Genomic DNA, 288,358 nt, shown 5'->3' with positions numbered 1-288,358 from the left:
GATAAAAGGATGAGCAATCTATGCTCATAGTAACACATGAAGGTAAACCTAAGAACAATACTGAGAACAGTTGAGTTTTATTGTATATGCAATACCAGTGATATCATAAGAAAAATTCACTGATATTGTTCAAGCAAAACATGGAATCATACAATGGAATTGTAGTGGGACAGAGAAAAAAGACCCTGCTTCCTATATTCTTCAAGTTGGCCAGTGAAGAATAACATTCAATAATAATTCAAATAAAAACAATACAGCAAATTGTGCTATTATATATCTTACACCCAAGAGAATAAAACTTCTAGCCCCAAAGCCATTCAACAATAACTTTTAATATTTTCTATACCGTACGAAACATCAGTGAAATTCAGTTACTATGATAACCACTCTAAAAAAAACATTTTAACTTTATACAAACATACATAGTATATATGCCTATATATTCACTTGCATATTGAATAATACGTATAAATGATAACAAACAATAAAATCAACTGATTATTTAAAAGATCTCTGTATATGTATGGGTTAGAAATTTTATTTTTTCAGCCTAAAGTATTACAGAATCACAGAAACACAGAATCACAGAATTGTCTAGGTTGGAAGAGACCTCAAGATCATCCAGTTCAACCTCTGACCTAACACTAACAAGTCCTCCACTAAACCATATCACTAAGTTCAACATCCAAACGTCTTTTAAAGACCTCCAGGGATGGTGACTCCACCACTTCCCTGGGCAGCCCATTCCAGTGCCTCACAACCCTCTCAGTAAAGAAGTTCTTCCTAATATCCAACCTAAAACACCCCTGGCGCAACTTTAGCCAGTTCCCCCTCGTCCTGTCACCAGGCACATGGGAGAATAGACCAACTCCCACCTCGCTACAGCCTCCTTTAATGTACTTATAAAGAGTGATAAGGTCACCCCTGAGCCTTCTTTTCTCCAGGCTGAACAAGCCCAGCTCCCTCAGCCGCTCCTCATAAGACTTGTTCTCCAGACCCCTCACCATCTTTGTCGCCCTTCTCTGGACTTACTCGAGCACCTCCATGTCCTTCTTGTAGTGAGGGGCCCAAAACTGAACAAAGTACTCAAGGTGCAGCCTCACCAGAGCCGAGTACAGGTGGACAATCACTTCCCAAGCCCTGCTGGCCACACTGCTTCTTATACAAGCCAGGATGCTGTTGGCCTTCTTGGCCACCTGAGCACACTGCTGGCTTATATTCAGCCGACTATCAACCAATACTCCCAGGTCCTTCTCCACCAGGCAGCTCTCCAACCACTCATCTCCCAGCCTGTAGCTCTGCTTGGGGTTATTGTGCCCCAGGTGCAGGACCTAGTGCTTGGTCTTGTTGAACTTCATACATTTGGCCTCAGCCCATCAGTCCAGCCTATCCAGATGCTCCTGCAGAGCCTTCCTACCCTCGAGCAGATTGACACACACACCTAACTTGGTGTCATCTGCGAACTTACTGAGCGTGCACTCGATCCCCTCATCCAGATCATTGATAAAGATATTAAAGAGGACTGGCCCCAGTACCGAGCCCACAAAAGACTGGCTTCCAACTGGATTTGACTCCATTTACCATGACTCTTTGGGCCCGGCTATCCAGCCAGTTTCTAACCCAACAAAGCGTGTGCCAGTCCAAGCCAAGAGCAGCCAGTTTCTTGAGGAGAATGCTGTGGGAAACGGTGTCAAAAGCCTTGCTGAAGTCAAGGTAGACCACATCCACAGTCTTTCTCTCATCCACCAAGCGCATCACTTTGTCATAGAAGGAGATCAGGTTCGTCAAGCAGGACCTGCCTTTCATAAACCCATGCTGACTGGGCCTGATCACCTGATAAGTGCCTCGTGATGACACTCAAGATAATATGCACCATGAGCTTTCCTGGCACTGAGGTCAAACTGACAGGCCTATAGATCCCCTGGTCTGCCCTCTGGCCCTTCTTGTAGATAGGTGTCATGTTTGCTAGCTGCCAGTCAACTGGGACCTCCACTGAGAGCCAGGACTGCTGATAAATGATGGTAAGTGGCTTGGCCAGCTCCTCTGCCAGTTCTCTCAGTATTCTCGGGTGGATCTCATCTGGCCCCATCGACTTGTGTACATTCAAGTGTTGTAGCAGGTCGCCAACCATTTCCTCATGGATAGCGAGGACCACATTCTGCTCCCCATCCCCTTCCACCAGCTCAGGGTACTGGGTATCCAGAGAAAAACTGGTTTTGCCACTAAAGACTGAGGCAAAGAAGGAATTGTTAGAATTAAGACAAGATAAAAAAGCGACATGTTGATAATGTTTCTGGCACCACTTTGGCCTGATTGTCTCATTCTCAAAAGGCTGCACAGACAGCCTAATAAATTACAACCATAAGGAATGTTAAGATGGGAAGAGGCATACACATATTAATTATATATGTGCACTTGTACCAACTTTTACCGATTCCTTTCACAAGAACAGAATCTAAGAGTATTACAATGATTATATATTATGAACATATGGTTCATTCAGTATAGCTCTGTAGTCATAGGAGTTTAGTGGCTTCTTATACAAAGTAGATGTTTAATCTAGAAACTAATTACTTTGATGTTTGGCTTAAGGAAAGCTTGAGATAAGAGTCACTTTACAGAGTCACAGAGTCACACAATTTTAGGGGTTGTAAGGGACCTCAATAGGTCATTGGGTCCAACACCCCTGCCAAAGCTGGTTCCCTAGAGCAAATTGCACAGGTAGGCAAGCATCATTTGGATAATCAACATTTTCATAGCTTCTATGTCATAAAGAGAAATATGGCTGTATATATTTAGATAATAAAATCTATTGTTTGATCGGAACTAGGTAAAATCAAATAACTTAAATGGAAAAATCCTCCTTGCTAAAATCTAAACTAATTAATTATCCAGAATTATACTTACTGACTGGTTTTAAACACGTCACTGAAGTGTCTCAATTGGAAAGCAAATCTCCACAAACCCTAAAGAAGGCAAGAGAAAGGCCAATCTAAATAAAAAAGCCTAATAGTTAAAATACCCTTCCCTTCCCCTCTCTTCTTGTCTCTTCCCATTATTTCTCCCATTCTCCTCCTTCTTTCTGGGTCCCAGTCACTCATCAGGAGGACAGAGGAGAACACTACCTGCACCCCTGATCCCTTCAACATCCTTCCCAGGGATGCAAAGTTCTTTTTAATATTGCTCATTTTCTTTGTAGCTGTCTGGGACCCAGCCTGAATGACAATAAGAGGATAGTAGTCTTCTGGCTTAATGAGCTGTGGCAGAACCTTCCTAACATCTCTGATATGCACTCCAGGAAGACAATACACCTCTCTGGAGAGGTTATCTGGGTGGCAAATAGGAGCCTCAATGCCCCTCAGCAAGGAGTCTCCAATCACTAAGACTCTCCGCTCTTTTTTTGTGGCACTAGTTTTGATGCAGCGCCCCATCCAGCTCCGCTCCCTATGCTTGGTACATCTCTCAAACTTGATATGCTTCTTGGGGTCTGGGGTTCCAACTACTGTCTAGACCATCATTCTTTTCCTTTTCCTGCCCAAGAACCTCGAATCTATTACCCAGGGACACTGTGAGTATTGGTGTCACCATGGGTGTTGGGGGCAGACGCCTCCTTCTGCTTCAAGCAGAGATGAGGGTCAAGCCCCTTTCCTCTCGTGGGCAGTCAAGCCCTCTGTCCTTCAGGTGAGCAGCTGGATTGGCACTACCCCTTGCAGGGACTTAGGAGGGGGCTGCTGGGCCTCAGTAGGGGCAGGTTGACACCTCCTATCCATCTCTGAGACTCCCAGGAGCCTCTCCGTCTGATGATTTCTCACTGAAACCCAGCCATCTGCTCAAGCAGTTCCTTGAGCAGAGCAAAACTGCACCCACAACAGCTCTCTCTTCCCTCAGGACCAGTGGGACCTCCAGATTCCAGAGCTCCCCCAGTCTTCAGTCTGGACTTCCCTCCTCAGGGGATCCACCTGGGTGCCCACATGAGCCCAGAGAGGCCATGTCCCCTCAGTTTGTGTTGCCACCTCGGCCCAGCCATTGCAACAGGTAGCCACAGTGGTTAATTATAATTTGTAAGAGGCAGAGTTCTCAGAGGAGAAGAGAGAAAGAAAAAGGGAGGTGGGAAAGGGAGAAGAGGATCCTCCCTGCATTCCTCTTTGCTCTGCCTGAACTGCCCTACCTAAACTGCCTGCACTAACTGCAAAAGTCATTCCTGTTTGCTCGTCCTGTTCAGATGCTCCCTAGGGACGGCTTTTATACCATCAGGGGGTTGGTTGGCTGCTGTCATCCCTGGCTCCACCCTCAGCACATCAGCACCTGCGGCAGCACATGCACAGCTCCTGCCTGTGTAAATGTAATTGTGGTCTTAATGCCTTCAGACCTAAGTGTTCTCCAAATTAAAACTTTACTGGATAGACTTAGAGTTCCAGCCTTTACAGACTCAAGTTTATCCTTCTTCAAAATTCCGATCACCTTTGATATATATATCTATATTACAGGTGGGAAAGTAACAGTAAACTTAATGTCCTATGTGAGGTGCAAGTCTGCTGATCACTGATTTGCCTTAATACAAAGGCAGCCAGCCTCCCCTACCACTTGAGTATGAATATTATCCTAATAAAGTAATGCAAAATGTTGTCATTTGGGTACTTTACTTCCTTGCGTACCACAGTTTGGGATTTACCTCCATCCTAAATGAAGCATTAAGCAAAAGAGAGGAAAAGATGTTATACATTTTGAAGTTCATGTGCCTGTTGCTGCTAACAGCTGAAGAACAGGATAGGCATGACTGGGGCCTCATGTAACCACTTTAGCTGCCTCTGTGCTTAACCATTAAACAGGAAACTAAATATGAGTAAGGATTATTAAGCATATCATATACTAGTCTTCATAGTCTTCAGTTTTTATTATCTCAGAGTTCAAAAAGAACTTTAGATATACTGTATTATATTGTATAATTATTCGAAAAGAGAGTTTGAACATTAGACATTACCCCTATTTCATTGATTGTTTCAATGTCATTTACTTTTAAGTACATAAAGAGAATTAGGTGGTACAATATCTCATAATAGGTCACTAAAAATCTCTGTGTAATTCATGGGAAGAACTGAATGCTTCAGTCCTGGATTCACAGTGTTGGACTAATTGGAGAGCTACCTGACCCAGCTGATAAGAAGTTCTGAAGATTTGAGAAGATACCCTCTTTTTTAAGTCTGAGTGTTTCAGTCAATTCTGTAGACTTCAAGGACTAAATAAGAACTTAGACAGTATACATACTGATCTCTGTACCAGCATAAATGCAAGTATTCTAATATTGAACAGAAACCTACCTAGTGAGTCTTCAGTAGCTCAACTTTATATAAAATTTAGTCGTATTTAAGTATTTAGCTGCACTTGGAAATCACATGTCAGGATGTCATCTGTTTTTATTTCAAAAGTCCTTTTTTTTTTTTTTTTGGTTCTTGTCAGAAAAGGACAACTGCTTTTATTTTTTGAATCAAAACACAAAAAGTAGTACCATAGAATCATAGAACATCTCGAGTTGGAAGGGACCCATAAGGATCATCAAGTCCAACTCCTGGCACCACACAGGTCTACCCAAAATTTTAGACCATGTGACTAAGTGCACAGTCCAAACACTTCCTAAATTCAGACAGGCTTAGTGCAGTGACTACGTCCCTTGGGAGCCTGTTCCATTGTGCGACCACTCTCTCGGTGAAGAACCTCTTCCTGATGTCTAGCCTAAACCTTCCCTGCCTCAGCTTGACATCATTCCTGCAGGTCTTATCATTGGTGACTAAGGAGAATAGGTCAGCGCCTACCCCTCCACTCACCCTCACGAGGAAGCTGTAGACTGTGATGAAGTCTCCCCTCAGCCTTCTCTTTCCGAGGCTGAACAGACCAAATAACCTCAGCCACTCCTGATACCTCTTCCCCTCTAGTCCCTTCACCATCTTCATTGCCCTTCTCTGGACACTCTCCAACAATTTTACAAGTAGTTATGATGTGGTCAGTGTGTTATAGCGTTTACCATGATGTAACAATATAGGGGAAAGGAAGAAAAATGGCTTCAACAAGATCCAATTTTGTCAACTTTTTTGTGACATTGAAAATTTTGAAATGACTGGGTATTGAATCAAAAATGCTCTTAACTGGCTTTTTTATTACTATTTAAAGATAATCAAAGTTACTGTAGCAACAGAGAATGTTATCTCTTTGTGAGAGGACATAGAGTATTCAATTCAACTGGGCAGAAAACCAAAGTATACTTAAATTATGTTATATTATTAAGCCATAATTTCCAGAATTTTGTGTGTTTTAAGAATTGTTAATATTACCATTTTACCAAATTTACACTGAATTTCTGCATTGACTTTAAACTCCCTTATAAGCTCTGTCCATTGCCCATAAAAGTATAATCTCCTGAAGCTCTATTAGGATCTATAAAACAATAAGGTTTTATGATATGTTGCTGCAGAGTCCCTCTGGATTCTTTTGCAAACACAGTTTTGTTAACAAAGAGCAGATGTGCCATGACAAATCCACCTGCCAACTACTGGAACCATTCAGCATTGCTTAAAATAACTGTTTAGTCTGTAAGCAATTTGGCACATGTATCCTGCTGTGTTCTCTTGAATATTCACTTTAAATTGTCTTGTTTCTGACCGTATATAATACATTCACTCCTTTCTGCTCAGTGTGCTGGCTTGCTGCTGTGACTTCTCACAAGAAAAACTCTGGGAACTGCAGGACACATTTAAGCTCTTGAATGAATTTTTCAGTAGCGACACATGGGTGTCAGCATTTTTTCCTGCCCTTTTTAATAAGCAGTCTCTTGTTTGGCTTCACTGCTGATTTCACTTTTAGCTGTGGACCCCTGATGAGCACAGGGTCAGCATCCTCTTCTTAGTATTGTCTCTCTCCACAAATGTGCTTTCTGTGGATTCACAGCAGTAATGATTTTGCCTTCTTCCTCATTTTTAGCATAAAGTTAAGTGTAAATGAATTATGACATTCAAATACAAGTCTTTCTCAGGATTGACAAGGGAACTTCCTAGAGCATTCATTATTGATTACTTTCTGGCAACACTTGTGTAAACTCACCCCCCAAAAGAGACTGACCTCCTATTAGGAGTTTTCAATGTATTAGGTTTACAATTGAAATTTTAAGTCTCTGGTGAAGAAAGACAAAAGAAAACACACAAGTGTCTTACACAGCCTTGAAAATTTGAACAGAATAAATGTGTGGTTGTTTTAACTTGGTGACAGCCATTTCATCTGGATTGCCTGGAAGGACAGATTTGAAATTTGCTTCACCTGTTATTCTACTCTTGCCAAATAAATTCTGGTTAACATTTTCTGTGAGAAAAATGTTTCCATAGTCCTGGTATACAAGACTATAACCAAATGATGGCAGCTTAGTGGAAGAATTCTCCTCTGATTCATGAGTACTCCTAAACCTTCACAAATAGTGCTTTGTTGGTGTACTTTCAAAGGCTCCCAGAACAGTAAGTGTACAGCATCATTTAGATCATGAATACTTCTTGATTATTAAGAGCAGTCTGCAAATAAGAGATTTACATGTGGTGAGTGGTATTAAATGCAGTTGGAGGCCAGTCACAAGTGGTGTCCTCCAGGGCCCAGTATTGGGGCTAGTTCTATTTAATATCTTTATCAATTTTATGGACAAGAGGATTGAGTGCCCCCTCAGTAATTTGGCAGACAGCACCAAGTATGGCTGGAATGTTGATCTGCTTGAGGGTAAGAATTCTTTACAGATGGATCTGGATAGACTAGATCAATGGGCTGAGGCCAACTGTATGAAGTTCAACAAGTCTAAGTGCTGGGTCCTGCTCTTGAGTAACAACAACCCCATGCAATGTTACAGGCTGTGGGGAGATGACTGGAAAAATGCCTGTTGGAAAGAGACCTGGATGTATTTGTCAACAGCCATTTCAATATGAACCAGCAGTGTGTTCAGGTGGCCAAGAAGGCTAACAGCATTTCAGCTTGTACCAAGAATAGTGTGGCCAACGGCACCAGGGAAGTGATTGTCCCCTGTACTTGGCTCTGGTGAGGCTGCACCTTTAATATTCAGATTTGTGCCCCTCATTACAAGAAGGACATTGAGGTGCTGGATCGTGTGCAAAGAAGGGCAATGAAGCTGGTGAAAGGTCTAGAGCAACAAGACTTAGAAGGAGCAGCTGAGGGAACTGGGGTTATTTAACCTAAAGAAAAGGAGGCTCAGGGGAGATCTTAATCACTTTCTATAACTACTTCAAAGGAGGTTATAGTGGGGAGGACGTCGGTTCCCCCAAGCAACAACTGATAGGACTAGAGGAAATGACCTTGAGTTACATCAGGGGAGGTTTAGATTGGAAATTAGGAAACAAAAATCTTCACTGAAAGGGTTGTGAAGCATTGGAACAGGCTTCCCAGAGGAGTAGTTGAGTCATCATCCTCGGAGGAATTTAAAAGACATGTAGATGTGGTGCTTAGGGATATAGTTTAGTGGTAGACTTGGCAATGCTAGGCTCATGGTTGGACTTAATGATCTTAGAGGTCTTTTCCAAACTTTTCATAGATTAGATGATTCTATGATTCTTCAGCTAAAGCTAAAGTTAAAATCATAAGCTAAAGTTAAAATCATAAAACAGAATCAAAGAATGACTTGGGTTGGAAGGGACCTTAAAGATCATCTAGTTACAACTCCTGCCATAGGCAAGGCTGCCACCAACTAGATTAGGCTGGCCAAGGCCCCACTTGGCCTTGAACATCTCCAGGGATGGGGCATCCACAACTTCTCTGGACAACCTGTTCCAGTGCTTCACTACCACAGTGAAGAATTTCCTCATAAGTTCTAGTCTGAATCTAACCTCTTTTAATTTAAGACCATTCCTCCTTTTCCAATCATTATCTACCCAAGTAAAGAGTCCTTCTCCATCCTTTTTATAAGACCCCTTTAAGTATTGAAAGGTCACAAGGATATCTCCCTGGAGTTTTCTTTTCTCCAGGCTGAATGTCCCCAGTCTTTCTTCATAGGAGAAGTATGTTAAAGTAATTTTGATATAACAGAAAAGACCCCAAAAGCCTGAAACAGTTCAGTGCAGAATTATGATTCTAGGTCTTCTTTTCTATTTCAGTCTGTCAGCTAAGTTAGAAAGCTGACATTTTAGAATGCCTTTATATAACTAAATAAAAAAGGGCCTTAAACTGTTCTCTGGCACAAAGACAAAATGGCACTGTCTAGTTCACATTAATGATTCATAGAGGTAGCTTTAGAGTTTTGGTTTTGAGAAAGCTAGCTGGAGAAATCCCAAAAAGATCTGGAATCACAGAAACACATGAGGTTGGCTACCAGTTCACTGCTCTTGATGACCCTCCCTTGTTTAACAGCTCAGTCTTTTCCTGGGCTCACAGGCTTTAGGTATTACTGAGCTCTTCATCAAAATAATTTTTCATGGATAAATTTATTATCTTTTCTTCTACCCAGAAGGCTGGAAAGATCATAGGATAAAAAGGAATGTCTATCAGCTATCTCAATTTACTATAAAATCACTTAATTTTTCTTGAACTCTTTCCAATTAAGAATTTCTTCTCTGTTCACAGTAACTTGGAACTAGGACATAAGACAATAAGCAAAGAGTGTAGTCACTTCCTTCTCCTTCCTTCATCAAATTTCTTCCACTTTACATTGCACTTTGCCTATTTTAAAGGTTAATCTTTATATAAGCAATTTCTTCAAATTACAGGATTTAACAAACTGCAAAATTTCTTATTAAGCTCAGACATGATATACCAGATGGTGAAATAAAGACATGGAATGTCTAGAATAAGTAACACAGCTCCTGTATGTACAGGGAGTTTTAGGAAGCCCTTTTTCAATATCTTGTAAAGGTAGTTCTCATGATATACACAGTATCATTTTTGAAAACAGGATGGAATATCTAATGGCAATATTTGGCTCTTCTGCTGTGCAATGACATTTAATCAGCAGTGCTTCCCATAATAGTGTCATAGGACTACTGATCTTAAATGAAATTGCTAGTCTAAAATGAAATACTGTGACCATACATATCTGCAGCTTTCCAAGGGCAATATTATCTGTGCTTTCTAGCTCATCTTGGCAGTTATCAGATTTATGCTTGGATTCTGAAATTATTATGAATGGTTGTGAAGGAAGTTAAATGGGTATAACATAAAATAGATATTTTCTTTTGTCTTATTTAAAATGTAATCCAAATGATTTTCATTTTGAACTGTGTAAGTACAAGCAGACAAGATGATGGGTGAGAATGGAATTATGGATCACAATGATTTTGTTACAGCTTAAAAAAATGCTTGCATTATCTTAATATTCTAGATTAAATATGATCAGTTTATAGTGGCTGAGAAAATTCATGGTCATGGAGCACCTCTCAATAACCATATGCATGCTTTTAGTGTCCTTCACCTGTGAGGTAAAATGTATTTGTTTAAAACTTTCATGGCAATTTCATTGCAATCTGAAACTATGCACAAGTAATGTTTTGAACAACACGTTTAATTCCTGGAGGCAAGGCACGGACCTCCATCCAAATGCACACAAGTGCCACAAAATGGAATGGATGTAGAAATGCAGTTGCTACTTTTTTTTTTTTTTAAATTATTATTCATTTATTTATTATTATTATTAATTTTTGCTAGGCTACCATCTACCAGTGACACAACAATTATTTATTTTAAGAAAAGGCAGAAACCACCACAGAGAGGCAGAGAGAACAAAAAGGAGTGAGAAGACAACAAAGGGAAGACCAGGGTCAGAAGAGGAGGAGGGGAAGGTACTCCTGGTGCTGAAGGATATTCACTGCAGCCTGTTGAGGACCCTGGGGAAAAGTGTGAGAAGGAAGGAAAGTGTGAGAAGGCAGAGAGAAACTGCTGTTTACTTATACTAACTAAACTAACTAACTACTAACTAAAATCCCCTTCCTGCTGCTTGGTGTGGTGGGGAGGATGAGCAGTTTGGAACAAAGGAAAAGACCCTCCCCATACTGCCCACCCCAGGAAATGGGCCTCATTGCAGACCTCATCTTTTCCCCAGCAGATGCCCTGGAGCTGCTAGTCCTTTCAGTGGTCCCAGTAGGACTGCTTCTCCTCATGCAGCCTATAAGTCTGATAGGTGTCCTGTGTGTAAGTCCAAGGGTGTCCTGTGAGGTTGGTTGGTGTTCATTCCCCTGATAGGTTACTGGGGTTTCCCCACTGGCCATCATGTCTCTGTGACTTTGTGTTTGTGGAGGATGAACCTTTAATCATATAGCTGATTAACAACATGCAAATTAGATATAACAAATTAAAAATGTAGTAATTGCTGTAGATCATAGAATCATAGAATCATTAAGTTTGGAAAGACTGAGATCACCTAGTCCAACCTTCCTCCTACCACCAATATTACCCACTGAACCATGTCTCTAAGTACCACATCCAACCTTTCCTTAAACACCCCCAGGAATGGTGACTTCACCACCCACCCATTCCAATGCCTAACCACTGTTTCTGGGAAGAAGTTTATCCTAATTCCCAACATGAAAAATTGATAGATAACAAATGCTTCTCATGTTAATAGGACAGAAAGAGAAAAATAATTGTGAGGATGCTATGTAATTTTGTCTAAAGACTTGTTCAGGAAGAAGATTGGAGAAAACAGTATTTTTTTCCAAACACTTTCAGACATTTTTGACAAATTCCCGTAATTTCAAGAAATATTAGAGTATTTTTATGGCAATTTGGTATTTATGTAGGCAAGCTAATGCTAACTTTAGATTCAGATAACCAAGAGGGTCTTTAAAAAATGATCAACAGAATGGAAATTGCAATTTCTTACTTAACGTCAAATTGCTTCCATTTGCGTTTATTCAGAAAACAGGTTTCAATTAAAAAAAATAAATAAAAAAAAAAATGTGGCTATAAGCCAGGTAAATTATCAGCTATTATGTTACAGATAAAATTTTATCTGTATTTACTTATTTACTTTTATTTGTTTATTTGTTTGCTTGTTTTTTTTTTGTTTGTTTGTTTGTTTTTTTAATTTTAACCATTATTCTAAATCAGTAAGAAGAGGACAATCACTTTCTAATGTCAAGTATCATCTTACACAGGCAGTAAAAGAAATCAGATGTGCTATGTGTAAAATCCATGACTGAACACTCTAGGAGGGGGAGGAATATATTACTGTTTTTATTGCTGAATGAGAAAAACAATACTTGGATGGATGCCTAATAGGAACAACGGTGGTTTTGGGAGGATTTCCTTTCAGATACATTAAACTGTGTGATTGAAAAATATTTCAGGATGCTGTTACTTAAGAGAACAGTGCTAGATCTGTGATAAGGGCTGCTCTGAGAAAAAAAATAAAAAATAAAAATTAAATTGAGCAAGTTTGCTGATGACACCAAACTTGAAGGAGTTGTGGACTCGAATGAGGGTGGAAAGGCCTTGCAGAGGGATCTGGATAGGTTGGAGAGCTGGGCGATCACCAACCACATGAAGTTCAATAAGAGCAAGTGCCGGGTCCTGCACCTGGGACAGGAAACCCTGGCTGCACGTACAGACTAGGTGATGAGACGCTGGAGAGCAGCCTAGAAGAGAGGGATCTGGGGGTCGTGGTAGACAGCAAGTTGAATACGAGCCGGCAGTGTGCCCTGGCAGCCAGGAGGGCCAACCGTGTCCTGGGGTGCATCAAGCACGGCATCGCTAGTAGGTCGAGGGAGGTGATTGTCCCACTCTACTCTGCGCTGGTGCGGCCTCACCTCTAGTACTGTGTGCAGTTCTGGGCACCACAGTATAAAAAGGACATGAAACTGTTGGAGAGTGTCCAGAGGAGGGCTACGAAGATGGTGAAAGGCCTGGAGGGGAAGACGTATGAGGAACGGCTGAGGGCACTGGGCCTGTTCAGCCTGGAGAAGAGGAGGCTGAGGGGAGACCTCATCGCAGTCTACAACTTCCTCGTAAGGGGGTGTCGAGAGACAGGAGACCTTTTCCCCATTAACACCAGCGACAGGACCCGCGGGAACGGGGTTAAGCTGAAGCAGGGGAAGTTTAGGCTTGACATCAGGAGGAAGTTCTTCACAGAGAGAGTGGTTGCACACTGGAACAGGCTCCCCAGGGAAGTGGTCACTGCACCGAGCCTGTCTGAATTTAAAAAGAGATTGGACTGTGCGCTTAGTCACATGGTCTGAACTTTTGGGTAGACCTGTGCGCTGTCAAGAGTTGGACTTGATGATCCTTAAGGGTCCTTTCCAACTCAGGATATTCTATGATTCTATGATTCTATGATTCTAAATGTTTGCTTTAACCCATACCCATGTCCATATTTAAGTTTGTCCATTTAATCTGTGTTCTAGCTTTCAGACATCCTTCAGTATGTACTATGCTAAACCTACTGTTAGGTTTAGCTTGTGTTTCATTGCTGGATGTATGTTCATATTGAGTTTACAATAATGTATATTATCTGTAACTTGCTTTTCCATTTTACTTAGCTGGACACATAAAAATTATGATTTATTTTTTTTCTCCATCCAGTAGTGTAGTGTACATTCTAGAACTCAGGAACACTGTAAAAATGCTTCAGTTTCTCATCATATCTTCTTTTCATCTAAGCGTTAGTAGACCAAGTCCATGGCTTAGTTGTATGGCACATACAGAAGGCTACCACATAAAGGGTCAGGGGAAAAAAAAATCCAGTGACTGCTAGGGATATCAAAGATTCTCTGGAATAAAATAAGTAATTGAGAATATGTATTTAAGCCTTGAGGGATACAGTAGAGGATCTCAGGTATTAGACATCTAAAATGTATTCCTTGAAGATATTCATAATATATCAGCGAATCCATATTGAAATTATGTGCATTCTATATGCTGTGACTGTATTATTTCAGTTCTACTTCTCTGTAAAGCACAAGATAAAGGTAAATAAAATGCCATTTAAGAATAAATGCAAATCAAGTAATTTAAAGATTTCTGAATGTAGGATTTATTTATATGCATTAATTTTTTTCTTAAAAATACAGGAATATTATCTTAATACCCAATTATTCTAATTTTAGTTTCGTTTGCAAAAATGTATAAGGAAAATGCTCTAAATGTCAGTACAGTTATAGAAGTATATGTCATGTTTGGACTGCATTGCTATATTCTGTATTATTATTATTCTTATTTATTATTATTATTATTTGTTTTTAATTATATATTACCAGAATTTTGTTACAATTATAAGTAATGGGATGGAAGTAAGTCCCTTCTTTCTTTCTTTCTTTTTTTTTTTTTTCTTCTTGTATTAAGAATATGAATGTTATAATTCTAATAACTAATCTCTATCCAAAGTCCAATAATCGTGTGCTTTTAAAAAATGAAGTGTGCTGTTCATTCCACTTTTGTTACTTTTGTGATTATGTTTTTAAATTATTGTATTCTGTTGTATTTTCTCTGTTACACTCTCAGCGTCATAAGATGACAAGATTCCTTTCCTAAATAAAAGACATAATTGATGCATACTATAGCAAACAACAATTATAGAAGTTACCTAATTTAATTCTGAACTTGCATTTCTCTTTAGTTGGAAACTGAATTTATTTGTTATTTTACTAGCACAGAATTTTTAGACCATAAAACATTCTGAAACATTAGTTTCTTATTAATTCTTTGTCTGCACACTGATAAAGAATGAATAAATAGTTTCTTATTAATTCTTTGTGTGCACACTGATAAAGAATGAATAAAACAGACATTTTAAGATTTAAAACCAAAAATGTAAAGAAAAGAGGAGAAGAAGATGAAGAGAGAGAAGGAGAAGAGGGAACATAAGGAGGTCTGCCATGAGTTAACATCAGAGCTCCTGTTTTCTGAAAAATTAAGTTGATTGGTTTAAGATAAAAACAGAATGGACTGGTGTTCAGTCTCTGCCCCAGAGGATGTTTTTCTGCATATATGAACCACAACTAAGTAAACTGAGGTCACAGAAAACCTTGGCCTGAAACATAAGAAGTCTTATGAATCTGAAGTGGTATGAATTCATGGGTATAGGGTATTTTTGAAAACAGGTATGTCTGTGTAATATTTTAAATAGAGATCCTTTTTTCTTCTGTTTTCCAGCATCATACTAATTTGGTTTGATTCTGTTTTCAGTTTTTAATTATTTGCCATAGTAGATTTTGCACTGCTATGGGTGTTATAGCATAAAATAGAAATATAAGAATTGTCAGATTTTTCCAACCAGTTGTCCAATGAGTACAAAATTCAGTTTTATAAACAGGTCTATGATGGGTAACACTGATAAAAGTTTTGATTTATTTTATTTATTTTATTTTATCTTATTTTATTTTATTTTATTTTAATTATTTTATTTTATTTTATTTCTTTCTTCTTCACTGACATTATATATAAACTTCTATACCATCACAAAGAACAAATACAAATATAAATATATACAAAGCATAAACGAAGTGTCTTCAAATTATGGAGGGCAGTGAAGCAGTCTCATTTTGGATTTGTTTGTGTTCTTTACTCTACCCACTGCAAAGTCAGCTATCTGTAACTTTTTTGGGAGATGCATTTCATGGATTGTTAATTATGCAATGCAGTTTGAATAACTGATGCAGAGAGAATGGGTGGAACTACTTTTCTGCAAAAATATAAATACCCTTGGGCTGTTCCATGGAATTAATTTCAAATTGAATCTTTTAAGTAAATGAGATAAGTTTCCTACTTCTCAAGGAAGTAATAGCGTCTGAGAAAACTATTAACAAACTTTAGTCTTGTTAAAAGAAATAATAATGGAGTTGCATTTACACAACATTAATTTTTCAAGACTGGTTTTATCTTCAAATTATAAGACCATGCAGGCTTTCTTCACTTACACCCATTCAGAACCCCTCACATTGGTATTCCTTAAATAAAATGATTTTGTGAATAAGTTTTTATTTATATGTTATTGGATGAAGAATTTGAAATCTACCATGCAAACCTTATTTTTAAAGTCAGTGATGTTGACCTATAGTAAGACTTGACATGGATCCACTGAACACTTTGTCAGCTTCAGCTGACAAAGACAATTACCTTTTTCCCAACCAGTCTTCTGAACAAATAATTTTCACTAAATTTACAATTTCCTTATTTTCAGGATTCAATGTCTTTATCAGTTTCCATAATTTTAATAATAAGCCTTAGAATCATAGAGTGGTTTGAGTTGGAAGGAACATTAAAGTTCTTCTAGTACCAACCCTCTGTGCATGGACATGGACATATGACACCAGGCCTATTGACTCCTGATGGGGAGCACCTTTCTCTGAGGGGGAAAAGGATTTTTGCCCAGGAGCAAGGCTTATTGACAGGGCTTTAAAGCAAATTTGAAGGGGGAAAGGGACAAAACCATGGCCACCAGTGATAAGCTATGGGACTGCATGCCAATTTTGGAGGAACTGCATGCTAGTGAGGCCCTTGAGTCTGCCCCTCAAGGGGCTGAGTTTAAAGAAAGACACCTGAGGTCTTTCTATACATGCACACACAGCATGAGAAATAAGCATTTCAGATCTCTGAAATGCTTGTATACTAATGCACATAGTATAGGAAAAAAATGTGAAGAACTGGAGATCTGCATGTAGTCACAAGGCTATGATCTCATTGCAATCATAGAGACAGCTTGCATAGGGATAGCTTGCATAACTGGAATGCTGTCATGGAAGGCTACATGCTTTTTAGAAAAGACTGGCTGGGAAGGCAAGGTGGTGTAGTTGTTCTTTTTGTGAGAGAGTAATGCATGGAGCTCTGCCTAGGGGTGAACAAAGAGTGAGTTGAGAGCTTATGGATAAGGGCAAGCTACCATGGCTGGCACTGTTGTGGGTGTTTGCTACAGGCTACATGATCAAGAAGAGGAGGTAGATGAAGCCTTCTTCAGACAGCTCCAAGTAGCCTCTCAGACACAAGCCCTGCTTCTCATGGGCAACCAACCACACTGATACCTGACAGAAAGACCATACAGTTAGGCACAAACAGTCCAGGAGGTTCCTGCAGTGATGACAACTTTTAAACACTGGTGGTGGAGAAGCCAACAAGGAGAGGTGTGCTGCTGGACCATGTATTAACGAATGAGGAAGAAGTAGTTGGAGACGTGAGGGCTGGGGGCAGCCTTGGATGCATTGACCATGATATAGAGGACGTTGGGATCTTGCAAGGAAAAAGCAGGGCAAAAAGCAGGATCACAACCCTAAATTTCAGGAGAAAAAACTTTGGCTTCTTCAGGGATGTAACCCATTGAAGAATCCCATTGGTTAAGGCCCTGGAAGGAAGGAGGGTCCAAGAGAGATGGACAAAATTCAATCCTCACTTCCTCCTAGCTCAAGATCGGTGCATCCTTATGAGTAAGAAGCCAAGCAAAGGGAGCAGAAGACCTGCATTGGATTTTATTTATTTACTTTTTAACTTGTACCAGGACATTCCATGGTTATGCTATAAAGTATCATTGTTGGTGAACCCAGTAGAACAGCAACATCTGAAGAAACATGTCAGGGTTAATATCTGTTAGCCTAATTCCCTGAAATTTATGGTTATACTAATTTTGCATCTTTTCAAAGATGCTTTTCATATTTAAGTATTAAAGTATCATCCCAACTGTTAGTTATTAATAAACAACAAGATAATTTTTAAGGACTTCAAAATTTGTCGACTTTTAAAATAAACTCCTGAAATATTCATGCAAGGAAACCAGAAGTGAGACAGATGAAGCAAATGCCACCATTTTAGTGGTTTTGTTTGTTTGTTTGTTTGTTTTGTTGTTTTGTTTTGTTTTGCTTTGTTTTGTTTTGTTCCAGTAAGTTTTGAATTCATAAGGATTGAACTGTTGTTTCTTCTGTAACATAAAATATGAACTAGAAAAGAAAAAAAAAAGTTAGAAATATGGCAACTTTAAATATTATTATTTTATATAAGGTGATATACATAAATAGCAGCAAGAATTAGTAGCATGTCCCTGCTGTATACTCAGGTATATGCTGGACAATTCAGAGGTGTTTATTATTTTACACATCAGCAAACATTATTGAAAATAATGTGACACTGTGATTAATGTTGCATGCATAAAGAAGCATTTTTCTGAATAGAAGCTTTAAATAGTGGATCAGTAAGAAATGGTCTAATAAAAATAATAATAAAATAAGATGTTTAACATTTAGTAACAATCCAGTCCCTCCCAGTGAGAAGAGAGAAATGGAATAACATTAGTGTAAACTTTGTAAGCCTGGTGTTCAATTCCTTGTTCAACTCGAAACATACCATGTGACTCTGAGCAAGCCTCAGAAATCCAAATCCATACAAATAACTGAAAACTACTTACTGTGGGATATCCCAAGTATAATTTAGGTGTATATGAACAGGACAATTTCATAATTATGAGAATTCCTGGCTAAGTTCTGCCTACATCTTAGATGCCTGAATGAGAAGAAGAGTCAAGGTTTTACCCTGACAGATTCTGCTGGAAGCAAAGTTCTTCTGTGCCTAAACAACATGTTGAACTGAACATCCTTCTAAAGATGATTAATGACACATTAACCAAGTGATGCTTAATACCAGCACACAGCCTAGTTTTATCTGAGTTAGTCTTGTTGAATTTTCACACATTTCCCAAGGGAAAGTGGAGCAAATACACATAAACGAAGGATTTGAAATAGCTGAATGTTCCATTGTCTCACTAATATCCTTTAGCTGCAAGACCTCCCACTTAATGTTTACAAGAAAATAAAAATAAAAATAAAAAAATAATCTTTCAGCATCCTGCACTGGAATGGATTTCTATAGACCAAGACATTATGGATTTAATATTATGTGTCAGCATAATACACTGTATGATAATTTAATTATATGGAGATTTTTCCAGGTTATACTGTAGTAAGAAACTCTAGATACTGAAAATTGTAAATAAAATTAGTTTGCTTGACAAGAACTAATGATATTTCTGTTACTATTATAAATATTTTTATTGCTGAAGAAACTAAAAAGTCAGATACCAAGGCACCTTTATGCTGTATATTACGCAAGTTGACAAAAATTTCCATAACATGGATATAGAAAGCTTTTCACAGTTTTACCTTGATCATTTTCATAGAATCAAATAATGGCTTGGGTTGGAAGGGACCTTAAAGATCATCTAGTTCCAACCCCCCTGCCATAGGCAGGTACACCACCCACTAGGTCACGTTGCCCAGGGCCTCATCCAACCTGGCCTTGAACACCTCCAGGGAAGGGGCATTCACAATTCCTCTCTGCAACCTGTGCCAGTGCCTTACCACCCTCTGAGTGAACCTCTAATCTAAATCTACTTTCTTTTAGTTTAAAACTATTCCCCCTTGGCCTGTCTGCCTGAGCAGAGTTGCTCTCCATCTTTTTTATAGGCTCCCTTTAAGTAGTGAAAAGCTGCAATGAGGTTTCCCTGGAACCTTCTCTTCTTCAGCCTGAACATCCCCAGGTGCTCCAGCCCTCTTATCAATCTCATAGCCCACCTCTGGAACTTCTCTAACAGATTAACATTCTATTTGTTGTGGGGCCTCCAAACCTGGATGCAGTACTCCAAGTGGGGCCTCACAAGGGCAGAGTAGAGGGGGAAAATCATCACTCTCAACCTTTTAGCCACTCCTCCGTTGATGCAGACCAGGATGGCTTTCTGGGCTGCAAGCACTCATTACTGGCTCAAGTCAAGTTTTTTTGCCCACCATGTAATTCTCTGCAGGATTGTTCTCAATGAATTCTCCCAGTCTATAATCCTGTCTAGGATTGCCCTGACCCATGTGCAGCACCCTGCATTTAGACTTGTTGAACCTCATGTGGTTCACATGGGCCTACTTCTCAAGCTTGTCCAGGTCCCTTTGGATAGGGACCCCCATCCCTTCCTTCTGTTGCATCAACTGCACCACTCAGCTTGGTGTCATCTAAACTTGCTGAAGGTGCATTCAATTCCACTATGTCTTTGGTAAATATATTAAACAGTAGCTGTCCCAAGACAGATCCCTGAGGGAAAACACTCATCTCTGGCCTCCACCTGGACATAGAGCAATTAACCATCACTCTATGGATGTGGCCTTCTAGCCAAGTCCTTATACACTGAATGGTCCACCCATCAAATCCATATCTCTGCAATTTGGAGACCAGGATGTCATGTGGCACCATGCAAAGACCTTACAGAAATCCACACAGATGACACCGTTTGGTCTTTTCTTGTCTACAAATGCAGTTACTCCATCATAGAAGGCCACCGGATTGGCCAGGGATGATATATCCTTGGTGAAGCCATGCTTACTGTCTTAGATAACCTCCTTGTCTTGCATGCACCTTGACATTGCTTCCAGTAGGATCTGTTCCATGATCTTTCCAGGCACAGAGGTGAGGAACAGTCACAATGTCAGCATGATTTCAGAAAAGATTCTGAATTTAAATTTAAAGCAACTTGAAATGCTTAAATAATTATTTTTAACCAGAGTCAAATGATTATTTCTGGTGAAATTAAAAGACACAGTTGAAAATTTACTTAGTTTATGGTATCTGATATTCTGTAAGAAAAGAAAAATTCTAGCAAAATATAAAATCACTGGTCTTTCAATAAATGACAAGTAATACTTTTAGAACTAAAACTTATATGAATAAACATTTTACTGATAGCACTTCATCAGGAAAACAATTTGTTAAATTGTGTTCTTGACTATTCATTATAGTATCTGTATTTAGTTTTCTTGCTCCCTTGTCAAAACTGTAGATTACCTGGTAGTGTTGACTTATTCTAAGACAAAGCATTTATGATGTATTCTTGAATTCTTTGAATTTGCTTTAAGAAAATTGTACATTCTTGGCTTGTACATTCTAGTTTACATGTGTGGAGTTACACCATGCCTTTTAAGGCAAGTCATAAGTGTATGTAATACACATACTGTAGGTGTGAGCAGATCCTCAATAACTATGCCAGAAGAGAGAAAGTCAATGGGGCATTAATTAAGGACCAACCTGTCCATAAGACAACTTACACCAACACTACCACTACCATCAAAGGACCTATAGAATCATTGTTCTCCTTTAGAGAATCCACATTCTTTTGTTTTCATAGCATTAAGATAAAGGCAGAAATAAACTGGAAAATAAATACACATAAGTTTTTTTGTTTGTTTGTTTGTTTGTTTGTTTTTTTGTTTTAGCATGGAATCTAATCCCCCCTCAGGATGTTCTAAGCTTCTTGGCTTCTGCTGATTCAGTTAGAGCTTAAGATGCTTGGCATCTTCCTGAAGGCAGTCAATATAGAATTTGAATAAGATAACTTTAGATGTCTACCATGCAGACATCTACATCTGTGCTTTTTACCATAGGCCCTTTCTGTACTGTTGATGGAGAAAGACAAGAGACTTTTAAAGAGCAATTAACCTGATCTATCACAGATATTCATTTTGGGGTGAGGTGAATTATGTCCCAGGATGTTTATTTCTCTCTGTTGACTACAAAACAACTATAGAATGATTAGTTCAGGGAAATTTCATCATATAAATCCTGTATCTGTTATCTAAATGAAAAATAGTAAAATGAGAAAGGCACAAAAGGGCAAAGGCAACTAATTACAGTAAAATTCTGATGCTTTAAAACTATTGGATATTTAACATATTTTTTGCAGTAATGTACCTTAAATAGGTTCTGCATGTTTTTATGCACCTACATCTACATTTATAATCCTATGCGTACCCAAATAAATAAATAAATAAACATTTTTGACATATAATTGCAAAAATCTCAGTCTATGTTATTCATTAGACCATAATGTAAAATTGGTGGAACGCTGTTCAGTGTGATGTAGTTATGCCTGGGTCAGGTCTGTCTCTAACAGCTGGACTTTGGTGAGTTCATCAGTGTGAGAAACTTGAGACACTTAATCTGAACAACATTTGTTGGAGTCAATTACCGTTTTTCAACCAATCGGTGACTTGTATTTCTATTACAACACATTAGGGAGATACAAAATAAACAAGCTTGATGGACAAGTACCGCTTTAAAGTATTGATAATTTCCATGTAAATTAAAATTATGTAGCTGAAAGGGAAATAACTACTCTGGAGAAATATTTGGCAGTCTGTCTTCTTATTTTAGCTACTCATACACCAAACAAGGGTGTCAAGGCTATTCAGAATTATATCTGTAAATTTTCTTTGATGTTGAGTGCTTGGGAAATAATAAATATCATTTAAGGTTTGGTCTTGGGACTTTGGGATGATGCTGAGAGTGATGAAGCTTGGTAGCACTAGGAAGCTGAACAAGCTTGAACTTTCCAATTTAATACTACAAAGAAAGCATTTATTGCACAGAAGTTCTTGTAGCTAGTTCATCGCTTTTGTGTGGCCCCCAGGAGCAGTTCTCCTGCTCATCCCACTAGTCAGGGTAAGAAGGATATAACCTTAACTATTTTGATGATATTAGAAGAAAAGGACTAAATGGGAAAATTCCAATTATCATGACTTTTTAAATCAGCATATAAAAAGTAACTCCGTTCTAAGTGTACGAGAAGAAGAACAGGTTAAAATGAAATTAATTAACTGCAAAAAGGGTACCACCTTGTGAACAAGGAGACTAGTTAAGGTAAATAAATTATTTTATTTTATTAAGTAAAATTATGGAAGGAAAGTCATAAGGAATGATCAATTTTTAATGCTATGTTTACAATACTTTTTTGTTTGTTTGTTTGTTTAATACAGAAAGTGTCAAACTTAGTACTACAACAACAAAGGTAGAATCAAAGATGTGATGGGACCCTAAACAAAGCAGAGACTGAATTTGAGCTGATCTGTGTAAATTTTATAAGTGAGAAGGTTAGAGAGAACAAACAAAAGTATTGTATGTTAAACTGTATGAAGTTCAACAAGGCCAAGCACTGGGTCCTGCACCTGAGGCACAATAACCCCAAGCAGAGCTACAGGCTGGGAGATGAGTAAATAGAAAGCTGCCTGGCAGAGAAGGACCAGGGAGTATTGGTTGATAGTTGGCTGAATATGAGCTAGCAGTGTGCTCAGGTGGCCAAGAAGGCCAACAGCATCCCGGCTTGAATAAGAACGCAATGTGGCCAGCAGGGCTAGGGAAGTGATTGTCCCCCTGTATTCGTCTCTGGTGAGGCCGCACCTCGAGTACTGTGTTCAGTTTTGGGCCCCTCGCTACAAGAAGGACATCGAAGTTCTTGAGCAAGTCCAGAGAAGGGCAACGAAGCTGGTGAGGGGTCTGGAGAATAACTCTTATGAGGAGCGTCTGAGAGAGCTGGGATTGTTCAGGCTGGAGAAGAGGAGGTTCAGAGGTGACCTTATCACACTCTACAGATACCTTAAAGGGGAGGCTTTAGCAAGGTGGGGGTTGGTCTATTCTCCCATGTGCCCTGACGGGACGAGGGGGAATGGGCTTAAGTTGTGCCAGGGGTGTTTTAGGTTGGATATTAGGAAGAACTTCTTTACTGAGAGGGTTGTGAGGCATTGGAATGGGCTGCCCAGGGAAGTGGTTGAGTTCCTGGAGGTCTTTAAAAGACGTTTGGATGTTGAACTTAGTGACATGGTTTAGTGAAGAACTTGTTAGTGTTAGATCAGAGGTTGGACTAGGTGATCTTGGAGGTCTCTTCCAACCTAGACAATTCTGAGATTCTGTGAAAAAATCTTTATAGATTTTTTGTTTGTTTGTTTGTGCTTTTTTTTTTTTTTTCTTCTTTCCTCCAGAACTGATAATTCAACAACTGTCAATGACTTCCTGGGTCGTAACAAACACTGTTCAGTCCTGTTCAGGTTTCTAGGAAAGTTTTTTTTCCATAATTTCTGGAGTTACACTTTCTCACAAGTCTCTCAAACTTTCCTGTGCTTAAGAATCATTAGTATATAACTGTCTTCCACTTTTATTTCTACACCCCATAATCACTGTAAACTTTTTCACGAGATGAACAGTCGTTTCCCTTTAGGCCAGGAATGCTCTCCCCTCCCTCTGCACTATGAAGAATTGCCCTATGCCTCTTGCTATATGAGAGGCCAAGACAAGGCAAACAGAACAGCATACCTTTAGTGCTGATGGTGTTGTGCTCTTTCAGCAAAACAGAACACATTGCTCCTGAAAGACTGCAGCTGAACTAGTCAATACTACATTACATTAATTCTCCAAAGTAGGTAAAAGCTGGATAATTTTAGACCTGTGACTGACAAGAGCTAGCACTGACATTTTCAGATCAAGGTGAAAAAATGGCACTGGATGGATATGCAGTCCTCTGTCATGAGGACATCCCTTGAACATTATATTTGGAGATTAGATTAAGTCTGGAAGAATGAAGACTAAATTGTTTTCTAAAAATTGATTTTAGTATTAACTGGTGTTATCCATACGGATACCACAAGCATCCATATATAAGGCAGTCTCTTTTTTTCCAACTTACTGCATTCATTGTATCAGAAGCATCTTGTAAGAAATCAGTTCTGAAATACAATTGTGTCTGATGCAGTAAAAGTGATGCCATACTTTGGAACTCATCATTTAATTTCATTAATTGCTCCCTTATTTATGTGGTATGAGAGGAGATTAAAATGTTCTCCATCAGTTTTTAATTTATATCAATGGACCGTATACCTTTCTTGCATTCCTTACTAAGAAAAATGCCTGTCTTCTGCAAGTTCCCTTGTGAGAAAATGGAAAACAAACAAACAAAAAACACATTATTTTTTTCCATCTCTGATTTGATTCTTCAATATATATTTTTTGTTTCTTTTTTTTTTCCAATTATCTCTCTCTCTCTCTCTTTTTCTAATTAACAATTTATAAGTTAGTAGGTTAGTAATATGGCATAAAGGGAATGAACTGACAATAAGAAAGGATTTTTGGCACAAAAAAAAAAAAAAATCAAGAAAACAAACAAACAAAACCCTCTAGTTCTGTTAATCACAAGAGTATCTGTGATATTGACATGATTATGTAATTTTATCCTGCATGCTTTTTAATATTCATTTTAACTCTTCCACTGATAAATCCTTAATTAAACATTTATAGCAGCAGAAAGCTAAACCTACTGAATGCTAACAAGCTTTTATGATCTAGTGTGGAAACTATTAGAAATTAGCACTGAGTATTAATAAATGTCCTTAAAATATCCAAATGATGTATAAAGAAACAAAATGAGATGCAGTGGCTAGTGCCGTAAAGAGCTATCGTGAAATGACAGATGGCAAGGCACAATCTTATTGGCATGTGTTTAATAGGTGCTTCTTTAGGCAATTACATGTATTGTAATGAGTGACATGCCACTTATACTTGACCAAGCAATGAAAAGGTATAGTCAGAAAGCATAATAGCAGGGGAAACAAAAAATGCTTTTGAGTAAAAATGTTGCACAGGACACATCTGCTTTAGGTATGAGAAAAAGACTAATAATATTATAAAGGGTTGTATGAATATTCTGGCTGATCCCATGAATCTATTCCCACTGATGTAAAAGGTAAAATTTGAATTCAATGAGTTGCAATTATCCCTGAATTCCAAACATTTCTCTTTGCATTGGGCCACTTCAGTGACAAAACACAGAGAATAATAGTTGAGATGGAAAATGAACAGAAATATCTTAAGTTGAGGAGCCTGCTTAGAGATTACTTCCATCTTAAAATTTTGGACAGAAAAATGAATAAAAAGAATACAAAATTCATGGAGTTTTGACTTGTCATTCACTTACCCTCAATTCACAGTCCTTGTGCATTTACTTTTACAGCTGTTCCGCTTTCTGGTTTACCTTTGAAGTTGACTTTTTTTGTTTTCCCTGTTGTGTTTTGGAAAAAAAAAATAAATAAAAAATGAATTAAACATGATTGGAAGCAGAGTGTCCCAGTTTCCTTGTTATTGCTTAGTCTTCTGGAATCTCCTTCCATGTAACTTTTGCTAACATTGTTCTTTGTATATTTAAAGCTTTCTGGTGCAGTACATTCTGGCCATAAAATTTCCATTGAATATGCATTTACTCTTGCATACATAACCTCATTTTCCAGAGAGTTACTGATCATTCAAGAGTAATTATTGTTACACTTAGACTGCTTGTTTTTGCAATTTTCTGGGGAAAAAATATCACTCAAACAACTGCTCTTTTAATTTATTTATTCATTTTTTAATTTTTCATGTACATGATCATAGTATAGCAAACATAACTTCACAAATCTTCATCTTGCGTTTGAGAAAGTCTCATTATCAGGATTAACAAAAGATTCTTTCAGGCATATTATAACTTTTAACAATAGTGCTTCTGCTCTCTGTTATTTTTTGGGACATTTGAAATGTTGCAGTTATGAGCCCTTCTGGACAATCTAGAGGAGAAAGAGGACAATCTAGAGGAGAAAGGACACACCTAAATTTTCCATTCAAATATTTATTCCTTTTGTTTTTGTCATGTTGCTCAAATCCAGGAGCAAAAAAAAAAAAAAAAAAAAAAAAATCTTGATTATAAATAACAACTGAAGGAAAGCACTTACAAGGAGATTAGAAATAAGCATTAAATCTCTGTGATCTAAGGAATATACTCTTCTAGGTCCCATTCTAAGGGACCTAATTCTATTCATGCATTGCATATGTATTTTCTGTACTCCAAAAGGCTGGGTTTCTACCATGAGCTTTATGGTGATTATTGTAACATCTAAGTCTCACATTATATTCTCCTTTAGTGTCATATGTTCAAAGGCAGTGTAACTGTAGTCTTTTTCCTACCATGCTACATTCCACTTTGTTTTCCTGCCTTTTTTGTTCTTTTAGCTATTAATACATCACAGACATTTTCAATATCAACTTTTTACTGTTCTTTTTACTTTCATTGTGTTAGGGACTGAATTTGGGTCTAAGAATTAAAAAAAGAAGAAATTAGTGTCTTGTAATAATAAAATGGAAACAAAAATCATATCTTATAGAACATAGTTTAGAGTTTGTTGTTTTTTTTTTCTTTTTTTGTTAGGTTAAAATATTTATAGGTTAAATGACTTAAATTCAAAACAGTTTCATACATTCAGTAAGCCTATGTTTTGTCTTTTTTAAAAAAGTTTTTGTTCTTTTGTTTTGTTTTACAGGCTGTTTATTTAATATCTTCTCTGCTGTACTCAAGTTATCTATATTCATCTATGTATAGAGAGGGTGCCATTTTCTTTTACGGCATGCTATAAATATGGTATTCTTTTCCCCAGTGTAAATATTGGTCTGACTGTTTCCTAAATTTCTACTGACTAGAAACTTTGTTTAAGCATAGGTGAAAGAAAAGCATTTTGTGAAGTGCCTAAAGAAGTCTAATGTGACATAGAATTAAAATCACAAAGACCATTATCTAGCTGCATCTGTTTCTTTTTCCAATATGATTCTGCCACTGGGGAAGTATCTCACATAGTGTAATTTTCTAAACATCGACATGGCTACGAAACTAAGATAGATCAGATGTGTTCATACTTCGTTGTAAACTCTGTTCTGCACAATGTAAATTGCTTGTAATGTTGTACATTGTACATTGTTACAATTTGTTTTTTACACTGTTGAAGCAGCAGTCTGCTGTGCTGTCCCAACAATGCAACTTAAATTACAAAATTTTTCAGAAAAACAGCACCCAGCAGTTTGTATCACTCTCATGGGTTGATTTGTAAAGTAAACATAAGCCTAAGTAATTGGTGGAGTCAGAGCTTCACTGTCTGTGTCACTAAGAGTAAGTTAGATGGTCAGGGACCAGCCCTGAGGCCAACCCACAGCTCACAACTGTGCAGCTAAATCGTCTTCCAAGGAAAGGCAGGGAAGCTGCAGACAAACTCCTGTAGGAAGTGGTGATTGCCACTGCCACTGTTGACTGTGGCTCTGGCTTGGCTCTTTTTAGTAAGAATGCTGTTTTTTTCTTGACCAAAACAGTACCAAGGACCATGCTAACAACTTGATGGTATGACTCTGGGTCAGTGTTATCCATCAATAAGAAACATTCTGATGATGTCAGTGAGGACAGCATTAAATCCATTAAGGCTACAAATATTTGGGAAATACAGTAACTAACAATAATTTCTCTCATATAAAGAAGGGGTACATATGCAGTGTGAATGAGAGGAAATAGATACAGTAGAGAACAAAGATTTTGAATTCTCCCTTCATATCCTTTGCACCTTTCCTAATTTAGTAAGATTCATCTGCAAACAACTCAGGTAGAGGAATTTTTTAAAATAACCAAAGAACAGCACATAAGATAACTGTGTCCTTTTGTACTTTCCTTTCAAAGCATATGATGTTATTGACTAATAAGATATTTGAATAAGGGCCATCTTATAAAAATAAAATAAAACATGTAACAGGTGTACCAGATAAGTTGACTCATCTGAATTATTGACTCATGAATTATTTCAGTTCCTCCTGTAAGATATTTCATAATGTACCATAATGTTTCCTTTATGGGAAAACAAACAAACAAACAAAAAACTCTTCCTTTTTTACTTCATTCTTTTCCTTTTGAATTCTCTACATATACATTCTTGTAAGAAAAAATGAAGATGTGAATAGAATAAAAGACAGGTGGCAAGGCAAAAACAAAAAAACAAAACCCCTACCTATAAACAAGCATATCATCCTATGTCTTATGTCATATCATCCTGTGTATTTTATGTGTTACTTTGGATAGATCATTGAAACCATCAAGTCATGTTGGGGCTGTTGTTATAAAAAGAAAAAAGAAAAAAAAAAAAGATAAACAAAACAATCTTACTTTTCATGTACCTTTTCTTATATTGGAACAATAAGAAAACAAAAGTTATTAACCAGAATGTAATATCATCTTTACATACAAATGGTGAAATCTGGACGTGCTTCCCAGTTTCTCAGTCCAGAGCTTCATTTGATTTTTCTCATCTCTGTACCACAAGCATCACCAAACCTTACGCTTCTGTGTCTTGTATCCAGCATGAAGACGAGCTGATTTGTTGTCCAGGAAGTAATGCCACAAATCATGTCCCATTTGGTAAAATGGATTGTTAGGACCCCAGAAAATGCCAGGGAGAGTAATTGTTTTTTTCAATTCAAATAAGCACCTGACAATGCACCTAAAATATACTTAGCAGTGATAGATTGATAGGTATTGCAAATGAAGATGAAACTTAAAAATTAGATGGTAAAAATGTGGACAAATGTGTCTTGAAATGTGGTCATAATCTAGGCAGAGATCTCTACATACTAGAATAATATATGTATGGAATAATAGTAAGTGATATATATATATAAGCTATTAAAAATCCACTTACATTTCTTTTGATAAAGACAGACAAAGAGGCTTTTGGATTTCTTTTATTTTATTGCAATAAATACCTTTAAGTATATGCCAGACTTTAACAAAAAAGGTATTAAATTTCTCCTGTGTGCAATGTTGTTCAGTAATTTTCTGCTAAGGAGTATCTTTTACTGTCTTCGTCTTTGTCAAAGGTGAGATATTCGGCTAGATAAAGTAATGGTCTGATCCATTATGGCAATTCCTATGTTCATATGGCTTTTTATTTCCTCAGTAACAATTACTTTGAACTGGATAATGCAGTTTAATGCCTACTTCCCTTGTTATTTGGAGTGAATAATATGCAGTATAATAGGTACGGCTTACAAAGAGCTTTTACTTCTGAGTAGTGAAATGATGCACTGACATTTTCAGTAGTGAATAGATTTCACAACTGACACATTAATAGTCTTTAAATTGAGAAAGGTCTGGTTGTACATCTTCAAATAGCTTCTGTACATGGGATAAGTCTTACCCGTATAAAGACTTATTTCTTTTTAAGATTATATATTTTTAACATGTATGAATCAGGCCCAGACAACATCTATCTATCTATCTATCTATCTATCTATCTATCTATCTATCTATCTATCTATCTATCTATCTAATTTAAAGATTCTGTGTCAAATTTGTTAGTTGGTAGACATAAATAAGTTGATATTTTAAAAATATCTGTCTATCAGAGACTACCATTAAAAAATCCAACTCTGAACTCTGAACTGTCCCATAACTCCCATAACTTTTTTTTTTTTTTTTTTTTTTTTTTTGAGGGTGGGGTGGGAAGGCAAGATTGTAAGCATATTAGAGCATAACATACACGATGTTATGTATAATATTTTGGTCATGGTCCTATCTATTTTAAAAAGTACTAATTTTGGTACTCATGCTGCTTCACTAAATGACAACATAACAATATTTCTGAACTACAAAACTGTATCCTATGTTGTGAGGATATTAAGCCTAGAAATTAAAAGACCACTTTTAAACCCTGTTTTTCTCCTGCACTCCTCCTGTGGGATCTTGGACTAATCATTTAGGGAATAACATAGAATTCACAGAGCAGACAAAAAAGATTAGTTTCTCCCATTTTCCCTTGTATCAGCAATGAATAGAATAGATAGTGTTGCTTTAATCATAAATCTTCAACCTATGTAAATATAAACCAATAATACAAGAAGATAGAGTGTTTATGGAGTCAACAGAAAAAGGTAGAAAGACAGAGATAAGGCACTGTATCTGGTTTCTTCTAAAGACTCTTGCTGTTAACAGTCTAAACACATTTACCTGTTAATGTATGCATCCAGCTGTCAGGCCTAGATTTTAAAAGCTCCTTTTAAGTATTGTGTGCCTCAATTCTCCACAAGTAATGTATATGAGGATTCTTAGGTAATATGCATTGTAAGAATAAATTAATTTTATAAATCTGAAGCATTTAATTACCACAGAGAGTTCTATCAATAACATTAATAGAGATTACAATTAATATTTTAGATAGGTCATCAAATTAATTTCAACCATTAGCTTTCTTCTGTCTGCAAGATGAGGCAAATTTAAATTCAGGAATTTAAAGGTATAGATAATATTAATCCCCTAAATTACTCAGTATCACCAAATTAAATTAAGTCTTTTCAGAAGCAATGTAATTAAATCAAAAACCATATGTCATGTCATTATAGCATGACTTGCTTCATAACAGAATCCTTGATAAGACATTTGGGAGTTTATTAAAAACAAAACAAAACAAATGTAAATATATATCGTGGGTATTACTATTCATGCACATAAAGGTATAGCTAGTTACCTTAGTTAAAAGCAACTGTAGTGCAAAGAATAAATATGCAGTCCAGCTGTAATAAAATGAGTAACTAATACCTGGAAGAATATGTAGATCCCTACTAGTATTCAGAAATACATGAAGTGTATCTCAGGAAACAAGCATGTATCTGATTTTTAGACTTATAGACTCCTACATAAAAAGGACAAATATCAATATATTTCCAAATATACATCAATTAGCCAGTAAAAATAGATATGTTAAACATGCTTGCATTGGTTTCAAATTATTGAAGGAAAAATTTTGAAAAAAAAAAAAAATCATGTGGTTGTCACCTCAAGTGTTCATTCACTTATTAGTCAAAAAAATTATTTAGTTCAAGTCATCAGGGACAGTCTTTGATGGCAGACAAATCTGGCTGAAATCTTAACATAACTTACATTATTTGTATCAGAGAGGACTACTGTTTAAGGTAATGAAAATGAGAATAAAACATTTTTTTTTCTTTTTTAGATTGTTTTAAAGAAGAAATAAATGTTATTTTATTAAAATATATAAATGTATGAAAATGAAAAGATTGCAACATTAGATGACATTGATAGATGAACCTTTAATAATAATAAAATTGTCAGTGTTAAAAATATTATGTTTTATAATATTTCCTAGTTTGAAACTCTCCTTGCATGCTTGAGATCAGTCCAACAAAGTTACTATTTACAAAGTTACTGCTTTGTTTACAAACTTATTACTATTTATAAAGTTACTATTTTAGTTTACAATTTATAGGATTTTAGTTCATTCATTTTTAAAACAAAGAATAGTTGAGCTTTAAACCAAAATTCATACTTTAAAGTGTTTGCAATAAGATATAGTTTCACTGAAATAACTGTATTTTCTTGATTAAAATACACACACACAGAGAGCCTCCCCCCCCCCCCCCCCCCCCAAGCCTTACCACTTTTTAATAAAGTGGTAAGACTGTAGAAAGAAAAAATAATTTGACTAACTAACATTTTCCTATAGAAGCCTGTCACATTTAATAACTTTCACTTAACTATACTCAAGATGTGCTTGTTCTTGTGCTTATTACATAATCATTATAACCTCTCTGTCCCTTTTCTTTATCTTCAACCTAACTGTTGTGGAGACATAACATAATGTGATGGTATTAAAAAGACAAAAAGGATTCACTCAAAGGGTCCTGAGAGCAGTTGTAGTGCAGGTGACACAGGTAGAAAGTATGATGAAAACAAACCTGGGTTGAGATAAAGACAGGAATATCAGTCACCAATTACAGTCTAAACAGAGCCAACTTGGAGAAGATTGATTTAATTTATTGCCAATTAAAAATAGAATAGGATTGTGAGAAACCCAAAAAAAAAAAAAAAGAAAAAAAGGAAAATGCCTTCCCTCTCCCTCATTCCCCTTCCTCCCAGGCATTTGGTTAGTGCACGGTTATGGGGAAATGGAAGGGAAGGGAAGGGAAGGGAAGGGAAGGGAAGGGAAGGGAAGGAAGGGAAGGGAAGGGAAGGGAAGGGAAGGAAGGGAAGGAAGGGAAGGGAAGGGAAGGGAAGGGAAGGGAAGGGAAGGGAAGGGAAGGGAAGGGAAGGGAAGGGAAGGGAAGGGAAGGGAAGGGAAGGGAAGGGAAGGGAAGGGAAGGGAAGGGAAGGGAAGGGAAGGGAAGGGAAGGGAAGGGAAGGGAAGGGAAGGGAAGGGAAGGGAAGGGAAGGGAAGGGAAGGGAAGGGAAGGGAAGGGAAGGGAAGGGAAGGGGGAAGGAAGGAAAGGAAGGAAAGGAAAGGAAAGGAAAGGAAAGGAAAGGAAAGGAAAGGAAAGGAAAGGAAGGAAAGGAAAGGAAAGGAAAGGAAAGGAAAGGAAAGGAAAGGAAAGGAAAGGAAAGGAAGGAAAGGAAAGGAAAGGAAAGGAAAGGGGAGAGGAGAGGAGAGGAGAGGAGAGGAGAGGAGAGGAGAGGAGAGGAGAGGAGAGGAGAGGAGAGGAGAGGAGAGGAGAGGAGAGGAGAGGAGAGGAGAGGAGAGGAGAGGAGAGGAGAGGAGAGGAGAGGAGAGAGAGGAGAGGAGAGGAGAGGAGAGGAGAGGAGAGGAGAGGAGAGGAGAGGAGAGGAGAGGAGAGGAGAGGAGAGGAGAGGAGAGGAGAGGAGAGGAGAGGAGAGGAGAGGAGAGGAGAGGAGAGGAGAGGAGAGGAGAGGAGAGGAGAGGAGAGGAGAGGAGAGGAGAGGAGAGGAGAGGAGAGGAGAGGAGAGGAGAGGAGAGGAGAGGAGAGGAGAGGAGAGGAGAGGAGAGGAGAGGAGAGGAGAGGAGAGGAGAGGAGAGGAGAGGAGAGGAGAGGAGAGGAGAGGAGAGGAGAGGAGAGGAGAGGAGAGGAGGGAGAGGAGGGGAGAGGAGAGGGAGAGAGGAGAGGAGAGGAGGGAGAGGAGAGGAGAGGAGAGGAGAGGAGAGGAGAGGAGAGGAGAGGAGAGGAGAGGAGAGGAGAGGAGAGGAGAGGAGAGGAGAGGAGAGGAGAGGAGAGGAGAGGAGAGGAGAGGAGAGGAGAGGAGAGGAGAGGAGAGGAGAGGAGAGGAGAGGAGAGGAGAGGAGAGGAGAGGAGAGGAGAGGAGAGGAGAGGAGAGGAGAGGAGAGGAGAGGAGAGGAGAGGAGAGGAGAGGAGAGGAGAGGAGAGGAGAGGAGAGGAGAGGAGAGGAGAGGAGAGGAGAGGAGAGGAGAGGAGAGGAGAGGAGAGGAGAGGAGAGGAGAGCTATTTCTGTGTACACATGAAGAAATCAGTTATTTATATGTTAGATGATAGCTATGAATATAAAAGATCTGATTTTAAATTTTATGAGGTAGCATCTTCCATGAATGTGAATTTCCATGGATGTGAAAAGAATTATCACAATTTTCTATAAGAAAAGAGCATATACATGTAAGACTTTCTGGCCTTATAGTTTAGTTTCTATAATCTAAAGCCTAGTCCTGAAGAGACATTTTATCTCTCATTTCCTGTATCTGAAAAACCTATTAGATACATCAATACCAACAATCCGTGAACTAATGACTTATGTTTGTAACCTCCTCTCCCAGTATCATCAGTTCAGTAGGTGAGGTTATATATACAAAACTTTGTACTGTTGCCCTCATAGCAGACACATTTTAGGTTATATGTATCCAAATTTTTCTAACTTTTTCTTCTTTGATGAATATGTATGTATAACATCGTATGCATAGAATTAAGTTTAAAAAAATAATATTTAATATTTATGACTTATCACTATAAAAATCTCCTTTTTGTGTGAAGCTTGTGTATCTGATTAATGTTGCTTGCATGAGGTTAAAGGCAGCCTGAACTGAAGTCACAAACTGTTTTAACCTCTGACTAACCCCAATTGATATGCTAGAGTGAACAAAGTACAGATGGAACAACACAGCATTAAAATGTTCCATGGACCTGCAAATAAGGCTTGCAAACGAGGGCTTTTCCCCTAATGCTTGGTTTTCTTGGTTTTGTTTCAAACAAAAAAGGTACTTACTAGGAAATGGTCCTGTCCTGTCTGTCCCGTCCCGTCCCTGTTTCCCTCCTCCCCCACCCCAAGGAGAACATTAATCGTGTCAACTAATTTTTCATGTACAACAAAACAGTACTCTGTCATAATTCCATGTTTAACTAAATGCTTGAACATATTTGAAAACGATATGGTTTTAAAAGACAAAGTTATCCTTATAGGAAAGTAGACTGTTTATTTTGAAAAGATTTACAGTTGGTCTTGCAGATACAAAGAACTATTTTGCCTTCTTTAGAGTTCCATACAAAAGCTGAGAGTAAATAGAAGTTTGTATCTTTTTCCCAGTCAGGAAAAATGAACCAAAGAATATAGGATTTCACATTAAAAAAGGAAAAAATGAATAAGATAATATAGAAGATAGCATTAGATTAGGAAGAGCCCCAGGGCTAAAATGGAAATTCAAACAGATTAAATACCTGGAATTTAAGTACTAAGGGTTCCCTGGTGTAATTCGGAGATACATATTTACAAAACCACATGTACCAGAGTTCCTTAGATATGCAAGCAAATAAGATGGGTTTAGGGGATTTACAGCTTCCTAAAGTCCTTATCAAAACTTTTAATCAAAAGCCCTTAAGTAATTTATCTCCTCTTCTGTGCTTGGCACCCTAGACACAGACTTGAAAAGTGGATTAATGTAAAGCGTTGATTTCTGATTTCTGTCCTTTATATCTTCTATCTTATTTTACCATTTCATTTCTTACATATATTTCTTTAAACTCATCTTCTAAAAAGAAAAAACAAACAAAAAACTCTCTTCAGTGTCTATTAGTAATTTATCACTCACTGTATGTTCTGTCAAAGAAAACAAACAGAATCCTTATCTTTAGATGCACCCAAAGCCTCAGTGCTATAAATAAATGCTTTTACCATTGATTCATAAGATTAAACACAAGCTTAAGCTAAGTAAGAGAAGAATCCCTCATACGCCCCAAATCGGCTGTATCATCTGTATGTAATATTGGGGTCTACTAAAAAAAGTCTACGTTAGAAATTTGAGGTAAAGGTAACTAAAATACTTCAAATTTTTAGTTCAAAAATATTTATTTATATGGTGATATTTAAAGGAGATTTTTCAGCTGCAATTTAAGTGGGTTTATCAATGTTTGAGTAACACATTTTCCTCTGATTTCCTGTCTTGATAATTTTTGAAATAGTTCTCAATATGCTGCCAATTCTATATTGTGAAATATATATTTGAAATAGTTGCCAATAGCTGTCAATTCTATATAGTATTTTTTCCAGCATTATTCTTAACTGACATTTTGCAACACTTTATGACTCTAAGTATTTCCTTACATTTGCATTTTGTATGAAGTCTAATGCCCTGCAGCAAGAAGCCCCTGACAGACTTCATTGATAGCTGAAGGTTTTTTTGGCTAGTGGGTGAGTACAGAAGATCATTAGGCTGGTTTCTTTGTTGTTGTTCAGATGCAAAGTAAGTGTAAGTGACCAAGGCATCTTAAAAGCTTTGATAGTGAGGCCATACCACTTTTTTCTCCCTTTATTCTTCCTTCCTTCCTTCCTGACCTCCTGACTTTTTGCTTTCCCACCTTCCCTTCTCTCTTTGTTATGGTTAAGCCAGATAACAATTCACAGTGCAGAACTGAGTGCTTAGGGTTGATGTATATGAAGCAAATTCTTACAAGCGGTGGGTTCCTGAAAGGAGCCAGCACCAAACATCAAGGAATAGTGCTTCAAACTTGGATGAGCTGTTACAAAGTTTACCAGATGTCAAAATGTTTTGCAGCTGAATATTTTTCAGAGTAAACTTTAATCTGATAGGGAACCACTTTCTGGCAGAATTTAATCGTATGAGATACAGAAAAGTAAAATTTCATTTTTCTTTCTTTCTTTTTAAGGAAATTCTAAGCACTGAGATTTAATAAAATGTATTGAACCAGAGATGGAGGTTGCAGTGAATTTAACTAAGTTCTGCATCGTACTCCAGTACGATGGAACAGAGCAAGAACTCTAATTATCATCAGTTTGAGTCATCTAAAAGGAGAAAAAATCTAAAAGTCTAAAAGTCTAAATTCACACTCTGTGAGTGTTTAGATAAGTTGAAAAAAAAAAAAAAAGTCTGACTATATTTTGCATCAAATAAAATCTCATTAGACTGGTTAGCAGCCAGAGATGGCTTTTCAATCAAGTTGCTCTAGAAATACATATTTAAAAAAAAAAAAAAAAAAAAAAAAAAAAAGGAACATTTACAGGTTGTGCATAAATGCCTTAAAAATTAAGAAATTCATTTCCAGCATTCACATATTCACTAGATGCATACTTTATTTATGCAACTACTTATTAATTCTTTCCAGAACCCAGCTCAGTTATTCTTCGGGGATGACACTGCATACAATGGCTTGAAATAGAAGACTTGAAAAATTCACTGGGGTAAGACTCAGAGATAATGATTTCTGACATCTAGAAAGTCTCTCCTGAATGGATATATTCATTGCAATTTTCCAAAGGATTACTTCTTTGCCTAATCTGTGTACACACTCAAAAGGAGAGCAAAGATGACATTAAAAGGAAACTGAACAGAAGTTAAGTCACAAACTAACCAAAACTAAAGCTTTACACAGAAACAACATCTGCATTGTTTTTCTTCACATAGACAATATTACAGAATTTCTTTTTCCTCCATTCTAGAAAATAGCAACCCATTTTTATTGAAATTTGACAAAAGTACTAAAAAATGAGATATAAAGTATAGATTATTTTTCCCAGATCCTTAAATATTTTCAAAATTATAATCAGCAGAAATCCAAGTCTTAATAAATGTTAATTATCAGATTAAGCTTGAAACTATATTGAGCCAAATGACATGACTTTTGCTGGAAATGGTTCAGAATAATCACAGAAAAACCATTAAGACAGCAATACGATTACTCCAGGAGAAATCAAGAGGTAATGCTAATATTCCTTCAGGGAAAGCATCATAAAAAAATGTCCTTCAGAAACTATTAATTTTGTCCGTATTGTTTTCCCACCTGTTTTCTGACTTATATTTGCTTAATATCTTCGGAAAGAATTCTTATTGTCAATAGTAATTTTAATTTTTTAATTAATATAATCATTTCATTAGCACATGATTTTTTCCATTGGATTGATAATTTGTAATATAGGTAAATAGTTTTTAGGATAGATAATTATATTATTCTTTTGTTATTATACTTTACTCCTACATGTGATTACAAACCAAACCAACTTGCTATAGAAATGACCTAACCTTGGAAAAACATCATTTTTCACTCGGTCTAACTGAACAGGTATAACTGATTTAGATGGGGGGGGGGATAGATAAATAAATAAATCATGTGTATCATACACACAATTCAATTCACTTAAAATTATTAATTGTGGCAACTGAGAGAAGTTTACGAAGATTGGAGGAAAGCAAATGTCACTCCTATCTTCAAGAAGGACAAGAAGGATGACCTGGAAACTACAGGCTGGTCAGCCTCACTTTGATCACTGGGAACATGCTGGACCAGCTCATCCTGGAAAACATTTCCAGGCACCTGAAAGTGAAGAAAATCATAAAGATTAGTCATGAAGGGAAAGTCATGCCTGACTAACCTGTTAACTTTCTATAATAAAATCAACAGCCTGATGGGGAGAGTAGTGGATATCGTCTTGCATAAGATTCTCACAGAGAAGATGCTGAAGGATTGTCTGGAAAAGAAGACAGTGAGGTGGACTGAAAACTGGCTGAACAGTCAGGTCCAAAGGGTAGTGGTCAGTGGCACAAAGTCTGGTTGGCGGCCAGTAATGAGTGGAGTACCTCAGGAGTCAATACTGTATCCAGTCCTATTCAACGTCTTCATTAATGATCCAGACACCAGAGTTGCGTACACCCCCAGTAAATTCACAGATTACATGAAACTGGGGAGAGTAGCTTACTCACCAGAAGGCTGTGCAGCCATCCAGGAGAACTTTGGCAGGCTGAAGAAGTGGGCTGAGAAGAATCTCATGAAGTTCAACATGGAGAATTGCAAAGTCCTGCACCTGAGGAGGAACCAGTGCATGCTAGGGGGCCACACAGCTGGAAAGCAGTCCAACAGAAAAGGATATAAGAGTCCTGGTGATCATCACATTGAACATGAGCCACCAATGTGCCCTTGCTGTTAGAAGGCTAATGGTATCCTGGGCTGCCAGCATTTCAAGAGAGGTGATCCTGCCCCTTTATTCAGAATTGATGAGGCTGTACCTGAAGTACTGTGTCCAGTTCTGAGCTCCCCCATACAAGAGAGACATGGACATACAGGAAAGAGACCAATGGAGGGCCACTAAGATGATCAAGGGACTGGAGCACCTCTCCAGTTATCAAATGGAAGGACAGGACAGTAATTCAAAATCATGTCTCAAGGACTAAAAAAGAGTAATGTTTAGTTTGAAATCCTATTTAGTAGTAGGATTTGGATACTTATTTTGTTCACCACTGTTAACTTCCCTGACAAAATAAATAAATGTTTTCCTCTTTGCCTTTCTTACTTTTAACACTGGCTTCTTTATGTTTTGTAGTGCTTTTCATTATTCTGAGTGAAGAGTGTGAACATAAATACATTTTTCTCTTTTTGGTGACTGTGTCTTTAGACTCCATAACATACACTGCTTTTCAACCATTAGAGATTGTTTCCAACTTGGTGAATTAAGAAATACTGTGGAAAAGGTTAAAAATTAGCAAGTCTTGCTGAGTATATTCTTGTCCATACACTGATGTAGCACTGTGTGTGGTTAAAGACGTAACAACTGTCAACAACTATTCATGGATTCTGAATATTTTTATTAGTTTGTTGTATTAGAGTCACTTTGAGCAGTAACAGTTCCCCTTAACACCGATAAATGTGGTCACCAAAACAAGAAAAAGAGTAATTGAGAATTATTTTTGTAGTATTTCTACTGATATGCACATCCCATTATTATCAGTATTAATTTAAAATATATAAAGTATTGATCTAAAAAGGTAAATTAAAAAGTATAACTTCTCTGTAAATGTCTTAGTTCTAAGAGCTCAAGTTGAATATGCTGTTTCAATATTATCATGCAGCAGCTAAACTTAGCTTACCATGAAGTTCTCTCCCATGTGCTGCAGTTAAATACCAGAAATTATTCAGAACAAACAAAGAAACAAACAACTTTCATTAAAAAAGTAATTAAAATGTAAACATAAGGATAAGAAACTGAAAATGATTTCCAACTGGACAATTAATCCATATACAGATTGGCAAGACAACCTACTTTTTCAAATGTTTGGAAAAATCACCTTTATTTTGTACATACTTATGGTTAATTTCCTAGCTGAGGTTAACCTATTATGTGCTATTTTCATGTTATAGAATTCTGGAATAGTGAAGAAAATGGTTTTGAAAATTCTGACATCACAAAAGCTCAAAAAGAGCTAATGCAACATGCAACACATTAAAACAGAGAATCATTCAACAGCTTCCTCACTTATTGTAGTATGACAAAATAAATATGGTGAATGACAGAATTTGTAAGAATTCTGGTGTACGTGCTTGTCCTTGCATTTATAAAAAAAAAAAAATGATTGGCAAAAAAATAAATAAATATGTGCTTATCATTTAGAAGTTATTGATGTTATGAAAAACTGTTATATGTTATAATCTCAGGTATTTCTGTTTAGTGGTTGTAAACTGCAATAAAACAAACAAACAAACAAACAAACAAAAACCATTTGCTGGATCATCATAGTGAAAAACCTACAAAATCCTAAAAAACAAAACAAAACAAAACAAAACAAAGAAAACAAACAAACAAACAAAAAACCCCTACAATCCTACAAAAATATTGTCAAGATATAAAAAATATCTTCTTTTTCTCTACCTTTTCTCTGCTTCCTATGAAACTAATTCATAATGGAATTTTCACCCAACTGTTTTAAAGCTATGAAACCTTTCAAAAGGTGTATTTTTTAAAGAGCTGCCAAATTGAATTAGGATATTAGGACAGGTTTATCTGAATACTCTGTCAACTCACAAAAACATATATTACATATATGAATATGCTCTCTCAGAATAGCCTTCTCAGTGGGTTGATAAATGTACTTACTGCAATACATCATTCAAAGATGTTTTATTTACCTCTTCCTAAAATTGAGTTCTTTCATGACAACTTTCATTGGACATGCTTTATATACCATAAACAAATAGCTGCTGCAGTGTTCACTATGCTATTAGTCTCATAAAAATCACTCCCATACAAAGGATACAGAAGAAGCAAGCAAGTAATTGCCTTTCTGATATTAACTTTGTGCAAAACCATTAAAATATTCTTTCAATATTCCCCCCAAAGCATTCTATCAGATTATCTGCAACAATAGTACCAGTATGTCTAGGTATACTCTATCCCATAAAGTTTCTTCTTTCTGTGTCTCTTGTACAGTGTGACAGTTCCAACCTTGCCTTTCAGTGATTATGAGCTTTGCATTGTTTCTTTGCCTTCTGTATTCTACAGAATAAAACCAGTTAGCATCTTCTCCAGTCTGTGTTAGTGCTTATTCTGCATTCTTGTGATTACTTTTATCTGAAGTATGTTGGTTGCAAAAGCATTTGTGTAAGGACAGAAAGGTGATTCTTCATATCCTTCCTATAGACAATGCAAGGCAGTTCTCTGTGCCAGTGCTGCGTTAGTTTGATCCCAGAGAACTAGCCTGACATCTCCACTCTATATAGTCATTTGGTAGAAAATTGATTTTATTTTCAGAATGGCTCTTTCAGTTACCAAGTTATTGCATCAAATTGTTCAGAGAAAGAGTTTCATTTTCCAAGATGTCATGAAACTACATTTTTATTCTTGCAAAAGGATATAGTTATTCTATGATAAAGAATGCCATTTCTCTTTGTTTAGGAATAGAAGAATCTGCTGGGTTGCATGCCAGAATGAATAATTTGATGAATAATTTTTGAAAACATGGAAAAGTAATTCTGAAATAGCAAATAATAACATTTCTCGGAGTAAAAACAAAGCAGCCACCCCACCCCCACCCCTTACACCGCTACCTCAATAGCTATAGCTCTCTTATGATAAAGTTTTTAAGGAATCTCATGAAACTGTAAGAGACCTTATAATTATAGTTCTTATAAGTTCCTTATAGTTCTTATAAGTTCCTTCGCTGAATAACATCTGGCAATTACTTCAACAACCTAGTTTTAGTCATTAAGCTTTTTTTTAAAATTTCCAAGTCTTGTGACTAACAAGGTAAAACAATCTCCCTCATCTCAGGAACTTACTGATCAGTTCTAACCTAATGCCTTATTTTTTATTTTATTTTTCCATTGGGTATATCAAGAAACAACAGTGAGACCAAGAATACATAGAGACATATCAGAAATCAAACAAGAAGTGCTTTCACAAATTGAAGACTGACACAATGTATAAGCCTGATGACAGATTCTCCCTACCTGCAAGAAAGAAAATGAACAATTAAAAAGAAATAAAAAGATGTCTGAAAAGAAAGCAAGTGTGGGTTTTTGGAATAACAACTTATTATACATAATGTATCCCAGCAAGAGAAAAGCACAACAGGAGCATTCTTGATATAGGTGCAAATGAATTGACTAAGTAAGCTCTGATGGAAAGATTTTCTCTGGCTACTTTCCAGGACAAGCCTGGAGGCATACGTTTTATTTTACCTAATATAATGCCACTTCAAGAGTCACACAAAATCTACTTCTTAAGGTCTGATTCATTTGCATAGTTTACATAGTCAATGGCAACTTGGAAAAGAGTATGCAACATTAATATTCTGATTGTCTTCCTATTCATGACTTTGCAAGGTAAAAGTCAAGGCTGAATTAAAACCATGTTGCTGGAAGTCTTAAACCCACACTGAAATCTGAAAGATAATAAATTTTTTGAAGAAGACTGTGAAGCATGTTAAAATAGTCTGACAATGTAAATCATAAAAATGATTAGAGACATGCAGTCTACAAATATATATATATTTTTAATCCAAAACAAAACAAAACAAAAAACACAGAATTTATATTTAGATTTTAGACTTTCAACATTTGGCAGATTAAAGCAAAAAATATAATTTTGGGGTTTATTTCTTTTATTTTCACTTTTTTATGTCCCCTTTGGCTCTTCAGTATAAGCCACAATTTTAGAATTTATCTTTTGTTATGCCTTTATGCAGAATTTATTGCCCATTTTAAAGTACACACTGTTAATGTGGATACCTAAATGGTTTAGTATTCATCATATAGTTAAACATAGAGTGTTTTAATTGTATTTGTTGGTATATCTTGAATCACTGCATTTGACAAATAAATTTTGACAAGATAGAAAAAAATAAAATAAATGAAGTTCTGATATTTACATTGTAAATATACGTATGTAAATGTATCAGTATTGTATGCATTACAGATTTTTTGAAAATGTATTTTCAGTTTATTATATTGCTTGTCCACTTCCCCACCCCTTCTGATTTTTTATTTATTTTTTAGTGAAACAAAACAAAAGAAGAAAATTATTTTGCTGAATTTGACACCCCTGGAAAATCTATTTTAGCATAAGGAACCTGGGAAATAAGTGAAGGACATTGATGATTTCTGTGACTTTTACCTGACTGTAGCTGCTCTAAAATTACACAAGACATTCAGAACTTTTAGTGAGATTCTATTTTAAGGTTAACACTTTGACTTCGTATTGGAACGAAATGGCAAACGACTGCAGATAATAGTGAATGTGTCATTGTCCTTCTCAACAAGCAAGCAACCATTTGCTCACTCCATGATTTTTTCAAGTGGTCTTCAGATGTAATGTCTGTTGTAGCAATTCAGACACATGGACAATAACAAGACAAGAACTGCATCTATAACTAGTTATTTCAGCAGGAACTAACATGAGCCAATACATTAATCCATGGCTTTCAAACATACTTTGCAGACACTGCATGTTTAATTCAAAATAGAACTTCTCTCATCTGAAACAAAGTGCCTGTATTTTTCCTTCACAAACTGCTATTTAGCCACTGTGTAGAAGATTATTTTTAGAGAGGACTATATTCATATGGTGTGGACAGAAAGCATCCAGAACTCTATTACCAAAAATTGGTAATACTAGACATTTAGACATTGTTAGACTTGTTAGACATTGGAACAGGCTGCCCAGGGAAGTGGTGGAGTCACCATCCCTGGAAGTCTTTAAAAGACGTTTAGATGTAGAGCTTAGGGATGTGGTTTAGTGGGGACTGTTGGTGTTAGGTTAGAGGTTGGACTCGATGATCTTGAGGTCTCTTCCAACCTAGAAATTCTGTGATTCTGTAATAGAGTCCAGCTGAAATAGGGTCTGTGTATCCTGAGATATGTGGACCCATGGGCTTCTGACTTTAGATGGATAGCCTAAGAAACATCTCCTTTAAGGCCATTGTGAGTGTGGTGGTTTTACCCTGCTGGGCAGCTAAACACCACCACAACACCTCTCACTGTACCTCCTCAAAAGGAAAAGGGGAGAAAATATGATGAAAAGGGTTGAGATAAGGACAGGGAGATCACTCAACAACTATTGTCATGGGCAAAACAGACTCAGTATAGAGAAATTAATATAATTCATTGCCTATCACTAGCAGACTAGAACAGTCAGAAGCTAAAAACAAATGAATGGAGATACCTTGATTTACCCTAGGTGAGGGTATGATCTGCTTCAGAAAATGCTTTATAAAGTTACATTTTAAATAGATGAATTTTCTAACAGGCAATTTTAATATGAACTGAAGGAAGCAGCAACAAAATGTTAGTGAGTAGCAGTGTGTATATTTCACTACAGCATATTTCATTTCTATGATCCTTTATTCTTCATATTGTGTTAGTTTTGCTACAATTTCACTCTTTTTTTTTTCATATTCTGGAAGAAAGAAAGGAAATATTAAATTGTTGGATAACAGGGAACCGGTGGGATAAACAAGAATGTGTTCTGGGTATATTGCTGTTTCTCAGGGACCACATTTTTCTCAGAATCAGAACTGGACGACATTAAACCTGAACTGTTTGCAAAAGAGTATGTGTGCAATGAATATAAAGTGTGGCCTCAGAAAAAGTAGTTGGTGGAAAAATACATACATTCAGAGTAGCATGTAAGGGTGTTCTGCTTAACTCCAGTGAGGACTTCATTAATTCTTCACTTAATTCTTATAATGGAAGTAAGGAAGAAAAAATGGAGCAAGAAAGTTGATAGATTCTTACTTGTTCCTTAGGACAAGACAACTGGTGTTGTGGAGTTCAGGGCTAAGATATTCAGGAAGATAGGCTAATGTCTGTCCTCAGGTACCTCGGACCTGATTTGGCAAGTATTAGAGCTGATAAACTAAACTCTTTAAATTAAATTGTGAGAAACTAGAAACCCTGCAATTTCAGTGTTGACTTGGTTTGATGTTGCTGAAATTTTGTTTGTTTTCATTATTTATGTATGTATTTATTTATTTATTTATTGATGAGTTGGTAAATAGAGGGTAAAAAGTAAAATTTTTTTTCCTGTTGTTGGGCTCTGATTCATACATATTGAGATTGATGTGGTTTAACAACAATCAGGAACTGCAGCCCACAGGCATATTTAACAGTTAATGGCTTAATACCCTTTTAGAATAGTTCTGAAACCTGGTGTTTGCAATAATTGTATAGTGGACTCTTCTTTTCCCCAATTCTTGAATTTTTGTTTGTCCTTTTCAGCTTCTTGAGATGCTGTTAAAATTAGAAAAAAAAAAAAAAAAAATGAGCCAGGTGGTACATTTCAAGATTTACTGTGAATTTCATTTTCAAATTATTAGAAGATACTACAAATACCTAGGTAACTGGGAACATGTAGAGAATTAGCCAGCAATCCAATTTCTGAACAGTCCCTCAAAGAATGAAAGCAAACTCACACATCCATGCATGTCAGCAAAGTGGCACAAATGACTATATATACATCCAACCTGTGTCTTCTGTAGTGTCTTTCACTTATTCGTAACCCATATACCTTTAAATAAAAATTCTTGAAGTTTTAGCATTGTTAGATGAGCTTAACTGCTGTAATACTAATTGAAATCTCTGGAGTAGCTGTATAGCTGAGGTGCTGTATATGTGTAGGGAAGATTCAAAGTACTTTTAACATTACGTGTTAATTTACATTAACACATAACCATTCTTCTGCATTAGATGCCTGAACTACTTTTAAGTGGAAACTTGCTTTTGCTTTCTTTCTTTTGATGGTCAGCATTTGATCACACAAACATACACAAAAACAACAAAGAAACAACCCCCCCCCGCCCCCCAAACAACAACAACAACAACAACAACAACAACAACAACCAGTTTAGTTCTACAATTAACTTTTGATCCTGTAAATTACTTGTGTTCCTGGTGTAGAAAGGTTAAGTAATTAATAACAACAGACATTAGTGCATGTGCATCTGCACTAATGTAACACAAAATACTATGGCTACAGAACTTAACCAGGCTGTCAAGGAATAAATGTTTTCCTTGCAATAGATTTGTCTAACATGGTAGGGTTTATGAACAGAGGAATGTGACTCATTAAGACAATATATTTAACCATACAGATTAGAGATCTTAATTTATTCTTCTTACAGTACTGTTTTCTAAGGTTATGAAAACTATTAAAAATGAATTGTTTCTTGTTTTAAGAGACTAAGCTCTCTGCATCTCTTTAATTCCCATTAATAAGCGGGATGAGGAACCATTGACAGAATCAGCACTGCTGATGTCAATGATGAAAAAAAAAGAAGATACACCCTAAACAACCCAGGTTAGCCTTGCCAAATCGATAATAAAGCAATCAATCAATCAAACAAACAATAAACCAATAAAATAGGTTGAAAGAAATCCTGCCTCAAGTGCATGCACATAACCACTGTTTTGCTTAGCCAAATCTGTTTCCTGATACGTTTCTCATTTTCCTGAATACAGGGATGAATTTTTCATGAACTTGGATGACACTGTCCTGAAAGATCTGCTGGCTCTCTTGAGTTCCTTTACAGGCATTTTGTCTGATCTTGACCCAGAAGTTCTTGCCCAGACTTCTCACACTTGCCCAATGTCTCACACTGAGCATAGAGGGAACATTCCCAGCTTCTCTTTCCTACCCATCTAACTGGATGGAGCAGCACACAAGCCGTGCATGTTGTCCTACCATGTTAGGTATGACAGTTATTCCAACAGTATCACAGATCAGCAACTGCATGAGGAGCTCTAGTTCCTCCTGTCTGTTTCCCTGATTATATGCTTTTATGTCCATACACTTGAGGTGGGCCTCTTGTCAACCTCTTTCATAGTTTTATTTTTTCTATAGTGCATTCACAATTTGCATGGATAAAGAAATTAAGTAAAACACAGCATGCCACATCCTCTAATAACATAATGATAAATTATTCTTCCAGCCCACAAGCTACAAAAATATTAATTACTTCAGGTGGAATAAAAGAATCATCCTTCATGATATTGCACCAAAACAAAATTTGTTTTAACATTTAGCACTGATATAACACTATGCATATACAAATACCTAAATGTGCATAGAGGCCAGAAAGTGCTATTAATGTATTGCACTAGAAACTGGAGCCCAGAAGGCAAAGTTTTGCTGGAAAGACTCATGTAGATAAATATATGAAATAAAAATAATAATAAAATAATTCAGATCCTATTGCTCTCTGGGGTATGTCTGTTCCACACACTGTATTGCCTTCTTTCTAACACATGAATATAAAATAACAGGGTTTGTTTATTATTATATTATATTAATAATAATAATAATGTTAATGTTAATATTAATATTTTTACCTAATCTCATGTAGATGTAAATAGAAAATAGTCTAACTCACATAATTCCTTAAAAGTTTAATTCCAAAAAGCATGCTTCTTTTTCTTTTACCTTTGTAGGCAATACAAATAAAAAGTGGAAAGGTGGGTAAAGACTAAGTTGAATTATATGAATAAAATTTTCCCCAGCTATGCTCCCTCAAGGACATTTGTAATTTATCTACTCTCTTACCTTCAGTTAGAAAATATTATGCAGTTTGATTTGAAAACACATGAAAAGATAAATTACAGGACTATGAATCCTACGTGGTCAAATGATTTATTACCTGATCATCCAGCAGGACTTAATCATAGCTGTAATAAGAAAGACTTTGTAATAAGTAAGATATTGAATTGTTTTACCATATGCTCATAACCATCTTCTTGCTGAGGGTCATTGTATGGTTACCCTTAAAACAATGAGACAAGCATCTTAGCTAACTGATATTCTATAAGTAGAGAGCAATTGGCATGAAATATGCTGAAACTTGTATTATAGCTGACCAAGGTATTATAATACTTGAGTTTCCAGGGTGATAAAATACTTTTTAAAGAAACAACACAAACAAACAGATGGCAAAAGAAGAAAATATACTAAGGATAAGAAGTAATCTATACGCAAGTGAGGACAAAGATATGAGGAACATAAGCATCCTAAAGAAGATTAAGCCTAAAACTACATATTTTCCAGAATTATTTTAAAATATTTCAACCTCACATTCTCTTGCTACTTTAAAAATCTGAAGTAGCAATTCATGTAACGTCCAACTCATAAATTCACTGGTTTCATGTTTTCTTAGGGAACTTGTTAGATAAGGATATGAAGATCCAAAGTAAAGTAATTCTGAGTAAAAAGAATAGGTTCATGAAATCAAAGTAAAATAAGCAAAATTTAAAGAAAGCAATCAATAAATAGAGTATACTAATTCCTAAGACTGGACAGAGGTGTTTTACCTGAAATGGTTGTACTTTTAACCAAATTTGAGTTCTTAAATTGCATTTAGTGTGAATATAGTACTGAAAATACAAGCCCCAGCCTGTAGCATCGCATGGGGTTGTAACCCAAGTGCAGGACTCAGCACTTAACCTTACTGAACTCCATACAGTTGGCCTTGGCCCATTAGTCTAGCCTATCCAGATCTCTCTGTAGAGCCTTCCTACCATCCTGTAGAGCAGATCAACAGTCCCACTGTACCTGGGGAGTCTGTAAACATATTGAAGGTGCACTCAGTCCCCTCATCCAGATCATTGATGAAGATATTGAAGCAAAAGCCCTGGGGGACACCACTAGTAACTGGCCCCCAACTATTTTTAGCTCTGTTTACCATGACACATTGGGCCTGGCCACCCAGGCAGTTTTTAACCAAACGAAGCATACACCCATCCAAGCCTTAAGCAGCCAACTTCTCTTCAGAAGCTTTTCCCTCACTGAGGTCAGACTGACAAGCCTGTATTTTTCTGGATCCTTCTTCTGTCCTTTCTTGTAGATGGGCGTCACATTTGCTAGCCTCCCATTGACTGGGACCTCCCTTGATAGCCAGGACTAGTGATATATGATGGAAAGCAGCTTGGTGAGTGCTTCCACCAGCTCCCTCAGTACCCTCGGGTGGATCCCATCTCCACCCTTAGACTTGCACATGTCTAAGCGGTTTACTAACCATTTCCCCATGGTTTATGAGGGCTTCATTCTGCTCCCTGTCCCTATCTACCAGCTCAGGGAGTTGAGTACCCAGAGAACAACCGGTCTCACTGCTGAAGACTGAAACAAAGAAGGTGCTAAGAACCTCAGCCTTTTCCTCATCTCTTGTCCCTATGTTTCCCCCCACATCCAATAAAGGATGAAGATTCTCCTAAGTCCTCTTTTTTTTGTTTATGCATTCATAAAAACATTTTTTTTTTATATATATAATCTTTAGCAGTAATTGCCAGATTGAGCTCCACTTGGGCTTTGGACTTTCTAATTTTGTCCCTGCACTGCCTCATGACAACTTTGCAGTCCTCCTGAGTGGCCCTGAAAATAACCACTTATTTTTTTCCCATATTAGCCTTATTTTTATTTAAATATTTTGAAAAAATGTTAACAATTATAGGTGAAATGCATAGTGAAGTCATTCTATGTGAAGTTTCATAAAGATGTGAAGCATATTGAAGAGAAGAAAAAAATAAATGTTCACACCTTCCTGTACTACATGACAGCTTCAGTGCTCAGATTATGAGGTTTTATTCTGTGAGAATAGAGGATCCTAGGACATCAGTACATGAAAGCCTCAGTCTTGAATTGGCAGTATTCTCTGTTAGGTAAAGAAGCTGCTTTATGTACTAAATCTCAGAGAAAGACTCACCATACTGCATGTAATACAGGGGAAGTTACTACACTGTGAGTGATTTGCTAAATCCCTTTGAGCAATAGGGAAAAGAAGGGAACAAGCAACTGTACTGAGTCTGGCTGGGATGGAATCAACTTCTTTCACAGCTGCCTGTACAGTGCTGTACTTTGTATTGGTGGCTAAAACAGTGATGAAAACACACGTATGTTTTGGCTGCTGCTAAACTGTGATGACACAGTTTTAACCTGGCAGGCAGATAAGCACACAACAGCCCTTTGCTCACTTCCCCCACAGTGGAAAGGTGGAGAGGATCAGACAAAAAGGTCAATTTCATGGGCTGAGATAAAGACAGAAGAGGAAAGGAAATTAGTAATAGCAGCAGTAGTACAGAAAGGAAGTAATACACAATGCAATTGATCAACACCTCCTGACTGATGCCCAGCCAGTCTCCAAGTAGTGGCTGCCCTCCCCTCCAGGCAACTCACCCCTTTATATTGTTCACCATGGTATTGTATGCTATGTATACAGTCCCTTTGGCCAGTTTTTTGTCAGCCGTCCTGGTTCTGTCCCCCCCCCAGCTTCTTGTGCATCCCCAGCCTCCTCACCAACAGGTTGGTATGAGAAGCTGAAAAGTCTTCGACTCAGTATAAGCACTGTTCTGCAACAACTAAAACATTGGTGTGTTATTGTTATCAATATTATTTTTCTCCTAAATCCAAAACATGGTAACATACCAGCCAAAATCAAATAACAACAGCAAAACACACCACCACCTCTATTTCAGCCCAATCTGGTCAACAGCTTCAAGGTTTTGTCTCTGCCTTGCCCTTCCCTCACTGACAGGAGGCTGGGGGTAAGCAAGAGTCTGTGAGGGGACACATCTGGGACTCAAACTTCCATGTCATGTAATGTTGTGCTCAGCCATAAGACAGATTTGTTCACTACTTCTCATTGTTGGGGAGGTGTCCAGCTGCTTCCTGGGAAGACATGACTCTACAGACATAATTGTTGCTTGGGAAGACAAATGCCATAACCACAAGTTATTCGTTATTCCTTATTCCTCCTTATTCCTACCTTATTCTTACCTTATTCCTCCTTCCCCAGAGCTTTCATTACTGACACAGATCCATTGATCTCTGCTTCCAGTATTTCCTTTTGACTACTGGGACAATTACTGTAGTTGTGGGTTGGGTACCTGTCCCAGCCATGCTGTCTTTAGATGCAGGGGCCCTCTTTCCCGTGCCCTCGAAAGAGTGTTTTCCACTCTTTCTTAAAGGTGTTTCCCCAGAATTGCCACCATCTTGGCTGATGGGCCCAGAGGTGTCCTGTGGTGGGCCTTGCCCCTGCAGCCCCACACAGCTACCATGTGGGCACAGATAACCCGTACAGCACTATGTAAATATATTGTTTTATGCAGAAAGATAATCTCAAAGCCTTCTTGTCAACACCATAATGCTTCAAAGCACCAAAGTGGCCACTATTTTCAGGGGGGGTGTATGACATTGGGAGAGACAGAACCAGACTGACTCCAAATACAAGGCTCTGCTGCACACTAGTAGCTCAGGATCTATGCAGTGGCCTCTCTGATCTGACTGCTAACTAAGAAAAGTTTCTCCTAACTAGGAAAGAAATACTCTTCTGTTCAGTGATTTCTATCTTTGGAAAAGAAGAGTTTGAACAGTCTTTGTAAATAACTGTGCTTCTTAAATAACTATGCTTCCTAAGAAAGGCTTCCAAATTTAGGTTAAAAATTTATGCAAAAAATGCCAATAATAGTTTACCCAGCATCTTGTTTATTTATTTGCTTGTTTACTTATTTTTGTTTAATCAGTGAAAGGACATTATTCTTTAAAAAGAAGCTGAGATAAGTAATGGGAAATGTACCTTTGTTATAGAAATTTCCATTATCAATACATTCAGCTGTACACGCTTTGAATCAGCTAGAGCTGATATCAAAAGATGCTATAGAAAGAAATAATAACACACAAAAAAAGGAATATACAGTTAAATACAAATAAATTCAAGTTGTCTTCTAGATGATATTTCAAAATGTCCAGAGACATTGAGTGGCCATTGAGTGGCTCTTGTTTTTATGACGGTCAAAGTCATCAGGCAAGCTGGTATCATCAGTAACAGCAAGTAAGAATAGATTCATCTAAATAAACACTAATAATACCTACTGAACTGAGAATATAGCAGGGATCAACCATGACATGGTTGGTCATCAACAGGACATGAAAAGAACCTTAAGACTTGTAACCTTATCTCCTTCTCTCTCTCTCTCTCACTGAAGAAAAATCTATATTGAATCTTACATGATCAACTGCAAATTTTCTGTAGTAATTCTTTTTTTTTTTCCCCTCACATGATGAAACATGCAATAATAAACATTTTATTTTTATTTTAAATATAGCATCTTTCATCTCAAAGATATTGAATTAGATACATACTGTCTGTGAGAGGCTTGGAGTTGGAGTCAACCAAGCTGAACATTCATTCTCTGTGAGGCAAGGGAGCAACATACACTTATCCACTGTAAGAAGAAAAGTTAATTTAAGACACCATCAGTCATTTTTCCCCTCCAGATGCCACAAGTTTTTCTGAAATCTGAAAATTAAAGAACATATATGAATATATTCTTTAATATATCTGCTTTTACATATATATAAATATATAAATTTATATTTTCTATATAAATATATATTATTAGATATATATGTCATGTATGTGTGTGTGTGTGTGTATATATATATCCTGCTTGTTTTTCCAGCCTTATTTCAAAATCCCAACAGTTCTTGTATCAGGTTCATATTCACTGTTTTTCATAACCGTTGAAGGATGAAGGGCTGTCAGCCATATTCTTGTTACTGTTTTTTTTTTTTTTTTATCATTTACTGTTTTAAAATCATTTCTGTCTGCTGTTTCTGTGATAGTATATTTCAGTTCAGTCTTAATTCTACAATAGAAAGGCCATAAATCTCAGCCTAAATCTCAGCTAGACAGATACCAAGATACCAAAACAAACCTATAACAGAACTTGAGATAAATGCTGGATACTTCAAATAGGACTATAGGATTGAAGTCTTTTTCATATGTTGTCTGCCATAAACAGTGACTCTTTTTCTCTTCCTTCCAAGGTAAAATAAAATAAAATAATAAAGAACTACAAGGAAAAAAAAAAAAAAAAAGATGAGATAAAAGTAAGAAATATATGAACAACTCAATTACAGCATAATCTCTGTAGTTTTAGCCATTGTGCTGAAAAAACAGCAATAATAATTATACAGGATAGTTGATCTGTTAGAGCTTTGTAAAAAGTGAGCTCTTATATATCTCTGGCCCTAATTAAAATGGTAATTGGCTGTGTATAACATACAAGACCAATTTTAGTTCTCCTACTGTCTGATGTAAATTTAGAGTGAGCTTAGTGACTTCAGAAACATTATTCTGTCTTTACATTGATTTGAATGAAACTACAGTTCGTTCTTGCCTGCTTAAAGAAGAGTTTAATTTCCTCTAAATGTGTCCTGCAGTTTGCATTTTTAACTTTTTCTTGCTTTATTTTTGTTTCACTATTATTAAAACTTTTAAAGCTCCTCTTCATTTTCTGTAATTTCTTTATCTGCTTTGCAGTTCTAAGTCACACGGGGACATAAACCTCCTTCTTTGACCACATTGTTTTTGCTGCTCTTATAACTTTATGTATTTATTTATGCTTACATGGCTTTTTCCTTTCCCCCTTCCCCTCAACCACTCATACCAAGAATAGATTCTACCCTTTCCACTCTTGATTTTTCATGAATTATTGAATTTCAGCCATTTTTATTCAACCTTTTTCAGATTTCCTCCAAGTCAGCTTTTCTTAAAGTGCAATATCTTTGTGTTTGCTGACCTCTCTACAGAACCCCATCAGCATTTCAAACTTAATGATATTATAATAACGGCATCCCTATTGCTTTCCAATTTTAACCTTGTTTATCCTACAGCATTAGCCTCTTTTTCAATTATTTGGCCTTTTTGGCCTCATTTGCTGCCTGTCCATCTTACTGTGTAAGAACAAAATGTTTTCAAAACTCTTTTTGTAGCCTTCTTATTTCTATTTCACTAGCTGGCATTTCAGTAAAGAAAATCACATATAAGTACTGTCTTGCTAGTCTAGGCAGTTATCTTTTGTGTATAAAACTGTATCCTCTCCTGTTTAGACCCATCTATAGTAATATAAAATGGGTCTTCTGTAAAAAATATATTATTTTTTTAGATTATTTAACTTGATCTTTTTTGTTTTGTGATATCAGTCAAAATATGCTGTAAACAATTAGAAGAGTTTCTCCTATTACTATGTCTTCCTCCACATATGTCACATGCTAGTCTGGTAATAAAAACTGCCATAACAGGCTACTTGACTGTTGTCCCTTCAAGAACAGAGGTAGAAGTCAGGTCTCAGAGGCAGAAGTCGGATATCAACCCTTCACTACCCACACCAGCATTTGATAATGTTTGCAGTTTGGGAAAATTTTTAAAAAAGGACTGCACAAGATCTAAAAAAGATACTTGCCTATCTGTCTCCAATATAGTCCATGTTATTTTTGGCACACCTTGTATCATCTCTCTCTCTTTTTTTTTTTAAATCCTCCTTTCTGAAGATTCCACTGTTTACCCAACCTCTCAGTTCCAGTATTGTATTATTCTCTTGACCACTAGTTTTCATTCTTGTCTATTTTAATTCAAAACCAATAACTTGTCCTGTACACCTCTCTATGTTAAAAATATGTTATTCTTCTTCTGTTAAAGAAGCCTATTATGTCTGTAAAGGTTATCATTTTCTCCTCTTCTGTAGAGCAAACGGTGGCAATTGTTCCAACATTTACTTGTAGATCACAGAATCACACAGAATCACAGAATTTCTTGGTTGGAAGAGACCTCAAGATCATCGAGTCCAACCTCTGACCTAACGCTAACAGTCCCCACTAAACCATATCCCTAAGCCCTACATCTGAACGTCTTTTGAAGACCTCCAGGGATGGTGACTCCACCACCTCCCTGGGCAGCCTGTTCCAGTGCCTAACAACCCTTTCAGTAAAGAAGTTCTTCCTAACATCTAACCTAAAACTCCCCTGGCGCAACTTAAGCCCATTCCCCCTTGCCCTGTCACCAGGCACGTGGGAGAACAGGCCAACCGCCACCTCTCTACAGCCTCCTTTAAGGTATCTGTAGAGAGCGATAAGGTCGCCCCTGAGCCTCCTCTTCTCCAGGCTGAACAAGCCCAGCTCCTTCAGCCGCTCCTCGTAGGACTTGTTCTCCAGGCCCCTCACCAGCTTCGTCGCCCTTCTCTGGACCCGCTCAAGCACCTCGATGTCCTTCTTGTAGCGAGGGGCCCAAAACTGAACACAGTACTCGAGGTGCGGCCTCACCAGAGACGAGTACAGGGGGACAATCACCTCCCTTGCTGGTCACACTGTTTCTGATACAAGCCAGGATGCTGTTGGCCTTCTTGGCCACCTGAGCACACTGCATTCAGCCGACTGTCCACCGTCACTCCCAGGTCCTTCCCTGCCTGGCAGCTCTCCAACCACTCATCTCCCAGCCTGTAGCTCTGCTTGGGGTTATTGCGCCCCGGGTGCAGGACCCGGCACTTATTTTCTGGGCATCTCACAATACTTGCTTCTGTCTTTTGGAGTTTCTCCTAATATCAAGCAATTCTCATATAAACGACCTCTGGATTGTTTCACACCTGAAACATGAAGAAAGAAATATATGACATCTGAAATAAAATCATCAGAATCCAAGCTGGTTGCCTTACTCACCCTTTGTAGTTAATGAAAAGAAGTAATTATTTTCATAGACTGATTCAGCTCACCTGTCTTGGACATCCTCTGAGGAAGCCTATGATGGCTAAAGGACCCTGAGATTAGTTTTGTAGATACACGTCTACAATCATTGAAGACATTTAATAATAGGTGAACTGAATTCGACTGTTGGAATTTAGAGAATGTTTCAAGATGATAACATACTTTTGTAACATGGCACTATTTATCTATATTCAGAAATATAGCATTGAAATCTTGTTCTGAAATACTGGTATCTAGCAATACTGCATCTCTAAACTGCAGAGGTACCATTTATTATTTCTTTCCAAGTATTTTTGACACTTGACTTTTTAATATTAACCCACTTTTCTTAAGTAATTTCTCCAAAATAGGTTTCCTCAAAATATTAAATATCTTTTACCACCTTACTAGTATGCACAAAAACAACTTCTGCACTTAAAAGTCATTACTGTAAACACTGAATTGTGTTTGAAATCAGATCAGTCACTTAGGGTTCTGACAGAAATGCAAGCCCAAAACCAGAGCTATTTTCTGGATAGTGTTTTACGTCCAGTTTTGTACCACCAGTATGTAATTCTATGCAGTAGCTATTTCTTCTCCCTGATTTAAAAATAATAATAATTAATACAATTATATATATATGTATATATTATATTATATATATTATATATATATGCATATATATATATGAAGTCAACAGAATCCATTATTATATACATATTATATATATATATTATATATATTTTATATATATATATATATAATCATTGGTATTTTATATATATATATATTATATTTTATATAATATATATTATATATTTATACATATATATTATAATTATAACATATATAATATATTATATAATTATATATAATTATGTAATTATATAATATATTATAACGTACATATTATATATTATATAATTAATATTAAATATATATTATATAATGTATATAGTATATATTATTATATATATATATATATATTTGATGTTTTTTTTTGTTTGTTTTAATTGAAAAATCTAGCTTGTTAACTCTGAAAAAGAAAGCTATTTCCTATTTCTATATTTTTCCTGACTGTTTTGAGAGCCAAATGATACCTTGATTTTTTATTTTTATTTTTTTAAATGTCCTCTATTTTCCTTGGTCAAGTTCTTTCCATGCATATTCTTTTCCTGTCCATTAAGTCGCAAGATCCTTGATTTAAATGATTCCAGCTGATTTCAAATTTTAACAAGGCAGATTTGCAAGATACTGAGCAAATCCTGTAACATTGTTAATATTCTGTGAAGTAACTCAGACTCTTGTTTAAGCTAAGGAGAACCAAGTATGATATTAACACTGCAGTGTGCTTTGTTATTAAGAAATGCTTTTGCAAAAAAAAAAAAGAAAAAAAATGTATTTTTATTGTAACACTGTTTTTTTTACAGAACACTTCATACAGTAAGAAATGTTTTTGTTGTAACAGGCTAATTCGCTTAAAAAAAACCCAGCTTTTATTGAATTGTAAATCAGACTTTAAGGAGACAAATGTTGGAAGAAGTAACAAATGCTTTTTTTTCAAATAGATACAAACTGATAAATTTTGTGTTGAATCATTCCATCAGTCAGAAATATAGGGAAATGCTAAATCCAAAATTGTAGATAAAATATCTGTCTCATTTTTCTTCTAAATTGAAAAACACTTTTTGATAGATAATTTCTGGTAGATACCTTTATGGATAGACATTGACCCAAATATCACACAATCCATGTACAATATTTCTCAATTATTCAAAAGGAAAAAATCAACAAAACAAAACAAAAATGTCAATAAAACAGCTATAGAAAGGTTGACCATTAAGCACTTAAATGAAGGTGTTTCTTGCAGTGAGCACACTGCCAAAAGTTTTACGCAGTTTAGGAATAAAAGTAGTTTTAACAAGCACAATGAAGAATGCAGTTGCTGATCACAGGAGTGTGTAATACAGTGTAAAATCTAAGTTTAAAAGCATTGGTCAATTGTCTTCAACAAGCAGACTTAAAGAAAATGACAGCCAAAACAAGTGTACAATACAGGATTTCAAACAACAGCTTTCAATATGCATCTTATGCTCTTCAGGTTGATGTATTCCTTTATGAGGTACTGCATCCACCTGTGTCAATTGAACAGTTTAATAGAAGAGGCTTCTTAAAATCACAGCCAAGGAAATTGTTATTAAACAAGAAACAAGAACTTGTAAGGTATTCACCTGCACACAAATTTTAGACAAAATTTCTGAGGATAATTGGTGCCATACACCGTCCCTTTCCACCTACAAATGTGGACACTTAATATTCCACAGAAGTAAAACTATTTGGCTTATGAGTAGTTATTGAAGATTTTGTTTTAAGCAAATGGTAATTTACATAATTCAGTGTAAAAGTTTCAGCTAAGAAGTGTAAGAAGTGGCTTACCAGAACTAAACTGATGTTTTCCATTTTTAAGCCTTGATTTAGCTACATTCACATTGTGTCATATTGATTATAGACCTTTTGATAAATATTACAGAGAGTGAAGCATACAGTGAAATAATAAAGATAACATCAGACTGTTACCGATGAGGCCATCAGGAATGCAAAGAGTTTAAAGGGAACAAAGAAGGGCGATTCAGGAGATGCCTCACCATCTCGCCGTTGGGGCATAGGGGTTGCTGGGTTTTTGCGGCTGCCAGGCAAAGTTATTGACAAATGAATGGTTAGGGAAAAGTACTGGTGTGGGGCGAATGATATAAGAAGGGAGCCTGTCCTCAGTATAAGAATGCAACATGGGGAAGGAAGTTATATGTCATCAATAAAATAGCAGCAGTTACTGATCCTGAAACAACCCTGGTGTCCATGTGGTTATTACACTTCATTCTTCTCCCAGTCTGTACTCACATGTGAGATTGCCCAAGCCCAGGTGCAGCACCCTGCATTTATACTTGTTGAACCTCATTAGGTTCACATAGGCCCACTTGTCAACCCTGTCCCGGCCCCTCTGGATATTATCCCTTCCTTCTATCATATCAACGCATTGTATGGTATCGTTAAATTTTATTCATTAACAGAAATAATAGAAAAAATATAGGAAGATAACTTCTTGATGTTAATTTCACCAGCACCAGTGGGGGGGGGGGGAAAAATGAAAAAGAAAAAAGAGAGAGGGAGAAAGAGAGGAGACACTGCAGAATGCAATACCTAATATCAATAAAATTTTTGTAAGAATTTCAACTGCTTTTTAACTGCTTTTTTTTTTTTTTCTTTTTTTTTTTTTTCATAAATGCCTTCAACTTCTAATATAATTCCGACTGTAGGTGTGAATGAAGAAAAATGTATTTTAACAGGTTACTGCCTAAGTAAGTTGGAACTAATTGTTTTGAAAGACTTGTTTTATTTTATCTTGATACGTATGAATTGAACAGTGAATGAAACAGACTCAGGCTTGTTTGTATTAAGGGATGGCTGAACAAAATGAAGGTTACCAATTGTTCTATCTTTATGCAACTAAAGTATTCCCCCATTCAGAGCAATTCCTTAATGATCAGTACTCGTGACCAAATACAAATACCTCTGTACTTTCTATGTCCTTCAAACAGTTTAGATTCCCACTGGAATGAGTATTTATGAACAGCACTAATTTTTCAGGCAGGGACAAACCTAAAAACAAATTCAGGATTAAGGCATCTTCACAAGATTATAACAACTTTCATCACTAAACAACTTACTTTTCAGAAGTTATACTACATGTACTTATTCCAAGCAAAGTACTCCTTTGAAAGAAAGACCAATATTTGTAGGAAAAATATAACTTCTGTAATTTTCAAATATTTGCATAGTGATAGATTTATCTTTGAGAGATTCCCTGTAGGAATTGTAACCCTATTCCTACATAGAAACCTGTAAATGTTTAAAAAGATTTTATGTCAGACTCCATTCACACTGTTGTATGAATGAACACATTGTTGTAGCCCTACATGTACCTGATTTTTACATAATCCTTTTTCTACTTGTATGCATAAATATATTTGTATATGTATACATACCTACAGAAATACTTACCTGTCTAGAGGAAGTATATGCAAAATTTGTATACATCTAGAAATAGGCAGACTTTTAATTTCTGTCAGCTGTACTTAACAGGAAGAATTAATAATTAGAATGCTCTTTGTTATAAGTTGCCCCCTTAATTAATTTTCAGAGGGCATTGCATTAATAATAGGAAGTAATTTATTGAGTAAGCAACAGCAAGCAAAACAGCGCTGGGCGGCCGGGGAGTCTCGGCTCCACCAACGGTGCGCACCTCACCCCCGCCAGGGTCCCTTTTTATATCTTGGTAATTCCGGGATTACGCAGCACATCCTGGTATATTCTGCGACTGCGCGCACTGTTGCTAGGGGGTCGTCTCTGTCCCTCTGGTGGTCGTGAAGATGAAGGCCATAGTCTTCCTCGGCGTTGTGGTTCAACTTTTTTTTTTATTTGATCATGTTGGCCCAGCATGAGACAGGAAGGCAGGATGTTGATACACTAGTTTAGCAACTTATCAGGAGATGGTTACATGACGTTTGCAGCAGGGTCTTTAAACAAAAGAGGCAACTGAGATGCAGAAGGAGAGAAGGGGGGGGGTTCTCTTTTTTGTTACATTAAGCAAAAGAATTTTCATAGTGTCTAGCCAAGCATTATACAGCTCCTTACTTCAGCAGGGAGTTTTCACAACTCCCGTTCCTCAAACACAACTCCTTGTTTTTACAAAAGACAATGAGCAAACATTTATTGTGTATTACACTCTTCCTTCTTTTTTTTTTTTTTTTTTTTTTTTGCCAGAGTTTTGTGAAATATTATAGTAATATGTATTATAAAATATTGCTTTTAACATATATGCTGCAAAGAAAAATAAGGCAGAGGATAGCATCTATTGAAAGCTAGTGTTATAAATGAGGTCTCAACTCAATCTGAATTTTGTAATATTTATAAAACAAATATTTCTAAAAGGTATAAAAGGCAAGTAAACAGCGCTGGGTGTGCGGGGAGTCTATGCTCCACCAACACGCACACACGAACATCAAACATTCTAAATATACAGAACATTGCTTTACATACTAATCCCGAGTATGCCTATACAATCGGGAAAGGTAACAAACAATCCTATAAGTTCCTATACATTTGTACAATCAGGAAAGGTAACAATCCTTTAAGTTCCATGACTTAACAGTCTCCATTTTCCATTCCTTTTGAACAATATGTCTCGCTTTAAGTTGTCAAGCAACTCGGTCTTCAGGCCTTATGTATCCCGTTCTTCCCAGATTGAAGAAAAATCTATATCCTTTTATAGATGATATAGATATATTATCTATATCCTTTTCAAGGCCAATGAGGCCTGGGTCAGAAGGCACGTTCAGTTCAACAGGGGGCGTAACAGCAAAAGCCTGTGATGGCTGTAGCAGCAGAGGGGCCCATGGTGTAGCAGTCGGATCAGTAAAGGAGCCTGCAGCTCCCTCACTGTCTGGCAAGCCACACGTTTCTGACTGTGGTCCCACACGGCTCTTTAAGGCCTCAGAGATTGCTCGCCAGGTGCCAAGCAATCCCACCGCAACCTTGTCATTTTTAGTTGCAGAGTCCCACACCTTGACCTCAGTTTGGTCCCATATTTCAGGATCATAACTGTCTGATTGTTAATAAGGAGAATAAACTGTAAGGTTACCAGGACAGTCTTTGTTTCTAAGGACATATGATTCCCCATAATGCGCAACTGCTTACCAGCGAGGGGCAGTTGTGTGCACAGGTCTGCTTCTCTCAGCTCGAGCTTCTCCAGTGTGCCTATTTCCAGCGACTTTCTGTACGAGCTTCTCTCAGCAGTTTGCTGAGTTTGGCTGAACCTATCTTCATGAGGCGATCAATGTGCCTGTTCCCATCCTGGTCTCAGTTCTGCTAGCGTGTTCCTCTTCACTCCTTCTTTCTGCTTCTTTATTGATCATAACTTCATCACATCGTGTTGCCTTCTTTTTTCTTTTTTTTTTTTTCTTCTTTCTTGAGGGCAGGCTCCCCTCTTATACCCTTCTCTCCACAGCAGTTCTTTTCAAAACAACTTTTCATTGGTCAAACAACTTTGAATGTAACAACAACAGCAAACACCCAGCAACTTCCATGCCTTAATGTCTGGAGAACAAGAGACCAGCTGGAGAACAAGAAACCCTGAGACTGCATGGAGTCTCCTGAATCACCTTTCTTTGTTCCCTCTAAACTTTTATACTCCTGATGGCCAACTCTTTTATATTGCTGATGGCCTCGTCGTTAAGAGTCTAATGTTATCTCAACCATGGGGCTTTCCAACCCCCATGGCCACATTCCCAAATCTCCCCCTTCTTTATTAATATCAAACATTTTCTCAACACGAATTACCACTCCATATATAACACTAGTAACCTGACAAATTCAATTTTTTATATGGATGAAGTCACTGGAATTCTACAAAAAAAAAATATATATATAGTCAAATGCTGGCAAAATTTGCATTTCTGTAACTCAAACTTAGTCAAGATTTATGAAACAAATGTTTGGGAAATATTTATTGTAAACTCAGACAGAATGTATCCTGTTTGTTTCCATATGCAGTAGTACATATAATAAAGTTCTCAGAACAGATTAGGGATCATGAAAATGCCACCTAATCTACCATGTAGATGGTACTCATGATACTGTTATTTCAACACCTCCTATAAACTTAATTAAAACCATAGCAAAAACAAATCAAGGATTGGTTTAACAAATCAAAAAAGGAAAAAAAAAAGACAAACAAAAACTTGGTGGTATGAATTTTTCTTGGATATGCTTTCTACCGTAAGCAAATGAAAGAACCTTAACATCACAGAATGTGCAAAAATATTACTTTATACCATAATTGACCTCAGAGCTCATGTTTTTAATTGCAAGATCATAATAAGACTTGGTGTGCAGTACTTGCACACCAAATCCTATTAGAGATGATATAAGCTATCAATTATTAATTGTATAGGAAAACCGTTACTAAATGTAATTAGACATCAGAAACAGTACTAAATCAATTAATAAATTAATCACATAACATCTCAATTTAATTTCATGGTTCTATGGTAGTTAGGAAAATAGTTCTAACCCACTTATTTAAAATTGGTATAATTTTAGTTTCAGAAATATAGAGAGAAACAGTGGTGTTTCAGCTTGTGTGCAAAGTGTACAGTAGAGGAACTTTATATAATGATTATGATTAATGATACATGATTAGAATATAACAGAACAGAAAGAACAGAACAGCTAAGTTAGAAGGGACTTTCAAAGATCTTCTAGTCCAACTGCCTGACCACTTCAGGGCTAACCAAATGTTAAATTTTATTACTGAGAGCATTGTCCAAACATCTCTTGAACACTGACAGGCATGGGGCATCAATCATCTCTCTATATTATAAATGAAGTCTCAACTCAATCTGAATTTAGTAATATTTATAAAAGGCAAGTAAACAGTGAACAGGGTAAGCAGGGAGTAAATAAACAGGAGTAAGTAAACAGGGTGAGCAGGGAGTCTATGCTCTACCAACACGCACACACGAACATCGAACTTTCTAAATGTACAGAACATTGCTTTTACATACTAAACTCGAGTACACCTGTACATATGTACAATCAGAAAAGGTAACAAACAATCCTTTAAGTCTATTACTATTAATGTCCATGACAGGGGGAGCATAGTTGGAGTTGGTAATCCTGGTTGAAGTGCACCCATATCTTCCATGACTTAATAGTCTCCATTTTACATCCCTTTTCTTGATTAGAAACACCAGAGAATTCCAGGGCTAGTGGTGGGAACAATATGTCTTGCTTTAAGTTGTCAAGCAACTTGGTCTTTGGGCCTTATGTATCCTAATCTTCCCAGATCGAAGGGAAACATACCTACCTCCTTTTCAAAGCCAATAGAGCCTGGGTCAAAAGGCACGTCCAGGTCAGCAGGGGGCGTAACAGCAAAGGCCTGTGATGGCTGTAGCTGCAAAGGGGCCAATTGTGTAGCAATTGGATCAGTAAACGAGACTACAGTTCCCTCACTGTCTGGCAAACCACACGTTTCTGACTGTGGTCCCACATGGCTCTTTAAGGCCTCAGAGATTGTTCGCCAGGTGCTGAGCAATCCCGCTGCAACCTTGTCGTTTTTAGTTGCAGAGTCCCACACCTTGACCTCAGTTTGGTCCCATATTTCAGGATCATAAATTGCCTGATTGTTAATAAAGAGAATAAGCTGTAAGGTTACCAGGACAGTCTTTGTTTCTAAGGACATATGATTCCCCATAATGCGCAACTGCTTACCAGTGAGGGGCTGTTGTGTACACAGGTCCACTTCTCTCGGCTTGAGCTTCTTTCCAGCTCCAGTGCACCTATTTCCAGCAACTTTCTATACGAGTTTCTTTGAGCAGTTTGCTGAGTTTGGCTGAACCTATCCTCATGAGGCGATCAATGTGCCTGTTCCTGTCCTGGTCCCTGTTCTGCTAGTCTGTCCCTATTCACTCCTTTTTTCTACTTCTTACTTGATGACATAACTTCATTATATCTTGTTGCCTTTTTTTCATCTTGAGAATAGGCTCCCCTCTTATACCCTTCACCCCACAGCAGTCCTTTTCATATAACAACTTTTCATTGGTCAAACAACTTTGCCCAGCAACAGCAAACACCCAGCAACTTCCATGCCTAAATGGCTTGAGAAAAACCAACCCGGGACTGCATGGCGTCTTCTGAATCACCCTTGTTTGTTACCTCTAAACTTTTACATTCCTGATGGCCTCATCCTTAAGAGTCTGATGTTATCATCAACCATGGGGCTTGCCAACCCCCATGGCCACACTCCCACATCTCCCCCTTCTTTATTAATATCAACCATTTTTTTGACATGAATTATTACTCCATATATCACATCTAGGAAGCCTGTTATAGTGTTAGATCACCCTCACAGTAAATGATTTTTTTTTTTCTAATGGCCAGGCTGAACCTCCCCTGTCACAGCTTTGTGCTATTTCCTCACTTTTCTCTCCCAGCTGCTATTGTATAGTATTTTTTTTTCCCTTTCTTAAGTATGTCTTTGCAGACACACAACCAGCATCACTCACTGGCTCAGCTGTGGCCAGCAGCAGGTCCCTTTTAGAGTCATCTGATACTGGTTCTACTCTAACATGTGGCAGCTTTTGGACTTATCTCTCAGAATCCAGACTCCAGAGTCCTGCCACCTCTGCAGAACCCTGCTGCCAAAATCCTGCCATGTAAGCCCAATACAACCTCACAGTTTAAGATTATCATCAAAACTGATGAATATTTTTTGCACTCCTGCATCTATATCGTTGATAAAAATTGTGAACAGAACTGGTCCTAAAAGTGAGCCCTGGAGAACACTGCTAGTTACCAGCTGCCAGCTAGATGCAGCCCCATTCACAACAACCTTTTGAACTCTATAATTGTGCAAGTTCATCACCAAGCATAGAATGAACATATTTATTATTTGAGAATTTGTCCAGATAGATGCTGTGAGGGACAGCATCAAAGGCCTTACTAAAATCCAGACAGTTTATATCTACTGCCTTCCCTTCATCATAGAGTTAGACTGAGTATCCCTTCCAACTAAAGACATTCTATGATTCACCCACCAAGCAGATTGGGAAGGTTCAATTGTGGTTTCTGAATATGAAGAAGTTGTGTGAATTAAATGCTAGCAATTCTGAAGGGTTCAGGCACTTCCTTTGTGATACTGGAACCATTTGGAGCATGGGGGGTTAACTATATAAACAATGTAACCTGGACTGATACCTGATGTAGCTCTGTCCCCAGAACTGACTAGTATGCAGGCTATATGGTAAAAACGATGACTGCATCATTAACACTTATAGATAGTGTTTATGAACAAGGGTGTTGAATTAATGCCCTATAGACCTCCAAGTGCTTGACTTGAAAATCAAAATGCTCTTCTTGCAAAGGTTTCACTTTTTAGAAAGCAAACAAGCAACTATGGGATTTCTATCTTCTTGACACTGATGAATCATAAAGATGGTCAGATGCATAACATACATCTGTATTACGTGAGCTAGTAGAGGAATCCATGGGAATAGAAATAGCTATCAACTCAAGGGAGGGAAGATTAGACAAGGCAAATTAGCTGTGAAAAATCTCACCAACCTTTCACAAGTTTCTCCTGAGAGCTCAAGGATGGAATTCAGTAAGTTCCTCTCCCTTCTCCCAGCTTGGATGCTTTTCTCTTCTGAACTAATTGTCCCAAATGATTGCAGGTTAAATCACAGATTCCTTCAACCTTTCTTTCCTTTGCCAATGTCCCCTCTCCAGGCTTCTAATTCTTGCCCGTCTATATTTTTTATGCTTCTATAATTTTCCTCTTTGGGATTCTAACAAGTATAACTCTTTTATACTTCTGAGCTTTTCCATACTCACCCTTTCTACGTCTTTCTTCCAGCCAGCTGAGCCTACTATTGTTTCTCCCTTGAGGTCTAGTATTTTGTGAAGGGTTAACCCTGTCTGACATGTAAGCCCCCTCTCAGTCACACACTCACTTCTGCCTCCAGTGAGATAGGGAAAAGAATTGGAAGAGGAAAAGTGAGAAACAAAACAAAACAAAACAAAACAAAACAAAACAAAACACAATGACAAGAAGAAAAACAAAAACTAATGGGTTAAGATAAAGACAAATTGATAAGTGAAGGGAAAAAAAAAAAAGGAAAAAAAAAAAGCAACTGATGCAGAAACAATCACCCACCGTTAAAAAAATGATGCCCAGCTAGTTACTAAGTAATAGCTGCTTTGGAAAAACTCCCCAAGTTTATTGCTGAGCATGACATTACATGATATAGGATATCCCTTTGGTATTGTGATGTCAGCTGGTCGAGTCAATTACTTGGATGGAGGTAGAAGAGTTAGAAGCAGAGAAAGCCTTGATGCTGTGCAAGCGCTGTTCAGCAATACTCAAAGCATTAGTGAGTTATCAGCACTGTTTTGGATATAAATTTAAAATACAGCAACATGAAGGCTGATATAAATAAATAAATTTAACTCCAACTTAGCCAAACCCTATACACATTTACTGTTCTTGACTTAAGGAGCACAGCTTTCTCAGTACTGTGGACATGAGCTCAGGCTATATTCTACAAGTATATTGAGAGGAGAAGGGTCCCCCTGCCCCCTTTGTAGAAACAGAATGAATCACAGAACAGCTTGGGTTGGAAGGTGTCTTAAAGATCATGTAGTTCTAACCCCCTGCCATAGGCAGGGATGCCACCCACTAGATCAGGCTACTCAAAGCCCCATTCAGCCTGGTCTTGAACACCTCCAGGGATGAGGCATCCACTATTTTTCCAGGCAACCTGTTCCAGTGCCTCACCATGCTCTAAGTGAATAATTTTCTCCTAATATCTAATCTGAATCTCCCATTTTTTAGGTTAAAAAAATTACCCTTCAAGGGCACAGCAGAGGGGTACAATCATTTCCCTTGACCTTCTGGACACTCCTCTGTTGATGCAGCCCAGGACGCAATTGGCCCTCTGGGCTGCAAGCACACACTGGAAGGAAGGAAGAAAAAGGAAAAAACAAACAAACAAACAAAAATTATTAATATCAATACATTGAATAATAATGATAATGATAGTGATTATTATTATGATAATGATAATAAACAAAACACCAAGGACAGAAACCAAGCCAAATAGATGGGGACATAGATTGCCCCCTTCAAATTGGTCACTACAAAAAAGCACAAGTCAAAAGACTTCTAATAGGCTGTTCTTTACAATATGTTACAAAGTTTCCTTTAGTGTCATCCGCAATTAATATTTTCAGGAAGCAGAGATAGAGCTGTGCTGCTGTGCTGTCATTTATAAAAACAAAAGGCATTTTGTTACTCTAAGGACTCAAAAATATGTTCTGGATTTAAATTAAAACTTAAAAAAAAAATGCATTTACAATAGTTCTGCTGCTCTGCTATTTTATGTTTTCTTTGCCCTCATGGGATATCTACTATTGTAATTTATCTGTCATTTACTTTTAGTTATTCTTAATTTCAGGTTCTACATATGCCTTATTTTGGTTTTAACACTTCAGTTCAAACACTTTTTAAATCAAGACAGATCTCTTTGTTACCCTGTCCTACATTTGACTTTAAATCTACTTTTTAATTAAAATGAAGTGTTTCAGTTTAATATACCACAAGAGACAGAAAATTTTATACCTTCAGCCAATTTAGTGCTTACATATGGGTATTTCTGAGATCTAGTGAGAGTAGAGTCTTACAGTGAGTAATCTTTCATGCAGAAAAATTGATCCAGCTGTGGTACCTCTAAGGTCCAGAAATTTATAGTCTTAAATAACATGAAAATTAAAGCTATTAGAATAATATTACTTTACTATTACAATATTATTAGTAATAATTATTTTTATAATAACTGTAGTAAGCATTGCTAGATATATTTATTTGTAAATGCAATTTATATTCTTAGAAAATGTTTTCACACACGAGCAGTATGAAAAATTAGGTGCAGTGACATTTCCAAGGTCTTTGCTAAGGAATGACTGCTTTTTGGGGGGATTTGGGTGAGATTTAGATGATTTTCAATGTGCTATTCTCATCTTGTTTTTCTGATGTTTCGAACAAGTAATTATGAAAAATTGCTAGATACCTATTTTTAATCGCAATGTTGAACCGGGATGCCTGTTGAAGCGAACTATTGGTGTTTCCCACATCTGATGCCTCCACAGACTCAGAATGAGTAATAGAGCCATAACAAAACTGTAGTATTTCTAGTTACATACAGAAAAACTTCATGTGCACCTGGAAAATATGAATATTAAACTGAAGTTTCTACAAAGCTGTGGGGGCCCTGTGGATAAGATACAACAGAACAGTGATTTTGAAGGTTGCAAGTTCAGTAACAGACACATAAAATTCATCTTAAAATTATGTTTAACAATATTAGCCTTACCGAACCTTGTTCTTCCTGCTCAAAGCTAATTTGATTAATATGGGAAGTAATAGCTTTAAGATTTTTCAGGAAAGACTAATGGCAAATTAACAAGTTCACAAGTAGCAAACTTCTAGCTGTTGGAAATAAAACCCAGTGTATCTGAGCTGTTATACTAGAAATCGCTTAAAGCTTGTAGGTAAACTAAAAACAAAAGTATGAAACCTTAAAAGTGAACTGAATTTTAACTGCCTTCTACAGTATTTTGTCAAATTTAATTTTGGTCTTTAACTTAATTTAGTTTAAAATTTAATTAAATTTAATTTTAGAGCCTTAGTCTTAAATGCCATACCGAAATATATAACTGGATTCTAACATCTGAGATGTATAACAGCCCTAATCTTAACAATTCCAAATGCTAGAAAGTACACTCCCGCCCAAAAAAAATAATAATAAAAAAAAAGCAAGAAAAGCTAGTTTTGAAGTGAAACTGTTTCTTCTGTCTTGTGCAATGAGAAAAGAAAAGCATATTGTTATACAAACTGTTCATTAAAAATCACCTTTTTGATAGGATCACATTTTTATTTAAGTCTGATTTACCGGATATTCAGGTGGGAAAATCATAGAATTGTAATTCCATTTCCAAGAACAGGATCTTTCTGACTTGCACAAGAAACAAGGAAGAGATGGACATACATTTTACCTCAAAAAGCCAAAGTAAGACTCAAATCATAGACTCAAGTTAAGACTCAAAAAATCATAGAATATCCTGAGATGGAAGTGACACACAAGGATCGTTGAGCCCAACTTCTGGCTCCACACACAACCTCCCCCAAATCAATACTTTAAATCTGGCAGGCTTGGTGCCATGTAACCTGTTCAGTGCATGACCACCCTCAACAGAAGAACCTTTTCCTAATACCCAGCTTGAACCTTCCCTAGTGAAAAATGAAGTAGAATCTGATTTACATTGTAATTTGTTCTGGTCTTTTTAACAAAACACCTTAATTATGAGATGTTAGTCCTAGTTTATACAGGGAATTATACTATTATTTTTTTTAAAAGTCTTTTTCTTTGTTCTCTCTCCTTCCTTATTTCTTTTTTTTCCTTCCCTATTTTGGGTAAGGAAAACTTAAATCAACTAGCCCTCAGTATAATATCGATGATAAGGAGAACCTTTTTTCTTGGGGTTTTCACATTATGAACTTATTTTGGTCTATGGAAAAAATAGCCTTTTGTTTCACTTGAGGCATGCAACTTCTTTTTAATCTCATTTGATAATCTCAAAACTCCTTAAGACCTACCTTGTTTCATTCTTGCACAGGAATCAATTCACTGAAGCAAATAATTTCAGGAGATTAATGTTACTGCAAGTTCAAAACCAAGTTCTATGAGGTGTATTACCTCTATATTAACTTACTTCAACACCAGATTTGACATAATGGGTTCCTGGGGTTCTTTTTTATTTTATTTTTTGCCCGAAAAGAAGGGTGATGTGTGAAATTCTTCCTTATGTATTTAGCTAAGTCGAAGTCTTAAATCAATACTTAAAATATATCAATAAAATAAGAGATATTGTTCCATTCTATGATAGCAATTGGGTCATTTTTATAAATGCTTTGGTTATCGCTTAATATTTTGTTCCACTTTGATTAATTCTTGCATCACATACCCAATCATTTCACAACCATTTTCTCTCTGTCTTCTGATTTCTCATCTACCATGTTCCTGAGACACAAACCCCACACTAACTGCAGTTCACCCTATGTGTTCCCAAACATTTTTCATGTATGTTTATATAGAGAAACAGACAAAAGGCACTCATGTAGAATCCTAGAATCCATTTCAATGCATCTGCATTCAAACTCTTCTAGAAGGCTCATCTAGCCTTCCTGTAACTTTTTTTTTTTTTGATTTGTTTGTCCTTATCACCAATAAAAGGTAGTTAACTACACCTACTATACTGGTTTGTGATATATATATATATATATATAGTATGTAGTATATAAATAATAAAGCATATAAGGATATATAAAGTATAAATATATTTAAAGAAGCATTTGTACCTGCATTTTTAGGCAAAAAATAAAAAAATGAAAATTTGCTATTATCGTTAACTATCAATTCAGAATAAGGGAGTGCCACTGAACTGGCCCATTTGCTCAGGAGGTAAAGAATCTTGGCTTCCTGTGTTCTGTAAGAAATATGTATATTAAACCTTAGTTTTGTTTGTTTGTTTGTTTGTATGTTTGTTTTTTCTTGTTCTTCATTTGCCTGCACCTCTTTGGAAATCACACTCTCCATGTATTTCCTGCTCCATCCAGTAATGTTTCCCAACAACCTCTGAAAACACCATACAACACAATACTTACTTTTTTCTTGTCTTCCCCTAAGTTTTCCTACACACTTGAAGATTTAAATTGATAATTGGTCATCCAATGAGTTTCAGAATAGGCTGATAGTGCTTTGTGAAACAATTAATTATGGAAGCCAGCTTTTATGAGTAAAACACTCGATATTGTTTTTAAAGTAAATTAGATTGTTAGCTGAACCCTGCATTCCTGACCCTGAAAAAGAATATCAACAGACTCTGAAATCAGTGAAGCTGCTGAGGTGAGATGGTTAACTGCTGTGGAAAATGTTCAAGTAGACACAGATTCTCCTCTATCATTTAATAATCTTTTGTCTTTCATTAATGAACACCTAACATGTGTCCACTGTTCTGTATTTTGAGGAATGAAGCAAGAATAAAGAAACAAAGCATACAGAATACAGGGACAAGCAGTAATAACTTAATTATAATTTTATGACCATTTATATAACTAATCTTTTTATCAGCATAAAATAAAGATAAAAGTCTATGCCTACAATCTGAGATTCTGAAAGCCACACTTTCCACTTCCAAGTGTATAATTTCTTGTCATGCTTTAACAGCATGAGTAAAGATTCCCTCCCCCCCCACACTCCATCTGGCTGCTTTCTAAAACATGCGTAGAGCTATTTAGCAACCTTTTTCTAATAAGGAGGAGATTGCACAAAATAGTAAATACTGCATATATAAGTATGTAAATCACAAGCAACAGTACCAGTACTGTCATCTGAAACATGACTAAGAACCATCCAGGAGTTCTAAATCTTGCAGATGTCCTAAATTAGCCAGCAGATTAAAAGTACTCTGTGAGAGTAGCAGCTAATTATTGATCAGCAGATGCTACTATTCTTACTTTATAGAGTTCCTTTGAAAGACAAGACATTCTAAAGTAGCTGCTTTTAGATTTTACAAACTCAGCTGCTATTCCTAAAAGGTGTGAGTGTGTAGAAAACTTATAAATACAATTTTGTTGTTGTAATTTTCTGTGGTGTCTGCAGGATACAGAGTTTATTTGAGTAGCATAAATCTGATGTTACTGCTGATTTTGCTAAAATCAAGGCATTACTTTTTTGTTGTTGGTGGTGTTATGTGTATAATATTGGAGCTTGTTTAAAACAACAACAACAACAACAACAAAACACATTTGGAAACCTATCTGAAATTGAATTTTTGTGTTGGTAGTGGTTACATGTTGTTTTAAAAGACGACTGTTTCACCTTTATTTTAGATTCATACTTATTTTAAATATACAAATATTCCATATTTTTAACATTTGTAATGCAATTTGTCATTATGAAATAAAAATGTGTTGTTCTTTTCTTTTATTCGAAATAAGTTATTTGTCCCACACTTGTCTTGCTAATAGAGCTCTCTACTGTGATGTTTCATAATGGAAACTTTTAATAGTATACCAAATATTACAAATTTTGTATTACTCACAGAGAAAATATTTCAAATTTTTCTTTTAACAAATTACTTGATATACTTAAGGAGAGACATGATATTAGAGAAAACACTATTAGTATAAAGTGCATTACAGTCCAAAATGTCCTTGGAATCCTTTTAAAGAATTCTTTTAAGACCTGAATGTTTACCCTTCCCATTTCATTATCCATTTGACCTTCAGATGACTGTCATTGATTATTATATTATTTTTTAATGTTATTATCTTGTTGTTATATTATTATATACACATAATAGAAATATATTAAATCTACATGCCGGATTGTTTTTTTATAAACATGAGTGCTTTGTATGTTATTTATAGGAATCAAATATTGAAAAACTTCTACAAAATTTTTGAAATGAGACTATATATTTTATTGTTTCATGCAGTATCCAATAATAAAACACCATCCAATACCTGTAAATAATTAAATTCTACTTGCAGAATAGACAATTTGCCTCTTCTAGTATCTTCTACCTTAAACAGTTCTTAAAAATGAATACACATTTTGCTTTCTGAGCATTCTAATTATAACTTCAATTCTCATTACTTTCCCCTAAGGAAGAAGTTCTCAAACCGGTTTGATTTCTAGACTAATTCAGATAAATGAGAGTTTATTTTATTTTTATTTATTTATTTATTTTACAAACAAACAAACAAAAAAGTAAGATAATTTATCAATTATTGGCACCAAGTAATTGGTAATTGATGTCTTTTCTACATCAGTTTGAAGATAACATAGCATAGATGTTGTATCTGCATATTTGCATGTGCAGGCAAAGACATTTGACTCAATTCTGCTGTCCAGAATTAACTTGCTAGGTTGAACTCAAAGGATCTCTATCCTGTGAAATCTCCTGAAATATCTATTTTACAATCACTCACTAAGGTGACTGACTCCAAGGCAGATGCATCCTGCAGCAGAGTGAGGGATCTCAGCAGGCAGAGTGGTTTCTGCTTCAAGGCCACACAGGGCAGACCGGGGAGCCTTCAGGGCCCAGAAATCCTTGGAGCGGAACCCTACCCCCCTCTCCCCAGCCTGTTGCTACCAATGGAAGGTGACAAAGATATTGTTTGTGTGAGCAGGTGGAGGATGTGATCAGCCTGGTGGCAGAGCTCAAGGAGGAGGTGGAGAGATTAAGGACTCTCAGGAAGTGTGAGCAGGAGTTAGACTAGTGGAGTAACTCCCTACCATACCTGAGAGAAAAGAACTGGGGTGAGACGCTCCAAATAGTGGTGGACCCCTGACCTGTTGCTTTCGTGCAGAGGGAGGGGACCTGAAAGATGGAGATGAATGAAAACAGGTCCCTACTTGGCATCATAGGCAAGCCCCCTCCCTACCTTTCTTGCCTTCCCAGGTACTCTTACACAATAGGTTTGAGGCCCTGGAGTCTGAGGGACAGAGTGGTGAGGTTGTGGGGGAAGGCCCAACCAGGAAGTTGTCTAGGAGAAGGAAGTCCACATCTCAAGACTGCCTCCACCAAGAAGGAAAGAAGGGTAATTTTCTTAGGTGACTCCCTTCTGAGGGCAACAGAGGGCCCCATATGTCAGCTGGACCCCACTGTAAAGAAGTCTGCTGGCTACCTTGGGCCTGGGTCAGGGACGTTACCAGGAAACTTCAGGCTGGCAGCAATGAAACCACTGAGATAAGCCTAAAAGCTATCAGAGGGGACTTCAGGAGACTGGGGCAGTTAGTCAATGTGGGAGCGCAAGTGGTATTTTACTATATCCCTTCAGAAGTGCGGAAGGATACTGAGCAGACCTGGAAAGCCCAATATATGGCTGAGAGGCTGGTCACAATCCAGATTTTTTATTATTTTTATTTATTTATTTATTTATTTTTATCATGAGGAGATTTACTCATTACCTGGCCAAATGGCTGCAGATGAGCTCCACCTGTCTCAAATGGTGAAATGGATTCTAGTCCAGGAGTTGGCAAGGTTCACTGAGAGGGCTTTAAACTTGGCACGAAAGGGGACGGGGATAAAATGAGACTTGATAGGAACGAGCATTGTGGAGCAGTTCCATGGTTGGAATTGAGGACAATGGCGCAACTGAGTGAGAGCAATGGCTGTATCTGCAGGCAACTCAGGGAGAGTACAAGGAAGTTACTAGCATATGCAGAGAAAAAATCTCTAAGGTTAAAGCCCATTACGAGCTCAACCTGGCCACTATGGTTAAGGATAACACAAAATGTTTTTATAAATATATTCACAGCAAGAGGAGGGCCAAAGAGAATCTCTATCTTTTACTGTACACAGGGGGGAACGTGACTATTCAAGTGCACTCAGGGAGTTGGCAGATGTGATTGCTGAGATGCTTTCCATCATCTATTAGTGGTCTTGGTCATCCAGAGAGGTCATGAATGACTGGAGACTTGCTAATGTGAAGCCCATCTATAAGAACGGTCATAAGGAAGACCTGGGGAACTACAGGCCTGTCAGCCTGACCTCGGTGCCAGGAAAGGCGATGGAACAGGCCATCTTGAATGCAATCACACAGAATATACAGGACAGATGGGGGATCAGGCCCAGTCAGTATGGGTTTGTGAAAGCCAAATCCTGCCTGACCAAACTTATATCCTTCTATGACCGGGTGACCCACCTGGTGGATGAGGCAGGATGAGCGCCCGTTGATGTAGCCTACCTAGACATCAGCAAGGCCTTTGACACAGTGTTCTGGAGAAGCTGGAAGCCCATTGCTTGGATAGGTACACTCTTTGCTGGGTTAAAAACTGACTGGATGGTCGGGTCAAGAGAGTAGTAGTGAATGGAGTGAAATCCAGCTGGTGACCAGTCACCAGTGGTGTTCCCCAGGGATCAGTGCTGGGGCACTCTTAAATATCATTATGTCTCGGATGGGTGAACTGAGTGAACCCTCAGTAAGTTTGCAGATGACACCAAGTTGGGAGGGAAATGTTGATCTGCCAGAGGGTAGGAAGGCCCTGCAGAGGAACCCGGACAGGTAGTACTGATGGGCAGAGGCCAATGGAATGAGGTTCAACATGGCTAAGTGCTGGGTCCTGCACTCAACAACCCCATGCAATGCTACAGGCTTGGGCGCACAGTGGCTGGAAAACTGTACAGAGGAAAAGGATCTGGGGGTGCTGGTTGATGCTCACCTGAACATGAGCTGGCAGTACGCCCAGGTGGCCAAGAAGGCCAACAGCATCCTGGCTTGTATCAGGAATAATGCAGCCAGTAGGACCAGAGAGGTGACTATTCCCTTGTATTCTGCTCTGGTGAGGCCTCACCTTGAGTACTGTGTTCAGTTTTGTGCCCTTCATTACAAGAAGGACATCGAGGCCCTGGAATGTGTCTGGAGAAGGCCTATGAAGCTGGTGAAGGGTCTGAAACACAAGTCCTATAAGGAGCAGCTGAGGGAACTGGGGTTGTTGAGTCTGGAGAAGAGGAGGCTCAGGGGAGACTCTCTACAACTACCTGAAAGAAAGTAACCTCTTCTCACAGGTAACTAGTGATAGGACAAGAGGGAATGGCCTCATGTTGTTCCAGGGGAGATTTAGGTTGGAAATTAGTATAATTTCTTCTCAGAACGAGAAGTCAGGCATTGGAATGGGTTGCCCAGAGAGATGGTGGTGTCACCATCCCTGGGGGTGTTTAAGGAAAGGTTGAAATTAGTGCTTAAAGACATGATTTAGTGGATGATTTTGTTGGCAGGGGGAAGTTTTGGACCAGATGATCTTGGAGGTCTTTTCCAACCTTAATGATTCTATGATTCTGTGATCTACCTAAGCTTCAAGCTAGTGCATCAGCATTGTACAGGTGTACCACCAGCTCTATATCATATCTGACAGTCCCACATGGAAGGTTTAGGTATCCTAGGAGAGCTTAGATGGCACAATGCATGTGCATTGACAACTGAATTAAGGCCTACATAATTTCAGTCACTGAACCACAGAGAACTATTTCAATGTCTAAGTTCTACTGTGCCATTTAGTTGACAAAAAATAGGTTCCTAATGGCACTGTGGCCTTGCACCTGGCCTTCAACCATTATACCAAGATGTTGCAAATATCCTGTAAATCCTGTGCCATATCTGCTGGTAATGTGCAGATATACTTACAAGTAAACCATTGTGTTTCAAGTAGCATTATGTAGTGGGTAAGCAAGTGAATCTTTCCTTTTTGTATGTCATATAGAATACCAGTTTTTCCCTAGTCTCCACTGATTCCCTTGATAACTGTCATTTTTAGGTGTGTTCTGCCCTCCACAAATGGAGATCTTAAAATTGTGATTGACTTGACTATCAGCAACCTGGTCTGTTGATTACCGTTGAGTATTATTAGAGTGAAAGTGCTTTCTTCTTTTCAGTTTGATCTTCAGTACTATTTTTCAAGATGGCAGTATATTTAGTTTTTGGTTTGGTTTGGTTTCTTTTGTTTTTGATTGCAGCAGTGTCTTCGGAATTCCAGGTCTAATCAAGATGGCTCATCAGCTTCTGTAAATAAGTACTCCTGCACTCATTTTTTTTAATAAATACAGGTGGAACTCTGTGCTTATGAGAATAAGTATTCTAGAATAGTGGTTTTTGTTTGTTTGTTTGGTTGGTTGGTTTTTGTTAGTGGTGGTGTTTTGTTTGTTTGTTTGTTTGTTTTATCTCCACTAAGATAAAAGCAACTTAAAGTTACTGCAGAATTGCACAGTCTACATAATATTATTTAATAATTATTTATTTTATGGATAAGTTTGTAACACTTTCTGTGTAGACTTTTAACCTTTATCTGCGAACTCTATATTGAGTTCTGTTCTTATGATTTATCTTTTTTTCCAGGAAACCTCTTCCCAAGGAAATATGTTTCATTTCATTTCCATGGAAAGGATAGAGGGGAAACATAGACTGAGGAAAATAAAATTTTAAGCAAACTAAGCAGCAGTTCATTTCCTGCTAATTTTATTGATTATATTTTGATTAATTGGCTTATGTATAACAAAGTTCTCTACTGGGAAGAATAATGTAATACTGCTTCCTCTCCCTTCTCCCCCCCCCAGATATATGAGTGTGTGTGTGTATGTTTGTGGCTGTATATATATAGTTGTAAATTTATTGCCATCAGTAACCTAACATGCTTCATGTGTTTTTATTTTCAATTACTGAAATAGAAATAAAAAATAATACAAGCATTATGAAACATTATGCATTCAACTAAAATTTGCTTACTCACCCCAATTACATGAAAGTCAATATACTTCAAAGTTCAAAAAGCAACAATAAAAAAAGGAAAATAAAGTACTCGATTAATTGCTTTTAAAGCCAAAGTGTCAATTGTTATATTCTGACTGCATATGCATAAGAAACAGCAGGGCTTCCTTAAACTCATTCTTTTATAAAGTAGAAAGACTAAAATTGAAATAATGGTAGGAGAGAGGGAAATCAAAGAGGAAGGTGAAAAGGAAAGAGCAAAAAAATCCTAACCTGATTATTTATTTCATTAGAAGCAGGAAAATTCTACTATGCCTCAAAATTTACTTATTATGTTTTATATATACAGCCTATATACATCTTGCTTGTACTTACAAATTTTTCATTGTTCACCTGAAAATCTGATTGATCTACTCACCATATAGGCTGTTATATATACATGTATGTCTGTGTGTTTAAATAACTTCCAAATCTCCTCTTGATTAAACAAATTGAATGCCTATCACAAAATTGTGATTCTTTTCCTTTAGTTAATCTTTTGAATCTATGTTGAATCCCTTCTAATAATTTTATTATTTCAACTACTCCTTTTTTAAGAGAACACTGAAAATTATAGTAGTGTGGAATGCAACTGGAATGCAGCTGAGGATAAATTGCTAGAAATCAAGCATTGTTTTCTAGTGCCAACTAGACAATTCAAGCAGTTTCACTTTTTCCTTTTCTTTTTGTGTGCATTAAAGCATTGTTTAACCTTTCTGATCTCAACATTAAAGCAGAGACTTAGTAAACGTTAGCATATTAGGCACTATGATCATCAAGTTTTTTCAGGGTAGAATGGGTATGGTCATTTGTTTTGTGGCACGGTACATTTTCGAGGAATTTCACTTAGAAATCACTTTCTAACAGGGGAGCCTAGGACGTTGATGTTTATGTTCTCTCTTGGTTTGACATTATGTTCAGTATGGTGTTGTTTTGCTTTGTTTTGTTTTATTTATTTTATTTTTAATACAGACTCTGTTACTGAGGATGTACCTTTCTGACAGTGTAGATACTGTGTGGACTTTATTGAACTAAGTGTCTTTGAAATATTTATAGAGATAGTATTACTGGAAGTAATGCCAGTATAGAAACTGTTATATCTGGTAAACAATGGCAAAGCCCTGATATTTGTGACTCTCTTTCACCGACCGCCTCCCCCCCCCCAAAAAAAAATATAAATATATATATATATCTAGAATAAAACAAAGTAATATTTTTATTTATTTTATTAAACAGGAATGCTTTGAAAAACTAACACAACTATTTAAGCAATTTGGTCTGAAGAGCCTGAATGCAGACAGAGTCCAAAATTTATATCACTCATCGTTGTCAAAATTCTGCTTTTTTTTTTTTTTTTCCAAAAGGAGTACTTAAGTACTTTCAAACTAACTTGTAGAAAAGGTCTGTAAATCCCATGGGAAGAATAACCAGTAAATAAAGGGTACTCAGAAGCCCACTGGCAGTTCAAAAATTGCTTAACATTGTTTATGCAAACATAAATCGAGTTAAACTCAATAAATAAATTTAAATAAAATATCAAAAGTTACTTGATTAAAAAAAAAGCAACAAAAAAACAACAACAAAAAGATAGACATATGGGTACAAATTGCAGTAAGAATAGATCTGACCCAGAATAAAATTAATATTTTGCTGTATTGTTTATTGAGAATGGATCAAAAGCAAAAAGCATATATATATATATATATATATATATATATATATATATATATATATACATATATTTTTTATAAAAAAGAGACCAAATTTGCAGGACAAAAAAATCATCTCAGGGGTATTAGAGTTGAAACCTACCTGTATAATGAACAGTTTTTAAGATTCCTATATTATCTTAATCTCCGAACATTAAAACAACTTGCGTATGACAACCAATCCAGTGACAAAAGTTTTTAAATGATAAAAATGTGTAAGTTTATGGCGATACTATTTAATTGGAATAAGTATCAAATATTGTACCTATGTGAAGATGAGGAGTAAAGATTATGGTGACTTTACTTAACCTAGATATCATAAAATGCTAGTTAAAATAAATAGCAATTAAAGATGTATATATATATATACACATATACATAAGAAATAGTTTTATACATGTTTTCAAAAGACATGTTCTTAGTGAAGAACATGTTCTTCTTTTAAAAGGCATGTTATTAGTGAAGCTGAAGAATATGAGATTTAGAATCATTGCGTAACTAGCTAAAGGAGAGCTAGCAACAAAACTGTTCTGAAGGGGTACTACAAGACTTGATTTTTATTTTATTTTATTTTTATGGAGTTCCTCAAGAATTTGTCTTTGCTCACTTTCAGGTGACTGGTTTTGGTGACTGACTTTTAGTAACTAGCTCTGAAAAGGTGTCTACTAGTGAAATATTCTAATTATATGGTTATGTGAGATACTGTTAATGCAGAAGATTAAAATAGCTTATGGAAAGATTTGGATGACCTTGAAAGGTTGAGTAACAGAATGATATTAAAGGGTGTAACTTCATGTAAAGTGTAATTTGTATCTCTTAAAAGCCTACATGTAAGGTATGCCATCACTTTTATGCAGTTATGGTCTCTCATGCATGGTATGAAGATGAATTTTGAGTAGAAGGTGATCAGAAAGATGTTGCTAAACCTGCCTGTGAATTGAGGAGCCTGTTGTATGAAAATTGATTGAAAGACTTAGTGAATGAGGTGATATCTTTGGAAAGGTATCAGTTTTGTGTGTTCTACCAGAGACTAATGCAGAATCAAAAGAAGAAAAAGCTCGAGTAAAAACCTAGTAAATCCAGAGGAATAAAAAAATAAATAAATAAAAAAAATCTGGGTAGAAAATAAGTAGATTTAGAGTTATTTTAGGACAACCTAGGAGAAAAGGCAGACTTCAGTTACTTTTAGGGTAGATCTTGCTCAGTTTCTGAAAGTATTTTTTGAAAAATGAGATGCCAAATTATATTAGTAGCACATGAAGTTCCTTCTAGTTCATTTTGTCTATAAAATGTTTAATCATTAGATGTACGTACATATTATACTTCAAAGAGTTGCATCACAGTTATGACATGAAATCAGGGCTATTGGTCATGTAATCTGATGGAAAACAGAGAAGTGATAACTTTTGTTTACAGTGAATCAGTATTGATTAACATTTTTTGTATTATCCATTTTGAATCTTTTAGTTTCTGAACCCTGCATCAAACATTCCAGTATTTTCAGTAATGTTCCATTATTCCTGGGATCAAAACTAGGTTGTGGATGTGTAATTAAACGTCCTTCTTGCCTTTTTGAAGTATTGACCCATTAGCTTTCTTCCAATCCTCTGGAGCTTTCCTCGTGTTCCAAAACTTATTGAAAAATCAATGTCAATTGTCTAGAGAGCTCTCCAGCTAACTATTTTAAAATTATTGAATGCAAGACTGATTTTAAAAAGTCTAGATTTAGTAGTTGCTGGTTAATCACCTCCAGAGTTACTTTGGGAAGGGATGTATTTCATCTTCATCATATGATATTACTATACCATCTTGACTTTTCCTAAATACAAAGAAAGATCACAAGCATATTTCTGCTTCTTCTGCATTACTATTGACATAAATATATTGTTTTCTTATATTAATAGACAAATATTAATTCTAAGATTTCTTTTACAGTTCCTATTTTATTGTGGAGAGATGCCAGTTTCTGATTTATACTCATTGTATCACATTCTCTTATTGAACCTTAGTAACTAAAGTGCTTATTTAAGCATGATTTTTCCATAAATTTAGTACCTGATCTACATTTAGACTTTAGAAATAATAATTTAAAAATAAAAGATGAAAACATAGACAACAGACAAACACAAAAAAGCAATTGCAGAACATCATCTCTTTACTGCAGTGTCATTGTTTTAAACTACTACAGAAAAAAAAAAAACATTTTCTTACATATGTTTTGGTTTTGTGTTCAGGAAATAATATCTTTGTAACCCTATTCATAAGGAAATATTCCTTCCCTTTGTGTTTTAGTCAGCATTTTTCAGCCTTCTTTCCTGTTACTAAGGAAAATTTCCTTTTCTTCTTCCCCAACAGATCTCCCAGAGCGGGCAAGTAGCCACTATTCAGAAAATCATATGGGCACCTTAATTCTTTATGATAATTTTAATGCCAGCTGCTTTTCTGAGACACCTGCTACAGCAGAATTATTAATATTTAGAAGTATCTTACTCACAGAGTCTTAAGGGAATGTTCTTATACTTTTCACAGGCAGTCTATGAAAGATTAATTTGAACAAGTCTTCATTATTAATGTGTATTTAGAAGCTGATTCATCTCATCCTAAAGCAAACATTTTAAATAGGTCAGATGACTCATGCCTGGAAATTGTCCGTTTCTTTCTACTGCCTCTGAGTGTAGCCTCAGGTGGAGACTTACACAGCTAAAACAGTGACTTACTGCAGTGGCTTGTAAGTACTGTGAAGCTGTAGGAGTAGGGTTACGTTCAACCACAAGGTGAACTACAGTTATATACTCATTGACACTCAATGAGTATAATTCTGTTTTACAAAATAAATTGTAACAAAACAATATGTTGTGTATGTTCACTCAAATTTACCACAGAATAAACTGAACAGTTCACAAATTATGCCTGAGTTCAACAATGTCAAGTGTAAGAAAAGAACTCTGAATTAAGTATTGATTTAGGTTTGTAATTTAGTTGGCTTGGCCATGAAATGTCCATGTTTCTCTTTAATTATTTATTAATCATTGTACTCGCCCCACTCCCATCCCATTTGAAAATTTTTGTTATACTAGTAAGATTATATTTAACATGGGTTATACTTCCATTATCTCATACTCTTCATATGTTGATAAATAATAATTTCTCATCCCACTGGGGAAGAGTGAGAGACAGGCTGCATGGGGCTTTGCTGGGTTAAACCACAAAATGTTTGATGTAAACTTTGCAAGTAGCATCATTATCTAGTTAACATTTACATTTTAACTAATTCCTACTTAACTTCAGAAAAAGGTTCATTTTTATGACATAATTAATTTATAACTATTGTATTTTACTCTAGATTTGATGCCCAAAATGAAGGTTATATTTATACCATTTTATGCTTTGTTAGAACATCAGTAGTTAATTTTGATTTTTCAGATTAGAGAGATGTTAGGTTAACACTTCTTCACATTGCTATGTATTTCTTAAATAAATAAATAAAATATTTCAATTATTAAAACTCTGAATTACTGGAGAAAAATAAAAACTTTCTTGTAGTATTCTTGCTAGCATTTTTTTTTTCTTAACAAAATGTTTCTAAATGTTTCTAAACAAAATGTTGTCAAATGTACCACCTTTTTTCAGAATAAAAATAAATGTTTTAAAGATGTATATGGTTATCCAACACTGTAGTTATATTATTGCTATTTCATTGGAATCACCATTTAATTTCCTTTTCAGTAATTTCTACCTTAATAACAACATAAAATTCACAGTAATTGCACATGTAGTGTCAAAATCCTTTGTATCAGAAGAATTTCTACTAACCACTGTTACACTGAACTGGTACAAAAATGCCATTCATTCTTTAATTTAAATTTGCTTGCATTGCATAAATTAATAAACAAGGCTTCATGGTGATTTATTAGAAAATTAATAAAAACAAAATGTTTTAAAATTTCAAAACATCTTTGCTATCCTTGTTATCTTTGCACTATCTTTGATATGTCAAACAGTGAACTTCATAATTAATAAAATTCAATAATATTTCTCATTTCTGTCTAGTATTGTATCTGCTTCAAATAATTGGTCAATAATAAAATTATGATTTTATAGGTCACTATCAAAAAATATTATATAAGCAAAAACCTTATGACTGTGTTTTATCCTGTGTCAATTTCTTCTCTAAGTGGATACTAGTATGAATGAATTGACTTGGTGATACTGAAGATTATATCAAAAAGGGAAATTTAAAAACTATATATCTAATTTGGTGTAAACACTTCAAATAATTGAAAATTATACTGATGGTGAACGATTCCAAGTCATGACCTACACTAGCAGAACTGATGTATCAGCACGAAACATTAAAAAATATTTTATTATATCTTGTGATATATTTTGCTTTTAAAATGGGGATTTTTATGTCCTTTTAATTTTCCCTTTGATATGGAAAAAAGAGGTGGGGAACTTACTGCCAATCTAAGACCCCTTTAATCGGTCTAAAAACCTGACACTCTGTCTTGATTTTTAAAATATTGGTAGACAATACACCATGTGTAATATATGATGTACATCATGTGTAATATATTCATTGTGATCACTGTTTTGAGTAACTGTAATATTTTAAACTTATACAGTTTTTGATCACTACTCACATCCATCCCATTGTTCTTTGCTGAACATTGATTTGATTCTCTTTTGTACACCTTCGCCTATAATTGTGATTTCTCTTGCTTAGCTTGGTTGTTTACTGTTTACATATACTCATCTTATTTCACCATCAAAACTAAAGTAACATTGGTGTTGTGTGGTTTTTTTTTGTTTGTTTTGTTTATATTTGACTGTGAATTCCAGATCTCATCTTAATACTGCTGTCTCTTTTAATGCACAGTGTCATATGGCTTTCTAAATCAGTATGTTTTATTCAGGTGGAACAACCAATATTTATTTCATACAAATAAATGTTGTTTTAGTTCCAATAGGATGTTATTTTTACCATTGGTTTTCCAGGTCACAGCTAATATTCCCTTGCTGGTCATAACGCTATTAATTATAAATCTATCTAGAAAAAAAGTTTCTCATGCTCCCTTCAAAACTGCTTTGTTTGTTCTTCCTATCTAAAGCACAGAAGTTTGTTGAGTTGTGTACACAAATAATGTGTGATCTGTTTAATCTGAATAAACAGAAAGAGGTTAACCATTCACCAATATCAAATAGTAGGGCAGATTATAATCACAGGATATTCACAGAAGCCAAAATAAACAGCTCTGTCTCTTCAGATCTCACCAAAGCTCAGATGTGACTAGTAAGATAATGAATAAACAACAACACCCAATTTATTCACTATCAAAGTACTCCAACTGTAGGATATATTGCAATTCTTTGAATATCATTGTTCACCACTCTTTCTGATTTTTTTTTTGTTGAACATTATGACACTGTTCACTAGATTTACCAGTTTTAGCTACAATCCTTTCATTCATTACTTGAATTAGCTGGAAAAAAATACATATGACAAAAATAACATATGACGATGCCCTCATCATTTTTGCTCTAGATTCAGACCTAAGGTTTTTGTTTGTTTGTTTGTTTGCTTGTTTTTTTTGTTGTTGTTGTTGTTTTGTTTTGTTTTGTTTCTGTTTTCCTCAACTAAATACATCAGAAATAAAAATACATCACTTACAACCTACTCTATTTGATTCAAAACATCAGGGTTCAACTCACATATGTACCATGCACATTCCATGGATAACTACAATGTTTTCTTCTACAACAACCATTTAAACAAAGCAAACAAACAAATATTCCTAACTAAATTTTATCAAAACATATAAATGTCAGAGAATAGGTGTAGTTGCAGTGAACTGGATTTTTTTACTTAAAACAAATTAATTGAAAAAGTTCAGAATGAAAGCTGATAATCACATCTGTGATTTATATATTTTAGTGAAAACAGACTGTGGTCTGTCAATAGAGAACAAGGTATTAGAAGTAGTCTACAGAGAACTGGAAAGACTCACTATTACTACCAACAATATAAGTTTAAGACATTGCCAAATTTTTAAACCCAACAAATTGATTTAGTACTGAATTTTATAAAGAAATAGATTTGACCCTTTACTATTTAATTGTCAAGGTCACTCTTGTAATCAAATTATAGATGAAATTTTATTTTCTCTGTGTTTATTGAAAAAAAAAAAGGAAATTTATTTAGAATTAAAATTTTAAATAGTTTTATATTCAACTATTTTGTTTTCATCATTTTGTCATCATCCTAAAATTGGAATTGACAGGTACAACTAAAGTTTAAAAAAAAAAAAAAAAAAAGTAGTAAAAAAAATCCAAGTAAGGAGCAGTAAGGAGCAGTAAAATCCAAGTAAGGACAGATAAGGAAAATGTTTTGTGGAATAAAAGAAAAATGTTTTTTTTTAAAAAAAGAAAAGTTACAGCAACAAAATAGAGTGAAACAGAGTAGAAACAGAGTAGAAAGTCATCTGGGAAATGAATGTTGTTGTCAAGCTTCAAGGACATGCTCGAAAAGATGGAAAGTTGAAAACAAAAATCAGCCATTCCACTATGGCAAACCAAGTTGAACATTCCACTTGGTTGGTTTAATAAAGGCCTGTTGCAGCCAAATAAACTGAAAGATCTAGACCCAGAAAACATAAATAAAGAGACTTGTCATCCTCTATTTATTACTTTTGTCTCCTGATCCTTGAGAAGGGTCCAGATTAAAGTCTGTTGAAATCTTTCCTTTACTGTCAGGCTCATTACTTGGTCTCTTATTCTGCAGTCTCCATAAATTCTTAGACTGGGGACTTACATGCATCTTACACTAAATCAGGATAAACATTAGGCATACACATTCTAACATATTAAATATAGACATATTCTAACAAAGCTATCTATCTCCTTAATACTGTCTTTAAAAGCAGAGGCTGAAGATGTTATTATACTGGGGATCAGTTTATTTGACAGAAGACATTTGTAAGAGTAAGACTTGACACTAAAGAGTGAATGTTCATGGGTAGTCTACAAAAATTTTCTAGAGCTTTCCTTTAAACAGCATTACTTGAAAATCAATGTTGCTTATTTACACTATAGTGATTGGATAATATTAGGTTGTTCCTGAAGTGGGATACAGGTTAAGTACTAATCAAGAAATACAAGAAATAGTACAAATACAAGATAGTGTACAAATACAAGAAATAATACAAATAATACAATAATACAAAAAATAATTTTTAGTTATCAAAGTAAAAATCCTCTAAATGTTTCTAAAGAATTGTTATTATATTGTCATCCTTTTTATTAATTACAAAAAAAAAATAAAAATGGGAATCATTTTTCTCAGCAGAATTCATGGTAGAACACTAAATTCTATTCTATTCTATTCTATTCTATTCTATTCTATTCTATTCTATTCTATTCTATTCTATTCATTTTTAGGTAGAACTTTAAATTCTACTCTAAATTCTAAATAAGTACAATATATACAATCATAACTGACCATGTCTCCAGTTGATAATTTTTTTTCTTTTTTGCAATATTTTGCCTCCCGTGCCAAAGACTTTTGGTAGTATAACTAATTAATATTAATAATATTATTATATTAAATCTAATAATAAGTTAATCTTTTAGCTGCTGTGAATTATTATTATTATTATTATTATTATTATTATTATTATTATTATTATTATTATTATTATTATTATTATTATTATTATTATTATTATTATTATTATTATTATTATTATTATTATTTTACTTTGCAGAAAGGAAAAGAGAAGGAAAATACTTCCATACAAAAATAACTATAAAGTAAGAATTTGAAGAGCAAATATTTCTTTCAATTTTTGTTTTTGGTATTTTTAAATTCTAGTCTAGCAATTAAAAATACAACAATTGTTTATAAAAAAGAAAATAGAAATAACACCATGAAAAATCAAAGAATATCTCAGCTTTATAAGAATACAGTAAAAAACAAACAAACAAACCTCTAAGCAAACTTCTATTGAAATTCAACCGTATGTTCCTTGGGAAAAAAATCCATGTATCTATACAACTATATTCTCTTTCTTTTTTAATATCTTTGTATGTCTTGAGCATGTGGTACAAAAAATTAATATTGTAACACATCTGAATAAGTCAGATTTTGTATACATTTGGAGGGAAAATACATGCAAAAGTTTAAAAACTAGTGAGCTTTTTTTTGTTGTTGTTGTTATTTTATGTTATTTGAGGAAGGATAGTTTTTTATTTGTTTCCATAATAAACTAATTCCATAGTAAACTAATTAGTTGTATGGCTGACTCTTCAGACTACATGTTTGCAAATGGGTTGCAAGAAGAGATTAATAATCCCTGTGCATATTTATTTATTGTGTGTGAAGTTACATGTTTTCAGATCATACAGGGAGCATGTATTTATTTTTCAATATATTTATAAACATATTATACAATATAAATTAGAGCTTTTGTGTCTGTGGTAAGTCTTCATGGGATGGAGTTAACTTTCTTCAACTTAACTTTCTTGCTTTACATTTGAGGCTAAAGATTCCACGCACAGATGCTTTAAATTCTGCTGAACAGTGCTTGCACAGTGTCATGACTTTCCTCTCCTCCAAGCCAGAAGGCTGGGAGTGGACAAGAAGTTTGGAGTGGGCACAGCCAGTACAGCTGACCCAAACTGATCAAAGAGATACTCCATAACATATAATAAACCAACAATTTCACCCCAAATGAGAGGGGAGTGAATGAGAGGCTGTGTGGGTGTTTGGCTTCTGTCTGGGGTCAACCCTCCATAGTGTTTAACAAGTACTGTTATCTTATACACATGACATAGATATGTTTGAAGAAACCTCTCTGTACACTTGGGCTGTTTCTTGCGCAAAATTTTCAGAACAGCTTCCTATGTATAACTCATATTCCCAAAATAAACATTAAAGCAAATAATTCTTATTCCACAGCATATCATTTATGAGAAGTATAAAAGTAGCTGAAAAGCTGTACAGAGGAAAAGGATCTGGGGGTGCTGGTTGATGTTCACCTGAACATGAGCCAGCAGTGTGCCCAGGTGGCCAAGAAGGCCAACGGCATCCTGGCTTGTATCAGGAATGCTGTAGCCAGCAGGACCAGGGAGGTGATTGCCCCCCTGTACTCAGCTCTGGTGAGGCCTCACTCAGAGTCCTGTGTTCAGTTGTGGGTCCCTCACTACAAGAAGGACATCAAGGCCCTAGAATGTGTCCGGAGAAGGGCTATGAAGCTGGTGAGGGGTCTGAAACACAAGTCCTATAAGGAGCAGCTGAAGGAACTGGGGTTGTTGAGTCTGGAGAAGAGGAGGCTCAGGGGAGACTCTACAACTACCTGAAAGAAAATGGGGAGCTGGGAGCTGGGGAGCCTCTTCTCACAGGTAACTAGTGATAGGACAAGAGGGAATGGCCTCATGATGTTCCAGGGGAGGTTTCAGTTGTGAGTTAGTAGACATTTCTTCTCAGAGTAGTCAGGCATTGTAATGGGTTGCCCAGGGAGATAGTGGTGTCACTGTCCCTTGGGGTGTTTAAGGAAAGTTTCGATGTGGTACTTAGGAACATGGTTTAGTGCGTGATATTGGTGACAGGGGGATGGTTGGACCAGATGATCTTGGAGGTCTTTTCCAACCTCAATGATTCTATGATTCTATGATTATCATGCGAAAGTGCAAAAATTACACAAAACAGCTTATATTGTCACATGAGAATATAAATGAAGTATATGCAAAGTTTAACATATGGAATAGTGTTGATGTGATTTTATGGAGTTACAGTTTCAAATTTGTGATCTTGGGTCAATCAAGTAGTTGGTGTTTACTCAGGTAAAAGACATTTTTTCATCCATGTATTGAAGATTACAACATACCTCAGGAGGGTATCAGGTTATATAAGTTCAAAGTGATTACTAATATTTTACTAAATCTGTAGGATAATTCCCTGTTTAGTGCTTTCCAGGGAATCAGTTTTCTACTCTACCCTCAATTAACCAATGCACTTAAGCACATGATCTATTTTAAGTTTCACTGACTTAAATTATATCAGATGCTTAATTATCCTGGCTGACTAGAATGTGGCAACGCATTCTTTTGACAAAGTTTTAAGACTGAATTTGATTTGAATGCATTCTAAATAATTACCATTGTTATTCCTCAGTCTTGTAATTTTTCACTCTTCTTCCAGAAACAATTTCACATTTAAAATTAAAAATATGGAATTTTTCTGAGGACTACTATCCATATTCTAAGTAAAACTAATCAAAAATCAACACGTCTTTATCTAAAGACACCTTACAGTGTCTTTACTGTGGCAATTAGTTTTGTAAAAAAATAGATTATACTGTGTTTGAAAATACATAACTTTCTAGAATTTTCATAAATGGATTGTATTAATTAGAGTGTACATGCTGCTTGCTAACTACCTGTTGTTGCATTTCCACAAAAAACACAATTTTTTTTAAACTTGCCTTCATGACATTTCCTTTGCTCCTATTTGTGGAATAGCTCTGTGTTAATTGTTTTGTTTTATGTTTGCCTGTGTATTTTTCACCTTAATCTCATGCTTCAATACAAACCTGCTCAAACTCATCTTCCCCTGTTTCCTTCTGTCATGTCTCACTGTTTTGTCACTCTATTTATTCCAGCTGTTTCATGACCATTTATGGAGACCTTTTCATGTAACTGCACAGATCCATCCACTGAGCCTTCACTGAGTCTTTTTTTTTTTTCACTGTCTGCCGAGGAAAACATCAGATATCTAACAGAAAGAATTAGATGGACTGCCCTATGGAAGAGTAGCAGGTCAAGAATGCTGAACTCAATCTAATCTCTGGACTTTCCTGTTTTTCTCCTTAATGTGTATTTGGTATCTGACTAGGTATATATCTGACTTGGAAGTCCCCAAATTGGTCTGTTTTTTCCATGTGTGGAATGTTTTTAATCATACTGCATCCATCTCTGCCTCTCTAATAACATGTCAGTTCAGGTTTTAGTTTTCTTAAAAATAAATAAATAAATAAATAAATAGCTGTACTGACACATTCTGAAGCTTGTGAATTCTAAAGAAAGAAACATAGAAGATAAATTGAGCTGGATATGGCAAATTTTCAAAGTGACAGGAGGCATGTCTTACACATCCCATTAATTTGTAATACATATAAACATAATTTTTACTGTTTCGGTAATGGGCAGGATGACTCAAACCCAAAAGCTAAGTAATTTGTAAATAAATAATTAAAAATAAAATAAAATAAAATAAATAAAATAAAATAAAATAAAATAAAATAAAATAAAATAAAATAAAATAAAATAAAATAAACAACACACACACATAACCCTGCTAGCTAATAGCTCTGTGCTGTGTTTACTTATCTTCCTTATCTATATCACCCCAGCTCTGGGGACCCTAGCATAGGAAAGACACGGACCTTCTAGAGAAGGTCCAGGAAAAAGGCCATGAGGATGATCAGAGGGCTAGGGTTCCTATGTATACAAGCTTAGAGATTTGGGTTGTTCAGTTTAAAGAAAAGGGGAAACCTTATATCAGTACAAATACGTACATAACATACAGTATATAATAAACATATTTTTATGTGGCATGTAGCTACATCTCATTGCATTTCTAGGTGGCAGGAAATGTTTGGCTTTTAGTAGCAAAAAAGAAAGAAAGAAAGAAACAAACAAAAAAACAAAGAACAAAGCCATTGGTTTCTTATGGTAGTTGTCAGAAAACATCTAACTTGGACCTCGATAATTATTTAGGATGAGATTTTGTTTATTCTGGATGAATAAAACTCCATCCAGTTGTTTTTTTTTTTTTTTTTTTAAAGACTTAATTCTTTCAGTCCAAAATATGTGGAAACATCTTTTAAAAAGTGTGGCCAACTTTTTTTTTTTTTTTTTTCCCTTTAGAAAGGTCATCCTTAAATATAGATATCCATTTTTTCAAGGAACATTTTGGTGGATTTAGTTTCTGCAGTATTTATTAGTTAAATCTGGGGCAGATTAAAGACTAATGAGGAGGAACCAGATTGTACAGACTTTTTATATGCCAGTTAGGAGCTGCCAGAGTAATTTATACACATTTTTATTAAAATGTGTTGCAAAACCATCTGGTGTATTGAAGTTTTTAGTTTTATAAGGCCACAAAGACCTTCCAGCTTTTACTCTCAGTTATCTCATTTATAAGGCTGTTACGTAATTCCTCCATAAGGACAAAGCTTTCCCTCTTTCCCTCCCTCTCCCCCATTCTCCTGTCTCCTTCTCCTTCTCCTTCTCCTTCTCCTTCTCCTTCTCCTTCTCCTTCTCCTTCTCCTTCTCCTTCTCCTTCTCCTTCTCTCTCTTTCCCTTTCCCTTTATCTTTCCCTCTTGCCTTTTACTAGATGTAGAGGTTAAAAGATTATTCCAACCAGGTACGTATTCTGGTCTGTTTCATTTTGTATTTAAACAATACTACAAGAAGGCATAGGTTGTAATTTCACTTCTGTTCTTATCTGTCCCTTTATTGTCCCAAACTCTTTATTATTAAATACTCATCTTGTATAAGCAGAAAATCTGTGGTTTATGTTTCATATTTGAACATTTCCTGGATATCCAATTCAATTTTATAGTTTATTCAAATATATAATGTCCATATGTGTCAACTGTGTGGTGGTTTCACTCTGATGGTCAAATAAACTCCACCACACCACCCTCTTACTTTCCTCAGTAGAACAGGGAGAGAAAATACAGTGAAAAGGGCTTAAGGATTGAAATAAGGACAGGGACATCACTTAACAGTTACCATCATAGGCAAAACAGACTCAGCATAGGGAGATTAATGTAATTATTAACAGACTAGGGTACTAAGAATCTAAAAGCAAACTAAAAGCACTGCCCCCCCTATCCACCCTCTTTTGCCTTCTCCCCAGGTTCCACAGGTGAACAGGGAATGGGGACTGTGGTCAGTACAAAACACTTCATCTCTGCCACTGCTTCATCCTCACTGTCTTTCCCTGCTTCTTCTGGAACTGATGCTATATGGGCTTCCCACAGGCTGCAGCTGTTCCATTATGTGTCTATAACGTGGGGTCCAACCTACAGGAACTGACTGCTCCAACATGGGTCTTCCATGGGCAGAAGCTCCTGCCAGATCATCTGCTTTTGCAGGGACTCTCCATTGGCTGCAGCCTTCTTCAGGACATATGCACCTGTCTCACTATGGGCTCTTCCATGGGCTGCAGTGTGGACGTCTGCTACACTGTGGTACACAATGGGCTGCTGGGGGACATCATGGACCTCTCCACAGTCTATATGGAACCTTCTGCTCTGGCTCTCGGGTCATCTCCTGCCCTCCTCCTTCACTGATGTTGGTGTCTGTAGGGTTGTTTCTCACTCCTCTCTCCCAGCTGCTGTTGTGTAGCAGTTTTTTCCCTTTCTTAAATCTGCTCTTAACTTTAAACCACACAACCAGCATCGATCATTGTCCCTTTTGGAGCTAACAGAAAATGGCTCTTATTTGATATGCGGCAGTTTCTGAGCTCTTCTCTCAGAGGCCTGCAGTCCCCCTACCACCATAACCTTGCTATGTGAGCCCAGTACAATCTAATCCTCAAAAACTCAGTTTTTACATCAATACTATAACCATCTTTTAAAATATCACATGAATGGGTGTAATATCATAAAAAAAAATATCCCAGGGCGGGGGTTGGGAAGGAAGGAGGAGAGAGAGAAACTTGTTACGGGCTGGTTTGAATTTTAAAAAAGAAAAAAAAAATAAAAAAGGAAAAAGAAAAAAAGGAAAAGAGAAAAAAAAAAGAAAAAAAAAAGAAAAAGCTTTCCATCAGTACTTTAAAATCCAGTCAAAACTGGATCTGTGATCTGCAGTCATTCTCAGGCATTATATTCAATTCCTCAAAGCAATTGCTCAGTTATCTTGGAACAAAATATGCAGATCTTTACTCCATCTACACACCAAGTGACCCAAGGCTGCGAATTCAACAGTGATGGCCTTTATACTAATCTTTGGACTTTGTATTGGCAGATTATCATTATGGAATTTATCCCACAAAATGTCTATGGCAGAACATAGAACATAGACACGAGTTTCCCAAATTCCAGACTAGTTTGTCTGTCTCTGTAACATTCCTCTTCTCTCCTGTTCACTAACAAAGTGCTTATTTTAAGCAGGGATATTTACTCTTAACATGGATTTAGGAAGTGCAGATGTTATTCAGAGGTTATTTGCACCATGATTAATTTACCTATTTTAGTTCCTAATCTGTTTATTATGTAATCCAAAGTAAATTTGTCATTTTTAAGGCATAGCATAACATAAACAGGCTGTTGAAAACATTTCTGACTCAAAAAAGTGGTCAAACTTTGTCAGTGATACCTGTTTGCTGTATACTGTTTTTTCAATAATGAATGAAAATATTCATACTTTGAAATACTTACTGAAACTGTAAGTATTCTTACAGGCTTGAAGCAAATTATAGATTCCTGCCTGCATATGCAGTAACTTCAAAATTTAAAATCTGTAATAAAATATTTGCTGTCCATTTGAGTATTTTTAGCTTCTTCTCTGATAATTTACTTATAGACAAAATTAAAAATACCTTTCTGTAATAAATTCCCTGTAAGTACTTACTAACAGAGAGTACTTTCCTCTTTCAGAAAGCTAATTTGCCAACAGTATCCAAGGAAACTTTCATGCTCCCATTAATTTTTCAATATGAAATCACTGTGATTGTATTTGATTGGAACTCTCAATTTTTTTAGGGCTGTATTTAAATGTAATTTTTTTAAAGATGGCAGATGTTTTAAGATATAAGATACAAGATGCTTTTTTTTCTTTTAAGATGTCAGACAATTTTTATTATTTTTTTAATCTCCTCAATTTCTTTTTTTTTTTTTTTTTTGAAATGTTTCTACAGTATTCTAGCAATAAAATTCCACCTTTTCCCCAGACCTTATAAATGATGAGTATACAAGCATGAAAATGAGTTTGAAGTCAGACATCACAGTTTTTGATTAATCCCTTGTTCAGTGCCTTAGTCTTGACTGATGTTGATGTTTTCTTCCCTTTTAGGAATCTGGTATATGCTGTCACATTCACTCACAATTAATACATGTCTGTTACAGACCAATGGCTTTAACAATTGCAAACCTTCAAATATTTCTTCAGCTTCTCCTAAACAGGTGTTGCTATGGTTTCCAGTCTGTCAGGAAAAAATAGGACAGTGTCCTCTTGACAACTGTGTTGATGAGTATTAGTGCTTTGTTTTATAGTTTTAATAAATATTCTCTTTGCTAAAAACTAAGAGAAAATTGATCATTCCATTAAAATTACATGATTGCATATAACTTGTTCATAGTTCTGTAGACAATTTTTCAGCTCTATGCCACTTTTTCAATTTTTAAAACAGTGAGCAGGCTTTCAGGTACAGGATATATTTTTGCTATACACTGATTAAAGTATCCAACCATCTAGTTAATTTTTAAATGTAAACAATAAATGAACAGGATAATTCAAGAGAAACATCACAACATTACTTCAGGACCAAAATTCTAAATTGACATGAATGGAAATCTTTCTCCTTCCTGGGCTGATGCTAGCATTTCAGCAAATCAAGTGCTAGTAGAAAGAAAGAGAATATTTTTCAGTGAACCGTCCTTCTAAACACATACATATGAGTACAGTTGTTACTTTGTTTAGAAAATGCACATTAATTTAAATGAGGTACATTGTACAAAAACTGAACAGTCAGAGCTTAAATATGCAGCATTACTCACATACCTTTAAATTATTTGATATAAACTTTTAAACAAATTTTAATTCACTGTCATAATTATTCACTGTCATAATTATTCAGACATATCATACACTTCTTTTTTGCTCATCTGATAAATAATTTAAAATGTCGTTTTGGCTTTTCAGTCACATGTAACTTTTCAGAATTTATTTTTCTTAATATATATATATCATTAATTCCTCTTAGCACTACAATAACTATTTTATTGAGTATTTTCAGGGAGTTTTAGGTAAAAATTTAATTATGATGTCTAGAGGAATATATTTAAGAACAAAATGATGTTTATGCACTGACTAAAATAGTCTTATTGATATGTTTAAAACTTAGACCTGCTATTAAATTGTCTTTTCAGAACCAGAACAATTTATAACTGAAGATAAAGAAAATGTCATATAATACTAAAACTAAATGGTCAAAAACTGAACATAAAAAGTAAAGCAGTAAAAGATCTCGTACATTGAAATAGATATGTAATCAGAACAATGCTCATTTAAAAGACATTTTTTTTTCTTATTAGAAACATAAAGCAAAATTTAAGTAGACATTAAGTCCAACATCAAGCTTTTTTTTTTTTTTTTTTTTCCAATTTCCCTTTGGAGCTGTCAAAATTCACTATGTGATTTATTTTGACCTGAAATTTATTAAAAATAAATAAATAAGTCCTGCATTTAGTCTGAACAGCTGATAATTTCATTTCCTCTGCAAATAATAAAAGATAAAGACTGATTAAGAGCAGGAGGAGAGTGGAGAAAAAGAAAGGTGAAGGATGAACTGAAAACTTAAAACCAAAACAACAACAAAAAAATGAGTGCTTAAAGTCAGCCTTAATTTTATTCAAATATAGAATTTTGAGTGTTCATCTGTCTCTCTATAGGTTAGTAAGCTGTTCCTTAGAAGCTTGATCAGCTATTTCAATAATTATCTGTGGATTTAAGATATATATCTTAAGGAACCAAGGTTGAAGAGTTTAAATTTAAATTTAAAAATATATAAAGATGTAATCTGCCCCATTGTTACAGTCAAGAAAAAATATTATAGCCATGTATACAAATGGTAGCAAAATAATTTCAGCAAGGATATACTAATTCAATAAAATATTAATTTGAAGAGCTTAATGCACCAGATATTTGGAAAGAGACATATTTAAAATATAAAAAAGATACGGGAACAATATAAAAGACCAAAAGTCCCAGTTACAATTGTCATTTGAATGTTACCACAACTAACCTTTATTTTGATCTATCCCTGTATTTCTTCCAGAATATTGGCTGAAACCAGAAGTAAAGACAGGGCCCTATATCATTGTTTTCACTATTCTGACAATTTATTTTTACACAGGAAATAGCAGTAGCTTAAGCCAAAAGTTCGTTTTAATGATCATAAGATTTCCTTCTGTTCCAGAAGTTCAATACTAAATCAGAAAGGTCACAGAAAATCTCCATACTGTCCTTTTTCTGGAAATATATATTTTTTTCTGTTAGAAAAAGGATGTTAATGATTCTAAATTACTGGTATACAAAATAAAACAATTCTCTCTGGATTTACATGATTTGAAACTGTTTGAGTAGGTACAGAAGGTTTTTAGAACTATGGTATTTACAAATTAGATTGTCTCATTTTGTCAATAGCTGATGAAAAATTAATGCTTCTTTTCTATTGAAAATGTGTACCATGCCTTGTTGAGCTTTGAATACTCTAATGCAATAAATATTTATCTTGCTTTTGTATTGCAAATATTTTTGTAGGTTTTGGGGTAAAATAAAGACTCATAAAGTTCTTAAGATAGCTGTTAATAAGGGAAATCTTCCTCTTTTATGGCTTACTATATATATATATATATATATATATATTATTTTTTTATGAGAACCTGCAGAAACTATTCCATCTATACTATCTGTTATTATAACGGAGCATACAGTTATGACAAAGGGCATATATCTGTAAGATTTCAAATACTGCATATCCCAGGTTTGTTAAGGCAACATGTTTCACGTATCTCGAAGACTAGAGGAGGATGACCATACATCATCACCATCATGACCATACATCATCACCATAAATGACCTGTACCATATCATTTATTTCTGGTTGCTGGAATGACATCTTACCTGTATGTCCTTCATATCTTTTATGCTGAAGACAGGAAAAATATAATAGTGACATAGACAATAACATTCAAACAGGGTATAATGAATTTAAATGTTATTTCTGAATGATTATAGATTTTCTGTTCTACACCAAGAATCAAAAGTGACAATTGAGTTCCTTCTTTGTAAGATTATTTTTTCTCAGCATTGTATTGTAGTGGGTTTACCTGGCAAGATTTTGGTAACGGGGGCCATAGGGGCAGCTTCTGTGAGAAGAATCCTGATGATGCCCTATGTTAGATAAGGGCCCCACCTCTGGCCAGCGCTGGGCCAATAAGCAGTGTTGTTTGCGCCTCTGTGAGAGCATATTTAAGGAAAACAAAACAAAACAAAACAAACAAACAAACAAACAAAAACCTGCTGCAGAACAGCAACCAAGATCAGTGAAGAAGGAGGAGGGCAGGAGGTGCTCCAGGCATAGGAGCTAAAGTTCCCTTGTGGCCTGTGGTGAGGACCATGGTGAAGCAGGCTGATCCCCTGCAGCCCATGGTGTAATACAGTGGAATAGGTTTTCACACTGCAGCCCTTGGAGGAGACCACGGTGGAGAAGGTAGACCTGCATGGAAGGAGGCTGTGGCCTGTGGAGGACCCCTGCCAGAGCAGATTCTGGGCCAGACCTGTAGCCCTTGGAGAGGAGACCACGCAGGAGCAAGGAATCTGGTAGGAGCTGCTGCCTGTGGGGGACCCAGGCTGGAGCAGTGAGCTCCTGATGAATGGACCCCATGGTACGGAGCCATATTTGTAGAAGTTCTTGAAGAGCTGCTGCCTGTGGGAAGCCCAAGCAGGATCAGTTTGGGAAGGACTGCATCCCATGGGAGAGCAGTGGAGACAAAGTGATATAGACTGACCACAATCCCCATTCCCCCATTCTCCCTGTGCCACTCAGGGGTAGGAGGTGGAAGAGGGTGGATGGCAGAAGGTATTTTTGATTTGTTTACTTTGTTTCCTACTTCTCTAGCTCATTAGTAATGGGCAATAAATCTAACTGTCTCCCTACTCTGGGTCTGTTTTGCCCATCCTGATAACAGTTGAGCAATCTCTCTCCATCCTTATCTCAACTCTTGAGCCGTTTGCATCGTAATTTCTCCCACTTCTCCTTTGAGGAGGGGGAGTGAAAGAGTGGTTGAGGTGTAGCTCAGCTGCCCACCTGAGTAAAACCAGCACATGTATTCACTTGTATTTTGGATTGTGACGTTTTTTCAAGAAGCACTTTTTGTTTGTTTGTTTGTTTGTTTTGTACAGAGCCATGGTCTAAAAATGCCATTACGTAAATAATAAATAATATTAGCCATTCTTCCATTAAGTTCCAGTCCAACATGACACTATTTTCATGCAAAAAGTGTCCTTCACCAATTAATTCATAGACAACAATGGCAGAATAATAACAGTACACAATATTATTCAAAGTACATTCAGAATCTCATAATCTTTTTTCAGTACTAAAAGGGTTAAATAAATGTAGGATAAAAAGACAACTGCTACACAAGAAAATGAAAATTAAACAGAAGAACAAGCTTCATATTTTTTGAATGATCATTTGAATGTGTTAGTCTTTTGATTAGTAAGATAAATAGTTAGAAGTGCAGAAGTATGGCAAAGATTATTTGATCCTTTTCTAGCATTCAAATTAGATGATGAGACTGTGAAAATGAAGAGTTTTGGAAGATGTATATGAAGTGCTGAATCTAATCAAATATGCTTCCTTCTTCTGCAGTTTGTAACAAGGTTAGATTTTTTAATGGTTCTTTTTGGTGGAGTTTCTAAATTGCGGACAGACAAATAACAGTTTTCACTCATTAAGCTGGAATATTATTCAACTTTTTAAGGTGGACTAAAATGTTATCATGTTTGAAAAGAAGCATATCTTTTAAAGTCCACTGTGAGTCAGAGAAGCCCTTTTTTATTTTTAAAGATTTAGGTTGTGTCATTTGCAGTATTTCTTGGCTTAGAAGAATATTTCAGTGCAGACTTTGGTTTGCAGGTTTTAATATGCCTTCTATAAAGCTGTTCTTGAATCTTTGCACAACAAATGTAAAATTACTAACTTTTTCTACTTATTCATGGTTTAAGAATCTGAAGTGAGGATGAATATGACCTTTTATCTACTTGTCAGAATGAGGTATTGACTATAAATAAAATTTAATAATAATAATAAAAAGATATAATCCATATTTTCTTTTGCTCCAGATTCTGGATCGTGTCTTGACCTCAAATTTCAAATCTCAATACCCTAATTTTCACTCCTAGCACACTGATGAATACAGATCGTATTTAAGTATCACTGGCTGACCAGCAGCGTGCCCCAGGGATCAAAATTAAATATTGCATATACATGTATATTTGTATTTGACAATATCTCCCTTTGTAATATAAAGCAATGAAGGCTCACTTGAATCACATAAATTGATAATTAACAATTGCATTTCTGAACTATAATCACTCACAGATAGGTAATATCAAGCCTTTTTGGGATAATATTTAACCCTGACTTTTCTTTTCTTTGTGTATCTATGGGACTTCTTTAGCAAAAATAATGCATCTTTCTTTATCATTCATGACATAGAGAATGCAGTTCTACACTAAGCACTATTTTGCTGTTGTGAGTGCTTCACAATTCACTTAATTAATGTTCAGGTTTTACTCTGGGCTTTACTGCATTTCTGACTAAATTTGTCCCCTTGCGTTGTGTTCAGTGACCTTACCTTTACAGTGTGTTGATGTGTAGCCTGTATTCTTCTTGGTACACATATTTTGACAACCCTGGTGATATTAATTGGTCTCTCAGGAGATTTCTCTAATAAATCTGTCTCACTGGCAGTCAGAAGTACATATGAACTCTTTGGCTTCCTTATCTTCGCTGTTCAGCAGAGCCATACAGAAAAGAGCGATGTGAGGCAACATAGCAAACATAGTAACATTTTTTTCTCCTTTGTGGAAGTCCAGCTTCCTGCTGGACTCTTTCCAGGAGATCCCTGTCTTTTTGTACAGGGGAGCCCAGAACTGGACACAGTACTCCAGGTGAGGTCTGACCAGAGCAGAGTAGAGGGGGAGGATCACCTCTCTTGACCTGCTGGCCACTCTCCTTTTAATGCATGCCAGGATCCCATTGGCCCTCTTGGCCACAAGGGCACAGTGCTGGCTCATGGTCAACCTGTCATCGACCAGGACCCCCAGGTCCTTCTCCTCAGAGGTCCTCTCCAGCAGGTCATTCCCCAGCCTGTACTGATAATTCGGGTTGTTTCTTCCCAGGTGCAGGACTCTACACTTGCTCTTATTAAATCTCATTTGGTTTCTTCCTGCCCATCTCTCTAGCCTTTCCAGGTCTTGTTGAATGGCAGCATAGCTTTCTGGTGTGTCAGACACTCAATGACAATGCCTTCTTTCTTTCTGTAGATTATATAAAGTCAACTAAGCACAACATTGATAAAATTCTGGCTCTATTTCAATAGAGTGAAATTTAAAAGTTTCAAAGTGCACATTGGAACAGGCTGCCCAGGGAAGTGGTGGAGTCACCATCCCTGGAAGTCTTTAAAAGATGTTTAGATGTAGAGCTTAGGGATATGGTTTAGTGGGGACTGTTAGGTCAGAGGTTGGACTCGATGATCTTGAGGTCTCTTCCAACCTAGAAATTCTGTGATTCTGTGATTCTGTGATTTTAGAAGCACAAATATTACAGGTACAGAATCTGACTTCCACTCTTGGTAAATATGGCTATTTCAAACTTTCATTTTATTTTTGGCTGGTGTGAAAGGTACTCAACTGGTAACTAATGGAAATGTCTGAAGAATTACATAAGTTTGTAAAAGAAAATCACTTAATTCATTAGTAGGCTTTGAGTTTGGATGTGACCTTCCACCTCTTCCACCTTTTACAAACCAAACCTCTACATTACAACTTTATTATTATGATTTCTTAACAGCTTATTGCTTTCATTTGCATTCAGGGTTTTTAAAATATCTTTGTGCTGGAATATTTAGTAAGTCTGACCTATAAAGTTATATTATGATATGACAGGGTTTGAATCTTAGGATCCATTCATTTTAAATATGCAAAACTAATTAAAAAAAACAAACAAACAAACTTTTTTTTTCTTTTTATTTACAAATATTAAAAAGACATCTTTCAGACCGTGAAAACCAAGAATTGTGACTACTGGCTGTGCTGTCCACAAGTTGCCAGTGTTGAACCAAGTTCACCAAACATACCTTTATGCTTACTGACATAGAAAGACTATATTCATGACTATTTTGATGCCTAATCAAGCCTTTTCAATATTATTATGTATAGTAGCTGGATTCATGATGAAATTACTAAAAAGAACAATTAAAAGAGAAGAGATGTAATAATGATTATGGAAATATTAAAATCAGTCTTATCAGAGCTTCATTTAAACACTCAAGGTTATATACTAGTGATTAAAAGAGTAATAACTATGAGCTAATACTGCTCCATATAGTATAATCTTCTGGCTTAATACAGGGATTATGCAGTTACAGTAAGTCTTTCCAAACCATCCTAAAAGCATCTTTAAATTTCTCAGGAAGTTCCAGACTGCTAGTCCCAGACTAGCAGTTCTCTCCTAAAAAGAAATAGAGAATCAGACATTGTGGGTAACTAAATTTGATTCTTAATCTGCAAGGGTTTAGACCTCTCTCTCTGATCAGAATCAAAGAAGAGAATAGGTTTATGTGTGTGCATAGCTTTATGTGTTGATATATTTTCAGTTTAAGTGTATAAATGTGTATAAAAAAGTGTATAAATGCAAGACAGTGCTTCTCTTCTACCTAGAATCTAAACAAAAATAAAGTTTAATAACTGCTATTCCATATTCTTCAAACAATGCTAACTAAAATTTATTTCTGATAGGATTTGGGGATATCTCCTTTTTAATAAGGTGTGCAGAAGGGGCACTGTTTGCACTTAAATTGTTAAAGAATTATGTGAGGTAGCTTAATACACTTCTATAGAAGCACCTTCTTTTTATTTGTACTCACACTTTAATTTCAATTGACTTTCAATTAAATATGGTATGATTCATCTTCTAGTTATGTTTTCTGATTTTTTAGTTTATTATTATTATTGCCTGTAGTTAATATTCAGATATTGTAGATGCTTTCACAGATTTGCCTATTTTTTTTTTTTTGTTGTTCACGTTACCCTCAAGAAACAGCAGACTGAGACAGTTCAGGAAACACTAAAAACCCTGTTTGTACACCACTCTTTTGTTTCAACAATCTTTGCTTATACATTATGAAGAATTTCAGTATAAATAGTGCAGTGTAGAAAAAGTCCACATGAAGTCTACAATGAAACTTCTCTGATCTGGCAGAACTGTCATTCTACTTGAGGGCAATTGGAGCTTTTTTTTTTTTTTTTTTCTCCAGATATTTCACAAAAATTCAACTACTACTCCTACAAAATACAAAAATATTTTTGGAGAGTTCTTAGAACATTACTTATGCATTCTGCTTAATCATGAAGCACATGTAACTTTAGGTTGTGGTATTTTCAGTTTACATGACAATGTCAGCTTTGCTGGTGTTGAGATTTTACTCTTACATTTATCCTGAGGAAGTATAGCCAAGCATGTACATACTCAGGAGTGTTATGAAAGATTTGTCTTTCTCCCATTAACCTCACCAAGTTTGTGCACACATATATAATGTACTGGGGTTGAGGCCATGTAACTACATCACTTTTTCTATCTGTAAAGATCAGAATTTCATTCCCTTCCAATATCCTGATTTTCAGTTGTTTTACCTCTCTACTTTTTATCCACAATGCAATGTTCCAGTATCTTATATCTACATCTGTATTGATACATTCATTTCTCAAAACCAGTATAACTAGAAACTAGGAGATTCATATAAGTAGAATTCTTTTCACGTAAGTAGAACTCCTGTCTGGTTTCTAAATTAGTATCATAAGGTGTCCCGTTGCAGATATTAAGTTTGGGAAAGGAAAAATAAACCCCAGTTTCTATGATCTTTCTGTGTTCAGGAACAGATTTTGTGGTAGCAGTATAAATTAGTAGGTTTCAGGGCTGAAAAAAAAAAATATCTGACTGTCACGTGACTTGGTGCAATATCTTCTGATCTTAAAATAATAATCACAGAATCACAGAATCACAGAATTTCTAGGTTGGAAGAGACCTCAAGATCATCGAGTCCAACCTCTGACCTAACACTAACAGTCCCCACTAAACCATATCCCTAAGCTCTACATCTAAACGTCTTTTGAAGACTTCCAGGGATGGTGACTCCACCACCTCCCTGGGTAGCCTGTTCCAGTGCCTAACAACCCTTTCAGTAAAGAAATTCTTCCTAATATCCAACCTAAAACTCCCCTGGCGTAACTTTAGCCCATTACCCCTCGTCCTGTCACCAGGCACATGGGAGAACAGGCCAACCCCCACCTCACTACAGCCTCCTTTAATGTACTTATACAGAGCAATAAGGTCACCCCTGAGCCTCCTCTTCTAATAATCTGTTAATACTCCCAGATGTGTGGAGATAAATGTAATGACTATATGTAACAGTGAAATTCAAAGACTTCTGTTTCAATTCTCTTGTGGAAGAAATCAATTTATCTTTACAGATTACTAACCAAACATAGGAAGATTGTTTTCCCTGAATTGAAATTTACTTTTGTGAATACTATTTTTTAATTTCTTAATGCACAAAATATTGTGAGAAGTGATGGCAAGTGTGAGAAGTGATGTTAAGACTAATGTTTAACAAGTTGTTACAGGTTAGAGTGACACTGGAGATAATACTTTCCAGGAGTGTCCACTTGCTTGTGACATATACTAGGAACACAGTGAGCATGTTAACATGATGGGCAACCATGTTTCTTTGCAATAAAAAAAGCAAGCAAGCAAACAAACAAAGAAACAAAAAAGCACACCACCAAAAAAAAACAAAACAAAACAAAAAAAAACAACCACAAACAAACAAACAAAAAACACACTTTCATTTAGCTATTAAGAGATGTATTTTGATAAGTTGTCGTATGTCTTTACAGTCATTTCTACAGCTGAAAACATATAAATCATCTGTCTATATAATGGATATGTTTTCTTCTGAAATTATTAATAATCTCCACATCTCTAAAGTGGAACTGTCAATAAAATATGCAGTAAGAGAAAGTCATCTCCCACTAAATTCAATACCGGTTTTATCATTTACTTCAGTGATGGTTGAATTGTACCACATAGAAAGGTATTTTTCAAAGGATTAATTCCACTGGGAACCTCGCAGGGACTGGCTGCAGCGAGGGGTCCTGGCAGGGAGCCGAATGAAGCCAACCCCAAACCCCCCAATAACGTGGAACAGAGCTGCAGCCCCGCCCCCCCTCCCCACCCACTCCCCGAGTAGGCAGGAGCTGTGCTCCTCTGTGCTTGTGCTGCCCGGGCACTGAAGTGCTGAGGGCAGAGCCAGGGGTGACAACAGCCCACCCACCCCCGGCGCTATAAAAGTAGTCCCTAGGGAGCACCACGACCCAAACAGGATGCGCTAACAGGACTGGCTTGGCAGTTTGCACGGGGCAGTTCAAGCGGGGCAGGGAGGAGAACCTAGACCTCACCATGGTGGGCACCCGTTGCAGCGGTCGGTCCAAGGTGGCAACCCAAACAGAGGAGATGCTGCCTCTCTGGGTTCACGTGGGCACCCAGGTGGATCCCCTGAGGGGGTAGGTGGCAGTCCAGACAGGTCACTGCAGGGAACTCTGGAATCTGGAGGCCCATCTGGAACATGAGGGAGGAGAATGCTGTCACGGGTGCAGCTGTGCCCTGCTTCAGGGACTCCTCGAGCTGGTGGCTGGGCTGCAGTGAGAAATCAGCAGCCTGAGGGAGTCTCTGAGGGTGAGGAGGGGTCTCCCCGCCCCTGCTGTTGCTCAGCAGCCCTCTCCTATGTCCCAACAAGGGGTAGAGGCTGCCCCTGTTGAACACATGCAGAACTGTGGTTTAGACTGTCTGCAAGAGACAAGGGGCTGGACCCTTGTCTCAGCTTGGAGCAGAAACAGACGTCTGTCCCTGTCACCCACGGTGCCACCTACCCCCACGGTGTCCCTGGGAAATAGATTTGAGGCTCTCAGGGAGGTTGTGGAAGAGGCTGAGGGTCTGGACAGTCGTCCAAACCTGGGAAGCAACCCCAAGAAGAGAGTCAAGATTAGGGGAAGTGCAGAACATAAGGATCAGGGCCGGATGGAACACCACATTGTAACCTGTGCCACAAAAAAAGAGCGGAGAGTCCTGGTGATTGGGGACTCCTTGCTGAGGGGCACTGAGGCTCCTATTTGTCACCCAAATAACCTATCCAGAGAGGTGTGCTGTCTTCCTGGGGCATGTGTCAGAGACGTTAGGAAGGCTCTGCCACAACTCATTAAACTGGAGGACTACTATCCTCTCGTAGTCATTCAGGTTGGATCCCGGGAAGCTGCTATTAGAAAAATGAAGAATATTAAAAAGGACTTTGCATCCCTGGGGAGGTTGTTGAGGGGATCGGGGGTGCAGGTAGTGTTCTCCTCTGTCCTCCTGCTGGGTGACTGGGATGCAGATAGAAGGAGCAGAACAGGACAGGTAAATGACTGACTGAGGAGGTGGTGTCTGGACCAGGGATTTGGGTATTTTGATCTTGGGCCATCCTTTGAGAGGCTGGGTATGTGGGCTATGGACAGACACCAACTGAGCAAGTGGGGTGCAAATGTGTTGGGGAGCAAGCTCTCTGGGCTGATTACCAGGGCTTTAAACTAGGTTTGATGGGGGAAGGGAGGGGAGCTAGTGACAGAAAAGGGCTGGGGGAAGTTGTCACTGCTGTCACTGTTGAAGACAGGGAGAAACTTCTGAGCTGTCCCGTAGGGAGGGTGTCGTGGTTCCGCTCGAGTGGGCAGCCGAGCTCCACCACAGCCGCTCTCTCACTCCCCCTCCTCAAAGAGGAATGGGGAGAAAATATGTGAAAAGGGCTCAAGGGTTGAGATAAGGACAAGAAAATCACACAATAATTATTGTAACGGGCAAAAAAGACTCAGCATAATAAGATAGTAAGATTTATTGCTCATTACTAACAAGCTAGAGAAGTGAGAAACAAAGGAAAGAAACCAAAAGCACCTCCCCCCCATCCACCCTCTTCCACCTCCTCCCCCCAAGCGGCGCAGGGGAATGGGGGAATGGGGGTTATGGTCAGTCTACAACACTTCTCTGCCACTCCTTCTCGGTCACTCTCGTCCCCTTTGCTTTGGGGTCCCACCCACAGGATACAGTCCTTGATGGACTGATCCAGCGTGGGCTTCCCACAGGCAGCAGCTCTTCCAGAACTGCTCCAGATATGGGTCCGTACCATGGGGTCCATCCCTCAGGAGAAAACTGCTCCAACCTGGCTCCCCCACGGGCAGCAGCTCCTGCCAGGTCACCTACTCCTGCGTGGTCTCCTCTCCACAGGCTACAGGTCCGGCCCGGAATCTGCTCCGGCAGGGGTCTTCCACAGGCGGCAGCCTCCATTGGTGCAGGGCCACCTGCTCCACCGTGTTCTCCTCCACGGGCTGCAGCATGGAACCCTGCTTCACCGTGGTACTCCATGGGCTGCAGGGGGACATCCTGCTTCACTATGGTCCTCACCACAGGCCGCAGGGGACTTCTGCTCCGGCGCCTGGAGCACCTCTCCCCCTCCTTCTTCACTGACCTTGGTGCCGTTCCTCACTCCTCTCACTCTCCCAGCTGCTGTATGGCACAGCGTTTTTTTTCCCTGTCTTAAATATGCTCTCACAGAGGTGCAAAACAACATTGCTTAATGGCTTGGCTCTGGTCAGCAGTGGGTCCCTTACCAAACATGGGGCAGCTTCTAGATCCTTCTCACAGAAGCCACCCCTATGGCCCCCTGCTACCAAAACTTTGCCATGTAAACCCACTACAGAGGGCTCCTCAGAGAAGGTACCCTTCCCGATCCCCCAACCAGTATCTTCTTCTTGCATCCCCCCAGTGTAACTGCACCTGCTACTTCCATAAAGTGCCTGTACACCAATGCATGGAGCATACGAAATAAACAGGATGAGCTCGAGATCTCTGTTTGGTCACAGGGCCACGATCTAGTTGTGATCACTGAGACGCGGTGGGACAGCTCGCATTACTGGAATGCTGTCGTTGAGGGCTATGTCCTCTTTAGGAAAGACAGGCTGGGGAAGCGAGGAGGTGGGGTTGCCCTTTATGTGAGGGAGCAATTAGAGTGTACCCAGCTCCAGCTGGGGGAGGGTGAAGGACAAGTGGAGAGCTTGTGAGTAAAAATTAAGGGGTGGGCTGGTATGGGAGACACGGTGGTGGGGGTCTACTACAGGTCTCCAGATCAGGAGGAGGAAGTCGATGAGGCCTTCTACAAGCTGCTGCTAGTAGCCTCACAATCACGGGTGCTGGCCCTCATGGGGGACTTCAATTACCCAGACATCTGCAGGGTAAGCAACTCGGCCAGGCACGAGCAGTCCAAACGGTTCCTACAATGTGTTGAGGACAATTTTCTGACGCAGGTGGTGAAGGAGCCGACGAGGCGTAGGGTGCTCCTGGACCTTGTTCTTACCAACAGGGATGGCCTTGTTAGGGATGTGAAGGTTGGGGGCAGCTTGGGATGCAGCGACCATGAGATGGTGGAGTTCCATATAGAAGTAGGCAAAGGAAGTAAGGCTAAAAGCAGGATTGCTACCCTGGACTTTTGAAGAGCCAACTTCGACGTCTTCCGGGACCTTCTTGGGAGTATCTCATGGGATAGGTTGCTAGAAGGCAAGGGTGCTTGTGAGAGTTGGGCTACATTTAAGCAGCACTTTTTCCATGCTCAGGACTGGTGCATCCTGAGGAATAGGAAATTGGGGAAGGGGGGCAGGAAACCCACGTGGATGAGAAAGGAGCTCATCAATAAGATCAAAAGGAAGAGGAAGGTCTATGAAATGTGAAAAAAGGGCCTGTCCTCTTGGGAGGAGTATAGATGTGTTGTCAGGAGCTGCAGGGACGTGATGAGGAAGGCTAAAGCACACCTAGAGATGAGGCTTGCGAAAGAGATAAAGTATAATAAGAAGTTTTTTTTCAAGTATGTAAACAGCAAGAGGAAGACTAGGGATAATGTGGTTCCCTTGCTGAATGAGGGGGGTGTCCTGGTCACGGGAGACGCTGAGAAGGCAGAGATACTGAATGCTTTCTTTGCTTCAGTCTTTGCTTCAAGGACACTTCCCCAGGACTCCTCGCCCCTGACAATAGGACAAAGGGTCTGGGAAATGGAGGGCTCCCCTCTGGTGGACGTGGGAGTGGTTCAGGAGCATCTGAGTGGGCTCAACGCACACATATCCATGGGTCCTGATGGGATGCATCTGCGTGTGCTAAGGGAGATGTGATCGCTGAACTGCTCTCTTTGAAAGGTCCTGGAGAACGGGTGAGGTGCCTGAAGACTGTAGGACAGCCAATGTCTCTCTGGTCTTCAAGAAGGGCAGGAAGGAGGATCTGGGAAAATACAGGCCAGTCAGTCTCACCTCTGTCCCTGGAAAGGTATTGCAGCAGCCTGTTCTGGATGTCATCTCCAAGCAATTGGAAAAGAAGGTTATGAGGAGTAGTCAGCATGGATTCACCAAGGGGAAGTCGTGCTCAACCAACCTCGTTGACTTCTATGATGGCATCACCAGCTGGGTAGATGGGGGAGAGCAGTGGATGTCATCTACCTTGACTTTAGCAAGGCTTTCGATACTGTCTCCCATGACATCCTACTAGCAAAGCTGAGAAAGTGTGGGATAGATGAGTGGACGGCAAGGTGGGTTGAGAACTGGCTGTCTGGCTGAGCTCAGAGGGTGGTGACTGGCAGAGCAGAGTCTGGCTGGAGGCCTGTGACTAGTGGTGTTCCCACAAAGAGGGCCACAAAGTTGATACAGGGCCTGGAGCATCTTTCCTATGAAGAAAGGCTGAGAGACCTGGGTCTGTTCAGCCTGGAGAAGAGAAGACTGAGAGGGGATCTCCTCAGTGTATATAAATATCTGAGGGGTGGGGGACAGAAGGATGTAGCCAACCTCTTCTCAGTGGTTTGTGAGGATAGGACAAGGGGCAATGGCTGCAAGTTAGAGCACAGGAAGTTCCACACTGACATGTGAAAGAACTTCTTCACGGTGAGGGTGATGGAGCATTGGAGCAGGCTGCCTAGGGAGGTTGTGGAGTCCCCTTCTCTGGACATATTCAAGGGCTGTCTGGACGCCTACCTGGGCAGCCTGCTCTGAGGAACCTGCTTTGGCAAGGGGGTTGGACCGGATGATCTTTTGAGGTCCCTTCCAACCCCTATAGTTCTGTGATTCTGTGTGATTCTGTGATTAAGATTCTTTTCAGCTTTTTCTGTCAAATTGTGTGTGTATATTACTATGCTTGCTTAAATGTTTGAAGTTTGATCTACCAGATGGTTGGAGTACAAGGTTTTGTTTTGTACCTATTAGCTTTTATATATTAAACATCTGGACTACAGCAAGAAAGAAGCAAGGTACACCTTAAATAATATATATATATATATTTAGATGTATATACATATCTATATATATACATAAATATATTATATATATACATATATATATATATATACTGTGAAGTTTAGATCTCAGAGACTTTTGTTAATGTTGTATTAAAGTCTATTTCAATTTCTGTGTGGCTTAGAATATTTTTAAGATTTAGAACAAATAGTCTTTCAGGAATCTAAAGCCAGTGGAATTTCTAGTTGTTGAGCTGTGTATATAGGAACAACATTAGAAATTAGCAGTTTCAAATTTTCTTCTGTATTCCTGTAACTCAAAGATGGCATTTTAAAAATGAATCTGTGGTAGGAAAAGTACAAAAAGTGTCTTGCTAAGAAAAGCAGGTACTGCATAAGAATAGGGATATTATTCAACATAAAATCACAAGACCTTTCAGCACATAAATTTAATGTGCTTGTGCAGCAATCTTTCTGACACTAAAGTTTCAAAGGATCCATTACTGTTTCCTAGTTTACAATCTATGTACTAAGAGGTCTCATGATAGGCAGAGCTATGACACACTATTTTGCCAACATTATTACTTCTGAGAGAGAGAAGAATTAGACAAAAGATGTGAAATAAAGAAAAAGGTATTAATATGTAACAAACTTGTTTAAAATGTTAAATACATTTGGTATAAAATTATATGCCAGAAGACAGTGACCGTGTCATTTGAATAACAAAATTAAACAAAATAATAGTTTAGTTTCAGTTCTTTATAACTGTGTTTGAAACTATTGCTGAAGCAGTAGTTTCTCGGAAAGCAGAAAAATGAATTTTCAAAATACATCCTTTTGGAGAATATTTCTGAGGATTAAGGAAGATCTTTCATACCTTTCTATTTTTTATTTTTTTTTTCTGATACCTGCCAGCGATAGAATTATTTTTATTTTCAGTAGTATTTTTACTAAACCGTAAAGCAAATTGCTTTAAAGCCTTCATATTAAGGACTCTAGTTGAGCTCTACAGAACACTTAAATTAAATTAGGACCTCCAGGCTTGTCTTTTTGTAAGGCAATGCAGAGACATGTTAATCTGTTTCTAATAATCTAATCTGCCGTGTTGGAGTTAAAGGAATAAATTCTGACTCTAAGTAACGTATCAGAGAATTTACTGGCTTGAAAAATGGCAACTAATTCCCTTAGAGGTTCCCTCAGGAATCCCACCTGGCTTCCACATGTCCCAGCAAAAAGACAGGTTTCTCTTCCATGTCACAAACAATATCATTCAGGGAGGCATGTCCCAGTGTCCATCAAATGGCAACAAGCACCTATGGATTAAGCAGGTGTACATACAAAATAAAACACCATACTGACAGCAGCAGCACAAATTCTTCATAAATGGGGCTAAAAGTTAAGAGTTGCTGTATAAGGTGATAATCTTTCAGTTTACCAAGGCTGAGCTTGCACATCCAGTTAACTAATTGTTACGACTAGGAACGTTGCTTTTTTCTCCCTATTCCACGATTGCTGTAAGAGGGGGTTCTTTTTTTCCTCCCCATAGAGTACTAAAAGTTAGTTCAGTGCCTGTCAAAAGAAAGCAATATTAATAAGTGTTGCATAACATGTGCAATCTACTATGCTTGTCTGTCTTGTACAGAGTAATAATTTCCTATAATAAATTATTACAGTACTCTCTAGCACAAAGTACACTCCAAGGGATCAATTTCAGTACTTTCAGATCTGGATCAGCTTACACATTTCCAGAGTAAGCTACACTTCTCATCTCTTTGTTGTAGTTTAAAAGACTTACATGTTTACCACAGTAGAAAGTCTTTTCTTATTTCAATCCTTTAATCACTCACAAAAAGCTGGCAAAATATCAGGACTGGCATGATTTAATACATTTTACACAGATGTTCATAAAATTAATGTATTCTTTATAATTGCATGTATTGTTTGGACATTTGCAAAAGGATATTGACATTAATTTGAATATTAATGAAAGTGTCCTTATTGCTGCGTAAGTACAAAGCTTTTGGAATACTGACATCTAATTGAATAATAAAATCATGTAATGCTGAACAGTGAGTTTGGGGAAGCAAAGAGATACATGTTTAGGTAACAAGTTTAGGAAAAATATGCTTATACAAGAACAGCTTTAAGCTGGTTACACTTTGACAAAATGATCTAGCTAGTCCAACTCCATAACAATGGATTTTTAGTTGGATTCTGGCTAGATTACATTAACAGGTCAAGCAAAACATTTGTTAATGATACTTCCTTCAAAGAAGTCAGAATACTTAGCCTTATACCGTTTAATTGAAAACAACATATATTTCTATGTTTTGTTCTTGAAAGATGTACCCTCTAATTTTAAGCATTTAGACCAATAATGTCCCCATCTTCCTTCCCTCACCTTCCCTCCTCTCCTTCTCTGTCTCCTTCTCGCCATCCCTTTTTCCCTTTCCTCTTTCTTTCCCCTCCCTTCCTTCCCTACTTTCTTCCTCCTTCCTTTCTATCCTTCCTGCATATATTGCTGTTATTTGTGTTGAATCAGTTGTAAATCTGAATATCTTCAAATCCATTTGCTTCTTTCAGATTAAGTTGCTGCAACTGTCTTTTTTTCCAAAGTTGGTATTGGAGGATTACAAATTAAATTTAGAATAATTATGACGTTTGGTTTATACATGGATCTACTGACAATTTCTTATAATACCCTGAAGCATAATTTTTGTGAGCTTGCAGTTGTACAATTCATACTAAGATCCTACCTGTTTGATTGGACCTTAAGATACTTGTGAATCTGATAGATAGAGGACAAATGGTGCTGGGCAACCAGGAGACATTGAGACACACAGCAGATACCTCCTTCTCTCCAATGGCTGGTTGGAGCATGTAACAAACGCTGTTTTCATCCTGTCACTCCCATGTCATAGGCAAATCACTGTGATACCACAAAAGAAAAAGCACAGATGTTAAACAGTTTAGTGAGGTTGGTAATTATCTCGTATCAATGGTTTTGAGAACGTGGATCGTATATATTAGATCATATGCTGGTAAACCCAAAATAGGATATAATAAAAATGTGTTTATTTACTTTACTTTCCAAGATTGTGGGTTCATTATTTTATTTTATTTTATTTTATTTTATTTTATTTTATTTTATTTTATTTTATTTTATTTTATTTTATTTTATTTTATTATCTGGTATTTTGAGAACATTTTTTGAATATTTTACATATGGAGACTGGAAACTTACTATGATGTTCTTCTAATAAAGAACTGCATTAGCTGCCATTGTAATGAGTAAGAAGCATGTTTTGATACATCAGGGGAGAACCTAACTGTTTACTTTCCTGAACTCTGGCACATTTCTAAATCAAGCACACATTATAAAAGGAAATTCTCTCCCCTGTTTTCATCGAGACCTGAATGTTTTATTTTATCGTGTTAATGATGATGTCTCATGGCTCATTTGTTCACAGTAATAGGGTTTTACTCTTCATTGGTAAGGAAGCCAAAAACATTTAGTTCTCTGGGTTAGTAAAATGATTTCTCTATCTCTTCTCTTCTCTTCTCTTCTCTTCTCTTCTCTTCTCTTCTCTTCTCTTCTCTTCTCTTCTCTTCTCTTCTCTTCTCTTCTCTTCTCTTCTCTTCTCTTCTCTTCTCTTCTCTTCTCTTCTCTTCTCTTCTCTTCTCTTCTCTTCTCTTCTCTTCTCTTCTCTTCTCTTCTCTTCTCTTCTCTTCTCTTCTCTTCTCTTCTCTTCTCTTCTCTTCTCTTCTCTTCTCTTCTCTTCCTTCCTAATATGAATGTGCAGTTTATTATTTGGTTTATTGTTATAACCACAGAAACAATTTGTTTACAATGATCAGCTGTTAGAGTGACAGTATAAACAACTTACCTCATGATATGTTTGAATCAACCTATCATTCACCCATTAATATTACTATTCTTGAATAATAGACCCATAAGAAAAAATGGAGTAAAGCATTATGATAACATTTTTCCATAAGAAAAAAATAATAAATAATAATAAAAAAATCTGCTTCTCGGTACTTACTGTGTATTTTATTTTGCTAGTAGAATATTCAAGGAAAATATTTATGTCTCTTTTATTCAAAATAATTTTATAATCATGAAATATAATGCTTAATTTATATTAAACATTAAAGGAGACAGAGAGACAAGAATGAGTGTGTGAAGTAATGGTTCTGGACAGAGTTTTCTTTAAACTTTATTTAACACAGTGAGAAAGGATGTTTCTCTGTATATGTATACATATATATATGGTTTTGGTCTTTTAACTGGAAATTAAATTATAAGTTTTGAGTGGCTAGTAATAAGATACAAATTAACAGTTTTTTTCTGGTTTTGACAGATCAAATCATCATGAATTAAAGATGTATGATAATGAATGACAAAGACCTTATTTATGAGAATATAAAAAAAAATGTTTACACAAAAATAAAAGGAATACCTACAGCTGTCTTTAAGATTCTTATCACATGGTCCTGCTGATAAGTATAAACACTAGAAGAGTCACGTGGAATTACCAGTTATGGGGGTGAAAGATGCTTCTGTGCTGAACCGCAGAGAAAACGAAAGCTGGGGAAACTAAAGGAATGTTAATAATGTGTTTTATCTTTTCATTGAATAGGTTGTTAAAAAGTATAATGGCACTAAACTACTAAGATAGTCTGAGGAAAATCTAAATACAGAATGGCAGTTTCCTAACCATAAAAAAAAAAAAAAAAAAAAAAAAAAAAGACTAGAAGAATCTTCTGTGTTTAACTGTGGCATCTTTTTTAGTATATTTTTGCATAAATTCTAATGAAAGTGTGGTTTTTGCTTTCTTCTACTTTTGTTTAATTTGCTTTGTGTTTGTCTATCATTTTTTTTGGTATGATGGATCATTGGAATATAAAATTACATATGTGTCTGTATATATATATATATTAATTATTATTTTTTTATTTTATTCTGATTGTATTTTCTTCTGATAGAGACTGCAGCTATTTTCAGCCCAGGATCCATGAATGTTTGATTTCATTTACTGGTTTGGGCTGGGATACATCTAACTTTCTTCACAGCATCTTGTGTTGTTCTATGGTTTGAATTTTTTGTTGAAAACTGTGTTAATAACACATTGGTGTTTTATTTGTTCCTCACTAGTGTTTACAAAGATTCAAAGTCTTTTCTGTTTCTCATAGTGTCCCTCCAGTGAGGTGGGACTGGGGGGGCTGGTAGGTGACACAGCCAAGACCGGTGCCCCAAGTGGACTAAAGTGATATTCCATATCATATGACATCATGCTCAACAATAAAAGCTAGGGGAAAGGAAGAGAAGGAAGAATAAGTTCGGAGTGGCAGTGTTTGCCTTCCCAAGTAACTGTTACACATGATGGATCCTGCTTTCCTGAAGATGTCCAAAAATCTGCCTGCCAATGCGAAGTTGTGAATGAATTTATTGTTTTGCTTCATTTGTGCATGCAGCTTCTGCTTTCTCTCTTAAACTTTGTCTCAACCCACAAGTTTTCTCACTCCTTCTCATTCTTTTCTGATTCTCTTTTTTTGATTCTCTTCCAATTCACTCTTTTCTGATTCTCTTCTACAACCCACTGTTGGGGAGCGAGGAAGTGGCTGTCTTGGGCTTAGCTATCTGCTGGGTTTAAGCCACAACATTCCACAATTTTTATTGATATAGAAAGTTGTTCGTTTATGTGCAAAAATAATATATACAATTTATTAGTATTTTTGGAAGAAACTCAACTGATTCTTCTAAACATTTCACAGGGAAAATCCTGGCACTGTGGGAATCTGTAGAGCATTGAGAAAGCATTTGAATTTTTCTGTAAAAAATAAATAAATAAATAAATAAATAAATAAATAAACATCAAATGTTGAAACACTGATTATACCACAAAGCATGCTCTGGGTTTAACAGCAAAGCCTATAAGCCTCCTGTCTTGGAGCTGTGAGAGTTAGGACTGAAGCAAAGCAAAAGACATGACAGAAGATCTCAGGATGGTAAGTTATGAAGAAGGAATTGTTGACATGAATGTTTATACAGTGTAACCTCAAAGTGAGCAATTCTGACAGCTTTGAACAAATTAACAGAGGTATCAAGAGGAAGTAAAATCACAGGCAGAAGACTCCAGCCAGACAAATGAAAGTAGTAATCCTGGAACACAAGGAAAATAATAAAATAAGTAAATAAATAAAATCCTTGTAGAAGGAATAATATGGTCCTTTGGGATCCTGTAAATCCAATATAATGCAGTTGTGTGTTTTTCTATTACTATTATTATTATTTATTTATTTATTTTATTTTATTTCAGTGGCAGGTTCCATTTTACTTTTTTTTTTTTTTTCAGTATATTTCCTGCATTTTGACTTATAAGCAATGCATGATATTAAGGAAAAAGATGCTGGAAACGACACAGTTCCTGTGCAATTGTTTGGCCATGCTGTACAAAATAGATGCTGTGTTTAACTCTGTAGATGTAGATATAGAAGTCAAATAATGTTCCTTTGTTTGTTTTATGATATTGTGCATGGAGATAAAGCACAATATAATTATTTTTCTGTTATAGAGAAAAGTATTGCCCCCAAAGTCTTGAAGAGTCAGACTCTTAATTGTATAAGAAAAACTGGAATCTGCAAGGTTTTCAGATATAGTTCTTAAAATCAATTAAAAAATGTGGATTTCTGTATGAAACAAAAATTTTTACAACTCTTTGTATAAATTCAATATAGTAAATAGTTGAGCCCTGCCTTAGTTTATTGTTCTAAAGCTATTAATTTTAAAAGCATAAATTATTAATGTAAGTACCTGTACAGAATCATAAATTCATATAATGGTTTGGATTGGAAGTCATCTTAAAGATTATCTGATTCCACCCCCGTGCCATGGTCAGGGACACCTTCCACTAGACCATGTTGCTCAAAGCCCCATAAAACCTGTCCTTCAACACTTCCAGGGATGCGGCATCCATAGCTTCTCCCTGACATTGAGGGGTTGGAATTAAGTGACTTTTAAGGCCTTTTCCAACCTAAACCATTCTATGATCTATGATTCTAAGATGATTTCATCTTCTTTATCTACTGTTTTATTTCTTTTCTGGTAACTTTTCTTTACTTATTTACCTTTGTTCTTTCAAATTCTCTCAAATTATTTCTATTTCTAGTACCTGCCATTCTTTTCCTTAGCTTTTGCTAGATTTTGACTGCTGTCTATCATGCTGATTCTTTTCCAGTTATTCTTCTCACCTTTTTTCTTGATGGCATTCATGTTTACTTCTTCTCCACTACTATAGTATTCCAGAGCATTCTATGTAAAATCAATTGCAATAGTAAGGTTCCTAAACTTCCATTGATTTACTTAGAATCAACATTAACATTTATGTTCCCTGCCCCCCCCTCCCATCTTATTACTCTTCGTTTTGCTCCCACCCTGTTATCTTTATTTACATTTTATTTGTTTCTAACTTTTCTTCTAACACAATGTATTTCAAGAGACTGTAAAATACCATTCAAATGACAAAAGTTTAAATTTTTACCACAAAGCTTAACTTCCCACAATTTTACCTCAAAATCTTTCTAGGACATGGATGGTAAATGATAAGCAACACAGAGAAAGAAATAAACAAAAAAACCTCAGGGAATTGAAAGACAGTGTACACAAGATAAAAGTGCAAGAATATACAGAAAGAGTGAGAGGATAGACAGTCTGCTTTCACCCAGGCTTCCCTCAGGACTAAGTTCCAGAGGTGAAAGCAGCCACACAAATGAAAATAAACTTTATGAGGATTTGTGGTCTAACAGATTTGAACCTGTCTTTTCCTACGTGATTTGATAGCCTTGACTGTATTAATCTGTGAATCTGTATATGTAAAGGAGAAACTTACCTTTCCAAGAGAATATTATTAGATTGCTTAGACAAAATGTTTGAAGCTCTATGTAACATCTACGTTTTGCTGTGAATATAGAATAGTAGACCCACTAAAGAGATCATACTAATTTTGTCATTGGTAGCAACGCATCACAAAAACTAAGACTTGACCAGTAAAATGTTATGATTTTTTATTCCCGTTCATGTTCTAGCTGAAAAAAAAAAAATCTTTTTTTTTTTTTTTTGTTTCTCAGTAAAATCCATAAAAACATCAAATTCATGTCCTTATGTCTCTTTGCTGAGATCCCATCAGCCATATTTGTAGTCCAGCTACCCTGAACAACCTCAACATAATTTTCATTATGCCTTTATCATCCACCTTGAAAGGGAACTCTCTCTCTCCCCCCTCTAATCTCCCTCCCTCCCTCCCTCCCTCCCTCATTTCCTCATTCCCTCCCTTCCTCTCTCAGGCTTTTTTTTCTCCCTCATCTCTATCTCTACCCCCCTTCTCTCTCTCTCTTTTTCTCTCTTTGTCTCTCTCTCACCTCTCTAATCTCTATCTCTATCTCTATCTCTCTCTATCTCTATTTCTTTCTCTCTCTCTTTCTATCATCTCTATCTATATCTCTAATCTCTATCTCTAATCTCTATCTCTATCTCTAATCTCTATCTCTATCATCTCTATCTCTCTCTCTTTCTATCTAGATCTATCTCTGTCTCTAATCTCTATCTCTATCTCCATCTCTATCTTACTCTTCTTTATGAGAATTTATGAGTTACATGAAGTGAAAACATTGATATAGTCACTGTTGAAAAAAAAATCCACACTATGGTCTAATCAGTTATTCTGAAACCATTTTAAATGAAAAGTGAAATCTCAAATGTTATTTATTAATGTTCTTCAGACAAAAATATATTTTCTTCTATGCTCTTAAATAGCTTTGGGTCTGTGCATGCAAATTTACCCCATCATTGATCTGTTGGGGGGAGGGTGATTGGACAATCTGCAGAGAAAGCAAGAAAATACAATTATTTTATGTTCCAGTCAGTTACTTTCAAGTGACAGTGCTAATGGAAGTAGGGAATATATTTAATGCAAGTTTGACTAACAGCATTGAGCTGGCTCCAAAGTCACTGTTTTACTTGAAGTTAGAACTATGTCAGCAGTTTGTTGGGCTCAAGGTAAGGAGGATTCTACATAGGTCAATCATTTGTAGTGTCATAAACAGCAGATACAGTAATTCTGCTTGGAAGTTATACTGCAGGCATCTGGAGCTGCAACCACAAATCAGAACAGCATACTCAAATGTTCCATGACTCTTCTTATCACTTTTTCAAAAGGATGATATCATTCCATGAAATGAATATGTCGTCAGTATTGAAAAATATAGAACTAAGCCATAGGTCTAAAAGCTGAAAGTCACTTGAACCTATATCATTGTCAACTCCTCTAAGCCAAAATATCTTTGTATTTTTAATGTTTTCATGAAAAAACATTTCTAGCTCAACTTACTGGGCATTATATGTTTAAAAAAATACAACTGGAAAAAGATATGAAAACCACCTCAAAGCTGAATACCATGAATAGGAACAGAACCAAATATTATCATTTCACAGGGGAAAAAAAAAGGGGGGGGGGGGAAGGGCAGGGGGACAATTTCAGAGTTGCAAAAGTTAAAGCATGCAAAGTCTGATTTAAGTACATACATTTTATTCATATCTTTAGACTGAGTTTTAGAAAGATTTAAATATCATATATATTGTCAGCAGAATGTATAGGAAACCTTGTAAGTGAGGATCAAGAGCTATAAATATTTGTGTCAGCCTTTAAATTAAGAAAAGAATTTTCAAACTTATTGAAAGAAAGAATAATCTGCATGGAAAAGTTTCCTTTCTTGTTCTGGGAGGTGGGCTGTAGGTAGGTATAAGAAGATCTAGCTTCCCAGCCGTCTTTCCAATTTCAGTATGAAATGTAAATCTACAAAATCTTTCATAGGTAATTGTACTTATTATTCCTGAATCGAAATCTGAGTGTAAATATAACTTTTGATAGGAAGCCAAATCAACTGGTTAAAGGAATTATTTTTCTTCAAATCATGATGGAATTATTTTGTTCAAATGTTTTGTTAAGAGAAAATGTTAAGGTAAGCCTCCCCATACATTTGTTAGATACAGAATAAATAAATAAATAAATAAACAAACAATGAGCATGATAGTCAGATACTAGAAGATTAACCAAGAAATTGGCCTGACGTAAGTACGATATATTTGAACATATCATAAGATGGGCTTGATGAGAAAGAGTATTTTTGTCTTGTCATGAATGGCAGTTTTTCTGCTCTCCATTTGACCAGAGAAAGCTATACTGGACTTCAGTAACACAACCAATCTTGTTTTAAATATTATTAATACCAGTGAGTGAGAAATATTCTCTGCAGAAACATATCTTAAGTGTGTTACCTCTTTTGATTGCTGACTCTTAGCTCGACATACTTACTCTTTGCTATTTAATAATGTTTTGCTTTTTAAATTGTACTGATATTTTCAGAAATAGAGTAAAAGTGACACATGATCCATTTGTCTGGTAGCTGTACTGCTGCATTAATTATATTAAATATAAAATACTACATATATATTATATAAATTATGTATACAATGCTATGAAAAAATATTGTCATTACTGTAAAAAACATTGGTCAACATTCATCATATTGAATCTGTGAAGCATCTATTTCTTTTAAATTGACATTAATATATTCTATTTTTTACACAAGCAAACTTCTATTTCACGGTGCAGAATTTTCTTAAGTATTCTTTGATATTACATATTCAATCAAAAAAATTGTAGCTGAAGTTTTTGCTGGTACTCTGAAACTCCTCTATCTGGTCTTCCAAATCTTTACAGCAGAATGATATACAAGGAAAGATATCTAAATAGGAGTTTCCTTGGATAGATCTAGGTCAACATAATCTTCAGAAAATACTTAAGGCATCATAAACATCTTGGTTTTCTTTACAATTCCTGCTGTCTGTTTCTGGGTTTGATTGAAAGAATCACTTGAGGATGAAGTGAAACAAGGTTGTTGAAATGCAAAATGATGATCATTACAAATGTCTCTGAAATATTCAAGAGTACAAGACAACTAGATTATATGAAGATATCTTAACTAAATGCTAAGCATTTAAAATAGATCTTCCAAAACAGGAAGAAAACCACAAATACCCACACACATACAAAAAAATATATGTGTAATACTATAGAGCAAGATCTGTAGTACATAAATTTCTCATTGAAATGTGAGGTTTTAAACTACTGATGTCACTAGAACTGCATTGACTTATGCCAGATGAGAATCTGAAAACAAGTACATACAAATGTATGTATTAGTCTTGTGTAGAAAGGAGGACACATAAATTGTGTATTCCAGTGTCTTTTTATGGCATAATTCTCTACTTAGTGAAATTAAGCTATAGATTAAATGACTTTGTCCTGGTTTCAGTTAGCACAGAATTAATTTTCTTCCTAGTAGCTGGTGGAATGCTGTGTTTTGGCTTAGGATGAGAAGAGTGCTGATAACACCCCGATGCTTTAATTGTTGCAGAGCAGTGCTTATACTAAGCCAAGGACATCTCAGCCTTTTGCTCTGTCCTGCCAACGGGCAGGCTGGGGGTGCAGTAAGAGCTGGGAGGGGACAGACCCCGGACAGGTGACCCAAACTAGCCAAAGGGGTATTCCATACCATCTGACGTCATGCTAAACAATATATAGGGGTGGCTAGCCGGTGGGAGGGGGCCGGACTGCTCGGGGTTAGGCTGGGCATCGGTCAGCGAGTGGTGAGCAATTGCATTGTGCATCACTTGTTTGTACATATTATTATTATTTCCCTATTATCACCATATTATTATTATTGTTATTATTGTTATTATTATTTTGTTATTATTATTTTCCTGTCTTATTAAACTGTCTTTATCTCAACTCACAGGCTTCACTTTCCATTTCTCTCCCCCGTCCCAGAGAGGGAGGGGGGAGGGTGAGCGAACGGCTGCGTGGTGTTTAGCTGCCGGCCGGGTTAAACCACGACAGACTTCAGCAAAACAAATTGGTAGAAGAAATTCATCAAGAATTATTGAATACACAGACACAACTTGCTATTCAGGTTGCTCATTAGTTTTACTTCAGGAGCTCCCCATCCCACCCAAGCCCTCCTACCTCTGAATGATGGGATGATGGGTAAACCCTGATACAGGCTTGCCCAACTGTGTTAGAAAGTTTAATTGTATAGTTGTTCTTCTGTTGTCATCAAACATACAGACATTCAGAATTTTTTAATTGTGAGATAGCTTTACTGGATCTTGACATGTCAACTGGCAAAATAACAATGGTAACCTTTCCCTGGTCAGTGTCAAAAGAGATAATAGAATCACAATATAAAGGGAAAGGAAGAAAAAAAAAAAAAAAAAAAAGGCTTAAGAAATAATCAGAATTTGAAAACATTGCTTTAAGGGAGAAATAATAATGATTTTTACTTTTGGGGGTATCTTACCGAAATGTTTAAAATGGAATGGAATGGAATGGAATGGAATACAGCAATTCAATTGGAATGACCTTCAAAGGTCATCTATTCCAAATGCTTGATTTATTCAGGGCTAACCAAAAGTTAAAGTATATTACTGAGGGCATTGTCCAAATGTCTCTTGAACACTGATGTTCATGGGGCATCAACCACCCAGTGAAGAAGACTGTTACAGAGTTGGACCACCCTCACAGTAAAGAATTTATTCCTTTTATCTAGTTTGAACATCCACTGGCACAGCTTTGTGCCGTTCCTCAATATCCTGTCATCGGTTATCAGAGAGAAGAGATCAGTACCTCCCTCTCTACTTTCGCTCCTCAAGAATTGGTAGAGCAATGAGATCACCTCTTAGCATTCTATTCTCCAGATAATAGTTCTTTTCCAGTATTCCAGTTCTTTTTGTCTTAACTTCTTAAGGTGAAAACCCATATATTCCACAGAAATGATAAAATGCATTTGGATGTATGTTTCTCTCTCAATCCGTGAAAGATCACTGAAGTTTCAGTCTTGCCTACTAGTCTGTAATCTACCTCTGAGTCTGAAAGGGCAAGAAATTTCTCACACATATGTTGAGACCACTTCTACTTTTTCTCTAGTCTATTCTTGATTTGCCTGAGTATTAATGTTCAAATATCTTGAACTATCAGCATTCATGAAAAGTTCAAATATTATAGTGTGCTGAAAGCTTTAAATCTATTCAGATTTCAGCATGACATTCAGTACAATTCTCATATCCTATATTTCAAAAAAATGCTACACGGCCCTTTTTAGTACTCCACAAGATGTAGAATTTGACCTTGAAGTGAAATCTGTGAAACCCATTTTTCCTTTTAAGATCATCATAATTATTAAAAAATAATGAAATCAATACCTAGTTATCAATTTTCTACAAGACACTATTCCAGCAAAACTTAAAACAGGTGACACCTTCATTTGATACTTATTAATGGGGCTACACTTAGTAGCAACTTTTAGTGAAACAGAAAGGTGAAGCTGAAGCTATAAACCTTTATAGCTGTGGAACTTGAACTGTCTAATGACTCAATAAGTTTGTAAATAATAGTAGCTTAAACTGTGAAAATACCTATATTTAAATAAAATGACTCCATCTGTTTTATTTGTTCACATCTATAGCTTTATACGTGTGTTTCCTTCTATATTTCTTAAATGTCTTATTGACCATCAATAAATTTGACCATAATTTCTTATTATAAAGAAACATACACAATAAAAATCAAAATTAACTTTACAAATCTATAAAATTATGTGTGGAAATAAGAAGATCAGTGATAGACTGATTCGTAGGATATCTAGTAGAAAACTCCTGCACCAGCTACTGGATTTACAGCTTACTAATTTACTCAAAGCTGTTCATATGCCCTGCTCAAGGTATCCAAAGAATCTGTACATCCTAGAAAATCTAGTAGAATAAGAGTAGGATTTGGATTCACTGGGTTTTTGTGTTCATCCAAATGTGCTTTTAGTAATGTTTTAAAGCTTTTCCAAACTCACCTGCACATAGCCTTCAGCTTCTACGACAACTTTCCTAAGTTTTGAATGTGTGTTTGTTGTTGGTGGTGGTGTTTTTGTTTGGTTTTGTTTTGACTATAGCAAAGATAAGAAGTGAAAATAATACGACAGAATTTCATGAAGTAGCAGTAGCAGTTCCCTAACTGGGGCATCTGGCCCTGAAAAGTATGGCAAAAGCATATGCATTCCAGATGAAGCTGTCAGGTTTCCTGTCTCTCTCCTTCCTTAAGAGCTGAATCCTGATTAGAGCCCAGAAAGTATAGTACTTTCAGCTTTTTTGGTAATTTACTCAGCACTGCAACTGTATCAAGCACCTAAATGTTTCCTATGATTTAGAGACATATACTGTGTATAATTCATAGTTCTTCCTTATTTAATTTAAAAAAAAAAAGTGTAATTTTGTTGTGAATTTTTACTGGTTTTACTCAGGTGGGCAGCTGAGCTCCACTACCCTCTCACTCACTCCTCCTCCTGAAAAGGGAAAGGGGGAGAAAATAGAATGAAAATGGTTCAAGGGTTGAGAGAAGGACAGAAAGGTCACTTAATTATTGTCATGGGCAAAATGGACTCAGAGGAGGGAAAATAGTAAAATTTATTGCCTACATGTATTACTAACAAGCTAGAGAAGTTAGAAGCAATGGAAAGAAACCAAAAACACCCTCCCCCCACCCACCCTCTTCCACCTCTTCTCCCCGAGTGGTGCAACCAAATGAGGGAATGGGGGTTGTGGTCAGTCCCTAACATTTTGTCTCCACCACTCCTTTTCGGTCACTCTCTTCCCCTGCTCCTACTTGGGGTCCCTCCCACTGGATGCTGTTCTTGACAAACTGATTCCACAGGCTTCCCACATACAGCAGTTCTTCAAGAACTGCTCCAACATCGGTCCGTACCATGTGGTCCATCTGTCAGGAGCAAACTGTTCTAACCTGGGTCCCCCACAGGCAGCAACTCCTGCCATGTCACCTGCTCCTGCATGGGTTCCTCTCCAGGTCTGGCCTGGAATCTGCTCCAGCAGGGGTTCTCCACAGGCCACAGCCTCCTTCAGATTAGATCCACCTGCTCCACCCTGTTCTCCTCCATGGACTGCAGCGTGGTGCCTGCTCCACCATGGGACCCATGGTCTGCAGGGGGTCAGCCTGCTTCACCATGGTCCTCTCCACAGGCTGAGGTGAACTTTGGCTCCAGCACCTGGAACAACTCTTGCCTTCCTTCTGCACTGACATTGGTGTCTGCAAGGCTATTTTCTCACTTCTCACTCTCACAGCTGCTGTTGTGTAGCATTTTTTTCCCCTTAAATATGCTCTCACAGAGGTGCAAACAACATCACTTATTGGCTCGGCTCTGGGTAGTGGTGGGTCCCTTTGGAGCCAGCTGAAACTGGTTCTTATCTAACATGGGGATTCTTCTCAAAGAATCCACCCCTGCGTCTCCCTGCTACTAAAACCTTGCCACGTAAACTCACTACAGAATGCTACCAGCTTAACCTACCCAGAACAATTAAATTTGACTTTCAGGAACTGCTTCCAGCCAGCCAGAGATTTTCTTTGTTTGTTTCCTTCTTAAACATGTGCATAACATTTACATGCATTGAAGAGATCTGATAATCCTGCCACATGGTTATCCAAAATTTTCATAGTTTTCACAGAGGATTTCACTGTGTGTTTTACGGCTTTTATATCAAGATGATTTTTGATTTATTCTTAACTAAGAGGAAGGAAAACAAGTTGATTCTGATGTTTCATTTTTTTGTCAAATGAACTTCAGTTTTTGCAAGTAAGTATTTTGGTCCTTGCTTCCCAAAGATCCATGATAGGCAAAAACTGTGGAAGTGAGATCATCACTGAGTCTAACTTTTGTTCTGTATTATAACTAAAACCAAGTGCATCAATTAGCACCCCCAGATCCTTTTCCTCTACAGATATGAAGTCTCCTGAGTTTTGGAAAAAGTTGTCTTATGGAGAGACTATTTATTTATTTATATATTTACTTGTGTATTTTTGTTTGTTTGTTTTAGCTTTTCTTCATAATTATAAAACCAAGTGAGTAAATGTTATTTTAAAAATAATAAGAAAATACTTTATGTTCCTTGTAAAATGTAGATTCTGATACTGTTCATCATGCTAAATAACACTTCATTTCTTTTCCTTGGACTATATAAGACAAAAGACTTTTCAAGGATAGTAAAGAACTTGTGTTAGATATTATATGCACTGCATTCAAAAAAATAATATATATATATATATATATAAATTGCAATTTTTTTTTACAGTAATAAGCATAGGAAGAAGCAATTCATGTTTTCTGAAGGTAAACTCTCTCAATTTACATTAATAGAAGATTTAGAAAATTTATTAGTTACCATATCAAAAACACCTTTACACATACATCAATTACAAAAAGAAATTTGTGATTATTGTGATAATATGTAAATATTTGCTGTATCTTGTATAACTACCTACTTTTGCCAAAGTAGATACCAGCACATCATTGAATTGTGTAATTCAAATGTGAGTAATTCAGCATTAAATTTTGCAAGACTTCAGCTCAACAGAGCTGCAATAGTGATGTTTAGTATTGAACATTTTCAAATCATACAATTGATTAAAGTTTAATTGATAAATGATTAAAAATAAATAACAGTTCAGCAGTATGGAATAATCACAGAATCATAGAATGGCTTGGGTTGGAAGGGACCTTAAAGATCGTCTCACTCCAACCCCCCTGCCACACACTTGATCAGGTTGGTCAAGGCCCCATCCAACCTGGCCTTGAACACCTCCAGATATGGGCCATCCACAACCTCTCTTGGAAACCTGTTCCAGTACCTCTGTACCCTTACAATGAAGACTTTTTTTCCTAATATCTAATCATCTAATTATCTTATATCTAATATCTCTTTTAGATTAAAACCATTCCCACTTGTCCTATCATTATCTACCCAAGTAAGGAGTCCTTCTCCACCCTTTTTATAAGACCCCTTTAAGTACTGAAAGTCTGCAATGAGGTCTGTGTGGAGCCATCTCTTCTTTAGGCTGAACATTCCTAGCTCTCTCAGCCTTTCTTCACAGGAGAGGTGCTCCAGCCCCCTGATCATTTTTATAGCCCTCTTCTAACAAGTCATTCTAACAGGTCCACATCTTATCTTTCTTGTACAAGGGGACCCAGACCTGGACACAGTATTCCAGGTGGGCCTCATGAGTGCAGAGTAGAGGGGGACAATCACCTCCGTCAACCTGCTGGTCACACATCTTTTGATGCAGCTCAGGACACAGTTGGCCTTCTGGGCTGCAAGTGCACACTGCTGACTCATGTCTAGTCTTTGGTCCACCAGAAACCCAAGTCTTTTTCTGCAGGGCTGCTCTTAATGAATTCTCCCAGTCTGTACTCATGTCTGGTATTGCCTTAACCCAGGTGCAGTACCTTGCACTTGGACTGGTGGAATCTAATGTGGTTCAAATGGGCTCACTTCTCCAGCTTGTCCAGGTCCCTTTGAATGGCAACTCTTCCTTCTTTGGTATCAACTACAATACTCAGCTCGGTGTTATCTGCAAACCCCTTTTTGGATTCCTTGTTTAGAGTCTTAAAATAAGTTTGACCAAGTTACTATAGAAGACATTTTATGATCAGTGAATTCAACACATCATGAATGATGGCACTGGCAAATGAAGACAAGTTTTTATTCACATGAAAATATGCACTGTCTGCACTTTTCAAGCATTTCTTAGATTTATGTCAGATTTCGTTAGAAGGAATGCAATATGGCTTAAGCACTGCTTGGATCAACCTTAAGCAGGATCCTGTAATTTAGCATTTTTGAATATGTTGTAGAATCAGAAAAGATGTCTCTCTTATGCTGATGCCTTATTACTGATAAATCATTAATCTTTCTGCTGTCTGTGGTCATTGTCCTTTAAGAATGAGGGAACTAGCTGATATCATCCCAAGGCCACTCTCGATAAGGCAATCAGGATAGGTTCCTGAATTGGAAGGAAGAAAATGTTGCTTGTCTTCAAGAAGGGAAAGAAGGAAGATTCAGTGGATTACAGGCTGGTTAGCCTCATGTTAGTCTCTGGGAAAATACTCCTGGCAACCATTTAAAAATGGAAACATTTGAAGGACAAAAAGTAGTAGGTAAGAGTCAGAATGGATTTCTGAAGAACTCAAGCCTGAGCAATATGATAGCTTTTTCAAAAGAAATAATTGGCTTATTAGGTAAGGAGAAAGCTGTGTATGTTATTTATCTTGACTTTAATAAGGCTTTCAGCATTGTTCCTTGTAACATCTTTGTAGACAAACTGATGAAGTACGCACTACAGAAGGGGGAAGCAAAGTGGACTGAAAACTGTCTAAAACACTGGTTTCAAAGACCTGTTGTCAGCAATATAAAGATCAGCTGGAGGCCAGTCAGTTGTGTTGTACCCAGTGTTCCAGTACTGTTTAAAACCATCCAGAATTACTTTGATGCAATAAAGTACACCCTTAGTAAGTTTACAGATGATAATCAACAAGGAAGAGTGGTTGACAGAGGGTTCAGCAGTTGGCTACCATTTGAAAGGAATTCAACAATCTGTAGAATGGACTAACAGGAACCTCATAAAGTTATACAGAAAACATAAAAATAAAAAATCCTGCCCCTGGGGAGGAATAATCCCATGCACCAGTACATTAGGGACTGGTGGATAGAAAACAACTTTACTTCATTGTTCTAGTGGGCAATAGGTTGAATATGAACCAGCAATGTGCAGCAAAGATCAACAGAATCAGAGCCTTTGCCTCTGCTCAGCCCTAGTGAGACATATATGGAGTGCTTGATCCAGTTCTGGCCTCCCCAGTACAAGACAAACAGGGACATAATGAGAGAAGTCCAGGAAAGAGCCACAGAGGGACTGGAGCATCTGACATACACAGGAAGGCTGAGAGATGGAGATGTTCAGTCTGGAGAAAGGCAGCCTCAGGGACATCTTATCAATTCATATAAATACCTGATGGTGGGGAGAAAAGAAGGAAGAATCAGACTCCTCTTGATGTGACAAGAGTCATAGTCTCCTCAGTGACAAGAGTCAAAAGGCACAAACTGAAATACAAGAAATTTGATCTGAACACTTTTTACTGTCAGGGTGGGCAAGCATTGGAACAGGTTGCCCAGAGAGTCTGTGGAGCCTCTTTTCTTGAAGATATTACTAACCTGAAGTGATCCTGACTCCCTAGGTGATCTTACTTTGAGCAGGGGTGGGATTGGACCCTCTTTCCACCACAATTTTTCTGTTATTTTGTTTTTGCTTATTTCATTTCTTTGAGCTATCTGGTTAGTAGTTGTGAGGAGATGCAGTGTCACTGGTATTCTAAACGACAATCAGAAGCAGTGACTTTTTCTAAAAATTATTTTATTTTTCAAAGTATTAAAAAAACCATAAAGGGCCAATATTACTTTAAAATGTAACTCAGAGATTATACTATTGATTAATATTAAATATCTGCAGAATTTTACAGATTGTTGGAGTATTCTCTTTTCATTATTTTATTGCCTGAAACAAAAAATGCAAATTAAGAGATGGAAAACTTGTGACCATGTTTGAATTCAGCACTTGTAGAAGTCTGTTTGAAATGCACAATTTGTTTCAATTGACCATAACTTGAATTACTATGCCTGATGCACTTTGGTATGCAAAAAGGACTTTTTCACGGTGAAACACCGATAAATCTTACTTTGGAAACATGGTAGATGACAGCAAATATTCCAGTGTAGATATTTAGAGAAATGAATAGAAATGATGAAAATCAATGGACCTTAACACTGTGAAGAAAAATGTTCCTAATGTTATTGTAGATGCTGTTTAGAAGTGAGCTGATTTAGATTTTAAACTCATTGATGAAGTAATGATTTTGTTTCATTAAGAGAACAAAAAAATGTTTATACTTTGGAAAATTCTTTAATATTTAATTCATCAATTTCACCTTTACAGAACTTGATATACTGTTTTTCTAAATCCCCATCTGTTTTCCAAAACCTTTGATAGTTGTTCAAGAATATGTACCTAAAATCTTGGATGTATCAACAGACGAATTTTGATAGGCTTCTGTTTTATATATATATATATGTTTGTATGGGCAGTAAACACACTGTTCTTTCAAACATCCTCTATAAAGAGAAAGATAAGCTAACCCTCTGGATCTACTTCATTTACCCTAAATGAAGCAACAGAAAAAGATAATCTCACTGTTCGAAGCATTAACTTTTCTCTCTATGTGGCATCAGCAAAAATTGATGTTTGTTCAAAGATAGATGCCTTTCATGAATAAATATACTCCAGGTATGATGATATTAATTCCAGAGCAGAAGACCTGCATATGTCCTTTCACATAGCTGCAGACTGTCACACTCTTTACTGTGTTAGTGTGATTTACCCTCATTCACAGTTGCTTACTCATGACTGACAATAAAATATTTCAGTGTATGTAGTCTGAAAAGTCATGACTACATACGCTGATTTTTTTTTTTATTTTTAATTGTAGAACAATAATCATCAGAATGAGATATTACCACCAACAGTTTTAAGAGTCTGCTACACAAGCCTTTTTTTTGGAAACTATTGTTGGGACTCTGGGTACAATAAAACTTCTACAGCCTCTTCCCCCTTCCCAGCATTTTAGCTCCCTTTGTTCAAGTCCCTTCTGCCGTATCACAGCTATGTATCTATCAACTGGTCTGCTGTGGCAATAGTGAATTTGTGAGAAAGAGATGTGAGAAGCCTCATCAGGAGCCTCTTCCCCTGGTAGCTGGTGTCTGAGTTCCAGATTTTGGTCCTTCTCTGAGCAATGCCATAAGTGTTCCAGGCCTGACCTCCTTACTCTGCTGGGCCTCGCCTTTCCTGTCTAGCCTGGCTTCCTGGCTAGGTTCCAGAACTGCTTTGTCACTAGCATTTGTATGGCCATCTGGACACCTGTCTGATGCTCACCAGACCATCACACCTGCTTTGTTTGCCTTGTTCAGGAACAACAACCCTTTGTCCTCAATGGTGAAGTCACTGTCCAGTGAGCCCTGCTATCACACTTTGATGTTGACTCCCCTTCATTTGCAGTGCCATATACATGTATACGACTGATATTTTTCAACCATTCTTTCACACACATTTTCAAATATTTTCCTTTAGAAAGCAGCATTAATGATAACAGCCTCTTAAAATCTTGAACACAACAATCCATTTAGCCTTACTACTTTCAGCATTTTCTCCTAAGATTTTCCCTCTTCTCATCCATTCACTTCTCTTGATATTATGTTCCTTGGCAGAGTCTGAAAATCCTTCTATTTGTTATTATTATTATTATTATTATTATTATTTATTTTATTTGTTTTTTTCCTGAAAGTTCACAGAAGTTTTGGCATCCACTCTGTACATTGTAGTGGGTTTATGTGGCAAGGTTTTGGTAGCAGGGGGCCATAGGGGTGGCTTCTGTGAGAAGGATCTAGAAGCTGCCCCATGTTTGGTAAGGGACCCACTGCTGACCAGAGCCAAGCCATTAAGCAATGTTGTTTTGCACCTCTGTGAGAGCATATTTAAGACAGGGAAAAAAAAACGCTGTGCCATACAGCAGCTGGGAGAGTGAGAGGAGTGAGGAACAGCCTTGCAGGTGCCAAGGTCAGTGAAGAAGGAGGGGGAGAGGTGCTCCAGGCGCCGGAGCAGAAGTCCCCTGTGGCCTGTGGTGAGGACCATGGTGAAGCAGGATGTCCCCCTGCAGCCCATGGAGTACCACGGTGGAGCAGGGTTCCATGCTGCAGCCCGTGGAGGAGACCATGGTGGAGCAGGTGACCTGACAGGAGCTGCTGCTCGTGGGGGAGCCAGGTTGGAGCAGTTTTCTCCTGAGGGATGGACCCCATGGTATGGACCCATATCTGGAGCAGTTCTGGAAGAACTGCTGCCTGTGGGAAGCCCACACCGAATCAGTTCATCAAGGACTGCATCACGTGGGAGGGACCCCACAGCACAGGGGACGAAAGTGACCTAGAAGGAGCGGCAGAGAAGAAGCCCTATAGGCTGTCCATAACCCCCATTCCCTCATTCCCCTGTGCCACTCGGGAGAAAGAGGTGGAAGAGGGTGGATGGGGGGGAGGAAGGTGCTTTTGGTTTCTTTCCTTTGTTTCTCACTTCTCTAGCTTGTTAGTAATAAGCAATAAATCTTACTGTCTCCCTATGCTGAGTCTGTTTTGCCCATTGCAATAATTACTCCATGATCTCCTTGTCCTTATCTCAACCTTTGAGCCCTTTTCATCGTATTTTCTCCCCCAAAAAGGGGAGTGAGAGAGTGGCTGTGGTGGAGCTCAGCTGCCCACTTGAGCAGAACCACCACATATATATAAATCTATTTTTGTTGTTGTTGTTGTTGTTGATTTTTCCTTACAGGACACCAGGTGATCTCAGGCAAAGAGTTTAACACTAGAAACTTAAAGTTGAGTGAGATCAACCCATCTCAACCCATCGGTTTCCAAGGAATAAAAAAACACTTGAATCTATGAATCTGTCATAAACTTTCTATGAAATAGCAATGTAACACATAGTACTCTGATGCCTAACAGGAATTTTAAGATGTGGCCCATTGATAGGGTTCTGCATGTCTTCCTCTGAAACATTCAGTACTAGAACAAACTGCAAACTGGTGGAAAAAAAAAAAAAAAAAAAAAGGAAGGAAACCAGACTAACAGATTGCAACAGACCTGCACTTTCTTTGTCTAAATGAACTTGTTTTAGCAATCAAATTTGCAACAGGTTTCAATATTTCAGAACAAGAACAGAAAGCAGTTCCAAGGCTACATATCAGCCATTATGAGAGAACTGGTAACACTGGAAAGTTATTTCAGATTGTGCTCTGACATGAAAGGGCTTTGTAAACACCATGGGTAATTACAGCTCAAGACATGTCTTTAATGTGGCTCTGCTTAAAATGTTTGTAAGACTCATGCCTTTTGCTAATAGATCTGTGAGGACTGGTGGACTGTTAGGCCATCGAAAAGTCCTGCAAAATTAAAAAGAGAAAAAAAAAAAAAAAGAAGGAGAGGCGAGGCAAGGCGAGGCAAGGCGAGGAGGAAAAGCTTTATTTCTCCCCCTTCTCAAAGGGAAAGAAAAAAAAAAATCTACATCTCAATATACTTTATTGCTTGTCTCAATTTAAATGTTTAAATATCATAGGAAAAGTATTTTTCATTTATTCTGTATAACCTCAACCTAAAAGTCTTCTATTAAAGCCTTGTGGCACGGTCGGTTATAGAAAACAGCCATTTTAATTAGATAGATCTCAATTCCTCTTTACATAACTCAATGGTAAAATGTCTATTGAATGCCGTAGTGGAATTTTTTTTCCTAAATTATTTACAATTAAAGCATTTTACATGGAAATTGTGAGCACTCTCCCTATTTTTCATGTAGGTATTTTTCATGTATTTTTCATTTTCAAATAATTTTTATCTGTAGGATCATAGTTATGAGGGTGGGGGAAGAATTTAATTTTTACTAATCTTTTCTGTATTTCTAAGCAGCTTTTGTTGAGCATAATCTGAACTAACCAATGAAATGGGGTCTGAACTGTCAGATAACCCGGATAATTTCCTAAATGGGAATTGAATACTATTAAATGGATTAAAAAAATGGATAAACATCCTAAATGGATAAAAAAATGTCACTGACTTTAGATCTTTTGTACTTTCCATAGCTGGAAAATTGGAGGTGATTTCTTTACAGACATGACATCACAAGATAAATGTCAGTTATGAACACCAGTAATGTGAAGCAAGATTTCATTTGAAGGTTAACCACACAGTGTCATGAAAACACTCCTTGACCTCATGTTAAGGGCTGTATGTTAACAAAGATATACCTAATCTCATCTGATCTGAGGCTTTCAAATGTTCAAGCTCAATTAAATAACTTTCTTGACTTGAGAAACTACCTACTGGAAAACCCATACATAACAAATATTTTTAACCCCAGATACAAAAATTTCCAAATAAATGGGCCCTGTACTAGTCAGTTTTCTGTCTGTGATTCCTATTATCTCAGATCTAAAGAAAGAAATTTGAAGAATTATAATAGTACTTTGATTCTGTGGTGAAAAAGACTCATTCTATGTGAACAACCTTTTAGAACTGAACTAACTGAACAAATTTTAATATATATTCAAAAAAAAAATTATAACATGAAAATCTAGAAAAGAAATTCACATCATTATTTCTAGAGTAATGCTGAACACTCTTTAAATTTTATTAAGGTTTTATTTCTTCAGTCGTATTTATTTAATACACACACAATCAAACACATAGCACAGCACAGAAGTATTGTGGTAAATATATCCGTTTACCTTATTACCTTATATTACACAAATCAATAAAGCTCACAACTCCCCTAAGGAAATGTCTGGGGAAAAGTTCACATCTTCGTGGTCATTTTGATTCTTTTTTTATTTCCACTGGGAATTCTTCTTGTAATTATTATGTTCTCATAAATTTACTAAAAATTAAGATAACATATACAAACCAGACCACTATACTTCATTATTCTCTCTTCTGTTTCTAATTCTAGCACATTTCACAGGGAGAAAGAACGAAGTGTTACTGAAAGACATTGTAGCATAAGTGTTCCTGGCAACCTCTAAAGCCTTCATTTGCCTACTTTTATTTAATAATAATTTTATTTCTTTGTACTTTCAATTACCACAGAATCTTATTTTTTTTTTTCTAAAGAGCAGATAATTACAAACTAGCATAATTCCATTAAAATCAGTACAGCTACTCCTAATTTACTTTCCTTGAGATTGAGTTTTTATCGTCATTAATGTTGAGAGCAACACCTTGCATTTTTATACTGCTTTTTACTTGAAGATACCAAAGTGCTTACAAATGAGATGATTATCTTCATAAACTCTATTTTGCAGAGAAATTAACTGAAATCCAATAGGTAAAGTGACTTGTTCAGCTTCTTTTAAGAGTTTTATACGTCTGTTCTTTAAACAACATTGCCTTATTATGACCTCACTGGGCCTCTGGTAAATCAAACTCTATATTAAATATATCATCTTGCAACAAGTATTTTAAAATATTTTTATGTTCAAGCCATTGATTGATTTTTTATTGTTATTATTATCTTTAAAATTACATGCATTATATCTACATACACAATGTCAGAAGGTCAATATTACTTATTACCTCAATAAGTTAAGAACTAACATTCTCATTGTGGTCTCATACAGACTGCTCTAAAAGAGTCAGAATTGTAAATACAGATCTTGTTCTTGTTAAAGTGCCAAGTGATCCTTCCCTCTGCTCAGCCCTGGTGAAACGCATCTTGAGTGCTGGGTCCACTTCAGGCCTCCCCAGAACAAGATTAGTCAGGGATATAATGAGGCAAGTCCAATAAAGAGCTACAACAATGATTTGCAGATGAGTTCTTGAGATATATGGAATGTCTGAAAGAACTGGAGAAGATCAGGCTCAATTGTATCTTGTCAGTTAACATAAATGCCTGATTGTATTGTCAGTACCTGGAAAGTATTCTTTTCCTATGACATCACATAAATATCTTTGAATCTTTCACCTACTACTTTATATTTTAATACCATATTGATAATGTTTCCTTCTATTTAGTTTAATTTGTTAAAATATATATCCCAAAATAAAGGTGAAGATAATTTCTATAAATTTAACTTTTAAAAATTCAGTTATGAATACACCAAATAAAATAAAAAATATGAATGCACCAAGGGAAAAAAAAAATAAAAAAGTTCTTCATCTAAAATCAAACCAAAGCTCTGGGTTGCAGGGTTGCATTTTCAAGTCAAGTTGACTTAATGGGAACATTTAATTTTTTTCTTCAGACATTTGGAATGTGAATTTGCCATTATTAATAGTACTTTGTATAAGTTATATAACTCTCTGTTACTTTTAATAAATTCTGTGGGGTTTGAAAGACAATGGAAATCTTGAAAAGTTAATGAAAGAGATTAGAAGAAATAATCATATTAATATATCTTTTCTATAACATTGTAACCATCTCTATCTCAGGAAATGGGGAAAGTCATAAAAATAGTAGAGGACCAGAACAGAAATATTCACTTATTGCCTTTCATTACACAGGAAAAAAAAAAGTCTTCCATTCTCTGGAATAACAAATAAGATCCTATTTCTTTTTATGCATAGTTAGCATGTGCTATTCATTTGTACAAGGTTTAACCAAAAAGAAGATTTTATACAAATTCTAAAAAGGAACATACATTTATAAATATAACAATAATCAGAACTAATAATCACTTAAACGGCAATCAAGAGTGTTAGAAAACATACATTCTTTCAAACCTCAGCATAAAACCCAAAGGGGTTTACTTGTGGTTAGAAAGAACTTTTATTTACATGAAGAATAAATTCTTATCTTTTCATTCCCTTTTCTTTCTAGAAAGCCACCATATCACAGGTTTCTGGACAAAACAAATGCTGTCATTCATGTGATTTACTTTCTCCAGAGTAACTTGTAAATGACAGTTCTGATCACAGGAGCATACAAAATAGGGTTTTCTTGTAGTTTAAATAAGTTGTTCAGAGAATTCTTGACTCTTCAGAGTAAATTTCTTTGAGTATATATTTTTTTTCCCCTGGCATATTTTGCACTCGCTGTAAGCCAGGTCTATGTAAGTACTCAGATAATCAATCTCTTCAGATTCCTAGATCCACAACATTTGTAATCAAAACATTCTGTGTCAGTCAACTATTCTGATAAATCTGCATGCCACACTCTTTTTTTTTTTTTTTTTTTTTTTTTTTTTTTTTTTTTCAGCAATACTGTATCTTTTTTTTTGTCTGTATTCTCCCTGAAACCTTCCTCAGGGATGTGGTGTAATCAACAGTGTAGAGGCCCACAAACTATGTTCTGACATTAGATATCTGATACTTCTCTTACCAGAATTTCAAAGTCTTCTTGCATCCAAACACATACACATAAAGTACCAAAACCAGAAGCAGAGGCATATTAAGGTGCCTTACATCAGGGTGTCCACAGGTGGGGAAATATTCACATTAAAATCTTTTTTCTGACTCACTTGCAACAGGAACATAAAGATAGATTGCATGATGAAAGTAATACCCTCAAAGTAAATTTTGCACATGGTTCCACACATCACCTTTCTGCACTGTGCTTTCTGTCTTAGTTTTGAATTAGCTCCATCCTTGGTTTGTTCCTTTGCCTTGTCTTGGTCTGGGTCTGTTGACCAGTCTCCAGCTCTGCCCCTACTATTCTCATGCCCCATAGGATGGCAGCTGTCCTTGAATCTACACTGGAGTCCCCATCAGCTCCTAGCTTGTTCCCCTCACAGGGCAGTCCTGCTGCTCCCTGATGATCAGATACAAGTGATTTATTCATGTTGTACAGTCAGAGTCCATATTCCTGTCTGAATTACATTGCTGTTTAATTTAGTATGTCACTGTAAAATTACAACATTTTTCACATAGGTCAATCAATTTATCTGATTGCCATTCATGCTAACACTCAAAGACCAATGTTATGGCTTATTCTCTAGTAAACAAATTACAGAATCTTTTCTTTGAGTAATTTATTAGCCTAGAAGCTTTTTTGCTTCCAGAGTCCCTGGAAGCCATAGCTGTCTAGATCCAAATAACATTATTATCCTAAAATTAACTTCTGAGATCACATTGGAATCAAAAGTTAAATGTATCAGGCAGGGAGATTTGTGTTCCCATATTTTCTCTTAACAATACCAAGGAAAATGGTGAGGCACTTTTCTATGCAGTCTGTATTTAAAAATAGAATTTACAAGTATATTTACAATATACTAAAGAAGTAATAAGATCTTGTGATATCTATGAGATCTGTGAGCAATCATCCTTTTATTGTTAATATTTATTATTACTAATATTATCAACTTGATAGATTTGATACCTGGCAACATGAGGAGGTTGCATGCAGCATATCTGTCATCCAACCAGTATGCCTTCTCTCACAGTCTCTTAGTCCATAAAAATGTACAAATGAGTGGCCTTTTTGTTGCCCATTTCTCAGTACAGTGTATTTCAAATAATGAACTTATCATTGAAGAATAAGAAATACCTCTTCTAGTTTTTCAGAAGAGAAAGAATGATAATGAGGAAGTCTAGTTTTGAAGAAACTTCAAATTTATTAAATAAACTTCAAATATATTTATTTATTTTTAATGGTAATTTCTATATATTTATTTTGCAGGAAGTTAGCAGAAATGGACTTTAATTTTTATATATGTTTTTTTTTTTTTTTTTTTTTTTTTCCCTTGATTTGGTGGTTGCAATCACCATTTCCTGGGGAACTGAGATTAACAGTTTTTTTGTTGTTTACAGAAAGGCTATGTGGCTCCTCACAGAAAGTCTGCTTCAGAGTGGTTATAATGAGACAAACAGGATTGTGGGACACTGTGTCCCACAGGAGTTGTCAGACTTAAAATATGGTAGACAGCTTGGAAGGTGACTCTTCTAGAATCTGAGAAATCATAGTTTTCACAGCTGAGAGCTTTTTTTTTTTGACAGCAGTCTTTTTGGACTATGTCATCTAAAGAATAGAGAATACATGTTGCAACCACTTCAGAGAATGTTACAACTGTTACCTTCTGTTTCCCACTTTCCTTCCCTGTGATTTGTGCAACAATGATGCCACAGGTTTCAATCTACAGGCATCTGAAAGATTGTGTTACTGCTGTTCAGGTACACTTGTCCTTCATTGTTGAAGATCTGCTGCTGCCTTATTTGTCTGTCGTGTTTGGTTCCTTTTGTTATGAGATATATGTCAAATTCTTGCATGTGAAACAGAAGTGTTAGGGACATGATTTGTTTTAGTCATCTTTAATGCAGTAAGTCTCTTCTGAAAGCAAGTTGATCACATTGTTCACTCTTCACTAAATTTCAAATTTCCTTCTTCTGGTCATTGGAAAGGACATTGTGTGATGATCTGCCTGGAAAGTTTTTGTCACAGACCTACATACTCCAGTAATTTAAACCACAATTTTTATGGCGTGATTAATAAACTGAAATAGAATTTTACATAGATTTATGTAAGGTTAAAAGATAGCTCTAAGGAAAGAAAGAAAAAGTGAAAAGTGTGTCTTCAGTAGTAATCTCTGCCATAATATATTAGCTTGATATTACATTCCTTTGATAGAGCTGATGAATTAACCCCTAGCTCTGGAAATATTGATTATTCTATTTATTCAGTTAAGATACCTGATATTATCTGGTTCAGCAAAAGATAAAAAGTCACTAATATAAGGAAAACGATGACATTTCTTCCATTTCATTGATTCCTGGCAATAATACAGCATTGCTATGAACCTTAAATAAGAGTGAAAAGCAGAACATTACCTATCGTATTGGTATTATTTTAAAAGTATTTAAAGTCCACACTGAGAGGAAAGCACTTGACATTGTTCATTACAGCAAAAATTTTATGCAGAGTCCCTCAAGTTCAAGACCCAGAGTTTCTCATTTCTCTGGCCCAGATTCAGTGTAGCATCTGCTACCTTTTAATTATATACATCAAAGTCCTTTGTCTCTGACTCTGGATTCCAGGAATTAGAATCTGTTGGATCTTTTTCTATGCCAAATAATTCATATGATAATAAATGGTTATATTCTACTTATATCATACCTGAAAAATCAATTTGTTTCATGGATATTCATTGAAAGAGATGGGGAGAGCATTGCAGATTCTCTACTGTGTTCCATTTTTATTTTTTTTTTTTAGGGATGTGTATTGTTCATTCTCTAAATCAGTACCATATTAGCTGCTCTACCTGTAGCCATAATCTATTTCTGCTTCTGTCTGGGCTTTAACCTAACGTAAGGGCTTTAACCTCCTCAGTCATTTGGTTTACAGTGTCTTCTGTCTTTGTTTAGCAATACTGGCTTGAACTGCTGAATTTCAGTACTTGTCTCCCTCTTAAGCCAATTCTTTGTATTCCTAGTACCCTAGTACTTTCCCCTTTTTTTTTTTGTATTATTTTTATTTTTTTCCCATAGAATCATAGAATGGTTTGGGGTGGGGGCAGAGATGCCTTCCAATGGACCACATTGCTCAAAGTCTCATCCAACTCAGAACACCAGCAGCAACAGAACTGAGATAATTTCTTATTCCTTTTGTCATATTTTCTATCCAGGACAAAAATGGATATGAAAATTGAAGGGAAATTAATTTAAATTGGAGGACAGAAAATTCCTTTGGAAAAATGGAATTGTCAAGTATTTTAGGGGAAAGGCAGATCTCTATTTAACATCTGCATTTTCAGATTTTGCAGAGGCATATAACTTAGTCACATTCCTGTTCATTTTCACTGAAATGGCAAATGTCAACCCAATGTTATCTCACTGAATAAGTTAAAGACCCTGATCAATAGCAGAAAGATAAGATTTTACAGAGAAACAAATACAAATAATGATATATTTTCATTGAGAACTAAGCAATACATTGTTCTTCTTGTCAGGGGATTGGATTAGATGATCTTCAGAGCTTCTTTCCAACCTCAACTATTCTTGGATTCTGTGATTCTGTGATTTCTTATTCTCAGAAGCAACTAATTTACTGAAACTGCCACTAAGAAGAAAAGTTCACTGAAGGTACAACAAGCACTCTGACAGAAGAGGAAGCCTAAACCAGACAGTCCTTTTGAAAAATTCCAGCCAAAGTTATTTTATTTTAACAAAATAAAACCACCTAAAATAAAATTATGCAATAAGAACCATCCTTTTGCTATTTTTAATAGAATATCATACATCTATGCAATAACAAGTAAATAAGTTTTGCAAGTGCTATTTTAATTACTATCAGGCTTTTCTATAAATTAGTTAAAATATTTTACATATTTACAGAGAGGCAAGAAAGGTTTCTGTGGCAACCTGAACAGATTGAAAAAGAAGAATGGCTGAAGATCAACTTAAAAACTACCAGAAAAAAGTCAAAAGCAAAGATCCAAAAGAAAATTTTAATATAGAAGTTTCTTGTACCATATTCAAATTCGTATTGAAATATCACAGGAAAGTACGTGATTGCAAAATAATCTCAACTCGCTTTTATTTTGCATTGAGAGCATGTTCTTGTTCAGTTTACATATATTCAGCCATTTTGAATATTGATTTTAGAAGTATTTAAGTAAGCCCAATATTTAGAATAAAAAGGTTAAAGAAGCCTGACTTTCAGCACTTTCCTCATGCAAATTATTGTATTTGAATCATAATGGGAGAGTTATTTTTATTTAAAGTGTTCTGTGGTTTAGTCAAGCACGTAATTGAGTAAAAGACACCTGAAAGAAGAAAGATAGAGACCAGGAAGATGTGAGCAGAAGACCCTATATGAGACTTCTCTCCTGAGGAACAGATAACTTCTTTGAAGGAAGATAATATAGTATTCTGCTCCCGTGTGCTTTGAATGATGTCATTTGAATTATTTCAGTTCTGTTTGCTTTCTTTTTGTCTTACAGAAACTGTATGATATTTGCAGAACAGAAGCTTTGTGTTTCAGGGTAAAAGGCCTAGGAAGGAAGAAATCTTTTTTCTTATTTAAAAATAAAAAAAAGGCAGAAAAGAGAACAGAGCATCTGGATGGTGATGACAACAAAAAAAATAAAAAGGGAAAAAATAATTAAGTGAATAAAGTTAGGTGCTTGAATTTAATTAATAATCTGTCTAGTCTAATCATAAAATGTGTACGATCATTGAGGGATAACTATGGAATTGCACACTAAAGCTACTAACTAGCCTAAGAAAACAGATAATTTCTTGAGATAACAGAAACATGGCAGCATAGCAGTTGTAACGATATGATGAAGAGCATGAGCTACTGGAAAAAGCGTCAGAGAAGTCATAGATTAGCGATGCATACTCATGCTATTAATGTTATTTCTGTTGAGAAAAAAAGAAATGACTATAGTAAAATTAATTTGTGTCAAAGCCAGTTTTGCAAAATAAGGTAATATAAACTGGTATAATGCTGATGCTTTGACCACAAAGTCAAAATAATAGCTTCGATATGATCAGATTTGTGTCTGCAACATAAAAAAAATAGAGGTAAAAACTGAAAATATGACATAATATTAATGCATATTCCAGATGAATTAATAAAGTATCTGTAACTGTCATTGAATTAACCAGAAAGCTTTTATTTGTGTTTTGTTAATTTTTTTGTTGTTTTGTTTTGTTTTTTACTTACTTAAGGGAGTACTGAAAAATTTTAAATGAACTGGAAGATCTAGTCATAGAGAATAGTTTTGAACTGACTGGTATTGCCTGATTGTGTTCAAATGGAGTCTCTAAAGCTTGCTGTTCAAAAACCACCAACAACAATAAAAGCAAACAAACACAAAGCAAAACGAACAAACAAAAAACACATAACAAACATTGATCAAAGAAGACGTTATCAGCTGAATAGAAGGAGGAGGTACAAGTTAACATGTGGAAATGTAGGGAGTAGTCAGATTTGTTAATGTCATAGAATCATAGAATGGTTTAGATTGGAAAGAACATTAAAGATCAGCTAATTCCAATCCCCCTGCTATGGGCAGGGACACCTTCCAGGATGCTCAAAGGCTCAAATGCTTCCAGGCACCTATGCCAGGATGCTCAAAGCCCCATCCAACCTAGCCTTGAACGCTTCCAGGGATGGGGCATTGTACTGGGTCCACAGCTTCTCTGAATACCCTGTTCCAGTGCCTTACCAACTTCTGAGTAAAGAATTTCTTCCTAATATCTAATCAAAATCTACCCTCTTTTCATTTAAACTCCTGTTCTGTATCACTCCCTGATAAAGAGTCCTCTTTAAAGCAGTCTCCAACTTCCCTGTGCAGCTACTGGAAGGCTGCAATGAGGTCTCCTCGGATCCTTCTCTTCTCCAGGCTGAACAACCTCAATTTCCTCAGCCTCTCTTCATAGGAGAATGGGTGCTCCAGCCCCTTGATCATCTTCATGGCCCTCCTCTAGGCATGTAATACATGCTGGAGGCCCCAGAGATGAATGCAGTACTCTAGTTGTGGTCTCACAAGAGCACAGTAGAAAGGGAGAATCAACTCCTTCAACCTGCTGGCCATGGTTCTTTTGATGCAGCCCAGGATACGGTTGGCTTTCTGGGCTGTGAGCACACATATTGAGCTTCCAGTTAAACAACAGCCCCAAGTCCTTCTCCTCAGGGCTGTTCTCAATCAATTCTCCATCCAGCCTGTATTTGTGTTTGGGATTGCCCTGGCCCAGATGCAGAATCTTGCACTTGGCCTTGTTGAACTTCATGAGGTTTACACAGGCCCTACCTCTCAAGTCTGTCCAAGTCTCTCGGGATGGTATCCAATCCCTCTAGTCTGTCAGCTGCACCACACAGCTTGGTGTCATTGGCAAACTTGCTGAGGGTACATTCAATACCACTGTTCATGTCAGCAACAAAGCTGTTAAACAGCGTAAGTCCAAATACCAACCTGTGAGGAACACCACTCAATACTGATCTCCACTCAGACATTGAGCCATTGACCACAATTCCTAGAATGTGACCACCAAGTAGTCCATCCATCAAATCCATGTCTCTCCAATTTAGGCACAAGAATATCATGTATGACAGTGTCAAATGCTTTTCAGAAGTCTAGGTAGGTGATGTCAGTTTGTCTTTCCCTATCCATCAGTGCTGTAACCTCATCATAGAAGGCTACAAAATTTGTCAGGCATGATCTGCCCTTAGTGAAGCCATGTTGTCCGTCACCAATCACCTCCTTATTTTCCATGTGTCAGTGATGAGAACTGACCTCAGGCAAGGGGGAGCTGATCAGCTTGCTCCTGCTTATCGCTTATACAAACTTTGTGGATGGAGGTCTGCAAGCTTGGTATGAGAGTTTGCCAAAGGATGGAGTCTTGTGTTGCCAGGATGGCCCTATTTTGGTGGCAGAACAGAATCTTGAAGGCCATGGTACCCAGAATGAAACCTTTTACTTAATTATTTGTAAAATTAATATGAAAGATTCCTGAATATGATAATGAGCTTTATGAAGTACATGCTAAACTTATACCATTATAGCACTCAACTCTCCACTCAAATCATGCTAAACGTCACTTCAGTGTGGGGAACAGATAAGGTTAGGATATAAAGGAAAAAAAGGAAAGTAGAAAAAGTGTTAAGAAAATATGTTAGAGATAGGAAAAAGAGAAGAGCTGGGGGGAGAAAGAAGAAATTGGAGACTTAGAAGTGGTAGTTGATGGGCTGTAGTCCTTTCTCCTCCACCGAGAAAGGGATGCCTTCTTGGTAAGTTTTGTTCCTCTACCTTTTGGTTAAGAACACTGAGACAACATTTTGTTGGCACTAGTATCCTGTATTGGTGCTATTGCAGTGAGTGTATTTATCAACTGCAATTTTGAATCTTTTATATCTCTTGCCTTATTAAATACTATCAATTTTGTGAAACGGTATCAGTGAAAATTCTTGGCAGGGTGTAGAAAAAGGCAAATGTTTGACTCTGATAAGTCCTCTTTAACAGGGGACTTTCTGGATTTCTTTTTCTTTAAAATCAATGATATTATATCTACCTATAGCTAAAGCAATCCTAAAAAACTTGTCTGGAATATTTTCCCAAAAAAAGCTTTAAGAGTTAGCAAAGATTCTACAAATATGATAAAAAGATTGATCTCTCAAGTGTCTCTAGACACTTGAATACTGTAATGGTATCCTTTCTATTGAGTTGTAACTGCACTGTAACCACCCTTCCACTTTTCACTTTTCTTTTCAATTTATATAGCTGAGGAATCTTTTGTAATTGATGCAAAAATACTAATAAAAATATATAAATCTCTGATAAATCTCACTGAATGTTTAAAAAAGCACACATAAGATCTCCAAACAGAGCTGTTTCCAGAAAAAGGCTGCAAGAGCAATTAAGGGTGAGGTGAGATGATCTTATGAAAGGAGGCAGAAAGAGCTTGTAATGTTTGGTCTGGAGAGAGAGATGACTGCTGCCTTTGCCATAAAATGAACTCAAATGGAGCTGTGGAGAAAATAAGCAATAGGAACAAACAATTTCATTAAAAAAATGTAAAGATAAGGAAGAGTGGGGTGAATAGTTTGGTTAAGTAAATAATAAGCATATTACTTTTAATTAAATATATGAGTTTAAGGCTATTAAAATCAAGCTTAACTCTGTTCCAATTTTCAACATAGCAAGTACCTCTCATTTGTGATGCATTCTCACAAGCACAAATATACAGACATTTTCCTTAAGAAAGTTAAACCTACCTCTCTATTGGTGATTTTGATTCTTCTATGAATAACAGAAAAGAATTATAATATAATATAATATAATATAATATAATATAATATAATATAATATAATATAATATAATATAATAATGACAGTTTTAGATTAGTCTGTGTATTTATCTGAGATTGTCTTTATGTGCCCCTTAAAATACTAATATTTTTGTGATTTAGAATGCTGGTTCTGATTTGCTTAATATTTCAAGCCTCCCTTTGTCCCTCTGCTGTCATTAATAATGACATTTTTTAGAAAACACATCAGAATAGAACTGTCAGAAGTTAAAGACAGACAGCTGCAGTCAGCAGAAGACATCTTTTAGATAAGCATAGGTTTCCATGGTGAAATGTTAGTTTCAGTGAAATCAATGACCAAAACCTGTAAAATCTCTTGCATTTTTTCCATATTACCTCTCCATCTTAAATGATAAACTCCTCATTGCAATGGGCTTCTGTGTTATATTAAATGTGTACCAAGTTCCTCTTTCATCAGTAGTAAATAGCAGTGAGTGAAAGAAGTAAATAAAATAGTATGTTCTGGGATTTGATTAATGAAATGGTCACACTCCAGAGCACTTAAGCTTAAATTTACAAAGTTAAACAATTCATTGATTTTATGTAATCTATGTGACACTAATGTAGAGGTCAAAAGGACAGTTATTTTCAAGGACTGCCAAGTTCGTAGAAAAGCAAGGTAGGCAAATGTTTCCTAGTAGCAGTAATTTTTCATTTCTTCTCAGCTAGTATGCTAAGAAGCATATCAGTTTGTCTTAATCCTTTCAAATGTATGAAAGCCCTTTTTCAGTAAATCTCTAGCACAATTAATGAAAATATTCTCACAGTAAAACAAAACAAACAAACTAAAAATTAGAAAATCCAGAAAAATACTACAGAAAATAAAAGGAAATTCATTTTGAGAAGAAACAGAAGAACAAAAAGAAGTTTCAAGACCAAAGAGAAATATTCCCTGGCAATAATTTTACTATCTAGTCCCTATAGATGAGTATTTAGGTCTACAAGACCATAGTGTCAGAACACAGGATGAGAGTCCTCCACTGGAGCCACTCCCTCCCTCTGCTGTTCTGACATCCCTTGGCAAGAAACCTGTTGGAGGATAGCAACAGAAATGGGGCAGCTTTATTCAGTGCAAAGTCATTGGATTTGGCAGGCCACCTTACTGTACCATTTGGTGTAAACCGCACATACCTAAATATGTGCCATAAAACAGAACCACATCCGTTGCCTGCAGGTAAACTGTAATTTGCATGACGATAGAGGAGCTACAGAAGAAAAAAACATCTGAAATTGTAACCCCTTCTTTACCCCATCTGCATGCAGAGAATTCAGTATTCAGCCACATCAAGCTGACTTACCTTAGACTGCCTGTAGATCCAGGTAAACTTTATCATCTAAAAACTTGAAAAAAAAAATAAAAAAACTGAAGATCAAGAAAGGTGGAGTAGAGGAAGAAAATATTTAGGATCAGTAACACAGACAACAGAAGGAACAGTAAAATGGAGGTCTCGGGTAAATATCTCTAGTAATTTTCATCTCATACCAGCAGCAGTTAATCTAGTATAACCACAAATAATACTGGGTCAAATCCTGTTTTACAGATAACCTATGGATGGGATGCCTGAAGGCTCTGCAGCAATGTATTGATGGCCTAACAGTGGAAAAAATTGTTGCATACAGTCCAAATGATTTTAAATCTTTCAAATCCTCATCATCATTTTACAGTAATATCTGTTCCTTGCCCCAAATCATGGTACAAGATGAGTAATTCACAAATGACAACTACCTTGTGGAATTGTGCTTGGGTAACAATTCATCTCTGAAATTATCCTCAACTTGAAGACTGAAATATACCCCAGTTTTTACAGCTATTACAGTCAAAATCTTATTTTCAGCTTTGTAAATAATGAGAAAGGCAGAAGTTAAGTGTGTGATTTGCTTTATATTTTTATAATCAATACAAATTTAAGGAGGCAAGCAGTCCTGGGGAGCTGATCCTGTCTTCTTTCCATGAATATTTTCTTATATTCATGTTTAAGGCAACTTACAGTTTGGATACTTTCCTTTGTAGAAGCCAGGAAGTAGAGAGAAATCCAGAAGTATTTTTTGTCATTTTGTTTTCCCATTTATAGAACTTGTAAATACAGTGGAGGTTTCTGCAAGATGACTGGAAATAGTTGCCATTTTCATTGTAGCTACAGTATATTAATAATTAAGATAATATGATTTTATTTTATTAATTTTATTTATTTTTATTTTTTGCTTTTTGACCTTTTAAGATGAAAATATGAGGAACAATTAAACGCTGTCAAAAAAAGGAAATCTATTTAGAAAGATGAAATAAAAGGACAACAAAAAGCCCAAGGAAAAGCAAAGTGCTATGAATGAAAGACTTTTAGTTTCCTTCACACAAACAAAAAATCTGACAAAGTTTGAAAATATCATGCTTTTATAGCTTAAAATATTTATTCAAAACCTGTTGACAACTTCAGAAGATTATTTTTTTTTTCTAAAAATCCTGGGAAAAGCGACATTTTTAATGAGTGAAGGAATCTGACAAGATGAATTACAAAAGTCTAAGAAGAGTTTAAAGAGTTTAAAAATATTTTATTAAAAAATAAAATATATATCCTTGAACCCAAAAGACATATATAATTTAGGAAAACTAATGGATGCAGAAAGTATCTCTACATGTTATGGTTTAAGTTTCATTCAAATAGTGGGTATTGGTGGATGAAAAATTGAATATGATTGGATAGAGTGTAAGCATCCCCAAAAGCCAATCCTATGAAGTGTATGAAGCTTTATGAAGTGTAGCTAGCAAGTTGAGGGAGATGATTCTCCCCCTCTACCCTGCTCTTGTGAGAATTGCAGAATCACAGAGTTATAGGGGTTGGAAGGGACCTCAAGGAGGGATCTCCTCTTGTAATCTGCAAAACATTTTCCTTTCAATTACAAGACATTAGTTGAATTTCCTACTATGAAGACCTTTATCACTAATCAGATGAAATCCCCAAACAATTCTTTTTAGTTTAATTTGCTAGGAACATACCTAGAAAGTTTGGAAATGGCACCTATTGAGTGAAAGGAAGATCATGTAAGAGGTTTTGGAAGGAGTGTTTAGTCAGTGGTTTAAAACTGGAAAAAAAATAATAATAAAATAAAAGTGTATGAAATAACCAAAACCATAAGCTTAAAAGTATCAGTTTCAGCATTTCCTATTTTAAAATAAGACTGATGACAGGGATAATATTTTTCAAAACCATTTTTCAGTTTTCTGATGGTTGTATTTCAGGCTTTGCTTTGTCAGTTTGTATTAAATATAGCTTTTCTCTTTTCAATATTGTTTATATGGAAAAGGTCTAATAGTTTAGTCTATTAGACCTCCATTTTAAGGGGAAAAGGGGTCTACTATATGTGCCTAGAAATAACTGACATTTCCTTTCCACATGTAATTAATACAGTTAGAATCCCTGAATTTATTCTATAATGTACTGACATGAGCTAACATATAAGCCTCTACAGCTCAGAACAGCCAATTATAGCTGCTGACTGTCTGCTAGTAGCCATGGTATCTGCAGGCTTTGCTGCTTGTTCTCACAGCAATCTCAGAGCTTAAATAAGCTCAGACACTGGCTCTGTTCGTTCAAAATTCATGCTGCCCTGGCTTTTGCCAGGGGATCATATGGCTGCTCATTAGGGACTGAAGAGCAAGGCTGTGGAGCCCAAAGGGCTTTGTGCTATACCAAATAGTCTTCATGGGAACAGGAGGGATGTATTTTTCTTAAGCTAGTGCAGATGTCTCAGCAAAATTTTACAAAATTCCAAAGCTTCTGTTTATGCATATAATCTTCATCTAAAACTGGTTTTATGTTGTGTCTGATTATATTGTGAAAAATGCTAACAATATATGATGAAGTTAAAAGATACTGCTTCATTCTTTATGCTGGGGTCTAGTTTCATTTGAGAAAGCAAAGGAACTAAAGTTTACGTATTCCAATCTATTATTAATCACTAAATTTTCACTGTCAAACATAATTGGCCAAGAACTCCCTGTCATGTCCATGTTCTTGTTTCATGTGTTTGTAAATTGAAAACAAAAATCACCTTTGTGAGGAAGGTGCCTCCATCCTCAGACTCAATTAAAGTGTTAAAATAACTTATTTTCTAAATATTGGAAATTGGTTGGTTCTGAGGATTCTCTTAAATGTATTTTAATTTTGGAATATATATATATATATATATATATATATATGCAATTGAGACCATAATTCCCCTTCATTAAAAGGAATCAAATTCTAAAGAACAAATTTATTGAACAAAAATAAGAAATTTTATTTGTGGCAAGTTACCCTTAGTTCTACACACTGGCATACAAAGAAAAGTGAAATATTTCCAGGGTAGCAGGTGCACTCTGTACTGCAGACTTCTGTAGTCTGTTTCAGTAGCCATTGTATTCTGCAATGGCTGTCTAGTGTAATTAAGGAGCATCAATGCTTTTTCTGTAGTTTCATCTTACCACCTAAGGAGCTTCATTCTATGTGTGGTTGTTCAGCTATGTCACTTCTGAAGAGACGGATCTGTCTCTTTCTAAACTGCAGTTTCCTTTTACCTCTAGCACCTCTAATTCTTGATAAGATTAAAGCTATTCTATCTGGGACTGCTTTTTTTTCTTGTAGATCTCAAAAGGTGGACTTATCCAATACCTGAACTGTATATAGGCCTGATTACAAAAAGCTAAATACTTACCCTGAGAGCTACATGACAGAAATAAACATATTATATTTATTTCCTCACCAAATTCAATTTTGAGTAAAACAAAAAAAAAAAACAAGCAAGCAAGCAAAACAACAATAAACAAACAAACAAACAAACAAAAACCACACACACACAAAAACACACTTAAAGTATGGTTTGTCCAAAAATTTTAAATTTTTCACAGGATCATATTTCACTCCTCAAAAGTCGATCTAGACTCTGCAATTTTGAGCTCTCTTTCCAAAGAAATTATATTTGAAATTACAGAAATTTGAAATAAGAAATTACAAAGAAATTATGGAATGTCCTTGGCTATAATTATTCCTTTGTCATCTCAGTTAATATGGACTTATACTGCATTAACTGGAATGTAGAATTATAACAAAGCTTTTCAGTGGGATGGTCACATTATTTAGTCTTGAGATAGAAAACCTCAAAGATGTTTATGGTGCTTTGTGCACCATAAATATAATATTGTTCCAATGTTATCTTTTTGGAGTTTCTGCTATGGCTTATTTCCCCACTTGTCTCATTCATCCTATCAAAATATAATGCTGTCCTGGGATGTTAGGTGTTCTCATTAAAAATTATTGCTTCTAATCAGATAGCTATATTAGAGCTTTAGTTTCTATCTGTAGAATGAGATCAGGGTTAAAGGTAACTAAGCTTAAAAATAAAAAGACAATAACAAATATATATATATAAATTTTGTAAATCACAGCTTTCAATGTTTTGCTGATTGGTATTCCGTTACTACATTTATGTGGAATACATGTTATTACAACATATGATTAATTGAACTTTTTAAATGCCTGTTCTGATTGGGGATTGCCTGCATTACAACAAACCATGCCTATCACAGCAATGCTACATAGAAATCCAATGATGTTTCTTTATTTAAAGTGCAAAAATAAAACCTATGTGTGATTGTGTGTAATCAGCTTTTTCTCTGAATCAAAGCTGGTGAAGCAGGCAGTTCTTGATTGTCACTATCTGTCATCTCTTTCCCATTCTCATTCCCATAATATCACACTGTTTTGGAATAGCAACACCTCAAGGTGTTCTGAGAATATATACGACATGTATCATATGAAAAAAAAAAAAGTCTCATCTTAGTAACAGTGTAGTCCACCACCACCAGAACCTTAACATCCTCAATAAAGTATTAGTGAGTCTTATCTCTCCACAGTGCTAAGTTCATGCTAACACCAGGGTGAGCACTGCAACCCACTGGAACAAGAGCAATACTGCACCTACTTGTATTGCCTCCTCTCTGGCATCAGAACTTTCACAGATCCCACAGAAGTTTTTTTTTTTTAAAAGTGATTTTTATGTACAGGAAATACATACACAATAAAGGACAGGCTAGTACAGTGCTTAATGTATGTGAGAAAAAAAAATCTTTGAGGAAGAATAAAAGAGCGCATATCTGAGGAATTAATAACTTCACAATTATATTATTTTCCCGTTGGAAAAAATCTCCTGAATCCATAAAAGTAAAAGAATTGCTAAGGGTGGATATATGCCAGTGCATTCTCTGCTATTGTTACCATTGCTAGAGGTTACGGCAGCAGTACAATGGAACTATTGTTTGGTGTAATACTTTCTGCATCCTATGTTCCAAAATAATTGCAGACAGAATCACGTATAGAAGTGCAGTGCACACCTGATTCTTCATCTATAATGTGCTCTTGAACTTCAAGAACCAGTAGTCAGATCAAGTACTGGTAAATCCAGTGATTTTGAAAGTGTCACACCTTGCCTGCACAGAATACTTACAAGACAACAAATACAAAAAATATGAATAGTTTCCTGTCATTTAACTCATTAAAATAAAAATGGCTAGTGTTTGCCACTGTTAATACATGATAAAAGGAGAGTTAACTTTAATATTCTCTTTCTACCAAAGGCTTCTCTGACAAGCAACCATAATTCATTTAATTTGACAAGATTTAAACACAGACACATCATCTAGTATCTGATCACCTAGTGAACCAGAGTGGTTATATTCCCTAACAGTGCCAGAGACAGCTAGGTTTATACTCATTTGTTCATAAAGAGAGTAATTTTATACTTTTCTGATCAAGAAAACACCACAATAGTTTTTAAAATCAATACTGACCTTTGTTTTTTTAAACAGTATGAAAGTATTTTCCATGAAACCTAGCCTGATCATATCAGCTCAATGAACTTGAAAACTGACACATTTCAAGTGTCTTTAGGCTTATTGCAGCTAAATTCTACAGCTTTATTTGGGAATCAGAGTGCACTTTTGGTAAAATAAATATATAACATTATACAAGTCTGTAAACTATTAATAAATAGTAATTATATGCAATGGAAAAACACATAATGTTCAATACGTAATAAAAATGTAGCTATAGAAACAAATAATATAATGCTCTATTATAGAATCATGGAAAGGTTTGGGTTGAAAGGGAACTTAAAAAACATCTAATTCTAACCTCCTTGCCATGGGATACCAACCTCCCTGCCTCTTATTCCTCAGAGCACTAAATATTAAATGGTGTACATTTTGTTGTTGTTGTTTACATATCTTCATAAGCTCTTGTATTGGTTGAGCTAGTTAAACTCTCTGTGTTTTCTTTTATCTTTAGGATGACAGAAACAGGGCAAAAATGTCTTGTGCAACTCATTAATAGAGTTATTCTTAGTGGTTTAGACCCACTAATGTATTGCAAAATTTTCGCCCTACTGTATCACTGGATAGCTTTGATGGTTATTCATATGCAGATACGGTAATGTCTTCAGAGCTGAAAGCTCTAAATAGGCTTACATATCCTTGAACACAGAGAGAATGGCCCTGGATATTCTCTGTGCTTTTTTTTTTTTTTTTTCCAATTCCTTACCTAGATGAAGGAGAGCCCAGGTAAAGGGCTGTCATGTAAAAACAAAACAAAACAAAACAAACAAACAAAAAACTAATGAAAACCTAAGTCAGTCTCAAATAAGTTTTTGATAAATGTGCTCATTTCCTTAGAAGGAGTTTCCATCCATTGATATTTTAGACCCCAGAAACATAGACATTTGAGAAATTTATAGTGATATGCTGTGTGATTTTATTTCTTTCTTTGGCAAATCTTAGATCTTTGTTAAACTGTGACATTTAATTGTAGTCTGTCTCACATAGTTGTGTTCTTCAGAGGTTATCAGTTACTGAGTTTATTTAATACAAATACAAACAAAATCACTAGTGATAACATGTCGATGAACATATAGGCACCAGTACTAAAAACAACATAAATTTGAAGCTAAAATTAACATTTCTGGGATCATCACTAAGTCTTTTTACATGACAGAGATTACACAGGCACTGTTTTTATTGACCTACTATATGCAGTCTTCAATAACAAGAAAATCAGCCAGACATATAATAAAATAATAACCTTCCATAAAAAACTAGGACACTGCCTTGAACCGTGTATGTGGCTATTGCAAGAACATGTCAAACTACTTTTCCAACAAAATTATGACATAACAAGTCATTTTACTTCAAGTTGACTTTTTTTTTTAACAATAAATGGGACTTTTTCCACCCACACTATTAAAGTTAATAATGCATCCTATTGCAGTTAATAGGTGTTATTCATACATTTACTTTTAAGCAGTACAATTTCCTTTCTATAATTTAATTCTTGAACAACTGGGAGTTTTTATTAAATTGGCTCTCTATATATTAATTCAGCCTGGCAGACAATTAATAGTATTATTATTCTTATGAAAATGCTACATCACAAAACCAAAACACAGCATATGTGGAATCTATCCACTCATCCACTCCTGTTCTGCTCTTATCACCTCTAATACAGTTTATAATAAATAAAGCTCTTATCATGTAAATCATTCTTTACTCATAATGATTCAGAAGCACTTTGTCCATTTTGTAGGTAATAATGACCTTATTGTTAAATAATCTTAATAGCTTTGTTAGATTTGGGGAAATGGCACACAACGTTTTTAAAGTAAAGTTCAGTTTGGCTTTTGACATCTCTTTTATGAGACCAAATAAACCACATCAAGAGTGTTTATTGTCTATGTGCCCAATATCCAGATCAAACTTCTAGTGTAACACTAGTAAAGAAATTTTTCTAATTGCATTATTAAAAGAACAAATGGCATAATTAATACAAAGTAGATCTGTTTCATGGCTTCTGTTAACATTCACCTTCTTATTCCTTTTGGAGGTTAGAATCAATCCCTTAAAAGTATTTGGGAACTGAAGAGATCTCTCTGACTGTCTTCAAGCAGGCAAGCAAACAAAAGTTTGCTATAACAATACCATAATACAAACTTCTGAACTTATTTTTCCTACCACATTTCTCCAAGTCACCTGTATTGTGTCACTCTGTCATATTTTATTTTATTATTTTATTTTATTTTATTTTATTTTATTTTATTTTATTTTATATCTTGTTCTACTAGGTTTTGAGTCCTTCATTGTACCACAAAATTAAATGTATTCCTGGAAATAAACCACCTACCTACCAGATTTTTTTCACCTGTTTTGCATCAAGACTGTTGTGGTATATTGAGTGAAGGAGGAGAAAGAAGAATAACTTTCATGGCTTTGATGCGATTAATTAATAATTAAGATATTCCTAATTGGGTATTATTTTGTGAAGATGTCATTGTCTCTTCTGCTCTAATGAAATAGGCTATTGACTTGAGGCAGGTAAAAAGCATAATTACTCTTTCACTATATAAAATATTTTCATTACTAAAAATTTTGATAGATTTCTAAAACATCTGTGTCTCTCTCTGTCTCTCTCTTTGCTCTTTTTCTTTTCTTTTATTAATTAATTTATTCATTTAATTTTTTGTACCCTTAATTCATTTCTGAACACTATTGCAGGAAGATTAGTAAGATACACAAAATGTATAATTCTTATACAATGACCCAATGAGCTCTTTTTTTTTTTTTTTTTTTTTTTTTCCCCTAGGAGGAGAAATTTTCATCACAAAAAGAAAAAGGAAATTATTTTCATCACGAAAAGAAAAAGGAGTTTCATCAAGTAATATATTTGACTTTCTCTCCTCACTTCTGATCTTTAAAACAGTAGGCCTTGAAAGCTTACCTGTTTAAGGGGCTTCATGAAAACATGTATTTAACACAAGAGTTGTGGGGTTTTGTTTGTTTGTTTGCCTGTTTCTTTCTTGGAAAATTGTATAGAATAGAAATCAAGACTTTTTATCCCTTTAAGAAAAGAATGTTTCTGGAAAACATCAGTAGACTAAGAGGCTAGTTTCACTTTTATTTTTGAGTGAATAGTTCAACGATCAAAGTGATCACAGATTTCATATGGTTTGGAAATAGAGAAGAAAGAACTCTATTAGACATTGGAAAGTATTTTTCTGTTCACTGCAAATTGAAGTAATGGTAATGCATTGTTAACCTGCTAGCCTTACCTTGATTTGATGGTATTTGGAAAGATAATAGGATCAAGTAGTTCTACAGCACTCTGAGTTCAGCATTCTGTATCTTGAACATTTTCATTTTTGTCTGACAATGAAATAATTTTAAGAGCAGTTTGCTTTATTTAAATCTCCTGATAATATATTGATAGCAAGAATATATGGCAATTAAGCAACTGATATAAAAAGGTCTTCCACAGAAATAAACTGTTAGTTGAATTGGAAGCAAAACTAATTTCATTATGAAAAAGACAAAGACTCATGTTAATTAGATTAAATATCCATTGGATATTAAATAAGGTCTTAAATTTCTAAGGCAACTTTTTAATGATGACCTCTAAAAGACTAATAAACCATAATGAAAACTGTCTTTAATCAATCCTTAACAGTGTCTGAAAACTGCTATAGTCAAAAACATTTAGCATATTTCAGAAAGGATTTCCTTATACATGCAACACATGAAAACAAGATTTAAAAAATAAAACACTGAGACCATTCACATAGTACCTACAAAACATTTTTCTTCCAGATCAATCTGTGTAATTATGTTTAATGTGGTTTGTTTTCCACAACAGTACTTCTGTCAGATCTTTAAGATATTCACTATTCTTTGTAGTATTAAAATTCATGAAACATAATAATTGGCAAGACCTTGTGGATGGAAGCCTAGACATTTTCTGCTTTGACAAGTAGTTTTATGTTGTTCAATATGGAATGATGCGTAAGAATGCTTCTGTCAGATTTGGTAGCAACATGCATCATTCTTCTTTGCAATCAATAACTTCAGTGGCTGAGGACTAGTAGAGGACCAAAGCATGAGAACATTTAACTGCTTTTCTTGCCGTGCATTGTCATTTAACTTCATCCTAAAAGCTGCCTTCAGATGTCACTGAATAAAAGTTAGATGATACAGATCAGTACCTTGAAATTAGTCTCTTCATGTTGATATTATTTTTATTTTTATGTCAACTCATATTGTCAGTGTAATGACAAGTAAAGTACAATTAATACTTTTGTTAGTAATTCTAGTAATCTATATCACATATATATAGTTTTACACAATTTGTTCACAGTTACAAAACAGTACATAACACTAATGTTTTTCATTTATTCATTAAATAACATTAGAGAACTTCAGCTTATATGCATAATATTTCATCATATATGCATAAATATTATGCATAATATTTATCAGTTTATATGTATATTAAAATATGCATAATATTTTCAGGGAATACTTCTTTAAGTTTAATTTTCTACTGCTGTTCAATGTTAACATTCCTTGTACTCTTTGTAAAACAGGCTGTACCTGAAAATTTAATTCCTCAAACAAAACAAAACAAAACAAAACAAAACAAAACAAAACAAAACAAAACATTTTTTTCCCTCTGGCAAGTAAAGCATGTTGCTGACATTTCAGGAACTAAGAATACTTTCCACAACATTTTTTTGTTATGAGTAATGTTTTATATATATATATATAAATAAATATAAATATATATATATAAATATATATAAATATAAATATATATAAAGTATATACTTTATATACTTTAATACTTTAATGGTGCTCTTTTTTACTGCACTGATGATATTTATTAGTCATCCACTTGTCTTTTTCTCTCTCTGAAAGACACCTTCTCCACTTCATCTATATGTCTTTTATTTCTTTGTCCTAGATAAGCAAATGTCTCTCTCTTAATCTTCACTAAAATGTTGTTTTCTTTTTAGGTTGACTCCATTTCATCCATAAGGCAGTGAGTCCTTCCTTTACCTTCTTAGTGTTATCCAGAAATTATAAACAGTGAAGTTATATTAACTTTCTCATGACTTATGATACTATAAGTAGAACAAGTGTCTCAACTGTACAGGATTTTAAAAGTTCCTATATATCAGTGAAGATTTCACACTGCCATTTTTTTTTCAATAAATATTTAGGTTCTTCTTGTGTACACTTAGAGAAGACATAAATGTTTCTGGTTTGCATAAATTACATTGACAATAATTTGTTATACACTTCTTTAAAAATTACATTGACAATCTGTTTTATACTACCTTTTAACTATTGTACAAATCAGATGTTAATATATATATATATATATTTTTTTTTTTCTGCAGATAATGGAAAAATATAATAGCTATCACTACCTGAATAATCCTGTTTATCCTTCCTGAATATTCTGTACATCATTAGCTCTATCTCTGTTCAATAAAATTTCTGTAGTATATCAACAGTCATTAAAAATAGATTTCAGCAAACCATATATCTTCTCATTCAGCTTTTTTATGAGTCCCACATGCAAGTTATCAAGATGTGATGAATTAAAATTGTTTATCCCCTCTAAATCCCTCTTGGAATATTACAATCTTTTACTAATGGAAAATAAATTGCCTTATCATCTTTATGTGATATACTCCTGATTCTTTCAAAATACTTAAATTATTTATTGAAAATTTCTTGCTGTTGTACAAGGCCTAGTATAAACAATATGAAATATGTTACCCCCATCTATCTTATAATACATGTAAGACTATGTTATTCCTAAAATTTTTGCATTCCTAAGGTACTTTTGAAAGCAACTATTTTTACTTCTCCCAGCCTTACATTTTTATTGATTTCCTTCAGATCTCCTCATCTTCCCCATTCAGGAATTGTATCAAAGTTTATTTATCTTTCACTGTCATTTGAATTATAATTGTATTTCCTAACAACATTCCTGTATACAGTATATAACATATTCTTTATGTTACATGGCCATAACAATAAATTATCTTGTTATTAGTCTTGGACCAAGTTCAAGATCAATAAGTTATCATCATTAATCTCTCACTAGACAAGTTATACTTGGGATTGGAGGTTACTTTTATACAAACACATGTTTAGCTATTAACTTATCCAGAGAGATAAGACATAATGTTCAGAGATCGTAAACCATTTTCATTTTAGATTTTCATTTTGAAAAAAAAAAAAAAAAAAAAAGTTTATGAAAATTAGCAGTTTTAATTCTCATGAGATCAAATGCATACTGGATTCATATGCAGCTCCTGATGTATTTTATGCATGATGAATGAAGGTCATCTTTACTTCATTTTCTTCTTTTCCTTTTACCTTTTTATTACCTTTCTTCTGAGTTCTTGTTTTCCCCATCTTTGTCACTGCTTTTGCCAACCTAAGCAACAAAAGTATAATATCTAACATTATTTTCTTCTCACTTTTTCTGCATTCTTCTTTAATTTTTACAGCATTCTATTGAAACGGAACAGAAAATTATGAAAGTGAGAAAACAAACAAAAACAGGTGAGTTTTTAATGTATTCAGGGAAAAAAAAAAAATAGACTAAAAGTGGAAGGCAGAAATAAATATGATTTCATGTCTGGGGACTTATATTCATTTTTGTTTACTTTTCTTTAATTATAGACTGAAGAATACTATTAAAAATCTATTAAAAATGCTTAGAAGTAAAAAAAAAAAAAAAAAAAAAGTCTTTGAAGTTCTAGTGTTCTGTTTCCTGTAGAGATAAACCTGTAGGATCATATGAAGAGTACTATTCAAATCAGTGAAAAACAAACAAACAAACAAAAACATATAGTATTTATATGTATATGTACATATGTATATGTACATAAAACTCTACATAATAAGTTCATATATGGTAGAGTACCAGAAATTAATATGAATTACAGGGGAGCAGGGAACAAAGGGACACAGTTTTCTAAACTGCAAGTTATGAGCCTCTCTTTGCTATATGGCTTCCTCCGTGAGCAAGGAATCGACCCATCCTAGATGTAGTCTATCTGGCTACAATCTGTGTTTACTAGCTACTCTTATGTATGGGGGGGACCAAGGACTTTTGATGTTAGGACTTGACATTAATAATCAAGTCTCTCTCTTTTTTTTTTTTTTTTTTTTTGCTCCAAATGGTAATGTATTTTCACAGGTAAAATGGGTTTAAATGCCAAGTGCTTAAAAATTCCAAGGATTTATGAATCTAGGGAGGTCTATTGTACCTTTTATGTTACACGTGGCAAAGTCTTCATGCCTCTACACCATACTTGAAACATTAATTTTAGCTTACAGAGTCTCTTATGAATTAAATCCTGTGTTGTTATCAACTGGAAGGGCAGAAGAGCTCACTAATTCACTATAAATTAATATCTGGCCTGAATATCTCAGATGAACTCAAAATAGATCACTCCTGATTTCTCTACTTAATTTGTACTGCAAAGAAAAGGAAAAGGATATACTAATTGGAAATAATAAAAGAGAAATCAGTTGGAAAAACTCAGTCCAATTAGGCATCTTATTTTTAAAGCTTCACAACTTGTAACTACATTTTCTCGTGTCGCAAAAAGCCGACACATTGAATTGTGGCTCAGTTAAAGAGAGTCTAAAGCATCCAAAATGACCTTGCACAGCTTTAAATAAAACTTAAAGAAATGTTTACACATCTAATCTTTGGCTGGAACCAAACAGTGCTGTGTTAGGAGCTAATTAACATGAATAAGAAGCTTTGGGAGTGCAGGAGCTTTATACATCATTTAGAACATTTTAATTAAGACCACAATGAAATTCTTCCACACATTAGTACTTTGCATTCTAGATTATAGTTAACATATAGCTGAAATCTCATGAAAAACAAACAAACAAAAACAAAACAACAACAAAAAATAATCCCCCCCCCCCCCCCCCACACACACACAACACACACACACATATATATTAATTCCGTCTTCTGGGAAAGAGAGGAATCAATAAAATACAATCACTTAGTCTCCAAAAGAAAGGTTCAGAAAGCAGTGGAACAAAACCAGCAGACTACAAAATAAGGTATTTTGTATCACAGCCATGGGAAATAGAAAATAAGTGGTTTGAAGAGTAAGCAAGTAATTCACAACAGTTAACAAAACTGACAGAAATCTTAAAAATACATCTTGTATTCTGAATATATTAAAGGAAATATGCCTATTTTGTGATCTCTGGCACAGCTGAGTTACTATTCACCTTATTCACTGTTGATATTTCCTTTTGGAAATACTTTTTCCTTTTAGAAATATATTTTAAGCTTATTCATTAAATTTTACAGAATCACCTCACAAGAAGTAGAAACAAGTCTCTATCCATCTTTATTTATGGAATGGGAAGAATCTTTTTAACACATTGGAAATTGAGTATGTTTCTCACCATTACAACTCTGCAGCTCTGCAAACATTGGAATTGTTGGTCAGTTTTTTGACTTCATTTTCTCCTTATTCTAGCTTCCCCCTCCCCCCCCCCCAACATGAACTTGCTGTTTATTGAACATTGAAGATTTCTTTCATAAGGAACTGATTCTAACAAGCAAGAATGACTGAAACATCTTTACTTCACCAAGCTAAAGGATTTGGCAGTCACCTGAGGAACCCATAATAGAATCATAGAATCATGGAATGTCCTGAGTTAGAAGGGACCCAAAATGATCATTGAGTCAAATTCCTGGGTTCTCACAGGACCACCCAAAAATCACAGCATTGTCCTTGAACTTCTTGAACTCCAGCAGGCTCAGTGCCATGATCACTGCCCTGGGGACCCTGTTCCAGCTCCATCTCAGTGAAGGACCTTTTCCTGATATGCAACCTCAATCCTGTTGCCGCTTCATGCATCAGAGAGAAGAGATCAACATCTGCCCCTCTGTTCCCCCTTGTGAAGAAACTGTACACCCCACAAAGGTCTCCCCTAAGTCTACTCTTCTCTAGGCTGAACAAACCAAGCAACTTCAGGGACATACATCTTCCTTCTCCAGACCCTTCACCATCTTTTTAACCCTCCTTTGGACACTCTCTTTTGTTTTATATCTTTTTTATACCATGGAGCCCCAAACTGCACACAGTATTCGAGATAAGACCACATCAGTGCAGAGCAGATTGGGGCAATAAGTTCCCTTAACCTGCTAGCAATACCATGTTTGGTGCACCTCAGGATATGGTTGGCCCTACTGGCTACCAGGGCACAGTGCTGGCTCATGTTCAACTTGCTGTAAACCAAAAACCCCAGATCCCTTTCCACAGAGCTGCTGTCCATTCTCTTGTCCCTCAGTCTGTACGTATAGGTAGGGTTGCTCATTTCCAGGTGCAGAATCTGGTAATACTATTATCATCATCTGAGCAAAGAGACAAATTTGCTTGTCTGCACAGACAGATGCACTTGTGATGTACCTGCAATAGCCTCAAATTCAGGCAGAATTTATTATTATTATTATTATTATTATTATTATTATTATTATTATTAGTAGTAGTAGTAGTAGTAGTAGTAGTAGTAGTAGTAGTAATAATAATAATTATTATTTTCTTCTAAGATTTTCCAATAGCTCCAGAGTAATTATGACAATCAGTGAATTTAGGGTATCATTTTGTACATTGCTGTCTGCCTCCTCATTCTTTTTGCTCTCCCCAAAGACAGGCCAAGGATGAAACTATAAAAGAACAGGATGCATACCAAAGGTATAGTGCTGTAGCATTGCTGACACAGAGGACAAAAATAAAACGAAAATTATTATAGGCTGAAAATTAGTTCTTGTCTGAATATTCTCTCATTTTCCACATGCATAAAATATTCATAATTCCTATGAAGTACAAATTAAGCTTTGAATTATCGTGTCTTACTATAAATGAAGACAATTGTTAAATTAAAGGAATGGATATTTTCTTTGCATTGTTAAAAACATATGAATGGATCTTCATTTTCTTTTGAGGAAAGACCTACATGTAGCAGATGTTTCATGTATTCTGCAGTATAAATGACTTACTGCAGTCGGTAAAATATTTTCAGATACATGTCTCTCTCCAAAGCCATCCATAGAAGTGGGTGAAAGTCTGAAAGATAGGGATACTCTGCTCCAGATGCAGGGACATATTTTTAAGGATGAGATTCATTTAAGATGATCACAACTATGCAATTACAATGTAGGTTCAGTCTGAGCTAAGTACTTCATATTTTTATATATTAATGGGCCCCAATATTTGCTACTTACACTCCTTTTATAGTCAGTTAATTTTATCTACTCGTTTAAAAGAACCTAGATACTGACTTAGATAATTCAATTACTTGCCAACAGATGGTCATGTTGTCCCCTCTATGACTCCCTAAGATACCCAAGACATAAAAAGATGACAAATATCAGACCTAACATATATCGGAAGCCTTCTGCAGTGTGAAGGAAGTGAGAAAATAGGAAATTACAGCAATAAAAATGGCACTGAATGTCTGTTTTCAAACATCTGAGTCTCTTCCTGGAGGGATTCAGAGGCTGATTGGAGGGTACATCTGAGTTTGTTCTCTAGATGTCAGTCCACAAAGCAACCATCTCCTGTTTATCTGTTGTTATACCAACCAGCAGGTATACCAGCCTTAGAATAACTCAAATGGCACTCGAACCCCATACTTTGGGTATTGACATTTTTTTACTGGTTGAAAGAGCTGAATTGTTCTGTAGGCTCCACCTAAATCTCTATTGAGCATGATAGGAGCTTAGGCATCCATCTCATTTTTAGACACCTATATTGTAGATAACTAGTTAGTTATCTGAATTTGGAGCTGAATCCTGCCTGAAGTCTCTGAGAAGGGATCACCATATAAATTCTTGAAGGGACCTGAGTTAGCTCTGAGGACTACAGAATATCCAGTAGAGGTCCCTGTAAAATGAAAAGGCTCACCATGTTCATCAGAGGGCTTTTCTCAACTACAGTGCATTTTAGAAAACTAGTAGTGCACAAATAGATTTGTACAGCATCTTTGTTTGCTTGAAGCATGGTTACTGCCATGCTTGTTAATTAAATTCTGTTCTAGCAGTTTAGCAGTGTATTCCAGAGAAAAAAAAGAAGTGTTTAATACTATCTTACACACATAGCCACTCTGTTTCAGGTTAAATATTCTTAGCTTGCCCATTGTATATAATAATATTATTTGTATATTTATTGTATATAATAATAATATTATTGTATATAATATGTTTATAATATGTATATAATATGTTTATCCAAGATGTCTAGCCTGGAGAAAGTTAAGAAATAGCTGAGTTTAGGACTAGTAGATTAACTCTACTGTAATTCCTACTTGCAGTGTGTCTTCAGTACATAGTACTTCCTATGGGAACCTTACGGAAACCAAATTATGTCCCTATTAAAATATAAGATGGTATTGTGCAGAAGAAAAAGGGAAAATATGAATTTCAATTAATTTATTTCTATAATCTACCCCCCCATAAAAAAAATAATATATATATATATATATAAATCATAGTGTTTCATATCATTTTAATTCTATTTTCCCAGAGTTTATAAATTATGTAGTCATAGCATCTACTGGATGACAGCTATGCAAGATAATTGTGTATAAATATTTCCTAATATAACAGTTCACATCAAGCACTAAACTATTCTGTTCTAGTAAGGGTCTACCCTTTCAAGTGGCAACGGAAAAAGCAAAGTCTGCATTACACTATGGCTTCCACTCTTGCAGTTGACTTCTTTCTGAGTTATTACAACACTTGTACTTAGAGTGAGATCTGTCATCTATAACTGGAACATTTGCAAATCTGTCGGTTCCCTTTATATGTAGAACAACCACATCTCAGTCCCAAGAGTGAGGAAAATTCATTCACAGGAGAAACTACATGAGACAAGTTGCATCTGGCTGGCATTACTTTAAGAAACAGGCATAATATGTGAAGCTGAATTTCACGTTTTCTATATTAATACTGATAAAAATTTTAGAAGACAATTTTCTACTGCATCATAATTAATTAATTTCTTGTAGATGTTTTCAAATAAGTTGCAGCACTTGTGGTAATGACATTACAGATTATGCAACTCCAAAAATATAATATCTATTTTCCAACCTTTCAATATCAATATATATAAGTGCACTGTTTTACACGTTTAAAAAATATATATATATTTGGACATTGGTTGAAGTATATTGTATCCTGCAAAGCTTTTCATAATTTTGTGTCACGAGTTCTTTTACAATCAGTAAAATCTGTTTTCTGAAGCTTAGAAGAATGTAAATACATTAGAAGAATGTATTGCTCACTCATTTTCTCAAAAGCAGGAGGTAGTGCTCTGGGGTTTAAAATTCAGACAATTGAGCAAAAGATTTTAAATAAAGCATGTATCTAGAAGTTCTTATATTTTATATTGTAATATATCTTAGCTTTTATTATTTACCAATAAACTGTTAGACATGTAATTATAACAATATAGTTCTATTTAGCTTTCTAAAGAATATATTATGATTTGTAAAGGTAATCTAAAAATTAAAAAATGCTTAGGAGTTACAGGACAAGTGAAAATAAAAGAAGACTCCAGTTCATTTCTTTTAACCTAATCTACGACACTCTTCTTTTGACATTCATATCCTGCAGGAGAGAAGAATTATTATTTTTTTTTGTTTGTTTGTTTTGTTTTGTTTTGTTTTGGGGGGAGGGGAAGAAGATGCAGTTTTTGCTGTAAATAAGTCCTTTTCCCTACCAGAAATACTTTGTGAAGGATTACACCATGCTGTTAGATTGCATAGGCACCGATCCATAGTGTGAAGTGATAGGAACTCTCACATAGACAGCCTTGGTGTGCAGCTTTGAGTGCCAGCAAAATGTCAAATCTCTAATTGGTTCCAGGAAACTAATTGAACAAAGTCTTTAAAGAAGAAATGTTAGCTTTAAACTAGATAAATTTAGTTCACTGGCTATCCAATAAATGTGAGTACAGAAATATTCCCTATAATAATCTGATTAATGAGTGGAATATTCTGAGTTTCATCTTGACAGTAGGAGTGCTGACCACATGTATAAAACAAATGTTCACTTATATGATATACCTTTATAGTTATGTAATAAAATAAAATTCCCTACATGTCAATTTCATTGATACCATCATATCACTATTTGCTACTAAATATGCTAATTTCTAAACTCAGGGTTGTATGGACATGCACATGAACACAAATGGATATTTGCATATATAAATTAATGAATAATGCATGCAAATTTTATAAATGTCAATGAAAAAATTTTGGGGTATCTTCATTATAAAATTCTGTATCTTGTGCTCACATTCTCTTTTTATTTGAATAGAATAAAACAAATAAATATCATGGGTTGATGTTCTTATTCCCATATAAATTAATTAATTAAAATTAAAAATAAAATAAAAAGACAAAACTGAAAACAATTCATTGAATCTAAATTAATTTACATCTGGAATTTAATAGGCAAAATAACCATATTTCTCCCGTTCAGTAAAGCTGAATCTTAAGAAGAATGAGAGTTATGAGACCACAGTTCAAAAAGAATAAAACTTCATGGAATGGCTCAGGTTGGAAGGGACCTTAAAGATTATCTAGTTCCAACCCCCCTGCCATGGGCAGGGATGCCACCCACTAGATCACATCGCCCAGGGCCTTGTTCATCCTGGTCTTGAACACCTCCAGTGATGGGGCATCCACAGCTTCTCTGGGGAACCTGTTCCAGTGCCTCATCACCCTCTGAATGAAGAATTAACTAACCTTTCAACTAAATCTCCTCTCTTTTAGTTTAAAACCATTACCCCTCATCCTGTCATTATGTGTGTAGAAGTGAAGTGTGTATGAGTGAAGAGTCACTGTCCATCTTTTTTTATAACCCCCTTTTAAATACTGAAAAGCTGCAATAAGATCACCTTGGAGCCTTCTCTTCTTCCGGTTGAACAGATCCAGCTCTCTCAGCCTTTCTTTATAGGAGATATGATCCAGCCTTCTGATCAGCTTATACACTTTCTCAGAAACTGAGCAAAAATGTAAGCACTAGGGAGGGGAAAAAAAAGGTTTTGGATTAACTGATTTGGAGACAATATAACTATTTTATAATGGTAAATTTACTAATGGTAAATTTACTAATTTACTAATGGTAACATTATAAGCTTTATAGCCATTGCTAGAAATACACTGTGCTGTACATCTTGAAAGTAATTTGAGTGAGAATGAAGAAGACAGATCTCTGCAATTGCCTACTTCAAGTTCTTCCAAAATAAAAGGAATCAGGAAACAACCCTGTTTTCCAAACCAGATATCATTTTGGTGAGCAGAAAAATGAACGAGTCAACATCATGAGACTGTCACTTCATACATGAAGTTTTAACTTACATATTTTAAATTGAAAGTGGTGGCAGAAATTATATTATGCTCAGCTTATCACATGTTTACGTGACCTTTTTCTATCTTTTTCGTCCAGAAATGAGAAGGTTGCCGATCCGGAAGTAAATTATTTATTTATTTATTTATTTATTTATTTATTTATTTCCCCATCTGTCAAAGTATCTGGTCACATCCCTGGGCATAGAAAAGGACATTAAGTAGTTAAATTGTAGGAACTTTTGAATAGATGCAATTTTCTAATCTGCGCATAGAATGGTTTATAAATTCTGAAAGGGCTGTTCTGCTCTGATTACATGAAACTTATCACCTGGAATATTCAAATATCAGCTATCATTTAAGGTTATATTATTCACATATTTAATAGGAGCAGAAATCAGATTCTCAAGGGATAACTATAAAGGAAGAGCAGAGTTCAAATTTCTACAAATATGTTCCATAGGCTAGAGTCTAGACATAGAAATTGATTGTCTACTAACCTGAAGTGAAACTGGACTTTTTTTTTTTGGTTTAACAACCAATGGGTGGCTTAACACCACCACACTAATCTCCCCCTTCTCAGAAGAATAGATTGACACAATACAATGAAGAAAAGCAAGGTTCGTGGGCTGAGATAAGGAGAGTTTAATGACAGGGAAAAAATAAATAAATAAATTAATTAAAATTACATGGAAGCAAAAGGAGAAAACTTATTCTCTACTTCACATCAGGAAGAAATTTTCAGTCACTTCTTGGAAAACAAGGTCTCTATACACATGATGGTTGCTCAGGAAGATGCTTTCATTACAGGTGTCTTCTCTTCCTCTTTCCCACCCCAGCTTTACTTGCTGAACATGACATCATATTGTATGGAATATCCCTTTCATCAATTTAAATCAGCTGTCCTGGCTGTGTCCACCCCACACTGCTTGCCCAGCCCTGGCCTACTTTCCTTTGGGCACAGGGGTAGTGGTAGTGGTGGTGATGGATGGAGAGACAGCTTTGATGTTGTGCCAGCCCTGCTTACCAACAGCCAAATCATTGGTGTGATATGAATATAGTTATAGCTATATGTGCAAAACACGTCATTTTTTGGCTGCTTAACTCCTTCCCAGACAGACTCAGCACACAGATGTTTCTTAACAAGGACTTTATCTTTAGATTATGCTATAGTTATATCTAAGTTTCAGTACCACATACTTTCATCGTCCTGCAAGTGCCTGACTCTCTCAGTTGCACTTGCCTCATACCTTCAGTTTCAGTCAGCTTTACTCTCAAAGATTTTTCATGGCAATTTTACTCTCTTAAAACTGGGCTTTCATACTATGTATGAAAAGTATGTAAGTGTCCACAGAACTCTGTTTTCCCTATAAACTATTTAAATGCTCTCTCTTTTGCTGTACAGACACATTTTATTACACAAAGCTGAAAAGCTCCTAAACTCTACATCCTTTTTTAGCAACTGTATTCAGAGAACAGTTGACTGAAGGGGTGAAATTGCTGTAGTAGCATCTTCACTTTGACAATGAGTTTTGGTGCTAGGGTCACTGAAGTAGCCAAGAAGAGAATTAAAATATTTGGTTTACACATTAAAACGTGACTTTTACTTACAGGTTAAAGAAAAAAAAAAAAAAAAGTATTAAAAAGTATTTTGTTTGATCTTATTGCAGTCCTCAATGGAAAGCTGGCTAGTATAAAACCCATCACACAATGCAACACAAATCTAACATCCTTGGCACAGAGGAAATATAGGCACCTGGTTTTAGAACAGCAGAGCTATTGTAAGTCAGGAGTGAAGTGCCTTTTGCAGAGATGTATAGAGATGTTAATGCACAGCACCTGTCAGTACTGTGCCTTGAATGAGCCAATATTATAAATCTCATTTTCATGAACAGTAAAATCCACCAAACTTACAAAGAAAAATAAGTGCAATAAAAAATATTTTCCTTAGCCCAAATACAGTTTATTCTTTATGAGTATACACATACTTGTTTGTAGTCTACTTTAAAACCAAGGAGCTGTCAAGAGTTGCATAAATGAAAGCTATAAAATACGCAAGGTCCTTTTCTGGGAAGAAAAAAAAAAAAAAAAAAAAAAAGACTTAAATACAAACATAAACCATTTTCTAAGGTTTATGAAATACAGTGTGCTGGTTCTGAAAATCTTTGAATTACCCTTGAGGATCTCCTCTATGAAGTAATGGGTAAATTTGCTTTACCATCCCCAGGGTGCATGTTTTTATTTTTTAAGATTATCTGCTAATAAAAATAATAGAAAAATAGTACATATGAGAGAATAATTTCCTATATATAATTTTATATGTGTTCATACTCAGTAACATAGAGGAACTGTATAGAATAATAAACTGTATATTCACATCATAACAATTTTTGATCCTATTTTTTTTTCACAAGACTTCTTTGAAATAAAAAAACAAAACAAAACAAAAAACTATATTTATTATTTTATGTGTTTATTGGATTATATTTTTTTCTAAAATGTCTTGGGTCTGTTTGTAACATATAACTATTTTTCTGATTGCTGTATAAGTTATATAGTTTAATCAAAGCACATTCATCAATATATTTTTAAAGCAGTTACACTGAAAACATTAAAAGATCGTCGTGCATTTTCTTAGCACTACATCATATTAACTTTCTGCTTGCTTATTTGCTTCTTATATTGTTATAATACTGAATTAAAAATAAATTCGATGTATTTGGGACCCATCTTAGTTATGATACATTCTGTACACCAGTTTAGGAAAATCAATAAAAGATCTTGTAACTGGGATATGAAATATGGCAACGATGCTTCTGGTGGTTTTACCCTGCTGAGCAGCTAAACTCCACCGAAACTGTTCTCTCACTGCCCTTCCTCAAAGAAAAAGGTGGACAAAATACAATTGAAAGGGCTCAAGGTTTGTGATAAGGAAGGGCAGGGAGATTACTAAATACTTAGCGTCATGGGCAAAACAGATTCAGCATAGGGAGATTAATATAATTTATTGTGTATCATTAGCAGACTAGAATAGTGAGAAACTAAAAGCAAACTAAAAACACCTTCCCCTCATCTACCCTATTCTATGTCCTCCCCCAAGCCAGCACAGGGGAATGGGGGCTGCAGTCAGTCCCTGCTATTTCGTCTCCACTGCTTATTCATGATTACTCTCTGCCCCTGCTCTACGTTGGGTCCTTCCCACACAATGCCATTCTTCTTGATCTGATCCAGCATGGGCTTCCCACAGACAGCAGCTCTTCAAGAACTGCTACCACATGTGTCCATACCACGGGGTCCATCCATCAGGAGCAAACTGCTTCAACATGGGTCCCCCACAGGTGGCAGCTCCCCCCAGACCCCTTACTCCTGTATGGGCTCCTCTCCACAGGCTGCAGCTCTGGCCCAAGGCCTGCTCCTGCAGTGGCTCTCCATGAGCTCCATCCTCCTCCAGGCCACATCCACTTGCTGCACTGGGGGCTCCTCCACGGGCTGCAGCGTGGATATCTTCTCCATGTGGGACCCATGGGCTGCAGTGGACCCATGCCTGCTACACCAGGGGCCTCTCCACACGCTCCAAGGGAACTTCTGCTCTGGCATCTGGAGCACCTCCTCCCTGTCCTACACAGGCCTTAGTGTCTGCAGGCCTTTTCAGGGCTCACAGAGCCCTGCAGGGCTCACAGAGGCCAAAACAGTGTTGCTCACTGGCTCAGCTCTGGCCAGTGGCAGGTCCCTTTTAGGGCTGGCTGGAGATGACTTTTGTCTGACATTTTATCTGGCTGCCTTCTCACAGAGGACACCCATTCAGCCCCCCCACTACCAAACCCTTGCCATGTAAGCCCAATGCAGTGTGCAATATGATCCTATAGTACATATTAGTATTCTTGTCTTACATATAGCTTATAACATCTCAAAATGCATATCATTATATTGTTCATATCCACACTCTTGAAATGGGCTTGATAGATAAGGGTAAGTAAGACAAAAGAAAAAATTTGTTTGCATAGAGATTATTTCAAACTTGCTAGAAGCAGTAGAGAAATCTCAGGAGAAGTTATAAAAAGCAGTCAGGCAATCTGTGTGCCTCTCATCTTCTTGCTATTCCTAGAGGTTACATGTAAGAAGATTAGGAAACAACACACAGACACAACTGAAAAGCTTCCTAATGAAAATAAATTTGCCATGTTTGATGGCTTATATATATATATCATATTTTTGACAGCAACATAATGTGCAATGACAATTTAATGCAATAAGAAGATTTCACTTTCCAAGCACTTTGTTGTTGTTTTTGGATGGTTCTCTTACAAAGAAGGAGGAATTGAAATGATATTGGAATAACCTAATTCCAATACCTCTAAGAAGCATCAGAGGAAGTAATGCTGGTCTTTCAATGGTTATTTATTTCTCCTTTTGAAATTTTGGAAATTCAGGTAGCTTGAATGCTTTGGTCAGTATATGACATCTGTGGGCACTGGTATGATACTCTTGTTTGGGCAAAACTGATTAACACAAACATTTGAGAAAGAAAGCTGAATAGGTCATATCCAGTCTTTCCCAAAACAGCCTTAATTGGCAGAAAAAAATATATAAATATATATAATATATATATATATAAAATATATATATTATATATATATATATATATATATATATATATATATATATTATATATATATATAATATTATATTATATATATTATATTATTTATATATTATTATATTATATATTATATATTATAATATATAAATATATATTATATTAATATATAATATATTGTAATATATTATAATATATTAATATATTAATATATATAATATATTATAATATTATATATAATAATATAATATAAATATATATATATATTATATATATATTCAGACCATTTTGAAGTTTATTATGCTTAGTGTTATATCAATACTTCTTATCAAAAATACCGTACAATTCTCCCTTTTAAAATATAAATATGCATTAGATATTCATATTTGTCCACTATAATCTTTATACCTGACTATTAATATATTTAGTAACCCTTAAAGTGAACATCTTTTCTTGAGCTTGTAATTCCTTCCTTCCATTCTATGAATGCTTACTTTATGGTGGTAAAATCTGGATTCCCTGGGCTGTTGTGAAGCCATCTGGAAATCAGACAAGAGTAAGTCATTTGTTCTATTTATTGTTCCCTTGACTTGTGTACCAAACAGTTTTCTGAATTTCTTAGGCTAAATATCACAACACTCGCTTCTACTCAAGTTCACAAGACTTCCAGTGACATATTGCAGTCTACCAATGTGAGAAAGAAGTTTAATTCTGATCAACATAGATCAGAACCCTGCAGAACCATGGAAAATAGACTTTCATATGTCTGCTCATTACATTGTACCAGTGTTGTCAGTTTCATCTATAAGGAAGAATGAATTCTAGCATCTGTAAAAGCATGAGCTACACTCCTATTTGACACTTCAGTACAGTACTACTGAATATTTATGGTGTTGTGTTTTTTGTTTGTTTGTTTGTTTGTTTTTAATGTATATTAGAAGTATTTTAAGAAAAAGATGTATGAATGCATTGCCTAATGAAAAAATGGAATCTACAGTTACTTCAAAATTTAATTTGAGCCATAAGTGAATTATTCATAAGTGAATAATTTCTGCCAAATGTGAATAAAATGTATAATATTTGTACATAGCTATTTCTTGTTGAATGACCACTGTTGTCCTGCTGCCCTATTTTATAGATAGATAGATAAAAGATTTGGGTTCATGCATAAAAGAATAACCTCAGTGAAAAAAAATGTGCCTGATGCAAAAGTATCACTTTTTCCACTGTCATTGCTGGCAAGACCAGGGATTGAGGACTTTTGACCACTGACCAAAGTCTACCTCCTATCACACAACATCTTGAGACCAACATCCAGCTCCTGTGACTGCAAGTGTTCTAGATTCACTCTAGTATAAATGGTGGAAACAAAGACTGTACTGAAGTTGTCTACTCTGCTATCCTTCCATTTGAATAAGTAAGCAATGGCACAGTAGAAGTTCACCTATCATCTCAAGTCATGGTCACCAATCATGGTCACCAATCACCAATCAGGCAATTGGCTCCAGGCAGACACATTCTGCAGCAGAACAGTGAATCATGGCGTGCAGGGGTTTCCTGCAATGAGGCCACTTGAGGCAGCTGAGGAAACCGTCAGGAGCTGGCAGCCATTGTGAGGGCAGCTGATGAGGCTTGGGCAAAACCAGGAGTGCACCCTACTCTGTCATGCAAAGGCAGCCCCTTGGGAGCACAGCAAACAGAGTGTGACAAACAGAGCAGGCAAACAGGGTAACAGGGTGTGGTGCATTAGTCACGGCATGGTGCAGCAGTTTTTGAGGTAGTGTGCACAGTCAGGGCGAGCAGGGAGGGCAGGAGACAGACAGATCTCTACCTTGTATTCTGTGAGCAACATGAAGCGGCTTTCCAGTGAGGCAAAAATGGTGTCCACCTGCTGCACCTGCTGGCTGAGACCAAAACCCAAAGAAAGGGGCCATGAACCCCCCTTAGCGGATGCCTCTACCCAGACAGACCTCCCAAGGACTGAAAGAGCTGCCCAGACCCTCAGATGCAAGGAACACCAGAATCTGGAGGTATCCCTAAGGCCTGAAGGTAGAGTTGGGTGTTGTGGGTGTAAGTGTGACCACATAGATGAACTCTCTGATAAAGCTGACAGATTGCGAGAGGAGCCCAGCAGGCTGTTATGCATCCAGGAATCTGACCGAGAGATTCATGCATGTGGACTGAACAACAGCTTTGCCTTATGACCTCACAAGGGGGTGGTAAAGTGGCTTCCAACCCAAAACTGGCAGAATTGACAGTCTCACAAGACAGGGAAGCTGGACCCTCATCTCTGCTCAGAGCAGTGTGCCCCGGTACAATGATGCCCTGATAAAAGAATAGAGTAGAAAATAACAGAAATGGTGATGGTCAAGACCCCTGTATTCATGACATCACAAAGAGGCTACTGAGTGTGGTTAAGCCGGAGGACTATCATCTGTTCCTGCTCTTTCACGTAGGGACAGTGGAGGCTGAAACATCAAAAGGGACTTTATGTTCCTTGGAAAGATGCTGAAGGGACATAGCACAAGTAGTGTTTTCAATCCTCCCAGCTAGAAAATGCGAACCAAAGAGGAGACAGTGGAAAGATCAGGTGAATGATTGGCTGCGCAGCTAGTGCCATGTTCAGGGTTTTGGGTTCTATGGTCTTGGGCATGCTTTTGAGAAACCAGGCATGCTTCTACAGGATGGGGCACACCTGACCAAGTGGGGCAAGACCATTTTGGGCTGCAATCTCGCAGGACTCATTAGCAGGGTTTGGAACTAGATTTAGTGGGGAAAGGAGATGTACCTGTAAGTGACACAAAAGAAACACTGAATGCTAATACTTTAGAAAACAGAAAGGAAACACTTGTGAACACACCTTTACATTGCCCAAAAGGATTGTGTCCTGGGCTGCATCAAAAGATGCAAGGCCAGCAGGTCAAAGGGGGTGATTGTCCCCCTCTACTCACCCCTCATGTGGCCCCACCTGGAATACCACCACTTCTTCCTTATGACCCTTCTTATAGATGTGCTTCACATCAGCAAGTCTCCAGTCATTCAGGACCTCCCAAATGATCATGACCACTAATAGATGATGGAAAGCGGCCCAGCAATCACATCTGCCAATTCCCTCAGCACCCTCAGGTGGGTTCCATCTGGCCTCATGGACTTCTGACAGCCCAAGTGGAGCAGCAGGTCTCTAACTGTTTCCACCTGAACTGTGGGGTGTTTCTTCTGCTCCCCATCCCAGACTTCCAGGCCGGGAGGCTGAGTACCCTGAGGATAAGTGGTCCAACTAGGAAAGACAGATGTAAAAAAAGGATTAAGAAACTTAGCCTATTCCTTATCCTCAGTAGTCATGTTCTCCCCCTGAATCCAGTAAAGTATGGAAAATAGATATGGAACAACATGAACAAAAGCATTTACATTATATAATATCAAAAAAAAATATTAGTTTTCAAATAGCCAGAGAGTTGCATGTGTTGAATTTTGACTAATTCTCCTTGTTATTTTAAAATATTATTAAAAATTAATAACATTAGAAACAATTTCATGTATTTTTTTTTTTTTTAAATTTGAGTCAACTTTTTCTTGCTTTCTTTCTAAGTGTTAATGGTACGTATTGGCTTCTGTAATTTCCAGACCATTAATGAAGATGTTAAAATCTGCCTTAGCATGTTGTTTCACTAATATTTGACAGAAGTTGTGAAAAATTACCTCTTTTGTAGGAGTAACCCAATGTGCTAATTCCTTACAATAATTGGCACCAATATTTTATAATTAGCTGAATACCAATTAGCTTGAAATATGATTGAGAAACTCATATTAATGTTAACTTAATGTTTAATTTACGTTTATGGCTTATTTAAATTACTGGAACATTCACACACACAAAAGCAACAACAAAAAAATTGCAGTGTGGTTTCACCTTCACAGCTGATTTTCAGGGAATTTAGTAAAGAAAGAAAACATAAGTATGTCAAATGATTCCTAGGACTTTACATTTTAATTACCTGTACACTGCTTTCATTATAGAAGTTGAGTGTTGTATATATGTTTCTTAAGTTCCAGTACAAAAATATAAAAAAAAGTCCATTTCTCTCCTCTTAATTTGTGTCTCAGTAGAATGTCTGGACATCTGTTGATTCTTTGTAATGTGATAAATTGCTCAAAACATGGAGGCAAGCCAGCTGTATCATCTTTTCATATTTTACAATGCAATGAACTGAAATTGCATTGAAAGATGAAATCTTTGTAGAAGCAGGTTTTCCTTTTCCCCCTGTCATGTCTTCACCTTGGCCACAACAGAAGTAATTTGTGAAAAAGATATTTATAATTTCTTTATCAGAACTGTTTTCTCAAAGAGTAAGAAGGAAGATAAACAGTCATCTCACTTTAATGAGACTTCTAAATTCAGTTACAATCTGTTTTAGAGAACTATATTCCCCAAACCCTTTAAAGAATATGATTTGAGTGTCTTACTCTCTTTCTGACAAAACCCAGTCTATAAAATATGGTCTCCATAGAAATAATTGCTGAAGAATTTTCTTCAATTACTGACTATGATATTTAACTATTCACAGAATCACAAAATTGTTTAGGTTGGAAGGCACCTCTGGAGATCATTTAGTATTATGCCCCTGCTCCAGCAGGATCAACTAGATTGGGTTGTCCAGGAGGTTTTGAATATCTCCAAGGATGAAGATACCTTTACTTCCTCCCCAGTTCCCTCACCCGAAGCAGCACAGGGAATTGGGGTCATGGTCAGTCTTTAACAGTCTTTCTGCCACACCAGCTTCTCATACTTTTCCTCTGCTTCAGAGTGTGCCCTCCAAGAGCTGCATTCCTACAGGATAAAAACCTGTTTCATCTTTGGGTCCTCTCCACAGGTGGCAGTTCCTGCCAGGAACCTGGCTCAGTGTGGGCACTCCATATGGGGCTCAAATTTTCTTGAGGATACATCCACCTGCTCTGATGTGGGTCCTTTCATGAGCTGAAGTGTCTGCTCCACCATGGTCCTCTCCACAGGCTGCAGGGAAATATCCGGTCCACCATAGTCACTTCCAAAACTTCCATGGAGTGCAGGGGAATCCTTGCTCTTGTAACTGAAGCACATCCTCCCTTTACTTCTTCACTGACCTTGTTGTTCACAAACTTGTTTTTCCTCACTCCTTGGCTGTGTTTTGCCTTTTCTTGAAAACATTTTCCCAGAGGCATTCTACCCATGGCTACTGGGCTCAGTCATGCCTTGTGGAGCTAGCTAGAACCTTACTGAGCCCTAAAGACTGGTCCTTCCACTGACAGATCTTTTCCATGCAAACAAGACCAAAGTGGAACCATGGATGAATTACAAAAGATCTTGAAAAATAACCAGAAATAAAGAGCATCTTTGTTATTAATAATATTATTATTAACTAAGAGTCTTAACTTTCTTTTGAATGTGATATGACTTGTTATATTTAAAACAATTTTATTTGCAAAGATGTATGACTATTCATAATCTTCATTCGAAGAAAATAAACTTTGGAGTAATCAGGAGATTTGTCTGTATGAGGTTTTCATCTGTAACATTTTAGATCATATGAAGTCTATGCAGTAATTATTACTAATTGGCTTTTCAAATAATACTATACTTTTCTACTTTGCATACAGCTTAAAAACATTTCAGTTATTTATGTTATTCCCAGAGAGCTTTTCATACTGTTCTAGGTCTGTAGTTCTCCTTGTAAAAAGTTAACTAATGTTGCTATACAAAAGTTATATGTCCCTATGATCAGGGATAGCTAACATACTAATTATAACTAAGTTACAGTAATTAAAACTCTACTTTTTATTTTCTTAAAAAGAAATAAAACCCAAAGTACCATGAAGCACTTTGAAATAATCAATGATTATCCTATTCTAACTTGTTCATGTACCTGTCGTGTTATACTAGACCCAAGATCCAGTATGTTTTCTGTCACATCTTTAAGTATGGTTTAATCCCATTACTGCAGTGACAAATTTGGAGTATACACAGAAATATTGGTATATAGGTACTCATTGTATGTCTTTTAAAAAGGTGAATAGTCCAAAGACCATATTGAGAACCAGAATCAGAATTTACACTATTTTGAAGGAAGAGACAGGAAGTTGTTATGCTTCGAGATATTTAAAGCAAAAAGTGGATAGATATTGACACAGAGGACTGAGTCTTCAAGTAGCAGGCAGAGCTGTGTTGTCTTGTACAAAAATAATAATAATAATAAATAAATAATATTAAACAAAAAAAAAAAATGTAGATCATAGAATCATAGGATATCCTGAGTTGGAAAGGACCCACATAGATCATCAGGTCCAACTTCTGACTCCACCCAGGACCACAAAGAAATCAAACCATTTGACCTTTGGCAAAACACATCATGACAATATGCTTTGGAGTTGCTGATGAATTTGAAAAAAATCAGTGGATCATAAGATAATTCAAGTTTGAAGAGATGTCAGGATATCTCTATTCCAGCCCCATGTTCAAAGCAGTTTCAACTATAGGATCACACAAAGTTGCTCAGGGCTTTATTTTGTTGCGTAACCATCAAGAAAAGAGAACATAAAACCTTTCTGGGCAACCTGTCTCATTGTTTGATTGTCCTTCCAGCAAAATGTCTGTCCATGTATCCATTTATATCTACTTACCATATCTTGTTGATTCTATGTTTTCTCATAGAAGTCTTTCAATCAAAAAACATTTGTTTTAAGGTCTTGAAAATTTCCACAGTTGAGACTAAAGCCAAATATTTTGCTTGACAAGAGTTTTGGAAGACACATTTCCAATTGGGAATTTTGCATCTCTTCCTATACTACTAAAAGTTTTGGTTCCTTTTTCTCCTAATGAGATTTTAATTTTCATTTGCCAACACTGATAACCAATGACCATCTCATACACCTTATAGTTAGAAACCCCTTTAGTTTTTATCATAAAATCTTTTTCTCATTATGAAATTCTAATTATATTTATACCTTATTCAGTTTTGCATATTCTATTCTCCCATAGCATATTAAAAAAATAATAAAAATAATAGTTGTAAATGTTTTATTATTTTTTTTCCTGTATAGCTGCAGTAGTTGTGCATTTTGTACTGAATGTTAGGCTGTGTAGAGTTACAGACCCTCTGTAACTCTTCTTGTAACATCTTTCTGGAATGCATTATTTTTGTAGGTTCTCTGCAGGAAAGGAAGAAAATTAATTATAATATGTAAATTGTTATTTACTGTACTCTCCCTGTAAAGTCAATTTAGAAAATTGTTCAGTATCTACCAGTTTCTAAAGCAATAATAATTGTTTGTTGCTTTCTAATTGCTTTGCCTTCCTCTGAATCTGTAGTTCCATTCAGAGCAAAAAGACTTGCAAACATCTTGAACAGAGCTCAACTACTAAGAGGATGTTACAAAAATTGATGGATTTGATGGATGTTACAAAATTTGATGAAGTAAAGGCTATGTGGAAGTGCAAAGGAAAGAAATTACTCTCTTCGTCTCACAAATTACCAGCTGCCCTGGTCTTTCTCACTTTTTTGCCCACCTAGGAGGATTAAAGAGAGTCCTGATGCTGTGCCAGTGCTGCGCAGCATCAGACACAACACTGCTGTGATACCACTGCTGTTCTAGCTACAGGTGCAGAGCACAGCATCTGCCACATGGGCCACTGCAGGGAAAGTTAACATTCCAGCCAGACCCAGTACACACTTCAATGCGTAGTTTAAAGAGAGACCCTTAAGCATTAGGTTTAGACATTATTCAAAATGACCCCTTAGATAACTCTATTTAAATGAGGTGAACATTTTCAAATTAGCTTTCAATATCTGGACTACATATACCGTCTCAATATTTTGAACATAGAAATCTGTGCAATTATACTTCTTTTCCTCTGTACCCTGTCTTTATGTTATACATGGTAGAGCCTTATGATACACCGAGTAATGGAATCATGATCTGGGCTAGTGAACAAATCATAAAAAAAAAAGCAAATCATAAATAATAATAATAATAAAAAAGCAAATCATAAATAAAATCAACATGAGTGCTTTATAAAGCTTTTTGCACCATCTTTTATATTCAAAGGAATTAAATATTCTCTAATTTCTTAAAATCATACATAGATAATCTTGAAAAATTTACTGTTTTTCCTGCCTCTGCTGTAAGCCTTAACACTGCAATTTAAACACAAATTAAAATAAAATAAAATAAAATAAAATAAAATAAAATAAAATAAAATAAAATAAAATAAAATAAAATAAAATAAAATAAAATAAAATAAAATAAAATAAAATCTTGCTCCCTAAATCTTCCAATAGTTAATATTCTTCATGTTTCCTTTTTTCCAGGTAAGCATTAAAAAAGGGAATTCCTTCCAACTTTTCCTCTTCCAAGAAAGCAAAAAATAAAATAAATTTAAAGAAAAAAAAAAAACTTTAGTGCTTTTTACATCTCTCCTTTTTAATATATCTTATAGCTTTTTTTTTCCCTATATCTAATTTTCACATTTTCCAATTAAAATCTTCTAACATTGAAAACTGATTGGACTTTAATTCAGATCCTTTTTATTCTTTAAATTTGAAGTCTATCACTGTAACACAACAAGATCAAATGTCAATGCTTCTATACTTTTCTTTAAATGTTGGATAATCATTTGGAATAATTTGAAAAACATAAATTTCTAAATTCTTAATTAATATCTCTATGATATTTTCCTGCACAAACAAACAAACAAAAAACAAGCAAACAAACAAACAAACAAACAGGAAAGCACCTAAAAAGATGCATGAAATTCTGGAGCTAAAGTTTACGCATGTGACATGATAAGGAGATAAAAATTAGACTGCATTATTTTAAATAAAATATTCATTAGTGTGTGCCTGATTGTTAATGAAATTGCAAGTTGTAGAAAAAAACAAAAAAAACAAACAAAAAAAACCACAAAAAAAATAGATGTTTTGTTCTATAAAATCAATTAATCATACCACAGGCAACCCCTCTTGTCTTTTGCATCAACATAAAACTGTATAAGCCCCTTGGTTTCGTTAGCATTATTTATGATGCATAATTGTGAAATTGGAATGAAGCTAGGATCTATACTTTTTAATACTTGTTCTGAATACATTTTCATAATAGATTTATGAAATATAAATTTTCATTTCAATACATTTTCATTATAGATTTAGGACACAAAAGAATTAGATAGTGTAAGCAAAAAAGTGCAGTAATCCAGTATTCACACGTTGCCTAAAGGTAGTGTTGTTTTTTTTTATTATTATTATTATTTTTTTTTTTTTTTTTCAAAGAAAAATCGATAATATATCTCAGGTCTCTGAAACAAGACTTTAACTGTAGGAGACAGAGAGGAGGGTTTCAAGTTAAAAAAAAATAAATAAAATAAGCCTCAAAGAAATAAAATGCCTTGAAGTATAATTGAAGTTTTACTCATTAAGGGCAAACCTGTGAAGATTTGACATTTCATCAAGTTTTCAGCTAGAGGTCTTAAGAAATAAGCTTGAAAAAGTTGTACAGAGGACTTTTTTTTTTTTTTTTTCTCCCAGTGTTACCTTTTGACATCAGTCTTAGAGTCATTCTGTCCTTTTTTGAGAAGCCACTAGTGTAATTGGGAACTTTTTAGCCACATATTGCCCAAGAAGAGCATAAGCTAAAGGAGCTTGCACTGTCATACTCATTAGAAACAGATACTAGACACTGACGTTGCTCTAAGTGCTTCATTGATTTCCCTCTCCAGACAGGCTCTGACTTTTTGACAAAGCTCTACAAAAAAATAAATCTTTAGGCAAACTGCCCCGAAATAGACTGACTCTCAAAGAAAGAAAATATGTGTCATATAACACTGAAGTTGTGATTTCTTCTATATTTCTCTACTGCCATTTCTGTAATGCCAGCAAAGTTATCTCTGCTCAAATATTTCATCCCATAAACAACTGCAAGAATTTACTCTACTTCTTCAGCCTCAGGAGATTCAGACGTAGTTTGTTTGTTTGTTTATTCCAAAGGGAATACCCTTTGGTATTGCCCCTTTCTTCAATTTGTTAGCTATTTAGTTGATTTTATCTATATTCTTTCTGTGAAAAGCAACACACATTTGCAGCCTTTCACCATTTGCTTTTCTTCTCATATAAGATTACTGTTATTTCCCCATCTTCTCCTTCTTGTACCCACCATCACTGCTTAGTTTTATATAGTCATTCCAGGCAGGATAATTATGATTGTTTTTTGAATGTTTGTATACAATTTTTATGCAATGAAATGTGCTATTAAGATTTCTTGGATTCACTGGTGGTTAAACATATTTGTCTTAGAAAATTAATAACTAATAGTAAATTTTATATAAGCCATTGTTCCTAGGACTCATGCCTTGTATAGATAATATTATTTTTTTAAACTCAAGTTTATCATGTCTGGTGAATATAAAACACATTCATGATGAATTACTAGCATGTCTCATACTACAACCACTGAAATGACCTTAAAGAAAAAAAAAAAAAAAAAAAAAAAAGTTGCATTCTTTATTGTACTAGAGTCTCCTTGGGTTGTTGATTCACAAATAAAAGCTCATAAACTGTAATGAAAAATTGAGTCCCACAATAAAAAAAAAATAAATGTTATAATAAATAACATTTTGATAATCAGGTTCAATTGCAGGAAATAAATAAATAAGTTAGATCAAGATCCTGAAAAGAAGTCAACCATCCATTCAGCTCTATAAGCATCCCCAGTGACCAAGGGTCTGTATTTTTTCCATTAAGTTGATGCTTACCTTTTGGATCTTTTCTGGACATTTTCATGTTACAAGGAACTGAGATAGGTATTTTCAAAATCTCAGGGGAACAACACAATTGACAGGTTTGACTCATCTGAGAAAAAATGATTATGCTTAACAGTTTGAATCTATTGTGTGTGGAATAGATTACAGAATTCAAATATTTAAACTGAAAGGCATCAAATATATCAATGTTTAAGGTCTGACACCAGAAATGTTGGACCTATTGCAAATCTTCAGGTAGTCTGGAGAAGCCAAGGAAACCTAGAACTAGGCATTCTGTATGTGTTTAAAACATTCAAATATGATAAGTACAGAGTGTTCTGTATGCACATATAGCAGAAAGTCTGCTATATGATGGCATGCCTATGCTTGGGACCTCTGTCATTGTTTTGGCTGGGACAGAGATAATTTCTTTTCATAAAGGCTCACACAATTCTGTGGTTTGGATTTTTGATGAAAATAGTGGTGATAACACACTGTTGTATTTAGTTTGTTGCACAGCAGCTTTTACATAGAGTCACGAACTTTTCTGCTTCTCCTGCTGCCCTTCCAACAAGGAGGCTGGGGGTACACAAGAAGCTGGGAAGAGACACAGTAAGGACAGTGGACCCAAGTGAACCGAAGAGATATTCCATGCCATATAGTGCTAAACTCAGTAAGAAAAGCTGAAGTAAAAAAGGAGAAAGGGGGTGATATTTGGAGTGATGTCATTTGTCTTCCCAATAAACGGTTACATGTGGTGAGCCCTGGTTTCACAGAAGTGGCTGAACAGCTGCCTGCCAAGGGGAAGTATTGAATGAATTCCTTGTTTGCTTTGCTTGTGTGCATGGCTTTTGCTTTTCCTAGCAAACTGTCTTCATCTCAACCCATGAGTTCTCACACTTTTACCTCTCCAGTTCTCTCCCTCATCCTCCCTGGGTAGAGTGAGCAAACAGTAGTATGGCACTTAACTGCTTGCTGGGGCTAAACCACAATACCCTCCAGTACTTTAAAGAAAACCCTAAGATACTTTCTAAGCCAATACTTTGTTAAGACAGAGGAAGAACTGATTCAGACTTTGTTTAATTTAAAAATTTTTCTTTATCTAAGTTCAAAATTGTCAGTTGGATGGATTCCAAATGATTCTCTTCATGGTCTGGCAAATAAGTAGCTAAAAGAGACACACTGGGCTCTTTTCTACACTGTGTATCTTACTTTCATACCATATGCACAGGTATAATAAAGAAAAAGAAATAAATATCTCTGTCACAAATCAAGAAGGAAACAATTTGACAAAAACACCTGCCATTTGGGCAGTCATGTTAAAAATTCAGTTGTGATTTAAATCATATCTAATTTTATATCCATTCTATGGCAGCGTAAAATTCTGTCTCTTTCATTTCTTTTTCTTTTGCTTCAGTTCTGCTTTTTGTATTCCAAAGGCACCTCCTTGTAGACATTTCGTGGAGCAGAGTGAGGGTCAGAAATGCCTAATGGCCTTCTAAGTATAACCTTTCAAAGACGTAAAAACATTTTCAGAATTCTGAAAAGAGTAAAAAATATATTTTCTCAACAAAACCAAGTGATGTAAAATTTGTTCGTATCTTTCTATGTAAAACTGCAGGATTATCTGTGAGAACTTTCACAGAAATTTAGCTAATTTCCTAATAACAGTTGAGAAAATATGTTACACGAAAAAAAAAAAATCCTTTGAAATACTCCTTTGTAGGTTGCACAACATAAAGAGATTACAAAATGCAAAATATTTTAAAGAAAAGCCACTCTCCTGGTTTCAGTTAGGACAGAGTTAATTTTCTTCCTAGTGGCTGGTAGAATGCTATGTTTTGGCTTAGGATGAGAAGAGTGCTGATAACACCCCGATGTTTTAATTGTTGCAGAGCAGTGCTTACACCAAGCTGAGGACATCTCAGCTTCTTGCTCTGTCCTGCCAACACGCAGGCTGGGGGTGCAGCAGTAGCTGGAAGGGGACAGACCCAGGACAGATGACCCAAACTGGCCAAAGGGGTATTCCATACCATCTGATGTCATGCTAAATAACATATTTATTTATGTTATTAAATAAACCTCCCCTGGCTAGCCAGGGGAGGGGGGCCGGACTGCTCAGGGTTAGGTTAGGCATCGGTCAGCGGGTGGTGAGCAATTGCATTGTGCATCACAATGTGTTTTGCACACATTATTATTAGTAGTACTATTATCATCATTATTGTTATTATTGTTATTATTATTTTCCTGTCTTAATAAACTGTCTATCTCAACTCACGGGCTTCACTTTCCCATTTTTCTACCCCATCCCAGAGAGGGAGGGGGGAGGGTGAGTGAACAGCTGTGTGGTGTTTAGCTGCCCACCAGGTTAAACCACGACAGCCACTATCTTACAAAATTAAATTTAGAGACTATAGAAATCTCTTACCTGTTTATATAATATATTTTATGTGATACATGGAGAAAATTACTCATACACCATCCCAATACTGATTTTCTGGGTTTGTTTTTTAAATATTGCAGAATCACAGACTCTGCAAGGGGATTTTTCTACAACTTTATGGAATTCTGTTTATTTAGTAAGTGTGTAAACTGAGTCTTTTAAACAGTAAAGCCAGTCCTGTAGTGACCACAATACCAATTGATCAGTGTCTTTTGACATTTTTAATAATACTAGAAAGAAATCCCCCAGTTCTGCAATCTGACGTTCATACTTCTGATCAACAGACTGTCAGATTCTTTGGCCACAACTTGTCAAATCAGAAACAATTACACTATATCAATTTATATGTTTGTTTGTTATCTTTTTTTTTTTTCTTACTAAATGTGTTCATTGTACTATTCATATGACAGCTGAATTTAACTTGCTATCAATGCCTGGCTGTATAGTTTTCCATTTTTCCATCAAAATGTAAGCAAAAGTGGAATACTTTAAAGTGTCTTTCACTCCTTTAATTTGTCAACCTCTCCGTTTCATTCTGGATAGCTTTACTATCTTCTGAAGACAATATGACAACAATTACACTGTAATTTAAGAATCCATGTAATTATATATATATATAAATCTAATCTATACCATATTTTAACCATTTATTTATCTATACCACATTTTATAATGTGATGAGCAGAATCATGAAATCTTTATAAACCATCCAGGCAAAATTGAGACATTGAGATGCCACAGTTAGGAGGAAACGTATCTCACAATGCCAATCTTTTATTTTCAGCTCTATATGGAGCGCTGCTTAGTTTGTTTTCTTGTTGTTGTTTATTTTTTGTTCTTTTTCTTTCTTTTCATTTTTTTTCTTTTAAGATTTCAGTTAGACTTTTCTATCTGTAGAAATTCAGAAACTTGCTCTATCTTTTGACATTCCTGTATTTGCTTTTGTGTTTGCAATAAATTGCAGTTTGAAGTAAACTAATTTAAGCTTCCATGTGGCACAATCTGAATAGCGCGTTTTTATTTTTCTTTAATTATTTTATTTCCATGTGACATCTTTAAATTTAATTAATTTATACTCTTCTTGTGTAGATTTTAGTCTGTTTGATCAGATCCAGAAAAATGCCTTATCACAAGTCATCAGCATTACTTTAATCTTCCTGTTATGCTTTTTCTCTAAGAAATCAAAATAATACACCTCCAAAATATATGATGAGATCATCATAATAATATTAATATAATACATGACAGAAGTTCCTGAATTTTTTTTTATTTTTTTTTTTTTGAGTTAAGAATCTTCTTATAATCAATGGACCACCTGCAGAACAAGATACAGCAAGATATCAAGATAAGTGATGTTATTGTTTGATACACTTCAAAGTATCGCTTGTCTCAGTCTACTGGCTTGAGAACCGACATCTGCAAAATGTTTACAGGATACAAAGTAAACAAATTGGCAACAGAGGAAAATCTTATTTCCCTAACACCATTCACTTACAATTATATTTGTCTTACAATAATTGTAGATACTATGTAAGCACTACTTAGTAAGTACTGAAGGTTAGTTAGAAATGTGTTTGTTTGTTTAATTTGCAGTATTCCTGCAGCAGAACACACACACACACACATTAGTGGATGTCTTGTTAGTGTTAGGTCAGAGGTTGGACTCAATGATCTTGAGGTCTCTTCCAACCTTGAAATTCTGTGATTCTGATTCTGTGTGATTTACATTCTAGAGGGTAATGCATATATATTTTTTTCCCTTAAAAATGTTGTATATACATGATTTTTTATTATTATTAGTAAAGGTGGGTTTATTAGTTTTCCCATGATCATAGAGTAAACATATTTAACAGATTCAGAAACAAATGGGATGAACATTTACTTTGTAAATGATCTTACTGTCAATCTTTGGACTGTCTATAAGTCAAGATACCATATTTTAGCCCTGTAAACTTCAAGTGAGAAATTGTAATCTATATAGTTTGTTTAGGAATAGGAAGAAACAGCTGCAAAGTAAAAGAAGAGTAAATATTGATTAGACTTTGGAGAAGCTACAGTAAACAAAGTTCTGATAGCAAACTCTAACCAATAAAACATACCTGGTTTCATTTGTTTGGTATGATCAGATCTACTATGTTGCTTGGGTGTGTGGATTCATGAGGCCTAAAGCTGATGGGGCATCATTTGTGTATGTGTGCATGGGTGGGTAAGAGCTAAAACTGCCTGTTAAAGAGGGAGCATCTGGCATCATCTGCAAAGGGGCAAGCTCAAGCTGTTAAAACCATCTGTGAAGAGGAAGAGAGAGAGGGAAGCAGGAGATACAAGCTTCAGCATAGAGTACCAAAACTGAAAGGCTATTTTCTTAAATAGAAAACCTGCTCCAAATAATTTCTTAACTATAAATATTTATAGATACAGATAGAAAGGACCAGTGAAATCTCCTGGTGACAGTTGTCTGGCTAAGCTACCTGGACAAGATGAATCAGACATCAGGAGTCTCCACACATCCCATGTATGCTGCCCATCATAGGCCCACAGTGGTCTGTGTGCTATAACAGGAAGAAACCGTTTGATTTTGAGAGGAAAAGAGGAAAAAATCCTCTAAAACATCCTGTCCTAAGTCCCACTTAGCCTCTTTGTCCCCGTTGCTGTTAAGGTGTGCTTTATCTCTTTGAGGAAAAAAAAAAATAATAATCTCATCTTTTTTAATTATATTTAAACTTGTCTCCTTTAGAACAACCTAACTTTTGTATAGGTGGATTTGTACAAATTATTAAGATGTTCATTGCCTAAAGCATAGCTAAGAAGCCCTCTTTAATGGAGCTCTCATTTTAAGCAATTTCATATTGTCATTTTTAACTCTCTTCAAGGTTAATGCCCACCTCATCTGCCATTGTATATATACACTAGGGATGCAGATTCCCACTGCCATGCTGGCTGGCATTCTGGCTTATGATTATCTGTTTGTTACATTTTTCATGCAAGCAATGTCATTCTCTCATGTTCCCATTTCTGTGTGGAAACAACTCAAAAAATCCCCACTTCTGCTTTAAATCCTTCCTTCAAACTTGTCTTTGTAGCAATGCTAAAAACCACTTGTCAGTGATTAGCCAGCTGGTGTGACCACTGCTTATTACACTGGTTACAGCTGTCTTGCTGCTATTTTTGTGTTTCCTCTCCATCTGTCTTATCCACCTGCTGTCTCTCATTTCAAACTAAAATTTTAAGCTCCCTAGACAAAAACTCTCAATTTGTTATGCTTGTACAGTGCCTAGCACAGTGTGTCTTTAGCTATTTATTCTCCTTCAGTACAAACAAATATGCACTAAACTGACTGAGAGGGACAGTGCAGATTCTGTATCTCAAGGTGGATTTATACCTCTTCAGTAATACCTCTTAATTCAATAAATATTAAGCACCTCTGGCCATCTCAGCAAACAACCAAAAATAACCTCATTTGAACTCCTACCTGTCATGAGTGGTCCATAGCAAAGGCTGTGCAGGGTATCTTTACCCAGCAGTGGAAAATAAAGTCATTTTAACAAAAAAAAAAAACATGAACTCAGGAGTATACCTGTTGGAGGAAGAACACAATCTATGCTTTAGGTCTCGTCCTCTTCTGTGGGTATCTAACAATAGCTTAGGTTGCTGGTTTTGTTGTTGTTTTTCTGGTTTTGTGCTTGTTGTTTTCTGTATTGGTTGGGGGGGGGGGGGGGGGGTAGGATATTGTTTGTTTGTTTCTTTGTTTTAAATAGAGAAATAGATAAAATTTTTAATAGAGAAAATTCCACAGGTTTTCTGATTGGTAGCTTGCTTCTTTGATAAATTTCAGATGCTTGTAATACAACAACGACAGATTGAGCAGAGATATTATGAATGAATAGAAACAAAAATTAACATCACTATTAAGATTTAGGATAATTTTAACATCATTTATGCTTTTTATCACTGCTTTTATTACTGATTTTTCATCTTTTCTGAACTGATAACTTCATTTATATGGTGTTAGGAAAAACAAACACACAAACAAAATAATAAAGTAAGAATCTAGTCCTGAAGTTTATATAACATAGTAATAAAAAGCAACTAAATTAGAGGATATACAAAAAGGATGAAACATTTAATGAAGGAAAACAAAACAAAACAAAACAAAATCCTTCAAAGTTTCTTTAAGATTTTGAATATTTCTTGTGAACATTTCTTGGCCATTGCTCCCAGGAGCACTTCCTGAGTAGGAATATGTCCTAGCAGCATCCAGATTCACTAGCTTGCCTTCTTTTTTCCTTCTCCTCTGAAAACCTCACAGACTTTTCCATGCAAAGAAATCACTGATACTGGAGGCTGAAGGGAAACAGTGAAGTGGTCCAAGAGATCCTCTGATCTATGTGATTAGGAAACCTCAACCCTCAGGCACTCTACAGCTCACCCCAGCAGGTAGTCTTAAATTGGTACACTAGGGATTACATCTTTTAGTCTTGAATGGAAAAAGGCAAAACTAGATGCAGGAAACTTATTTGCAAATTCACAAGAGAATTGAGAAGTATTCTTCTTTTTTAAACTGCTAAGCAAGTTTAATAAAGCAAGTATTAGCTGACCCTATCTGATTTTGTTATACATATATTTTGGTCAGCTAGAAAGCACTAAGATAAAAACAAGAGTATTTTGAGTATTACTTTGTGCACTCTGATACAAAATTGATTATCTCTTCCTGCATTAGAATGATAGCTTTCAATATTAAAGGTTTAGTCCACTCTCTGCCAAAGCAAAAAGTTTTGGGGGTTAATAGTTGGGCTTGTGTTGTGGTTTAACCCGAGCAGCAGCTAAACACCACACAGCCGTTCACTCACCCTCCCCCCTCCCTCTCTGGGACGGGGGAGAGAAATGGGAAAGTGAAGCCCGTGAGTTGAGATAAAGACAGTTTATTAAGACAGGAAAATAATAATAACAATAATAATAATAACAATAATGATGATAATAGTACTACTACTAATAATGTGTACAAACAAGTGATGCACAATGCAATTGCTCACCACACGCTGACTGATGTCCGGCTTAGCAGTCTGGCTCCCCTCCCCTGGCTAGCCACCCCTATATATTGCTTAGCATGACATCAGATGGCATAGAATACCCCTTTAATATTTAAGATAAAAGTTATTAAATATAATTGCTAACCTTCATGGGAACAGCCCAGCTCAGGTACTTGTCAAAATTCTGCACAGCACTATATAAACTTTTCTTTCTTTGCAAGGTTGTTCTCCCCTAGGAGCAGAAATCTTGTTTGTATTTTTTTCTAACTTGTAAACTTTTTGTTAGAAGTTATTACATTTCAATATATATATTTTCATTTGGTGCCTCACAATACTTTGAGTTTGGCTTTGTATTTATTTATTTTATGACAAAAGAAACCAACAACAAAACACATAAAAGGAAAAGGGAAAAAAAATAAAGAGGAAAAGGAGGGGAAGGGAAAGGAAGAGGAAAAAATAAAAGTAAAAAAAAAAAAAAAAAAAGAAGAAGAAAATGAAAAAAAGAGAAAACAAGAAAAATTGCATTGTTTTCAATTAGTAAATTCATAGATGTGCCCTCATGCTGCAAGCTTCTCTCGATTGACCTATCTATAAAATGTCGTTGATCAGTTGTGTTTGGAGGGCAGGTGGGTTAGCCACATCATTTTATTCTCTGGGTTAGCCACACACAGGTAGCTTTAATTCTGAAAGTCCACAGGACCTGGGAAGAGGAATGAATCTTAAGATTCCACAGCATTAAAAATTAAAGAATGGCTTCTACAAAGCAGTCATATTCCAGAGATACACTTTTGAAAGGTGCTACCTTCTACCCTATATATTTCTCAAGGAAAGTTATTTGTTCAGTTTGTATTCAGAGGATACATAGATAAACATACATGTACATAAAATATTTGGAAGATATGGCACATAAGCTAAGCGTTTTATTTTGTCTTTGAACAGAAATTGAGATTTCTTGTTGTTAAAGAGAATTTCATACCCACTCAGTTAATTTCTAAGGTTTTGGACACTCCATATTAGTAGTGTAGGGAGGTCAGCAAATAATTACTTCTCTTCATACATATCTATGCACTTTTTTTTTTTTTTTCATGCCTCAATCACCAGCATATCTATGAAATAATAATTTAGTGAGGTGTAGGACCAAGATCTTTTTTGTCTCCTTAGTGATATTTCTTTTCTCTGAGAAGGAAAGAGAATCATCTTAGAGAAAATATGACACCTGATGCTTGAAAACACCTTTGCACTTTTCATAGACAGTATGACATATTGCATTTTTTTGTTTGTTTAAGAACAGGAAAAAAAATAGAGAGAGAGATCTTGAAAGAATCATATGTGTTGTGGGACTATGAACTGTTCATTTGCTGCTGCTTAGAAAGGAAGGAAGGAAGGAAGGAAGGAAGGAAGGAAGGAAGGAAGGAAGGAAGGAAGGAAGGAAGGGAGGAAGGGAGGAAGGGAGGAAGGGAGGAAGGGAGGAAGGGAGGAAGGGAGGAAGGGAGGAAGGGAGGAAGGGAGGAAGGGAGGGAGGGAGGAAGGGAGGGAGGAAGGAAGGAAGGAAGGGAGGAAGGGAGGGAGGGAGGGAGGGAGGGAGGAAGGAAGGAAGGAAGGAAGGAAGGAAGGAAGGAAGGAAGGAAGGAAGGAAGGAAGGAAGGAAGGAAGGAAGGAAGGAAGGAAGGAAGGAAGGAAGGAAGGAAGGAAGGAAGGAAGGAAGGAAGGAAGGGAGGAAGGGAGGAAGGGAGGAAGGGAGGAAGGGAGGAAGGGAGGAAGGGAGGAAGGGAGGAAGGGAGGAAGGGAGGAAGGGAGGAAGGGAGGAAGGGAGGGAGGGAGGAAGGGAGGGAGGAAGGAAGGAAGGAAGGGAGGAAGGGAGGGAGGGAGGGAGGGAGGGAGGAAGGAAGGAAGGAAGGAAGGAAGGAAGGAAGGAAGGAAGGAAGGAAGGAAGGAAGGAAGGAAGGAAGGAAGGAAGGAAGGAAGGAAGGAAGGAAGGAAGGAAGGAAGGAAGGAAGGAAGGAAGGAGGGAAGGAGGGAAGGAGGGAAGGGAGGAAGGGAGGAAGGGAGGAAGGGAGGAAGGGAGGGAGGAAGGAAGGAAGGAAGGGAGGAAGGGAGGGAGGGAGGGAGGGAGGGAGGAAGGAAGGAAGGAAGGGAGGAAGGGAGGGAGGGAGGGAGGGAGGGAGGGAGGAAGGAAGGAAGGAAGGAAGGAAGGAAGGAAGGAAGGAAGGAAGGAAGGAAGGAAGGAAGGAAGGAAGGAAGGGAGAGAAAGTGTGGTAAGCTTCTCTTCTGTTTACATGAAGAGAATATATTTTATTAACTGACCATATTTTCAGAATAGTGTAGTGCAGAGTGCACCTACAGAGGGACTTTTTGCTTGAATATGAGGTTCCAGCTCTCTCTTGTAAAGTAAAATTGAAATTGCAGGCTCAGATGTACAAGCAAATACAGCCTTGAGCTACTGTTTTTCCATGCATTTTTCTTGGCTTTGGGAATATTTCAATGCACAATATAACTGAATAAGAAATGCTACAGTTCCTACTCAAACAAATCTTTCGAGGTTAGAGTGTCTATCTTTTTCCAATGCATACCCTTATCTTGACCCACCAGTTAGTAACCTTGGTACTCAATAGATTCTCAGTAAACAAAAGTTGGTCCCACCATCCTTTGATTTTAGAGCACTCTGACCAGCATAAAGAGATCTGTGTTACAATGAATAATTAGACTGGTCAGTGTTATTCTTAGCTTTAGCAAAACAAAGATAAACTCTGGTGTTTCAGATCAGTGAAGCAAAGCAGCCAAACTTGGAGATGCTTACAAAAATGTAATATATATATATATATACACACACACCTCATTATATATCTGTACTGGGTCTGGCTTATGTATCAGATATATAAAATAAGAAATATATACATATACCTTATTATATATATATAAGGTAGCTCATATACAAAAGAGTAATGGTGTGTTTGAAGAGGAAAGGTGCAGGAATGTACCCAAAATGGCCTTACTTATTCTGCCCAAGAACTATATGGGCCATGTTTTTGTAAAAAGAAAAGAAACTAGAAAATATTGGCCATGTAGGTGGGTAGACCTGTCTTGTCTAGATGTAGTAGCAAACAAATGTTAGTTCCATAAAATAAGAAGATGAAATCTTTGGTTAGGGTTTAATGTAGTAATATCTATCTGGAAATACAGTCTTTTATCTGCTATGAAGACACGTTCATACTTTTTCAGCTATCTGACATGTTCTGGATATTGACACACATTTAAAAGTTTTTGTGGAAATAAATAGGATAGGGATCAAAAGAGATATGATATAAAGAAAACATTTTTTTTTTTTAGCTTGTATAGGAACAAATACGTATTTGTGAATGAAAATGTTTATTAAGCTCCTCATATCTCAAGTTTCCAGAGATCATCTTAGGCAAATTAGAGTGATTATGAAAAAAAAAAAAAAAAAAAAAAAAAAGAAAGATTTAATTGGAAAGTTCCTGAGACTGCTGTTCTTATGCTGTTCTTAAAGAAAAGCAGTTTTGGGAAGCTGGGTATGTATTAAGAAGAAGGTACAGTCAATGAAGGATAACAAAGAGGTATAGATGCCTGGAGTCTGATCTATATTATAGAATAACAGCTGTTGTGCCAGATCAACTAGAAAAGACTGTAAATCTAACATCTGCCATACATAGAAAGGAGTTCTCTGATATGAGAAAAATGAGATCAAATTCAACATAAAAATATGAAAAAGAGACAGCTCTCTAGATCGGTATTTTGGATCCTTGTCTCCATAGCACCTCTTCACAGATAGTAACCTTTTTCACATGTCTGACTCCAAGTGCAGAAAGTGAAAGGGAAGAGAAATGTTTTGTTTGTGCTTATAATGTCTCACTCAAAAAGCATGATGTCAAGATAGAGAAGGTTGGGTTTCCATTTTGGGAACAAAGAGGTGGCAGTGATAGGAAAGCAGAAAACTTTTAATCTCTGTGAATTCCCTAACTGTCTCATGACCAGATTAAATGCTAGATGCTGCAAATTGCTATGAATTTATCTGGAAATGAGAGTTAGGCAAATGATTCATAGAAAGTGTTTCTTATCTTTGTACCCTTGTGTGTTGGGTCTGTCTGAGCTGGAGTCACCTTTTCCCTGCAGCAGCCCGCACAGTGCTGTGCTCTGCACTCGTAGCTGGAACAGCACTGATATCACTCCAGTGTTGTGTCTATTGCTGCGTAGTGCTGGCACAGCATCAGGACTCCTAAGCCCCCAAGAGCCAGCAGGCTGGGGGTGGGCAAGTGATGGGGAGGGGACATTGCCGGGGCAGCTGACCTAAACCAACCAAAGGGATATTCCATAACACCTGATGTCACACTCAGCAATAAAAGGGGGGGCTCTCGTGGGGGAGGGGGCTGTTCCTCCTGAACAACCACTACGCGTTTGAGGCCCTGCTTCCCAGGACGTGGCCGAACACCGCTCGCTGATGGGAAGTAGAGAATAATTTTTCTCTCTCTCTGTGCTTCCGCGCGGACTGATTGTTTCTTTTGTATCTGTTTCTCCTTCCCATTCCCTTTCCCTTTAATTAAACCTTTCTCATCTCAAACCTCGAGTTCTCTGTGTTGTATTTTCTCCCCCTCCTTCTGAGGAGAGGGGGAGTGAGAGAGCGGTTGTGGTGGAGCTTGGCTGCCCACCTGAGTAAAACCACCACAGTCCTTGATCTTCTTCTGTTACATATTTGTACCAGGAAAGAATAAGCACAGAGAAAATTCATGGGTCATGTGGGTTCACCAACTAGACTGATCCAATATAACCTGTAACAATAGAGAAACCCAAGTGTTATTTACTGTTAAAATTTGTGTAATATTAAAAAACATATATATAAAAAATATAAATATTAAAAAAATACTGAGAAAGGAGTAATTAAGGAGAAAGAAACAATAAAATAAAATAAAATAAAATACACAACATCATGAGATTAAAGGGTTAATTTTGTGCTTTCCCTGAAGCTAATCAAAACTGAAAAATATATAGAGATTGGTCTTTAAAAAAAATGTTTAAGTAATTTTTCCCCATTTAAACAGGAATTATTTAACATTAGAAATAAATTTGAGCTGCTGGAATGAGTGCTATATTATAAAAAATTACATGATTACTGTCTTCTGTTGGAATTCCAACTGTATGTTGGAATATGCAACATACGGTGACTACTTCTTGGAATGATGTGGCTGTGTTCTGAAAACAAACAAACAAAACAAAGTCAAGCAAACCTAAACCCATTTCAAAAAGAAAAAAAAAAATCCCAACAGATAATCAATCTTTATAATAAGTAAATAAGTAATTGAGGCTAAAAATATTTCATATCACTTTGACTTTATCTTCACACTGTGATATTAAGGCTTCAGCTGTTGCCATAGGGAATACTTTCTCTTTTTTTTTTATTTTTGAGCTAAGGTTCACTTTTTCCTGTTTAGGGTAGGCAAAATAGAAGACAGAGATAGAAAAGTATAATTGACTTAATTTGGTTTAATTAACTGCAAAAGAATGGAGATAATTAGTTAATGCATTCTAATGAATTGAATTATGAAGCACATTGCTCCCAATGGGAACAAATGATCCCTGTAATGGGAAAAGTGGGTATGGAATAAAGAAATTAAACAGAAGATTGTTTTTTCTCCCTACTAGGATGACCAATCCAGAGCAAATAGAATATTACAAATACATCATATATGATGCATGAGTATTCAACATCTTTCAGATAAACACTGCTCATTGAATTCTAGATGAACCCTATCCACCAAAGTTACACAAAGGGGACAAAATCCTGATTTCTGAAAATGATTGTTGGCCTTAATTCAGTTTTCAAGTTATCTTAGTCAGTGATTGTAAAAGTGGGGGTGTCAGAAACTAACTGAAAAAAATAAAAAATATTAAAAAAAAAAGTTTTCAACTACCTTTTAGGATTTGAAATATAAAAAGCAAGTCATTTTACATTCCATAATAATAAATTAAGACTATACACATTACTTGTATTAATCACTGTTTTTCCATGCTGTCTAAAGTGCAGATTCTTATGAAAATTAGAAACTAAAATAACCAAACTAGTAACCACTTATAAAATAAAGTTTGATTTTCTGCATTTTCCAATGGGAAAATAATAATAATAATAATAATAAAAATATTTTAAGCACTTTTAAATACAATAAAACCTACTTTAGATAAGTAAAAAATTCCTACCTCTTTAAAAAAATAAGTAGTTGAGTTGGGAAAAAATACACTAAATTTCAGAAGTGCTGGGTATTTTTAGTTTTATCCTTTTTTATAATTGTACTTCACTATCTAATTATGGTGAACAGAAATAAAAATATCTGGCTATATTGGCATACTATTGCCCATTCATTTCTCCAAACTTAATGTATTTTATGTATTTAATGCCACAGAAAATCAGGTTCGCAACACTCCTTTACTAACATGATGTCAACTACATTACTGAAAAATTACAAATCATGCATCAATTCAGTTTTAAATATTAAATATAATTGTTACCTACTGACAGTCATTTTGCCATCATTTTTCTCTAATAGAGGGTTTATGGTTTAAAAATGTGCATCTTCTTGAAAGTTTACATATCTTATCTATAAGCAACTTAGGTGCCATAATGATCATTTTTAATGTAATTTCCACATGAAAACTGTATTTCATCCCTGATACTATGCAAATAAAATAGAGTTGCTATTCAAGTTCTCCATTAGCACATTGCTTGATGGCAGAGGTACAAAAAATCAAAATGTGATTAAGAAACTGACAGAGTCAGTCTCAGCACATAAGGTGGATTATTTCCTTGGGATCAGAGAGAGATTCAGGTTTCTGAGATACAGGATCAATTAAACAAGATTCTGGTAGCAACTTCTAGTCATTGTAATGAGCTGTTGTAAAGTTGAGGAGGGACAGAGAGAGAGATGTGCTTATCCTTGAAGAAAACACACTTGCTGGTCTACTCACTACTTAAAAAGAGAAAGCTACTTTGCTCTTATTTATGTTTTTGTGTAACAGGACACAATAAACAATTTCTTTTACATACCATAGGTAGAAACAGCAGAAAGTAAAATAAGTATTAAAATATTTCCTGCTTCTTCTTATTTTTTTCCCTCACATCCTTCTAAGTTCCTGTGACTTTCCTTGAAGGATATTGCATAACTATCAGAATGAAGCTGCAAATCCACTTCATGTTAAAGTGACTTTTCATTTGTGTCAACTGAGAAAAGCAGTGGCAGCCAGCATAGCCAATGCTGCAGGGGCAGCATTCCAGCACCCTCCATAGAGTAGGTGAATCACAGCACAAAACCTGTGTGGTCCTCTTACTAACATTTGTTCTTCCTGAAAACTTCTGCTTGCTACTAAAATACATATAGCCACATCAGAGAAAGTTTTCCTCCTTTTCACATTAGATTAATTTCAGAGGGCTAAAAATGAATAGTATGCATAAGGTTTCTAGAAATGGACTCAAAACATTTCCAAAAGGGTTTACAAAACTTCAGTGAAGTATGTTACATTGGGAGTTAGCTAGATGGTGCTAAAAGCTACTTATGTGTTTCTTCAACTAACATGAGCAGAGGCAAAGATATTTTAGATCAGCAATAAGAATAAACTGGGCCATTTGATTTGACTGTTGAGTTCATTTAGTTGTTTGCTTTTTTTTTTTTTTTTTTCCTGTCAAATAAAAGTAGATATATTAAATGAATCAAATCAAAGGGAAAAAAAAATCAGTTGTGGTGTAATATCATCGCAGTCAGTGTCTTTCCTCGTAAAAGGATTAGCCTTCACTATTGACAGAGTACATGGTGCACTGGTGCTATCATTCAGCTGTTCTGCTTCAGATTCTTTAGTCTTAAACTAGTCAGATTTCCCAAGCAGAACAAAGTAAAAATCAATCAATAGAACACTAAGTAATGTACTGCAAGTGGAACTGGTTGGAAATTTTCTGCCATAATATGTCTTTTGACAGAAAAAATTAAATTATTATAGGGAAAATTGCGCATGAAATCTGCCCAATAAAAGAAACGACAAGTATGGACTTCATACCCCATGTGAAAAATTACAACAGCTAGACAGACAGAATACATTTCCATCTGCTTCTTCCTGTCAGCAAAGAGAAATGGCTTGTTTCAACAAACCAAACTGTTCACTCAGCATGGTCCTGATTATAGAAGAGGTTTAGATTAGATCTATTCTACACCCTCTGATCATGGAACATTAACAAACTCTCCCACTTGTACTTGCAATTAATCTATTGCTGCTGAGAGAAGAAATAGAAGACAGTTGGGCAGGCCACACCTTGCTTGCAACAGCATTATTTCCCAGTACTGTATTGTAGAATAAGGCTGAAAGGATGAATTTTGGCCCTTTGGGAAGTATTCACTGATCTAAAGGTCACTTTCCATTTTCAGTAAGGTAATGGTGATTATCTTGATATGTGTTCATCAGAGCAAACAATTTTCTGATGACACGTTATATTGATTTAGATATATCTGGTATTAACTTTTTTACCCAATACACTTTTTAAAAGTGTCATAAATTTTGATATAAGTATATCACATGCAATAAAACTAAGCAGATCAGATTTTGTGGTTAGCTCTAATTTTTCTTGAATGGAATACAGAAGAGACAAAAGAGTTTCCCCATTGGGATTCTCTTTAAAAAATAAAATAAAAAAAAAATCAATTCCAGACTCCTCCCTACCTTATCTTCCTTCCTGCCTTCCTTCCCTTTTCTCTCTCTCTCATCCCCCCTTCTCTCTCCCTCCCCCCTCCCTCCCTCATCCCTACCTTGTATTTAGATTATGCAGGTGAAGCTGTCCTTGTAGTTATATTTTCCCTTGCTAATCAAAAGTTGAATATGAGTTTCTTTCTCCTATATCTCTAATGTTGCCAGACAACTTTTTCTGGAAGAAAAATGTGTTTTCAGCCAGTAAAGATGTGTAGCCACACATACTAAACGACCAGCTTTTTTTGTTGTTTTGTTTTGTTTTGTTTCATTAGGTAGTTTCTAAGTTTCCTTAATAAGAGTTTGAAATACACTAATTCTCATGCCATTTAGGGAACCTAATTAACATTCACATTTGAGATGACTGTACATGGACACTTCTATTTTGTTATCTGTAGCAATGACAAGGATATCAGCTCTTCTCCATTTCCTGCTGAATCATATTTAACTGTTTAGTTCATTTACTACTTTCAGTCTGATGATGACAGAGTTTATTTCAGCAGAAGTACTTGTATTTCTCTAGTGGGTCGTGTAACTTGTATTGATTACCCTGCTTGTGAAATTAGACTGCTACCTATGCCTGGGAGAATTCATTTAAACTTGGTTTGATTATGTCTAGACTGAACCATAGGCAGTGAAGCATAAAATGATTTTAGAGAAAGTTTTGACTTAATAGCTGGCTCATAAATATTTTTTCACAAACAGTCAAGTTATTTGGCCATGAAGTACATTGCTCTGTACTAAGCAAAAACCTCTATCTTACCCACATTAGGAATGTGAACACTATAAATTACTCCGAATCCTGCATTTCTGTCTGAGTGTAACAATATGATGAAATAGGAGGAAACACTTTCTATGGTGAAGTGATGGATGAAGAAAACAAACAAAAAAAAAAAAAAGGTGAAAATTCTGGTTTGTACCTATTTGGTGGCAGCTTGGAGGTATGAGTACTGTCTTGTTCTGGGAAGGAAGGGCACGTGGAATGAGATTAAAGGATGGGAGACCATGTGTCTGGGGTTAACACCTCAGTTTCTGAAATCGATAGATGCATGTGTGAGAACTACTGTCATGCTTGTCTATGCATTTTCAAGACGTAAATGGAAAGATATATAGTCAAAACACATATTCACCAAGCATTTAGCTTCCTGGTACATTAAACATCTGTGCATATGAAAATAAACCTGATATTTCTTTAAAGGAAAAAAAAAAAAAAAAAAAGAGAGAGAGAGAGAGAGAGAAAGTGCCAGGGAGCATTGGCCCTACTTGTCCTGCTTCAAAAACAGCCACTGTTTCCGAGTATATTCTGAGCAATTTGTTACTGCTGTGTAATAGCTAAAACCAAGATGCCAGCAGTCTGTGTAATCAAGCATAAGCCTTAAAAATACTTATATGAAATTTTAGGTGGCAAAAAATAGAATGTAACCATTAACATTTAGCTATATCCAACCCTGTGGTTGTGGTCAAAGAACTAGAAACTTCTGTTCTTACAATGGGCTTTGCACCAAGCACTACTGCTGTTATAAGGGTACTGGAGCCAACTAAGCTTAGAAATTCCTGTATTGAAAAAAACATGTTTTCCAAGAAATGATTCTTGAGAGAACGGGTTCACTCTCTCAGTAGCTGAGGTGTTATGTAAAGAAAAATTCACTTTTATCTCAGCAGGGGAATGAAAAGTCATCAGCAACTTGATAGTTTCCATGGATGCACAAATTTTCTTGTGAGAAAAAATGGTTCTTATGATCTGGGAGACTACTTTCTGTGATTTTTCAGTTTTTGAGAAGCATCTGTTTCTTTCTACAAGAGTTAGACCTCCTTGCTTTATGTTCGCTCTATGTTAAAAAAAATAAATATATATATATAAAAAAAATCTAAATTACATCTGAGGGAAGGCTCAACATTTCAATTATAATGTATTAGTGTATTTAAGAACTGTTAACTGAGAATACAAAGGAAAAAATGACCAGTTTATTTTTATCCCAAAATGCATTGCAGTGTAGACTGTTGAGAATATCTCACTCACTGTGTCAGGATATGACTGTCTTGCAAAGTTCTATCAATTGTATATTTGTGCAGATACTGAGAAAAAATAAATAAATAAATAAAAATTAAAAAACCTCCAGTGCTTTGCACTAAATGCTGAGAAGTAGATTGATTTTCTCACCTCAAAAGAATAATTTTATTGTTACTTTTAAATAATATATTATACCTGCTGGGGAGCCACATATATTATTTTGTCAATGTCAGATATACATGTGGACTAAATCTCAAGAGGCTTAAAAAACAAAACAAAACTAGACAATAACAACAACAAAAAACACATTTTATTTGTTTACAGTTTCTGTGGTTGACCTGTTTGTGCAGATCGTCATACCTGTCCTTGTCCTCATTTTGTCAGAACTTGAAGTACAGATATACAGATAGTATCTTTGAGATATTCTTGAAGCCATGGAATGATTTTCAGTTTAGTGTCTGTGTAGGTGTTAGTTTTCTTAGAGTTTCAAGTAATACGGGGGGATAAGAGTGTACTCATTTGATTTCTAGGTTCTTCTGAGCTTGTTTTGTGTAACACTTCTTGGCTTCCTGGAGTCTACTTCTGAAGAAATATCTCACAAGGAACAAGTGTGACAAGAATGTTACACATTCTTGTGCGAATGGAAGGAAGGTGAAGCTCTCATTTGTGGTTATGCACATTGAACTTTCCTTTTCTAGTGTAAGGGTACACTGGAAATGACTGAGAAAGGAATATTATACAGTCAAACATCACAAAACCTGTCTGATCAAATGAATTTATTCATTGTATCATTCTTTTGGAAAAAAAAAAAAAAATAAGAAAAAGAAAATCACTGAGATGGTATTGGGACCCTGGGTGCACTTACAGGCTGTTAACGGCCACCTTAATGTTAATGAACACCTTACCTTGAAATGCCCAGCCATACCCTCTCCACATGGCCCAGGAACCCCATTTCAGCTCAGGTTCATGCCTCCAGTCCTGGCCTGAGATGTGCTGTAAGTGTCTGCTGATCCTTGGATGGTTTGGATGACCTGAAGGGCAACAAAGCTGGTGAGGGGCCTGGAGAACAAGTCCTACAAGGAGCGGCTGAGGGAGCTGGGCTTGTTCAGCCTGGAGAAAAGGAGGCTCAGGGGCAACCTTATTGCTCTTTACAGATACCTTAAAGGAGGCTGTAGAGAGGTGGGGGTTGGCCTGTTCTCCCACGTGCCTGGTGACAGGACGAGGGGGAATGGGCTGAAGTTGCACCAGGGGAGGCTTAGGTTGGATGTTAGGAAGAGCTTCTTTACCGAAAGGGTTGTTAGACATTGGAACAGGCTGCCCAGGGAAGTGGTGGAGTCACCATCCCTGGAGGTCTTTAAAAGACGTTTAGATGTAGAGCTTAGGGATATGGTTTAGTGGGGACTGTTAGCGTTAGGTCAGAGGTTGGACTGGATGATCTTGAGGTCTCTTCCAACCTAGAAATTCTGTGATTCTGTGAACCTGACAACTTTACATTGGCTAGAAAGCCTGATGATTGTTGGACTGTTGACTGTTCCTATCACCAGTTCTTCTCCCTTTACCCTGCTTAGTTGCTGTGGGACTAGACAGTGTTCTGAACCATTACTGCCCTGCCTCTATTATCACTCTGGATTCTGGGCTGCCTTCTTATGATTATTCCTGCTGGATTAGTCCTATTCCTGCTGCTCCCTTACACATCTCACTGCGAAAATATTTTCAGTCTGTGCTTGCTGTGTATTACTTCCCAAAGCATCAAATTTACATAAATATAATCAGCATATTTTTCGATTGGTTAATTTCAGTGAATGTATATGAAATTCTTGTTACATTGGTGGTGTGTGTGTTGTTTTTTTTTCCTCAATTAAAAAAAAAAAAAAGACATCTTTACAAAAAAAACCCCAACACATCTATTTAAATTCCTTCAGACCACGTTTTCCAGGTATCCTCCCTTCTAGTTAATATAAAAAATCAAATAAATCTCCCCATAGTTATTGAAGTGCTATAAAGAACTTCAGTATCTTCTCTCCATATATTTCAATGCTTCCCTTCAATGCAATGAGCAGAAAAAAAAAAAAAAAACACATTTCTGGTTACGTCTCCATACATTTTTTTTCTATTTGCTTTCTTGTAAAGGTGCTGCTACATCCAATTCTCCCTATCTCTCTTTTCATTATTTATTTATTTATTTATTTATTTATTTATTTTTTCGTGAGGGTAGACTCACCATTTTAATTTCTTTTAACATTTCTCCCTGAATATTCAAATCTTCAAATACATAAAATGTTTATTGTCCTACCTGAAGCAAATGGATAGTGAACAATTCCTTGAACTGAAACTGGGAACCCATGATTAGAAATGATAAATATGTATTTTATTTAGCACCTAGAACAATAGGTGCTAAAAAAGAAAATATTTAAGAAATTTAATTTCAAAAATGACTGTCAACTTGACTAGTTGTGCATATTACTAAACATAGGTGAAATGTTATAGCCAGTTGAACTTATTCAGATACTGTGGTTAGATCTTGCACCTATATAGTCATTATATATATAAATATATATATATATATTTTACACAAATATATATATATATTTGAGATTTTATGTCCTTTTATGATTTGCAGTTCTGCCTTTTTCTCTTAGTTGACCAGCTCTACTGGTCTGGGCCTCAGCAAGTGAACCTCTTTACTTGCCAGGGAGAGGCAGAAAAAATTATAGGGTGTTGGAAAGAGTCTTCTCTTCTTTGTCTGAGGCAGATAGATAGCAGTATATAAAACCTGGGATAGTGGCAAAACCAGAAATATTTAAAATTAAAAAGCTTTTCCACATTCATAGCAGTGAGAACATATAATCTACAAATGTAGGTTTATTTATTTTGACAATGAAAATCATTCTCTAGGATATTTTCTTTCAGTGCATTCTCAAACTCTTTGAGAACCTACAAAGTAAAATAATTAAAGGGAATAAATAGGTCCATAGCTCCAAAATCTTATTTAGACAGAGTACACATAGAGGTTTTTTTTTTTATATATATTATTATTTTTTATTTCTTTTCCAAATACCAGAACCAGTGTAGAAATTTAAAATAAATCCAAAAGACTGAAGAAAAGTAGTCCAAAGGTTGTCAGATATATATACAAAAAATTAGTTTCTGCTTCTCATTTACTTTTGAGATCTTCTGAAAGGTTAAAGTAGATATAATGCTGCTGAAATAATTCAATTATCAGTGTCTTGCACTTCATCATATTGTCTTGAAAAATATCGCATTCCCTATGTTCCAAGGATATATTGTCAAAAGAGTTGGACTGTGGTGTGACTGTAATCCCAAATGTTTTAGAAATCATTTGCTTTTATTCGTTGCATCAGCTGTAGAAAAAAATAAATCTGCTGAAACGGAAACTGTTTCCATAATATGAATATGCAAACGTAAAAGTATTATAACAACTGAGTTTGCAAATTACCTGGTTTGTAGCTACAACCTCAATCTCACAATCTAGCTACAATTATTGTTTCAATTTAGAAGTGAAAGAGCTCCTCAAAGACAAACCAAAAGATATCATGCAAGGTATTTACTTAGCAATTTCTGTGCATGGATAGTCTGAAAGAATTTTCTCCTATCCAAGGAAAATATAACAGTATACAAGTATTCTGGAATAACTTTCCTGTTTCCAATAGACATATTTTTTTTCAACATTGAAATAATATTATTCCAAAATAATCAGAATATACAATATTATTATTGTGGAACTAATACTTCTTATTCTATTAGTTCCACTACAAGTTTAGCTACAATTTTTTACAGATATTATTTTTCTTTTTTTTTCAGATATTCAAAAAACTAATGTTTTTTGCACTTATATCATTCTGCCAAAAATGATCTTCTTAAAGGGCCCTGTCTTCTTTTCTAAGTGTTTTTTGTTTGTTTGTTTGTTTGTTTTGTTTTTGAGTAGAAAGGTGATCTAAAAAGGTGATTTGGCCCTACTTTGGCCAAAATCTAATTTTTATGTTCTTAGGTTTCATCTTTGCAAGAACAGCACCTGGAGAAAGAAAACACATTTCATTTTATTTTATTTTATTTAGTTTAATTTAGATTTTAATTTAGTTTATTTTATGCTAGTTTATGCTTATTTTTATGCTATTTTAGTTTTGCTTAGTTCAGTTAAGTTTTTAATTCCAGTCCCTACTCTGAAGGATCTACTAGGATCCTATGAGATCCAAAACTTTCTCCCTCACTGCCCTCAAAAAAAATATTGCTCCTTAAGGTTTTCAGGAGTCAATCTTGACCTTATTGCTCTGATTCATTAATTGTCATTACCTCTGTGAAAATTACAGTATCTCTTTGATAGGTCATTCACTTCCTTGATGTTATGTGGAATCCTGTTAATGACTATTAGCTCATTAAGCAATTTTCCATTTAGTAACCTGATTTGCAATCATCATCACAGATCCTTATATTTTATATAAACTCCAGGTAACTAGCATAAATTTATCCCATTAAGATATTTGTGAATTATGCATCAGTTCAATATTATCACTGACTAGCTCTAGACTATTAATAAATTTTGGACAAAAAAAAGAGCTTGAAATGTCTTTTATCTCTTTGTTTTTAGAGGATAACTTATAAAAAAAAAAATCTGATATTTTTCCTCCTAACCTTGGTCACATCAGGCAGTTGGGATAACAGAATCAATCCCAAATGAAATTAAATAATATTATTTAAAAATATATAATTAAAATTAAAATATATATAAAACTGACAAGTATTTTCACCTGGTGATTCACTTTTTAAAACCCAGACTCAGTGTACTCATAAAAAGCTGTGATATAGCAGAGCATCTTAATCAATCCAGAAAACTGCAGAAAGTTTTGGAAACATATGCAGAAATGAAATTAGTAGATTTGTTTTCATTTGATCTTCTACTTCAGGAAAAATGAATATTCTTGAGATTTCTTTTGGGAATAGATTACGTGAATTTCTCTTGGCTAAATTCTGTCATTCATATTAATTTTGAAAAATTCCCTACTGTATGAGTAGTCATGCAAGCTGTTAAAGTTATATTCACCAATATGAAGAGAAATTAAAATATCTAGTTATTTAGAGAATAGATTATCTAGTTATTTATAGTATGTTTGTTATGGTTTATAGGAAAGTGAGATTCATCAAGAGGTATCAGTACCATACAATACTTGTTTCAAAGCAAAATGTGACTTTTTTGGTTATCAGTCCTACTTTTTAGCCAAACTCTGTAATACAAAATTCTATATGAAAGGTTAGATGTTACAGCAGCAAGAAGTCTTTCTTTGTTTTTCTTAGGAATAACTTTTAACCTGGCTTTTAAATTGTGTCTGCTGTTTATTTAGAATTGTCTAAGTATTGTCTCATTTAAAGTATATGCATCTGCACACACACATGTATGTAAAAAATCTATCTTATTAGTGAATTTCTAATGCTGATGGAATGGAAGAGTGAACATACCTCCCATGAGCTTTAAAGAGAATGATCAGAGGCAATCATGGCTATCATCACAGCAACTTACATGTATTACAACATGGCTTGTATTGACAGAATCGCACTTCGAGTTGCACATGACTATTATGAAAAGAATAGGATCATGTTCTATTCCCAATTTTACCCAGTATACAGGGTAGTATTTAGTCACTACAAATAGATTTAAATATTTTGAAATATTTTGTAAAATAAAAGTCCTATGAATGTCATAAGACCTGTAATTAATTATAGGCAAGAAAAAAAAAAGGTAAAAAGAAAGTTTGTAATGCTATTCAAACAGAGAGCACCAATGACCTTTTTTCCTAACTCAAAATATCTTTTAATTAAAAGTATTTTTCATACCATTTTATTCAGCTTCTGACATTCCTTGGTACATTGATTTTAGTTTTATATTTAATTAAAAGATTCTCCAAATTCTATTGATGGGCTTCATCAAAACTATTCTGGTTTTCAGCAGTATCTCTGTTGTGGTTTAACCCGGAGGGCAGCTAAACACCACACAGCTGTTTGCTCACCCTCCCCCCTCCCTCTCTGGGATGGGGGAGAGAAATGGGAAAATGAGGCCTGTGAGTTGAGATAAAGACAGTTTATTAAGACAAGAAAATAATAATAACAAAAATAATAATAACAATAATGATGATAATGGTACTCCTACTACTAATGTGTACAAAACACATTGTGATGCACAATGCAATTGCTCACCACCGATGCCCAGCCTAACCCCCAAGCAGTCTAGCCCTCCTCCCCTGGCTAGCCACCCCTATATATTGCTTAGCATGACATCAGATGGTATGGAATACACCTTTGGCTAGTTTCAGTCAGCTGTTCTGGGCCTGTGCCCTCCCAGCTCTTGTTGCACCCCCAGCCTGCCCTCTGGCAGGACGGAGCAAGAAGCTGAGATGTCCTTGGCTTGGTGTAAGCACTGCTCTGCAACAATTAAAACATCGAAACATTGGGGTGTTTTCAGCACTCTTCTCATCCTAAGCCAAAACATAGCATTCTACTAGCTACTAGGAGGACAATCTCATTTTAAGTTTGGCATTTTAAATAAGGAAACTAACCAGGTCACCATGAGGGGAAAAAAAAAGAAAAAAAAAAAAAAAAAAAAAAAAGGGAGTTGATTCAATACTTCCAGCTTTCAAAAGAGACTAAATATCATCCTGAAATGATCCATTCTACTGGTAAATTATGCTGGCAATATCCCTTGAGAGATTTCTGACAGGCGTCAATCAAATTTGTAAAATATTTTTTTTGTTTTGCTGCTCAGCACTCTATCTCTTGGGAATTCACAACAACATAGATAACATTAACTTGACACATCAAATGACTAATTTACCTCCATTTTACAACAATTTATTTTTTTAAAACCCACGAAAGTGTTGTTGTAGGCAATTAAGAACTTTTCAATGAATTGTCAAAATACAAAATTGTGTTTGTTGTCATGTGACAAATTTTGTACAAACTTTGGGATGAAATATTAAAGGTAAAGAAATAAAGTATTTATAAATCCTTTAAAAATATTTTAATTCAAGTGTACTTTTCCTGACTGCCAGGCAAACATATTTAATGGGAAAAAAAATAAATTTCTTGTTCTCTAGTTCCCTTAGAAATAAGCAATGTCAGGAAAGCATGGATGATGAAAAGTACAAAAGATAAAACTCATGTAGGGAAAAAAAAAGTGACAGCAAACTTTGAAACACAATTTTAAATATAATTGTTAAGGATCAGAAACATTTAAGGTAAAATTTCAGTCATAGCTCATTCAAAAGGATTAATTATTTATATATTGACAGTAACTATGTGACATAAAGTCACGGATTAATGTGATTAACAATTACAGGTCTCATACTTTTAACTAGTCTGTCCAGATTCACATTAAGAACCAATCTAGGCATGTTCCCATGTTTTTCCTTGAGACATCTTGGGGGGGGGAAGGGGGAATAAATAAATAAAAGGAAAAAAAGAGAGAGAGAAGAGAGAGAAGAGAGAAAAAGAGAGAAGGAGAGAAAGAGGAAGGAAGGAAGGAAGGAAGGAAGGAAGGAAGGAAGGAAGGAAGGAAGGAAGGAAGGAAGGAAGGAAGGAAGGAAGGAAGGTGCATCTGACTCCAGAACAATAATATCACAGTAGATACACTAAAAATATTCCATAATCCTTTGATAGAGGCTTTTCGCATATGCATATTTTCCTTCTTTTTCTTATATATTATTTCCTTTTTCTCTTTTCTTGAACTGCCTCCTTCATTCTTTTTCCTGTATTTGTTGCTTCACTCTTTCTGCAAAAACACTTTGTTACTTTTTGTCAGTAAAACACCAGTTAAAAATTATTTGACTGTATAGAAAACAATATTCTGTATTGGACTTTCAAAGGTCAGTGCCTCTGTTACTTTTTAAATGGAAGATAAAGGGCCTAAACCCCTTGAAATTTTTTCCCCAAAGTATAACATCAACAGTTGAATTTACTAACTCTAAAATATGCATTATGACAGTTTCCTGAAACAACCCAAGCTTTCCAGGGTCGGTCACTAAAGATACTGATCTAGAGAAAATTTTGTTTTGATGTCTATCAGCTTGTACAGAGTGTTTTTATACTGTATCTGATATTTCTTTTCAAAACCAGATTGTTCCTTCAGATTTAAGATAGACCCAATCAAAATTTAGGAATTAATAGAGGATGTAAGGCTTGATTTCTGAGGGCAATATATTGTATCCAACAAAGTTGTTGGACTTTCAATATAGGACATAATGGAAGACAGAAAAGTGATAGGCTAAGTCAAAAGTTAAGCAATTATTATAAATGATAGATTAATAGGAATAAGGTTCAACTCAGGGTCTGGTTTGTGTCATAAAACTAGAAAAATTGAATTCCTCTAAGCTAGAGAGTAATATAAAACTTGTAAACACAGTACTTTAGCTATTTTATAGGCCATATTAGCTATATGTGGAGCCTTTAAAGAAGCTGAAAATTTAACAAAAAATCAGTGATCATCTGTCGTGGTTTAACCCGGCCGGCAGCTAAACACCACGCAGCCGTTCGCTCACCCTCCCCCCTCCCTCTCTGGGACGGGGGAGAGAAATGGAAAGTGAAGCCCGTGAGTTGAGATAAAGACAGTTTAATAAGACAGGAAAATCATAATAACAAAAATAATAATAACAATAATAATAATAATAATAATACAATGGTGATAATAGGAAAATAATAATAATATGTACAAACAAGTGATGCACAATGCAATTGCTCACCACTCGCTGACCGATGCCCAGCCTAACCCCGAGCAGTCCGGCCCCCTCCCCCTGGCTAGCCACCCCTATATATTGTTTAGCATGATGTCAGATGGTATGGAATACCCCTTTGGCCAGTTTGGGTCACCTGTCCTGGGTCTGTCCCCTCCCAGCTCTTACTGCACCCCCAGCCTGCCCATTGGCAGGACAGAGCAAAAGGCTGAGATGTCCTTGGCTTAGTATAAGCACTGCTCTGCAACAATTAAAGCATTGGGGTGTTATCAGTACTCTTCTCATCCTAAGCCAAAACACAGCATTCCACCAGCTACTAGGAAGAAAATTAATTCTGTTCTAACTGAAACCAGGACATCATCAAAACAAAACACAAGGATTTCTGAGTTATCTTCTGTGTCCTGAACCCATGTTACAGTGACAGTAACAGAAAAGACATGCATTTTACCATCTCAGAATGAGTGAATCTTTTTTCTTTGTGCATATACCAACAGGAGATGATATCTGGATTGCCCTTATGAAGGTGATGAATCTAGGCTAAGGCCACAGTCAAAGCATGAAAGGATGAAAAAAAATCAAACCAAATAAAGACAGTATGCTAATAAATCCCAAATTAGTTGGCCTAGATTTTCCCATACAACTAATTTAGGTTACAGACTTCATAAAGAAAACCTATTAGGAAAGTCAAAGGCATTAACCTTTCTCTGTCCCTTTACGTTGACAGATGAAAATGTGCTTATCAAAAAACACTTTCCTCTAATCCTTCAAACCTGATGCCCTTACATGCAATACACACTCCTTCATTAAACTGTAAATCCTTTAGCCATATAGCTCAATCCTGAACTTCAGCAAATTATTGATGTAAATCACTGAAATGATGGCATTGTCTGTATTTGAATCAGTCTTTGAAGAAGTCCCTTAACAAGGGGACTTTGGCTTACTTTTCAAGCTTTATTCTAGAATGCCTTATGAAAATACATGATGACTTTCACAATGAGACAAATCAAAGGAATAAAATGTCATAATGAGCATTACTATCAGAACTAAAATGGCTTCAAATTTTTTAAAAGAATGTACCACTTAAACACTTAGCAACATACATGCTATACGAGCCCCAGAGGAATCTCTGAACAAATATCAGTATTACAGATACATAGTTTAAACAGAAAATCATCAATGAGTGTTAACCAACAAGATATTCATTACAGTATTAAAAAACAGAAATAATGGCTTGAATTAAAGTTATGTCTACTAAAGTTATTTTTAAATTGTCATGTAGCTACAATTACAGCAGTGAAATGGTAAAAACAAAAAAAACAAAACAAACAAACAAAAAAAGACCATGTGAGTTTTACAGGTATTCAACTGTAAATTGAACTGTAAGTTCAACTGTAAGCAGACTGGTGTAAAAAAAAAAATCTTTACTGAAGCTTATTGAATATCTAAGCATGAGTAGCACATTTTGTATGTGGGTAGTGCTGTCCATGTTTTAATGTTATTTAGCAGCTCCTAATATTCCTATTCTTCAAGGCCTATCACACTTCAAAGGTAGGTGGTAAAATATTACAATCTGAGAATGTCACAAAGAAAAATCAACTAAGAACAGTATAAAACACAAATTCTTACTTTTTTATGCTTAAGATAACTTAAAAACAGTAATTTAACTTAATAAAACAGAGTATTCATTTGATTTCCTTTTGTAAACAGTTAAAATAGAAGTGCTTTATCTCCATATTGTTTTGTAAATCGTAAAACACATTGTTGGTCTTCCTCATACATTGGCTTATTAATACATTCTGTCAGAATATTAAAAGGTGAATAACTTTATACTTCATACACTTTTAAATTCCTTAACACAGGAAAGTATTGCATATAAAGAATAATGTACCACCTTCTTACCAGTTCATATATACAAAGATTATATATATTTAAGCAAGAATTATAGATGTAAACTTAAATTAGAAAAACACAGTTTTCTTAGTTTCCTGCTGGTTTTTTTTTTGTTTTTTTTTTTTTTTTTTTTTTTTTTCTTTAGGTTGTAGGTGGGGTTTGTTTTGGTTGGTTGGGTTGTTGGTTGGTCAGACTTTTTTCTAGGCTTAATCCCAAGGTTTTGCTCATTTTCCTGAGAGCAAGAAAGTTAGATGCTCATACCTACAAAAATCTTCAAAATTCTGAGGTATGATCTCTTTGATATGTTCTAGACATGTTTTAAAAATTTGATGGTATCCAAGTCTTTACACATATTCACTAACTCTTTAAGAACAAGGGTGTCAAGAACACTAGACATAAACCTTAAGAACAATAAATTTAAGAGTTATATTTTATTTCTATGATTCAAATCTTTTATAAATTTATGACTTCCTGTAGTATTTTACTTTTGACATTTTCCTGTTATACGTGAAATTATCCATGCATTTTTGTTTTTAGTATCTTTTAATATTTTATTACTTTTATCCTGTATCAATTAAATACATTTATAGTGATATAAGTTGTGGGTACATATTTATCACTTGCTCAAGAGAAAATAATTATTAATTAGCATTTAACAGATAATGAATTTAGACCCACAAAAATGCTTGTGGAATATAGCATTTGGATGTCTTTCACATGTTGGGGAGTGCTGTTCATGTTTTAATGTTATTTAGCAGCTCTTAATATTCCTATTCTTCAAGGCCTATCACACTTCAAAGAAAATGGAAGGTGGTAAAACGTTACAAACTGAGAATGTCACAAAGAAAAATCAACTAACAGCATAAAACACAAATTCTTACCTTTTTTTTTATGCTTAAGATAACTCAAAACATTCCCCTGAAATATATAATTCAGTTTCAGTTGATGCTAAAAAAAGAGTGGTGTTTATCCCTGGGATTCTATGGGGAAATCTGACATACATGTACATGTATAGTTACCTTAGTGTAAATCAACGTGTTCTGAATACATCCTACACACAACATATTCTCCTGTTTGATTACATTAATCTAAAAAAGATATATTGTTAACCTTCTGGCCGTGTTGGACAGGGTGCCCAGTTTAGTGAAGTGATAACTTGTAAGTGAGCAAAGCAGTGTATATATATGTGTATCTCAAACAATTTCTGCCATCAAGTTTTCATATAAATAGTTTATATGAAAGGACATTTGTAGTGTAGAAATGTAGACATTCACAGTGTATACTATATCATTAAGTAACTGTCCCCTGAGTATGAAATAGTAATAGTAATAAATGTGGCTGTTATTTCAGCCCCAGAATCTGTGCCAGCAAATCCCTCCATTCTGAGGGATGTCACAAAGAGTGGTCTCTTGTAAAATGGTATCATTATAGCAGATTTTCATTCCTTGGCAAGAAAGTGAGTTGAAACAGTGGTCTCCAGAAAGGGTCAGGTTCTGCAGCTCTCTTGTAAATAGCTCTGTTTCTCTACTCACATAATATAAATAAGAATGTAAACCATGCTGGTTTTGTTTGTTTGTTTGTTTGTTTTTCAGAATACCTTAGAGAGCATAACCTTCTTTTGAGAATCAAAAAATAAGACAGTAGAAAATAATTTCAACTAGCTTTCCTTGGCTCATAAGAAAAATTCCAATTGCCAGGTAGCAATTTGCTTTGTAGCAAGGAGCATTTGCCAAGTAGCATTTGCTTTGCTAATCTTAATCACTGCACTTTGTAGTAATGATGGCTTTTTTTTGTTTGTTTGTTTGTTTTATATTTAAAGAGGTTTTTAAGGGCATGTTTTTGTTTTGTTTATAGATCTCAGAACTGATCCGACTTCTTAAGGCAAGAAGTATTTTATTAACAATAATTTTTCAGGCATAAATTTTTCAGGAATAAAACTTGTTCATGTTACACACTTTATATCAATGTGAAGACTCTACTCAAAAAGAAAATTATAAAAAGTTCTCTAAAATATTATCCATCCAAGAACATCTAAAGTCATTCCAGACTCACTCATAACAGGCTCACTCATAACTCATTGAAGACGTAAAGACTAAAAAATGTTATATCTTAAGGACATGAACTAACCACCTTTAATAAAGAGAATCATGCTTTCATTGCAAATGTTTTCTTTAATAATTTCATATTTTATGATAAATATTTTGAGTCATTTATGTTCTTTTGAGTCACCTGGGCCTATTATCTGCTAAAATATTTATTGGATTAGATACACTAAACTAAGCTAATTCCAAGTGGTGGCTCAAAGGCCACCAAAGGACTCATCAACCACTTTCATCTGGTGAAATATGGATTTTCCTATTCCATTATACATAGGAGGTAAAAATCCCACACATTTAGCATGTTAATTCTGCATTTCTAATTTCAGCGTTCTGTTGTTTTCTCTCCAAATGAATGGGATGCAAACCAAAAAATGCATAGAGACATTTTGATAGAAAGGTTTTCTCAGAAGTCTCAAATGAATTCCAGAAGTCTCGAATGAACCCGTGAGAGTTTTACTTAAATAGCTTACTGGAAAAGTATTATATTTATTTTTGTCATATCTCAATTTCTAGAGTTTTTTACTTAGCTTCCAAGAGATAAAAGCAAATATAATTTTTGGAACTCATAGTGTTCATAGAATTTCATCGTGTGAAATTCAACCAAGTGTTGGGAACATAAATTTCTCTATTGTGTTGGGATAAAGTTCATTTCTGAAAGCCAAATAAGTCTAAGGAATTCATGGCATGAACGGTAAGCATCTAACAAGGGAAAGTGGTATTGTTTTCCAAAGCAGCTCTAAAGTAAGACTTCCCACAGCACTAACAACTTAAGTAACTAAAATCCATTAATGCTTGGTCTACACTTGACCAGAGGAAAGAACTTTAAGGTTGAAAGTCCAACAGTTGCTATAGAACATAAATAAATAAAAGTAATAAAAAGAGAATAAAAACGTACAAGACAAGATAGAAAGAAAGAGAGAAAGAAGAAAAGAAGGAAAGAAGGAAAGAAAGAAACAGAAGGAATAGAATAAGGACAGATAAAGGAAGCAAGTCTAGATTGTACATAATGGAGATTAAATGGTAGAAAAGTGGACAAATATTGTTCTCTACATGCATAACACTTCAAATCTGTCACAAATATTTTTTTTTCTGACTAATTCTAATCAAATTAGACTGTCCTGGTTTTCCTCTGTCTTCAGTTAGGCCAACAGTATCTTCAACTAATGTTGCAGTCTATGTCACATAACTGAAGTTTCTGTGCTAAAAGAGAATTGAGTATTGTTGCATTTTAATTAAATAGTTATTCTTATTTTATGGTGGCCCAGTTGTTTTCTATGAACACATACATATTATTGTATCTGAAGGTGAAAGATACGTAAGTTTATTCCACTTGACTTACATTTACAAAACCAGTCTGCATTTCAGACAATATTAAATGAATAAGAATTCCCCTAACATTAAAACTCCTGTTTATGTGACAAAAGCTATCATTTTCTAAAATATGTACATGAGGTGTATTTCACCTGACTACAATTTTACTTGAATTAGATCTGTACCCCTTGTTCTATTTCTTTGCATGCAAGACACATCAGAATCACAGAATCGATCATCTAGGTTGGAAGAGACCTCCAACATCACGGAGTCCAACCTCTGACCTAACAATAACAAGACCTCCACTAAACCATATCTCTAAGCTCTAATGTTTAGTGTCTTACTCCATACCAAGCAATAAACTTTTTAGAATCATCTTTCTATTCTTCTTTTGTGAAATACACTTGCCTTCATCAAAATGTTTGACTAAACAGAGCAGTTAACATTTCATTTTTAGAAAGTGTCAGAATTAGACTTTTATATCCTTTGTCAGATACCTAAAGGAGGCATCTAATTTTCCTACTCACTGAGTACTCATTAAATAGGAGTAGATTGAAACTGATGTCAGCTCTACATGTTGGAAAACATTAAAACGTTTGTTGTGAGCCTTTACGGGAATTTAAGAAGCTTATTTTTGCCATTCAACTTTACTTAAAGAAAAAAATGCATATGATACTGGATGTGTAGAAAACACGTGGTCTTGTTTACAAGTTCCGTGCTTGAAATTTATGACAAGGTACATGCTTTCTACCACTGACACAGTGATTTTAAAATGAATTCAGAATCAGCGTTTGTGTTTCATTCAAGGAATATTATTAATATGATAGATAATGCTATTCAGTATTCTGGTGTCTGAAGATTTCTAGAGGTCTATTTTTTCATCAAATGAAGTATCTGAATGTCTTATGGAGCTCAAAGACATCAGAGGCTGGATGTTGTCTGAGATTAATACAAAAAAAAAATAAAAATATTTGAAAAATTGGAAATGGATGTTGATTCAACCTGGATCTTTGTAGGTTACAAAGTGAAGTAAGCATAACCATATCCTAATTTCTGAATAGTATTCTTGACTATGGGATGAAAAAGATCATATATTTTCAAATAAAATATTGAATCTCAGTGAAAAAAAAATAAAGTCTTTTACTTAAGTTACAAGAATAGGGCCTTAGCAATCAGTCTTACATTCCTGCATTTACTAGGCATCAAATAAAGCAGAGCTTTATTTAATTTAAAAAAAAAAAAAAAAGGAATATTTAAACAGCCTAATTACATTTCAGGACTCTGTGGCAGTGTATTCCAATCTTCATCATTGTTTTAAAGCCTGTAACTTTGAAACTATTTCTGTTGTTTAGGGAACCATGTACAAATTGTTATGTAGTACCGAAATTGTTCTGGATGACTTTTGAAGTTGCTACATATCCAGGGCAGTTCTCTTCTGAACACAAATATATTGAATCATAGAACCATAGAATGTCTTGGGTTTGAAGGGACCTTAAAGATCATCTAGTTCCAATAACCTGCCATAGTCAAGGTTGCCACACACTAGATCAGGTTGCCCAGGGCCTTGTTGAGGTTAACACCGAGATACCGAAGACAGAATTTTTCTGTTGGAAACTAGTCAAAGTCATAAGTTCTGTTCAGAATGTATCTGTATCAATGTCAGGAGAAAGGCAAAGTGATTTTTTTTCATTAGTTTGTCCTCCCGTGTTTGATGTTTTTTGTCTCTGGCTTCTGAAATATTAAACTACCATTAAAATTGCACAGTTTTTGTTTGTTTGTTTGTTTGTGGAATCATTATCTCTTAAGGCTAAGAAGAGGGATATATCATAACAAAAAACAGTCATCTGGAAAAGTGAGTTCATTTTTTTTTTTTTTAGAACAGTCTATAATCTGTTTAATTTAAAAATAAATTAACTAGTTTTGCAGCTGAAACTTCTCCCATGTTTTTTCTCTAGTCCAGCAATAGTTTTAAGTCACTAGATAGACCAGCTTGAAGTATCCTAGTAAATAAGAGCGAATTCACTAGCAAAATTTGGACAGACTGGAGAAGTGGGCCCATGAGAACCTAATGATTTTCAACAAGGCCAAGTGCAAGGTGTTGCACTTGGGCTGGGGCAATCCCAGGTATTTATACAGACTGGGAGAAGAACTCAAGAGCAGCCCTGTGGAGAAGGACTTGTGGGTCCTGCTGGATGACTGCATGCTTGCAGTCCAGAAGGCCAACTATGTTCTTGGCTGCATTAAAAAAGGGTTGGCCAGTAGGGAGAGGAAGGTTATTGTCCCGCTCTACTCTGCTCCTGTGAGACCCCATCTGGAATTATGCATGCAAGCCTCGGGCCCCAGCACAAGAAGGATGTGGAGCTCTTGGAATGGGTCCAGAGAAGGGCCACTAAGATGATCAGAGGGCTGGAGCACCTCTTCTATGCAGAAAGGTTGAAGGAACTGGGCTTGCTTATCTTGGAGAAGAGAAGACTCTGGGAAGACCTCATTGTGGCCTTCCAGTACATGAAGGAAGCACATAAACAGGAGGGGAAATGCCTGTTTCATGTGTTGATAGTGATAGGACAAGGGGGAATATTTTTAAACTAAGACACAGGATATTTAGGTTAGATATTAGGAGGAAGTTTTTCACTCAGAGGGTGGTGAGGCACAGGAACATGTTGTCCAGAGACCCTATGGATGCCCCATCCCTGGAGGCATTCAAGGCCAGGCTGGATGTGGCTCTGGGCAGCCTGCTGTAGTGGTTGGCAACCCTGCCCAGAGCAGGAAGTTGAAACTAGATGATCTTTAAGGTCCTTTCCAACCCAAGCCATTCTATGATTCTATGAAAAGATAAACATGGCTACGTTTCTCTGGGTGTTGGCACATAGACCTCTCACACATACACACCAGAGTAGTTGGGAGAGTGAGGAGTGAGAACTGGCCCTGTTCACACCAAGGTCAGTGAAGAAGGAGGGCAGGAGATATTCCAGGCACCAGATCAGAAATTCCCCTGTGGACTGTGGAGAGGCTTCTGGTGGAACAGGAACAGGCATAGATCTAGATCTACACATCCTGTGACTTGCAGCCTGTACTCCATTCACTGGTGCTTAGACCTTGCAGCACTCACATCAGAGACTGAGATTACACAAAAGAAATAGTTATGAATGGAATTTTAATAGATAGCACCAGGCTATGGTGATCAGGCATGAGGCTCTGTCAGACATGTTTAAGGACTGTCAGCCAGGTGCATCAAGCCCCTTTTATCTTATTCTTCTTTCTCTCCATTTTCCCACATGTCCATGTTCCTCTATAAATCACTGTGATACACCTCTCACTCTGCTTCCCATAAATAATGTTTTACAAAGACCCACAGGCCTCTTATGATATGCTAAAATGTTTCACACCATCCCTCAAACCCCCTCCAGATATTCCACAATGCTCCTGATAACCATGTTCCTATCCCTTATCAGTTTGCAAGGCTCTGCCTATTTCCTTTAGTGGCCCGTAATTTCACAGCCAAATAGTTGTGGTCTTCATTATTGTCTCCATTATAACCTACTCCTCAATGTTTGTGCATCTGTGCTTGTTATTAGCTGTTTCTTTTATTCTCAACAAAATTATGTAGTAAACCATATTCTCTTTCTTTCCACACACCCTTAGAGTTTCACGCTAAGAAATTACTCAAAATACCTTGTCATCCAAGCCTGTTTACTACTGTTACTTACAGACTTGACCTGCAATGTGCTGGGTGTGAGGAGAAAGACAAGAATTCCTGCTGGCACTCCAAGCTGTCTTCCAACTCCACCACCACACAAGTAACATGGATAGATATCCTGTGAAGCAAATCCCTCACATCTTGAACTATGTTTCTTAAAGGATTCACAGGTTCTCAGCATTCTTCTGTTGCATTTCCACTGTGGAAGTAAGATTTAGAAACAATACACCTACATTTGGTAAGAATTTAGTAAAAATAGTGAAGACAAGAAACAGATAAGAAAAGGATTTGTGCTGTGAAAAGACTAGTAATTACAGATGAAGTAGGAAAACTAAGAATTAAGAAACTCTGAAAATAGGGTGGAACTGGGCAAATTAAATATACATTTATTTTTTTTAGATTTTTGCTACATATCTTTTCATAATTTGCTGCTTTTTTGACTTTTCAGTTTAGACTGTTAGTCATCAAACGTGAAGAACTCGTATTGCATTTGACTTCCCGTGTACTTATATAGATGACCTTTGTGATTGGTTAGTGAAAAGCATGCAGCAGGAATGTAAGTTCCTCTAAGTTTCAGACAGGTTTCTCTCAGGATATGGCATGATGGAAGTGATTCATGGAAGAGTATGAAATATAAAAGTATTTCTTACATATACATTTCTTTTCTTTGCTTTCTATGTAGTGCTTGTCAATTGGTAAATGCTGAAAGAATATTTAGAGTCTAGACTTTCCTTTTTCAGAAAGCTTATCTTTTTTTTTGTTATTATGATTTTTCTATCTAATGCAGATACAAATTCAACATGTATAAACAAGTCTAATAAAGCAGTAATTGTAAGAAAGAGTTTGCACTGTAGTGAGTCATTTGTTAATGAGTTGTGTTTTTTTGGTTGGTTGGTTTTGTTTGTTGTTGTTGTTGTTTGGGGGGGGGGGGGGGGGGGGGGAGTGTCCACAATATAAGTGTCTGGCACTGGAAGACAAGTTAAATAAGAAATCTTTTCTAGTAATTGCTTTGGATGAAAGAGTACTGATGACAAATTTAACTTTTTTTTTTCTTGGGATTTTCTGTTATCTAGAGTCTTGATATATCTACTCCATATGTTATGAAATATCCATTTGGCCAGTTTGAGTCAGCTGTCCTGGTTCTGTCACCTCCCAGCTTCTTGTGCACCACCCGCCTCCTTGCTGACAGGACATCAGGAGAAGTCAAAAAGTTCCTGACTTAGTGTAAGCAGTGCTCTGCAACAACTAAAACATCAGTGTATTATCAACATTATTCTCATCCTAAATCCAAAACACAGCACCATGTCAACTGCTAAATAGAAAATTAACTTTATCCCAGCCAAAACAAGGACACCCTGCAATTCACCCTTTTTGATGTGGTTTCTTATAATTTTTCTTTTATTTATAAGCTAATAAAAAGTTAATCTGACTCAGTAAAGTTTAATGTTTGGCAACAAATTCTAAATATAATTTAATTTTGATTGAAAAGAATATAGGTAAAGTAACTAATATTTATTGTGACTTGTCTGATTTCAGTTTAATCTCATGATCAGCAAGAAAATTCAAGGTACAAGAAACAGGCCTGAGGAAAAACACAGCACAGCAGCCTTTGCCATTGTTTTCAATATCAAATGAGTATTACTTCTGTCTTCTGATGAGGGAAGCATTAATGGTATACATTCTTATTTAACTATTTTTTTAAATTCCATTTATTTACAGGATCTTAATTAATATAATAATGATTCCACATATCACTGTTTCTCTTTTTTTTTTCTTGTTTGTTTGTTTTTGTTTGTTTGTTTTAATTAATCTCTTAAGCAAAAGCTTAGCATATACTTATTCTTGGTAGATAAATGTAGGGATATGCAGACATACAAATATACATATACATGTAATGCTAATGCACAAAAGATAGATTTATACTTAAGCATGCAAATACTTGCCATGTAGAAGCCTCAGTGATTTCAAGAAGAGCTAAAAAGTTTTGAGAGGTTGCCTTCTCTGTGATGCAACTAAAAATTCTCAATCATTTTTAAAAGTTTCAGATTTTTTTTCATTATTTCTGTTTAATGGTCAATACAGAAATATGAGGTTTTTGTTGTTATTGCTACTGTTGTTTTTCTCAAGTTTTCTAAAGATCTTAATATTTCATAGCAATTCTACTTGCTCCTTTTTGGTTACACATAAGAGTATTTTAATATTACATTTTCAGAGATCCATAATATGTAAGATGCCCCACAAGGTCTGCTTTATTCTGTAAAAAGTTGGAACTCATTGTGCCTATTTCTACCTATTTCTTCCATAATATACAATGAACTTAGGTAAGTGCTACTGAAGTGCAGACAGAGAAATTCCTGAGAAGAGCAACCAGGAGAAGAAAGTCAAGTGTTTTCAAGACTATGGAGAACCCAGACTTGTCAAGCCTGAGATTGTCTTTCTGTGAATCTAATTGACTAGTGGAGGTTGGGGGACTGTTCCTAATCATGAAATACTCCAAATGGTTGCAATTCTGGCAGAGAGACATCAACATAAATTACATTCTCTGCCAACAACAGGTGAAAATGTATACCTGCAGAATGTCGTATTTATGGGGAGTCAGTTCTGTTGCTCTGTACTGAAAGCCCTGTAAGGCCAGCTAATGGCCTTCAAAGCTACAAACCTGACTGTCTATGAGTCTATAACCTATGACTTATTTTTATAAGGCTCATCTGTTTGTGACCCAGGTCCCAATTTTATGAAGCACAACTGTGTTATTGTGGAGGAGCAATGAAGGCTTACATTACTTTATCTCATGATTGACAACCACTGTACAGAAGAGATCATCAGGTCAGTGAGTATATTAGTTATTAGCCTGTTAGCCTTACTGCTCCAATCATTTACCATACCTGTGAGGTAATAAATACTTCTGTGCTCATGAATTGTATACAGAGAAAACATTGCAAGGTTATTTGTCACCCATTGAAAGCTGGCTACCCCTACCCTCAATATTCAAAATTGGTTTGTATTGAATAATTCTATCTCAGAGTCATTGCAACAAGCATAATTTCCCATACTCTGTCATGCACTGTTTACATGTACCCCCTATGTCCTACAAATCCCCCTATGTGTTGTGGGAAAGGAGGATTTATCTCACATAGTTTCACTCATAAAACCAATGCTTTAAACTATACACTATATATTCATTTTAGTCATGGGGAAAAAAGGTCCTTCTCAAAGGGTTAATCATCTCATGCATTATAAAGCATATGTCTGAAAAAGTTTGTATGAATTACTGTCTGGAGAAGCCTTCTCCATTGATTAAAAAGGAACACTATAAGAAAAGAACAGAGATAGAGAATTGGAAGGGAAAATGACAGCCATCTAATGTCAGGTGGGATGAGTAATACTCATGGAAGCTCTAGAATACATGGGAGCTCTAGAAATGTTGACAAATATAGGAGTCAGTAAATTTGACATCTGCTGTGAATTCTAGCAGGGTAACAACAAGAGGGTAAATGTTGTCCTTGTCCTTCAAGTGCAGTGGGAGAGCACAAGAGCATTTAACTGTAGGTGGAATTTTGTTGGAACATGGAAATCTACAATTACAAGTCCATTAGGCCTGGGATTTTAAATATGATCTCAAAGTTCTCCATATAATCTAATAAATTATTCTGTAATAAATTTAATTGTGTATAGGTATATGTGTATATATAAGATACCTCTCCTCAAAATTAATGCACACAGAGAACTAAAATGAAAGTTCCCACTTCCTTTAATTTTAATTTCATCAAAATAGAACAATAGTTCCCCTGGAGTCTCTACTTATATAAAATATAACACAACATGTCTTTATAAAACAGTGTATCATATACTTAGTCCATGATTCTATGACAATTAATAAAACAATGGTTTGGATATCTACTCCAGGTTACAGAATTAGCTTTTTCCTCTGAACCCATTTTTATAGCATACTGTTGGATTTCTGACTAGCAATGTGACTTTTGAGATAGTGAAATGAAATTGCATGCTTCCTGATATTTATTCCTCTGTGCAGGCTCAGGCTGTAATCCTGAAAAAATCATTTGGGCCCACGTAAGTCAGTAGAAAAGTAAGCATTATTTTCAGTATTTTAGTTTAAAAAAATAATTATTTATTTTCTCAGAACATGTTATTCATAAAAAATGATGCAAAACCAATTTGTATTCCCTTCCCTTCCCTTCCCTTCCCTTCCCTTCCCTTCCCTTCCCTTCCCTTCCCTTCCCTTCCCTTCCCTTCCCTTCCCTTCCCTTCCCTTCCCTTCCCTTCCCTTCCCTTCCCTTCCCTTCGTTTTACTCTTTTTCTCTTTTTTCTCTCTCTCTTTTTTTTTTTTCTCTTTTCTTTTTGAGGGAGCTATTCATGTAACTCAACAGACATGCAGGACAAGCAATTCTGGGCATTATAGATGGGTGTTTTTAATTTCATAGTCATAAATTAACAATCTGTAAGCTGCTTAGTGCTGCATGATTATTTTTTTCTTTTGCTGTAGTGATGATATCGATATGCACTGTAGAAGTCAGTGAATGGCAGTTAATTATGTGCCTTGGATAAATTAATAATACACTTCAACCCCTTTCAATCCATTTTGACATAAAATCTTGGTTAGCTACTTCAGGTAAGCATACAGACTAGAACACTGAACTGATTGAGTTTGTCAAACAACCTATTGCAAAAAGTACATAAAACCACTTCAGGTTACTTGAAGGGATCAGCCATTAAGAGGGAGAAAGTTTGGTGACAATTTCTTAACTGTCCTTATTTTCCTGAAGAAATAAAGGAATTTGCTCAGTGCTATAGTTAAAAGCTAAGGATTCAATCAGCTGAAGATAAACTTTGTGGTGTGAAATATTTTTCCAAGTAGTTCTGAATATAAATAGTTTTCTTATTTCCTAGCATTGGCTTTATAATGAATTTGAATTAATTAGTACATTTGTCCTCAGATATTTGTTTACCTCAAGCTTTTAGATGTTCTTTGATTTAAATCAACAGAATTGTCTTTTTCTCTTTTTCTCTTTTTTTTTTTTTTGTTTTTGTTTTGTTTTGTTTTGTTTTGTTTTCATTTTTTTCTCCTCCTGGAATATTTTTAGAGATATGTATGTGTCACACTTGTCACTTCTGCATAAAAATAACTTTGAATATTTTTGCTTTTATTTTGCTGATAGGTAGATCATGAGACAACACTCTGCTTGGCCTCAAAATATATGTAGCTTAAGATATCAACTTGAAAAACAGAACAGTTTTTATTTGGGTTTCAGTTATAAATACTTTAACATTTACAATCCATTAATACGTTTCTTCAGAGTTACTGCCTCTTCCTTTAGGAACTATATTTTTCCATGCACTAGATTGCATTTTCCGTTAGATCTATAAAAATAATATTTATTCTTTTGTAACTGAAGTTGAACTCTCAAAACTGTAATTTATCCTGTCCTTAGTCTTTTATTTAAGTAACGGTGTTACACTGGACACTTTCCAGTCTCTCAGGATGTTTTTTGAACTAAATGAGCACACTAAAGTGTCATTAAAAGTCCATTTGATATTCTTGCTAGTTGGAAGTCTCATTTGTGCTTTCTATCTAGTTGAATTACCTCACAAAATATTATACAGTGTTGCACTTATGTTAACTGTTCCTATTTTGATCTCAGAGGTGTCCTATTTTATTTTCTAGCTAAACCTTTCCCAAGGAATGACTAACGTGCCACCCACCTTCCCCCTGTGTTACAGACCTATGCAAACTGAGGAAAGATTACAGAGTGAAGTTCAAGAACTCTTCACTTAGGAGTCAGGTTAGCTAGATCATAACCACTGCACATCAAGCAATACAAGAATGGTCTGTTCTACTCTACTTTTACTATTTTAAAGTTTCCTATCATATATGTCCACACATCTGTATAAAGGTAGTGTGGAGCTTGTCTTATCACTGAAGAATGGAGCAAGCTTGATGCAGATTGACATCACAGAATCACAGAATCACTATTGTGGTTTAACCTGGCTGGCAGCTAAGCACCACGCAGCCATTCATTCACTCTCCCCTGTCCCTCTCTGGGATGGGGGAGAGAATCAGAAAAAAATGAAAGCCTGTGGGTCCCCCCACCCACACCAGCCACCCCATATAATTGTTCAGCATGACATCACATGGTATAGAATACCTCTTTGGCCAGTTTGGGTCAGCTGTCCTAGGTCTGCTCACTGAACATTTTTTTGAACACAGTTGAAAATGGATGTCCTTTATTTTCAAACATGAATGAAAGTTTTTTAATGTTTTCCAAAAAGATGATGATGGAATGGCACTTATTTAACAGCTTATTTATGACTTCAAAAACTCATTGAAACATTCGTTTTTGACAGTAAATATATATTTATTTTTATTTATTTTTATTTTTATTTTTATTTTTATTTTTATTTTTATTTTTATTTTTATTTTTATCTTTATCTTTATTTTTATTTTTATTTTTATTTTTATCTTTATCTTTATCTTTATTTTTATTTATTTTTATTTATTTTTTTTATTTTTATTTTTATTTTTATTTTTTTAAATACAAGTAAACATGTTACATATTGAGTACTGTGTGCAGTTTTGGGACTACAGTATAAGAAAGATATAAAACTGTTAGAGAGTGTCCAAAGGAGGGCTACAAAGATGGTAAAGGGTTTTGAGGGCACAACATATGAGGAGCAGCTGAAGTTACTTGGTTGTTCAGCCTGGAGAAGACAAGACTGAGGGGAGACCTCATAACAGTCTACAGCTTCTTCATGAAGGGAGTGGAGGGGCAGGCACTATCTCTTCTTTCTGGTGACAGCAACAGGACACCAAGGAATGGACTGAAGCTGCAATAGGTGTGGTTCAGGATGGATATCAGGAAAAGGTTCTTCACCGAGAGGGTGGTTGGAACAGGCTCCCTAGGGAAGTGGTAATGGAGCATGCAGGAGTTCAAGAAGCATTTGTTCAATGGTCTCAGACACATGATCTGATTTTTGGATGGTCCTGTGTGGAGACAGGAATTGAACTCACTGAGCCTTGTGGGTCCCTTCCAACTTGGGATATTCTATATTTCTATGATATTCTATATTTCTGTATTTCTACTTTTGCTTTTTGAGGTAAAGTGTATGTCCAACTCTCCCTTGTTTCTTGTGCAAGTAAGAAAGATGCTGTTCTTGGAAATGTAGTTGTACAAATACTTTGCCTTTGACCAATTGGTTCCTTGAGAAATTACAGCAAAGACCTTTAATTTCTTACATTTAAGCTGCTTAAGTTGATTTGTAGCTTATCCTAAAGCATCTGGATTCCAACACAGAAAGAGAGATTTATAACAAAATTGTGTCACTATTCAAACAAGTGAAGCTAAATGTTCCGATAATGAACAGTTAATATGCATTTGTCGATGATACTAATTATTTTCTGTTAAGGTCTGAGTTATGTCTGAATAACCAGTTTTTACATTAAAAAGCCTAAGGAGATTTGAAAACATTAAAGACAGAAAATCTACTACTGGTGCCTTTTAAAATTTCAGGGGTGCCTGTTTATATAGATGTACAGTTTAAGGATGTCTACTTCACAGCAGTAGTATTCTGTAATCTGTTCATTGTCTGAATCCTGCATAGATAACTGCCAGTTATCATCTGGCATATGGAATTACTATGGCAGTGCATATGCTTTGTAACAGTTGGTGTTCAAATAAAAATTTACAAAGTTAAATAAGAATGTGGCCCAGGCAACAAAGACTAATTACTAGCAGCTACAACAAGCTGCTGATTCCAACACAAAATATTTGTCAGTTTGTTTTTTTAAAGATAAATTGCATTGACCTGTTTTACAGCTCTAAAAAATGTACAGACAAAATAGACCTGTATTTTTACAATAAGCATAAAACCCAATAAGCTCAACTTAATATGCTTCAGAAGATATGAAGGAACATAGTTTATTTTTAAATATTTTTATTTTTATTAAGTTTTGTTCATTTGAGACACATTTTATAAAGTAACTGTAGTATAGGCTTGTCAGTACGCCTTCATGTTAGCAAATATATTAAAGTTCTGCAGAAGCATCAGCACAATTCTAGACTCTAAGCTTGTTGTCTCATGCTACCACATGGTTCAAGCACAAAAGATCAGACTCATTTTTATCTCAAATCCTAATCCCACAAGGGATGTTCATTCAGTTTCTTTTTTCTAACACTTTTATTCTATGTTCTATATTTCTAATACCTGCCTTGGCATCCTTGTGATGGACTTTATTGTTCCTTTAAAGTTATGTATTTTAAGTTTGGATCACTGTGACCATTTTTAAGTGAATCTTCTGATTAACCTTATTTCCTGCACTTAGGTTAGCATCATGCAGCCTTCTCTGGATACATCTGTGCACTAGAGATTTAGTGTGCAGGACTTTTGTTTGTGTCTTTGTTTGAACTGGAAGTTTAATTTGCATTTTAGCATATTACAGTGTGTCCTCCAGTGTACCTCTGATATGTTCAAAAGAGTTTACTTCCTGGTGAAAAATAAATAAATCATGCAAAAGAATAGTATAGAGTAACGTAACATGGATGTATTAGATCTGTACTCCAGTTAGCTTGCTGTTCATGTTTCCATGATAGGCAATTTCTGCAAACTTCTTTTCAATAGATACAATGTGAAGTATTGTCCTGAAACTATAGCAAATCACATCAAAGTGATCTTTGGTCTTCCAAAAGATCACTTTGGAACTTTTATATTACTGCTCAGTAATATATGTGTTCCCTCAGAGTGTGCAAAATGGATTCTCTTCAGCAAAAGATAACCTCAAAAATATGTGAGAATGAATGAGAAATACTACAACTAATGGACATCTGACTAGATGACCATGCAAGAGTCCAAAGTAAAGTCCTTTCACTGCCTTCAGGCATAGTCAACATAGTCAACGAACTGGTTATTCTATAGACCAGCTCATATTGAATTTTCTGCTTGCTAAAATAGATATTACTGTACTCTCCCAGACTTCCATCTATACACTCTACTGCTAAAGTTAATCCTTGCTATCTCAGTCAGCGAATAGAATCCTCTAATTTGGGAGTTACTCTCAATTTCCTTTACAGTTAATAAAGAAAGGACAATTCAGGTGCCTTTCTCTACTGAGAATATAGGAAGCTATAGCTTCCTAAATTATGTTCCTAAATTATCTACTTTGGTTAGATGCCTAAAGTAAGCTGGAATGAACCCAAACTAATTAAGGCTTACTTGGGGACAATGTGGTAGATAAACAAGAAACATAGCTTGAAAGGAAGGATTTTCTTAGCTGGAGAAACTCTCAAAGTACTCAGAAAATACAAATAATTTAAGACAGGCTTAAGAAGAGGAAAGGTGTTCTTCTGAATCACTTTTATGTACTATTATCACTTTTACCTGTAAAAATAATAGTGTTTATTATACATGACAATTTCTAACCTAGAAAGACAATTTCTAACACTGTTAAGTCCCTTTAGCATTTGAGTAGTCCAGTACTCAACAAAGTAAATAACAAAAAGATCAAAGAAAACAAACAAAGAAACAAAAAAGTTTCAAATGCGTGAACACAAAATCATTAGAAAATGAAGGCAGATAATCCAGACTGCAGCAATGACACCTTCAAATCAACAGTTCTTCCATGAGGTGTCAGATACTTTCTTGAATACAGGAAATATCAGTAATGAATCATTGTCCACAGGCAAGTGTACATATACTCAGGATAAAAATGTGCTTGGGATTTCAGAACATAATATATATATATCCCACTGCCACACTTGTGTTTGTCAATAAGTCTGTCTATCAGTGTTTCAAATTAACATTGTTTTCCTTGTGGCCAAAAATGTGATAATATCTTATGTGATTATGTGATAATATTTCCTTGTGATAATATCTTTGATTTTGTGTTTATCTACAAATGTAGCCTTTATTGGTTAGAATTTTCTAGGAGTCTTCCAAAGATTATCTGTGAGTCTTATTTTCTAATGTATATGATTAGGATTGTGATATATTTTTGGATGCAAGAACCAAAGTAACATAGACATAAATTACATAGGCTCACATCAGAGTCATTTTTCCAGATAAATGATTATAAAAGTGCATGTCACAGCCTGTGAGATGAGACTACAGTATTAGGCTCTAAACTAAAAAATACAGCATGTGTATGTATGGATGAATATATGAAAACAAAACCTACCAGTACTTGCAATGTCTATGCTTGAAATGGGGATAAAAATCAGTAATAATTCTTTTTAAACAAATATTGCCAACTTCAAACATGACAGACCAGTGACGGGAGAAAACTGTGGCCTGAAGACATGTAAAAATCCATACCTCAGTTTCCAGCAAGCCTGCCACAGATTTCAGGGTATGTGACAGTACCAGGCAGTTAGAGTAGTGTCAGAAGGTTTCTGGCAAAAATAAAATGTGGGAATGTACATAACTTCTCTGTGGCAGTTCTGTTGGAAATCAAGTATATCTTATTGCAAGGTAGAAGACAGTTTTGAAAAATACCTATATGTATATTGCATTATATAATGCGTATAAACAGTTATATATATAACATATGTTATATTCATATGTTATTCATATATTATATTATTATTGTATAATAAGAGTCATAATATTAATGTAATATATATATATGTATGTGTATATATATATATACTTTTCTCATGTTCTACAAATAACCATGGAAGCATCAAGAGGAAAAAGAAATGTTTGATTGTCTCATGATTAGTTGTGGATTATAAATGATGACACTGTAAGACACAAATATTTGAAAGAGAGCTTTATTTTTGTCTCAGACCAAGGACATTAATAAGTATTTGCTGTTGTTTGTTAGAAGATTGGCATATTTGCTCATAAGCATCCCTATCAGTTTAATCTTCCATTCATTTATTAGAAATAAATAATATCCAAGTAGACAACACAGTTATCAGAATTTGACATCTGACAATGCAAGAAGAAAAAAACAATCTATAAATAAATAATAATAATGATTTAAAAAAAAAAAAAATACTGGTTTCTGCTGGGATAAAATTTATTTTCTTCATAGTAGCTGGAACGGCACTGTATTTTGGATTTATGATGAAAACACATCGTGGTGATAACACCCTGATGGTTTAGTTGTTACAGAGCTGTGCTTACACAGAGTCAAGGACTTTTTTCCTCATGCTTCCCTGTCAGTGAGGAGGTTAGGGGTACATGGGAAGCTGGGAGAAGACACAGCCAAGACAGCTGACCCAAACTGACCAAAGTGATATTCCATAACATAAATCATCATGCTCAGCAGTAAAACTGGGGTAAAAAAGCAGGAGGTATTTGTGGGGATGTGTTTGTTTAGATTAATGGTGTCTGTCTTCCCAAGTAACCACTATTCATGATGATCCCTGCTTTCCTGGAAATGGCTCAACATCTACTACTCAAGCAGATACAGATAAGACAAGGAGGAATTGGTTTTAAACTACAAGAGGAAAGATTTAGATTAGATGTTAGGAAGAAATTTTTCACTCAGGGGGTGGTGAGGCGCTGGAACAGGTTGCCCAGAGAAGTTGTGGATGCCCCATCCCTAGAAGTGTTCAAAGCTAGGTTGGATGGGGCACCGGGCATCCTAATATAGTGGAAAGTGTGCCTGTGCATTGCAGGGGGGTTATAACTAGATGATCTTTAAGGTTCCTTCCAACCCAAACCATTCTATGATTCTATGAATTCATTGTTTTTCTTTATGTGCGTGCTTTTGATTTACTTGTTACTTGTCTTTATCTCAAACCATAAGTTTTTTTAGTTTTACCTTTCTATTTATCTTCTCCATCCCGCTGTGATGCCCTGCTCCTGCATGGGCTCCAATCCACAGGCTACAACTCCGGCCCAGAGTCTGCTCCTGCAGGGGCTCTCCATGGGCCACAGTCTCCTCCAGGCCACATTGACCTGCTCCACTGGGGGCTCCTCCATGGGCTGCAGCATGGAGATCTGCTCAGCCATGGGAGGGCTGCAGGGGGGCACCAGGGGCCTCTCCACAGACTGCAGAAGAATCACAGAATGTTAGGGATTGGAAGGGATCTTGAAAGTTCATCTAGTCCAATCACTCTGCCAGAGCAGGAACACCTAAATCATGTCAAACAGGAACATGTTCAGGCAGGTTTTGAATGTCTCCAGAGAAGGAGACTCCCCAATCCCCCTGGGCAGCCTGTTCCAGTGTTCTGTCACCTTCACTGTAAAAGTTTTGTCTCATGTTTAAGCAGAACCTCCTATGTTCCAGCTCGCACCCATTGCCCCTTCATTGCCCTTGAGAACTTCAGCTCCAGCACTGAGAGCACCTCCTGCCCTCCTTCTGCACTAATCTTGGTGTCTGCAAGGCTGTCTGCTCTTCCAGAGGTGCAAACATTACTTATTGGCTTGATTCTGGCAGGGCCAGGTCCCTTTGGAGCTGGCTGAAACTGGTCCTTATCTTACATGGAGCAACTTCTGGACTCTTCACAAAGGCCACCGCTGAAGACTCCTACCACCAAAACCTTGCTACATAAACACAATACAATGAGTAGAACTGAAATTTGAATAGATAATTATTGAAATTTTGACTTACTTCAAAAAGACAGAAAAAACTCATTGCTTCTGTTTTCTAATCTATTTCACATAGGTTGTTTGAGACACCTACACACTCTTGGCACTGGTCTTTTCATCATCTACAATTATATTAACAAATAATAGATATTTATGACTTAACTGCCTCATCTGAAACTATTGCAGGTTGTACAATTTTTGCAAGCTAGTACTGTATTTCTGTAGCTTGAGCACTCTGCACCTGAAGTCCAAAGTTAAGTCCTAGCCAGATTTAAATGTTCTACATCCATCTTTGGCTGTACAGGATGTTATAATTGCATCTCTCTCCATGAGTCTATCCACATATTGTTTCAAAAGAAGTCTGCATTAGCATTTCACTGAAATTTAAAAATACTTGAATGTCTTTTACCACATGGAAAAAGTTCAATCACAACACACCAGCAGTTGTCTTTTTCTGGATTAATATTGCTTGTGACCTAGTTACTCTATTCCCTGAGAAAATTTGCACATCTGCCCCTTGCTTCATGTTGTTGATATGTGCCTATTCTCCGATGATTATTTGCTTAAGGCTACCTTATCAGAAAACAGGGAAAAAAATCCTGTCTGAATTCACCTTTGTCCATATGAGATTTTCATTGTATATGAATAAAGCTGTGTTTAATGTAACTTTATATATATATATAAAGTTATATATATATATATATATATATATAAATATATATATATATAGTGGAATTAACATCTGATTTTAGACTTTAATATTAAGAACATGTGGACAATGAATACTTCAGGGTATAAACACAACTAACTGATTAAGAAGAAGCAAGTTCTTCAAGTAGCTTTTTACTGCTGATTTACAAGGCACTTGATTTAACATAATTTAAGTGAGTTTTATTTCCTTTCACAGTAAAAGCCTGCTGTATTATCAAGGAGGACTAAACCTGATGAGAGCTCTACATATTTATGGAAAGACATAGAGTCATGAAAAAAAAATTGTCTTGCAAAGAAAAAGGGAGAACAAATGGATGTCAGAATGAAATAAGAGAATCAAGTGCTCAGAGTGGAATTTGATTGATATCTTGGGGATTTCAACTCAATGGTTGTCTGAAGAAAATACAACGCAGCAGAGAGGAAACAGTCTAGGAAGTTTCTAGAGTGTGTGGAAGATAAGTTCCTGACACGGGTGGTGAGTGAGGCAACAAGGGTTAGCTCTGGATCCCGCTGGATCTTTTGCTTGTGAAGAGAGAATAGCTTGGGGGTGATGTGAAGGTTGGAGGACATTTTGGGGATAGCGATCATAAATTAAAAAAATAAAAATCAATCCTTGGAAAAGTAAGGAGGTGGGTTAGCAGAACTGCCACACTGGACTTCTGAAGGACAGACTTTAACATTTAGGAGACTGGTTGGCGGAGTCCCTTGGGATGCAGTGCTGCAGAGCAAAGGAGTCCAGGAAGGCTGGACACTCTTCAGGAAAAAAAATCTTAAAGGCATAGGAGCAGGTTGTCCTCCCTATGTGATGAAAGAGAAGCTGACATGGAAGACTGGCCAGGATGAACAGAGAGCTATGGCTAGAGCTCAAGAAGAAAAAGAGGGTTTGTGACCCTTGGAAGAAAGGGCAGGCCTCTCAGGAGGACTATAAAGATGTCATAAAGCTGTGGGGAAAAAAAACAAACAAACAAACAACAACAACAACAACAACAACAACAACAACAACAACAACAACAACAAAACAACTAGAGCTCAGTCTGGCTACTGCTGTTAAATATATTAAAATTGTTTTTATAAATACATAACCAAGAAAAGGAGGACTAAGAAGAACCTCCGTCCTTTATTGGATGTGTGGTGGTAGAAACATAGTGACGAGATGTGGAAAAGGCTGAGGTACTTAATGCCTCCTTTGTTTCAGTCTTCAGCAGCAATTCTAGCTGTTCTCCAGCTACCCAGTCCCCTGAGCTGTCAGAGAAGGACAGGGAGCAGAATGAAGCTCTTGTAATCCATGAGTTATGGTTAGTGATCTGCTAAACAACTTAGACGGATGCAAGTCTATGGTGTCAGATGGGATCCCCACCAGGGTATTAAGGGAGCTGGTGTAATCGCTCACCAAGACACATTCTGTCAGTTATCAGCAGTCCTGGCCATCAGGGGAGGTCCCAGTTGACTGGTCTTAGCAAATGACCAAAAAGGTCCAGACGGAGGACCTGATAAACTACAGGCCTGTCAGACTGACTTCAATGCCAGGAAAGCTCATGAAGCAGATTATCCTGAGTGCCATCACATGGCCAAGTCAGCAAGGGTTTATGAAGGGCAGGTCTTGAATGATGAACCCGATCTCCTTCTACAACGAGGTGACATGCTCAATGGATGAGGAAAATGTGGTCTATTTAGACTTCAGTAAGACTTTTGACACTGTTTCCATCATTCTCCCAGAGAAATGGTTTGCTCACTGCTTGGATGGGTGTACACTTCATTGGGTTAAAAGCTGGATGGATGTCTTGGCCCAAAGAGATGTGGTGAATGGAGTTAAATCCACTTGGAGGCTTGTCACTACTGGTGTCCCCCAGGGTTCCATACTGGGGCCAGGTTTCTTCAATATCTTTATAAATTATCTGGACAAGAGTGTCTTCAGTAAGTTTGCATATGACACTTAGTTGGACGTGAGTCTTGATCAGCTTGAGGGTAGGAAGGCTCTACAGGAGGATCTGGATAGGCTGGACTAATGGGCTGAGGCCAACTGTATGAAGCTTAACAAGACTCAGGGCTGGGTTCCGCACTTGGAGCACAACAACCCTGTGAAACCCTACAGGCTGGGGGAAGAGTGGCTGGAAAGCTTCCAATTAGAAAGGGATATGGTTGTCGATAGCAAGTTGAATATGAGCCAGCAGTGTGCTCTGGTGGCCAACAAAGCCTACAGCATCCTGGCTTGTATCAGAAAAAGTGTGGCCAGCAGTACTAGGGAAGAGATTGTCCCTCTGTACTCAGCTCTGGTGAGGCTGCACCTTAAGTACTGTGTTCAGACTTGGTCCCCTCACTACAAGCAGGACATCTAGGCGGTGGAGCATGTCCAAAGAAGGGCAACGAAGCTGGTGAAAGGTCTAGAGAACAAGTCTTATGAGGAGCAGCTGAGGGAGCTCCTAGAGAAAAGGCTCAGGGGAGACCTTATTGTGCTCTACAGTTATATTAAATGAGGCCACAGCAAGGTGGAGATTAGTGTCCTCTCCCAAGCACCAGGTGATAAGATGAGCAAATGGCCTTAAGTTGTACAGGAGGAGGTTTAGGTTGGATATTAGGAAATATTTCCCAACTAAAAGTGTTGTGAAGTATTGGAACAGGATGCCCAGGGAAGCAGTTAAGTAATCATCCCTGGAGGTCTTCAGAAAATATATAGATATAGATCTTAGTGACATGGTTTAATAGTGGACTTGGCAGTGCTTGGTTAAAAGACATGATGTTAGAGGTCTTTTCCAACCCAAATGATTCTATGATTCTATTCTATGATCTTTAAAGGAAGACAAGCTTGGAGCCAGAGGTGACCACAAGGCAAAAAGAGACAGTAGCTTCACCAGCAAAGGGTGCAGTCCCACAGTTTCCAAGCAGGAAGAGCTGTACAGGTCTAGGCAAGAAGCCAAGTTAGTAAAATAAGTTTGGGATCATCAAAGTTCAAAGCTAGGCACAGCCCCATCTGCACTGCAGCTCAAGTACAAACCAAGGCACGGGGAGAACAATCTTCACTGCATCTCCTGAGCCAAGGAAGAGAGGCCCTAGGAATGTTGTTTCACATAATTTATTGGTTTTAGAGAAGACTGAGGGGAGTTTGCAGTTGCACAGTAACAAAGCTAATTTTGAACACAAGCTGTTTGTGCTCTGATATGATGCAGCTGGTGTACTCAAGCACCCAATATTTGTTCGCATCTCATTTCTCCTCATGGTTTTCAGCCCTTGGCTGCATGAAGTAAAGACATCTGCAGTTTAGAGGCGATCAAATGTAAGAATGACTGGAAAAGGAGAGGGCCAAGGAAGGCAGATAGTTTTCTAGATAATTATGGAGCAAAAATATGGATGATAGTATGAGGGAAATTAAATGTGGCTTAAAAGCATGTTGTTCCAAACTATATTATATAAATTGAAGATGGAATTATTCTTCATAAGGAGGAATATGTAAATATTGTCAAATAGGGTTTTATGTGGCCTTACGTCCACACATACTCCACACTTGTCTGTGATATGCCACTGTGGGTTGTGGTATGTAATTCAGGGATGGCTCATAGATTAAGGGAATGATAACAGTGGGTGAGAAGCTGGACAGGGAAGGTGATAAGTGGGAGGGGGACAGAAAGAAGGGTGTTAATGAGGATATACTAGATAGCCTATGACCTGAGCAAGTTGTAAATACTTTGGAATAAAGGGTGGAGGTTGTACTAATTCTGGATGGGATGGAGTTTTCTTCATAGCAGTCTGTATGGGGTGTTATAGATTTGTGAATAAAAAAGCACTTATAATTCACCAGTGTTTTATTTTTTTGCTGAAAAGTGTTTGAACAGTGCCAAGGCCTGCATCCACCCACACACACTCTGCCCTCATCAAACAAGAAGTTTGGAGGTGAACAGAATGCTAGGAGGGAACAAAAACAGGTTATCTGACCCAAACTGACCAAAAGGATGATATTCCACACCATATGATATCATGATCAGCAATACATACTTAGGGAGAAGAGGAGAAGTAAATTGGGGGGGGGGGGGGGGGGAAGGGAATGCTCATGTTTTGGCATTTTTCTTCCCAACTAACTGCTAGGTTGTCGTGGTTCCGCTCGAGTGGGCAGCCGAGCTCCACCACAGCTGCTCTCTCACTCCCCCTCCTCAAAGAGGAATGGGGAGAAAATATGTGAAAGGGGCTCAAGGATTGAGATAAGGACGAGAAAATCACGCAATAATTAGTGTAACGGGCAAACCAGACTCAGCATAAGAAGACAGATAGTAAGATTTATTGCTCATTACTAACAAGCTAGAGAAGTGAGAAACAAAGGAAAGAAACCAAAAGCACCTCCCCCCCATCCACCCTCTTCCACCTCCTCCCCCCGAGCGGCGCAGGGGAACGGGGGAATGGGGGTTATGGTCAGTCTACAGCACTTCTTCTCTGCTGCTCCTTCTCGGTCACTCTCATCCCCTGTGCTGTGGGGTCCCACCCACGAGATACAGTCCTTGACGAACTGATCCGGCGTGGGCTTCCCACAGGCAGCAGCTCTTCCAGAACTGCTCCAGATATGGGTCCGTACCACGGGGTCCATCCCTCAGGAGGAAACTGCTCCAACCTGGCTCCCCCACGGGCAGCAGCTCCTGCCAGATCACCTGCTCCTGCGTGGTCTCCTCTCCACGGACTACAGGTCCGGCCCAGAATCTGCTCCGGCAGGGGTCTTCCACAGGTGGCAGCCTCCATCGGTGCAGGGCCACCTGCTCCACCGTGGTCTCCTCCACGGGCTGCAGCGTGGAACCCTGCTCCACCATGGTACTCCATGGGCTGCAGGGGGACATCCTGCTTCACCATGGTCCTCACCACAGGCCGCAGGGGACTTCTGCTCCGACGCCTGGAGCACCTCTCCCCCTCCTTCTACACTGACCTTGGCACCTGCAAGGCTGTTTCTCACTCCCTTGACCCTCCCAGCTGCTGTGTGGTGCAGCGTTTTTTCCCTGTCTTAAATATGGTCTCACAGAGGTGCAAAACAGCATCGCTTATTGGCTCAGATCTGGACAACAATGGAGCCCTTCCCAAACATGGGGCGGCTTCTAGATCTTTCTCACAGAAACCACCCCTATGGCCCCCTGCTACCAAAACCTTGCCACATAAACCCACTACATAGGTGTGCTTAAACCCTACTTTTCTGGAAATGTTTAAACACATGCCTACCAATAGGAAGTAGTAAATTAACTTCTTATTTCCTTACCTTTGTTCTTCTTATTAAACTGTCTATCCTAACCTACAAGTTTTCTTTCTTTTTCACTCTGATTCTCTTCCCTATCCTGTTAAGGGAGAGTAAGAGAGTATATGGATGGAGGGCCTAAGCTACCAGCTGGGGTCAACCCACCACATCACCAGAAATAACCTCAGACACCAGGTGGCTGATAAACCTGTTGCAGCCACGTTTCTTAAATTTTGAAACTCCTGCATTTAATGAAAGAGATTAATAGACTGTTTACAACGGTTACAAAGTACAGAATGCAATGCTTGCATGCATACTATTCATCATGTCAACAAATCTACTTTAATATCTAAAGTATTTACAGGATAAAGTAATTTTCTGCCTTTGAATATTTGTGAATGTGAAAAGCTTTTTTTTTTTTCTTCCCTGTATAAATCTTGCTTTCTATAGGTATGTTGATCACGTATTCTTCTTTCAAAAACTAATATACAAAATCATAAACACAAATCTCCATGTTATTGATGTGCTTAAATTTAGCATTAACAGAAAACAAGACTCAAAAATTCCTCTAACAGCTGTAGTTTATCATCCCCAATTAAAATTCAGATGCCATAAACAAATTAGTTTATACGCACACAGAAAAGTCACATTTTGTAACTGTATTAATATAATTAAATATCTATCAACTGTAACAGGTCAACCACATGTATTTAAGAATGCAGGTCTCATTCTTTCCTCATGATGTGTAAAATGCATCTCTTCAAGTAGACCCTCTGTATTCTATTATGCATGAGATTATTAATGCATTGTTCTTTCTCTGATTGATCTATTCATCATCACAGTATTTTGTAAATCTAAGTACTCTTGTAATCTAAGCTCTTCATATTGAAATCAGTTTTATCTTACAAGTTCTAATGTTTTAGGTTCTAAGATGGTGTAAAAAAGAAAGCACATTTTTTAATATATGTTAATACAGTATAAATTGAACTTAGAAGATCTTAATGGTAGCAGAACCCAAGCAGAAAACATTTTATTCTATTTGAATTTGTTATTGTTTTTTGTTGTTTTGCAGGTCTCCACAATCTTTCCAAAGATTTTTCTATGTATTTTGAGACACCAGATTAATTTCTTCATGGCATGTTTACAGGCATCAAACCTATAAATTTTTTCTTTCAATAAATCAGTAGTTTGTCTTTAGAAAACTTCCTGTAATCAAATTTATCATTAGAAACAAGATATTAACTCCTTACATCATCCTACTAAGGTTATATATGTTACATGAAAGTTAAATCCTACTGGGTTCATGATACCAAAGTCAACTTCCATGAAGTGATTCCTATCTACAGTACTTGTTGGGAAGAGTTTCTGGCCTGTGCTAATTTGAAAACTGTGCTTACAAATTGTCTTGGAGGGTGTTAATTCAGCACAAGCAAAAACAGTACAAGGGACTATATTAACTATTTAACTATACTGAGCTGACTTCAAGTTCTCAGTAATATTCTTTTGTCATCTTTAATTTATTAATATAATTACAATGCAATGTTTTATAGATATTAGTTTGCTTAGTGCAACTTCTCTAATCTGTTTCTTCAGTTTCTTCTCACCCCTCTCAGATGCCTTCTCTCTTCTGTGTCTCTCTAGATCTTAGCACCATCAAATCCAAAACAGCATGGCATGGATCAAAAAGTCAGATTAAGTGAATTAACTCAGATCATTCAATTATTCACTCCTATTTATTAGCATCCTTGCCCTTATCTAAGATTTAGTATCTAAAATTATATTCATTGGATTTCATGTAATTTCCAGCTTTTTCTACCATCTATTTTAAGCTTCTATCACATAGCTAAGGGTCACTTGAATCATCTTCAGTCAGTTAATTCAGGAATAACTGATTCAAATTCAGTGAATTTGAGCAGGTAACATACTCGAGCTTGGCAACTCTTAATCCTAGCATTCATCTTGTTCAATCATTATTTCTTCTTAGAAATCTAAAGGTAGATACTATCTTTTACTTTGTCTTAAATATGAGGAATAAAGCATTTAGTTTTATGTATTTTTGTTTGTGGGTTTTATACATATATTATTTATTAATTTATTGTGAAATAACCATTTGCATAAATATCTGATGATTCCCAACTAGCATTTCTAGTTTGTAGTCTTTCTCATTTTCTCCCTCCTTGATACAATATTTAGATTTTTACACTATAAAATTCAATGAAACCAAGTGTGTAAAAAAAAAATCATCATCATTTGAGAGATAAATCAATAAGATAAATAATAATAATAATAATAATAATAAATCTAATATTGCTGTAGCGGAATTAAGAAGAGAGAAGACACATTAGTTGATGATTTAAGACCCAAGATTTCAGTATCTGTTTAGAAAATTATTCAGGCATTATAAGTGCAGACAAACATACATGACAGATCAACCACAAAAGAAACCACTGGAATATTATACGGAGCCTTTTATAGATAGTTATGGAGATTATGGACAAAATAATATTGTGTCTGTTAAAGTTAAGACATCAAATCACAGGGACTGTCCATAAACTGCATAAATTATAAAGGATGTGGCAGCATAGTGAATGGAGTATAAATGCCTATTTTATAAGACAAAGGTTAATCACACAGAATCACAGAGTTTCTAGGTTGGAAGAGACCTCAAGATCACCTAGTCCAACCTCTGACCTAACACTAACAAGTCCTCCACTAAACCATATCACTAAGCTCTACATCTAAACGTCTTTTAAAGACCTCCAGGGATGGTGACTCCACCACCTCCCTGGGCAGCCTGTTCCAATGTCTAACAACCCTTTCAGTAAAGAAGTTCTTCCTAAGATCCAACCTAAAACTCCCCTGGTGCAACTTCAGCCCATTCCCCCTCGTCCTGTCACCAGGCACATGGGAGAACAGGCCAACCCCCACCTCGCTACAACCTCCTTTAAGGTACCTGTAGAGAGCAATAAGGTCGCCCCTGAGCCTCCTTTTCTCCAGGCTGAACAAGCCCAGCTCCTTCAGCTGATCCTCGCAGGACTTGTTCTCCAGACCCCTCACCAGCTTCATCGCCCTTCTCTGGACTCGCTCGAGCACCTCAATGTCCTTCTTGTAACAAGGGGCCCAAAACTGAACACAGTACTCGAGGTGCAGCCTCACCAGAGCTAAGTACAGGGGGACGATCACTTCCCTAGCCCTGCTGGCCACACTGCTTCTTATGCAAGCCAGGATGCTGTTGGCCTTCTTGGCCACCTGAGCACACTGCTGGCTCATATTCAGCCGACTATCAACCAATACTCTCAGGTCCTTCTCTACCTGGCAGCTTTCCAGCCAATCCTCTACCAGTCTGTAGCTCTGCTTGGGGTTATTGCGCCCCAGGTGCAGGACCCGGCACTTGTCCTTGTTGAACTTCATACAGTTGACCTCAGCCCATCGGTGCAGCCTATCGAGATCCTCCTGCAGAGCCTTCCTACCCTCGAGCAGATCGACACACGCACGTAACTTGGTGTCATCTGCGAACTTACTGAGTGTGCACTCAATGCCCTCATCCAGATCTTCGATGAAGAAATTAAAGAGGACTGGCCCCAGCACTGAGCCCTGGGGGACGCCACTAGTTACCGGCCTCCAACTGGATTTGACTCCATTCACCACAACTTCACTGTTAAGGTCAGTAACATGAAGAGAGACAAAGGATTTTTGAAGAGGAACTTGAGTACTTGAAATAATTTAATTCTGCATTTGTTTAAAAAAGTATTTTAAGAATAAGACCATTTGGTGAAACTTTAAAACTTGTTGTATTACCAAGACCGCAATCACTATTTGTGAGACATTCCATGGTACAGATCCATTTCTTCTTTGAAGAAATTTTTCATTTTTATTTTTTTATTGCCTCCTCTGCCATCTAGGAGCAGCAAGGGTTGAAAAATGGAGAAGCAGCCAAAACTGGTAGAAAGAGAAGGTAGAAATGTCTAACTGAGTTAATGGAAATGATAAAAAACAAAGGGTTTTTAGTTATTGGATAGGGGTCAAGAAGACCCAGGAAGATATATTTTGAGCTAACAGACTGAAATATTTCCAGGATATGCACTGAAATTTTGGCAGCTGAAGTGAAAGTAGCTTTGTGTATGTGGCAAAATAAACAAGAGTTGAAAAATGGGAACCCTGAAATACAAACAAACCATCTTGGCACATTTGCTGGCTGGAGCAGCAAGCTGACAATTAAAAATCACTGATTTAACATTGTCAGATACAATAGAATCACAAATATTGGCAGAAAACTATGTGTGAATGAATATGCCACACATCAAGGTGAATTATAAACTGTTAATTATGAAAACAGAATTCAAGAAACAACTGGGAAAAAAGAAAAAAAAAAAAAAGAACATACACTGTGAATGAAATAAAACAAATTATCATGAAATGCCTCATAAGCTTGGGAGTAAACAAGTCATTCCGGGCACCCAAGAACACTCGTGACCTAAAGGTTTCTAATACCTCTAGTTTATGTTAGACTTACTTTTCCAAAATAGCATTCATGTTATGTATCAAATGTATACATAAGCCATCATAGTCTGCAAAGATTACTCTTTTTATACTTTGCAAGCCTATTGCCAACAGTTTGTCGAAGCTCTCTACTCCTTGCACTAGTCATTAATCTTCAGGATTCACTCTGCAAACCTACCTGCCCCAAAATCTAAGCTGAATGTACACAAACACTATAGCTGATAGCTTATCAGCATTGCTCAATTATTAACAGTTATGAGGATCATGTTGTTTTTAAGCTCTCTTTAGGTCCCACTGCCCCACTTCAGACTTGAAACAGATGATAAATCACAAACTTTGGTAGGTTCAGTTCTCTAATAAAGGCCAGAACTCTATGACAGACTGGAACAGATGCACCAGACACGTCACATAATGTACCTGGCATTCCATGCAAAAATGTGATTACTCTAGATAGTAAGACACAGCAGTTATGGAAGAGCTTAAAGATAAAATATTTGCAATGGAGAGTATTGTCCCATTCATAAAAGCATTAGCAAATTACAATGAAGTGACATGCCGAAAATAATAATAATAATAATCCAGTCATTATTAATAACTGATCTCTCTAACACAAAGTCTTTAGGATAATGACAGATTAGCACAAAGCAACAGATGGATGTGATAAAGAACATGGACCCAAAGCTTAGTAACTGAAGTCTGTGCCTGAGAAAGAGGGATGTTAGGCTCAGGAAAGAGTCACATTAATACCCAACAGCCATTTATTACAATGAACTGGTGCCTTACTGATTATTCAGTTCAAGGTTATTAGAAGAAACATTTAGAAGGATGAGAATATTTTATGCTTTTTAATGAAAACAAATTACCAGCCCTCAATTCAGCAGAACTCTGTTCTGGATAAACCCTTAACTGCCCATTTGAAAGCCTAAAACATTAAATCACTTCAAGTAGATATCCTTCTCCATTACTTTCAATATATATTTTTTTTTTCATACGAGAATGCAAGATGTTCAATGTGACTTGTCCAATCAATATGTGCACTCCAGCATACTAGAAGTTGTATTTTGACCTATATACAAGGAAAACTCCTCATAATTTAAACCACAGTACTTACAGGTAAAATAATTAGCCACCATCAAATTAACACAGAACAAATGTGCTTATAAAATTTACATGAATTCCAAGAGTGGAACTTCACAGGCAGGATTACCATCCTTAAATACAAAACAAATCAAATCAATTAAGTTCAGGGCAGAAAAGACGTCCAGTTCAGAGTTCACCACTGAGTTCTGTGACTGTGCTGAAGGGTCTGTCTGTGCTGTGCAGATTGTCTGTCTGCAATCAAAACCAGCTCTGACGTTCCCAAGAACAGCTGTTCAAACTTGGCTCCAGCTGCTGTGGAAATGGCTGGTGCAAGAAAGCCATTAGAAGCCTTACTGGGGCTTCCCTGCCTTGATTTAGGAGTTGCAGTGAAGCTCAGGTTCCTTGCCTTGGCTATTACCCAAGCACAGGTATGCCTGTAGTGTGCTTTACACTTCACTGATCTTGGCCTTGCTCTTCTGGTTTGACATCCTGGCCTGCATCTTAAGCCTTCCTCATCACTACAGACTTGTCTGGCAAACTCCAGATTCTTGGCTGACTCTGCTTATCAACACCAGACCTGCTCTGCTCACTTTGTTCAGCTACTGTGGAGCTGTGCTCCTGCCCTGCCAGCCCTGCTGTTAGCCTGCTTTCCCTTGTTGGAAACCACCCATCATTGCCTCCTGATAGTGGTGCATAATGATTCACAACATCTTAGATGAGAGACAGAAAGTCAGGATTAGTTTATTTTCACTGATGATGAGTACATAAGTATTTCCTACCATCCACCACCTGTTTTCTTAGAAAGATAAAATAAATTGCAAACCTCTAAATTGCAAATTAATGTTACTTACATTAAGTGTAATGGTACTTGCCTGCTGTTTCCCCTTTGGCCTGAATTTTTAGGTCTTGAGAATAAGCAGAAACATGAAGTAAAGCTTTCCTGGTAAAAGTGTTTCCTTTACAATGTTTGTTTTATAATTACTACTTCACAGCTATATACCAACAATTTATAGTCAGAATTGACTTTATAAATAGGAAGTAGTCCAATAAGATGCTGAGAATCCAAACTGAACAAACTTCAAAAACGTTTTTTTCCAGTCTTGTACCTCAAAGCTCACAAGACTTCCATTAAAGTTGCAGCCTTTATTATTCTGGATTGGAATGTTATCAAATTTAGTGAGTTAATGAGAAAACTGGAGCTAAAATTACAGTGCCATATAGATGATTCTGGGCTGTATTTTACTTTAAAGTTAAGTATGCAAGAAAACAGTCCTGGTTAGACTTCCCACCTTGCTGAAATCAAAATCTGCAATATTAGCTGGACAAATGTGAACCAAGCCAACACGTCTGTAAGAACTCCAGTACGGTTTTCAAGACCTTGGTTCCTTTCCAGTGCTTCTGAATCCTGGGGACATCTACTGTCCAGGAATTTGACCCTCTCAGTTGTCCTAGTATACATTGCAGCTACATACTGGTTAAAATTGTGATTAGACTCAGGACCACATCCTCTTTCATAAACTATCTACCCATTCTTGCTTATAAACATCTTCTGGATTTAATTATTATTACATTAAGAGAGATTTAAAAATATTATAAAATATCAATGATTAGAGCCATTGAGATAAATATTCTATCTCTGTAACTGTTTCCGGAATTTGCAAGGAAAAATTTAAGAATCTTGCACTGTCATATTTGTTATTATACCCATACTATTTTTTTTTTTTAATTGATAAGGATTTACTTAAACTTCTGTGTATGAGGTGTCAGAATCTATTCCAAATGTTGTGACCAGAAATCATCAAAAAGTCCAAATCTAATTTTTTAATCTTACTGAATTTTTAGCTAGATTTTTGTTATAATGAGATCCACAGTTTAATTAGGCATTGGGAAACACTCTGAGACATATGATTTGATTTTTTAGTGGTCCTGTGTGAGGCCAAGAGTTGGACTTAATCATCTTTGTGGGTTTCTTCCAGCTTAGGATATTCTGAGTCTATGACTGTGTAAAAGTATTTAATCAGGTAGGAATTTTCTACCTTTCATTTTCAGGGAATAACCTTTTGTTCTTAGCTTTACTTATTACTTTGACATGTTCAACAAATTATTGTAAATTAGTGAGATATGAGATCTCAATGAAGAATTCATATAGTTATGCTACATTTTACAATGTTAACCCAAACATTTAGTATTATTTTCAGTTGTTAGTATTTATTTAATAATTAGAATGGTACCAGAAGTCCCAGGGAAGATCTGTCTTGAGAACAATAGCAGAGATGTCATAATGAATTATGCATTTTCTCCTTTTTTCTTTTTTCTCTGGAGCTCCACTGATAATTTGTTCCACCTCTAGAAGTTTATCTTAATATTCACTATGACAGTTTTAATTTTTCCAAAAAAAATCTCCTTGCATCTCAAATAATATTTATTACAAGATATAAATGATGTAAATACATTTTTCTTGTATTTCTATAAAAGATTTATACAAGTTTAATGACTAAGTAAGGGATATCTACATTTCCAAGCATAAAACAAGGTATTTTATAAAATCTGAAGTTCTGGGAAATAACTGTACAATTGTTTGAGAGAAAAAAAAATAAAATCATATCAGGAATAATCAAATTCATTAATTCATCATTTTTTTTAAACTTAAGCAAGCAAAGGGTGTTATTTCTTATTGTCAGCACATATTACAGATTTTGTAATTCTCCTTTCACTGAGTTTATCTGAAGATTTTTTTCCCACAACATAATCTGACACAAACACATCTTATATATGCAAAATAATAGGTTCCACCCACTCATGAGACAATAATATCATTCTCACATAAACCTATTTGCTTTATACATACACATTATATATATACACATTTAAATATATATAAAAGGTACAAATACACTATATTACAAATAAATATATATAAATACACTATAATACAAATATATATATATAAAAGGTACAAATGCATAAATATTCTATATAAAGTGTTTACATATCTAAACACATGGTACTAATAAAAAGTCCTTATCATTCAAATATTATCATTAAATGAAAAAGAAAAGATGCTGCACTTTTGCATTTGTTTAGAATCGTGGAATCGTAGAATGGCTTGGGTTGGAAGGGACCGTAAAGATCACATAACTCCAATTCCCTTCCATAGGCGGGGATGCCTAACACTTGATCAGGTTGGCCATCAAGGCCCAATCCAGCCTGGCCTTGGACATCTCCAGGGATGGGGTATCCACAACTTCTTTGGGTAACCTGTGCCAGTGCCTCACCACCCATTGCGTGAAGAATTTCTTCCTAATGTCTATTCTAAATTAGATTCTTGCAGTTCAAAACCAGTCCCCCTTGTCCTATCATTATCTACCCAAGTCCTTCTCCATCATTTTTATAAGACCCCTTTAAGGCTGTAATGAGGTGTCCCCCGAATGTTCTCTTCTTCAGTCTGAACATCCCCAGCTCTCACAGCCTTTCTTCATAGGGGAGGTGCTCCAGCTCCCTGATCATCTTTGCAGCCCTCCTCTGGACTTGCTTGAACAGATCCATATCTTTCTTGTGCTGGGGTTCCCAGACCTGGATGCAGTACTCCAGGTGGGGCATCTCGAGGGCAGAATAGAGGGGGACAATCATTTCCCTCAACCTGTTGGCCACTCCTCTGTTGATGCAGCCCAGGATGCAGTTAGCCTTCTGGTCTGCAGGCATGCACTGCAGGCTCATGTCAAGCTTTTGATCCATCAGAACCCACAAGTCCTTCTCCTCTGGGCTGCTCTCAGTGAATTCTTCACCCAGTCTGTATTCCTGTTTGGGATTGCCCCGACCCAGGTGCAGCACCTTTCACTTAGAATTATTGAACCTCATGCGGTTCACATGGGTCCACTTCTCCAGCCTATCCAGGGCCCTTTGAATGGCTTCCTTTCCTTCTGTTGTATCAACCACACCACTTAGCTTGGTGTCATCTGCAAACTTGCTGAGGGTGCTATCTATCTCATCATCTATGTCATTGACAAAGTTATTGAAAAGCACTGGTTCCAAGACAGTCCTCTGAGAGACACCACTCGTCATCGATCTCCACTTGGACATAGAACCATTGACCAGTAATTTTTCTCAAGTTTAAATTGAATTATCTATAAGAAAAATTTCTGTGTCATGGAAAGTTTATATATTGTGCTTCCACAGCAAAGTAAGAAACAATTAAAAGGTATTTTCGTATCACAGATAACAAATCAAAAGTTATTGTTATAAGTTTTAATCTATGTTACCTTTACATTTTATGTTAATCAATATATCAACTGCATTCAGATTATGGTACAATATGATTATATACTTAGGTCCTTAGACTATAGATTTTATACCTTAGGCCTATTGCTTGTTTTATTACAAATTGAGGGCATTTTACTTTGTTTTCCAGAAGTTTTCATTTCTTTCTTTTGCTGTACCACTAGAGATTTTGACATCTTGAAGTAATTTGAAGTGAGAAACATAACTGTTGAGTGCAATGAAATAAAAAATATTTTGAATATCACAGAATCACAGAACATAGGGGTTGGAAGGGACCTTGAAAGATCATCGGGTACTGGACACAGTACTCCAGCTGAGGCCTGACCAGGGCAGAGTAGAGCGGGAGGATTACCTCCCTTGACCTGCTGGCCACGCTCCTTTTAATGCACACCAGGATCCCATTGGCCCTCTTGGCCACAAGGGCACAGTGCTGGCTCATGGTCAACCTGTCGTCCACCAGGACCCCCAGGTCCTTCTCCTCAGAGGTCCTCTCCAGCAGGTGGTCCCCCAGCCTGTACTGATAATTCAGGTTGTTCCTTCCCAGGTGCAGGACTCTACACTTGCTCTTATTAAATCTCATTTGGTTTCTTCCTGCCCATCTCTCCAGCCAGTCCAGGTCTCACGCAGCCTTCTGGTGTGTCAGCCACTCCTCCCAGCTTTGTGTCATTGGCGTACTTGCTGAGGGCAGACACTATTCCCTCATCAAGGTTGTTGATGAAGATGTTGAACAAGACCGGACCCAGCGCCAGCCCCTGGGGAACACCGCGAGTCACAGGCCTCCAGCCAGACTCTACTCCGCCGATCACCACCCTCTGAGCTCGGCCAGTCAGCCAGTTCTCAACCCACCTTGCCGTCCACTCATCTATCCCACACTTTCTCAGATTTCTTAGTAGGATATCATGGGAGACAGTATCGAAAGCCTTGCTAAAGTCAAGGTAGATGACATCCACTGCTCTCCCCCATCTACCCAGCTGGTGATGCCATCATAGAAGGCAATGAGGTTGATTGAGCATGACTTCCCCTTGGCGAATCCATGCTGACTACTCCTCATAACCTTCTTCTCTTCCAATTGCTTGGAGATGGCATCCAGAACAGGCTGCTGCAATACCTTTCCAGGGACAGAGGTGAGACTGACTGGCCTGTATTTTCCCAGATCCTCCTTCCTGCCCTTCTTGAAGACCAGAGTGACATTGGCTATCCTCCAGTCTTCAGGCACCTCACCCGTTCTCCAGGAACTTTCAAAGAGAGCAGTTCAGTGATCACATCTCCCTTAGCACACGTGGATGCATCCCATCAGGACCCATGGATTTGTGTGCGTTGAGCCCACTCAGACGCTCACGAACCATTCCCACATCCACCAGGGGGGAGCCCTCCATTTCCCAGACCCTTTGTCCTACTGTCAGGGGTGAGGAGTCCTGGGGAAGTGTCCTTGAAGCAAAGACTGAAGCAAAGAAAGCATTCAACATATCTGCCTTCTCAGCGTCTCCCATGACCAGGACACCCCCCTCATTCAGCAAGGGAACCACATTATCCCTAGTCTTCCTCTTGCTGTTTACATAATTGAAAAAAAAACATAGAATCATAGAATCATAGAATCATAGAATCATAGAATATCCTGAGTTGGAAGGGACCCTTAAGGATCATCGAGTCCAACTCTTGACACCGCACAGGTCTACCCAAAAGTTCAGACCATGTGACTAAGCGCACAGTCCAATCTCTTCTTAAATTCAGACAGGCTCGGTGCAGTGACCACTTCCCTGGGGAGCCTGTTCCAGTGTGCAACCACCCTCTCTGTGAAGAACCCCCTCCTGATGTCAAGCCTAAATTTCCCCTGCCTCAGCTTAACCCCATTCCTGCGGGTCCTGTCACTGGTGTTAATGGAGAAAAGGCCTCCTGCCTCTCGACACCCCCTTACGAGGAAGTTGTAGACTGCGATGAGGTCTCCCCTCAGCCTCCTCTTCTCCAGGCTGAACAGGCCCAGTGCCCTCAGCCGTTCCTCGTACGTCTTCCCCTCCAGGCCTTTCACCATCTTCGTAGCCCTCCTCTGGACACTCTCCAACAGTTTCATGTCCTTTTTATACTGTGGTGCCCAGAACTGCACACAGTACTCGAGGTGAGGCCTCACCAGCGCAGAGTAGAGCGGGACAATCACCTCCCTTGACCTACTAGCGATGCCGTGCTTGATGCACCCCAGGACACGGTTGGCACTCCTGGCTGCCAGGGCACACTGCTGGCTCGTATTCAACTTGCTGTCTACCACGACCCCCAGATCCCTCTCTTCTAGGCTGCTCTCCAGCGTCTCATCGCCCAGTCTGTGCGTGCAGCCGGGGTTTCCCCGTCCCAGGTGCAGGACCCGGCACTTGCTCTTATTGAACTTCATGCGGTTGGTGATCGCCCAGCTCTCCAACCTATTCCCTCTGCAAGGCCTTTCCACCCTCATTCGAGTCCACAACTCCTCCAAGTTTGGTGTCATCAGCAAACTTGCTCAAAATACCTTCTATTCCTACATCCAGATCGTTCATAAAAATATTGAAAAGTACCGGCCCTAAAATGGAGCCTTGAGGGACCCCACTGGTGACCGCCCGCCAGCCTGACGCAGCGCCATTCACCATAACCCTTTGGGCCCTGCCCGTTAGCCAATTGCTCACCCATCGTATGATGTTTTTATTTAGCTGTATGGTGGACATTTTGTCCAGTAGGATCCTATGGGAGACCGTGTCAAAAGCCTTGCTGAAGTCCAAAAAAATCACATCAGCTGGTTTCCCTTGGTCCACCATACGGGTGATCTTATCATAAAAGGAAATCAGGTTAGTTAGGCAGGACCTACCCTTCACAAACCCATGCTGGCTGGGACCAATGACTGCTTTGTCCCCCAGGTGCACCTGGGGGACAGTAATTTTGAGAACCATCTTCTCCATGATTTTACCAGGCACTGACGTGAGACTGACAGGCCTGTAATTGCTAGGGTCTTCTTTCTGACCCTTCTTGAAAATCGGCACAACATTTGCCAGCTTCCAGTCTACCGGGACCTCTCCAGATTCCCAGGATTGTTGAAAAATAATTGAGAGAGGTTCCGCGATGACGTCCGCCAGCTCTTTCAGCACCCGGGGATGAATCCCATCCGGACCCATGGACTTGTAGGGATCCAGGTGGAGTAGCAAATCCCGCACACGTTCAGGGTCGGTTGGGAGTTTGTCATCCCCACCGTCCTGGTCCTCCAGCTCAGGGCACCCTGGGTCCCGAAGCCCATCATTGGCATTGAAGACAGAGGCAAAGAAGGCATTAAGTGTCTCTGCTTTGCCTGTGTCATTGTCTGTGAGGAGACCTTCCCTATCAAGGAGCGGCCCTATGTATTCTTTAGTTCTCCTTTTTCCATTCACATATCTAAAAAAACCCTTTTTATTTTCTCTCACAGACACAGCCAGCTTCAACTCTAGGTGGGCTTTAGCCACACGAATTTTCTTCCTACAAACACGAACAGCATCCCTGTATTCTTTCCATGACACCTGGCCCTCCTTCCAGTAGCGAAACACTCTCTGTTTCTGCCTAATCTCCATTAGAATGTTCCTGGTCAGCCACGCCGGCCTCCTGCCCCGCCTGCCTGACTTGCGATATTTAGGAATTGCCTGATCTTGTGCTTCTAGGAGGCATCGCTTAAAGAATGACCAGCACTGGTGGACATCGAGGCCTTCAAGAGCAGTTTCCCAGGGGACCTTGCTGACTAGTTCCCTGAGCAGCCTGAAGTCCGTTTTCTCCAAATCCAGGGATGAGGTTTTGGTGGCACTTTTCCTTCTGTCACCGTAAATTTTGAACTCAACCACTTCATGGTCGCTATGACCGAGGCGGCCACCAATCACCACATCTCCCACCAGACCCTCTCTGTTTTCTAGCAACAGGTTTAGGAGGTCACCTTTCCTAGTTGGCTCCATTAGCACCTGCACCAAGAAGTTATCATCTAGGTGTTTCATGAACCTCCTGGACTTGCTCGTGTCAGCCGTGTGGCACTCCCAGTTAACGTCTGGCAAGTTGAAGTCCCCCATAAGGACAAGGGGAGTTAATCTCGAGGCCTCTCTTAGTTCTGTAAAGAATAATTTATCGGCGCTATCGTCCTGGCCAGGCGGTCTGTAATAGACTCCCACAACGACATCCCCTTTATTCGTTCATCCCTTGATCCTTACCCAGAGGCTCTCAACTTTGCCATCACCGACCTGAAGTTCCACACAGTCCAAAAAAACATTCTTACTATACTTTATCTCTTTCTCAAGCCTCATCTCTAGGTGTGCTTTAGCCTTCCTCGTCACGTCCTTGCAGCCCCTGACAACATATCTATACTCCTCCCAAGAGGACAGGCCCTTTTTTCACATTTCATAGACCTTCCTCTTCCTTTTGATCTTATTGATGAGCTCCTTGCTCATCCACGTGGGTTTCCTGCCCCCCTTCCCCAATTTCCTATTCCTCAGGATGCACCAATCCTGAGCATGGAAAAAGTGCTGCTTAAATGTAGCCCAACTCTCACAAGCACCCTTGCCTTCTAGCAACCTATCCCATGAGATACTCCCAAGCAGGTCCCGGAAGACGTCGAAGTTGGCTCTTCAAAAGTCCAGGGTAGCAATCCTGCTTTTAGCCTTACTTCCTTTGCCTACATCCATCTGGAACTCCACCATCTCATGGTCGCTGCATCCCAAGCTGCCCCCAGCCTTCACATCCCTAACAAGGCCATCCCTGTTGGTAAGAACGAGGTCCAGAAGCAGCCCCCGCCTTGTCGGCTACCCCACCACCTCCATCAGAAAATTGTCCTCAACGCATTGTAGGAGCTGTTTCGACTGCTCATGCCTGGCCGAGTTGCTTACCCTGCAGATGTCTGGGTAATTGAAGTCCCCCATGAGGGCCAGTGCTCGTGATCGTGAGGCTACTAGCAGCAGCTTGTAGAAGGCCTCATCGACTTCCTCCTCCTGATCTGAAGACCTGTAGTAGACTCCCACCACCGTGTCTCCCATACCAGCCCACCCCTTAATTTTTACTCACAAGCTCTCCACTTGTCCTTCACCCTCCCCCAGCTGGAGCTGGGTACATGCTAATCGCTCCCTCACATAAACAACCCCACCTCCTTGCTTCCCCAGCCACCTGCTTGAGGAGTCCCTGAAGCAGGGCACACCTTCACCCGTGCCAGCGTTCTCCTCCCTCATGTTCCAGATGGGCCTCCAGATTCCGGAGTTCCCCTCAGTCACCTGTCTAGACTGCCACCTCCCCCCTCAGGGGATCCACCTGGGTGCCCACGTGAACCCAGAGAGGCATCATTTCCTCCGTTTGGGTTGCCGCCTTGGACCGACCTCTGTGACAGGTACCCACCATGGTGAGGTCTAGGTTCTCCTCCCTGCCCTTTTTGAACTGCCCCGCACAAACTGCCTGCGCTAACTGCCAAGCCAGTCCTGTTAGCGCGTCCTGTTTGCAGCGCTCCCTAGGGACTACTTTCATAGCGCCAGGGGTGGGTGGGCTGTTGTTACCCCTGGCTCCACCCTCAGCACTTCAGTGCCCGTGGCGGTGGCACAAGCACAGATGAGCACAGCTCCTGCCTGCTCGGGGGGATGGGTGGGGAGGGGGGCGCAGGGCTGTGGCTCTGTTCCACGTTATTGGGGGATTTGGGGTTGGCTTCATTCGGCTCCCTGCCAGGAGCCCTTGCTGCAGCCAATCCCTGCGAGGTTCTCGATAGAATGACCAAATTCTGTTGCTTACCGAACAGATATCCCGAAAATATGCCATGAAGCATTATTTTTCTCATAAAATTGCAATCTCAAAAAGCCATACATAATATCTAGGAGAAACTTATACACATACATATATGTGTAGACTAATTCAAAAGAGCTATCAACATCTAGGAATAATTATATGAGAGAAAAGATATTTCTACTAGTACTGTCTTGGCATTCCTTCGTAACTAACTAAAAGAAACATTAAAATATTTAAATTTCTTCTCCCATAATATTTAAATATACAATATACTATAATACATTTTAGATTATTTTTTCTAGATGCTTTAAAATAGTACTAGTATTCTAGAAGTATAAGGTACCTCTCTGTTTTTTATATATATGTATTTAAATTAGAATCACTTGCAGCTGCAATGGGAAATTAGAAAATTTTACACTTGTCCATTTTTTCATCTGCGTTGGGGCAAATCATCTTCAGGCTGATTCTCCTGCTTGTTTGTGTTGATCAAGAAACTGACAGAAACAATAAGCATGAATTTTAGCTTCAGTTATATCACAGAAAAGCAATTACAACCCTTGACAGTTCTTGGCTGTAGATATCTGTTTTTTGTTTGTTTGTTTTCTGCCAAATATGTAATACCAAGAACTAGCATAGTCAGCCACAAAATGTACATTTGCCAATTGTATAACAATATCAAAACTACATTCTTTGTTTATATATTTCTTTTTTAGTAAAGCTATAAACTCAAGAACTATAATATCTCTGATAAAGCAAAAAAAATTCTTTGTGTATAATTAATTTAGGTAGATGATGTTGAAAAAAATTGTTTAAATATTATAATACAGTCTGAAGTTGAGTTACAAGTCATCATTTTCATGGAAGCATAGGATAATTGTTTAATTAAGGAAGATTTCACTAAGATAAACACAATAAAAAAATAATAATACTAAAATCATTTGCATTGATATACAAATAACATATTTTTCTAAGTTGTGAGCTGACCAAGAACCAAGAATATAAATATTTTATATCTTATAAACTAATGAACTTTGTATCTTATAAACTATTATTATATCTGATAAAACTAATATTTTATATCTATAAACTAATTAACTTAGTTCTAAGAATGTGATTACAGGTTTTCCCCATTTATATATACCTGAAACATACATCTTTGCTCAAAAACAATATTTATATATGTTTATAATATAATAATAATGTACAACATATAATATATTATATTGTATATGTATACAACAATAATATGTAGTACTCCAAAGGGTATTCTCTTCCACCCCACTCCCCAGTCTGTCTGGAGGGTCAAGATACTAATTGAACTCGCTTTATTTCTGTGTCTTCCAAATCTTCTCCTTCAGTGGCATCCTCCATTAAGAAATGTAAATCCTCTCACAGTAGTGCTGGCTTAGAGAGACAAGAAGTTGAACTAGTATCTCTAAGTGAAAAATACTTGCTTTACAAAGTCTTTCTTCCCAGACTCTAATAAAATATATCATTTTTTATTAACTGCTTGCTGTTTTGACTTAATTACATCATAAGGTCTCCCATACTATCTGTAGAGTGAAAGAAATCATCAGAAGGAGTTCTTCCCTCAGTCTGAAAGCATGGACCGAAACACAACGATTCTGGAAGTTCTTAAACTGAAGCAGTAAAATGAGAGTTTTCTAGGAGCTGTGCAGAACCATTTACTTCCATAATGTTCTAGCCTGGTTACTTTTTGAGAATATTTTACTGTGACGTAATGACCACACAGACACCAGGGTTCTTTCAGGATCAGTAACTGCTACTACTTTATTGATGACATAACTCCATTATATACATGTATTGTGTTGAATCCCCATCTTGAGGACAGGCTCCCTTATATCATTCACCCCACAGCAGTCCTTTTCCACTAGCTATTCATTGGTCAATAACTTTGCCAGGCAACCATAAACACCCAGCAACTTCCATGCCTTAAAGGCTGGAGAACATGCAACCAGAGACAGAAAGGTGTCTCCTCAATCTCCCTTTTTTGTTCCTTCTAAACTCTTCACATTCCTGATGGCCTCATTGTTAAGAGTTCGATGTCATCACCAACCCTGGGGCTTGTCGACCCCCACAGTCACACTCTCAGATTTTACTCCAAGAATTATATTGTTAATCTTGTTATAAATGAAGTCTCAACTCAATCTGAATTTAGTAATATTTATAAAAGAAATATTCATAAAAAGTATAAAAGGCAAGTAAACAGCACTGGATGTGCAGGGAGTCTATGGTCCACCAACACGCACACACCACACACGAACATCAAACATTCTAAACATATAGAACATTGCTTTTACATACTAAACCCAAGTATGCCTATACATATATACAATCAGGAAAGGTAACAAACAATCTTCTAAGTTCCATGACTTACTAAACTCGAGTACGCCTATACATATGTACGATCAGAAAAGGTAACAAACAATCCTCTAAGTTCCATGACTTAACAGTCTCCATTTTCCACTCATTTTCTTGATTACATACAAGTCTCCATTTTCCATTCCTTTTGAACAATATGTCTTGCTTTAAGTTGTCAAGCAACTCAGTCTTCAGGCCTTATGTATCCCATTCTTCCTGGATCGAAGAAAAGCATATCCATCTCCTTTTCAAGGCCAATAAGCCTGGGTCAAAAGGCACGTCCAGGTCAGTAGGGGGTGTAACAGCAAAAGCCTTCCATGGCTGTAGCAGCAGAGGGGCCGATGGCGTAGCAACGGATTAGTAAAGGTGCCCGCAGCTCCCTCACTATCTGGCAAACCACATGTTTCTGACTGTGGTCCCACAGGGCTCTTTAAGGCCTCAGAGGCTGCTCGCGAGGTGCCGAGCAATTCCACTGCAACCTTGTCATTTTTAGTTGCAGAGTCCCACACCTTGACCTCAGTTTGGTCCCATATTTCAGGCTCATAAACTATTCAATTTTTAATAAGGAGAATAAGAGACAGTTGTGTGTGCCGGTCCACTTCTCTCAGCTTGAGCTTCTTTCCAGCTCCAGTATGCCCATTTCCAGCGACTTTCAGTACGAGCTTCTTTGAGCAGTGATTCAAAGATCAAAGCTGAAATTTCCTTAAGTGGTATATTCTTTATTGCAGCGCTGGATGTACGGGGGATCTCTCCATCTATCATGCATGTTCGAAGTAACAAACTATCTCATATTTAGACAGCAAAACAATGAATATTCTATTAATGCCTATACATATTCATTACCTAAACCCACCTACTCTAGCTTTGTATGCTAATTAGCTTATCAGTCCTTGCACTTGCACAAAGCCTTCCAAGAATTTTGGGCCGGGATCTTCGGGACGTGGGCAATGGTCTTTGGGAGGAAGACCCCCATGGCCACACTCCCACATCTCCCCCTTCTTTATTAATATCAACCATTTTCTCGACACGAATTACCACTCCATATATAACAATCTGGTTAAATCCAATGGTATAGATGGGAAACTCAATTTAAGGACCTCAGCTTAATCTATTTAAGTTTATAAGAGATGACAACAATCATATATATATCATATATACAATCATATATATATCAACATATATATATGTTAATTCATTTAAAAGGAAACTATTTTTTCCCCCACATACTTTTCCCACCCCTTCACATGCAACCAGGTATCCACATTTCTACTGGAAACAGCAATATTGAGACTGATGGCTGAAGTGGGTGAACTGGCTTTTTAGGTTGATGGAAAATTCATCTTTCATCTCTCTCTCTCCATTTCCCCCCCCCCCCCCCCCCGCCCCCTTTTATCCCTTTCCCTTTTATCCCTCTCCTTTACATGTATGTTATTTCCATAGCCACATAGCTTTTTAAATTTGAAAATAGAGAATAAATTGAAATGTATGATTTTAAGCAAAAAAAGATCATACAAGTTCATTTCTTACCAAATGAAAGTGAAAATACACAAAAGTACCTCCTTCCACTCGAGATAATAGCACATTTACTTCATCTGTCTTTTCCTATTACCTTTAACCATAAATGGATATTAACTACTGACTTGACATCACAATTAATGTGTTCATTCTTAATATCTATCCAAATAAATAATTCAAGCCACATACCTTAAATTAAGCAGCTGGATGGACACAAAGAGAAGGAAGTTTAACTTATAGAGGCAGCCAATTCTGTAGTTGCTGCTAAATTATTAATGGTAATTAAAAAAAAAAACTTTTTGTTTGTTTGTTTTTCTATTTTTTCACCAAAAAAAAGTATATGGTACCCTACGAACTGCTTCTTGGGATATTTTGGATCTATGATTTTTTATGCAGATGAAATTACAACAAGAAAATCAATATATCTTCAGAAATTCTGCAGACAATATGCAGGCAGTAAATTGTACTGAGAAATGTCATTCTGGGTGAATACAAGAAAAGTACAGGAACTCTCACAATTCAGTGAACTAAGAACTGGGAGCAGATGTTGATTTTGCATTGATATACTCCATTGGTAAGAAATATGCTTAACTGAAATACTTCAGGTAGTTTTACTGAGTCAAAACTTTCTGAAATTATCAATTGTTTATGTCTAAAATTTGTACTAGAGTCAAACTTGCATCAAAACTTGCTTATGTGTATACAGCAATTTGTTTTACTCTGAACGGTAGTGCTAAATGACTATAGAGAGTTTGATTCATCAGAAATGGACTTCTGATTTGTAAAGAAAAAGGGTTTCAGCTTCAGCAGCAATAGTGAAATCTATGGTAGTTGTAAAAGGAAAGGTAAGATTAACAAAAACAAACAAACAAAAAGACAAAGAATTGATGAAGCAAATCATTTAAATAAATAATTTCATTGATAATACTAATTTACTTATTGCAAATTACTTAATTCATATTTTCAATATTGCATTAGCTTAATTTTAGAGCTTTATCTTAGAGCTTGAGACTAAGTATTAATGGAAAGCTGTTCAAATAAAATCACTATGCAGACCAGTTACTTTTTCATCACAATAGTGCAATATTTAAACTAACATAGTTAAATAATAATAGAAAGTAGACACCAGTTTAAATGGTTATCTTATGTGTTGGTGACAAATATCTTTCCACGAATCAAAATTTTCTACTTCTCATTCTCAGTTGGAAAACAGCAAGAGAGAATGCAATTGTAAGTAAACTTTTGATCTCTGATGGCTCACCACACTATTTCAGCTGGAAAAAAGATCTGTTCCAAAGGAGGCAAAAAGTCTTTCCAACTTGATAAGAAGTCAATAGCATTTTGAATTTAAAACAGGTAGTCAACATCCCATCATAAAGCTATTCTATTCATTTTATTAAATGATTTAAAAGAGCAGTGCTTCATAGTCCAGGATTTTATCGTAACAGTTATCTCAAATGCTAGAGGAAATGCAGACACATAGAATTTGTTCTGTCTCCTTAGAGACATACAGCATTAAAGCAAGGCTAGTTACAGGAAGAGTTGCCTATTTGAAGAATTCTCTCCTATTGCAAAGTTATTAGCTCTGCTCTTGTGACTTAAATTTCTCTGAATTTCTGTGTGACCAGGGAAAGGCAGGATGGGAGAGAGTTACACTTTAGCAATGAATGCCTTGGTGACAGTTCAGTATGTAGAAGAAATAGCATAACTCTGATTCATAGTGAAAACCTAGAACAGAAATATCGCCACATAGAAAATACAAGTAGAAGCCATCTTTCATGTTCAACTCCTGAGTAGTACTGATCAGCATCTAAAAAGTATTCAGAACATTCAGAAAATGCCAGTTTGAAGGTGACTGTTTACCTCCCAATGGAAGCATTACCCAGGCTTAAACACACAGGCAACTCGGTTCTTAGCAAGAATTAGATAAATTGGTATCTGATTTCAGTCCAGGTCCTCTGTAAAAATATGAAAAGAATAAATAACAATACATCCTTATAGTTTTTCGAGCACTCCGAAAAAAAGTGACAGATGTAATGTTGCAGACCCTTGTGTAAAATCTGTGTTTCTGTGTTGTTTGTAAGAATGTGGTTTTCCTGGATGAGCAGAGATGGGGGCAGTATGATGAGGAGCAATGAGACTGTCTAATGGGAAAAGACCCTGCTTCCTGCACTTCACTCAGCTACAAGTCCTCACATCGTGCTCCAAGCTGTGCACTTCTGCTTCTTCCTTTGTGCAAGCAAAATTATCTTGAGGATGATTTGTTCAGGGAAGTTTCTGCTGAGGGCTTTGGAAAACTTCTTGCCAAATAAGCATTTGATTATTACATACAAAGTTAGTGTCACTATTTTGTTTCATTGGGCCTTGTAAAGGGTGTCCAGTCTTATCATTTTGCTATGCCTTCCATACAGCATCTGTTTACAGGAACCTGTTCTTCCTTTGGAGGCTTGGAAAAGTTGGACCTTGTCACCTAGGGTCATGGTTTGATGATTCTATGATACATTTGTGGACTTCACATCCACTCACTGTGCTCATGGTGGTCAGGACTTTTATGCTTGAAGATTCCTCAACTTTTTGCAAGTCTATGGGTGTTCCTCCTCCCCCATACCATTAACTATGAAATATGTATAAACACACAGATCTGCCATCTTTCCTTTCTACAGGTAGCAGATTATAGCCAAGATTTAAACTTCAATGAGATGACCAAGCATCAGAAAATATTATTTCTAGTTTCAAACTACACTTCTATCTACCTGAACTGTGCCAATGTCTTTATAAAAGATACTCAGAATAAAGTGCTTCCTCATGAACATATTGACAAAAATTTGTACATTACAGTGCATCTATACATGGAATTGTTTAAGTGCATGTGAAATCAAGATTGTTATTTATGTATAGGATGTATTAGCTTCCCACTACTGAGGCAATGAGTTAACAGAACTAAGCCTGAAATGTTAAGTAGTATTTGGAGAACATGGCTCCTTAGGGGCCCAAGAATTTCTTGCATCTGCTATTTGTTTCATGTCTCTATTAGTTATATTATGAAGTTTTCTGGAGTGACTGTATTACAGATTTGATAAGAAATTAAACGTTTGTCTGACTGATGTGCTAATGATTCAGTTGACAGACTGAAGTCATGCTAGACTGTTAAGGGGACCTAATAATTTCACTTGCCTCACTCACTTGGAGTAACTAACTCACTTCAGTGAGCAACTGAAACTACTGTTGTATTCTTAGATAATCACATTGTTTCCTTTATACTAATAATTAACCGTGGCTTCAGTATCACAGAAAAAAAAAAAATAGATGGGAGAAATTAATATTACCTTATAAAATCAGTCTGTGCTTTCTGGCACAGAGAACCTCTTACCAACCTGTAATCAAATCAGTTTTTCAAAACTGGACAAAGGAATAAGAATCATAGAGAGGTTTGAAATTAAATATTTTCTCTAACTACAGAATGTGTGTGTGTGTGTGTGTGTGTGTGTGTGTGCGCACGCGCACGCACACATTCCAGGAGAGTGAATGGAAAGTTTTATTTTTCTGTTCTAAGTACCTAAAGATACTTGTGATGTTTTAAACTGGACTTTCAACAAATGATAATTTACAGGATGAAACAGTATCTCAGTTTCTCATAAGCGTTATGTTATTCACCTCAGCTTTTGGAAGAAAGAAAGAAAGAAAGAAAAAAAGAAAAAAGTGGATAAGAAATACATTAAATTTGAGGAAACTAACATGCTCAGAATCTTTAAGAATAGCTCTTTTGTTGATAGTAATATTGAACATAATTTTAAATTTGCAGGCAGAATATTTAATGAACATGAAAAAAATCAAGAAAGAATAAAATATGTGCAAAATTAAACAGAACATAAATGGAGAGTTTAATCAGAAATTTAATTCAGGCATCCAGAAAGTTGCTTATCTTCTTTCAGACTAGGTCCTTGAAACCAATAAAGATTAGAAGTCATGATATATATATGAATCTTTTACAGATATATGTATATATATATTAATTTTTTTTAATATTTGTTGGTTACTTTTTTCATTTGCTTTATGCCATGCAATGCTTCATAAAAATTGTCAGTCCAAATTCCTGTACCTCAAATACTCAATAAGAAAGCAGTTATCTATAAGTTTATATATATCTATCTCTATATATATAGGAGAGTCTGTAACTAAAAAATTAATATGCATTCAAAGTCAGTGTCATAAAAAATGGAGAGTCTAAATAACAGAAAAATAGAAGATATTTTCAGTCATTTATCTTCTAAATATATATTTCTTCTAAATGATGGCTTTGACGTGATTCATCCTGCTGAGCACAAGGGTGGGATTTGTCTCACTTAGCTTAGACATGTCAATGTAAACGTGTATATTCTATCTAATGACTTCATACTCTCTTTATTGCCAATAGAGAAGGAGAAAAATAGGCACTTCCAGAGACAAATTCATCTTATCTCAACATAGATGTCTAAATAGATCAGATAAATTGAACTGCAGAATTGCTTCCTTCTCACTGTCAACTAAGTGTCCTGTGTGACTATCCCAGACATGCAAACATCCGCATTAAGTTAACGTGAATTCTACATGAAGAGACCAAAACAAGAGAAAATAAAGGTATCCAAAAAAAAGAAAATTATTAACAAACTCAGCTTTCATGCTTCCACTTCTTTTTTTTCTGTCTTCTCCAAATATCCTGAAAACAAAATTAATTGGAAAGACAAATCAGCAGGACTGTACTGTCAGTCTAAATTTTTTATATCACTTTGCTCAATGAGTAGTCAAAATGGAGACAATTTTTTTGGGGAAAAAAAAAAAAAAAGTTCTGCATCTGAGTACTATCATAATCTCTTGATTTATCTGAAGATATTTCCCTGCTGTCCACCATGGCAATATATTTTCTACCCTAAAAGCATCAACCCCTGCCCTAATAAATTATGCCCTTTTGTTATTCATGGAAAGTACTGACATATATATTAAGAACCATGAAAAAAAAAAAAAAAAGCATGATACATCTATAGAAAATGGCAAGTAACCCCAGAAAACTCCCTTTCTTGCAAACCAATGCTTCTGTAACCTGTGACCTGATTTTCCTCTGCCTTCTCAGTCTGTTTTATTTTGCATATGCTGTTTCATATTCCTAATCCTACATTAAAATTGTAGAATTTTTGAAAATGTCTCATACTAGGACAGAGAACAAGGTTTTATCTAAGCATGTGAGTTAGCCAAGTTTTGTGAGAGGATATATTGTTATAGAGGAGATTTCTTAATGAGATTCCAGACATACAGGAAAATATAGATGGTTCATTTGACGTTTGTGTGTTTATTTTAAGATGACTGAAAGAGGATCTATTAAAAAACAAAAGAAAGAAGAAGAAAAAGAGGAAAAGAAAAAGAGGAAAAGAAAAAGAAAAAAAAAGAGGAAAAGAAAAAGAAAAAGAAAAAGAAAAAGAAAAAGAAAAAGAAAAAGAAAAAGAAAAAGAAAAAGAAAAAGAAAAAGAAAAAGAAAAAGAAAAAGAAAAAGAAAAAGAAAAAGAAAAAGAAAAAGAAAAAGAAAAAGGAAGATCTCATATACAGGTTTACAGATTTATCAAAAACACATTTACACCAAAGGCTATTACATTCAAATCACCAAAATAAGTTGCCTCCCTAATGGTGCAAGTAGACTAGTAAGTATATGTAGATGAGCTGTCTGCTTAATAAATTTATATTTTCTCTTTATTCATCTGTTAAGCAAAAATGATACATATATATACACATATATAGACACATGCTCTAAAAACCTCTTACATATATTTTATAAATATTGTTTCACCTTAACCTTACCCACAGTTTCATCAGTTGAGTTTCCAGTGTTAACAGTAGCTTATTAATTAAGCCAAAACAACGTTTCAAAAAAACGTTGCTTCCTCTTTACACTGCTTGAAATATATCACAAAGGAAATGACTGATAGGACTCTGTTCCATTTACATAAAATATAAATAAATGTATGTGAATGTACAGATTCTCCAACTCAGACAAAAAGTAGGCAATAATCTATTTTTTCTTTGCCTACTAACATGTTTTGAAATGATCTTTCCACAGTTCAAAGTAGATTTCAAATTTGAAGTATTGTATTTTATTGTTCTAAAGAAAACAAAAAATAATATATAAATATGTTTCAATCTTTCTAAACACTCATGAAACCATACTAGAATTCTTAACTAGGTCCAATTATAACATTTTAGAATTTGGCAAGACAGGTGGAGCAATGTTGAGAAAGAGTTTTGAGCTTTTCTGTGATCTTTCAGTTGTTATATAACCTTTGCAACACAATTTTCCTCAAAAAGACAAACACAGCTGTAGTGTCAAATTGGGGAAATTGTACTCCCATGACTTTTAAAAAGACAACATACCACAAAAGCATAAAGAACTCAACTAAAGCCTGAATATTAGCACATCCATTGCAGCTAGTTCTGTGTATAATAATAATAATAATAATAATAATAATAATAATAATAATAATAATAATAATAATGTTATTATTATTATTATTATATATTGTATGAGGGCAAACAACAAAAACAGTGGGAAAAAACATACCTATAAAGCTGTGATAGTGAGAGACAGTTCAGTTACATAGCAGCATGATAATCTCTCCAGGCTTATTCTAATACTTTCTGACTACCTCTAACAAGTTTGAGGTAGGTAATTGACAGAAGACAATGCTCTGGTTCCAATATAGTGTATAGATTTTTTAAACAAAACTCTTGCATACAGAAATATATATTGTAAATTAATAGATAAATAGAGATCTGGTGGTTTATCAGCAATATAGCAGCCCTGTAATACTTCCCTTTCTGTTAACATTAATAAGGGACAGCTTGCAACAGAGTTCTCACTGCTTGCATGTTTTTATAGCTCAACTGACAACCAGCTCCCTGTTGTTCATGTGGAAATAGTGACATATAATGACATAAGTAAAATAGTGGAAATAGAGACATAAAAAATGTACTGTAGTGATGACCACTGTTGCATTATTTCTTACTACTGAAAGATCAAATAAACTTATGTTTTCCCTATTATGGCATATTCATTTGTACTGAATGTGGATATTCAAATCTTTTCATTTGGTAAATGAATAATAAAATTAATTTGTAAAATCCTTTCCATCTTTCTATTTCTGTATTACACACTAGTGAACCTTGAAGGACATTCCTTGAACAGATAACATTTTCACTTTCAAAATGCTTAGCACATATGAGATCATAGAATCATAGAATCATAGAATATCCTGAGTGATATTAAAGTGAAAAGCATCACTGAAAAGAGGTTACTCTGAACCCATTAATTTTCTGCATTTTAGTTCTTAGAGATGCACCTTTTTCAAGAAGCAACTTTCTACACTTTTCTTTATCAGGTATCCTAAAGACACTCCAAGTTTAATCATTTCAGTTATGACTTCTTGGTGGAAAAGATGAGTGTATGTATAACACTTCATTACAATATTGATTTGCAACAACTTCACTGAACCATAGAGAGAGAGTAATCTGATCTGCTCTTATCTGTTTACTGCCTTAGGCAGCATGCATAGAAGAACTTGATTCCCAGACCTCTTCAGTGATATCCTTAAAGGCAGAAAAGGCTTAAAGATAATATTTTGTTTTCTCCAAAGAATTTTGATTGGACAGGAAACCTTTTCTTAAAATAAATATTCTATCTAATGGCAATTCTTTAGGGATTTCTACCAATGCTGCATAGTAATTTAGACAGGAACATGTAGATTAAGAATTTATGCAATATACTTCTGTTGCTGAACAGTTCTCTTGTTCTCCTGTTGAACAGCTCTCAAGCCTGATCACCTATGTGGCTATGAGCCTACCTTCCACTGCTAACTACACATGCTAGTGACATCAGAGGAGGCCGGGAAGAGGAGTGCAGAGATAGATGATTATTAACTTTCTTTTCTGCCCAAATCATTCCATGATTCTATGATTCTATGTATCAGTTGCTAACACATCAGTTCTGTGGTATGGCATACTCACAAGAGACTTTAAGTGTCAAAAAATAACAGGTTCTCTATATGTAGTGACATTGCTTAATATTGGGTAAGAACTAATCATTAACAAAAAATGTCTAGTTAAAGAGTTGAGTTAGAAAAGTTGTCTTATAGTTTAAAACTGTTCTGATTTGACAGTCTTCTAAACCTTCCCTTTCCAATTATCTCTAGTAGTCTGATATGTATACACACATATCTACACACATTGTATTGCAAGATAGATTATGCTTACTTGTAGTGCCCACTGCACTAGCCATCTAAACTGAAATTGTAACAATTAGTCAGTGGAGTCTCACTACTAGTTTCCTACTTTAAATACGCTCTTTCCTCCATTGACTGTATTGATTAGGTGCCTGTTGATGTCTGTTGATTCTTACAAGTCTTCAATTCACAACACCCCCACCCCCGCCCCCCCCACACCCCACCCCACACACACACCTTAGTGAGCCTGTGGTTGTTTACATTCGGCTATCTGACTGAGTTACTTTCCAGCCTCTGGGCTTGGTTGCCCAAATACAGGCAACTAGTACTATTTTAAAGGCACTACAAAATATAAGACAGGAAGCAGGTAAATAGGACCCAGAACTAGTAAGACACTTGTACCTTTTTAGAGTTGAAGCTAAGGGCAAAGCACAATACCCCAAGCCATCTCAAATGATAGTACAGATCTGTGTTTTGGCTATCATCTTATTGCTGCAGTGTTATTTTGTTTACTATGAAGTCTGATTTTATCTGGCTTTATATTTCAATCATTCATCTAACCTTTCTGGAAAGTGCATGTCCTTACAAGTGTATCCTATAATATACCTAGGCCTTAAAACATGTGAGCCAGAGGCAAAGCTTTTCCAACTGAGAGAATAAGAGAAGAAATGATTGGGAAATGTACTCCTGTAGCAGATAAGGTGTATCAGAAAATAAGTATTTTCAAAAATTATCTGAAATCAACCCAATTTAATCATTTTTTTCCATTCCAGCTGGCATGAACTTTTTACTGAAGCTATACTTTACCAGAGTATTTTTACAAAAATATATATATATATTTTTATTTTTTTAATATTTATAATAATATTTAATATTTTTTTAATATTTATTTGATTTATTAACTCTGAGACTAGAAACTGAAATATCCATTACTCTTCTTGAACAGTAAATATGGTAAAGTCACTTTTACCCTTGAAAAAATGATAATGTTTCACTTCCTATGACATGAATTACGTATTATAGGGTGCAAGTTACATTAGATCATCAGAGTAGATAGCTTGACATACGTAGAAGTATGTAATGCCTTGATGTTTAGATTAAAACCAAGAAGTTTATTCTTGTTGTAGAAAACATTCAATGGATGGACAGAATCAATTCCATGCCTTCCCAGAAAATTATGCTTTGTTAGAGCTACCATGAAACTCTTCTGATGGATTTTTTTTAAAAAAAAAAGAAAAATCAGTTAAGAACATGGAAATTGTGAAACAAACAAACAAACAAACAAACAAACCTAAAAATGCATGTCTTATGCACTTCAAAGTAATTCTGATATAGAAACTACAGCTACAGACTGGGAGATGACCGGCTAGGGAGCAGCTCAGCAGAAAGGGGGCTGGGGTGCTCATCAACAGCAAGCTCAACATGAGCCAGCAGTGTGCCCTGGCAGCTAAGAGGGTTAATCAGATTTTGGGATTACGTTTTGGGGTGCACTAAACACAGCAGGGCCAACCAGTCAAAAGAGATGCTGTGTCTAGCCCTGCTGTAACCTCACTTTTACTATTGTGTACAGTTCTGGCCTCTACAATATGAAAAGAATGTCAAGATACTTTAAAGCATCTAAAGGAGGGCAAGAAAGCTGGTGAAAGAGATGGAAGGGGTGTCCTATGTGGAGTAGCCAAGTGCATACACTTGGTTGTCTAGTCTGGAGAATAGAAGGCTGAGAGGTGACCTCACTGCTCTCTACAGCTTCTTGAGGAAGTGAAGGGGGAGATCCTCTTCTCCCTGGTAACCAATAATAGAACATAAGGGAATGGCAGAAAGTTGTTTTCATATTGGACATAAGGAAAAATTTCTTTACCATGAGGGTTGTCAAATATAGGAACAGGCTTCCTAGAGAGGTGATTCACTACCTAGGACTGTCAGTGCTCAAGAGGCATTTGGGTGTTAATATGCTGTAACTTTTGGTTAGCCCTGAAGAGGTCAGGCAGTTGGACTAGATGATCTTTGAAGTTCCTTTCCAACTGAAATTCTATTCTATTCTATTCTATTCTATTCTATTCTATTCTATTCTATTCTATTCTATTCTACAGAATATTTTTTATTCCATTACATTATTAAAAAAAAAAAAAGAAAAGTAAAGAAAAAAAAGTGGATACCAAAATATACTGTTGGTTGCAGAATTGTTGTTTTGTGCAAATATTTTGAATTTTTATTTTCTTGTATTTTTTCCTGTAACTGTTGGATATTTCTGTCTTGCACAGTTTTTTACAAAACAAAACAAACAAGCAATCAGCAACAACAATAAATAAAATTATGCAGCTCAAAACCTGATAATAAAATACGATATTCCGGGCAATAATGAAATTAAGATTATGCTTAATATGCTGCATGTTTGTTTTGGTTTTTGTTTTTGTTTTCAAATAGGTCATTATCTGACAAATCCTCCTCAACTGACCAATGTTCTGGACAGTTTGATCAGTCTACCCTGCCATCTTATAGTTAGAGAGCTAAAACTTTCTCTGAAAAATCTCTGAAAACAGATAAAATTATTAGGATTTGAACTCAACTTTAACCATTCTCAAGTACAAAGATGGTTCTAGGTGAGTTGTATGGCCCAGCGAGGAATGTTTAAGCTGCATTTTGACACCACTATTATAAAAAGAAGCAAACCTGAAAGCTGCTTTTGTTTACTGTATACAGGAAAATTTGTGCTGAAAAATAATGGGCAGCGCTCTTGGTAGCCTGTTGAAAATCTTTATGTATGGAAATTGTTGCAGTTGACTTTTTCTCTAGTGACTTAATGAATACACTTTTACAAAAAAAAGTTCACGGACTACCTTAGAGATACCTAACTTGGAGCTTAACTTGTTTTTTTTTTTTTTTCCTGATTATATCAGGACTGTCAACAGAAAATAGTATAAACCATAAATAAAGTGTCTTTGAACAGGAATGTGCTGCTCTCCCTGGATTAAAATATTCTATCAATTGACATTCTCTCTCTGATCCCATTTCAGCAGTTTCTGTTCTGACAGTTTCCTTCATCTGTTTCTGATACCTTTCTGAGCTCATTTACTAAACCGTTATTTTGGAAAATTCTTGATGTGGTTCCAAGAATTACGAATTTAACTTTTCTTCCATGTAAATACCATTCTAAAAATAACCCAAATGGTCCTCCTGTCTTTCAAAAAATAAAATAAAATAAAATCCAGCATCCATAGAATATGGACATTAGACACTTTTAATATAATCGTGTTTTGTTGTTGTTTTGGTTGTTCTATTTTGTACTTGTTTTGTTTGTTTGTTTTTAGTACTATTATTAAACTTTTTTTTTTTTTACAACTTCAAAATTTTCTCTTGTGTCTCCTTAATCTCCCACAACAGTCTGGCATTCAAAGACTTAAAATACTGATAAAAAATCCATTCAGCAAAACCGTTAGCATGACATTCTGCAGATTGAAGGCAGAATTTATTTTAATATAGTGAACCTCGAATAACTAATGGAATGAGAACAGCTAGGAAAAGTTATCACCCATATATTGCACAGGTTGTGCCACACATGCCTTTCCTTATTAAAAGAGTTGTGGTTTTCAGGATATGCTATGAAGTCAAAGGAATAAAAATGCATTCCTATTCCTCAGAGGAAACAGGGAAAACAATAAATAAGTAAGTAAATAAATAAATAAATACATTAAATAATAATACAAGACAAGACAAGACAAGAAAACCATTCCTGATGCAGCAGATGAACAGCAAAAAGAAATTGATCAGTCTAGGGGAGAAGAGGTTCTACCAGTGATTGCATGAAGGTGGGAAATGGAAAACAGCAACATCAGTGATGTATGTGTGAATGTCATCCACTAAGTCTGAAATGGGTTTCTAGATCTATGGTGAAATGGAAGGGTTTTTTTTGGAAGTTGGCTAACCCATGTGCTAAGTCCTCTCTGAGAAGTTAGCATTGTCTTACTCTTTGAAAGTGCTTAGCTTCATAGGTATTTCAATTCCCTTATCTCTAAAAATATTTTCTCCCTTTATCTGTGGACTTTTGGTTCAAATGAAAGGTGTTCGTTGTTTTTAATGAGTCTGATCAAAACCTAATTTCCAGTTCTGTAAACTCTATCAACCAATTCCATGGTGATATTTGTCAGAAACAATTTGTCAGAGGCAATGTGTTGCTACCTCTGAATGTGTTTCACCAATGTTTCATCTAGCTGCACATCCCCTTAAAGCAACTGTAGTTTTATATCTCTACATTGGCTTGCCACCCATGTATCAGATTAATGAGCTGTGTGATGTAGGGAAAGTAGTGTAAAATTGCATAATCACTTATGAAAAAGTGAAGGGGAAGAGAAGACAATAAAAGCATACTTAAAGAATTTATGGTATAGGACAATGAACTAGAAAAGACAAGATAAACTACATAGTCAAAGTGGAATTTGCTAGTTCTACCCATAAAGAGCATGATATTGTAAGGTGCTACAGAAACACAGTAATTATTTTTCCTCATTACTTTATTTCCACAATGTGTTAAACTGATAGGATGTGGTGTTTTTACCCTACCGAGAAGTTCAACTACACTACAACCTAAAAGAGGGAGGAAGAATAGAGTATGTTGGAAAGAAGAAAAAGAAAGAAAAAAAATGTATATATACATGTATATAATTTAATTTAAGGGAAAAGAAAGAGGGAAAACAAACAAACAAACCCAAACAAAACAAACAAGCAAAGGCTGCATGGAAGCACAGAGAGAAAGAGAAAAAAAAATTCTCTGCTTCCCATCAATGAACAATGTTAAACCACATCCTTGGAAGCAGGGCCTCAGTACACACAGTGGTTGTTTGGGAGAACAGACATCTTTGTAACAACAGCTCCACCTTGCCTGCCACTTTTCCAACTTTTTTTAGGTGAGTGTGACACTACACGGTATGGCATATCACATTGGTCAATTTAGGTCAGCTTCTGTTAAGGCAGCTGTTAGGTTAGAGTGATGTCCTCTCCCCACTTCTTGCCCATCCCTAGCCTCCTGGCTCTGGGGGTTTGGAAAGTGTCCTGATGCTATGCCAGCAAGGATCAGCAATTGTCTACACATTAGTGCAATACCAACACTGTTCTAGCTATGAGCGCAGAGCACAACACTGTATGGGCCGCTTCAGAAAGTCAACTCCGTCCCAGCCAGACCGAGTACATAGGAGAAATAGGACATTTTTCATGTTAGAGACTTCAAAATATATAGTAAATGTATATATTTATTCTTCCTCATAGTAAAAAGAAAAAAAGAAAAAAAAAAAAAGAAAAAGAGAAGTGTTTTCATAAACAACTGTTTGATTGGAAGAGAAGGGAATAGGTGTTGTGCATAGCGCAACAGGTCAGAGCAGCTTGATATATTAAATGTGTCATAGGATTAACAGAAATGAAAGACAGAAAAGCAAGCTCATATCAAATCAAATCAGCTATTGATAAATTCTAGGAACTGTGTTAACACTGCATCATGAAAACAAGAGGAGTAAGAAACAAAGCAATAGACTGCAACTGATGAATGACTAATTCTAGAAAGTATTAGATATTTATTTATTTATTTTTACTTTAAACCTTTCAGTAATGATAGGAGGAAAATGCGTGGGCAAGAGGGAAGAGACTTACCAAGGATTTTGACAAACATACTGACTTCAGATTTTCATGGTTGTGAACGTGAGATCTCTTTTCCAGCACTACCTGTTATGAGACGTGCTTTTTCACAGAATCACAGAATCACAGAATTTCTAGGTTGGAAGAGACTTCAAGATCATCGAGTCCAACCTCTAACCTAACACTAACAGTCCCCACTAAACCATATCCCTAAGCTCTACATCTAAACGTCTTTTGAAGACTTCCAGGGATGGTGACTCCACCACCTCCCTGGGCAGCCTGTTCCAATGCCTCACAACCCTTTCAATAAAGAAGAACTTCCTAACATCTAACCTAAAACTCCCCTGACGCAACTTTAGCTCGTTCCCCCTCGTCCTGTCACCAGGCACGTGGGAGAACAGGCCAACCCCCACCTCTCTACAGCCTCCTTTAAGGTATCTGTAGAGAGCGATAAGGTCGCCCCTGAGCCTCCTCTTCTCCAGGCTGAACAAGCCCAGCTCCTTCAGCCGCTCCTCGTAGGACTTGTTCTCCAGGCCTCTCACCAGCTTCGTCGCCCTTCTTTGGACCCGCAAAAAAAAATATAACTGCAGGAACGAAGAGACAGTGACAATATTTTGTTCTTTGCCTCCTCTGTATTGCAGCCTAAATTATATATATATTTTTTCTTGTTGCCTACCTTGCTTTTGTCTTTTAAAGAAATTTGCCTCAAGACAGCATATTACTCATCTGTTCCATGTTTATAAATGCAGAATAATTAGCTGTTTCTTTTTCTTTTTGGTTACAAACATATAGCTTTTCAATAAGAAAATGAATTTATTAGGAATGCTAAAATATTTGCGTCTTTCTGTTTTAACCTGCTATTTTCCAACAATAAATTTATAAGTGGCAGCTGCATGTTCTAGATATTCTATGCTTTTCTCTTTTTTACACATATTTTTGTTGTTTTCAAAGAAAAAATGTTAACCTCTGTTGTGGTTTAAACTGGTTGGCAGCTAAGCACCACACAGCCATTTGCTCACCCTCCGCCCTCCCTCTCTGGGATGGGGGAGAGAAAATGAAGCCTGTGGGTTGAGATAAAGACAGTTTATTAAGACAGGAAAATAATAATAATAATAATTATTATTATTATTATTATTATTATAGTACTACTAATAATGTGTACAGAACAAGTGATGTACAATGCAATTTCTCACCACCTGCTGACTGATGCCCAGCCTATCCCCAAGCAGCCAGCCCCTCCACTTCAGCCAGACACCCCTATATATTGTTTAGCATGACATCAGATGGTATGGAGTACAGCTCTGGCCAGTTTGGTTCAGCTGTCTTGGGTCTGTCCCCTCCCAGTTCCTGCTGCAACCCTAGCCTGCCCACTGGCAGGACAGAGCAAGAAGCTGAAAAGTCCTTGGCTTAGTGTAAGCACTACTTTGAAACAATTACAACATCAGTATGTTATCAACACTCTTCTTACCCTAATCCAAAACATAGCACCCTACCAGCTACTAGGAGGAAAATTAACTCTATTTTCTTATTAACTTATTATTAACTGAAACCAGGACAACCTCAACAAATGAGGATCAGCCCATTTCAACTCACCGTCTTTCCTGTAAACATAATAGATATAATGACATTTTTAATGACCTCCAAATGAATTTGAAACTATATATATATATATTTATATACATATATATATATACATATTTTTTAATGAAGTTGAATAGTGTGTATCTGGAAGGATTTGGAATTAGGGTGATCGTTAAAGTAAAAGCCTCATTTAATATGATCTTGTTATTTTTCTTACTTCTTTTTTTAAAAATCTTATAAATAAGTTTTACTGTGTTAATGATGATCACTTGACATACAACTAAATAAGTTAATGTGTCCTTATGTAGGTCTCCCAAAATACCAGAGTATTTTACTGTTCAAGGTGATGAGCATACCTTAGTGTCTTAAATGCCTTCTTAATCCACAATAAGAGCTACTAGAAGTCATACATTGACACTGGCCACAGAGACATTTTGGCAGTTATTGTAGTAAGTGGCACACCTTAATGATGCTCGAATAACTGTCATTCATTTAGTGGCAAGGTTCACTAAAAGCTTAGAAGCTACTGAGACTTTCTCTATTATGTGAATGAAGAGGCCCATTGCAGTTTATCAGTGTGGAGAAATGAAAGGATGAGGAGAAAGGAAGCCATTCCTGGCACTATCACAATCTGCACATGTTGGTGCTTAAGTATTCACAGAGAAGTCTGCACATTTACAGTGACAGCTCTGTTTATTAACTTCTTAAGATTTATGTGGCTGTATCTTGAATGTGTTAAAAGAGCTATACACCATTAATTATTGTTGATAACACAAAGGCTTTGTTTGCAAATAAGTTCAATTAATTAGACTGATACAATAACTTGTTAAAAAAAAAAAAAAAAAACGAAACAAAACAAAACAAAAAAAAACTTGCAGGTCAGGAAGGAAGGGGGAGGTTTCAAAATATTTTTGAAAGTCTCAATTAAGTTGTTTTCCACTGTGTTATTCCCATGAGAGATGATTTCGAAACCCAAATTGACATAATTGCTCATAGACTGTCAAGTTTAACAAATCACCACTCATTACATCTTGCTTCCTTATTTGAATGTATTACACATACATGACCTAACACATAAGTGTGTAGGCCTTTTCTAATGAGAAGATATCTGCTAAGCTAACGGAGTAAATTTTCAAGCATTATTCCTATTCCTTCTGAAACTTTGCTCAGATTTGAGTACCTTTGTGAATTTTAGCCTAATCACTTACAGGATTGTACTTTGTAGTTGTATATATAGCAATTTATTTTCTACAAAATATTGGTACTCAGGGTGGCAGAACAGTTAAAAAATGAATACTCTGTTAAGATAAGCCCATTATTTGTCTTCACAGTGTCCAAACGCTGCCTCCTAAACAGCATTAAGATATTATGCATGAAGTTCTTAGTTCATATATGGGTCATATTCAAAGAATTCCTCCAACTATTGCATAACCATAAATATATAGAAATACTTTCTATTCTGAAACACATTGTTCTTTATGATTCAATGTTTATTCACTAATATTATTACTAATTATTTCCAGAGCACAACAGATAATAATGTTAGAATTAGAACCGTGCAAACACAAATTAACTTCTGTACAAAGAGGTAGTAGTAAAGTATTATAAAGTCATAGTTATACATATATAAAGTATAGTAAAATATTGGAAGAAAATACTGGAAGAAAGAAGCTGTGCCAAAATACAGTCATGTGTAACTGTTCTCCAACTTAGATATTTTTTTCTGAAATTAATTTTTAGGTTTTCTTTAATACAAATTATGTTTGCAATAAAATTCAATATTTTGCTTGTTAAAAACAACAAAAAATAAAACAAAATGTAAAAAAAAAATAATAATTTTGAAATGATATTTAAAAACAAGATGAAAAAAAAAAGTTCTCAGACAAAATAGTGCTAAAAAACAAGCTATCAGAGACATTAATGACTAGATCTAGTTTCTTTTTTGTATTTTACAGTGATTTAATTTCTATGAAATTCCTCAAACATTTCAACCAGTCATGCATAAATCCCATGTGCTTCATTTTAAAGAAGCAAACATAGCATATGATATTATTGCTAAGAAACATGATTTCAAGATCATTAAAGTAAAGGAGATCTTGGCAGAAATTTCTACTGGTCATTGACCAGGTTCTTATATTTATTGCTCTGAATGTTTTCTTGGTATTATTACTTTTAAAGGAGTCATTGTGGAAAACAACAAGAGAGGCGTTTTGACTGCAAAATTTAAGTATGATACAGACACTTGAAAGTTTGTAATGGAAGATGGAGTCAGAGATTTGCTGTTTTTATTTATAATTGCTGTAGATTATTGTATCTGTAACAAAATATGTTTATACAGGATATGCAAAAAGAAGCAGACTACATCTAGAAGTAGCAAATATCTGCCTGAGGTTAATGAGTCTTATCCATGTGTTCTGACCATGTCCTTTCTTGGCATATTCCCTTTCTAGAAGACCATCTAAATCACTACATATTACTGGAATATATTGCCCAGAGAGACTGAGACATTTATTTATTTGGTGACAGCCAGAACTTGACTGTGCGTAACCCTGAACAATCTGCTGTAACTGGACCTGTTTTGGGCAGGATGTTGAAATACATGATGTCTGGAAGTCCCTTCAAACCTCACTGATTCTGTAACTGATTCTATTATAGTCAGCATCCCAAAAGAAATTTTATCTTAATTTTTCAAACCTCATCCTTAGCAATTCTGCCTATAGAAATTTAACAGTGGTTAGTCCACTACTCTCATTTGAGTGCTATACAAACATGAATAAAGGAAAAAATTCAAACAGATTAATATTTTTAATTTACTTCTGCTAAGAATAGAATTATCAATGCTATTTTTTCAAACAGGATTAAGTGACAGAACTAAATTCACAATAGAAATCTGAGAAATGTAACAGCTGAGCAGAGGACAAACTCCTTGTCTAGTATCTAAATTAGACCTTGTGTTTGAAAACAGTATCTTAAAATGGATATTGATGTCTAGAAATTAATTCTACATTTTTAATATTTTTCTAGATTTAAATTTAAAACATACCCTGAAAAACTATTCCCCTCCTTTACCATTATAACTGCAATTATTGTCTTTTGTTGGCAATACTAAAATAAAAATAAAAAATAAAAATAAAAATAATAAAAAAGAGAGAGAGAGGAATGTAGAACATTCTTTTAAAATTTACATCTCTGAAAGGTATTTCAAAGGAATATATTATGCCACTTTTACTTTTGTTAATTATCATAATTCTTGATGATTCATTGATTTTCTTGGATCAGAAATATATTATTTTAAAGATATTAAAATGGTAATAAAACCTCAAAGCAATATCTGCTAATCTTTTTTTTTTTTTTTTTTTTTTTTTTTTTTTTAAATATATAGCAATTTGTGCACAACACCTGATTAAAGTCTTATTAAATCAAATATTTTAGTAGGAATAATTACAATATGGATAAAATATTTTTTTCCATTTCCAGAAGAAGTCTGTTATTTTCAAATCTAACAAAAACTAACAAAATTATATGTTGAGAAAGTAAATGAGTTTAAGATTCAAACTTGTCTTAGGAAAATATTCTTCATTAACACTTAATAAAGGTGATATTAAATTAAACACTTAATGTGAACAATTCACAAAAAAATGTAAATATTTTTGCTCTTATATATTCTCAGAGTTTCTACCATTTACATTATTTACATCAGTGGTATCCACTTACAATTCAAAAAATCTTAGAGCTTTATTAAGCACAGAAAGTTTTGGACAGATGAAGTTTTTGATGTTCTTTGATTTCTTACCCCTACGTGTTTTGAACCACGATTCAGTTAAGAGCCTAACAGACCTTCCTGTTTCTGTTGTTTTAGGGGTAAACATATTGTATGTAAGAAAATTTGTTTTAATTTTAGAAATACTTAACAAAATTGGATACCATTTTTCTATTGCTCCTTATAAATTCTTTAAAGAAACCTCATTCACTTATTCAATAATGTAGCATGCAGCTTAAATATCTAATAGAAAAATAATCAATATTCATTAAAACTAAATTTCACTTTGATATGACTTAAGAAAAGCATTTATACTGACACATCTTTTGTTTTTGTTTACATGGTGTTTTGAAGGAGATCTATTGTACTGAATTTGTAAGTTGTCATTTTTGAATAAGGAAGACTGATGATGAATAAAATAAAACCTGTAAATCTGTAAATCGTTTTTGACAAATATGGTAGAAATTTTATTATTTTAATAAGGATTTTTTTACTATATATCTTCTCATATAGGCTAGTGTTTTAGAGAAGATCTTCATTTGATGAAAATTTTAAACCTACATGTTTAAGAGATGACAAGCTGAAGAGGTATACAAAAGTTTTTAGAGTTTTTTCAGTATCTGCTTTCAAGAGAAAAAGAAAGGAGAATTTGACATGAATTCATCCAACACTCCCCCCCCCATCCCCCCCATTCTTTAAGGCATTTTAATCTTCAGAGACTTATTTATCACCTATTTCTAATTTGTATCTCTCCTTTGCTACTCCACCACTGTGCTCTGAAAACTCTGCAAGACTAAAACGTACGTGATACACCAGTTAAAACAGATATTGGACTTCCGCACGTTCCAGAAGATCAAGTCCACAAGTTTGGAAATAGAAAGGAGATGTATATGAACACTAGACAGAAATAAAAGACTCTTAGTGAAATCCTTTGGTGTTTTGTGAAAATTCAGGATTTTCATTTGACAAACAAAATGCCTTTGAGTGCTGCAGTGCCTACTCATGATTACAGTTCATTGCCTTTTTTCCTATGGTTGTGTTTGTACAAGTAAATCACAGAATCACAGAATCACAGAATTTCTAGGTTGGAAGAGACCTCAAGATCATCCAGTCCAACCTCTGACCTAACACTAACAGTCCCCACTAAACCATATCCCTAAGCTCTACATCTAAACGTCTTTTGAAGACTTCCAGGGATGGTGACTCCACCACCTCCCTGGGCAGCCTGTTCCAGTGCCTAACAACCCTTTCAGTAAAGAAGTTCTTCCTAACATCTAACCTAAAACTCCCCTGGCGCAACTTAAGCCCATTCCCCCTCGTCCTGCCACCAGGCACGTGGGAGAACAGGCCAACCCCCACCTTTCTACAGCCTCCTTTAAGGTATCTGTAAAGAGCAATAAGGTTGCCCCTGAGCCTCCTTTTCTCCAGGCTGAACAAGCCCAGCTCCCTCAGCCGCTCCTCGTAGGACTTGTTCTTCAGGCCCCTCACCAGCTTCGTTGCCCTTCTCTGGACCCGCTCAAGCACCTCGATGTCCTTCTTGTAGCGAGGGACCCAAAACTGAACACAGTACTCGAGGTGCAGCCTCACCAGAGCCGAGTACAGGGGGACGATCACCTCCCTAGCTCTGCTGGTCACACTGTTTCTGATACAAGCCAGGATGCCGTTGGCCTCCTTGGCCACCTGAGCACACTGCTGGCTCATATTCAGCCGACTGTCCACCATCACTCCCAGGTCCTTCTCTGCCTGGCAGCTCTCCAACCACTCATCTCCCAGCCTGTAGCTCTGCTTGGGGTTATTGTGCCCCAGGTGCAGGACCCGGCACTTGGCCTTGTTGAACTTCATGCAGTTGACCTCAGCCCATCGGTGCAGCCTATCAAGATCCTCCTGCAGAGCCTTCCTACCCTCGAGCAGGTTGACAGACACACCTAACTTGGTGTCCTCTGCAAACTTACTGAGTGTGCACTCAATGCCCTCGTCCAGATCATTGATGAAGATATTAAAGAGGACTGGCCCCAGAACTGAGCCCTGGGGGATGCCACTAGTGACTGGCCTCCAACTGGATTTGATTCCATTTACCACGACTCTTTGTGCCCGGCTATCCAGCCAGTTTCTAACCCAACGAAGCGTGCGCCAGTCCAAGCCAAGAGCAGCCAGTTTCTTGAGGAGAATGCTGTGGGAGACTGTGTCAAAAGCCTTGCTGAAGTCAAGGTAGACCACATCCACAGCCTTTCCCTCGTCCACCCAGCGCGTCACTTTGTCATAGAAGATCAGGTTCGTCAAGCAGGATCTGCCTTCCATAAACCCATGTTGACTGGGCCTGACCGCCTGCTTGCCCTTCAAGTGCCGCATGATGACTCCCAAGAGGATCTGCTCCATGAGCTTCCCTGGTACTGAGGTCAAACTGACAGGCCTGTAGTTCCCCGGGTCTGCCCTCCGGCCCTTCTTGTAGATGGGTGTCACATTTGCTAGTCGCCAGTCAGCTGGGACCTCCCCCGATAGCCAGGACTGCTGATAAATGATGGATAGAGGCTTGGCCAGCTCCTCTCCCAGTTCTCTCAGTACCCTTGGGTGGATCCCATCCGGCCCCATTGACTTGTGCATATCCAAGTGCCGTAGCAGGTCACCAACCAGTTCTCCGTGGATAGTGAGGGCCACATCCTGCTCCCCATCCCCTTCCACCAGCTCAGGGTACTGGGTATCCAGAGAACAACTGGTATTGCCACTAAAGACTGAGGCAAAGTAGGCATTGAGCACCTCCGCCTTTTCCTCATCTCTTGTAACTAAGTTTCCCCCTGCATCCAGTAAAGGATGGAGATTCTCCTTAGTCCTCCTTTTTGTGTTGATGTATTTATAAAAACTTTTTTGTTATCTTTAACGGCAGTAGCCAGATTGAGCTCCGGATGCTCAATCTGGCTACTGCCGTTAAGTAGCTTTAAGTAGCTCTAAGTAACTGTACTGTCTCTGAGTTTAGGTTTTTGATTCCCAGTATCTATGACCAAACTTGAGCACTATGAGACTGGCACTCAGCTTTGGCCAAAAGGATGGCAACAGTCCCACTTGAAAACGCGCTAGAGTTGGACAGACTTTAACTTGAGCACTCCTCCTCCTCTAATTCATTCATTTAGACTTATGGAACATTCATTTAGACTTATGGAACAGGCTGTCTGATGTTGTGGTTTAACCCAGCAGGCAGATAAACACCACCAGCCTTTCACTTACTCCTCCACTCCCAGTGGGATAGGGGAGAGATTTAGAAAAAAAAAAAAAAAAAGTTAAAGCTGCTGGTGGGTTGAGATAAAAACAGTTTAGCAGGACAACAAATAAAGAGAAATTAATACTACTAATAATAATAACAATGATAATGGCAACAATAATAATATATACAAGTGATGTACAATGCAATTGCCCACTAACCACTGACCCATGACCAGTCCCAAATCGGCAGTTCCCCTCACACCAGCCAGCCAGTCCATAGTAATTATTAAGCATGACATCACGTGGTATGAAATATGCCTTTGGCCAGTTTGGGTCAGCTGTCCTGGTTCTGTCCTCTCCCAGCTTCTTCTGTACCCCCAGCCTTCTTGCTGGCAGGACAGCACAAGAAGATGAAAAGTCCTTGACTTACTGTAAGCACTGCTCTGCAACAAAGCATCAGTGTGTTATCAACACTATTCTCATCCTAAATCCAAAACACAGCACCACAGTAAATATACTACTTTTCTAATAAGAGGAAAATTAACTCTATCATAGCCAAAACCAGGACAACTGGCCATGTAAGTATCCTGCAATCCCTTGCAATGGGCAGAAAGAATGGAAGAGTTCAGAGTCTTCAGAGACACAGGCTGCTCAGACTGTCTAAAACAAGAAGTAGTATTTGGGGGGTGGGAACTTGACAATTCAGCAGTCATTAGGCTTATCCAGAAGTTGATAACAACATACAAGAGTTTTCTATCTCCTTGCCGAATATAATGAAAATCATTTAACACAAATGATTGATGTGCGCCATTCTGCCTGTTCTTATCCAGTTTTCAGCTTAAGAGGACAAATGGATGTGGTATTGAAAGAACAATATGTTAAAATCATATGTATATTTCTTAAATTCATCTTTGATGATAAAAGAACATTCTAACATATTAAAAGGACTATGTTACTGGAATAGTTTCTTAGTTTGTCTTGAAGTGGAGAAGGCCCTGGAGGACATTCTCTCTTCCCAGGTATCACACTGAATAAAATTTATCAGTTTACCATGCTGGTGGCAGGGTATCCTTTATCTAAACCACAGAGTTCTTTATGTGATTCACCAGTGTAAAAGTGAGCAAAAAACTCTAGGATTTTTTCTGTATGGTCCAACCATGATCACCAGCATTAGCAATTAAGCTACTAATTAAGCTGCTACTTAAATTTTCCATTGGAAGAATGCATTCATCTTTTGTTTTGCTGTTCAGACACACTAGCACTGTACTGGGTACATGTGGGAAGGCTTTGGTAACTGGGGCTGGCCGGGGGAGGTGAGATTGGGGTGGTGGTGCATGGGTGACCAGGCATGAGAAGACAGCAGAAGCTGCACCATGTTAGTTAAGAGCTAGCTCCATCTGGCTCCCAAAGGGACCCACCACTGGCCAAAGCTGAGCCAATGAGTGATGTCATTTGCACCTCTGTGATAAGATATTTAAGAACAAGTAAAAAAATAAAATGCACAACAGAAGCTTGGAAAGAGGAGTAAGAAAAAATTATAAGAAACTGCAGACACAAAGGTCAATGAAGGAGGGCAGGAAGTGTTCCAGGCACCAGAATAGAGATTTCCCTGTCCATGGACAGGATCGCGGTGGAGCAGGCTGTCCCCCTGGAGCTCATGGTGTACCATTTGGAGCAGACCTCCATGCTGCAGCACATGCAAGAGCACATGCCAGAGCAGGTGGATGTGACCTGAAGGACTCTACAGCCCATGAAGTGCCCATGCAGAAGGAAACTCCTGGCTAGAATTGCAGCCAATGGAGAGGAGACCATGCTGGAACAAGTCAACTGGCAGGAACTGGCACCTGTGGTGGATCCACTCTGGAGAAGTGTGGAGAAGGGAGAAGATCTATTGAAGATAGAAGACCCTGTGGAAAGCCCACAGTGGATCAGTTTCTGAAGGACTACTTGTCATGGGGGGGACCCCATGCTGGATCTGGAGAAGAGAATGAAGATGAAGGAGTGACAGAGACAAAGTGCAATGGACTGAATGCAACCCTCATTTCCCATTCTTCTGTGCCAGCTGGGGGGATGAGGTAGTGGAAGGGAGGCGGAGGGCAGGTGTTTTTAGTTTGCTTTCAATTCTTATGACTCTATAATGTTAATAATTGGCAGTAAATTAAATTAATCTACCAAAATCTGAGTCTAACAAAAGCTGAGATTGTTTGTCCCTGACAATAATTAGTGAGCAATCTCTACCTAGTCCTTATCTCAACCTATGAGCTTTTTCTTTCATGGTGTTTTCTCCCCCTGCCCCTCTGAAGTGTAGGAGTGAGAGAGTAGCATGTATGTGTTTTGCTATTTACTGGTGCTAAACCAGCACAAAGGGCCTACTGAGGATGACCAAAATATGAACAGCAAGCACAGAAGTTTGGAAACATTTCATACTAAGACTCACAGGTAATGTGTCATTATTACTGGAAGGGTTTACAGCTCAGATTAAGGATGTATTCTGGACCCCTTGACAAAAGTAAAAGCATCCCATGACTGCCTGATACCAAGGAAATAATGCCTTCGTGACAATCAAAGCTTCCAGCATTTGATTATGAGTAAATGCAAGAAAATAAAGACATGATTTCTGTATAGAATCAGCAACTATCTGTGTAGAATAAGAGATGAACTTCTCTTGGAGCTGGTCCAGCATGACCCCCATCAGGAAGCAAGACAGGCTGGGGCACACTGAGAGCACACCCAGCTCTGGGCACTGGGCATCTGGTGACATGGATGGGCCACAACCATGCCATGGGCCACTGGCAGTGTTTGGGGAGCCCTGGAGGTGGATTCTTTGTAGTTTGGAAGGCTCTTCTGTTGAAAAAAGTGACAGCTCTATGTATAATTACTTATGTCATTAGCAAATAAAAAGGCAAGTGTGTGGTCTCAGCAAAAGATTTTAGGAAAAGAGGCACATAAAGCTGATTAGTTGACTCTTACTTTTGGTGCAGTTTCAGAACATTATTGTGCAGCTCTGAATTGCCCTCTGAAAGGACTTGTCTTTCCAATGACTGTAGATTACTTTCATGATTCATGCCCTGACACTATGTCTATGCTAATTAACTAAACAAGACCAGGACAGAGACACGAGCACTGACCTGCAATGATCCACGCTGCTTTACTGTTAGCTTTTTTATTGGCATGGCTTTGGCCTTTGCTAGCTAGCATACTTGGGACTCAGCTGGGAGTTAGTGCAGAGCAGAGATATTTCCAAAAGTTAGCCTGAAGGTTCCCATCCTTTTACAGAGGCTTAAAGCTGTTTAACGCTCTCAGCATTGGCCAGTCCGTGAGAACTTGTCTCTCAGTCAGAGAGCTGGAATGGTTTATTTTACTGGGAAGTGGCCAAAGTGAATACTGGATTAAATTTACATTAAGTTTTAAGAATAACAATCAGGCTTCACTCAGTGAAGTAAGGAAAGCTTCACTCACAGCAATAAAACACTGTTTTCAATTCTTTCCAAAATCAGGTCAGATTGAAAATACCTAGTCATGAAATACAGATGTTGTACCCCACAACTGTCTGCTCCCCTGCCCCATCACACTGCCTCATTATGTTTTATACTGAGATTAGGGCATACTCACATTAGTCTATTTATGTTATTATTTTATACTCAGATTATTTTGTGCTTATTTTGTAATCAGATTAAAAGTATTCAGTTTCTGACCAAGTGATTGGGTCTTTGCATCTGAGAAACAACTGCTTTAACCAAGCAATTGGAGTTTATTGGAATATACTTCCAGTAATGCCATGGTGGATAAGGATTCTATAGTGACAAGTTTAACTATGGATTAACTGCGGGAAAGTCTCTACTATGATATCTGACATCATGTAAACTTGCATTTAATAGGTATCATTTTCTGTTATATCATTGCATAATTTCTTATGCAGTCAGACAAAACTGTTAAATGTTGTGTCAATAATGCACAGATTAAGGGTTTCTATTAGGATACAGTGACATGACAGACCACAGTAGTTCAGTAAGAGCCCTCATAACCTACCAGAGGAAGTAAACAGTTTACAAGGAGGGAACTATTTGATATTTTTGTATTACAGTAACAACAACAAAAAAGTCAGATTAACACTTTTTAGGACCCATCTTTTAGTATAAATCCAGGCAAAAGATCATTTTATAAAGAAATAAAATAAAATATTACAGAATCACAGAATCATTTAGGTTGGAAGAGACCTCCAAGATCATCTAGTCCAACCTATGACCTAACACTAACAAGACCTCCACTAAACTATATCACTAAGCTCTACATCTTAACATTTTTTAAATACCTCCAGGGATGGTGACTCAACCACTTCCCTGGGCACACTGGGCATGTGGGAGAACAGACCAATCCCTACCTCACTACAGCCACTTTTAAGGTCAATTTTTTTTAGAGAGCGATAAGGTCGCCCCTGAGCCTCCTCTTCTCTAGGCTAAACAACCCCAGCTCCCTCAGCCGTTCCTCATAAGACTTGTTCTCCAAACTCCTCACCAGCTTTGTTGCCCTTCTTTGGATATGCTCCAGGGCCTCAATGTCCTTCTTGTAGTGAGGGGTCCAAAACTGAACAACTGTACTCACCAGAGTACAGGGGGACAATCACTTCCCTAGACCTGCTGGCCACACTGTTTCTTATGCAAGCCAGGATGCTGTTGGCCTTCTTGGCCACCTGAGCACACTACTGGCTCATATTCAGCCGACTGTCCACCATCACTCCCAGGTCCTTCTCTGCCTGGCAGCTTTTTAACCACTCATCTCCCAGCCTGTAGCTCTGCTTGGGGTTGTTGTGCCCCAGGTGCAGGACCCAGCACTTGGCCTTGTTGACCTTGTTGGCCTTGTAACTTCATACAGTTAGCCTCAGCCCATCAGTCCAGTCTTTCCAGATTCTCCTGCAGAGCCTTCCTACCCTCGAGCAGATGAACACATGCGCCTAACTTGGTGTCATCTGCAAACTTACTGAGGGTACACTCTACCCCCTCATCCAGATCATTGATAAAGATATTGAAGAAAGTCGTTGTTTGGGATTTTGAAAACTGTTTCCTTACCCTGTATAACCTCCAGACATGAGAAAAACTTTGCCCATGGAATACAGTATTTTCCCTTCCCTTCCCTTCCCTTCCCTTCCCTTCCCTTCCCTTCCCTTCCCTTCCCTTCCCTTCCCTTCCCTTCCCTTCCCTTCCCTTCCCTTCCCTTCCCTTCCCTTCCCTTCCCTTCCCTTCCCTTCCCTTCCCTTCCCTTCCCTTCCCTTCCCTTCCCTTCCCTTCCCTTCCCTTCCCTTCCCTTCCCTTCCCTTCCCTTCCCTTCCCTTCCCTTCCCTTCCCTTCCCTTCCCTTCCCTTCCCTTCCCTTCCCTTCCCTTCCCTTTTTTTAAAAAAAAAAAGATTTTACTTTTGAGACCACTTTTATCTAAAGTCCAGAGCAGATTAAAATGCTGTATATAATAAGTAACATCATAAGAGAATTAACCATCTTATCAGCTGAAGCAATGTGTAGGAGTTTTACCAAATGTATAGACTCATTATAAGAATTCCAAATTAACCTCACCTAAATTTGGATTCATCAGCTGTAATATCAGATGCTTAAAAGTTCATTGTCTATGCCAAAGCTTGTCTAAGCTTCCTCTGTACTTAATGGACCAAAATAGATACCTTTAAGTGGTTTATATTATCCCAAAAGAGATGCCCAAGGTGAGATGAAGCATTTCACAGCAACTTTCACACATGACATTTGTAAAAAGTTTTCTTATTCCCTGAAACCATTCTTTTATTCATATAAGGTTCTCCTGCATGAGGAAATGTGAAACAAAGAGGAGCTTTTAGTGGATTTGTCACAAACAAGTTTCTTTGTCCTTCAAATAATTATATAGTAAAGCCAAAATGGTTTGCTTAGACTTGGAGAATTAACTTTTAATACAATTAATATTGGGTCAGTTATATCTCCAAATATTCTAGAATATACTGAATAATATATATTTTATAGACATGAAGTGAAAGCTCTAGAAAAGCAAGTAGATATCAAACAGCAATGCTATGATCACATAGAATCATAGAATGGCTTGGGTTGGAAGGGACCTTAAAAGTCATCTGGTTTCAATGCCATGGCAGGGATGACACCCACTAGATCAGGTTGCCCAGGGACTCATCTTTTAGGGACAGGAATGAGATGAAGATAGAGATCTGAGTATCATTTCAGTCCTTTCTCTACTTATGTTAAATGTTTCTTTATGTATTATAGGCAATTAAAAATAAAATAAATAAATAAATAAATAAATAAGAAAAAAAAAGAACCCAGCAGATCTTAAAAAAATAAAAAATAAAAAATTTCAGTACATACCTATCCTAGAGGTGTGCATTTGAAACTTGCATTGAAAAATAGCCCTTTTTACTTGATTTAATCCATGTACAAATTATGGGCATACTTTTGTCAAGATTAGGGAATGTGGAGTTATTTCTTAGGTCATCTGTGAAGGCCAATGACTAATGCATCAACAGGTTCAATATTTTGTCAAAATAAAATTCACAAAACACCAAAACACCAGTCATTGATTACTAGCATTGCCTGTAAGCATAAGTGAAGTATGAACTCTCCTAGCGTTCAAGTAGCAGGTCAATGCCTCTTTCACATAAATGAAAACTGCTCAGGCTAGTTTTTCATTTGTCCTAGGGCTTATTCTGCTCTGCTGCCTTAAGTATTTCAGCATTCCCTTTGTCAGAAGAACTTAAAAATTCAATGATGCTTTGGGCAAGCCAAATAAATATAACATCATGATTATTAAATTAGAACTGCACCAGTCATAAAAGTTTTGATCTTTAATTACAAACTAACAAAACAAACACAGTACATGAACAACAACGGTACTGTCTTATGTCAATGCATTGCATGGGTTGGAAGATCTCTGTGGGATGAAAGTCTGGCGTGGGGTAGTCAGCCAGGGCCTGTCCCACGCTACCAGCATGGAACAGGACAGCCAGGGGTACCAGGTCAGCCCCAGCCCAAGAAGTGGACATGTCCATAGAAAGGAAGTCTACAGGCTGAATCCAGACCAGAATGTGGGCCTTTAGGTAGGCCTGGCTGCGTTGGGCCCAACAAGTGACCAGTGGAGCAGGAAATTGGTCCTGCCATGGCCTCACTGGGGCATGTGCTGATGGCCTCAGGGCATACCAGGGATCTGGGGCTGTAGTCAGGTGGGGGAGCCATGGAGGAAGAGGCTGGATGGGGGAAGCAAAGCCTCTTAATGCCCTTGGGACTCTAGCATCTTGTATTTCATGGGGAACTTCACGAGAATTTAGAAATCACACAGAACGTTCTAGCAACCCCATTTGTGTAGGATGCAGCTCTACAGACAGTGAAGAGAAGACAATGGGAAACCTGAATTCAAAAACATTAAAAAATAAACATACAAACAAATAGAAAAAGAGTGTTTTAAAAATATATAACACACCTCATAATTAGAGCTTTGACTTTACAGATGATGTACTCTCAAATCTGACTTTATGTAAACAGTCTCTTACTTGGATCTGTTATTTGTGGATAGTCAAACTTGTTGAAATAAAAGGGTTATAAGCAGAAATGAATTTAAAGCAGACAGGAGAAATACAGGTCTGGGAGAATGCCCTGTGTAATTTTCAGGCCTAAGCATAGTCAATGCACATGTTAACTAAAAGTTGTGGTTGCAGGATTGTTTGTCAATTGCTCTATTTTTGGTGTTTTGCCTTCAGTTACATTTATGCAATTTGACTGAAAGTAATGGAGCTACACAAGTGAATCTGAATCTTGACCTGCAAAATCTTTATTATTGGTGATCCATGAGTCAGATAGAAGACATATAAACTTCCAAATCCCAGTCCTAATTTAAAGAGCTAGCAGGCAGAAAAGCCATTTCAATTGTAAACTCAATGAATTTGATTGTGAAATTATGGAGGAAAAAAAAACACACACTATTGAATGTGACAGTTATTTTTGTAGAGTTTTCAGAATAGCCCTGCACTTTCAGAATTAATCACAACCTGCTGCTAATTGGTTATTTGAAGGCAGAATGCTTCATTTTGATATTCCAATTGGTTTCCAGAGAAATTATAATTAGACCCCACCCACCCTCCCCCCACCAAAAAAAAAAAAAAAAAAATATTATTATTTCAGGTGAGGCAAGAGCTACAGAAACAAAGATGTTTCTTTCTTAAAAGTCATAACAGATGCAAAAGAACAGAAATTATATACATGTTTTTACATACATGTGCACATATATAAAAGCAGGGATTAAAGGACTTTTTTTGTACTTTTTTTTTTTCCACTTTAGAAAATTTAACAAACTATTTGCAAAGAAAGTGTTGTGGGGTAGGGGTAGCACATTGCTATCTAAGACCCTAAAATGAAAATTCAAATTATAGACAAGTTCTTAAAAGTTAGCAGAAGTGAAAAAGAAAAAGAAAAAGAAAAAGAAAAAGAAAAAGAAAAAGAAAAAGAAAAAGAAAAAGAAAAAGAAAAAGAAAAAGAAAAAGAAAAAGAAAAAGAAAAAGAAAAAAGGAGGAGAGGAGAGGAGAGGAGAGGAGAGGAGAGGAGAGGAGAGGAGAGGAGAGGAGAGGAGAGGAGAGGAGAGGAGAGGAGAGGAGAGGAGAGGAGAGGAGAGGAGAGGAGAGGAGAGGAGAGGAGAGGAGAGGAGAGGAGAGGAGAGGAGAGGAGAGGAGAGGAGAGGAGAGGAGAGGAGAGGAGAGGAGAGGAGAGGAGAGGAGAGGAGAGGAGAGGAGAGGAGAGAAAAAATACTTATATAACTGTTTACCAGATTAGACCCACAAGTTATCAAGAAAGTAACAAATTTTTACTCTTGGTCATGTCTATCCCTGTTTGTAGATAAACCTCGGATTAAGAGAGATGGGATACACCTCATTGAATTGGACAAAACCATTTTTTTTCTGATAGAATGGCTAAACTCATAAGGAAGGCTCTAAGAATGACAGGGGAGAGAGAGGATAACCAGCAGCCCTTTGAGAGACTGATGAACAAGGTCACTGAGGAAGAGGTATGGGGAGATGTGACAGGAAGAGGTCGCAAAATCAAAAAAACAGGGCTTAAGCAACATTACCTCCAGAACTCATATGTAAGCAAGTGCCAACAAGGTACCATTCCAAAAATTTCCAAAAGCTTTCCTTGGAACTCAGCAGTCTGGGGTGCCTCTCTAAAGTGCCTGTGCAGTAACACATGCAGTATGGGCAATAAACATAATGTGTTAGAGATCTGTGTGCAGCTGCAAGACTGTGATGTTGTTGGGATCACAGAGACATAGTGGGATGGCTCCCGTAACTGGAGTGTAGCAGTGAAGGTTTACAGTGTGTTTGGAAAAGACAGGTTGGGAAGATGAGGAAAGGGAGTTGCCCCTTCTGTCTAGGGATGAATAAGGAGACTACTCATAATTTATAAGGTTAGGATTAAAGAGGGGCCAGGTAAAAGTTACATTATAGTGGGTGTCTGCTATAGACCACCTGACCAGCAAAAAAGGGGATGAGGCTCTGTACAGACAAGGTAGGAGCACCCTCTCATTCACAGACCCTGGGCCTCATGGGGAAATTCAACTACACCAATATCTGTTGGAGAGACAACATAGAAAGATATATGCAATCCAGGAGGTTCTTGGAGTGCATTGATGTAACCTCCTCCTCCAAGTGATAAAAGAGCAAATTAGGAGAGGTGGACCTCATACATGCCACTAACAAAGTACTTGGGAATGTGATGGTCCAAGGCAGCTGTGACTGTGTTGATAATGAGATGCTAAAGTTCATGATCCTAATGGCAGAGAGAAGGCTAAAAACCAAGCTCACAACCCTGGATTCGGGAAAACAAACTCTGGTCTCTTCAAAGATCATCTTGGAAGAGTCCTATTGGATAAGGCCCTGGAGGGAAGAGGCACCTAAGAAAGCTGGTTGCCATTTAAAGACCACCTCTTCCAAACTCAAGAGCAGTCCATCCCAATGAATACAAACTCAGGCAAAAATGCCAGGAGGCCTATGTGGATGAACAAGGAGCTCCTGGCCAAATTCAAACATAAAAGTATACAGAGAGTGGAGAAAGGACAGGTAACCTGGGAGAAATACAGTGATATTGTCCAAGTATGCAGGAATGAAGTTAGAAAAGCTAGAGCCCTAATGGAATTGAATCTGGCCAAGGATGTAAAAGACAAGGAATGCTTCTAGAAATACATTGATGATAAAAGGAAGACACATTACACCGGCCTTGGAAAAGGCTGAGGTACTGAATGCCTTCTTCACCTCAGTCTTTGCTGGCAAGATCAGTCTTCTGATTGCCAGGTGTCAGAAGCCAGGGAAAGCTTCAGGAGAATCCTGAAGCAAGGAAGATTTACCATTAGTGG

The sequence above is a fragment of the Anas platyrhynchos genome, chromosome 3 (genome assembly GCF_047663525.1).
Source record: "Anas platyrhynchos isolate ZD024472 breed Pekin duck chromosome 3, IASCAAS_PekinDuck_T2T, whole genome shotgun sequence".
Taxonomy (NCBI): Eukaryota; Metazoa; Chordata; class Aves; order Anseriformes; family Anatidae; genus Anas; species Anas platyrhynchos.
Note: the sequence above shows the minus strand (reverse complement) of the source record.